This window comes from Pelophylax lessonae (assembly GCF_965119305.1).
Source record: "Pelophylax lessonae genome assembly, chromosome: 8".
NCBI classification, from domain to species: Eukaryota; Metazoa; Chordata; class Amphibia; order Anura; family Ranidae; genus Pelophylax; species Pelophylax lessonae.
The window spans coordinates 161,285,128-161,573,485 of NC_138775.1; the positions used below are offsets into that span (position 1 = coordinate 161,285,128).

Below are 288,358 nucleotides of genomic sequence, written 5' to 3' on the forward strand. Positions count from 1 at the left end.
TCAAAGTCTAATTGAACAACCTGCAGTTAGAAGTTGATTGGCTTCCATGCACAGCTGCACCAGATTTTGCATTCTCTAGTTTTAGTAAATCAAGCCTATTACGTCTCTTCTGAATAAAAAATACCCACTTTTTTTTAAAGTTCCATTTTAAAGTGTATTTATCACAAACAATTTGACATTGTTAGTCTAATATTGTATGTCTAATTGTATGCATTTATTTAAAAAATAGGCAGTAAAGGCAACGATGAAAAGGACCTGCAAGTGCCATGGCGTATCCGGAAGCTGTAGTGTGCAAACATGTTGGTTACAGCTTGCTGAATTCCGAGATATTGGGAACCACTTGAAAGTCAAACATGACCAGGCTCTGAAGCTAGAGATGGACAAGAGGAAAATTAGGTCTGGTAACAGTGCAGATAACAGAGGGGCAATAGCTGATGCTTTTGGCTCTGTTGCTAAATCTGAGCTTATATTCCTGGAAGACTCTCCTGATTATTGTTTAAAAAACGTCAGCTTGGGTCTTCAGGGAACAGAGGGACGGGAATGCTTACAGAGTGGTAAAAATTTGTCGCAATGGGAGAGGAGAAGCTGCAGAAGGCTTTGTACTGAATGCGGCCTGAAAGTGGAAGAAAAGAAGATTGAGATTATTAGCAGTTGTAACTGCAAGTTCCATTGGTGCTGTACAGTAAAGTGTGAGCAATGCAAGCAAGTGGTAGTCAAACATTATTGCTCCAAGAAGGACAAAATGACTGACAATACTTTCATAAAAAGGAAAAACCGGGGACATCAGAGATAAGTTAAATACCACACGGACAATACAATAATGTTTATGTCTTTTATCTTCTTTGTTGTTGTAGAATTATTTTTGTTGTTTCCTTTTAATTTATCAACTTTGTAAGTTTAAACATGGTATACTATTGCATAATAATATGCATGTCAGTTGTAAATATTGCTTAAAACAAAACATATGCACTTTTCATGATGAATGTGAAGCCTGGACCAAAATAAACATTTACGAGTATCTTTTAAGAAAATATTTAAATTAAATATCTGTGTCTGTGTTTTTTTATATTTCACCACCAAACAAAATTGAATTATCAAAGGTAACATGAAGGTGCTTTCAATTATGTTTCCTAAGAAACAATGGGGTTGATTTAACAAAGGGATATAGATTGTTCACTTATGGCCTGTACACATGATCAGAAAATCCCATGAAAAATACCACTTTCGAATCGATCATAAGATAATCTGATCCTTCGTACATAGCTTTCGAGAGCTGATCACTACAATTCATTCAAAATTATCTGATGGGACGAGCATGAAAATTTTTCTCATACGGTACAAGATTGTATGATTTTCATTTAATAAGTACAGTTGTCGTTCGAATATACAATACAAATACACTACAACACATTACATCAGTACCGTATGAAAATTTTTGTAACCTTAGTAAGCTCTTTTTTGATATTTTTGATATGAGGCTAGCATGAAAAAAAAATGGACAACCTTTGTCCGATCATCCTATAGTGTGTACAAGGCATTAGGAAAGCAAAGGTGCATGCTCAGTTAGGCCCTGTTCACACCTGAGCGTTTTTCAGCTCGTAAAACGCTCATCTCTAAAGTCTCAAAACGCCCAACAAATAAAATTTCAATGGCCCTGTTCACATATGAGCGTTTTGTCACCTGAAGCTCAAAAAAGTACATGAGCTTCTTTTTTGGCAGATTACAAGCCTTTTTGTCAGATGTTAATGTCTGCCTCCAAACACCTGCAAAAAACACCCGAAAAAAGCCCCCAAAAAATGACTGAAAACGATACACACAGGTGTGAATGGACCCCTAGGGGAAAGCCGTGCTTACGTTGAAAATGAAAAAAAAAAAACAGGATGTTTGCATGTACGCTATATTACCAAAAGTGTTGGTTTTGGAAAATGTCCTGCTCCCAAATTTGTGGGAACAGTTTGGGGATGGCCCCTTCCTGTTTCAGCATGACTGTGCACCAGTGCACAAAGCAAGGTCCATAAAGACATGGATGGGGTGGAGGAACTTGACTGGCCTGCACAGAGTCCTCCTGACCTTAACCCGATCACAAATGTGCTTCTGGAAAAATGGTCAAACACTCCCATAGACACACTCATAAACCTTGTGGACAGCCTTCCCAGAAGAGTTGAAGCTGTTATAGCTGCAAAGGGTGGGCTAACTCAATATTGAACCCTAAAGACTAAGACTGGGGTGCCATTAAAGTTCATGTGCGGGTAAAGGCGTGTCCCTAAAACTTTTGGCAATAAAGTGTATATCATTGGATGATTGAAGTGAACATAGCTTGACTGTATTCACTAAGCTAAGCAACGATTCACTTTGCAAAAAAAACAGTCTCTCATTTTTTAATAAAATATATTAGCCTTGTATGTGTTCTACGACATCTCCTTAAAAAGCAATTCATTCAGATAAAAAGCACATATAAGCATGGGGCCAATTTTGGTCACACACTAGTATGCCCAAATCTCACTGATACAAATAAAAACTAGAGTCTGAATTGTGATACTAGACATAAAAGCTGTATAAAAAGACAGCAGGCACACATGCCTCCTGATCCTGGTCATTCAATATCCAAGCAGATATATTTCAGCCTACACAGTTCTTTGTGTCCAAAATATATGACCAGTTAATAGGTATCTTAGCTCTGCAATAATCAATGGGCTAAAATTTATTGACTGGAATTTAGATTTTGGCAAAAGTGACCAAGAGCTGGGGTTCCCAAATGGGGATCCCAAAGAAGAAAATTGTTGGGACACAGGAAGAGAAATATTACCAAAATGTCAGCAAAGCCATATAAAGGTAAAACACATTGGCCAAATAATAATAATAAAAAAAATCATACACACAGTAAAAGTATTTGTCTCCATTCAAAAATAGTTATTGTTGGTTATCCTTTGTAACACAGTGAAATGAAAACCCGGTGAAAGTGTATAGCCTCAAAATAGGGGCTACCTATAGTGCTTGCTAATTAATTGTGTAAACATATACTACCAAAGTGCAGACAATAATCAATACACATTAAAAAAGATTAATAAATAATCACATAAATCCATAAATGAATAAATAAATGAGTATCTTCATAAATGAGATTCAAAATAATGTGAATACAATTAAAAAAGTACTATGTGCTTAATGTCCCAATAAGTGCTCAAAAAAGTTCATACATAGAGTCCATCAGAAATCATATAGTGACTTTTGTGTAAACAGTTCAGGATTGCTTTAGTGAAAAAGTGCAAGTGCTCTGTGCCCGACTTCCAGATGGTCTTAGGATGACACTCGGTTTCCACCCTGAAGGGTAAAAGAAACGTCAACGGAATGATGAAACGCGTGTAAGGTGGAACTCACCATGTGACGTCACGAGAGCCGAGTGGAGCGCATACGGTGTTCACCGCTCTCCACTCTAGGGCTCTGTCTGTGACGGTATACACTGTCTTTCTTTGCCTATTTAGGCTTATATCTTTTACCTTGGAAACAAATAAACATTTTAAACAATATCACACCATCTGGAGCTTTCTTTTTGTCCCCCACCTGGTCGAATGCATGGATGGAGAGGAGTGAAGGCTGAGACTGCTGAACCCTAGAGTGGGACCGTTCCTGGCCCAGGTGGCCAAAAAAGCACTGTCCGGTCTTAGTGCCATAAGGCATATAAGACCCATTCCCTCTGGTGAGTGAGCATTTCTGTTACCCTTCAGGGTGGAAACCGAGTGTCATCCTAAGACCATCTGGAATTCGGGCACAGAGCACTTGCACTTTTTCACTAAAGCAATCCTGAACTGTTTACTCAAAAGTCACTACATGATTTCTGATGGACTCTATGTATGAACTTTTTTGAGCACTTATTTGGACATTAAGCACATAGTACTTTATTAATTGTATTCACATTATATTGAATCTCATTTATAAAGATACTCATTTATTTATTTATTTATACATTTATGTAATTATTTATTAATTTTTTTAATGTGTATTGATTATTGTCTGCACTTTGGTAGTATATGTTTACACAATTAATTAGCAAGCACTATAGGTAGCCCCTATTTTGAGGCTATACACTTTAACTTCACACTCCATACTAAAGCAGCTGCTTATTTCCACACTCATAATCACATTTTTTTATAATCTTTATTTATAATTAACCCCAACCCATTTAGCGCGAGGGATATACTCCTAGTATATTCACCCCACAAAATGAAAACCTAACTTACTGTTAATAAATCAATAATTAATGATTAATAACTGAAGACAGAGAATAGGTTCCTAAGTGTCATTCCAATATGATTATAAGAGGCCTGGGGCACCTCTGGATACTTCAAGGAGAATAAAGATATTACGTTACGCCACACTGCCCTAACAGGAGGAGTCATAGATAACTAGAACCCAAGGTTTATCACAGCATACAGAGCACACATGTGCCACAACAAAATTGTAAAGGGTATATATACATGGTCATATGAAAAATACAGCAAGTAGTATGCATTATCTTGCTAGCAGAAGCTGGCAGCAATATCCAGGGTAAAAGTTTTCTGTATGCTGTACACATGCAACATTTGAGCAAAATTTACATGTGTACAGTGTGACAGATTAAATGGCCTTCTGTTGCTAGGATGCAGGAGGCTTCTCAAGAAAGCCACCTAGTATCCTTCCATTGCTAGGATGCAGGGGGCTACGGCTGACTAGTGTCCTTTTGTAACTAGGATACAGGCTGCAAAAGTAGGAAGCAGCCAACCCTATTTCTGTTGATAGGAAGCAGGAGGCTTCTGCTGCCTAGTGTCCTTTTGTTGCTAGGACACAGACGGCTTCTGAAGGAAGTCAAATAGTATCGCTTTGTTGCTAGGACAGAAGCTAAAAATGAAGGAAGCTGCCTAGCTTTCTTCTGTTGCTAGGAGGCAGACAGTTTCTGCTGCTTAGTGTCCTCCTGATGCTAGAACACAGGCAGCTTCTGAAGCATCCTTGTATTGTTAGGATGCAGACTGCTTCTGTCACCTAGTGCCTTCTGTTGCTAGGACACAGGCAGAAGTAGGCAAAACGTTTCTGCATAAAAAGTGCTTTGTATATTGTACGCATGTAACGTTTTAGCAAGGTTTACATGTGTACATTGTTATAACTTAAATGGTCTTCTGTTGCTAGAATGCAGATATCTTCTGAAGGAAGCTACCTAGCATCCTTTTGTTGCTAGGACACAGGTGGTTAATGAAGGAAGCCATCTAGCATTCTTCTGTTGCTAGAATGTAGGTGACTTCTGCCACCTAACGTTTTTTGTTACTAGAACAGTTGACTCCAATATACAGTAGTTAATTTGTGCTGAATCCATTTAAATATTATCAAACACTTATGAAAGACCACATGTGTGGATTTTACTTTTTTTTTTACATATCTGAACACAATGTACGTTTACTGATCTTTATGAAGCCATGAGCATGCACCCATAGAAAAATATTCATCTGTATTTGAATCCATAAAAAGGATAGATATTCAATGGATAAAAGAGCTGCATTTTTTGTGCCCATGTGCATAAACCATAACTCCTTAGCACAACCATTTTTATATACTTGAATTCTTTCAATACATATGCTTTTATGCATACAAACGATGGACAGAAAGATAAAACCTTGTTTTAACCACCCTTTAAAAAGAGCCTTTTTAGAATGGTCCATGACTCCACCGCTCACCTCTGCACTTCTTGTCCATCACTTACCTCTGCATCCCGCTTCCACAACTGTTTACCTCGGTTCTCCTTTGTACCACTGTTCACCTTTGCACCTCCTCTTACACTGCTCACCACTGCACCTCTGCACCCCTCTTATACTGATCACCTGTACACAGCCCTAGGCTCTTCCTACATTGATCCACTCTGCACTTCCCTTACACTTATTAACTCTGCATTTCCCTTAGACTGATCACCTATACACATATATTGCATTGCTCTTATATTGCCCAGTTCTGCACCCCCCTGAATTCTTTTTACACTGATCATCTCTACACCCCTCTTATACTGCTTGCCTCTGCACCCTCTTACACTGATCCCCTCTACACAGCCCCAGACCCTTCCTACATTGATCAACTCTTCACTTCCCTCACTCTTATCAACTCTGCTTTTCCCTTAGACTCATTACCTCTACACACGCACTGCATCCCTCTTACATTACCCACTTCTGCACGCCCCTGAATTCTTTTTACACTGATCATCTCTACACCCCTCTTACACTGCTTGCCTATGCACCCTCTTACACTAGTTACCTCTGCATTCCTCTTACACTGCTGACTCTGCACTCCTTATACGGATAACCTTTGAATTACCATCTGCACCCCTCTTACACTACTCACCTCTGCGCTCCTCTTAAACTGATCACCTCTTCACAACTCCTGCACCCCTCTTATACTTATCAACTCTGCATACCTCCCACAATTATAAGTTCTGCACCTCTCTTCACCCCTAACACTACATTGATTTCTTCTGCACTTCTATTATACTGCTCACCTGTGCACACCCTCCCCCTGCGCCCCTCTTACACTGATCACCTGTACACAGCCCTAGGCTCTTCCTACATTGATCCACTTTGCACTTCCCTTACACTTATCAACTCTGCATTTCCCTTAGACTGATCACCTATACACATATATTGCATTCCTCTTATATTGCCCAGTTCTGCACCCCCCTGAATTCTTTTTACACTGATCATCTCTACACCCCTCTTATACTACTTGCCTCTGCACCCTCTTACACTGATCACCTCTACACAGCCCCAGACCCTTCCTACAATGATCAACACTGCACTTCCCTCACTCTTATCAACTCTGCTTTTCCCTTAGACTGATTACCTCTACACACGCACTGCATTCCTCTTACATTACCCATTTCGGCACACCCCTGAATTCTTTTTACACTGATCATCTCTACACCCCTCTTACACTGCTTGCCTATGCACCCTCTTATACTAGTTACCTCTGCACTCCTCTTACACTGCTGACTCTGCACTCCTTATACGGATAACCTTTGAATTACCACCTGCACCCCTCTTACACTACTCACCTCTGCGCTACTCTTAAACTGATCACCTCTTCACAACTCCTGCACCCCTCTTATACTTATCAACTCTGCATACCTCCCACAATTATAAGTTCTGCACCTCTCTTCACCCCTAACACTACATTGATTTCTTCTGCACTTCTATTATACTGCTCACCTGTGCACACCCTCCCCCTGCGCCCCTCTTACACTGCCCATCCCACCTATTTACATAGCTCCTATGTGCATATTTCAGCTGTGTATTTAGCTGTTTGCTTTGAGTTCAGCCTGAAGTATGGTACTGTATTTATAAAGTGGAACCCCAGCCCATTTTTATTAGGTTTTGGATAGAATGGAGAAGCTAGAACATCTGCCATTTTCTTATTACGTTTTTGTCTCCAATTCATGATCACAGAACAGGAGGTTAAAGTGGGAAAAGTGTCTTATCACTTGCAATGTAATGATAATGGATTGATTTATTCAAGTAGAAGAGGCTGTTCACTTTGCAAATTCAAAGTTAACTTTGCTTAGGAAATACTGTAAGTCAAAAATGTGTTACTTGAAATATCTAATCACGTGGAGATATTATATTTTCCCTTATGCATGATTTTGTATTTAAATTTATTGAACAGTCTCTACATACATGGGTCGAAATTCAGCTGGTTCAGCAGAGATTGGCCGAATTTCAGTCCATGTATGGGTAGCCTGGTTGTACAGCAGGTAATCTACGGATCAACTTCTGTACAGCCAACCTGTCATGTTTTTCCCAAATGATCAGTGCTGCCAGATATAGCCAGCAACACTGATCAGTGTGTTCTGACGGCAGGGAAGGCTCCCTGCTGTCCGAACACAATGGCACAGCAGGAGCGATTCTCCCATCCACATCCACACCGAGAAAAAATGATTAATATATGGCCTGCCTTAGTAAATCCCCGCAAAGAGCAAAAGTAGCTACAGATCTCAGATGATGGTCTGACCGAGGGAAGATGTCTCTTTCTGAAGCTTCATATGTAAATATTTGAGTGACCTAAGATGACATGTGCATGCTGTGAAGCCCTAAGGAGGTATGTCAGATGTCAACTTATCTTGAAGGAAGACGGATTAGCCAAAAAAAAAAAACCCTTTAAATCTGTCCAATTTAGAAATTGGTTGGGCATGAGCATCTGTTGATTTCACAGGCATGAAACTATTGCTAGATCTGGTCAAAAATGTCCAATGGGGGAACAATTATTTCATGTTTATACCCAGTCTTGGGGCATCACCCTAATTATATTTGTCTTGCTGTTATGAATGGTTGACTTGACAAAGCTCTGTGGCCACAGTTCAGATTATGTGGAAAGCAGTAAATAATACAGTTATTCCATGTAGTCCTGTATTATCTGTTGAGTCTAACGGCAAAGGAATATATTTTATCTTTGTTGAAAAAATATCCATCAAATGGTTTTGTTTTTCTTAATGATGTATGTTAAACTTCTTCATGCTGTGGACATGGAAAGGTTATCCAAAAACTGAATGACACTGCAGGAACCATTCAAACAATGGAAGCCCACTCCATAAAGCTCAGTCCTTTGATATGCTAAATGTCGTTTGCCTTTAGTGAGATTCATTATTATAAAGAACAACTTCTGTCCTTTGAACCAAAGTGTATACTGTATGCTTGTAAAAAGGCTGAAGTTGTTTGGTGGTCTCATCTCCTGCTGTTACTTATCCAAAGCTTGGTGTCAAGTCTGGAGAGACATTTCCTCCAGCAATAGATTCTAGGAAATGAACATTCCAACATGTTCATGAAATATATCCTCCTATCAATAAATACCTCCCACATACATGCATGCCAGGAATATGCAAACTCTACAGTATTTAGACTATTTACAGGATTAAAAATATATATATACTGTGTGTGTATATATATATATATATATATATATATATATATATATATATATATATATATATATATATATATATATATATATATATTCTACTGTATATACTGTATATATATATATATATATATATATATATATATATATATATATATTGTGTATGTTTGTGTGTCTATGCGTATATACAAGTGTATGTATGGTTTTTGTTTTGTGTATACTGTATATATTTTTCAATGCTAATGATACCTACTTAGCCAGTACGTGTTAATCTGATAAAAGTAAGGGGGGCAAATACAGACCAAAACTATTTAACACCACCTAAAACATTTAAGATCTATTTAACCACAGAAGAAACAAAGGGAGACCACAAAACACAGACTCATTGATTTCTAATGTTTTGTCTTCTGGAGCCGTTCTTATCTTTAAATTCACTTTTAGAACTTGCTGGGAACTTGTACATTGGAAAAGGTAATAAACTGTAATTGAACTGATTGACAAGGATTCTTGGGTTAGTGAACGATGATTACTTACATGATGTTAATGATGTTACATGGGATAACCTCTGTACTTAATTACTTTAACAAAATACAATTACTTTCAAAGTCTTGTTATCTGATGCTAGTTATTGTTTTATATGGTGACCAACAGACCCAAGTTATTTAGACATCAAGGAAGCTTGGATTTAACAGTTAAAAGCATATTATTACTGGCCATTCTGGGCTTGTATAAATTAATTAAAACTGTATTTAAACAACAAATGACACTGTAAGCCATTTCCAGGCTACTTGTAGCCCTATTAATGACACCCTATCAATGACAGGTAAAATCTAATTTAATGTTGGTATGGCTGACTGGTCAGGTTGGATAATGAAAGTACATCTAAACCCAAAACAAGAGTAATAATTTGCAGTTTAGCAGTCCTTTGGTGCAGTGGTTGCATAAGTTTCCTTTTTTTAGGACTTTTTTCCACTGTATCGATGAAGGAAGCAATGGGCAGGAAAAAAAAAAACACAAAGGTTAATCCCAGATGATCAGTGACATATAATTGCCATCATCCCATATAATCGAATAGAAAAATGACACTGAAAGTGTCGGTCTCCTCTTAAGAAAGGGGGGGATTTTTAAGGCAATAATAACTGAAAAATAACAATACATAAAATATAAATTGTTTATTTAAGCTAAAAAATGACAAACCATGCCATTGATGTACAGATAAAGAGACACCATGACCGGGCGTGGAAAACCACCATAGGTCATTGATCACACAAAAACACAGTACATACAAACATTAAAAGGAGCACATAGAGAAAAAAATATATGTAGAGGGAAACAAGGGATATGAGCATACCCCTCCCGCACCGGGGATCGAAATCCCAGGTGAGGGAGAATGTTCAATCCGACGCGTTTCAAATGTTTGTGTTGAACTTTATAGTTCCAATCTTCCTCAGGGATATGTGAACTGGTGGTCCCTTTGTTTTCCTACCTAAAGAGGCAAAAACATAACCAACAAACAAACACATAGAAATGGCTGTTAAAGAAATGATTCAGGTACATGAATGCGTCACCAGAACTTGCCCCCCACTCCCACCCATGGACACGAACACTGAGAACATAGGCAGCATATGCATGAAAAATACCCACCAATTCCTTTTTGTAACAACAAATGACTGTAGTTGCCATGAAGACACAAGCCTCAACCAACGGTGATATAGTTGTTGACCCAGGGACGAACAGGAACGGCTGATACGCTGTCCCAAATATTGTGTTGGCGCAAAAAGTCTGCCCATCCGGTAGGCCCACGGGGTATATACCAATAAGAGTACCCCTTAAAGTGTGGTGCCTAGAAACAGGGATAAATATACATGTATAATAATGTAGAGACAGATAAGTTAGCCAAACTGAAAAATATTTTGTAAGAGCAAAAAAACAGATTTTTAGTCAAAGATCATCAAGAAAATCCACCACCATGCCTGACATGTATGTTTATCCCTGTTTCTAGGCACCACACTTTAAGGGGTACTCTTATTGGTATATACCCCGTGGGCCTACCGGATGGGCAGACTTTTTGCGCCAACACAATATTTGGGACAGCGTATCAGCTGTTCCTGTTCCTCCCTGGGTCAAAAACTATATCACCATCGGTTGAGGCTTGTGTCTTCATGGCAACTACAGTCATTTGTTGTTACAAAAAGGAATTGGTGGGTATTTTTCATGCATATGCTGCCTATGTTCTCAGTGTTCGTGTCCATGGGTGGGAGTGGGGGGCAAGTTCTGGTGACGCATTCATGTACCTGAATCATTTCTTTAACAGCCATTTCTATGTGTTTGTTTGTTGGTTATGTTTTTGCCTCTTTAGGTAGGAAAACAAAGGGACCACCAGTTCACATATCCCTGAGGAAGATTGGAACTATAAAGTTCAACACAAACATTCGAAACGCGTCGGATTGAACATTCTCCCTCGCCTGGGATTTCGATCCCCGGTGCAGGAGGGGTATACTCATATCCCTTATTTCCCTCTACATATATTTTTTTCTCTATGTGCTACATTTAATGTTTGTATGTACTGTGTTTTTGTGTGATCCATGACCTATGGTGGTTTTCCACACCCGGTCATGGTGTCTCTTTATCTGTACATCAATGGCATGGTTTGTCATTTTGTAGCTTAAATAAACAATTTATATTTTATGTATTGTTATTTTTCAGTTATTATTGCCTTAAAAATCCCCCCTTTCTTAAGAGGAGACCGACACTTTCAGTGTAATTTTTCTATTGGGAAAAAAAACACATCTTCTACTCTCCAAGCAGAACTAAATTCTTAAAAAAAACAAAAACAACCGCTGACAAGTAGAGTTTTTATGACAGAAAATACCCTATTGGTCATTTTTGTAAGGATTTTCCCTGCCTGCCAATGATAAAAGAAACTTTGAACCATGAATGTGCATCTCCGCTAAGTGCCAGGCCTGACCGTGCAAGCAGCTTAACAGACCGAACCCCGAAGGAACACTGGGAGAACATGGAAGACACCATGACAGTGAAGCACTGGAAGGCCTTGTTTGAAAAGGTTAGCCTGTCATAATGTGCCAATATGCAGTACATACAAGTAAATTATGGAATACAGCTCCCAGGGCTCATTTATTTAAAAAAAATAAAAATAGCGGAGTTTATTTTCACTTTAATTACATTACATGGGGGAGGGGGGGGGGGTCAGGGGAATTAGTAGTTTACAGAAGATACAGTAACTTGGAAAGAAGATAACAACGTTTGTTATCAGGTGCAAGCAGCTTTAACAGACGGAACCCTGAAGGAACACGGAGAACATGGGAGACCCCATGACAGTGAAAAGCACTGACAGTGAAGCAAAGCACTGGATGGCATCGTTTGAAAGTTTTGCCTGCCATAATGTGCTAATATGCAGTACATACTAGCACATTATGGAACAAAGCTCCCAGGGCTCATTTATTTAAAAAAATAGCGAAGTTTGTTTCCACTTTAATCTCCATGACATTGGAGGGGGGGGGGGAGGGTTGTCAAGGGAATTAGTAGTTTACTGAAGATACAGTAACTTAGAAAAGAAGATAACAATGTTTGTTATCAGGTCAAGAGGTATTACAGGATACTTTAAGTGGGTATTATCAGGTTGTGAGCAGATATTTTCTGTACTTGGTGAAGATATTCTTAGACTGAAAAATGAAAACTAATACAACCACCACATCTAAAGACTGGTGAGCTGCAATATATTACATTTTTGTTCTTACGTTCAGATATCCTGCTATAAGGTACCCACTGACATAAATCTCAACCTGTCTGCCAATAAGCCAAGTGACTCCAGTTGGTCAACTATTATAGGGAGAATAATCATTGAGAGGAGCTAGAAACCTGTATTTTTTACTGTATAATAAATCAATAATGTTTCTGCTTCTCAGCCGGCTTCTTCTCGTGTACTCTGACCCTCCTTATTCCTTTCTTTATATCTTTGCTTGCTCTTTGGAAGGGCATCGCAAGACTCATTCTAGATTGCTGTCAGATCCTACTTACCTGTCCACATACCTTTTTACATCTATGACTAGCCATAGACTTTGGGATGATTGAAACTGGAGGAATTTATTTTTTCTGATGAATTTGTTTCTCTGTTTGTACAAGTTTTTTCCATTGGCAAGAAATGTACACTGTGCATCATGGAGTGACAGTAGCTATTAGTCCAGTCCAGTCTATCAACTATTTCTCCAATAAAGATAGGCTGGGGTATTTGCTTGTACTTAAAAATGAAAAATAAGGTAACAATTATCTTTTTAATGTGGTATCTTTACAGTGCAAATTACTGACCAATGTAATTATTAACTTATATTGGATAATCAACTTGTTTATGAGAAAAATGCAACTTTCATAACTTTTGGGCCAGTTCAGACAACATGTGCAGATTTTTTCTGCACCAGAAATGCATGGAAAGTAGGTTACATGGTTGGTTTCAAATGGCATAGTTCACACCAGTGCGGTCTGTTCCAAGGTGTTCCAGTTTCAGAAAAAAGTAGAACATGCTGCATTTTTACTGCACTGGACTGTATCAGAATGTGGTAAAACGCATCATCAAAAATGCACCGGAATACACTGGAAGGCATCAAAAATGCAAAACAAAAACACCCCAGACCCAAGTACAGTAAAAAAAAAAAAAAAAAAAGGAAGAAAAAGAAAAAAGCATCTGGAATGCATCTGGAAACGCTTAAAAAATGCACCAGATGGCATCAAAATTGCGTTAAAAACAAACATGGATGGATCTGAAGTACATTTTTGTGATGTGAACTAGCCCTTAACCACTTAACCCCGCAAGATTTTACCCCCTTCCTGACCAGGGGGTATTTTGCGATTCGGCACTGCGTGACTTTAACGGACAATTGAGCGGTAGTGCGACGCTGTACCTAAACTAATTTGATGTCCTTTTTTTCCCACAAACAGAGCTTTCTTTTGGTGGTCTTTGATCACCTGTGCGATTTTTTGATCATGCGCTATAAACAAACAAAAACAAAAAACAAAGATCCGGATTCAGTGGTTTTCCTGGGGATTTCAAACATCCCTGATACAAGACCAAAGAAATAAATCCCCTAGAGAGTGGGACTTTAAATGGCAATGACCAGGACTTGAGTGGTATAAGTATCAATATTTATTACAAAGATATACAAATTTCAAAGTCGTACAAAAAAGCAAAACAAGATAATGTACAAAAAGCATTAAAAACATGTGGCCAGAAAAATACGTCACAGAAACTAGGAATGGCTGAGATGTCCTGTAAGAGACCAGACGCGTTTCGGTCGATCACCTTTCTCAGTGGTCCAAAAAAGAAAAGTCTCAGACTAAAGGTGTAAGAAACATTATAATCAATGCAGAGCAGCAATATCATAATCGCTTATATATTTGCATATTTTCATAATTTCAATGTACAGAGTGTCTGTTACACCAAAAATGAGACACATTGTTCACAAAATTGAGTTATATAGAAATTCATACGTACTATATAAGGACATCCTAGACAGGACGAGAAAAAGAAAAAACGGCCACAAGAAGCTAAAAACGAAATAGGAAGACAACCTGTAACTCGTGATTTCAAAGGACTGCTAGTCAACCACTCTCCCGACCATGTGTCCTGCCATAAGAAAAAAATATACCTCCATATCGAGTTCAGAGGATTGAATGGTGATTAAAGGGCAAGGTGGGAATGACTGTAACAGCGAGAAAAACATTTTTTGAAATCACGAGTTACAGGTTGTCTTCCTATTTCGTTTTTAGCTTCTTGTGGCCGTTTTTTCTTTTTCTCGTCCTGTCTAGGATGTCCTTATATGGTACGTATGAATTTCTATATAACTCAATTTTGTGAACAATGTGTCTCATTTTTGGTGTAACAGACACTCTGTACATTGAAATTATGAAAATATGCAAATATATAAGTGATTATGATATTACTGCTCTGCATTGATTATAATGTTTCTTACACCTTTAGTCTGAGACTTTTCTTTTTTGGACCACTGAGAAAGGTGATCGACCGAAACGCATCTGGTCTCTTACAGGACATCTCAGCCATTCCTAGTTTCTGTGACGTATTTTTCTGGCCACATGTTTTTAATGCTTTTTGTACATTATCTTGTTTTGCTTTTTTGTACGACTTTGAAATTTGTATATCTTTGTAATAAATATTGATACTTATACCACTCAAGTCCTGGTCATTGCCATTTAAAGTCCCACTCTCTAGGGGATTTATTTCTTTGGTCTTATAAACAAAAAAAGAGCGTCAATTTTGCAAAAATAACAATATTTTTCACATTTTTTTATATGAAATTCCCCCAAAAAAATGTAAAAATCAAAATTTTTTAACATTTTCGGCCGATTTGTTTTATGCTACATATGTTTGGTAAAAAAAATCGCAAAAAGCGCATTTTGATTGGTTTGCGCAAAAGTTGTCGCGTTTACTAACAAAGGGAAAGATTTTTGTCATTTTTGTTGTTTTTTTTTTTAACGAGTAATGGCGGCGATCTGCGATTTTTTTTGCGGGACTGCGACATTGCGGCGGACAGATCGGACCCTTGACTGACATTTTTGACACTTTTGGGGTTACCAGTGACATTACTACAGTAATCAGTGCTATACATATGCACTGTTACTGTAAAATGACACTGGTAGTGAAGGGGTTAACTTTATTTGAGAGGGAGGGGTGGTGTGTGTCCCTAGGGGCGTGATTCTTACTGTGATTGGCTGTGGCTTGAAGTGTAGGAACAGTGATCAACGGTCCTACATAGTAGAACCGTATGATCACTGTTCATACACAGGGGAGAATGACAGGCGGCTTGTTTACATCAGCTGCCTGCCTTTCTCCCGCTGTCACGGACGATCGCGAGTGCCAGGCGGACATCGGGTCCGCCGGGCACACGCGCGGGGGGTCCGTGACCGCGCAGGAGCGGGAGCGCGCCTCCGGCGGCGCGCGCTCACTCCCCAGAGCCTCACAGGCTAGTGACGTACCCATACGTCACTTTGCCTGTGAGGGGCTGACCGCCGCAGTATATGTACTTGCGGCGGTCGGCAAGTGGTTAAAGCGTTAGGCCCCTTTCACATGGGTGCCTCCTTTTGGCAGACTCCGCTTACTTACTGTGCAGAGTGGAGATGGACACTGTCCCGCTCTCCTCTATGGGGTAATCGGACCGCCAGTCCGTTTTCATCCGATGCTATCCAAATCCGATCCACCAGACGGATGGAAAATAGGACCACCATCTATCTGGATTTTGTGGGCAGGATCAGATTAGATAGCGGCAGATGTCAGCGGACATGTCACCAATCCAATGTGTGCTCCATAGGGGAGAGTGCAAGGTGCGGTCAGGTCCTCCTGAAAGAATTACGGTGGACCTGATCCGACAGCCCGTGTGAAAGGGGCCTTACTAAACCCACAACAGTAAAATCAGTTTGTATATGCAGGAAAGCATGGTTGTTATACTCACTGTGAAATCTAAGCGGTTAATCCTCCACATTGTGTAAAGAGGATGTTTTATCCTGTCTTCTCTGATCCTCCACTTCTTTTACTGTCCCCTATCCATCTGCTCATATTACAGAGCCTTGATAGCACTCTGCACATGCTCAGTTTGGTGTGTATTGCTAGAGATCTTTTTTTTTTTTTTTTGGGAGGGTGCATGTGATTGGTACAGGGCCAATCAGCACTGTCCAGACAGAAAGTCAGGGGTCATGCAGCCTAATAGTACAGTCAAAGGAGAATTAAAACTCCTCCTACAGAATTTAACCAGTGCTCGGCCGGACACTCATGGAAGTCACAAGACTCATATATACTGCTGATGAGAAAAGGTATTTAGCAGTTTGTATTTACTAAATTATATTTCCTGCCAATCACAGCCAGTGAGCCAAGAAGGAGAGGGAGGGGGTGGGGCCGAGCCATGGCTCTGTGTGTCTGAATGGACATGCTGAAGTGTGGCTTGGGAAAGCACCTGTTCAGGTGCCCCCACAGCAAGCCGCTTGCTCTGGGGGCACTCATCAGGAGGGAGGGGCCTGGAGTGCCGTGGGGGGACCCAAGAACAGGAGGATCACAGCACAGAGCGGGTAAGTAGAACATGTTTACTAGCCTTTACTATCACTTTAACCTAATTTTATTTCTCTGTTTTACTTTGTCCTATCTCCCTTGACTGTTCTTAGATAGTTGGATCTGTCATTAAGCAATTTTTTTTATTCTGTTGCTGTTTTGTTATGCCATTTCCTGCGGCATATAGAATGATAATTTATATTTTCTCATGTATTGTCATTTATTGGCTGATATATGTCACCTTTTGCTCTTTGTTTTTTCATATTTCTTTTGTTTTGATCTCAATAAAATAATTTGTAAAAAAAAACACTTCTTGTCCCTGTGCCTTAGTTGTGCTCCTGTGTTATGACCCTGTTACATAGGTTTCCAATGGAGGCTACTCATGGCCATTCCAGCCCACGTAATGCAGATATGGTCCACCATTGTCAACTTAATAAAACCTTACCTGATAAATGCCATGCAGTCATCCCTGAAGTTCATGCATGTAAACTATATTGTAGTTTAAATAAAAAAGGGCACCCGTTTTTGATCGGCAGCACTTTATCAAGCTTAATGTCAATCAGTTAGGGTTTACATCTACTTTAACATTATCCACTCAGATTATGTTCAGGTAGGGTCAGGGGGGCAACATCTACCAATGGATTCCGAACTGTTGAATTTTCAGACTGTGTAGATTTAGTCATAAAGATAAATAGTACATTAGCATAGCACCTGGGCTCTAGCTCAGGGGAAAGCAAACTTTGGAGTACAGCGCACCAAAAAATGTTTTCAAAGATATTGAAAGTGCCGGTTATATAAAAAAATGTAAACTTTGCACTCTCAATCACAAAAAGGATTTTTTATAAAGTAAATGCTGTACACTACTTGAAAAATAGTAAGAAATGAACATTCAAAGATTAACTATCAGTGGTAAAGTAAATGGTAATTTCCCTTGTTCTAGAAGTATAAGCACTAAGCACCTCCACACTTCAGATAACCCCAATTCTAGTACAATCACACCACAGATCAGCCCTGTTCCTGCACCATCATACCTCCGACCAGTCAGATTTCCACACCATGGACATTGTACCTTCTGCACATCTGTCCCACCCCTGTACCCCCTGCTCATCTGCCCTACCGCAGTACCCCCCTGCTCATCTGCCCCACGGCTGTACCACCCTGCTAATCTGCCCCACCGCTGTACCCCCCTGCTCATCTGCTCCACCGCTGTACCCCCTGCTCATCTGTCCCACCGCTGTACCCCCTCTGCTCTTCTGTCTCACCACTGTATCCCCCTGCTCTTCTGCCCATCACTTTACTCCTCCTGCTCTTCTGCCCCACCACTGTACCCCCTGTCCTTCTGTCGCACCGCTGTAACCACCTTCTCATCTATCCCAACAAGGTACCTCCTGCATTTCTATCTCACCACTATACCCCCTGCACATCTATCTCACCACTATACCCCCCTACACATCTGTCCCACTGCGATACCCCCTGCACATCTGTCCCACCAATGACCCCCCCCTGCTCACCTGCTCCCCCACTGTACCCCTCTGCTCTTCTGCCCCACCACTTTACTCCCCTGCTCTTTTGCCCACCACTGTATACCCCTGCTCTTCTGTCCCACAACTGTATCCCCCATTCTCATCTGCCTCACTGCTGTACCCCCCCTGCTCACTTGCCCCACTACTGTACTGCCCTGCTCTTCTACCCCACCGCTTTACTCCCCTGCTCTTCCACCCCACCACTGCACACCCCTGCTCTTCTGCTCCACCGCTGTACCTCCCTACTAATTTGCCCTGCCGCTGTACTCCCCTGCTCTTCTGCCTCACCACTGTATGCCCCTGCACATCTGCCCCACCACAGTACCCCCCTACTCACCTGCCCCACCACTGTACTCCCCTGCCCCACCACTGTACCCCCCTGCACATCTGCCCCATCGTTGTACCCCCTGCCCTTCTATCCCGCCATTGACCCTCCTGGTCTCCTGTCCTGTTAGTGTACCCCCCTGCACATCTGCCCCACCACTGTACCCCTCTTCTCATCTGCTGCACCATTTGTATCCCCTTTATTCTTCGAGGAAAATGGCCAGTGTGGTACAAGAGCAGCAGCAATAAATGAAAACAATGGCTTAGAATTTCAGTAAAGTTCCAAGAAGCTCATTAGTAATTCTATTAACTGTCACCTGATTGCTGTTTTCTCAGTCACAGTGAGATCTCTATTTGCAGCCAAGCGAGTCATTTGTCTCCGCACGGTGGGCAGAGTTAGCAAGACTGTGACTGGCCTTAGCAATGGCCAATCACAGACCTCTTCTTCCTGGAAACAGGGACCTGTCCCCAAGCAGACTGGCACCCGACCTCCTCCCCATCACAGGAGCTGAATAAGTGCTTGCTGCGGCTGCAAGTGACGATTGCAGTTGCAGCAAAGACAGAGAGCAAAACATCCTTTACTATGTTGTACAATGTGTGGGGGCACAGTTGGAGGCCAAGCTCTCCAACTCGCCCAATCAGAGAACGCTTTGCATTTATTCAGTAATGCAAAGCATTCATTGAATGATGTCCCTGCATAGTGGGTGACCTTCTGTGTTTACAATGTAGCAGGGCAGCCGCTCAACACAGGACCTGGAAGCAAGTGGAGATCACTGGTGTAGAAGTGTCTACTTCAGTGATTTTAATTTTCCAGGGGAATTGATCAGGTATATACATAGTTATATTGGTCCAGGTCTTAGCTGAATCAGCGTAACTATGTATAAAATAACTATATTGGGAATTTATCTTTAACTGTTGTGCTTAAAAAGCAAACACTTGGAGAACATGGTTTAGAAATAGCTTATGGCCTGAAAAAAACAAAGCAAATAAATTGGACTAACCTGCCATTACCCAGTTGCTGAGGATGTCTGTTGAAACCTAAGATTCCATCTAGGGTTGAAAGATTCATAATACACTAATAGAGCTTTGTATACTAACCTTGCTAGTTCTACACCGTTTTCAATATGACTTTTTAATGACTAGGTTGCCTTGTAGCCTGGACAATTGTGCATGCATAGGCCCATTGCCTTCTTTTTTTAAGGTAAAACACTTATGCGGGGTACACTCTATAAACTGACAGATCGGTGTACTAACACAAACAATGTTAGTACAGCGATCTCCCCCGCTGAACTATTATTTTTTCACAGGGGGACTACTTCCTCGCCCAAATACAAGAATTAGCTCTTACTGCCATTGGCTTAAAGCGCTGATCGGATGCTGGTTTTCAAGAATGCCTATTTGATAAAAGCCAGTCATTAGACCGGCTTCTGGCAGACAGACTGCTGTACACATGGGCCGAATGACAGCTGGCTTCTAGTGAACTGGCCAATATTCGGCCTATGTGTACCAGTCTTTACAGTAGTAGTATCAGTACAATTCCTTCCTAACTTAAAGTTGCCTATAGACTTTAGAGGGCGATCAGTTGTGCAGACACCATCAAGTTAACCTCAGGGCAAACACTCACAATAACTCCTTTAGCATGCAAAGGGAGTCCCCGCTGTCCTTCCTGTTGTCATTTCATGGCTGCTCACATTAAGTTTGGCCATACAGGTGGCAGCTTTCAGTCAATTTCACAACATTTGCAATCTACCACCTGCAAGTTTGATTGACCACCAGAACATACTTGATTGTTAAAGCATTTGTGAATCCAGTAGTTTTAGGGGCAGGAATGTCAGGCCATCCAAAACTGTTGCTGAAACAGTAAACTTTCTTTATTCATGGATTCTGTCATTATATGACCACACGGTCTCTTTGGTGTCCTCCCTTCCTACAACAGAGGACATGTCTACAGCAAGCAGGCAAGCACAGTGTAATATATATATATAATATGACAGCTTAAATGCCCAACGAAAACCAAATACTTCCGGGTTATAGGGTAATGTACCATAGAGATTAGTGAATTGAGAGGAAGTGATCCTGTAAATCTAGTCTGTGATTGGTCGACACACCTGAGCAACCACCAATGGCCGATGATGTCAACCCTGGCCCCACCCTGTGGGTTGATGGGCATGGGTATTTAAGGTTACCGCCAAGCCGCCGTGGTCACGCTCCCGGGGAAGAAGTGGAAATCACGAAACGCGTCGGGGCGTGACCAGGCGATGTAACCAGGCTGTGTAAGAGGAGTTCGGATTACCCAGAAGGCGCGGCGTCCACGGCGTGGAGCCTGGACATCATCTCCCGAAGGGCATCCCTCCCCTATTCGTGACTGTTTTTTTGCGTTGGATGACATACAAGACATGTGAGTGTGTTACCTTATGTTTTATTTTATTTAATAAAACCCTTTCAAACGGTATCACGCTATTGGGATTATGTTCTCTCCTCCCCATATGCTGCTGAGCTTTTTTTGACTGCGCTGGTGCGATTCCTGTTGTGGATACTCTGGACCAGTGACCATCATTATAAGCCTGAATGCTCAAACACGAAAGTGGGTTGGGCCACAGCATCTGGTGAGTGGGCAATTCTCCTCCCCCCTTGGAGCACGGTGGTGGTGGTGATCCTTTTGAGAAACACGTCTTCGTACATTATCATCCCAGGAGATAGAGTGAAGGATTATGGACTGTTTGAGTCATTTCTGAACTTTTTCCTGCTGCCTATGTGACATCTATTGCATTTCGGACTTTTGTGCAGTGGGCACAGTATTTTTTTGGCACTTGCTTCTTGACAAGTTTGCGCTACTATATATATATAGGGATATTGCTGAGTATCTATCTATTATATATCTTTCTCCAAGCACAGTGTAATGTTACACATAACAGGGAGGTATGTTCCCCATCTGTGTGCGTGTATCCCAGAAGGCAGATCCACTACAGACGGGCTGGGTAGGGGGCATATCCACAAAACAAACCACAGCAGATACAGGCATGGCAATTGTTTTTAATATTCTCTTTATTAAGTGTTGAGCTTAAGATACAAAACAAAGCCTGTCGGGCATACCCAGGTTTATAATGTAAAGAGAAAAGACATACAAGAAAAGAAGAAAACAACTCAAAAAAACAGTGTTGACATAACTATTCACTTGGCAAACAAGGTGTCTGATTTGGATAAAGCTCATTGCCATAGACATAACCAGAAATGGCATCACCCAATCTGCCTCTACTCTGCAGATGCTCTCATTTGGTCAGTATAATAAAATCAGGGAGGGAGGGCGGATCCCATGAAGGTATCCCCAGAAGGATTTGTTGCCAGGGAGTCAACTTAGATATCCCACATTTTGGCAAATTTCCCAGAGCAACCGTTAGACTCATATGTGAATTTATACAGCGGTAGACCAGAGTATTCCAAAAATCAAGTGTAGATGCCTTTGGGGCCATTTGAGCAGAATGGCCTTGCAGGCATAAAATAACAGCAACCCGGTTTTCATTCTCATTTCTCTGGACATGGCCAAAGAGTGGACCATACCAAGTATACAGACATCCACCATTAATGGTATGGAACTCATTGTACACTTTTTTTATACACTCACTAACATCTTTTCAAAAGGATTGGACCATTGGACTTCACCAGATAACATGTATAAATGTCGCTTGGTCTTCTGGGCAGCGTCAGCACTTAGTCAAAATGTTTGAAATGCAGTTTTTGCATGGGTGATATAGAACCTGTGAAGTATTTAAAATTGGAATAGTTTGTCTTTTGCCGAGACCAGCTGTTACATAGGATATTCGTTTACACCCTCCCAGTCCTCCAAAATTTTATATCCGGAGCCTCTAGATGCCAGCTGCCAAGCAGCTTATCAAGGCCATCATGACTTGATAAAAGAAGAGTGATAACAAAGGTGGGTATTGCGCTCAACAATCAACTCTCACTGTAAGGTGCTATAGTGCATAACGTGATCACAACTTAAGGACCTGCAATTATAGGCAAACCTACTCAGTATAGGAATAAATAAATAAATATGGTTCAATAATAGTTTGTGTAGTGAATAAATATAGTCCATAAAGTGCTCAGTGCAGACTATGTCTTCAGCAACAGACTTGGACTTGATGAGAAAAAGCCTTCACCAATCACCTCCACCCAGTGTTCAGACAAAATACTTCTTACCCGAAGAAGATGACCCCTTAATTACAGGGGGTCACAACCAGCATTTATCTCCACAGAGGCTCAAGGCTGTCCTCAGCACTGTCTCCACATCAAGAGGATTTTAAACCAATTGCCTTAGGAAGCTCCGGGACTCCGGACATCCTATTGCTCCTCTGCTGCCAGCTCCAAAGTCTCCTCTCTACCTAGGCAGGTAGAGAGTAGGGATGATCGAACTTTTGAAAAGTTCGGTTCGACCAGAACACCCGAACTTCACGAAAGTTCGGTTCGGATTTCAGAACCCCATTGAAATCAATGGGACCCGAACTTCGGTAATCAAAAAACACCATTTTGAAGCCCCAAAACCCAATAAATGCCCCTAAAAAGTGCCTAGGGTTCTGGGTCATGCCCATTAACTATTAATTACACAAAAAAAGTTCTTAAAAATTGTCATTTTTGATAAAAAAGCCAATTATTGAAAAATTAAAAAAAAAAAAAAAAAAGAGATTTTTTGATTTTTACTTTGGATTTCAGATCTGGGGGGTCTAAAAAGTGTACATGTGAAGTTTCAGCTCTGTAGCATGTCCAGAACCATAAAAAAAAGATCGTTTGTATTAGAAAACTTTCAGCACAGGAGTATGGCTTCTCTGCTGTAACACCTTGCCGGTTTAATAGAAGGCATTTTTTTGGGTTCTTTGCAGTCAGGAAAAACATCTGAACTTGTGTATAGTGGTACTGTGCACAAGTTCTGATGTTTTGCCTGCCTCCAAAACCCCCCAAAAAATGCCAGCAAAAACACACCTGGGCATTTTTTTTTTGACGCTAGCGTTTTTTTTGGCATTTTTTGGGGTTCTTTTGAGGCAGGCAAAACATCTGAACTTGTGTATAGTGGTACTGTGCACAAGTTCTGATGTTTTGCCTGCCTCCAAAACCCCCCAAAAAATGCCAGCAAAAACACACCTGGGCATTTTTTTTTTTGACGCTAGCGTTTTTTTGGCATTTTTTGGGGTTCTTTTGAGGCAGGCAAAACATCTGAACATGTGTATAGGGGGTATATATAGACATATATGTCTGAATATATACCCCTAGACATATATAGGTGTGATAGTAGCAGAAATAAATGCTTGCACTAATGAAATCATTTACAGTAATATATTTCTGCTACTATCACACCTATATATGTCTAGGGGTATATATTCAGACATATATGCCTATATATACCCCCTATACACATGTTCAGATGTTTTGCCTGCCTCAAAAGAACCCCAAAAAATGCCAAAAAAAACGCTAGCGTCAAAAAAAAAAATGCCCAGGTGTGTTTTTGCTGGCATTTTTTGGGGGGTTTTGGAGGCAGGCAAAACATCAGAACTTGTGCACAGTACCACTATACACAAGTTCAGATGTTTTTCCTGACTGCAAAGAACCCAAAAAAATGCCTTCTATTAAACCGGCAAGGTGTTACAGCAGAGAAGCCATATTCCTGTGCTTAAAGTTTTCTAATACAAACAATCTTTTTTTTATGGTTCTGGACATGCTACAGACCTGAAACTTCACATGTACACCTTTTAGACCCCCCAGATCTGAAATCCAAAGTAAAAATAAAAAAATCTCTCTTTTTTTTTTTTTTTTTTTTTTATAATTTTTCAATCATTGGCTTTTTTATCAAAAATGACAATTTTAAGAACTTTTTTTGTGTGATTTTGTGTCTGGGGGGTCTAAAAGGTGTACCTGGGAAGTTTCAGCTCTGTAGCATGTCCAGAACCCCAAAAAAAGATCATATAAGTGTAAAAGAGGGGTCCCACCATCCCTGCTCTACTGAAAAATGATCTTTTTTCTGGTTCTGGACATGCTACAGAGCTGAAACTTCACAGGTACACTTTTTAGACCCCCCAGACACTAAATCCAAAAAAAGTCATGCCTGCCTCCAAAAATGCCAGATAAATGCAAGAAAAAGCGCCGTAGAGAAGCCGTATACCTGTTCTAATAAAAATTATAAGAAAATGCTAATTTTTGGGGGGTTCTGGACATGCTACAGAGCTGAAACTTCACATGTACACTTTTTAGACCCCCCAGATACTAAATCCAAAGTAAAAATCAAAAAATCTCTTTTTATTTTTTTTATTTTTTTTTTTATAATTTTTCAATCATTGGCTTTTTTATCAAAAATGACAATTTTTAAGAACTTTTTTTTGTGTGATTTTGTGTCTGGGGGGTCTAAAAGGTGTACCTGTGAAGTTTCAGCTCTGTAGCATGTCCAGAACCATAAAAAAAAAGATCGTTTGTATTAGAAAACTTTAAGCACAGGAATATGGCTTCTCTGCTGTAACACCTTGCCGGTTTAATAGCAGGCATTTTTTTGGGTTCTTTGCAGTCAGGAAAAACATCTGAACTTGTGTATAGTGGTACTGTGCACAAGTTCTGATGTTTTGCCTGCCTCCAAAACCCCCCAAAAAATGCCAGCAAAAACACACCTGGGCATTTTTTTTTTTTGACGCTAGCTTTTTTTTTCTCATTTTTTGGGGTTCTTTTGAGGCAGGCAAAACATCTGAACATGTGTATAGGGGGTATATATAGGCATATATGTCTGAAAATATACCCCTAGACATATATAGGTGTGATAGTAGCAGAAATATATTACTGTAAATGATTTCATTAGCGCAAGCATTTATTTCTGCTACTATCACACCTATATATGTCTAGGGGTATATATTCAGACATATATGTCTATATATACCCCCTATACACATGTTCAGATGTCATGTCTGACATCAAACATGTCCTCAAAAAAACACTGGCAGTGGCAGCCCCTGCAGCATAAAAAATGCTTGCTGGTGAGAAGCCACATACCTGTCCCGAAGCAACTCAGAGAAATGATCATTTCTCTATAGCGGTCACCCTGCTATGGAAGGGTTTTGTCACCCTGCCATAGCAGTCACTGTCAGTTAACCCTACACTACACTACGGTCCCCTGACACTTAACACTTTCCCTACAGAAACTAAATTTTTGAAGCTAACTTAAGTGTAAAGGAGCACTCTAACTACACTAGATATCCCTTTCCTCACACTAAAAATAGCTAAATGACACTTTTAAAGTAAAATTAACAGAACTGCTTCCACTCTCTTCCATGTCCAGTATAACAATGCTGGGAATATGGCGGGGGCGATCTTATATACTGGGGGGCGTATTCACTAATGATTGGTCTAGGGACCCCCTAGTCACTCCAATCACATTCCTAGCATTCTCCTGCCCCCTCAATTGGCTTTTGCTAATGGTTCTGGTCCAATCACGGGCTTTTAAAGCCCATTTCCTGAAGCATTGCATTTTGGGCGGTTCTGGTTGCCGAATTCCAAACTTTTTGGGCAAAAAGTTCTAAATTCGGCCGAACCTCGAACACCCAATGTTCGGGCCGAACCGATGGTGGACCCGAACCGTTCGATCATCCCTAGTAGAGAGGAGACATTGGAGCTGGCAGCAGAGGAGCAATATGCAGGTAGAGAGTAGACATTGGAGCAGGCAGCAGAGGAGCAATATGATGTCCAGAGTCCCGGAGCTTCCTAAGGCAATTGGTTTAAAATCCTCTTGATGTGGAGACAGTGCTGAGGACAGCCTTGAGCCTCTGTGGAGATAAATGCTGGTTGTGACCCCCTGTAATTAAGGGGTCATCTTCTTCAGGTAAGAAGTATTTTGTCTGAACACTGGGTGGAGGTGATTGGTGAAGGCTTTTTCTCATCAAGTCCAAGTCTGTTGCTGAAGACATAGTCTGCACTGAGCACTTTATGGACTATATTTATTCACTACACAAACTATTAGGCTCCATTCACATCTTAGCGTATGGATCACGGGCAGAACCGCCGCGGTTCCGCCCGCGATCCGGAGATTATTGCAAATCGTGGGACGCCCGTGCGTTGCCCGTTGATTTGCAATAGACCCCCAAACGCTGAGCGATGTTGCCGCGATCTCCGCCTGCCGAATCGCGGTAACATCGCGCAAAAAAAAAATCGCGGGACGCATTACGACCAAAAAAGTACAAGAGCTTCTTTGGATCGTATTGCATCCCGCGATTTTTTTTGCGCAATGTTACCGCGATTCGGCAGGCGGAAATCGCGGCAACATTGCTCAGCGTTTGGGGGTCTATTGCAAATCAACGGGCAACGCACGGGCGTCCCGCGATTTGCAATAATCTCTGGATCGCGGGCGGAACCACGGCGGTTCTGCCCGTGATCCATACGCTAAGATGTGAACGGAGCCTTATTGGACCATATTTATTTATTTATTTATTTATTCCTATACTGAGTAGGTTTGCCTATAATTGCAGGTCCTTAAGTTGTGATCACGTTATGCACTATAGCACCTTACAGTGAGAGTTGATTGTTGAGCGCAATACCCACCTTTGTTATCACTATTCACGTTCTACGTTATATTGCAGCTCGCAGTGTGGAAGAAATTCCCACAAACACATATAAGAATTTTTTTAATAATAACCTTGTTGGTTTTTATACACTAATTTATTGAATAATTTTAGTTGTCAAATATCACTTCTTTTGCGCAGTTCTTTTTTGGTTAGCACCAATTATTTTGTTGATAAAAGAAGAGCTTTGTATATCATGGGTAAATGTTTTGCTAAAGAGTCATCCCGCAGCATGCTCTCCATTCCAGATTCCACAAAAGTGAGTGATGGCTGTCAAATTGCATTTGAAAAGCGTGGCGAAGTTGGAGGTAGCAGAATAGATAGGAGTTGGCAGGGCGAATTGAACCTTCAGAGAGTCAAACGTCCTGAGAGTACCATTCACACAGATCTGATTAAGATACTAGATCTCCTTACTAGTCCAAACCATGGGGTCCTGAAAGATGTAAAATTCAGTAATGAGGGATTGTACCATAGAGGGGTATGGGGGGGATCACTTATAGGAGGATTCAGAAGACACCAGGCTTTAATAAGCACCTTCATTGATTGGGTAATGTAAAGCGGTACAAAGACTCCTTGGTATAATAAGTTATGAAGCACTTCATAAGACCCTAGAAAGGCATGGAATGTTTATGTTTCCTAGCAGTGGGTTTGAACAATCTGGAGACTCAAGATTGGTGGTGGCTCCTCCTGCTAGGCAGATCTTTCCAGCGCATGCACCTTTCACCTTCAGAAGAGGAGACAGCCATCACCCTCCTTCTGGGACTTGGTTTCCCGCCCAAAGACCCCCTGCCACAGGTGCTCCTGGCTTTTATACCCTATCCCAGGATGCACCTCTCTCTGTGCAAACCCACTGAGACAGTACAAAAGCCTGTGCGTCATTTGCCAGGTTTCCTCCGCTGTCTAACGAGCCTCCTCATTGGATACAATGGGGACACTCCCTCAGCCCACATGAATCGCACATCGAGCACACCCAGCAGGCCTAACTACTGATCAGGCTCTCCTGATAATCAGATAAAGCAACTACGTTTTACCTGCCTAGCACATACCTAGAAGGGTGCTACATCGGCGTAACAAGCATTTTAAGCTAAAACTGGGCAATAAATGGACAGCTTCAAAACAGTTTATTGAAAGATCGAAACTAAATTGTAAAAACAAACTACAGCATTTTAGTAGTAAGGGATATCATTTTTCGGGTACTAATTTTGCAGGATAATTTCAAATCCATATTTTCTACAGTATGCGGTCACCTGAATCCACTGTTTTATCTTTTGAATTACAACAAATATGAAATTGAAAGTTTGATCACACAATTAAAGCAGAACTATAGGCAAAAACATTTTTTTTTCATTTTGGATAGAGCAAGAGGGCTATAGCCCCTGTCAGATTTTTTTCGCCATCTGTGACCCATTACAGAGATTTCCCTTCACTACCTTTCCCATAGCCAAACAGAAAGTGAGAGGAAATCCCTGTAAATCAAGAGAATTCTTTTGGGATTCCCAAGTCACCAGAACTAGTGTCCACATTGGAAGATTTCCCCTCTATTACTTTTCTGGGGACAACCTAAAATTTAGAATTTTCTTTTACTCTCACTTTCAATGATGATGGTAAACAGGTCAAATATAGAGGGTAAATCTCGCTAATGGGGTCACAGACAGCAAAAGAAACTGATAGGTGTTCTAATCCCTCTCCACTCTATCCAAAACTATAAAAAATATTTTGTCTTTATTTATACTTTAAATTACCACATGTATCCTGTGCATAGTGCTCAAGTATCCTGAATCTTGTGAGGTAGTCTCTGGATTTTGGACATTGTCTCGCAGGCTGCTCAACAGGATCCAGGTCAATTGGCACTTCACAAAGTGGCAGCTGAGTGTTGAGTGCTGGAACAATTTCCTCTTGTGGCTTTTGCAGCAACAGGGTGAGATGGTTATCTTGCCCTAGGTGGCCTTGACATTTTTGGGTTATTTTAAAAAGGATATGTTAAAAGTGCAGTGACTAGGGATGAAATGCTGTAACCTGGACTTTACCTTTTTCTTAATGTAAATATTGTAAGGGCTCTTTCACACCAGAACGTTGTGTGGGAAACCCGCGTCCCATGCATATTTCCCACAACGGTTCAAAACCCGCTGGGTGTGCAATCAGCTGTGGGTGTCAATTTATTCCTAATGACGCCCCAAATGCAAGTCGCAAATGCAGTGCGTTTACCAGCACCAGGTCACAGGATACTGCAGTACTATGCGATTTGTTGCGTAGTGCATGTACTATTTTTTGTGCAATTCAGTGCAATTTCAACCCATACAAATGAATGGGCTGAAAATTGCATCACACTGAGTCGCACAGGAATCATACAGGAACACGGCCTGCATTCCTGTTCAATTCAGGTGTGAACTGGCCCTAAAGCAAAGTTGCTTGCATATGTGCCATCTGCTGGTTTAAATGTAATGCAGTGAAAATGCATGCTCATTAAGGTTGATTTAGTAAAACAGTAGAGGTTGTTTACTTTGCAAAGTATGTTCACCTAGTTTGGTATATAAGGTCAAGCTGTGTTTACTTTGAATACCCAGTCATGTACAAGGGTGATTTAAAAAAAAATAGGAGTTCTGCTTGCACATGATTGGACAATTAAGTGAAAACAGCTTCACCTTATTTATTAAAGTGGTTCTAAAGGCAGAAGGTTTTTTATCTTAATGCATTCAATGCATTAGGATAAAAAAAACTTCTGTGTGCAGCAGTCCCCCTCAGCCCCCTAATATTACCTGAGCTCCATTCAGTCCAGAGATGTTGTACGTGAGCTTCGGCTGTCCGGGACTTTCCCTCCTCCTTGGCTGAGACAGCAGCAGGCATCCTTGGCTCCCACTGTTGTCCATCAAAGTCAGTGAGCCAGGGAAGAGAGAGAGGGGCTCCATGTTGGAGTGGGCAGCGGCTTAGTTCAGATGCCTCCATAGCAAGCTGCTTGCTGTGGGGGTACTGAACAGGAGGGAGGGGTCAGAAACTTCCGGTGTGGGACCCGAGAAGAGGAGGATCGGGGCTGCTCTGTGCAAAAAAACTGCACAGAGCAGGTAAGTATATGTTTGTTATTTTTAACAAAAAAAACCTAAGACTTTAGTATCACTTTAAGCTGAAGGAACATTCACTTTGTAAAGTGAACCTGCTTCATTTCTTTAATAAATCAACCCCTTTGTGTATTGCTTTTATGCTTTCACCTTGACAGCTTGACAAAATTAAAGCTGAACTCCAGGAATTCAGTCACTTTCTAAAATGTGCTGGATTCCTATGGGTTAAAGTGGTTGTAAAGGCACAAGGCTTTTTACCTTCATGCATTCTATGTGTAGCCTGGTTGTAGATTCCACCTGGAGTTGTTCGGGGTTGTTCTGTTTCTACTATTAAAGTTTCTGCAAGGCAATAGACTGTTGAATTATGGGAGATATAGTCCTGGGAGGAGTGAAGACTGCAAATTATTTGTTTGATTGGACTATCCTCCCAGGGAGCATTGGGACTCGCAGGGGCAGATGGGAGTGTCTATAAGAAGGGGGCGGGACCAATATTTGAGCTCTTGCTTTGAGGACAGCGCACCGTGAGGAGGGAAAGAGCTGCTGTGGAGTGCAGAGAAGGATAGGCCGGAGGCCTAGTGGAAAGACAACGGAGGGAGAGAGCGGTGTGCGGACGCAGCTCGGTGGCAGACCGGATGGAGACTGCGAGTCTTTTTGAGGAGAGCGGTGGTGGTGTGAACCGCAGGACATGGAGTTCATCACATTGGGTGAGAGAGATCCAATCTAAAGTATATGCTGTAATTACTGGACCGAGCCAGGGTGGGCTTGCAACGCAGTTTTGATCAGGAGGCTGCATTAGTTATACACCGGTTGCCACAGGACACTGCAGTGCTGAACAGTGCGTGGCAGATCAGGAGGCCTCACCCTGCCTTTCCAGTTTCCTTGATTGGGTATCAGTTATTTGGGCACAGGAACCTATCTTCCTCTCTAGTTTGGATTACAGTTAATTGTTACTCTTATGGTGGATTACATTGGATCATCACCTTTACCGTGGATAACAAATACTTTCCCTGGGATGACTAAGGATACCTTTGCCGGCGAAGACTAGCAAGGCCTTGCTCATTCAGGAGACTCTTGCAATCTAAAGTAAAGGGAGTGCACTCTGATACATAGCTTAGATTCAGGAAAATAAAGTCACTGAGATAAGTTAGTAATATTTTGGAGTTATTCTTTATTACAGTAAAGCATTGAATTCTGTGGTCACTCTCGCATTACATTTGAGGAGTAGTCAATTGACAGATTATTGATACACTAATCCTCAATTATATAGCAACATATATATATGCCTTTGTGTTGCTCTCTTAGATCCTGAGTGCTGAATCTTATACAATTCTAGGTTGAGGATTCAGGATCTCTTTTGTATTATTGATCTTTTACATTGAATGTTTTATTGAAACCTCTAACCACAAGTTAAAGACAAGAAAATTTGATTATTTACCGCAATCTGGTAGTGTCTAATCATTCCATATGTCTGGACCTATAGTGTCAAGTAGGTTGGACAAAGTTCAGGGCAACAGAAGTGAGGAGGATGTGTGTTCACTTTGCCACTCCCCAGGGGGCAGGGCTACATATGCATAAAGGTAAAAAAACCTGTGAGCAGCAGACCCCCCCCCCCCCCTAATACTTACCTGAGCCCCCTGTCAATGCAGCGATGTCCAGGAGAACCTTGCCTCACGCTCCTGATTGGCTTTTGGCAGCAACAGGAGCATTGGCTCCCGCTGTTGTCAATCACAGACAGTGAGCCAAACAGGAGACGGAGGGGGCCTGTCGAGTCACGGTCCGTGTGTAAATGGACATACAGAGCAGCGAGTCGGGAGCATGGCTGTTTGGGTGCCCCCAGAACAACCTCAGAGAAGAGGAGGATCACAGAGCAGGTAAGTATAACATGCTTGTTATTTTTAGAAACAAAAAAAAAGCAAGACTTTAGTATCACTTTAGGTTCAATGAGGTACATACCACACAATATTACAATTTACATTTTTATTGAGCACCAGGAGCACAACTATTGCTTTACTTCCAGTGCTCAGATGCTGTATTTCTGGTCTCAGCTCCAGCAGCTGCAGAGTTGCATGCAGCCACTCTGCCCACCCTACCCTACCTCCTGTCCAGTCACAGAGCACTTTTTATTATGTAAATGGATAGCAGAACACAGGTGCAGGCAGAGCTGCGGCTGTGTGAGAAGATAGTGACATTCATTTACTAAAACTGGAGAGTGCAATATCTGGTGCAGCTGTGCATAGAAACCAATCAGCTTCCAGTTTTTTTTTGTCAAAGTTTAACTTAACAAGTTGAAGTTAGAAGCTGACTGGCTACCATGCACAGCTGCACCAGATTTTGCACTCTCCAGATTTTGTAAATCAACCCCAGTCAAAGCGGGAATATACTGTAGGAAGTGGCATGCACCTTGTTGGACTTAACCTATATAAAGCCAGCGCATTTTAGAAAGCAGCTAAATCCCAGAAGTTCTTCTTTTAAAAGTAAACATGTACTTTGCATCTACTAGTCAAAACAATAGGTATCCAGCTGAGAGAGAACAAACGTTTTTTTTACATACTTTACCTATGCTCCATCTTGATCTACTGGTCTAAACCTCTGGAAAAGTACAGCAATCGCTGCTTATAGGCAGGTACCATGGGATATGTAGTCCTTAGAAATTGAAAGCAACTGCAGAAGAGTAGAAGCAAAACATGCAGGGAATCCAGGAAGTTGTGGTAAGAGATGGTGAACAGACAGATAGCACTCACAACATTTAAGGAGTATAAGGAGTATAATTATTGTTTGTGTTTCTATTACAATGCTGATATAAAATGAAGATGTTTGCTGTTAGCAGCTGTTTCCTCTCTGGGAGGTTTCTGTTTCCCCTGCAGTAGGGGCGATGTGATTGGCGATTTAGTGCATCACACAGCTCCTTTTTGCTGTTTTCACTGAACTTTATTTGAAGTGTACAAAAGTACACTCTATTCATGTCACTGTACACTGCGCTTTGCTGAGCTTTGCTGCGCTGCTGAACAATGAAATGCGATCCTTTACAGCAGGGGTAAAGTAAAAAATAAGGGGGTGACCAGTGCTATGGAATGATCACAGAGACTTTTGTGAGTAGGAAGCAGCCACCAACCAACCCCTAAGAAGTAGGGGTCAAAGTAATGTAAAAGAGGATAAATAGTTGGAGTCGGCGCTACCTAATATATAAAATAGTGGTGTATCCAAACCTTGAGATATAATCACTTTAAAAGCATGTGCGGAGTAAAGTGCCATTGCAAAGGTGCATATAAATATAAAAATACTGTGTGGATAAAATATATGATTAGATTGTTAAAAAGAAATATCACAAAGTGCTAGAAAAGAATATTTAATGTGAAGTGACAAGATAGTGTATAATTAAAAATGCTTCACGATATAAAAACAGTAGATAATAATATGTAACCAAGGGACAATCCCCTATAAATAGATGTGCTCAAAGGTGAAAGTGAGTGTACTGAACTCAAGTGCTCGTGGATCAGCTCTCCACTAGAGGTCGCACTCACCCTTAGAAAGGTAACCAATAGTGGCTATAGGAATGTTCATAGGGGGATTTTTATCCAGTCCGGAGCTCCTAGGTCTGGTTCCTGGAAATCCTTACAGATAGACGGGTCCCATCTAGGTGCTCAAACATAACTCAGAATGTTAGGCGCAGCGCCGGGAAGCTTCCGCGTTCCAACCACGGCAGACTGCAGACCGGGAGTGACGTTGACGCAAGGTACCACCCTACGCGTTTCGTCATTGGACGTCTACTGGAGCGGTCACTTCCGGTCTGCAGTCTGCCGTGGTTGGAACGCGGAAGCTTCCCGGTGCTGCACCTAACATTCTGAGTCGATCAGCAAACTCCTCACCGTGAGTTACTATAAACTATGCTTTTAACTAAATATATTGCACTATGGGGATCTTTTTATGTTTGAGCATTTTTTATTATACACTATCTTGTCACTTCACATTAAATATTCTTTTCTAGCACTTTGTGATATTTCTTTTTAACAATCTAATCATATATTTTATCCACACAGTATTTTTTGATTTATATGCACCTTTGCACTGGCACTTTACTCTGCACATGCTTTTAAAGTGATTATTATCTCGAGGTTTGGATACACCACTATTTTATATATTAGGTAGCGCCTAGCGCCGACTCCAACTATTTATCCTCTTTTACTTTACAGCAGGGGTGCCCAACCGCTGGCCTGAGTCATAGACTTCTGTTATTATCTGCGGGTTTGGTGCGTTTTCAGAGAGTACAACTCATTTACAATATATATTAGAATTCTATGGCAAAGTGTAGCTAACCCACAGGAAAGCCACAGGTGCACTGCGCTACACTCCTGGTGTGGGTAAACCACAGCGCATCAGTGTAAAAGCAGCCTTAGGCCCCTTTCACACGATCAGTCAGAATGGGTCCACCTGTCTGTTTTTCAGGCTGACCCAATCACAGCCTCCATTCACCTATATGGAGTGGCAGATGTAAACAGATTTGTGTCCGTTTACACCCGCCTACCCCCAATCCTATCCCCTAAAAAAAAAAACACAGAAGGGGATCCATGCTCTGAGCAGAAAGGATTGGAGGGCTAATAGAGTAGAGAGTGCTGTGTCTGTGTCTGCTCTGCATATGCAGAGTGGACATGGACCTGTCCATGCCGGCTCCGCTCATTGTGGCCACGACCGGTTACCAAGTCACTTAAAGTGTTACTAAACCCAGGACCTTGCATTCACTATATGCAGCATGGTCTCCCATGAAAGAAAATGGAAATGCAATTATTTTAGTAAATATTAGACACTAAATACCTTTTCCCATCAGCAGTATATAGCAGTCTTGTGACTTCTATCAGTGCCTGGTTAAAGCTTGTAGGAGGAGTTTTCATTCTCCTCTGATTGCCCTTTGGGGCTTCAGGACCCCTGCCCTCTGTCTGGATTCTGTACTGTTTGACCCTGTGCTGAACACATCTCCCGGAGCACTCTCCCAAGACAAAAAAAAACTCTCTAGCAATACACACCAAACTGAGCATGTGCAGAGTGACTCCAAAGGCTCTGTATTTTCAGGAGATGGTTTGGGTACAGTGGAAGAAGGGAAGCATCAGAGGAGACAGGATCAAACAGCCTTTTTACACATTGTGGATTAACCCCTTAGGTTCCATAGTAAGTATAACAAGAATGCTTTACTGCATGTATAGACTGATTTTACTGTTGTGGGTTTAGTAACACTTTAAGTGGACCTTGCTCTTCATAAGGTTGGGCACCCCTGCTGTACACTGTGCTGTGATAAAGAATTGTTTTCTGTGTGTCTTTGCTGTGACTGAGTTTTAAAATGCAGTAAAACGCTGTTCACAACACATTGGGGTTGATTTACTAAAGCTGGAGAGTACAAAATATAGTGCAGCTGTGCATGGTAGCCAATCAGCTTCTAACTTCAGCTTGTACAATTAAGCTTTGACAATAAGCCCATGTTCACATCCGTGCGATTTAACATGTTTTGACATGCCAAATCGCAGCCTATTGCTGGCAATAGCACTGTCCCAATTGGTGCAATGTGGACGCGGCACCACATCGATTTCCAGAAGTAGTTCCTGCACTACTTTTGGTGACTTCGGGGGTGATTTCAATAGACATCTGTGCATGGACCCACGTTCAGCTGCACTCACACAATTACAAACCCGCGTTCAGTGTGAACGTACCCTAATACCTGGAAGCCGATTGGTTTTCTATGCACAGCTGCACCAGATTTTGCACTCTCCAACTTTAGCAAATCAACCCCAAAGTGTGAATTCAGCCTTTTTCTTATGCAGAGTCCATCTATTCTCGTCACTTCAGCACTTCAGCTCCCCCTAGTGATAACTTGGAGTAGTGGCTGTAAGAAGATAAAATGTAAACACAATGGGGACATTTTTTTTTACACAATTTGTGTATCAAATCATGTGCAAATTGTAAGCAAAAATATTAGAATTAGTCTTTGGGTCTGTTTTGTAACCAAAGCAGGCAGTTATAGTTTGGCATGATCGTGAGGCCAAATAAGTGAATGTGCATCTATTTTTTCTGTTTTGTTGAAAATGCAAGCACTTATCTAGCAATGACCTTCAACATCAGAACTGTTGTAGAACTCACAATATGCTAGCAGGCCCTTTTTAGGCATGTACAGATAAACTAACTGTCTCAGTAATTTTGCAAATTTCATACAGAAAATAAATCTTTCCCAAACCTGCAATAGAAATAAAACACAGAAAAAATAAATAAATAAATGTGTGCATCTAAAACTTCTGGTATTCAGCAAAACATCCATGAAAATGACTTATTTGTTCATGATACTGGGACAAGTAAGAATAAAGGATAAGTTCTGAAAGTAGAAGTCCAGTCAAATCCTAACTATACTTAACCACTTCTGGACAGGAAGATTTTCCTGCTTAATGACCAGGCCCTATTTTGCAATTCGGTACTGCGTGAATTTAATGGACAATTGCGCAGTTGTGCAACGCTGTACCTAAATAAAATTGATGTCCTTTTTTTTTCCACAAATAGAGCTTTCTTTTGGTTGTATTTGATCACCTGTGCGATTTTTATTTTTTGCGCTATAAACAAAACAAGAGCGACAAAAAAACAATATTTTTCACATTTTGCTATATAGTATTCCCAAAAAAAAAAAAAACTTAAAAATCTAAATTAAAAGCTAAAACTATGCACTGTTACTGTAATAATGACACTGGCAGGGAAGGGGTTAATACTGTTGGCAATCAAGGGGTTAAATGTAAGCCTAGGGGAGTGATTCTAACTGTGGGGGGGGGGGTTGGGCTTGTGAAATGATCACAGAGACATGTGATCCTATATAGCAGGATCACATAGCCTCTGTGATCATTGCAGGCAGAAGGACGGACGGGTGTGTCAGGCCGCAATCGGAGCCGCCTGACACATGCGCCAGCTCCCCCGCATACACCCTAGCTCCTCCCAGGCAAGTGACGTACCAATACGTGACTTTGCCTGGGAGAGCCCCTTTGCCGACATTTATATAAAGTAAGCCTCCCCAGCTCCTGTTCCTGAAATGGAGCTTTTGGGGAAGATTTTGACAGGTACCCGCTCCCATTGACAGCTCCCACTTCTGCTCCGACCACCCTAGGCAATCGGAAGTGGAATTTCTACTCCCTCCTGCAGTCTTCTGGGACACATGATAGGTCCCAGAAGACTGCAGGACCACTCACAGTGCGCAGCACCACTCATGCATGCTCAGCACTGCGCACTGTGAAGCTACAGCTGGGTGCCCATAATAAAGATGCCAGCACCAGGGAGAGAGGTCACAAGGTTAAAACGGCTGGGCTGAGCACACCGCTGAATCAATGGACGGGTGAGTGGCTGTTTATTAAAAGTCAGCAGCTACAGTTTTTGTACTGCTGACTTTTGATTTTTACATAGGAGACTGGAGCTCCTCTTTAAACCTGCTCCCACCCCATCCTAAGCCTGTTATTACTACTTTGTAAAGGAAAGATGTCTATCATTACCTATTCCCTGAGGGCTCCAGTCCAGTCACATGATCATCCATCAGTGATCATCCAAGTGCACTGGCGTATTATCCATGGGTGCAGGGCAATCATTGCACACCGGCCCACGAGGGGGGCCACTGTGCTCTGACCCACCCTGCACCTATGGATGAGCCATCCCTGGCTGACAATGACAATCGGTGCAGGCAGTTACAGGCACCCATCTCCCTGTTTACCTTTCAGTTAAAGAGGTTGTAAACCTCCCAAAAAAAATAATTAAAAAAATAAAAACCTGAAAGACAAAGGCATAATGAGCTAGTATGCATCGCTAGCGGTGATATCACATAGACTCACAATGGGGCATCCGTTGCCGGCTGTCCCTTGCACTAGGAGCCAATCCCGTGATCGGACTGTTGCGCCCTCAGAGTAGGTAAGTATAGACATCTTTCCTTTACAAGGCAGTTATAATAGGCATAGAATGGGGATGGGAGCAGGTTTAATCACTTCTGCTCTGGAAGATTTACCCCCTTAATGACCAGGCCATTTTTTGCGATACGGCACTGTGTTACTTTAACTGACAATTGCGCGGTCGTGCGAGGCTGTAATCAAATACAATTGATGTACACTTACTACATTACATTGTAGCAAAGTGTAATTTCTTCAGTGTTGTCACATGAAAAGATATAATAAAATATTTACAAAAATGTGAGGGGTGTGCTGTGTGTATATATATATATATATGCGGTGGGTGGTCTGGAAGTGATTAGGTATAGTTGGTATTTTACTGGACTTTCACTTTTAAAGTAGTTTTAAACTCTCAGTGTTTTTTACCTTAACACATTGAACACAAAAGAAAAAAAAATTCCCTGTTAACTATTTGTTGAAATGCCTACTCCAGCACAAGCAGTTAACAATTTTCAATGCTGCTGCCTCCTGTTCTCTCAGTGTTGCTCACCTGAACTTCCAATCCTTACAGGATAGACTAGACTGCATGCTTTTGGAAAGAAAACATTTTTTTATTTTTCAATTAATAATTGTTTTTTTGCACACAGCACCCCCGAACCTCCTTCTTCTCAGGTCCCCTGCTGGCACTCTTGGCCCCTCCCCCTTGCCGAGCACCCCCCATATCAGCCTGCTTGCTATGGGGGCACTTGTGTGTGCTCGCTCCCGAGCCGGCTCTGTGTCCATAAGACAACCTCACCCCCCGATCCCGCCTCACTGGCTGTGATTGACAGCAGCAGGAGCCAATGACTCCTGCTGCATCTCAGCCAATGAGGGAGGGACCCGGGAGAGCCTTGACTCTTGTGCACATCAGTGGATCGAGATCAGACTTAAGTATTAGAGAGGAGCTGTACCCTGAGGCTTTTTTACCTTCATGCATAGAATGTATGAAGGTAAAAAAACCTTTAGCCTTTACAACTACTTTAACAGATGACAGTGCAGTCAGTCTGTTGGGTTGGAGCTAGGGAGGGGGAGTGCCCTGCTATCATAGGCTACAGGGCTGTGTATATCTTTTGATGCACACAGTGTAGCGAGACACAACTCTAATCCATTCGTTCAAATGTGGCTCTATTGAATGCTGCAAGAGAAAGGAGCCCCTCTGAAACAGGAAACCTAGAGCAGCAGTCATGGCTCCATCATAAACAGGAACATAGGCAAAGAAATATAAGATGAAAATGCTGTATAATTTGTAAGTGATTAAATCAGTCAATGAAAGAGCTTATAAAACTGAGGGTTTATAATTCATTTTAAGTTTATTTGCATATCATTCGGTCATATCATATCTGTGGTCATTCTGCTCGAAATTGATATTTAATTTACACTCTAGTCTCGGGAGGGGCACTGCGGTTGTTTGCGGGCAATGGCTGTTGTTGGCGCTTCAATCATCTTGGCACCATGGTTGATATGGTGTCAGGATGATTGAAGTGCATTATTTCTATTAATACATTGTAATATAAAATGAAATATTTCAACTCACCATAATGCAGAATCAGTGGGAGCGTGTCACTTGCCAGGTCGCCTTCCACCAGATGCAGCTTGCCACTTTCCAGGTTACTTTCTACATCACCTTCCACCAGATGCAGATTGTCCTTTGCCACGTCGATTGCACGAGATGCAGCTTGTCACTTGCCAGGTTACTTGCTACGTCACCTTCCACCAGATGCAGATTGTCACTTGCCACGTCGATTGCCATCAGATTCGGATTGTCAATTGCCACCAGATGCAGCTTGTCATTTGCCATGTCGCCTGCCACCAGATGCAGCTTGTCACTTGCCATGTCACCTGCCACCAGATGCAGCTTGTCATTTGCCACGTTACTTGCCACCAGATGCAGATTGTCACTTGCCACATCACCTGTCACTAGATGCAGCTTGTCACTTGCCACGCTCCCTTCCACCAGATGCAGCTTGTCACTTGCCATGTCGCCTGCCACCAGATGTGGATTGTCGCTTGCCACGTCATCTGCCACCAGATGTGGATTGTCACTTGCCACATCGCCTGCCACCAGATGCAGTTTGTCACTTGCCACCAGATGCGGATAGTCACTTGCCAAGTCACCTGCCACCGGATGCAGCTTGTCACTTACCAAGTCGCCTGCCACCAGTTGAGGATTGTCGCTTGCCATGTCGCCTGTCACCAGATGCAGCTTGTCACTTGCCACCAGATGCAGCTTGTTACTTACCATATCACTTGCCACCTAGAGCAGATTGTCACTTGCCAGGGGCTGTGTCCCAGAGTGAGGGTGGGCAGTGAGAGATAATGTAATCTCTCTGCTGCCCACGGCTGCACAGTGAGAGCAGTGTTCTGTCACAAGCTGACCAGCAGTGATGCAGGGCGGGTGGTGAGAGATTGTGTCTCGCTTGCTCGCTCACCCGCTGCTCACTGGCCTGCCCACCCACTGACCTGCCTGTTTGCCCGCTCACCTGCCAGTCCGCCTGCTGACTGGCCTGCCCGCCCACCCCCTCACCTACCTGTCCACTGGCCTGCTCACCAGCCTGCCTGCTCACCCGCTGTCCTGCTTACTATTTCCTCGGGGGTGGGGGGCATTGCCCCTTTGCTGCCCTCCCCTGGATCAGCCCCGGATTCCCATCCCTGCTGTTGCATAATATAAAGTAAATGTAAAAATCTAGCAGAGAGTTGAGAGTTCCACATAATGGTCTCAGCAGATTTTAGACCTTACGTGAAAAGCAGACATCTCACCACTAGTGTAGAGAGATAAAAGATGCTGTCTGAAGGTTTGAAGCTGAACTCCAATCGCTCTAGGACCTTGTGTCAATAGACAATGTTCTTGGAGATGCATTTCACTTGCATACAAGATCAATTTCAGAGCAATTCCACAGGTGCATTTGACCTGCAGTTGATCTACACATGACCTCCCTCTAAGTTGAATCAACCTGCTTCAAGCAAATGTTGTGTTCCCTTTGATTTCTTTGAGGAGAGAAGCAGTTTCGGCAAGAACAAAAGTAATTGTACATAGGCCTTATTTCAGATGATAGCATCCTCAGCACCTTGGCTATTAGAGGGAATGGGGAGGTCCAGAGAGAGGTAAAATGGGACAGAACTGGGTAGGTAGAGGCGGGGGCATGCATCGCTTCTACTTTAGGCAGGACTGATGTGATGACATCATGAAGTAGAACCACTAGTGGGCAGTAAAGTGACTGTTTATGTGTCATACTGAGACCAGCAGTCTCCGCAACAAAAAATAGAGACAGCCCTGCATTCTACAGGCAGCTTTTGTTGCATGATTGCTTGTCATTGCTATTTTTTTTTGCAGGTGAGTTAGTAAATGTGCAGTGAAACCTTTAGTTTGTGCTGTGCAAAGCCCTTTCAAGTGCATCTTGCTCCAAAAAATTGGGGTGGCTGCCATTTTCTTAATAGCTTGCTGGCTGGAATTGTTGTGGGGACACCTTCCGCTGCCATTGCGCCCTTGTTCAGCTTCTAATGTGTCCCTGCGCCTTTGAGGAGGAATGGTCTATCCTTATTTAACCATTACTATATCCTGTATGCTCTCAAATAGAAGAATTAGGACCGCATTTTACAAAGGAGCTTTGGCAAGGCATTGATGCTTCCACACGTTTGCAAATGTGTGCAACTAAAATCTCAGTCCTGAGCCTTCTCTCTTCTTTTTACAGCATGGGTGCTCAACCTGTAGCCCTCCAGCTGTTGCGGAACTACAAGTCCCATCATGCCTCTGCCTTTGAGAGTCATGCTTGTGACTGTCAGCGGCTTGCAATACCTCATGGGACTGTTGGTTCCGTAACAGCTGGAGGGCCAGCCACAGATTGAGCACTCACAGTTTACAGAGTCCTACTCTGGGTGTCCACGCCACTGCCTACTGAACCACTGAATTTGCACTTCACTTAATTTCATCTCAGTAATTAAAGTACATTATCCTCCTACAATGGCTTGCTAAATGCACAAAACAAAAGTGTCCCTGGAATTTTTTTTTTAAATATTGGCAACCATGCAAGCACTGTTTTATTTTTTTTATGTGAGTTACCATTTGTCTCAGGTTCTTTCATGCAATACTTAGTCTGGCGCCCTCTGGTGTTCCTTTATAATTATACAGAGATTTCCTCTGTCTTTTGAGGAGCTGCAGTGAGTATGGTTAAGCAGAACTATACCCAACGATTTAACAGTTTAAAAAAAAACAAACAGTTACAATACCGGCACGGGCTGGGAATGTATCTGTCACATTGGTTGTGCTCTCAACCAAACTGTCAAACCATCAAATGGCTGGTATCATAGCTGATCACATGTGCAGCATCATGGCAGTTGAAGATCAAACAGAAGCCAAGGTGGCAGCATCCTTGGCTGAAAATGATAGGAGGGTTTAGTTTTGCTTCAGGCCTCATTCACACCATGGTGCAGAGACTTCAGTTTTTTGCATGCAAGGGGAAAAAAACTGACATGATATCAACATTGGTGTAAATAACTGATGTGCATGAAAACTGATGTGAAACTGATATCGGTTTTCCCATCAGTTCCAGGCAATTGTCATGCATGTATAGTGTGAATGAGCCCTTAAAGTGGAACCTTATTCAGAAAATTAAGTCCTGCTAGATCACTTCAGGCTGGCCCCTGCTCTACACATGCTCAGTTGCTCTTTATTTTTTGACACTGCGCCGAAAATGTAGAGGCCAATCTGCTGACAGGCTAAAGATTTACTGCTGCTCAGAGGCTTGGCTTTAGCAAAATGGCAGCCTTCGGCGAGAAGAAACAGGAGCAATGTTGGAGGCAATTTCAGTGCACACTAGTTCTAGTAGCATAATTATTAAAGTGGAATAATGTTCCTTGCTAATAAAAAACATTTATTTATCAATTTGTTTCGTGTAAAGTTCTGGGAGGGAGCAGTGTGATGCGCATTTCAGCTTTTCACACTGCTTTTTTTTTTTTTCATGTGTTGCGCTGCTGTGCAGTGACATGGGTTGCCAATCAGTGTGGTGCAGAAAAATGCAGGCATGTTGCATATTTCCACATCACACCAGCATTGCAGTATGAATGGGGCACATAGAAAAGGGGTGACCTGCATTTAACCAGTGTGGATATACGCAGGTCACTGCGCATAGTGCAAATAAGCCCTCATTCTTTTTTTTTTGTACATAGTCTCAACTTCTTCAGTAAATCAGACCCTATATATTTGTTCCTAAAGCAGAACTAAAGGCATAAGGTAATAATGGATAAGGTAAGGGAGGGTCATAACTCCTGTCAGGTTTTTTTTTTTTTTGCCATCATTGTCCCATTGTGGAGATTTATCTTCACTTCCTGTCCTATAGCCAAAACAGGAAGTAAAATAGGTGTGTGTTATCCCATGCTCCCTAACCTAATGTGTCCATCACTTCTAGCTTGTGTCTGATGGCTGCAATCAAATAATTGTGTTCCCACAACTGCTAACGAAATAAAATCAAAAATGTTGGCTGCGCCTATCCGTGTGCAATCCAAACGTTTAAACCAAAACCACAAAACTGCTATCAATATTCAGTGACAAACTTTCTCGTGTACAGTAAAATAAATGTGACAGTCCCAAATGACTATAGTTCAAACAGTACTGCTTTTCTTCTTTCAAATATGTTTCCCTTTAAATGTGCTTCTCATATCCCGCAGTTTTTTCCACCTTCACCCTTGTGGATTTCCGTTAATATAATTGTGCGGTGACTCCCACCACCTTTCACTGCGCTCACCTCCAGTTTAGACCTGTTTCCAGCAGGAGTCTGGCAGGTCTGTTTCTGCACAGTGAGCAGAGAGGGACCTGTCATCCACCTGCTCAGTGGGGATCAACAGATCCCTGCTGAGCAAGCGGAGTCCCCCGAGCGGATCTGCCCTGTGAGAAAGGGGCCCTAAGATAGGGTGACCAGACATACCCGGTTTCCAGGGACAGTCCCCGGTCTAAGAACACTGTCCCTAGACCAAAGTATGTCCCCAGTTCTATCCCTGGATTAAGGGGTGGCGCCAGTGGCATACCAACAGGGGGGGAGGGGGGTGTGGTCCGCCCCGTTTGCCACACATTGGAGGGTGTCAGGCCAGCGCCGCCATGTAGGATGCCCCATCAGTGTTGCCAGCCCTCTGTGAATATAGAGATGGTCGCATTTGTCACACGGCTGAGTGTCCGTGTTCCGTTCTCACAAAGCCCAGACAGCACAGCTCCTCCTCCACATGAATAGGAGAGGCTGGATCGGCTCTGCTTATTCCTGCACCTTCCACCCTGTGTCCGCCCACACTCTGGCAGCCCATGTGCTGTGTGTAAATAGGATCTGGGAACGCCGCGACCATCTTCAGCTTTGTTCTCTGCTTTTATTTTCACTACGTTTGTGAGTATATTTTTTGCCTATTAATAATAAATGGACTTATAAATAATTAAACGGGCTTCACTATTCTGGCATTTGGTGTTATTTCGTTGGAGCTATCCAGGGCCACCAAATTATAAAGGATACCATACAGCCCATCCTATCAAGGAGAAGATCTGACATGTTATTTATTCCACCAACTATAAGTACAGATTAGATGACTCTACCTATATACAAGCAGCTTTGACCCCTAACAAGGGTCCATCCATTCTGGTGAGTAGGGTTCCTGAAGGGGTTCAAGTCACCTGGCACAAGAGCACGAGTGATCATCTTCCAGAACCTTTATATTTTGCACTGGAACACTTTATTGCACTTTGCTTATTTGTTTAGTTATATTGCACTGTCGTGCGGACTTTTGAAATTTATTGGACACTATCTAATTATTAGCTACTATTTTTGATTATATATTATATACTTGTAGGTGGCTATATAACCCATATGTTATGATTTATGGCTCTGTGTCAAATAAATACCAATTACCCTCCAAGAAAGGTCAGTAACTATAACCTCTATATAATGAAATAGAAAAAGGTTCTGTAAGCTGTATGCGCAATTCAACAATACTAACTGGATGGGGAAGGAGTGAGCTTAAAGGAGGAGTCAGAAAATATTAGTAAAAGTGTATATTATATAATTTAGACAGGAGCCAATTAACCTACCAATGTATCTTGTATGGGAAGAACTGGCGTACCCAGGGGAAACCCGATGCAAGCACAGGGAAAACATGCAACTCCATGCAGGTAATGTTTGTGGTTAGGATTCAAACCAATGACCCCAGTGCTGCAAGAGTGATAGTCAGTAAGCCACCATGCTGCCAAAGGGCTCATTCATATGTGCTTTGATCTCTGAAGAGTAATCCAGTCAGATCATTCTCCAGAGAGGAGGCAGGTGACGAGGAGGTATTGTATAGCCTCTTCACTGCCTGCTTTAAAGCGGTTGTAAACCCTAAAATAAAAAAAATAATAAAACCTGCAAGACAAAGGCATAATGAGCTAGTATGCATCGCATACTAGCCCATTATGTGTAACTTACCTTAGAACGAAGCCCCGACACGGACCCCCGGACATCGCTGCGGGGGCTGCCATGATCCCTCGCCGTCTCTTCCAGGTTCGGCGGCTCCGGTGCGGTGATTGGCTGGAAGAGACGGCTCCGGCGCGATGATTGGCCGGAGCCGCGATGAGTGATTTTCCGGCAAACTCCCGGCAAATAAATTGAAGGTCTCCCCGGACCTTCAGAGCGCATGCGCCGCTTGCGCGAGCGGCTGCATGCACTGTAAATATCTCCTAAACCATGCCGGTTTAGGAGATATTATTTGTACCTACAGGTAAGCCTTATTATAGGCTTACCTGTAGGTAAAAGTGTCAAAAAGCGGGATACTACCGCTTTAAACCCATGAAGCCTGCACAAAGCATCACAGCTGCGGCATGTGTACATCCCCAGCTGCTGCTTCTGCAGCTAAATGGGGAGCGGTTGGAGGGTGGAAAAAATTAGGATGAACCATGGGGTTTACCAACCCTTAACCACTAGTATGATTGAGAACTGGAGGCAGCAAAAATTCTACCTTGCTATTGCTGAATATGCAGTAGCATGGCCGTAACTGACATGCTTGGTGTCTAACACCCATAAACACGCTACCACAGTCTTAACTGTCAAGAGGACTTTTCAAAGAAGATTTTGTGAATTCATGGAGCACTCTGGGGTGGCTGTGGATTGCATCAGCATGTTCATCTGCTCTATAAAAAACTATGTGCAGCCTAAATATTGCCTACGATATTGACAGCAGTGGGAGCCAATGGCTCCTGCTGCTATTGATCTGCTCAATGAGAGGGGGGACAGTGGTGAGAGCCGCTGGATGGGATCGGGCTCAGGTAAGAAAAAGGGGGGGCTGGGGTAAGCTGCAGCACAGAAGGTTTTTTTTACCTTAATGCATAGAATGCATTAAGGTGAAAAACCTTCAGGCTTTAGAACCACTAAGTATTATTTACTTGCTTAAAGCAGAGCTCCACCCAAAAGGGAAAGCTCCGCTTGTCCCCTCCAACCCCTCCACTGCCAAATTTGCCATTTTTTGGGGGGGGGCGGGCCAGTGGCAGGTACCCGCTCCCACTTCTGGGTAAGATCGCCGCAGCGATATCCGAGTATGTCTGGCCCCGCCTCCTTCCCCCTGCTGCCTTCTGGGACACACACAGGTCCCAGAAGACTGCAGGACCATTCAGAAAGCGTAGCACGACTCGCGCATGCACAGTAGAAAACCGGCTGTAAAGCCTGAAGGCTTCCCTTAGTAAAGATGCTGGTGCCTGCACCCGAAGCCAATTTGAAGAATCGGCTCGAGTGCCAACATTGCTGGATTCCAGAGCTTATATTAGAAATCAGCAGTGATGGTTATCGGTGATGCAGTACCTGGCATGCAAACAGAAATCTGGCTTAAGGAATAAGTTCACTTTAAAAAAAAAAAAAATAATGCACATTTCTCTTTCGTTCATTGAGGGACTCAGCTCCTGATCTTCTTAACCATTGGGTTATACTGCCCCTAGAGGAGTAGGACACTAGGCAGAAAAAAAGTCTGACTACACCTATGGGCAGTCCCAGGGGATATACTCCCTCTCTCTGCTATAGGTACTCTGCCTTGTCAGGAGTAAGGACTTAGTTCCTTGCTGGGATCTCTCTGGTCCTGGAAATTTTTTCTTTTTAGATAGAAATTTTTCACCTGTTTTTTTACTGTGAGATCTACAATCAACTGCAGGACTGGGCGACGGGCTGGATAATCTAGATCCAGTGGTCATCCCAGTCTGCCCAGCAAACGCATGCAGACCTCAGCTCTGCGCTAGGTCGGCCATGACATAGCCCCACCGGACGGGGGGCTGGCCTGCAAGGTAAATGCCTCACAAGGTCGCATACAAAAGGGTCTTAGCCAGAGTCGTAGCGTTCATCCTGGCGGACAGCTCCCCCATTTCGATGGAGAGGAGGTTCTGTCTGGAGCGTTGCCCGTTTGATTCCTGGTATGGTGAGTAGCTGTCCCCCCTCTTCCCATGGAGGGTTTTGGGGTAAATGTGGGCCCCTCCCAGGGTTCCCCTCCGTCCCGTTAGGCACCCCCCTTCATCTGTCCCCCCATCCTACCCCCCTCCACTTATGCTGAGGCTGTGTGAGTGGTCTGGTCCACCTTCTGGGGTGGGGGCAGGGTGCTATGCTGGTGATAGGGCAAGGGGGGTGGGTGCGCCGCTGGAAACCGGACGATTGACTGTGCAGGGGGGAGTTGTACCTGATGGGGGCTCCTGCCAGGGCCCCCTGTCCTGCTTGGGCCTGTCCTTGTGGCATAGGGATCCCTCCTGGGTTCCTGGGAGCCTCGTGGTGCCACGCAGGGCTACCATTTTCTTGTAGCCTCTGTGCTCATTGCATGGCGGCCATGTTTGTGTAGTCCAGTGGCCATTTTGCGGTGGTTTGCCATTGAAAATATTTGCGGCCAGGACAGTGGAGCCCTGTAGGTGGCGATTTCGGTGTCGCTGACTCCTGGATCTTTTCACTTCCTGATTGCCACGGGTGGAGTGCAGATTATCCTGGTGGCTGAAGGTGCCTGTTTCTGCTGGCTGGTGAGTCTGGTGGGGTCCTCTCCCTCTCTGCTGAGGATCGCTTGGTGCTTTGTGCCTGCCGACTGGGTGGTGCTGCCAGCGCAGTGGGGGTTGTCCCTTTGCAGTGTTTTACACTTTTTTACTTGCAAAAGTTTTTTATTTTGTAAGACATATGTAGATTAATAACATACAATCTCAGGAAATATTGCATAAGAAAGGTATACAATGTGTCATATACAGAGCCCTCTCGGAAAGGGACTTTGTAATGATAACAATGGCAACAATGCAATACGAGATAGGCATGGTTACTAAAACAGTATTACTAAAACGTCTGAGGATCAGAACAGAATCCCAGCCCGCAAGCAAAGCACAGAAAAATATAACCGTGGACCTCCATGTAAGTTACAAATGCCCTCTGTAAACCAGGAAGGGGAACCCCCCCCCTGAATCTTATGAACTGGGGTTGCATATAATCACCCTCTGAAGATATAGGTCCTGAGAGAGGTAGATACCCTATAAGCCACAAGAAAGGAGGAAGTATGGAATATCCGAAAGGAAGAAAAGGAAAGGAAAAGAAGGAAAGAACACAAGAAGAGAAAGGGGATAGGAGAAAGGATGGAGATGCTGGAGTGGATGCAAGAAGGGATCGGGTGGAGAAAATACAAAACACAGACAATTAGGATGAGGGAGGTGAGATGTACAGACGCCAGGGTTCCCATACTGCTTCAAATTCCGCTTGCTTGTCACGGAAGATGCTGACCATCTTCTCCTGGGTCATGATCCAAGAGATTTTGCGTTTGGTCGCCCCCATTGAGACCGAGGGGGACTTCCAAGCCCGAGCCAAGGTAAGCTTCCCCCCCAACAACATGAAATGCATGAGCTTCAAACTGGTTCTGGGCCCTTTTACACCAGAGCCAAGAAGCAGTGCTACTTCCGGGGTCCTGGGAGCCGGAAGCCCGGTAACTTTGCGGATCAGACTAAACAATTTATTCCAAAAACTACGGATACGCGGGCATTCCCACCAAATATGGAGCAAGGAACCCTGATGTCCGCACTCGCGAAAGCAAAGAGGATCAGTCCCCGGGTACATTCTGGCTAGACGGGTGGGAACAAGGTACCAACGCGTAATAATCTTAACATTAGCTTCAACTAGAGATATATTCAAGATACCTTTAAAAGCCCTCCGGAAAATGGAGTTCCAGGTGTCCGGTTCCCACGATAGCTCCAGATCCCTTTCCCAGGAAAGGGCGTAACCGGGCTTGTCAGGTGAGTCGATCAAAGCCCTGTAAATCAACGAAATACCTCCCCTCTGGACTTGAGCTTGTGCACACCAGCATTCATATGAAGTGGCCCGGGGTTCAACATCTGAACCTGCGACCATAGATGATAGGAAATGTCTAATCTGGTGCAACCTAAATTTTTCTGAGGAAGGCATATCAAGCTTACTCGTACAGTGTGCGACTGACAAGGGGCCCTGAGGTGAGAGGAAGTGTCCTATCCTGAATAGTCCCTTGTTGGTCCACCATCGAAAAGCCCTTATGTTTAGTCCCGGAACAAAGTCCGGATTGTTAAAAATATGTGTCAGGGGTTTGTGAGCCGAGATAAGTGTAGGATGTGTATATAGTCTATCGCACAGCGCTAATGAGTGAGAGAGGGAAGGTGCCAATACAGGAGGTCTCCTACTTGGAGGAGCCCAAACCAAGTAATCTATGGTGTGATTAGGGACCGATTGTCGTTCCATATCAACCCAATCCGGTCTGCCCCCCATAGCATATACCACCGAGAATTGTGCCAGTTGGGCTGCCTGGTAGTATCTCCAAAGCAGGGGGACCCCTAGGCCCCCCTGTAAGCGGCTTCTGAAGAGGACCCTCCGCGGGAGTCGGGGACCTCTGGTGCCCCAAATAAACTGAACCATCTTGGATTGAAGACTCTGCAATTTCCCTTTAGTTACCTGTATCGGGAGTGATCTAAAAAGGTACAATATCCTGGGGAGAAGGTTCATTTTAACAGAATGAACTCTTCCCAACCAGGAAATGTTCCCTCTGGCCCAAAGTTCCATATCGGTAGACAATTTAGCGAACAGAGGCGGGTAGTTGGCTTGGTACAAAGAGGAGATGGAGGCGGTCAAATTGACCCCCAGGTACGGGATAGAGGTGGTGGCCCAGGAGAACGGAAAATTTTCCCGGAGGGTCTGCAACATTGATTGCGGGAGACTGACGTTCAAGGCTATTGACTTAGAGAGATTTACCTGGAGGCCTGAGATTTTCCCAAACTCATCCAACAGTCTGAGAAGATTGGGACTAGTAATGAGCGGTCTCGAGAGGAAAAGAAGAAGGTCATCAGCGAACAATGCGCACTTGTGTTCTCTACCCCCGCACAAAATCCCTTTAATATCAGGATGGCTTCTGATTGCTATAGCCAGCGTTTCGATGGCCACCGCAAAAATGAGGGGGGACAGTGGACAGCCCTGTCTGGTCCCCCTGTGTATCGGAAACGCGTCCGAATAGTGGCCCTGCAGTTTCACGTGCGCATTAGGAGAAGAGTAGAGGGCTCTTAAGGTGTTTAGGAAAGAGGGGCCAAAACCCCACCTGCTCAAGACATCAAACACATATGGCCATTCAACCGTGTCAAAGGCCTTCTGGAGGTCCAAGGAAAGGAGGAAACCCTGTTGGGGTCTCCCTCCATCCCAGGGGGCCCCCAGAAGAGAAATGATGTCCACAGCCCTTCGGATCTGGTCAGGTCCCTGCCTCCCCGGCATGAACCCCACCTGATCTTTGTGAATATAGCGGCCTATAAAATCCGCCAACCTATTGGCCAATATTTTCGTCATAATTTTTAAATCGTTATTAATCAGTGAGATTGGTCTATAATTTTTAACGTCAGAAGTATCCTTGCCCGGCTTCGGGATAACCGAAATGTATGCGGTATTGGCCGAAGCCTCTAATTGCTGTCCCTGCCTAAGGGAATTAAAAAAACGCGCCAAATGCGGGGCAAGCACTGGACCAAACGCTTTATAATAACCCGAGGAAAACCCATCAGGCCCGGGGGCCGAACCTTTTTTCAAATGCTTAATTACCTCTAAGATTTCTAGCTCCGAGATGGGGGATTCCATGGATTTCATATGAGCCTCGGAAATACTAGGTAATGCCAGGCCATCCAGGAAGGCCGTCCTGCCCTGGATGGTCGCTCCCTCACTAGGAGTGTACAACTGAGAGTAGAATTTGTAAAAAGCGGTCATAATTTTTTGTGGGTTCTGAGTCATGGATCCATCCGAAGTCTTAATTTTGGGAAAAGCATAGGATCTGGGCCTGGGGGAAAGTTTAGCAGCTAGCCGGGGTCCTATTTTGTCGGTTTGGTAATAGAACTGTGCAGAGGACCAACGTAAACTTTTCTCTGCCCGGGTGGTAAGAGCCATGTTCAGGGCCAGACGACCCGCTTCCAAACACTGTCGCGACGCTAGAGTTGTTTTTTTCTTATGTGCCCTAGACACTTCCCGGAATTCCTTCTCCAGTTTAGCTATATCAATTTGATTTTCCCGCTTAAGTTTCGCCGCCAGCTGGATAAGCTTACCCCGCATGACAGCCTTATGAGCAGCCCACACGGTTTCTGGTGAGACCCCGCTTTGAGCGTTCAAATGAAAGTATTCAGTAATGTCTTTTTCCAGCATATTGCAGAGAGAGGGATTACTGAGCAAAGATTCGTTCAGACGCCACCTGCGCACCCCATCCCGTGATCTAGGGGACAGGAGGTCCAAGATGACCACGGAGTGATCCGAAAGAGGTGATTCCCTAATATTCGCTTTAATGGCCAGAGGGACCTCAGCCGATGACAAGAAAATGTGGTCAATCCTGGCAAATGTGCCATGAGGGGCAGAGAAATGTGTGTATTCCCTGGAGGAAGGGTTGAGTTCCCGCCATATGTCTATCAGACCCAGTGAGTTAAGTTGCTTAGCGATGGTGAGACCACGTTTGGGTGGCCCCAAGACCCTAGGGCGCCTAGGGCTGGACTTGTCCAACATCTTATCCAATGACGTGTTGGAGTCACCCCCAACTATCAAGGTACCCGTTAAATACGGTTCAAGCTTCGCCCACATTCTGGTGAAAAACCTAGCCTGTCCCTGATTGGGGGCATAGTAGGACACAAACGTGTAGGAAATCCCCTCCATTGTCCCTGACACCAGAATGTATCTCCCTTCCGGGTCTCTAACTTCTGATGTGGGGGAGAAGCCCAAGTGTTTAGAAAAGAAAATGCCAACCCCTTTTGTCTTATTAGCTGCGTTAGCCAGGAAGAACTGTGGAAATTTGGAGTGTATGAATTTAGGCAAATAAGTATCAGGGAAGTGGGTTTCCTGGAGCAGGAGCACTTCAAATTTTTGGGAGTGTGCATGTTGAAAATATTTCCGTCTCTTAACTGGGGAATTCATCCCCTGAACATTGTGCGATGCAATTTTTAGAGGAGCCAGAGATGGTTTACTAACCGCCATAAATCCAGAGAGGAGCTATAACGCCAATGAAGGACCCACCTGAAGTTCCGAGGAGTTCGGGAAGTCGGAGGAACCGGAGCACCATCACAGCAGTCCACCCACCGTCTGAAGAGGAGACAGAGTCCACTCCAGCATCTGAAGAGAAAGCAGACAGATAAGAGAGAGAAAGGCAAAGAAGAAGAGAAAGAGACGGGGAAGAGGAAGACCAACCCAGAGGCCCCTGAGGCATGTAAGCCAGGGGAGCCCCCTCCCCCCCTAGGTCCGGGCCAGGCCCGCCTAGGCCCAGACCATGAGACAAGCAAAAGTTACCTGTCCGCGAAAGTTGCAGACAGACGTCTGACGCCGCCCAGGGCATATTACACTGGACGGGGTCAGAGGGAGGCGCAAAGCTCGCGCCCCAGACCTACCCGGCCCCAACCCAAATGCTATGATAACGAACATAAACTTAAATACAACATTGTGGTGAGAACCAGGGCCAACCATCCGACCCAAACCCCCCACCCTCCAAACATGTATGTCATTCCGGATGATGAATCAAGGAGTGATGAATCCCTCTACTTCCTCTGGGAGGTGGTGGAAGGACCCGGGCAGAGGCTATACCAACCCAACGGGCGTCAGCCAACAAAACCATGCGACCCCTAGGTCGTCCACCAACCCCCCAAAGCAAAAATGTGACTCCCACCGCAAGGATGAGGTATGGGGGATATCGAGCAAGAAAAGAGCCGTACAGCAAGATTTCAATGTACGGCCAACCTGTAAAAAAAAAAAAAAAATAGCAACAGATAGCAAGAATTTAACCAACTTAACACACCCGGCCTGATCCCAGGCCTGAAATTAACCGGGAACAGAGTTCAAAAAAGAGTCCAAGGAGTCCCCTATCTGAGAAAAAAAAAATGAAAACATTTCTCAGAGAGAGGAGGTGGAAGAAAAATTTGGAACACAAAAAAAAGGGGCTGGAAAGCAGTTCAGGTGACATGCGAGTCCTTGGATCGCTTAGATTGCTTCTTCACCCACGCCTGGGCAATGGGGCTGGCTGGAGAAGGCCTTTTGGATGGGCCAGCTGGAGCCGGGGATGTAGAACGTGAAAGTTCCAGGGAGATGATGCCCAATTGTAGAAGGAGTTTTTCGCCTTCCTGAAAGCTAGAGAAACCAAGTGTCTTACTCTTGTAGGCGAAAGAAAGACGAAATGGGAACGACCACCAGTACTTGATTGCCTTTTGGGTTAAAGCATGTAGAAGCGGTTTAAGAGAACGCCTTTTCTGGATCGTCAGGGGCGATAAGTCCGCGAATATTTGGACCGGGTGTCCTTGAATTTCCAGACGATCAGAGGACCTGGCCAGTCGCATGACTTCTTCCTTCACTTTATAAAAGTGTGGCTTTACCACAATGTCCCTGGGGAGATTATCCTTCCGGGGTGCTTGAAGGGCCCTGTGTGCCCTGTCTAACTCCAGCCTATGTGCTGGGATGTTGGGAATCAGGGAGGCAATAAATCCTTGGACAGCGTCATGGACATCCTGAACTGCTTCAGGCAATCCTCTAATGCGAAAGTTGTAACGCCGTGAGCGATTTTCAAGGTCATCAATTTTGGAAATGGCGGTTTCCAGGCGATCTGTTAGGTCCTGAATGCGGTCAGTGTTTTGGTTCGTCCTGGAGACTGTTTGGTCCATCTTGGACTCCATGATTTCAATTCTGGAACCCAGGTTTTGTAGGTCTGCTTGAATGGTGTGTGTGATTTGGCTTGCTGTCTGCGCTAAGCCATCAGACAGCATCTTAGAGAAGGCCGACATCATAGCATGAAAGTCCAAAGAGTGAGCAGGGGGAGTAAGCTCAGAGAGGTTGGATACTGAGGGGCTGCACTGTAGGCCTCGGACTGGGGTGTGGAGTAAATCCCCTAAGGTGTGCCTGATGAGCGACTCTGTGGAGGTAGGGGATGGGACCGCGATGATGCTGGTACTCACTGCGCCTTCCGGGAGTGCATGGGGGGTTGGGAGACCCCCTCCGTCGCTGTCCTCCATCCCCTCTGTCCCGGGATCTTGATCCTCCGGCGCGGGCGGCGCCATCTTGTGTAGGCCTGGAGCCTCCGCTCCGAAGCCCGGGTTGCGGGAGAGATCCCTGCGGACCGTCCCCGAGGCCATAGAACTGATCCTTGGTGTGCCCCGAGTTGGATGGTGGGGTCCTGTGTCGGCTGCGCTGCTCAATGTGGCTGTATGGGGCCGGATGGTCTGGGGCGAGACGGAGCCTCGGAGCTAAGCGGCCATCTCCGCTGCTCCGCGCATGCGCACTGAGAAGATATCACTTAAATGTTTCATCGACTGTAATTCATTAATTTGGAATGCAATTTAGAGGCATAGATAAGTCTGTGAGGACGTTATGATCTCTCAGGGTGAAGCTTGTCAGAATTTCTGCTTGCTCAGAAATGATATTGAATGAGATCAGGAAGGCAAATTGTAAAGGTGGATTGAGGAGAGAGGGATCCGCTGTTTAGGATAGATTGTAGCTGAGGCAGAAAGCAGGATAGGCTGGGCTTGAGCAAGTGAAGGATGGCAAAAAGTGAAGAATTCAGTGCCTACCCAGTCCACCGTGATATATGGATCGTCCCTTTAGGAAAAGTCCTGGATGCAGTGTCTGCTAGGCCTCAAACCTGTCTGCCTCCCTGCAGCGTGTATTTCGGACCAAAAAGCAGGATGAAGGTTCCAGGGAGGATCAGATTAGCTGTGGGTACACCGACTCTCCACCCAGGTGATCCTGGGAGCCGGATGGCTGCAGATTGGGGAGTAAGGTAGGCGATGCTCCTCTCTTGCCGATCCTGCTCAAACCCCTTTTTTGTAATCAACCCCGCAAAATATAGGCATCGGCCGATACCTATGCTCCCATAGGGCAGCTGGGGTGAGTGATGGGGCTCAGGATGATGTCCGGCAGCAAGATTATGGTGGATTGCCTCTTAGGCCTAACTAGGCCGCGTTTGTAAATCTGCTCCCGGTGGCTCGATTTTGAAAATAATTGGATGATCGTGTCCCCCAGGGTCCTGAGAGGCTGGATGGGGCAAAGATGCGCTGCTCAGGTCCGTATTTAGAGAGGATTGCCACGGATTAGCTATGCGATCGGCGGCGCTCCTCTCCAGTCCGCTTCCAGCTTACTCTGCAAAATGTTTTACACTTTTTTATAGGGTCCCCCAGGTGATTCATGGAGCCTTTGGAGCACATCTCCCCACCTGATCCCCTCGATGCACTGACAGCTGTTCTAGAGTCCTTTGTGTCCTGGGTGGAGGTGGCTTTCAGGCGACGGGCTAGCGAAAAGTGCCCCTCACCTTCCCCTGCCCCATCTGTCTCATCAGATCCTGAATCTTATTCAGCCACTGCGGACGTGGGTCACTCTGTTGGGTCTGCGACCACGCGCTTGGAATCCTAAGATAGTGAGGACAATTCCTCCACATGTGCAACCACGCACGAAAAGGCGCTGGTGGAAGCACTGATTGTATCTGTGCATGAGACCTTAAAGATGGAGGATGCAGCTGCAACTACGACTGAGGGGCACGCCTATTTTGACAGATTTATCGCTAAAGAGTGGGGAATACCAAATCGTCCCCTTGGGGTCCCTAAGCAATTTACTAGGCGTTACCCCTATAAGGAGTCCCTTATTAAGAAGTAGATTGTTCCACCGGTGGTGAACCTTCTGGTTTCCAGATTGAACAAGGCCACCATGATTCCGGTTGAAGAGTCCCCGGTCTTTAGGGATCTGGCTGACAAGAAGGCGAAGGCTGTGGCCCGCAATATGCACACCCTGGCTGGTTCAGCACTAAGGCCGGCATTCACTATTGCCCTGGTACTGCAAACTCTGACTAAGTGGGGTAAGCTTTTACACCATGACCTGGAGGGAGAACAGCTTCCCCCTGCCCCAGCTGCTCCAGGGGCTGAAGTTTATCTGTGATGCCTCTTTGGATGCGGCTCCGCTAGTGGTTCGACTCTCTGTTTCGGCAGTGGTCCTTCTGCGTGTCTTTTGGCTCAAATGCTGATCTGCGGACCAGACTTCTAAAACGGCCTTGACTGATTTCCCCTTTAAAATATATCGCCTCGCGAAAGAGGTTAAGAAAGCGTCATGAGGGGGAGGAGCCTGACGACGTGCACGTAGGCTGCATGGGGGAAGGCTGTCTGAGAATGAGGAACTGAGAGGCTCCCTGCTCTGACCCGCTCCCAAAAGCATCTGACCGATCGATGCCCGAGAGCCTCCGACACCTCCGAGAGGACCCCAGCACTATGAGCAGCATTAAGGGAATCATGTAGCGGCGGCTGCTTTTTCGCCCGGCTGCCCGCCCACCCGCCGGCTCGCCCACCCGCTAGCCCACACTCTGTTCGTACCCACAACTGCCGTATGCCATCTGCTGCCTGCCGCATACCATCAGCGTTCCTCCGGCTCGCCATCTACTCGCCATCGGGTAGTATCAGTAAGCATTCCGCCTTCTCTCTCCACCACGCCACCACCTGTTAATACCGAGCGGACACAAACGCTAACCCCCGATCTTCACTTGTCCGCCTTTCCGCCCCGGCCTTACAGCACTCAGAAGCACCTCCCCTCTTCACCTCGTTATTGGGTCTGTACCGCTGCTCCAGCACAGACGCTTTCTTGCTGGAGAAGAAAGGTAACAAGGTCCTTTGGGAGAGTACCATAAGAAGCCATAGCAGCCTTTTCCCTGATGGTGAGGTGCTTCGGTATAGACGCATGGGGTTTAAGGTCTGAAGGTCTGGAGGCTGATAGCAGAGGACTCTGAAAGAAGGAAAGGAGGCGCATTGTCATCAACTGTGAGGTTCAAAATGTAACCTAACATTCACTGTCTATATACTAGTCTCCACTTAGTATGGATGCACGAGGCATGACGTCTGGAAGCTGACAGCAGTGGAACTTGAAAGCAGAAAAGGAGACACACCGCTACAAACTGTGAGTTATTCAACTTTAATATTTACTATCTTTTTATGGATAACAACCACTATTTCTGGAGATTAAGGATTATACATATCTAAATTTACTGTGACAGAAAGCAAAAATAGCTGATGAAACAGAAAGGACACATACATATACATATGTTTGAATACTCACAGGAGTGATACCTGGGAGATTTGAGGTTTCGCGGGCTGTGGGACATACTCCACCCTAAAAAGGATTGGACTATCTGAATAGAAACAGCGTAAAGCTGTAAAATATAAGAGAGTAAAAAGGACAGGAGGAGGAAAGAAGGAGGGGAGAAGGGAAGAAGAGGAGAAAAGGGAGAAGACAAAGAGGAGGACATTGTCAAACCATATACCACCCCTTATATTAAAAGGAAACTCTCACCTTTGCCAAATTAAACAACTGAACTCTTAAATAAGTAATACATTTTTTTTCTTTGTAACTTGGAAATATAAGTTTACCTGACTCCCTTACTATTTATAAAGTATTTACACCCTCACGGTTTATAAAGAAGATAAATCCTAAATCCTACATGCCAGATTTCAAAATCAAATCCAATTGCTGACTAGAATTAAATATATATATATATATATATATATATATATATATATATATATATATATATATATATATATATATATAAATTCAACACTACCTTGGAGCAACTCTATAGCATTATTTAAATAATGAGGGGTAAATGAACAAGAGGGGGGGCCATAGCAAAATCACCGAGGGTGAGCTCAAGTCCCAACACAATCAGAAAATATATGATGAAAATTCTATAGAAAAAACAACACAGGAAAAACAACCAGGAACAAAGAAGAAGCAAGGGGAGACAAAGGAGAAAAATCAAAGAACTGAACTCAATAAATCACTCACAAATATAGCAAATCCTGAACAGAGCCTAAGGATGGAATATGAAGCTGAGGAAGAACAAGGAGAAATACAAGAGCATGCACCATCAAAAGGTGATATGCGAACTATGTTTGCAGAGTTAGAAAAATCATTAAAAATGTAGTTGGTTAAAATTCAGACAGACTTGGGACATGTCCGGACAGATTTAGGACATGCTTTGGGGCGAGTAGAAGAACTAGAGAAAAAGCAAGATGACCAAATAAAAGTAGTACATGGGTTGAGAAAAGAAATAAAAGAAGTCAAGAAAAATTTTAGAGGTCTAGCATATAAGCTAGAGGATCAAGAGAACAGAAAACTTGAGAATCCAAGGACTAACTGATACATCACAAGAAGAAAACCTAGGAGAAAAGATCCAAAAAATCCTCAACCCTGTATTAGGAAGAGGTGAAGACGACCAACTACTGATTGAAAGAGCCCACCGTATTAGAAAAACGATAGGAATCCCAGCAGAGTTCCCAAGAGATGTGATAATTAGATTCCAAAACTATACAGATAAAGCACAAATTTGGGAGAACTTAAAGAAAAATAAATCACTAATAAATACAGAAAACAACAAGATACAGATCTTCACGGATCTAGCACCTGAAACATTGAGGAGAAGAAGAATCTTAAAGCCATTAATAGAAGAGATGCAAAACAGGGAATAAGATACAATTGGGGATTCCCAGCATGCCTGATAGGAAAGAAAGATGGACGGTCTGCAAAACTTACCTTCCCAGAAGAAACTCTGTATTTCTGTAAAAAACTGGATATACAAGAGCCAAATATGCCTGGATGGTATGAGGATGATGACAACGGAGAAGAATCAGGAAGAAACCCACAGATGGAAGAGCAGCAATGGAGATTAGCTGGAAAGAATAAAAGAAACGGAAATAGCAAGACGACTTAAAACAATGAAATAATAAAGGGAACATTGTGTTTTTTTTTTTTTGTTCTCTTCTACCTCACTTTTGCCATGTAGGGAGGGGGGGACGGAGGTGGCGGTAGGGGAGGGGAGGCAGTGGGGAGATGAGGGAGGTGGATGAGGAGGATGGGATGGAAAGAGAGTAAGTAATATAAGGAAATGTATGACAGCCCCCCAGAAGGCTGGAATGTCCTTCCAATTAGGAAGGAGATAGAACGTGCTAGATCAATAGAGCATCACCGCAAAAGAAATGGGTACCAAGGCAAACGACCCTAGGAAACAACTAGATACCCTAAGATCAAAAGTAGATCAAAAGAATTCCAACATGAGACGGAGAGGAAAGAAGGGGGGGAGAGTCAAGGGGGTGGGGGGTGGGGGAGGGATGGGATGTGGGATGGGGGAGGGGTAGGGGGAGGGGTTGGGAAAGGAAAACTCCCCACTGTCAAAAGGTAACAGGAATTTTAAAGAAAGATTGGTTCTCCAATCCCGGTAGAATGTTTTTAGAGGAATCTCAGTCGATCCTGCTCCTCCGCTGGCGGATTAGAGCAGGACCGACAAGAAAGGTTGAAAATGAGAGATGAACAATTAAAAATAGTAACTTGCAATGTAAGAGGACTAAATTCCACTATAAAAAGATATAAGATCTTGGAAGAATTAAGAAGAGAAGCAGCAAATATAGTCTTCCTGCAGGAGACACATATCTCTCTCCACTCAAATGTAAAATTATATTCTAAATATTTCCCTAAATGGTATTACGGGGACACACCAGTAGATCATGCGAGAGGGGTAGCAATAGGATTGGCGAGAAATACAGAATTCTCCCTGGAAGAAATTAAAGCCGACCCGTCGGGCCGATATATCTTCCTTAAAGGACAAATAAGGGGGATGGACTTAACGTTAGTCAATATCTATAACCCAAATAAAAACCAGAGTGAACATCTAGGGAGAATTCTGTATGACTTAGAAATTTTTAAAAAAGGCTCTCTGGTAATGGCGGGTGATATAAATTTCTGTATGGATCCAAGTCTTGATAGTATATCGAGTATAAGGACGTTGGGAGAGCAAAAACTAAGAAAAAATTACATCAGATTCAATTAGTAGATGCATGGAGGATTCAACATCCAAAAAAAAGAGATTACACTTACTACTCCTCAGTCCACTCGATGTACTCAAGACTGGACTATTTCTTTATAGATCATTGTCTATTAGAGTATATAGAAGGTACAGAGATAAGAACAATCACACTATATGATCATGCCCCTCTGACATTAACAATTAAAATACCAACTTATCATAAAAATATGGGAATATGGAGGTTAAATGAAGATTTAATCCAAGATGAAGAAATAGGAAATAGAATAGAAAAGGAATTAGAATTATATTTCACAGAAAAGGATCTACCGGAAACATCATCTGCTACAATTTGGGAGGCACATAAAGCTTATATCAGAGGAATAGTGATATCCATAGCCTCAAAAAAAAAAAAAAAAAGGAGAGGACCAATCAAATTAACAAACTAATAACAAAAATACAAGAACTAGAACAAAAGCATAAAAAAGAACTTGCAAAAGAAACAGGAAAAGATCTCATATTAAAAAGAGATGAACTAAAAGATCTGTTAGAGGAAGAAACTAGATGTCATTTTAATAAAATAGCTAGATATAGATATATATTTGGGAATAAACCAGGAAGATCCCTAGCTAGACTATTAATGAAGAAAAAAATAAAAAAATTACATAGAAAAAATTAAAAATAGTAGAAATGAAATAACTAATTCAACTACAGAAATAGCTAAAGCTTTCCATGCTTTTTATAACACCTTATACAATGTGCGAAAGGAAGAAACCCAAAAAACAAGACAGGAAAGAATTGTAAACATTCAAAAATACATTAAGGAAGCAAACTTGCCTAAAATCTCAGAAGATAAATTAGAACTTCTAGAAGCCCCAATCACCGAAAACGAGATAAGAGAAGTGTTAAAAACTATTCAAAATGGAAAAAGTCCAGGTCCAGATGGATATACAATAAAGTATTATAAAATATTCAAAGAAATATTAATACCAAAAATGCAAATATATATGAATAAAGTTGGGAAGGAAGATCTAAGGGAAGAATCCCTGATGGCCCATATCACAGTAATACCGAAAGAAGGGAAAGATCAAACCCTATATTCCAGCTATAGGCCAATTGCTTTGTTAAATGCAGATACAAAGATATTTGCAAAAATGTTAGCAATAAGATTAAAAGGCCTACTAAAATTATGGATCCATCCGGATCAAACCGGATTTGTGCCAGGCAGAGAAGGGAAAAATAATGTAACCCGAACTCTGCTACTTTTACAAAAAACTAAAAATCATGAAGTCCCCTCCATCCTATTGTCGATTGACGCCGAGAAGGCCTTCGATAGGGTGGACTGGGACTTCATGAAGGAGACAATAAAAAATCTAGGGATCGGACTAAGAATGAGGCAATGGATAGAGGCGCTATATAAAAAACCAACAGCAAAAATTTAAATAAATGGTGGCCTGTCAGAAAGGTTTGAGATGGGCAATGGGACGAGACAGGGGTGCCCCCTGTCACCCCTACTGTTCATATTAACCTTAGAACCTTTATTAGCAAAAATCAGACAAAATAAGGATATAAAAGGAGTGAAGGTAAATCAAGACGAACATAAAACTGCAGCATATGCGGATGATTTATTATTTTTCATTACGAATCCAAGGATTACACTTCCAAACATTCAAAAGGAGTTGAAAGAGTATGGAAAGCTATCAAATTTCAAAATAAACCCAAAAAAATCAGAAATTCTTAATATTAGGTTAAATATTCTAGAAGAGCAAATATTAAAAACATACTTCCCATACACCTGGGCAAAAGAAAAATTTAAATATTTGGTGATATATATAACACCACAAATCGGAAGACTATATCAAGCTAATTATATACCTTTATTGAATGAAATAAAAATAGACATAAGAAGATAATCAAATAATCAAATTTCATGGGTAGGAAGAATAAACGTCGTTAAGATGTTTATGTTACCAAAGATCTTATATACCTTCTCTCTATTACCAATAAGCATTCCCGCAACTTTTTTTAGGGTAATAAAAACTTTATTAACAAAATATATATGGCAGCGGAAAAAACCCAGAGTGCAATATAACACTATCACAAGAGGTAAAACACAAGGAGGATTAGCAACCCCAGATATAGAAAGGTATTACAAGGTGGTAATTATTACACGAATGATTGATTGGACAAAAGTAGAAATGGAGAAAAGATGGGTGGAGATAAAATGTGCACAAAATAATATTCACTTACACAAAACAATAGGGATACCACCAAAATATAGGGAATCACAAGGAGCACATGAATTAACAAAGGTAGTCTATAAAATGTGGGATGGGATCAATAAACAACTGAAATGGGAATACAACTCACCAATGATATCACTAAATGGTACTAAATACTTTCCACCAGGGAAAGAGGAAAAATTTGGAAAATGGATAGGGAACACTCAATTAAAAGATATACTTCACAAAGGTCACATTAAAACACTCCAAGATTTAAAACAAAATAATAAAAATATGAAATTAGATGATAAGAAATATCTCCAGCTGAGTCATTTTGTAAAGTCATTGCCACAGCTGATTAGATCAGAAAAGAATCTCAATACTATCGAGAAATTAAGTTATACCTCCACCCAAAAGCATGGAGTGTCACAAATATATAAAATGCTGACAGAGTGGCACAGCTCGGAGAAACCTCCATTCATGGTAAAATGGGAGAAAGAAATAGGGGCACAATTGTTAAAACAGGAATTGGAGGTTGTACTGAAGGCGGTAGGATCCATAGCCATAGATGTGAGTACAATAGAACTAAATTTCAAATGTCTGTTGAGATGGTACATTACACCTGAATTAATAAATAAATATCAACTAGACAAGACAGATAAATGCTGGCGGGAATGTGGTAATACAGGAACAATGTACCACATGTTCAGGGATTGCCCAAAAATAAGAGAATTTTGGATAAAGGTCCGACAATTGACTGGGGAAATCACAGGAGTAACAATACCAAATGACCCATGGGTATGCTTATTTCACAAAACAACAATGTCATTAAAAAAATATAAAATGACTCTGGTCCCAACCTTGTTAAATGCAGCAAAGGGAATAATACCAAAAAAGTGGAGAGAAGTTGACAGTCCAAAATTAAAGGAATGGTGTAATAAAATAAACAACATCTTTAATATGGAATATATTTGTAATATGCAAGAGGAGATTCCAATAAACATGAAAGAAAAATAGGGAAAATGGATAGAATTTAAAAAATCTATTAAACATACTGAAATAAATGACTAAACATGACTACTTTGGAGAAATATTGGAGGAAGGAAGTTATAGGCAGGAAGGGGACGGAGTCCTGAGGGCGGGGGTGGTAAGGGTTAGAAAAGGGGAAAATATTATAGATTTACAGATATTGAATACTACTTTTTCTTTATAAATGAATGTGTATATGTGAAATTCCACTTTTGTAAATTTATATGCAAATAAAAAAAAAAAAAAAAAAAAAAGATATCACCTGTTTGGAGCTACCCTGGATGACATCAATAAAGGTCTCACGGGGGGAGAGTGCCTTTCTTCAGCAGGCTACTAAGGGCAAGGACCTTCGTCGTAACTCGTGTAGGTGTGATATATAGACCACCTGGTCAAGTTAAAGAACTAGATGATCTACTAGTTGAAGAAATAGCTAAAATGACAATGAAAGGAGAAGTTATCATTATGGGAGATTACAATCTTCAGATATAAACTGGAAAACCAAAATAGCAAGTTCTACCAGGAGTACAGATATTCTAAATTCCCTACTGGGATTGTCTCTGCAACAAGTGGTTGAGGAGCCAACCCGGAGGGAGGCCATTTTGGATCTGGTATTCACAAATGGGGATTCGGTATATGATGTCATTGTAGGTGAAACCTTGGGATCTAGTGATCACCAGTTAGTGTGGTTTAATATAAGAACTGTGAAAGAGTCACACCACACAAAAACAAAAGTTTTAGATTTTAGAAAAACAGACTTTTCAAAAATGAAATTAGTCATAAATGAGTCCTTATCAGACTGGAACGGATTACATGGACTCCAAGAGAAATGGGACTACTTAAAAGGTGCATTATTGAAGGCAACAGAAAATTGCATTAGACTTGTCAGTAAAAGCAAAAAAAGGAAGAGACCACTGTGGTACTCAGCAGAAGTGGCCCAAATCATTAAAAATAAAAAGCTAGCATTTTGTAATTATAAAAAAAACCCAGAGCAATGAAGATAAGGAAATCTACAAGATTAGGCAGAAAGAAGCCAAGCAAGTTATAAGGCCTTCTAAAGCGCAGGCAGAAGAAAAACTAGCTCAGTCTATGAAAAAGGGGGATAAGACATTCTTCAGATATATAAATGAAAAAAGGAAATTAAAACAAGGAATAACTAAATTAAAAACAAAGGACGGAAGGTATGTAGAAGAGAATAAAGGGCTAGCCGACTGTCTTAATGAATACTTCTGTTCAGTTTTTACAGAAGAAAAAGAAGGAGAAAGACCTCCACTTGAAAGGATGACTAATGAATCGTTTGATGCATGTGTCTTTACAGAGGAAGACGTTCTAAGATTGCTGTCTAAAGTGAAGACAAATAAGTCACAGGGTCCTGATGAGATACACCCAAAATTATTAAAAGAGCTTAGTGGTGAGCTGGCAAAACCATTAACAGATTTATTTAACCAATCATTAGTAACAGGAGTCGTCCCGGAAGATTGGAAATTGGCAAATGTCGTGCCCATTCACAAGAAAGGTAGTAGAGAGGAATCGAGCAACTATAGACCAGTGAGTCTGACATCAATAGTAGGCAAATTAATGGAAACCCTATTAAAGGATAGGATTGTGGAACATCTTAAATCCCATGGATTGCAAGATGAAAAACAACATGGGTTTACTTCAGGGAGATCATGTCAAACAAATCTTATAGATTTTTTTGACTGGGTGACTAAAATAATAGACGGTGGAGGTGCAGTAGACATTGCATATCTAGATTTTAGTAAGGCTTTTGACACTGTCCCACATAGAAGACTTATCAATAAACTGCAGTCATTGAGCATGGACTCCCATATTGTTGAGTGGATTAGGTAGTGGCTGAGTGACAGACAGCAGAGGGTTGTAGTCAATGGAGAACATTCAGAACAAGGTCATGTTACCAGTGGGGTACCTCAGGGATCTGTACTGGGACCAATTTTGTTCAATATCTTCATAAGTGATATTGCAAAAGGCCTCGATGGTAAGGTTTGTCTTTTTGCTGATGACACAAAGATATGTAACAGGGTTTATGTTCCTGGAGGGAAACGCCAAATGGAAAAGGATTTAGGAAAACTAGAAGAATGGTCAGAACTCTGGCAACTGAAATTTAATGTGGATAAGTGCAAGATAATGCACCTGGGGCGTAAAAACCCAAGGGCAGAATATAGAATATTTGACACAGTCCTGACCTCAGTATCTGAGGAAAGGGATTTAGAAGTAATTATTTCAGAAGACTTAAAGGTGGGAAGACAATGTAATAGAGCAGCACGAAATGCCAGCAGAATGCTTGGATGTATAGGGAGAGGTATAAGCAGTAGAAAGAGAGAAGTGCTTATGCCGCTGTACAGAACACTGGTGAGACCTCACTTGGAGTATTGTGCGCAGTACTGGAGGCCATATCTCCAGAAGGATATAGATACTCTAGAGAGAGTTCAGAGAAGAGCTACTAAATTAGTCCATGGATTGCAGGAAAAAAAAAAGAAAAAAGAGACAGAGGGGATATGATAAAAACTTTTAAATACATAAAGGGAATCAACTCGGTAAAGGAGGAGAGCATATTTAAAAGAAGAAAAACTACCACAAGAGGACACAGTTTTAAATTAGAGGGGCAAAGGTTTAAAAGTAATATGAGGAAGTATTACTTTACTGAGAGAGTAGTGGATGCATGGAATAACCTTCCTGCAGAAGTGGTAGCTGCAAATACAGTGAAGGAGTTTAAGCATGCATGGGATAGGCATAAGGCTATCCTTCATATAAGATAGGGCCAGGGACTATTCATAGGATTCAGATATATTGGGCAGACTAGATGGGCCAAATGGTTCTTATCTGCTGACACATTCTATGTTTCTATGTTTCTATGTAGACGGGGGCCTCCTTCTTGGCTCATAAGAAGTTTTTTCGTCCCTCAGGGTCAACTGACAAGGACTCAAAGCCTTTCAGGGCCTCCTCTGAAGGATCCAAATGAACTTGGTCTGGCAAGCCAAGAGTGGGCTTCTCCAGACCTATGGACAAGGCTCCCTTAGCATGAAGGTGCGCCCTCAACCGTATCGGGTCCGGCTACAAGTTAAAGTTTTGCTCTTGTCTCCCGGCAAGGTTCTTTTCTTCCAACTTGCTCCTGTACCCGGATTGCTTACAGGGTCTGTTTGGGGCAGTACAAAACCTGTTACTTCAAGGGGTGCTTGTCCCGGTTTCAAATCAGAACGTTTTCAGGGTTTTTACTCAAAACTGTTTACAGTCCCCTGGAAGGAAGGCAAGGTGCGTCCAATCCTGGACTTCAAGGTGCTGAACTGCTTTGTGCGGATGCAGAAGTTCAGAATGGAGTGCATTTGCACGGTGGTGGCGTGGAGTCAGTATGGTCTGATTTACGCCTTCCCTTCTCTCCAGCTTCTGCCAAGACTTTTATGCAGGATCAAGGCAGAAGGGATTCCGGTCAATGTAGTGGCTCCGGACTGGCCACGCTGGGCTTGGTATGCCGATCTGGTGCAGCTGGTCACCGATATTCCTTGGAAGCTTCCTCTCAGGGAGTATCTGCTGTCCCTAGGGCCAATCTTCCATCCTGCTTTACAGTTGCTGGCTTTGACAGCTTGGCTGTTGAACGCCATGTGCTTATGGATAGTGGTTTATCTGAATCCGTGATTCCAACGCTGTTAAAAGCTAAGAAATCTACTTCTAGGAAGATCTACCATCGTACATGGATGTCGTACATTGCGTGGTGTGAGTCTCTTGGGGTTCATACTCGCTCTCTCGTGGCTCGGATCTTGACCTTCCTTCAACGGGGGGTTTAGCGGACACTGGCCTTGAGTCAAGGGTCAGGTGTCGGCCTTAGCAGTCTTCTTTCAATGGGCTTTGGCCACATACTCCCTGGTGCGTACCTTTCTTCAGGGAGTTAGGCACTTGGCCCCTCCAGTGTGGTCTCCGTTGCCACCTTCGGACCTCAAATTAGTGCTCTCAGTCCTCCAGAAGCCTCCTTTTGAGAATTTTTGGAAGATTCCCCTGCTTATGCAGTCCCAGAAGGTGGCCTTCCTGGTGGCTATCACCTCTCTGAGCAGGGTGTCGGAATTTGCGGCGTTATCTTGTCATTCACCTTACTTGTTGGTTCACAGAGATAAAGTGGTTCTTGGTCCCTTTCAAAGGTTGTCTCTGATTTTCTTTTGAATGAATACATTGTGTTGCCTTCCCTGTGTCCCAGGCCTAAACATCCAAAGGAAATTGCTTTGCATGCCTTGGATGTGGTCAGGGCAATTAGGGTGTACCTGGCAGCTATGGAGTCTTTTAGGAAATCAGACTCACTATTTGTGCTTATGGATGGGCCTCGGAAAGGGTTGTCCGCTTCCTCTGTGACCATTTCCAGATGGATCAGACAGACGGTGATTCAGACCTATTCCATCAAGGGTCAGGTTCCTCCATTCCCTGTCAAGGTGCACTCTACTCAGGCGCTCAGTGCCTTCTGGGCCTTCCGTCATCAGGCGTCAGTGATGCAGGTTTGCAAGGCGGCCACCTGGTCGTCGGTGCACACTTTCACAAAGTTCTAAAAAGTGGATGTGTTGGCATCTGCGGATGCTTCCTTTGGCCACAAGGTTCTGCAGGCTGCTGTTTAGAGGACCTGGTCCTCTTTGAGGGTATATTGTTTTTTTTCAGGTAAGCTCCAGTTGTTTTGGTTGCGCTCCTGTTTAACTGGTTGGCTAGATTTAGCCTTGGGAATTTCTTTTTCGCTGTTCCAGCCCCTCATGTTTAACCCTCCTCTTATGTTAGAATTACGTTACTATCCATGATGTTTAGGGTCAGTTTTGACCCGTGTTTTAAATCAGCCATAAAATACCCTCTGAATAATTATTTATCATCAAATTTGTTTCTTACCTCTTGGTTACCTTGTTAGGCTTCTTTATCCTTGAAAAGATTGGTTTTAATATTTTTGGTGTGACCCCCTAGACCTTTCTTTTGATAGCATACCTCTCATTTTCAAATTTAAAAAATGGTAAAATAAAGTCAGCAACTCTGAATTTGTCCTATGTTTCTTCACTTTATTTAGAGAAGCAGACAAGCAGGAAAAGAGATAGGCCCCTCCCTAACTACAGCTCACAGGGTTGAGAGGGGATTGGCTGTCACTGTTACTAAGCAGAGAGAGTGTTTATGATTTCAGTTTTGGCACTTTTTAGTGTCCTAAAATCCTATATTATAACTGGGTCAGAATTGACCCTAACACCATGAACGTCTTAATTTTCACCACAGTATTTTATAATTTAGTGAAAAGGATTATTTTTCTATTACATTGTTTAAATAGAGGTTCCTGACAAAGTAAAAAAATCTTGATGCAATAAACAAATTTATGTGATACTTATAGACATTCAAAACCTGAAAACGGGTCAGTTCTGACCCTAAAATAAGAGGAGGGTTAACATTGCTTTGGGACGCCCCAATGGTTAAGAAGATCAGGAGCTGTGTCTTACAATGAACGAAAGTGAAAATATAAATTTTTTCCTTACCGTAAAATCCATTTCTCTGGTGTTCATTGACGGACACAGCACCCACCCCTTTGTGGAGCTATAATTCTTTTGACACTGCTTGTAACAAAACTGAGTACCTTTAGCAGAGAGAGGGAATATACTCCCTTAGATTTCCCATAAATGTAGTCAGACGTTTTTCTGCCTAGTGTCCTACTCCTGTAGGGGGCAGTATAACCCAATGGTTAACCGCTTGCCGACCGTCTACCGCAGATATACTGCGACAGGGCGGCTCGGCTGCGCAAAGTCACATAGATCTACGTGATTTTGTGCACGCAGTAGGCGGCGCGCGCGCCCCCGGAGCTACGCTCCCGCTGTGTTTAGACAAAGCGGGAGGCGGGCCTCGGGAGTAAGCACCAACAGGCATACATTAACCCCTTTGATCACCCCCAGTGTTACCCCTTCCCTGCCAGTGTCATTTATACAGTAACTGTGCATATTTTTTAGCACTGATTACTGTATTAATGTCACTGATCCCCAAAAAAGTGTCAAAAATGTCAGTAAGGGGTCCGATCTGTCCAACGCAATGTCGCAGTCCTAATAAAAAAATAAAAATAAAAATCTATCCCGTAGTTTGTAAATGCTATAACTTTTGCGCAAATTAAAATACGCTTTTTGGGATTTTTTTTACTAAAAATATGTAGCAGAATACAAATTGGCCTAAACTGATAAAAAAAAAGTTAGAATGTTTAGTTTTTTTAATTGGAAATGTTTTGTAGCAGAAAGTAAAAAATATGATGATGTTTTTTTCAAAATTGTCACTATTTTCTTGTTTATAGCGCAAAATCTAAAAACCGCAGAGGTGATCAAATACCGGCAAAAGAAAGCTCTATTTGTGGGAAAAAAAGGACATCAATTGTATTTGGGTACACCATCGCACGGTCACGCAATTTTTCGTTAAAGCAACGCAGTGCCGAATCGCAAAAATGGCCTGGTAATTTTTGGGGGTAAAACCTTCCGGAGCTGAAGTGGTTAAGAAGATCAGGAGCTGTGTCCGTCAATGAACATCAGAGAATCCCATTTTTTTGCAGGTAAAAAAATTATTTATTTTTGGAGTCTGTAAAGCATTGCACCACCAATCAGCAGATCGCTGGTGCCATGCAGGTCTCCTGCAGATCCTCCAATGTATATGTGTACCCATACATCCCAGGCAAGCAAATACATTACCAGGAAGAATCAATAAACTACCAAGGGGCTCTACAGCGCCATGGTAGTTTATTGAGAACTACAAGCCGCAAAGGATGTTGGGGTTGTGTGAATGTATGACATTGCCGTATGGGCGGAGCCCCGCACAGCTGTGCTGATTTCAAAAAGTTACAGCTAGTACGGGGAACTTCTCCCTGTACTGCTGTCAAAAGGGAGAGGGGGATCGGGCAGCAGCTGCAGCAATGGGAACATGTTACATGTTTCACCCTAAAAACGGATGTAACATGTAACATCAAAAAAGCAAGGGGATTTCCAGTCACTACTTACCAACCAGCCAGCGACCAACCAAATTGACCTGTCTAACAGTATGCATTAAAAACAGGGGTTTAGTTGCACACATTTGCAAATACATGCGTAAGCTTCAGGCCACGGCAAGGTACCCTGATATCTGCAGTCCCTAACTCTACTATTTATAGAGTCTCCACAATGAGAGCACATGCATTCTAATGGATAGATGGAGGACAGGTGACTAGAGGGAGCCCACCTCTCCTTAAAGGCGCAGGGTCACACTGAACACTCAGCACATTGCACAATGGCAGCAAAGGTGTCAGTGCGTTGCCTGGCCAATATAAATATGAACGATAATACAAAAAGCGGTCACCACCCCCACCTTTAACTGATCTTGATAGTAAGGAGCACTGGAAGGGCAAACGCAGATCAAAAAAGCAAGGGGATTTCCAGTCACAACTTACCAAGCAGCCAGTGACCAACCAAATTGACCTGTATAACAGTATGTGTTAAAAACAGGGGTTTAGTTGCACACATTTGCAAATACATGCGTAAGCTGCAGGCCAGGGCAAGGCACCCTGATATCTGCAGTCCCTAACACCTTTGCTGCCATTGTGCAATGTGCTGGCTGTTCAGTGTGACCCTACGCCTTTAAGGAGAGGTGGGCTCCCTCTAGTCACCTGTCCTCCATCTATCCGTCAGAATACATGTGCTCTCATTGTAGAGTTAGGGTCTGCAGATATGTACCCTTCCGAGGTCCCTCAGGAAGGACAAACAGACAATCTGACTTTCTGAAGGATTCAGTAGACGACAGGTAAACCCTGATCGCCCGTACCACATCCAAGGAATGCAAGGCAAACTCTTTAGGATGCTTAGGCTTCGCACACAGTGAAGGTAAGACAATGTCCTCGTTAAGATGGAAGTCCGAAACCACCTTCGGAAGAAAGGACTGATGAGGTCGCAAGACCACTTTGTCCCTATGAACAACCAGATAGGGGGAGCGGCAAGACAGGGCCGCCAACTCCGACACTCTGCGAGCAGATGTGATCGCCACCAGAAAAGCAACTTTCCGTGACAGCACCGGCAGAGGAATCTCCCAGATGTTCTCAAAGGGAGGACATTGCAAAACGGACAGAACCAAATTCAGGTCCCAAGGAGGCAAGTTCCGAGACCAACCTGCGAAGGAATCTGGACAACAACTGAAATCGGGGGAAAGGCATAAATCAGCCGATACCGATGCCAAGGCACCACCAACGCGTCCGAGGCGTCCGCCAGAGGGTCGCTCGTTCGTGCCACGAACCTTCCCACCTTGTTACTGAGACGAGACGTGAACAGATCCCCGTACGGGGATCCCCACCGCGCACACAGTATCTGAAACACCTCCAGGTGGAGGGACCATTCCCCTTGGCCCTGGGTCTGGCGACTCAGATAGTCCGCCTGCCAGTTCTCCACACCTGAAATGTGAACTGCCGAAATCGCCGGGACCTGCGTCTCGGCCCAGGACAGAATCTCGGCCACTTCCTTGGCCACCCGGGCACTCCTGGTGCCCCCTTGGTGATTGATGTAAGCCACCGCAGTTGCATTGTCCTTCTGCACACGCACTGGACAGCCCTGAAGACGATCCAACCAACGGAGCAAACAGAGCCTGATTGCCCGCAGTTCCAAGACATTTATCGGCAGGGAGGATTCCCCCTCCGACCAAGTGCCCTGGGCAGACAACTTGCCCAGAACTCCATCCCAGCCCGACAGGCTGGCGTCCATGGTGACCACAGTCCATAGCAACGGACGAAAGGACTTGCCTTCCTTCAGAGCCGGAGACTGGAGCCACCACAGGAGATCCGATCTGACTTGGGGGCTCAAAGAAATCCTCCTTTCCAAAGACTGAGGATGTCTGTCCCACCGGACCAGAATCTCCGCGTGAAGAGATCTCGTGTGAAACTTTGCAAATGGAATCGCCTCGAAAGCCGACACCATCAAGCCCTGGGACCGCATGCAGGTCCGAATCGAGGAGAACTCGTTGTCCCTGAGGGACCTGACCTCGTCCTGCAGGAACCCGGAGCTTGTCCTCCGGAAGAAAGACATTTGCCTAGGCGGAGTCCAGAATCATTCCCAGGTAAGGGAGGCGAACAGAAGGGGACAAAGTCGACTTCTAAAAATTGATGGTCCACCCGAACTCCTGGAGCGTCTGAACCGTGATTGACACAGACATCACGCAACAGAGTGGCACTGGAGGTCGTCCAGGTAACTGAGGATGGCAATCTCCTGTAACCGCAACAAGGCTAGAACAGGAGCCAAAAACTTTGGTAAAACCCTTGGAGCCGAAGCGAGGCCGATAGGCAACGCCCCAAACTGATAGTGCTCCTCCTCTATTGCGAATCGGAGGTACCTCTGATGACCCTCGTAAATAGGGATGTGTAGATACGCATCCTTGAGGTGGATGGACGCCAGGAAATCTCCTGGACACATGGATGCCACCACCGACCGGAGGGACTCCATTCGGAACTTCTGAACCCGCACAAAGCGGTTTCGAAACTCTCAGTCCAGAATCGGACGCACCTTGTCCTCCTTTCTGGGCACTGTGTACAGATTCGAGTAAAAACCCCAAAATCTGTCCTGCTGTGGACAACCTAAGGACAACCACCCCTTAGGCGAGGAGATCCTGAACCGCCCGATGGAGATCTCGGAAACGATCGGGGTTAAATGAAGATTTGAGGGAAAGAATCTGTCTGCTGGGCATGATCGAAACTCGATCTTGTACCCTGACCGAATGAGTTCTTGAACCCACCTGTCCTGAATCTTGGCCAGCCAAGGTTCGGGAAAATAACGCAGACGTCCCCCCACCCCTGAAACGGGTGAGGGCGCCCCTTCAGGTTGAGGCTTTTGACTTGCCCGCCCAAGGCTTCTTCTGGCCACTAGAGGCCTTGAAGGACTTACCTTTGTCTCGTGCCTTGAAGGCACGAAAGGACCCCTGGTTAGGTTTAAAGGAGGGACCCCGCTTGCCGCGGAATGATTTTCCCCTGGACACCTGGGACAACAGAGTGCTCTTGCCCCCCCCCCCGTTATCCCCTTGACCAGTTCATCCAGAGAGTCCCCAGAAAGACGACTCCCTACATAAGGGATGTCAGACACTGTCTTCTTGGAAGAGTGGTCGGCCGACCAGCTTTTTAACCAAACGATGCGACGAATCGCAACTGCGACTGCTGAAAGTCATGCGACTGAAGGGGCCTCATCTAAAGCCACGTCACACAGGTATAAAACAGCCTGACCCATTTGATCCACCATCTCCAGAGCAGCAGGAGAGTCGGCGTCAGCAATCAGAGTGCGCTTAAGCACCTTGGCCCACTCCACAACAGCCTGAGAGACCATTACTGAAGCGAACACGGGTTTCAGCAAGGAACCCGCTACCAGATAGATGTGGCGGGAAAGAGTTTCCACCCGCCCATCCGCCGGGTCTTTAAACCGGAGAATCCTCCGCGGGCATTAGAGTGGCCTTATTTAACCTGGACACAGTATGGTCCACCTTAGAAGCCGCAGTCCAGTGAGAATCCACCAGATCCGCAAAGGGATAACGGTACTGAAATCTCTTTGCCACCACAAAAATCACGTTTTAAATGGCGCCATTGTTCATTCACGTGAAAACTCTCTTCATGAAACTCTGCGGGAAAAAGAAAAACCTGACCTGATTTTTGGGCTTTGCGGGTCCTAAAGGAAGACCGCTTACCCGACAGGTGGGGCTCATCATCCAAATTTAAAGTGTCTTTAACAGAGCTAATAAGCGCAGACACCGCAGCGCGGGCCCATGCTGATCCGGAGGGGGAATCCTCCTCCTCCACATCCGACTGAGAGGACAGAGACCCCTCAGGGGGTACGCTGTCCATGGCAACCAAATCTGGCTCTGAATCAGAAGACTGAGAGGGCATAGGCCTTTTCTTAGAAGCCCGGTCAGACATCAACAAATCCACTTTGGACGCAAAAGTCGCAAGCACAGCAGTAAGTGAGACTATGCTATCCTGGGACTCCATAATAGCAATCTCAATTTTAAATGACGCTGGCCCTTTAAATCGGCGATTCCCGCGATCCCCACCGCAAATGCACCGCAAATGGAGAGCAAGTCCTGTGCTACAGAAAATGAATGCTAGCAGGAATGCAGGCCAGGAAACACAATAGAAGCCCCCCACAGTGTGCTATACTTGCCACGCTGCTGAATCAATCTGCAGAAGAAGAAAGAGGAAGTGACCTCAAGCCCCTAGAGGCAGAAACAGCCCTGAGCCACAAAAAAATGGTTGCCAATACAAGTCTATGGGAAAAGCGCTTGGAAGGACATTTTGCCCACACTAAAGATGGCGCCCGATCGGCGCCAACAGCATAGCAGAAAATGGCTGCTGCCCTCACTATGAGGCCAAACAGCCTGCCCACACCTAAAATGGTGGCCGCACAGTTTCGTGCCGATTGCGGCCCCCACACACCATGTACTGTACTCCAAATAGTTGCACAAGCACCTCAGGGACATAGGAGACCCCCGCAACCCCCCATATTGTGGTAGAACCGCCACAGCAACCCCGCAGGGAACCGGGAAGGGACACACAAGGACCGCACCTGCAGACATGAGGGGGACATCACAGAACCCATACCGAGCTGCCGTCCCCATAAAACAGAGGGCCCACATACACACCCCGACAGACATGGTCAGAGACAGAGGGGTAGCATGGTACTCACCGGTCCAGCAAAAACATGGGTACCACTCTGTGACAGGAAGCCTCCCACTCTGAGTGGTGGTGCCGTCAGCCGAAGGGGACGCTAGCAACTCGCGGGCGTACCGCGGCTGAGACATTCCGGCAAAGATAGTGACTTCGCAGGCTCAACCCTTGAGACAGGGACATAGTCGTTTGCGAGGCCTGGGCGTACCATAACCTGCTAACACTTGATGGCAGGCTGGAATTCCGTAAGGCTCTAGAATAACCAGTGCTATTCCCAGCTCCACAAACGCTGTAGTCTTCCGAAGTCCGACTAACTAAGCGCAGGAACAAATGAGAGCAAATAAAAAGCTATCTTTTAAAAGAAAAAATACTGTTCTAGAGAGAAAAAATAAAAAGCAGAAAAAGGCTGAGACCGCAGCCCCAGCCAGGGAAAAGCCAGCCTACTCCTAAGCTAGGCAGCAGCAAACTGAATCGGGAATGAAGCTAGCTGGGGGTATGGACCATAGGGACAGCCCCCTGTAGGTGTGTCTATACAAAGTTTTGTGAATATTCTAACAAAATCTTCTGCCTAGCTTACTCCTATGGAGAAGGCCAATACCCAGACGTGCAGATTGTATGAGTGGGCGGCGACTGTCAGAGGACGTAAGAGAAAATTCTTTTTAATCTATATTAGCTCTGCCTTGTATTTATTCTTTCTATCCTCTTCTATGTGTATGTCATTTATTCCATTTTTAAATTATGTATTAGTCTATTTTTGGTGTATCCTCGATTTATATGTTATACTTACTTTTATTTATACTTATAAAGCGGTATGGTTTTTGACCACAAGATGGCGCCGGTTCCTGGTCTGATAATTTATACAGTAATTTCATGTATCATCAAGTGTTAAGATTGCTGTAAGACTTGGTGGTCTTTCCTTAGTGTCATCTATTATTATTTTTGTTTTAAAAAAAGGTGTTCGGATAGATATATCTGTGTTGATTGAAATAGATATGGTATTTATGGCCTTTCGTGCCTGTATGCACGTCGCTGTATCCTTTGCAGAGATTATATCCGGTAGCTGGAGCGCATGGGAAACCATTTTCTGCTTCCGGAACGCAATTCTTTGTTCCGCCCATCCTCTAGTGTATATGTAATGGCTGTCACCAATGTTTGGCTACACCCCTGACGAGGTCATCTAGTGACAAAACGCATAGAGAGGCGTTTGACATAGAAACGGCGTGTGACATATACACAGGCGGCGGCCATCTTGTTGGTTGGAAACCAGCACTCGTGGTTATAAAATGACTTCTCAGAAGTGGATGATGTGCTGTTGAAAATATTTTTAACTGTAAGTTGCTATTTTTTATAATAAATCTATTTGACAATACTGCACTATGAGAGGTGTCCTACTTTTCCCTACATGATTCAATGACACCACTGGGAGCGTGATAGAGGAATCCCAGGGTGAATTCTAGGAGGATCTTAAGGCCATATTTGCTCCGCATAGGATTTGCTGCCTATATTGACCTTTGTGATGAGGGTCAATGCGATTCGGTAAGAGGCTATGTGATTGGGTGCTGGTGACGGTCCTTTTATCACTCATAGAGGATCTCCTCAACAAATGGACACTCTTCTGGTTTCTCCTTTTGGATATGGGCACTTACTTTATCCTATTTTTTGATTAGCGCTATACCTATGTTTACTGTTTGAACGATCTCTTATTATATTCAGGATCTTGTGCTGGCTGATTTTCGCTTTACATGGGGGTTAATGTAGTTTAAGCCAGGCACAGCATATTACTATTAATACTGTGTCACTGAGTATTATGCTGCTGCCATGCTGTGCCATTGATGAGTATTATGCTGCTGCCATGCTGTGCCATTCCTGAGTATTATGCTGCTGAAATGCTGTGCCATTCCTGAGTATTATGCTGCTGAAATGCTGTGCCATTGCAGAGTATTATGCTGCTGCAATGCTGTGCCATTGCCAAGTATTATGCTGCTGCCATGCTGTGCCATTCCTGAGTATTATGCTGCTGAAATGCTGTGCCATTGCCGAGTAATATACTGCTGAAATGCTGTGCCATTGCCAAGTATTATGCTGCTGCCATGCTGTGCCATTCCTGAGTATTATGCTGCTGAAATGCTGTGCCATTGCCAAGTAATATACTGCTGAAATGCTGTGCCATTGCCGAGTAATATGCTGCTGAAATGCTATTCCATTGCCAAGTAATATGCTGCTGAAATGCTGTGCCATTGCCGAGTAATATGCTGCTGAAATGCTGTGCCATTGCCGAGTAATATGCTGCTGAAATGATGTGCCATTGCCAAGTAATATGCTGCTGAAATGCTGTGCCATTGCCGAGTAATATGCTGCTGAAGTGCTGTGCCATTGCTGAGTAATATACTGCCGCAATGCTGCACTGTAAGTATATATTGCAACCTACAGTTTGTTGTTTGCATGACAGTGCCTACAGCTACTATCTGCAGATACCTCTGTTGACCTTATTGCAATTATATAACTATAAGTGCAGATGGATAAATCTGAATAGTGATAGTCATATTTATGACTCTTTGTTCACTATTCAGATTTATCTGTCTGCACTTATCGCTGTGCATTCTCTTTACTGTATTTTGCTGCTGTACACCGGATCTTCGTTTTTTATTTACATTTGTCTTCTTGTACCAGTATGTATTAGTATTTATTTATTTTTTCTACTTGTCAGTATTTCACCAGGTTTGCTCTGTCAGTTTTGTTTAGCACTATCACATTTATGTAGTAACACTTTCACTACAGCTACTTTGTGCACACACTAACACACTGTGTCTATGTTTTCGTTCCTTGTTCACTATTTCACCGCATCATCACTGCCTCAGGTGCTACTATCCAATCTGTTATATTAATCTGAATCACCGCCGCATAGGTTCCCGCGGCTTTGTCTATTTAAATGAGACTCCTTCTACCTATCAGCAATCCCTGATGAAGTCACGTGACGGTGATGACACGCATAGGGCAGCTGATAGTATCGGAAAAGTTGCCGCTGTGCATCTTTACCAAATGTGAGTTTTAACCTTTGCTTTAATAAATTTATTTTTTTAAAACGTTATCACACTATTGGAGTCCCTTCTTCTCCTGTATATCTACCTGTGAATCCTCTACTTGGAGTACTCACCGCCACCAGGATAAAGACATACGCCAACCACAGAAGACATCCCCTTGAGCAGTGTGGAGCAAGCGGGAGGACCCTAGAGCACAGACCCATTGTGGTGCCGGAGTTTATGCTGTTACTTTACAGCAGTAAGGTAAGCAGGTAGCGTGGCTGCATATATCCGGGATCCCTGCGCCCCCCCCCCCTTCTACCTCTCGTTTAGTATTTACTGCTATTGGAGTGAGAGACCTCTTCCTTTTTCTTGGAAGAGACAGCTGGAGGGTAGAGATGGCCTTGCGGTTCGCCCGACGGTTGGTTCGCGGCAAATTTTGCTTGTTCGCAAATTTGCGAAAAGGCGGACTTTTGCCGATGTTCGCGGCGGCCATATTAGTTTACATTGGGGAGAACTTTGACCCATGACACAGCCGTCAGGTGGAACGGGACAGCCAATTGAAACATTTCAGCACATGGACATGCCCCCTACCTTATAAATAGACCAGAGCTGGCAGCCATTTCACATTCTGCTTTTTGTCAGCATAGGGAGAGGTTGGCTGTGCGCATCAGGGACAGATTGCCAGACACAAATAGCTCTGTTAAGATCCACAAAAGTCCTTTTGAGGGCTGGTATTTGGTATATGTCTACTACACTTTCTTTTTATTTAAGGGACAGGTATGCTGTGTTCATCAGGGAAAGATCGAGATCGGCAGTGACACAAATCGATCTGTTAATGTCTACAAAAGTCATGTTAAGGGCTGCTATATATTTGTTATAGGTGTGCAGTTTTTCAGTTTAGGGACAGGTATCCAGTGTGTTCCAGGGACAGAGATCAGCAGTGATACAAATCGCTCTGTTAATGTCCACAAAAGTCATTCAAGGGCAGCTATTTATTTGGTATAGGTGTGCAGTTTTTCAGTTTAGGGACAGGTATCCAGTGTGCTCCAGGGACAGAGATCAGCAGTGACACAAATCGCTCTGTTAATGTCCACAAAAGTCATTTCAAGGGCAGCTATTTATTTGGTATAGGTGTGCAGTGCACTATATAGGAGTGTAATCCACGGTATAATATACTTTGTAATATAGAAAGCATATTATAGTGGATTTGTATTGTGTACTGTGCAGCATTGTGACTGGTGTGGTGACTGAGCGTTGCTGCAGCAATACTACAAACAGTGACAAAAGCACTTTTAATGTATTATAACTGGTGTGATAGACCAATGGCCCCCCCATACCACATATTGAAGTGGGGTGTTATCTGAGTATACTTTTACAAGTGTATTTGTGTCCTGCAACAATATTGCCCCTTTTGCTGTGTTAACTCTGCTACACACAGTGCCAAACTCCCTGGCCAATTTTTTGAACAACTGGTGTGATAGACCAGTGGACCCCCAATACCACATATTGAAGTGGGGTGTTATTTAACAGTATACTTTTCTAAGAGTGTATTTTAGTCCTGAAAAAATTTGGCCTCTTTTGCTGTGTTAACTCTGCTACACACAGTGACAACAGTTACTGGCCAATTATTTGTAGAACTGGTGTGATAAACCTGTGGCCCCCCCAATACCTCAGATTGAAGCGGGGTGTTATATACCTTTTTCCAGATATACTGCGATTCTCTAGAGACTTTTGTCACAGGGTAATTTAAAAACATGACAGGCAGAGGAAGAGGCAGACACTTACGCAGGGGTGGTAGGGGTAGGGCAGGGGCAGTAGGCTGGAGCCAAAGTGTGAAGTTTCAGAAAGTGCGTTCGATTACGTCAAAGGACGCACCAGACTTGGTTGAGTGGCTCACTCAGCCTTCCTCTTCTGCACCCTCCTCATCCTCTCTATCTGCACACTCTTCACTCTCTGTTGTGTGCAACCCCAAAGACACCACCACAAACACCACCACCACCACATACCCTCCGCTTGAGTCACTGGAATTATTTTCCGATCCATCACAAGACATTTGCGATGTGCAGCTATTCTTGGCATCGGATCAGGAAGAGGAGGTAGCAACAGCCGCCACTCAGCAGTCTGACGACAGTACCCAGATCAGCCCAAGGAGGTTGGTCCCCGCTGTTGCTGCCTACTCTGAGATCTCGAATGTTAGTGGTGGGGAAGGTGACGTGGATGATGACGTGTCTATGGACGTCACGTGGGTGGTCACAAGAGAGGAAGAGGAGGGGAGTTCAGAGGGAGAGACGGACCGGCAGATAGGGAGGAGAGGCAGGCAGAACTTGCATTGCACAAGAGGTACAAAGCAGACTGCAAATATATCAAGAGCAAGCCATCAACCATGTAAAGTCACATCTGGCGCTCCCAGGACGCCGGCACATGGCTCCGCAGTGTGGACTTTTTTCAATGTGTCCGTTGCTGACAACAGTGTTGCCATCTGCAGCCTTTGTAGTCAACGCATAATTTGTGGTAATCCCAACACTCACCTAGGGACAACCGCCTTAAGAAGGCACCGGAACTCCCATCACCGAGCCCAGTGGGAGCAACACCGTCAGAACCCACAAAGCCACACTCCAGGCTCTCACCGTCCAGCCTCTTCTCCTTCTCCTCTCTCCTCACAATTGTCCTCCACTTCACCTTCCATCATGCCTTCGTCACGTTGTTCTGGAAAAAGGCAGGCTTCTGTGGCCCAAATGTTGGAACGGAAAAAAATGATGATGCCGGATAACCCTCTTGCCCAACGTTTGACTGCTGGCTTGTCGGAACTGATAGCCTATTTGTGGAGAGCATAGATTAGTAGATCTATTCAGGGTCCATCTAACTGCCTCCATTGCATCTTTTTGTCTTATGTTTGTGTACAAGGATTCTACATCTATTGATGCTAGTATTGTATTGTCATTAATCTCGATACTTTCCAGTGATTTTATAGTATCCTTGGTGTCTTTCAGGAACGATTTCCCACTTTGCTGCTATTGGTTGTAGGAATACGTCTAGGTATTCCCCAATTCTGGCATATAGTGAGCCAATGCCACTAATGATTGGTCTTCCCGGCGGATTTTCTAGATTTTTATGAATTTTTGGAATTTGATATATGACCGGTGTACGTGGGGCTTTGATGTTTAGGTATTTAAGAAACTACCAAGAGACCCAACAAATAAACTAATAGGCAAAATGATCAAGTGGATCAAAAAAGGCACATCAAAAGGATTCTTAAAAAAAAAAAGGAGAGCAAATACCTAAACATCAAAGCCCCACGTACACCAGTCATATATCAAATTCTGAAAATTCATAAAAATCTAGAAAATCTGCTGGGAAGATCTACTAATCTATGCTCTCCACAAATATAATTTTATCTAGAAGGCCTTGACATGGCTATGTCTAACCATTATTTTTAGTATAATGGAGAAATTTACAATCAAACCAAGGGAGTTGCCATGGGGGCTCGGTATGCCCCTAGTGTGGCTAATATCTTTCTAGCAAAATGTGAGGAAGAAGTATATGCGAAAAGACCACATCAACTGAAATACTATAGAAGATTCAACGATATTTTGGTTGTGTAGGACGGGTCACAAGAATCCCTAAATAACTTTTTCCAGCGGATAAACCTAAAGAACTACCAGATCAAATTTACAATGAATAAGGATGTGATTGAATTTCTTAATTTCTTGATTTAGAAATCTACAAATCCAATAACACCTTGGACACCAGGACATTCTTCAAAAGTGTTGGCAGCAATGGCTATATTTCGAAGAAAAGCTGCCACCACCCAGCATGGATCGAAGCCATCCCGAAAGGGCAGTTTGTGCGTATTAAAAGGAATTGCACAAATGATAACGACTATCTCGCCCAGACGGAAAAACTGATTGGCCTTTCAAAGAAAAAGGATACAAGGAAACGTAACTCAGAAATTTCCAAAGAAAGGTATTCCAGATACAAAGAAAAGAACTTCTAATCACCAAAAGAAAAGAAGATATCAAATTTGACATGGCATTTATCACTGGTTTTAACTCCCAGTATAGAGAGGTGGAGAAATGCATAAGAAGGAATTGGCAAATACTCTTGAGAGACGACACACTAAGAGAACTTCTTCCGAATAGAACGAGGTTCATCTACAAGAGGGCTCCAGGTTTACGGAACATGATTTCAAAAAATTTTCCTGATCCACCCAAAAGGCCCAAAACATTCTTGGAGAGAAACGGTTTCTACAGATGTGGGAGGTGCAAAGCATGTAAAACCAGTAAGCATAAGAAAAGAAAGGAACTGGAATTTTTTTCATCTGATCAAAAAGAATTTGAAATAAAAGAATTTATAACATGCGGGACAAAATTTGTCACATATATGTGCACTTGTCCATGTGGCTTGAAGTATATAGGACGAACCACACGCACTTTAGCCATCAGAATTGGGGAACATATAGAAAACATACGTAAAGGGTTCAAACAACATAACCTTTCCAACCACTTCAGGCTGTGCCACAATCAGGACCGTTCTTTATTGTGGTTCAGCGGGATTGACAAGAGTCCACAAGCATTGGAGAGGCACAGACATGTGAAAGAAGATTTCACAAAACGAAACGCAATGGATCCATAGATTAAAAACACTAAAGCCTCAAGGACTCAATGCAGACATTGATCTAAATTGTTTCCTAAATGATTTCTAGACAAATATAAGAGCAACAGATTGGTAGGCCCTATACATCCAAGATGTCCCATATAGACTAACAGCTACTTACCATAATAACGGACCCCAGCCTTGATGATGAGATGGTTTGCGATGAAGCCAGTCCTTTACCCTGAAAATGAAGAAAAAAATACCTTCACCCTGAAAGGGAAGAAAAATACAATATTACACTACACAATAGTGATCATAGGCAATATAGCTGAATACAATCCTCCCTCCAAAAGAAACATGGTAATAGACCCTATACATTTGAGACTGATCCCCAGATATGAGGGTAAAGAGAATTATCTAGAGGCCATTCCCTAGCCTTGAAAATGAAGGTAAATACATACAATATACCCCCAATCCGAAATATGAAAGAAAATACAGTGAATGGTTTACCACACACTATGATTATAGATAGAATATATCTTTTGAGGACATCACATATATCTTCAATAAAATATACATCAGGCCAACATTTCTATTTAGATTAAACAAACATATATATATATATGATAGTCCTTTATTGCATAAAAAATGACACAATAGATTGTTATAAAACAAGGACCTGGAGATAATAGAAAATAGTACCATACCTCAATGAAGAACCAGAGTGTAACGCTGAGCGCTCCGGTCCCTGCTCCTGGACCGGAGCGCTCGCGGCGTTCGTCCCTGCAGAGTACCCCGGTCAGACTCTCTGACCGGGGACACTCGGTACCTGCCTCCGTCGGGGATGCGGTCCGCGCTGCGAGGGGTCCCCGCACGCGTCACGTGCCCCAGGTCCACTCATCTGTGCCTGCTCTGGCTCTCTCCTCCGCTCCCCGCTCTCGTGGTTCCCCGCGCGCGCGTCCCTGCACCATAGGGCGCGTGCGCGCCGGCTGTTCGAAATTTAAAGGGCCAGTGCACCAGTAATTGGTGCCTGGCCCAAACCTCCCTTACTGTTTCCTATATAAGTGACCTGCACCTTCCTGCCCTTGCCGGAACTTTGTTGCCTTAGTGCCCTAGTGAAAGCGTTATTTGTGTAATCCCTTGCCTGTTGCCGAACCCTTTGCTAACGATTACCGCCTCTGAACCTGTGCTGCCTGCCCTGACCTTTGCTACATCTGACTATGCCTCTGCCTGTCCCTTTTGTACTACGCCTATCTCAGCAGTCAGTTAGGTTGAGCCGCTACCGGAGGACACGACCTGGTAGTTACCGCCGCAGCAAGACCATCCCGCTTTGCGGCGGGCTCTGGTGAAAACCAGTAACTACTTAGAACCGATCCTCCGGTACGGTCCACGCCATTCCCTCACTGACACAGCGGATCCACTCCCTGCACCGCTCCTGCTACCAGTCCGGATCCTGACACAGAGTCTATTTGCAAAAAGTTTCCTTTTTCCTGTTTTCTAAACATTACCAGTTACAACCACTAGATGGTGCTAGATGAGAAAGTTGCATAACCATAGTCTTTGATTGTATGTCATTACATTCTTTTATGATTTAATATTGTCATATATTTTGCAAAACAGTATTATTACTTTGATTTTTGAGGTATATATTCATGCCTTTTATTGCAATTATTTTATATCTGCCTTTGTAAATGATGGCGCTATCTGTTAGGCAATGAGTGCTTATAAGTCACCAACCGGCGTCTGTGCATGTTTGGGGTATACAGGTCTGGTATACATCACCCAATAACACATTCATGTACAATCCCTAGGTAGAGTTTGAGGGGAAGGGATAGTATACCAGACGGCATATACCCAGATATAACACATGCGCAAGCCGGAGTCCCCGCTTTCTTGTTTTAAGTACTAATTTTAATGAAAAAAATAAATAAATACCGATGGATTATAACAATACAGCAAAACGAGTGAGGTTTTGCAGCTAAATATACCGCATACACCCAGGAATTTGAAGTATACCTAAATCAGTGTTCAGTTTTTACTAAGTATTTTTTTCACTTACATGCGATTTTTATACAGCGTTATTTGGCATTAAACTGTACAGCAAAACGAGTGAGGTTTTGCAGCAAATACAGCATACACTCAGAAATTTGAAGTATACCTAAATTGGTGTTCAGTTTTTACTAAGGATTTTTTTCACTTACATGCCTTTTTTATATAGAAGTATTTGGCATTAAACTGTGCGGCGGCTGCTGTCACTACATATAGCAAGACATTGCCCCGTATTGATAGTAAAGGAAGTAGTTTGAGATCGAGACACAAATGGTTAATTAAGCAATTAGCAATCTAGCCAATGGGAGATGAGCTAGCCGCATATGAAGCAGCCGGACTAGGAGGGTGTAGACTTCCTGAGGACACTAGACAGCGAAATGCATTGTGGTCTACACACCTGGAAACATTGAGAGCCAGCGACGTCACTTCCGCATATTGCTTGGAACGCACGCCGACCGCTGCCACGCTACAAGGGCTGCCCATTTCTTAGCAGATTAGTGCAGAGGGGTACATCACACAAAATATCGTTATAACAGTGCATATTTCGATTTTATTATATTGCTTGGATTATTAATGCATACAGTGGTGATCAAAAGTTTGGGCACCCCAGGTAAAAATTTGTATTAATGTGCATAAAGAAGCCAAGGAAAGATGGAAAAATCTCCAAAAGGCATCAAATTACAGATCAGACATTCTTATAATATGTCAACAAAAGTTAGATTTTACTTCCATCATTTACACTTTCAAAATAGCAGAAAACAAAAAAATGGCATCTGCAAAAGTTTGGGCACCCTGCAGAGTTAATATCTTGTACTGCCCCCTTTGGCAAGTATCACAGCTTGTAAACCCTTTTTGTAGCCAGCCAAGGGTCTTTCAATTCTTGTTTAAGGTATCTTTGCCCATTCTTCCTTACAAAAGTCTTCCATTTCTATGAGATTTATGGACTGTCTGTCACGCACTGCTCTTTTAAGGTCTATCCATTTTCAATTATGTTGAGGTCAGGAGATTGTGAAGGCCATGGCAAAACCTTCAGTTTACGCCTCTTGATGTAATCCCCCGTGGATTTTGAGGTGTGTTTAGGATCATTATCCATTTGTAGAAGCCATCCTCTCTTTAACTTCAGCTTTTTTACAGATGGCATCAAGTTACCATCCAAAATTTGCTGAAATTTTATTGAATCCATTTTTCCTTCTACTCGTGAGATGTTCCCTGTGCCACTGGCTGCAATACAACCAAAAAGCATGATTGATCCACCCCCATGCTTAACAGTTGGAAAGAGGTTCTTTTCATAAAATTCTGTGCCCCTTTTTCTCCAAACGTACCTTTGCTCATTCCGGCCAAAAAGTTCAATTTTAACCTCATCGGTCCACAGAACTTGTTTCCAAAATGCATCAGGCTTGTGTATATGTTCATTTGCAAAGTTCAAACGCTGATTTTTGTGGTGAGGGCATAGAAGAGGTTTTCTTCTGATGACTCTTCCATGAAGACCATATTTGTACAAGTATCTCTTTATAATGGAATAGTGTACCACAATTCCAGTGTCTGCCAGATCTTTCTGGAGGGATCGTGCAGTCAAACGTGGGTTTTGAATTGTTTTTCTCACAATCCTGCGAGCTGTTCTGTCTGATATTTTTCTTGGTCTTCCAGATCTTGCTTTAACTTCCACTGTTCCTGATGACTGCCATTTCTTAATTACATTCCGAACAGAGGATATTGACATCTGAAAACGCTTTGCTATTTTCTTATAGCCTTCTCCAGCTTTGTGAGCGTCAACTATTTTCAGTTTCAGTTTTCTAGGCAACTGCTTAGAAGATCCCATGGTGCTGATTGTTGGGGCAAGGTCAGATGAGTCTGGGCATTTAAAACCTTTGAGATTGACATCACCTGGTCTTCCCAGATGATGATTGAGAACAATCCATGAAACTGGCAGGTCTCAGCCTTGCAAAGGGGGCAGTGCATGCTATAAATTCTGCAGGGTGCCAAAACTTTTGTTATACATTGGCCATCCTTGAGCCATTTAGATGGTATATTCAGTCACCTAGAGCACTGTTTTTTTTCTGTGTGAGTTTATTTTATTATTTGAATTTTGTCATAAATTGTCAAAGTTTTTTTATACCTGCCACACTCACAGAGGTATACTATCAAAATACATTGATCACGCAACCACAAAATAGGTGTCACATATAATTTTCACATTAATGTTGCACATCTAAAAAAGCTGCAGCAAATACAAACACATCTAAAATAACTGCAGCAAATACAAGAAGACACATACTTGATAATAAGAAACCCACCAATACCAGCGCCTTCTTTACATATTAATACAACAAATTATGTGCATCAATAAACAAATATCGTGATCCAAAATTTTAAATAAATTGAACTTAAACACAAATAGTGTCCATAAATAAGTCCATATAAGTCCAAAGTGCATAAACGCAAATTGAATTGTGCATCCAATGTGAAGCAGTGATATTCCATTGTGTTCCAAAGAAAAATACAAGTGAATCCCACCACCTGTAGGGTTTCCTACGGATAAAGATAAGGTGAAATAAACTCCCCAATATTTTGATGCTTAATGTGGTGGAGGTGATCCTTAACTCTGATTCACCACGTGAAGGAAACCAAAAATGATCAAGCATCTTACTAGATGATAATTCTTATACGCGTGGATATATCTCCCTCCCTTCCACCCACACCGGCAAATCAACTTGGGTTATCTCAGATTCAAATGCTTATGGCTCCTACATTCCTCCGTGACATTCCACAGATGCTCCCCTGCGTTTGCACAGAGAGCCCAAGCCACAGGTCTTGTACGACACAATCTTCAAGGAATCCACGGTGGATAGGTGTGTCAAACTAACGGAATCTCCTGGAGCGATGGAGAGAGACTTGGAGCTACCTGATCCCAGAAAGATAGAGTGCCCAGGGCTAGCACAGTCCCAGTCTGGCTATCTGGCAGCTTCCAGCAAAAGTGCAGCACTCCAAACAGGTGTCTCTTTCCAACTCCTACTCACTCTCACTATAAATTCTGGTGAATATGGACTTGGAGGACATTCTTGCCCTACTGCAGATCAGTGGGACATACTGTAGTAGGCAACATTATAGTGACGCTTGTACCCATTGAGGAAGTGACACTGGAGGTGAGTCCTTATGACTCATCTGTTTCCTCTGTGATCCCATGTGTGAGAGTCCTGAAGATGCTTCTTCAACAGAATGAAGAACACAACACACGTGGCATCAAAGCATGTAAGCAGGCCATGAGGGACAGCCTCGCCAAAAGGTTTGAGAAGCATGAGGAGAATAAAACTGTTGTGCTTTCATGTCTTTTGGATCCGCAATACAAGAACCATCCTTTCTCTTCTGATGATGTATTGGCCAAGGCAAAGCAATAGCTGATATTCTAAGATATTCAACAGAAGGTGCAGGAGGTTCCTCCTGACGAAAAGAACAGTAAAAAAAAAAAAAAAGTCAAGGACAAGAAGAGAAGGTTTCTGATGTGGAAGAGCAGGATGCAGGAAAAAAATGTCACAAAAGACAACGGACAGAAGAAAAACTTCATCGTGATCAAATAGATGCAATGTTCAGTGTTTTATTGGGGCCTCATACAGAGGATTCTTCAGAATAGGCAATAATGAGCCTGGATGATGAACTTCATCTCTATTTGAAGGAACCAGTAGTTGACGGAAGAAGTGATCCTCTTCAGTGGTGGAGAGAAAATGAGGCACGCTACAAAATACTTGCTTCTCATGCTAGAAGATACCTTTCTGCTTCTCCTTCCTCAGTACCAAGTGAGCGTGTTTTTAGTGAAGTTGCAGCAATTTATGAAAAGAAAAGAAGCCGTTTAACTAGTGAACATGCTGAAATGTTATGCTTTCAGACTATAATATTGTTTTACTTAACTGGGAGTATTGATTTGAAAGTGTAGCTAGTCTATAGTGTAGTGTCTGTCCACCAGTCCACTGAGTCTGTCCAAATCACTGTCTAGCTTGTGTCTATCTATTTTTTTTAACAATTTTGCACTGACTGCACTGCGCTGCAGTCAGTGCAAAAGTGATAGAAAAAACAATAGACATAGACAGTGGATTGGAGTCAGTGCCAGTGGACTACTGCTGCAGTAGAACGCCACTCACTGCTGCAATAATTTTAAATCACTACTACAGTGATTTAAAAATATTCCAATGAGTGAGTGCCCTACTGCAGCGGTAGTACACAAAGTCCAATCCACTGTGCCACTTAATTGTCCAGAGTCTTTGCTAAAAAAAAAAAAAAAAAGTGTGTGTGTGTGTGTATATGTGTATGTGTGTATATATAATATACAGTGGGTACTGAAAGTATTCAGACCCCCTTAAATTTTCCACTCTTTGTTATATTGCAGCCATTTGCTAAAATCATTTAAGTTCATTCTTCTTCCTCATGAATGTACACATAGCACCCCATACTGACAGAAAAACACAGAATTGTTGACATTGTTGCAGATTTATTAAAAAAGAAAAACTGAAATATCACATGGTTCTAAGTATTCAGACCCTTTGCTCAGTATTTAGTAGAAGCCCCCTTTTGATCTAATACAGCCAGGAGTCTTTTTGGGAAAGATGCAACAAGTCTTTCACACCTGGATTTGGGGATCCTCTGCCATTCCTCCTTGCAGATCCTCTCCAGTTCTGTCAGGTTGGATGGTAAACGTTGGTGGACAGCCTATTTTAGGTCTCTCCAGAGATGCTCAATTGGGTTTAAGTCAGGGCTCTGGCTGGGCCATTCAAGAACAGTCACGGAGTTGTTGTGAAGCCACTCCTTCGTTATTTTAGCTGTGTGCTTAGGGTCATTGTCTTGTTGGAAGGTAAACCTTCGCCCAGTCTGAGGTCCAGAGCACTCTGGAGAAGGTTTTTGTCCAGGATATCCCTGTACTTGGCCGCATTCATCTTTCCCTCGATTGCAACCAGTCGTCCTGTCCCTGCAGCTGAAAAACACCCCCACAGCATGATGCTGCCACCACCATGCTTCAGTGTTGGGACTGTATTGGACAGGTGATGAGCAGTGCCTTGTTTTCTCCACACATACCGCTTAGAATTAAGGCCAAAAAGTTCTATTTTGGTCTCATCAGACCAGAGAATCTTATTTCTCACCATCTTGGAGTCCTTCAGGTGTTTTTTAGCAAACTCCATGCGGGCTTTCATGTGTCTTACACTGAGGAGAGGCTTCCGTCGGGCCACTCTGCCATAAAGCCCCGACTGGTGGAGGGCTGCAGTGATGGTTGACTTTCTACAACTTTCTCCCATCTCCTGACTGCATCTCTGGAGCTCAGCCACAGTGATCTTTGGGTTCTTTGTTACCTCTCTCACCAAGGCTCTTCTCCCCTGATAGCTCAGTTTGGCCGGACGGCCAGCTCTAGGAAGGGTTCTGGTCGTCCCAAACGTCTTCCATTTGAGGATTATGGAGGCCACTTTGCTCTTAGGAACCTTAAGTGCAGCAGAAATCTTTTTGTAACCTTGGCCAGATCTGTGCCTTGCCACAATTCTGTCTCTGAGCTCTTCAGGCAGTTCCTTTGACCTCATGATTCTCATTTGCTCTGACATGCATTGTGATCTGGAAGGTCTTATATAGACAGGTGTGTGGCTTTCCTAATCAAGTCCAATCAGTATAATCAAACACAGCTGGACTCAAATGAAGGTGTAGAACCATCTCAAGGATGATCAGAAGAAATGGAAAGCACCTGAGTTAAATATATGAGTGTCACAGCAAAGGGTCTGAATACTTAGGACCATGTGATATTTCAGTTTTTCTTTTTTAATAAATCTGCAATAATGTCAACAATTCTGTGTTTTTCTGTCAGTATGGGGTGCTATGTGTACATTCATGAGGAAGAAGAATGAACTTAAATGATTTTAGCAAATGGCTGCAATATAACAAAGAGTGAAAAATTTAAGGGGGTCTGAATACTTTCCGTACCCACTGTATATATATATATATATATATATATATATATATATATAATGTTTGGGGGTTCTGATTTTAACTTGTAAACAACATGTGTCAGAAATAGGCTTGGTCCTTAAGTGGTTAAACTTCAATAAAAGCTGGAGATCAGCTTTAGGCCGTTTTTGCAGCGCTCCTAGGGGCGTCAGGCATCTTTTTTCCCTTTCTCTAAGCTCCCTTGCATGTTAGCCTATGTGTCCATTAACAAATAGGCTTTAAGTAGCATTTAGTAGCAGGGGCTTTTAGAGGCAGAAAAAATCCACTGCCAGTGCGTCCAGAATAAGGGGCGTTTTGGCAGAATTAAAACTCTCTACACATCAAGTCTAAACACGTATGAACACTAGGCGCGTTTAGAGCTTGAAAGTTAATTTGTTTCAATGGCCAGAATAAATTATTATTCTGGCCAGTGAAATGATTTAACGCCAAGTGCTTGACGCCTGTAAACCCACCTTAACGCGTTCCATACTTTTACAAGCATTTGGTGTTTTTCTGCCAAAATGCTACTGCCAGGAGAAAAGGCTTTTAGAAGAGATTGCAAAATGTTCTCTGTGCATGTGGCCAAAAAGGCAACAGACATAATGGTCTATGATAATTATACATGGCAAGAAAATGCAACTGCGTATGCTAAGGCCTTATGCACACTGGATGTTTTTACAGCTGCTGTTTTTGACGTCAGACATTTTTTTCTACAGCCAGTAAACTCTCCAGCATGTTATCCTATACGTACATGCACACATAGGCTGTTCTCAGCAGTTTTTGTCAGGGGTGTTTTCTGGTTGGAAAGAAACTCAGAACTAGTGTGTTTAAGAAGCGTTTTTCAGCTGTAAAAAGGCTCTAACTCTAAAAAAAATATTAAAAAGGCCAAAAAACGCAGCTATTCTGCCTTTTTCAAAAATGTTGAGCCATAACATTTTGTAGGAATATAGTTTTGCTAAAAGAAAAAAATTAAAAAATGCTACAGCTGAAAAAAGCTAAAAAAAAAAGCTGAAAAACTACTGTAGAGGGGAAATTAGGTAATTGAAACCCAAATTAATTTCTTGGACTCAAGCTCTACAGGAAACAAGCTTTTTATTCATTCATTCGCTAGCGAAGTTGGCTTAGCCTGACTCATGCCTAAGCTCCCAAAATAGGAGTATACATCACTTATATATCCACAGTTACGTCACAAGTGCATATACAAAAAATTTAACTTTTCTTTCAGCTTAGCAAGACGTACTTCTCTTTCTGCATCTCTTTTCCTGTAAATTGCTATTTCAGACCTGCGAATTTGTCTCACATGTCTGTATTAATTACTAAAAGGGGAAGTTAGAGGGGACGAGAGTGAGGGGGCTAAAAGTGCACAGCACCGCTAGCTGGCTTCTGTAGTTCTACAAAGGTCAGAACAACCATCCGCCATGTTAGAGGGCTTTTCAGCTGATGCCAAAATAAAACGATATATACAAAATTGTAATATATCACCAGTTCATCTGCTGATCAAACAAACTCTCCACAGCTTGCTCAGCACTGGGCCATTAAGAGGGCTGTTCAGAAGCATTGGCCCCAAGAGGCCTATAATTGTCTTCAGACGAGCCAATAATGTAAAGAGTACAGACCCAAAAACAAATAGAGAAAAACATTCCCATGTTCTTAAACATGTCAGGATCGTATAAGTGTAAGTTGAACAGATGTAAGGCCTGTTACTTAATGGAGCATAGGAAACAAAGTTTTGTCTTGAAAGATGAACGGCCCTTCAAAATTCAACAATTCATTTGCTGCAGTACTCAGTTTGTGGTGTACAGCCTGAAGTGCCCATGTGGTCTACACTATATAGGGAGGACAGTCCGGGCATTAGGGACTAGGTTCGGAGAACACTGTCGCTATATAGAGCAGAAAAAGGATAAACACAGTGTGCCCCGCCATTTTTGTAAGGTACATGGGGGTAACACGGAAGGCCTGGAACTGTTTGGCATTGAGGCCATACCCATGTCCCTCCCTGAGGGGGAAAGGTTCTCACGGTTATGTAGGCAAGAGACCTTCTGGATATTTACGCTCGGCTCCATGTCCCCAGGGGGGCTGAATGACGAACTAGAGGTTAGCACGCTTATCTGACCACAACTGTTGTTGTATATTCTCCAGTTAGAATTCATTTGAGATTCACCCTTTTATATTTTTTATTTCTTATTTTATTTATATATATAAAGTATATCTTTTATAATACTTTTAATAATGTTTTAAAATGTTTTAACAAGTTTCGTATAAGAATTAACTTTGTGAATTATATTAGGAAAGTTGATTCTGTCAATTAGGTTGCTTTTAGCCCCTTATTCCCCTCTCCCATAAGGGATTGAATAACTCTGGGTTTGGCCCCTTTAAGTTGATTTGTACTGGTGTGGTCATCAACAAATAAAAGGAGGTTGAGGAGTAGTGTGGGCAGGACCTGAAAAAGGAGGCTCCGCCTCCGAAACGCATTGTCTTGGCAACCTTAGAGCATCACATTGTTCCCATCTAAACCCTCTCTCTCCGATGAGAGGCTTCCAGCAGTGCCACGGTTGCGGCCCCCATGCGCAGTTGGGAGTAGGCGGCGGGTCTGTGCGCAGATGCACTGGGATCTGCACATTGGTGCCTGGCGGGGAGGCTTCCGACTGACGGGCACGCTACTGCGGTAGCACTAAATTCAGAGTGTAAAATCCTAGGGTGCAGGAAGGAGTTATGGTTGTTCTAGTTCATCCCGGGGAGCTAATGGTTGATACTTCCACATGGCCATTACATGGGCCGCTGCCTTCCTCTCTACAGTGGCCTCAATCGCCCTGGTCACAAGGGGAATTAGACAAGAAAGGAATTTGCAAACAGCCTCTATTCCCTAGATGGCTTTTAGCCCACTTGCATCTGGGAACCAATCCCCAAACCAACCACCAGCGTTGAACCCATCCCAGGTCTGTACGGGTACATGAGCTAGCCTCCTCATTCTATCATTAAGCTGTATTGGGATTATCAGAATACGGTTTATCAGCTTGCCTGTGGGTCCAAACCTCTGAACGGCTAACCACGTGTTGGTGGGTGAAAAAGTGGGGTTATAACAGGTTACCTGGTCCCCTGCAGTACACATTGAATAGGTGGTTTCATTATGCACACAGGTTTCAGTTACTATGCATTCACATTTGTAATACGAATGCCACAACATAATTTTGGTGGTTATGGCACCTACCTTAGTAGTTTTGATACATGGGTCACAAGATCTACCCTCCCCCCCATGGGCCTGGCCAGTATTATCACTATGGTTACCAGAAAGCTAACTAAGGCATTTCTAAAAAACATATTTTCAGTGTATTTTCCCAGCTTCGGCTATGCGTCAGTTTCCTGGTGTGACTGGAGCAGAGCTGTAGATCTGAGATGTCCAATTCTTCCACCGTGCGTTGACCCAACAGCTTCCAGGTATGTGTTGGGAGCAGGGCTGTAGATCTCAAATGTCCTATTCTTCCACCATGCGTTGACCCAACATCTTCCAGGTGTGTGTGAGCAGAGCTGGAGTTCTTCCCTCTGATTTCTCTGGTCAATCTTAGCCTTAAAGGGTCTTGAGGGTCTACTGTGCTCAGCCAGGAGTCTGTATGGATAAGAGCTCGCTTTACCCTGGAGTGGTGTATCCAGGGGGTCACCTCTGCCACCGTAATGGCTGTGGGGGTTGAAAGTAGGACAGTATAAGGACCTCTCCATTTTTGCCCTAGGGTGGTTGTGTTCCACTCTTTCACCCACACTGCATCTCCTGGCCTAAAGGGGTGGACAGGGTTTGTCAGACTTATTGGGAGTTTCTCATGGACCCATTTCCCTATGTCCTGCATATTCTCCCCTAATTTTCGTAACAGTTCACCCCCCCCCCATCTGGTGTAAGTCCTGTAAGCTCTGGCTGCCAACTGCGGCCTCTCTCTCTCCCACCATCACCTCCTGACTCCCATACACAGACCTCGTGTCTGTCGGTTGGAGTTCTCCTGACTCCTGGGTCAGCTCTTATGTCTGCCCGGGTGCAGCTGTCCAACTGGGAGCCCTGATTGCTAACCCTGGGAATAATATGAACCCAGCCCACAGGTGTGCAATCAGCAGGCCTGTCTTAACCAAAACCAGGGGTAGATTGCTAACACACACAGTGACCCGGGGTCGCCTCTCTACAATATGCACTTGTGACGTAACTGTGGATATACAGTGCCTTGCACACAGAGGGTAGGGTAAGGTTTTGAGAATCTGGTAAGGGGTCTAAGATTCTCAACACAAAAAGGTAATTCACATCAATCGCTTCCCCTTATCAACGACTCAATGCGGCCGCCCGATTGAGAACTGCGTCTACACAGGGTCCACTATCGCTTTGTTGCCAGGCAACGTCTCATACACACCATTCACACTTTTCTTTCATTCAAACTAACTGGCTGAGGTCCACCCAGGATGCTCTATCATCCTCTTTCTTGGGGTTTCCTCGGGAGGTGATCAGGCTCCCCTTCCCACGAATATCGTCAAGAGGTCCTGACTGACTATTATCCCAAACCAAAAGGCAAAGATCTCACCTGGTCCTGAAGTGGAGCTCCAACAGTTTGGTTGGTTCTTGAGCCTGGATTCAAGACGTCATCGGAGCGGTTTCAGAGCAGGCCACCAAGATACAGAGTAGTCTCCCTGACAATTCGTCCAGTGGCGCCTGAGACGTAGGCTTGATCCAAAGGGCCGACTCCGGACCGATCCCCATAATAATATTGAAATAGAAGGAGTATCAGACCACTGCAAATCTACGAAGACCTGGCCGTCCCTCTAAACTTTCAGCTCATACAAGGAGAAGACTGATCAGAGATGCAGCCAAGAGGCTCATGATCACTCTGGATGAACTGCAGAGATCTACAGCTGAGGTGGGAGACTCTGTCCACAGGACAACAATCAGTCGTATACTGCACAAATCTGGCCTTTATGGAAGAGTGGCAAGAAGAAAGCCATTTCTTAAAGATATCCATAAAAAGTGTTATTTAAAGTTTGCCACAAGCCACCTGGGAGACACACCAAACATGTGGAAGAAGGTGCTCTGGCCAGATGAAACCAAAATTGAACTTTTTGGCAACAATGCAAAACGTTATGTTTGGCGTAAAAGCAACACAGCTCATCACCCTGAACACACCATCCCCACTGTCAAACATGGTGGTGGCAGCATCATGGTTTGGGCCTGCTTTTCTTCAGCAGGGATAGGGAAGATGGTTAAAATTGATGGGAAAATGGATGGAGCCAAATACAGGACCATTCTGGAAGAAAACCTGATGGAGTCTGCAAAAGACCTGAGACTGGGACGGAGATTTGTCTTCCAACAAGACAATGATCCAAAACATAAAGCAAAATCTACAATGGAATGGTTCACAAATAAACATATCCAGGTGTTAGAATGGCCAAGTCAAAGTCCAGACCTGAATCCAATCGAGAATCTGTGGAAAGAACTGAAAACTGCTGTTCAACAAACGCTCTCCATCCAACCTCACTGAGCTCGAGCTGTTTTGCAAGGAGGAATGGGCAAAAATTTCAGTCTCTCGATGTGCAAAACTGATAGAGACATACCCCAAGCGACTTACAGCTGTAATTGCAGCAAAAGGTGGCGCTACAAAGTATTAACTTAAGGGGGCTGAATAATTTTGCACGCCCAATTTTTCAGTTTTTTATTTGTTAAAAAAGTTTGAAATATCCAAAAAATTTCGTTCCACTTCATGATTGTGTCCCACTTGTTGTTGATTCTTCACAAAAAATTACAGTTTTACATCTTTATGTTTGAAGCCTGAAATGTGGCAAAAGGTCGCAAAGTTCAAGGGGGCCGAATACTTTCGCAAGGCACTGTATATCCACAGCTACGTCACAAGTGCATATTGTAGAGAGGCGACCCCGGGTCACTGTGTGTGTTAGCAATCTACCCCTGGTTTTGGTTAAGACAGGCCTGCTGATTGCACACCTGTGGGCTGGGTTCATATTATTCCCAGGGTTAGCAATCAGGGCTCCCAGTTGGACAGCTGCACCCGGGCAGACATAAGAGCTGACCCAGGAGTCAGAAGAACTCCAACCGACAGACAAGAGGTCTGTGTATGGGAGTCAGGAGGTGATGATGGGAGAGAGAGGGGCCACAGTTGGCAGCCAGAGCTTACAGGTCTGCAGGAGGCAGATGTAGTCTGCAACAGCACAGTATAAAGCTGATCCCAAGGAAGTTACAAGGGAGCTTGACAAAGGATACTTGTGTTGGTCTGAGGATCAGACCTTAGGCCTAGACGTGAGGCCTGAAGCAGCCATATGGCATGTGAGTAAGCCAGGAGGCTGAACTTAACAGATATACAGTAATGGTGGAACCCCCTTTCGTTATGCCTTTAAATAAAAATGGTCTGCCACGCCCTTAGAAAATGCAGTCTGGACTAACACTACTTCTTCAAATCGAATGCACCCCTTGAGTTGAATCGCCCTTGAAACGTAATACAAAAAATTAAACTTTTCTTTCAGCTTAGCAAGACATATTTCTCTTTCTGCATCTCTTTTCCTGTAAATTGCTATTTCAGACCTGCGGTTTTGTCTGTATTCATTACTAAAGAGGAAGTTAGAGGGGACGAGAGTGAGGGGGCCAAAAGTTTTCTACTGACGTTTTGATAGCATCCAGTGTGCATAAGGCCTAAAATTCTAAAAAAAAATATCTGCTTTTATTTGAAGGAAGAAACGCCAGGAAGACAACTACTTCCTTTTAAGCCATGCTCTGTGCTTTCTGTGGGTGACTTTCACTTTCACTTTGTTGCAGCGTCTTGCAATGTAAAACATCTCGGGAAGTTTGAACAAATACCTAAAAGGAAAGTTAGTCATCATGCAGGTAAGTTAATCTGCAATATGCTTCCTTTTCAGAACCAGTCTGCCAAAGATGATAGTTGTACTAAGGCTTAAACCCAGAGTAGAGCTGCACGATTAATCGTTAAAAAAATTGTGATTTTTGATTCACCCCTTAAAACAGCATGGCCTCGATTCTTACAGAGCTGTTCTCTGCTCACTCACAGCCAGGGCCTCTGATAGGGGGGGGGGGGGGGGACCACCAGGGCCCAAGCAAACAGGGGGGCCCACACAGGGAGGGGGATTAGTGATGAATGACATTTACAGAAATCTTCCAGCACCTGAAAGCTGATCTCGCCCCCCCTCCCAGCCCTGACTCTGTTAGCCCTGCTCCTGATTTTGTTCTCTCTGTAACCTTGTTCCTTTCCTTGCAGTTCTTCCAATTCTCCTTGTCCCAGCCTGTATATTTTTTTCATCTCTCTCCCCCTTTGTTCTGTCTTCCTGACACAGTCACAGCTGATCAGCTGCATTCCCATGAGGTGAGGAATTTACGGTTACACCGGTTCCATAACTGCCTGTTATCTTGTCCCAGTGCAGTTTGGGCTCCATTTACACCTGAGCGTATTTTTTTCGGGCGTTTTTTTCAGGCGTTTTTCAGGCATTTTTTTCAGGTGTTTTTGGAGGCAGGCATTGACATCTAACAAAAGCTGGTAATCAGCCCAAAAAGAAACTCCTGTACTTTTTTCAGCTACAGGCGTTTTTGCTTCAGGGGACAAAACGCTCAGATGTGAACAGGGGCCATTGAATTGAATGGGATTTTGATTGTTGGGCGTTTTGGATTTTCACAGATGAGCGTTTTATAAGCTGAAAAACGCTCAGGTGGGAACAGGGCCTTAAGGCCCGTACACACGTACCGATTGTTGGCCGTGAATTTTCGTCCGTCGCCCGATCGGCCGATTATCGGCTTGTTAGTATGATGCTTCCGACAACCGACTGCGACTTTTCGGCTGAACAAAATCTGGTGTGCAGGCTATAAAATTTTTGTTGGCCGTCAGCAGAATGGCCGATTGTTCCTAAGTCAGTACAGATTTCGGCTGACAAAAATCAGATGATCAAGACTGGGCATGCTCAGTGAAGAAAAAACACACGAAAAGTAGACCAGAACATGACATCACTTCTGCAGTTGGTTGTTGTTGGCCGACAAAATCCGTTTGCAGTCTAGAGCACATTTCAACCGAAACAACAACACTGGACAAAAGACGGCCGATCGGTCAGCCAACAATCGCTGCGTGTGTACGGGGCTTTAGTGTGCTTTATGTAGCTGGGCTTCCCACTCCTCTTCCCCAGACTGCTTCCTGACCTATGCAACTTTGCTTCTTCTCCCCTACACTGTCAGTTCTCTCTGCATTCATGTATCGACTCCTTCTATTTAACCATAAACTAACTGATCTGGCAAGCGTAAACTCAATTTTTTTATCTTGTATCTACAGGTAAGCCTATAATAGGGCTGACATGTAGGTACAGTGAATATCTCTTAAACGTAGCAGCCGATGATAGCACCGTCGCATGTGCACTGCGCTCTCAATGGATGACATACCTGAGCTGAGAGAGCTGTGCTGTGTCCATGACACCCGCGCTCACGCGTGTGAGTTACATCATCGCAGTTTGACCAAATGACTGGAGCCCAAGAAACCAGAGAGGACCAGATGAAGTTGGAATCCCTCTTAGTAGTGACAGCACATTGCTAGAGAGATCTGTGTTTTAGGTTAGAAAAATATAATTAGGGGCTCATTCATACAGGTACTCTGGCTGTGTAAAGGAGGGATTTGGGCTGGAGCCACCTGTCATTTTATGGGGATGCAGCGCCTGTATGAACACAGCCGCAGGCCCTAATTTGACAGGTGTGCTGGTGAGTGGCCCCACAGTGTCTGTGTTCGGGTTTACACCTGCATCCCCACACCTTTCAAATTGGGACCTGCAGTTGTGTTCGTACAGCTCCAGGTGGCTCAAGCCACATAAATGAACCACTGATTCACACTGTACAGACCACAGCACCCATGTGCATGACCTCAACACCCCATGCACACACTGAGATTTATTTATCAACTCAGTTTCCTCTTTTAGATTTAGAAGGAATTCTGTCAGTTATGTTGTATTTGTGTCTACTAATAATGATTGTATTGTATTTGTATCGAAATATAGCTTTAATATTTTCTTGGGGGGGGTGGCCCTGGGGGGCTCTGTCAGGTAGTCTCTACCGGAGCCCCGCAATTTTTTAGCAGCCCTGCTTACAGCTGACTACCCTTTTCGGTGTGGACCGGCTAGGCAGGATTCCTTTCTTCATGGCAGAAGCTGTCGGCATCTTACATTCATCATTCTGCTGCTCCATCACCGTCACAGTTGTAAGTGACATTAGGCAAGTGTGCTACCCGCTGGGCCTGTTTGTACTTGCTGAACTTTTCTACAATATATTGCCATTGCCCAACTTGGACTTTGTGCAGTAATCAGTGAACACACAATCTTGCACCTAGCCCATATGCCCACACATGTAACTCTATAGCAGGGGTATTGAATAAAAATTCATGAAGGTTTTTCTGCGTTTCTGCTTATAAGGCAGCCCACTGAAATAAATGGGCTGACTACACACGTTGCGCGACAATGTGAACCTAGTCTCAGATCCCCCACATTACTATCCTTTTTATTACATCAGTGTTGTCAGTCCCCCTGCACATCGTTCCCCCTTCACATTATAGTCCTCAGCCCCCCCCCATCACATTCGTGTCTGCGCCCCCCCCTTATATCATCCCCTACTTTAAATTGCAGTTCCCAGCCCCTTTCATATCACCACCCCTTCACAATCCTGTCCTCGTCGCCTTTTATAGTACCCCCCTTCACATTACAGTCCCCAGCCCCCCTTCACATTCCTGTCCTTACCCCCTTTATAGCATCCCCTCCACATTCCTGTCCGCACCCCCTTCACATTCCTATCCTCACCCCCTTTATAGCACCCCCTTCACATAACTATCCTCACCCCCTTTATAGTGCCCTCCTTCACATAACTGTCCTCATTCCCTTTATAGCACCCCCTTCACATTCCTGTCCTCACCCCCTTTATAGCACCCCCTTCACATAACTGTCCTTACCCCCTTTATAGCGCCCTCCTTAACATAACTGTCCTCATCCCCTTTATAGCACCCCCCCTTCACAGAACTGTCCTCACCCTTTTTATAGCACCCTCCTTCACATAACTGTCCTCACCCTCTTCATAGCACCCTCCTTCTCACTCCTGAACCTTGTACCCCATACAACGCACTCCTGAACCTTGCACCCTGTACAACACACTGTGTAATGTAAAGAGGTCCTGAGGTGTGGGGGGCTGTGTAATGTAAAGGGGTCCAGAGATTTAGCCATATCAAAATGCTCTAATTGGTGTTACACTCACCTTTAATCCAGCAAAGCTCCCTGGCGCTGATCTTCATGCCCCCTTCTGATGTCAGAAAGAGACGTCGTGGGATAAAATTTACCTTCAAGCCCCTGGTCTCTTTACTACCTAGCGACACCCCTGTGTCCCGGGCAGCAGCCAGCCTAGACTCTGCATCGCAAAACCCGGCTGCAGAGCTGGTGTAACACACAAATTAAAAAGAGATACAGTGCCTTACAAAAGTATTCGGCCCCCTTGAACTTTGCAACCTTTTGTCACATTTCAGGCTTCAAACATAAAGATATAAAACTGTAATTTTTTGTGAAGAATCAACAACAAGTGGGACACAATCATGAAGTGGAACGAAATTTATTGGATATTTCAAACTTTAACAAATAAAAAACTGAAAAATTGGGCGTGCAAAATTATTCAGCCCCTTTACTTTCAGTGCAGCAAACTCTCTCCAGAAGTTCAGTGAGGATCTCTGAATGATCCAATGTTGACCTAAATGACTCCACCTGTGTGTAATCAAGTTTAAAGCGCAGAGAGCATCATGAAGAACAAGAAACACACTAGGCAGGTCCGAGATACTGTTGTGGAGAAGTTTAAAGCCGGATTTGGATACAAAAAGATTTCCCAAGCTTTAAACATCCCAAGGAGCACTGTGCAAGTGATAATATTGAAATGGAAGGAGTATCAGACCACTGCAAATCTGCGAAGACCTGGCCGTTCCTCTAAACTTTCAGCTCATACAAGGAGAAGACTGATCAGAGATGCAGCCAAGAGGCCCATGATCACTCTGGATGAACTGCAGAGATCTACAGCTGAGGTGGGAGACTCTGTCCATAGGACAACAATCAGTCGTATACTGCACAAATCTTGCCTTTATGGAAGAGTGGCAAGAAGAAAGCCATTTCTTAAAGATATCCATAAAAAGTGTTGTTTAAAGTTTGCAACAAGCCACCTGGGAGACACACCAAACATGTGGAAGAAGGTGCTCTGGTCAGATGAAAGCAAAATCAAACTTTTTGGCAACAATGCAAAACGTTACGTTTGGAGTAAAAGTAACACAGCTCATCACCCTGAACACACCATCCCCACTGTCAAACATGGTGGTGGCAGCATCATGGTTTGGGCCTGGTTTTCTTCAGCAGGGACAGGGAAGATGGTTAAAATTGATGGGAAGATGGATGGAGCCAAATACAGGACCATTCTGGAAGAAAACCTGATGGAGTCTGCAAAAGACCTGAGACTGGGACGGAGATTTGTCTTCCAACAAGACAATGATCCAAAACATAAAGCAAAATCTACAATGGAATGGCTCACAAATAAACATATCCAGGTGTTTAGAATGGCCAAGTCCAAGTCCAGACCTGAATCCAATCGAGAATCTGTGGAAAGAACTGAAAACTGCTGTTCACAAACGCTCTCCATCCAACCTCACTGAGCTCGAGTTATTTTGCAAGGAGGAATGGGCAAAACTGATAGAGACATACCCCAAGCGACTTACAGCTGTAATCGCAGCAAAAGGTGGCGCTACAAAGTATTAACTTAAGGGGGCTGAATAATTTTGCATGCCCAATTTTTCAGTTTTTTATTTTTCCTCTTCAATGAATTAGCATGTGGGGAGGTCAGGTCAGTGATTGGCCAGGACTCAGAGAGGATGAGGAGTGGCAAGCCTCAGAGGTGAACAGGAACAAGACAGCCTGAGCTCAACTGCAGCATGTGTGCATTCAAGCAGAGGTATGTTTTTTGTACCCTGCAGTTTGGGCTCTTTCTGCAGCTGAATGTCTGAGGAAATCCACACAATAGGTGGGCTCTTTGTCCCTGTTTTTTTTTGTTTTGTGAGGGAAGGTGAGCAGCAGGCTTTCAGTGACACACACACACACACACACACACACACACACACACACACACACACACACACACACACACACACACACACACACACACACACACACACACACACACACACACACACACACACACACACACACACACACACACACACACACACACACACACACACACACACACACACACACACACACACACACACACACACACACACACACACACACACACACACACACACACACACACACACACACACACACACACACACACACACACACACACACACACACACACACACACACACACACACACACACACACACACACACACACACACACACACACACACACACACACACACACACACACACACACACACACACACACACACACACACACACACACACACACACACACACACACACACACACACACACACACACACACACACACACACACACACACACACACACACACACACACACACACACACACACACACACACACACACACACACACACACACACACACACACACACACACACACACACACACACACACACACACACACACACACACACACACACACACACACACACACACTCTGTGTGTGTACTGAGCAAACTTCACTGACCTGTGTAGTGTACTTAGCTCACTGACATTCCTCCACCATACACAGAACATTGTACACAATCATGGCCATGTGAGAAGCCTCTGCTATCAGCTGTGTCCTTCATCTATGACCCCATCTCTTGTAGTATGTCCGCAGTCTCTGACCATCTCTTGTATAATTCTCTCTCCCTCTCCCCCCTCCTTCTCTCTCTCTCCCCCCCACGCCTACAAATAAATGCCCCACCCCCTAATTAAAATAATACTGTGCCCACAGGCAAAAAAGTGTCCATATAAATTTTTTGAGAATGTTGGCAACTATGTAATACTTTTCACTTTGCAATCAGCCATTCTGTTTGCGCAATTTTACCACAATTCGTCGGGCGACAATCGCGGCAAATTCACGCCGCATTTGGGGTGCCATTGGAAGTGACGGGAATTGCGTGGGCGTCCTGCGATTTGCAGTGATTCGGAATCGCAGGCAGAATTGCGGCGATACTGCCCGCGATCCGGGATGCCAATGTGTGAACAAAGCCTAAAGTCCACCATTTAAAACTGCTCTTGAATGGATTCCCACAATATACTAAAATTAGAGATGTGCTGAAGAGTACTCGATCTAGAAACGCTGTGAGGATTTTGGATTGGGAATTCCAATCTTTGTTTTCATATGCGGTATCTCTGCAATAGAAAGAAATTGGTATTCAGATGTAATGGTGCTGTATAACCTATTTATGTATATCTTCTTTAAAGATTTAGTACATAAATATAAAAAAAAAAAATGTTTATGATGTTTCTTATTAACAGATACAACCAGCACTGCTCACAAGTTTTTTATTCTCCTGTGTATGGTCTGAGAACACTGATTTTCACAAAGAAGACTTAATTGATCCCTCTGATATGCTGCATTATGATGCTGCTTCACAGACAATGAAAACTTCAAAGGTAATATAATGCAAAACAGTAATGACCATGTCACAACCTATCTTGTGCTGCGTTATTTCCAACCTACTGTATGTCTTTTTACCGACTCTCTTTTGCCAGTAGCTACTACAGACCAGCATCGTATATGAGAAATGCCAATAGTATTTTAGCTATGGCCTTCTGCAGTGAACATCATTAGCCTGGAATTATTTAAAACCCATTCCTAGAAAATATCCTATAGATAGTATGTTAAATATCTTTATATTTGATATTATTCATTTTCTGGCTAGCTGCTTGTGTAGTTTAGAAAGTCTTATCTAAAACTAGACAAACATCTTCTTCCTGTTCTTTACTGACAACACTTTCTCCCTTTATCTGAATTTGCTAAGCTGCCTTTCACTTCCTGAAAAGGTTGTCAGTCTTTCTTAGACAGGCCTGACCAGCCCCCATCCTTTCTATCCTTCACCATGATCGCCTGTCTTCATAGCCTTGTTTAGGGTAGCAGCTTCTCCTGAGGGGGGGTCGTGACATGACTGGCACAATATATGAAAGAAATAAGGTACAAAGGAACATTTTTGAAAGTTTAGAAGGACACAGATCGATCTCCATTGCTCATTAGATGTGAGTAATGAGTTTTAGGCCCCGTTTCCACTAGTGCAACTTGTCATGTGACTTTGGACACATAAAGTCGCATGACAAGTCACAGCGCATTGATTTCAATGGCACCCATTTCCATCTATGCCACTTTGGATATCAGCGACTTTGAAATGGTGCCTGCACTACTTTGATGTGACTTTGATCCAGAGAGTGTAAAGTTGGATCAAAACTGCACTCAAAGTCACACACTAAATTGCATAACTTAAGAGTTGCACTAGTGGAAACGTAGCCAATAGGCTAGAGTGCGAATTTGGAGAGCGACTTTGAGTGAAGCTTTGATCCAACCTTACACTCTCTGGATCAGAATCGCATCAAAAGTTGCATCAAAGTAGTGCAAGTACTTTTTCAGGTTGCTGACTTTCAAAGATGCATAGATGGGAATGGGTGCCATTTAAATCAATGGGCTGTGATTTGTCATGCGACTTTGTGTATCCAAAGTTGCATGACAAGGCACACTAATGGAAACTGGGCTTTTGTCTATGTTTCCACTATTGCAATTTAGAGTGCGACTTTGATGCGACTTTGATCCAACTTTACAGTCTCTTAATCAAAGTTACATCAAAGTACTGCAGGTACCTTTCAAAGTCACTGATTTTCAAAGTCACATAGATGGGAACGGGTGCCATTGAAATCAATGGGCGGTGACTTGTCATGCGACTTTGTGTGTCCAAAGTCGCATGACAAGTCACACTAGTGGAAACGGAGCTTTAGGCTATGTTTCCACTATTGCAATTTAGAGTGCGACTTTGAACCAACTTTACACTCCCTGGATCAAAGTCGCATCAAAAGTTGCATCAAAGTAGTGCAGGTACCATTTCAAGGTCGCTGATTTTCAAAGTCACATAGATGGTAATGGATGCCTTTGATCAGTCATAATAGTGGAAACCTAGACATAGTGTGGTTCAGTGGCGGCCCGCCCACAGCAGGCCGCAGAGGCGCAGACACAGTCCGCAGTGTGACAGACAGTCAGAGACCAGCAGCAGCCCAGCCGGTAATGGTTAATGAAGAACTTTGAAGTGATGGCGATGCTGATTCAGAATGACTCCCTATAGCTTAGCTATTGAAATCTATTGCATCAGTCAGGGTCCAGGCCCAGGGATATATTTTGCCAAGAATATATGAAAGGGGGCATGTATATTGGTCACTGTGCATTGAAGGGGGCATGTATACTGGTCACTGTGCATTGAAGGGGGCATGTATACTGGTCACTGCATTGAAGGGGGCATGTATGCTGGTCACTGTGCATTGAAGGGGGCATGTATACTGGTCACTGTGCATTGAAGGGGGCATGTATACTGGTCACTACGTTGAAGGGGGCATGTATGCTGGTCACTACATTGAAGGGGGCATGTATGCTGGTCACTACATTGAAGGGGGCATGTATGCTGTTCACTACATTGAAGGGGGCATGTATACTGGTCACTACATTGAAGGGGGCATGTATGCTGGTCACTACATTGAAGGGGCATGTATGCTGGTCACTACATTGAAGGGGGCATGTATACTGGTCACTACATTGAAGGGGGCATGTATGTTGGTCAATACATTGAAGGGGGCATGTATACTTGCCACTACATTGAAGGGGGCATGCACTCTGGTCACTGCATTGAAGGGGGCATGTACTCTGGTCACTGCATTGAAAGGGGGCATGTACGCTGGTCACTGCATTGAAAGGGGGCCTGTACTGTGGGGTTTGTGCTAGGGGGCCTGTACTGTGGGGTTTGTGCTAGGGGGCCTGTACTGTGGAGTTTGTGCTAGGGGGCCTGTACTGTGGGGTTTGTGCTAGGGGGCCTGTACTGTGGGGTTTGTGCTAGGGGGTCTGTACTGTGGGGTTTGTGCCACTCTCAGTCAGTGTATTCCATAATAGGGTGTCTATCACAATATATCCCATAATAGGGCCCCTGCTCCCTATTGTGGGATATACTAGTACTGATGGACCCCTTGATATGTGATATATTGGGGAAATTTGTTCACGCAAGCAAAATACAGGGGACAAAATGGGTGGAGTCTATAAGGGGTGGGGCTTCTTAGAAATGGGAGGGGTCAAAATGGAAGGGCGGGTCTTGCGCCCCACCATCACAAAACTTCACCAGCCGCCACTGGTGTGGTTGCCTGTACTATGATCATTGTAGACTGTGAGCTGAGACCCCAGAGCAATTCCAGCTACACTTACACTGACAGTCGCCCCCCCCCCGTGTCCAGCTTCCTTTTCCTATGGTAGTTTTCATTTTAAGCCCTGTATATGTGCACTGCAACCCCCCACATTGCATCCTTACTGATAAGGGAGCACTGGGCAGGAACCTATGATCAGCTTCTCCCATTCTGGCTACACAGGAACAGTGCCTCTCCCTGGACGTGATGTCACTAGATTTCAGTAGCCACACCCACTTGCTGCTCTTGGACTCAGCAGGAAGAGGGATTGAAGTCATGTGGCAGCACTGAAAACTGCAAAATTAAGGTAGAAAAACTGGGATTTTTTTCATTTTGACACATAAGGCTGAACTCCGCTCACATTATTAATTGCAGGGGAGAATTTAAGGTATTAGGCTGGACTTCCTCTTTAATGCTTACACGTCTAAAGGCCGTACACACAATATGAAAATCGGATGACAGATCGTGCGTTTGTTTTTTTGGCTGCAGTCCAATCTCCAATGTATCGCAAATAGGAGAGTTTACTAACAATACTAATTTTCTCGTACGATATTGCAATAGCTTTCTGTATGCATACCCACACTGTAGCATGTGAGGGGAAATTATGTAATGTGCATGTGACCCCTGTAGCCACGCCTTGAGTATCTTTGTTCAGAGTGGAATTTTCGTGTCCAATCACATTTATTTGATCTTTCTGCATATTTCTTTGGTATTTAACTGGCAATATGGAGAATTCCAGCCTTCCAGTAGCTATACTTGGTGTTATGGCTATCCAGAATGTTCTCAACCAAAAAAAGAAAAAAAAAATAGAAGGAGAGTGGTGTAAAGAATGGCTCTTCAGCCATGCCAAGTATTCTCACATGCCACTCATCCGTGAAATTCAGCAAAATAACCCTGATGATTTCTGCGATTATTTGCGCATAAACGATGAGTGCTTCCAGCAACTCTTCTCAGCTGTCACTCCACAGATACAGCAGGGCGCTAATCACTACTCTACAGAGAGAATATATCAAGGTAATGTGCATTTTTTACCTTTAAAAAATGTTTTAGTTGTTTTTTTGTGATCAATATATTACTATTGACTTCTGCTTATTATCAAAATCAAATATGTATAATATTTAGCTAGGTATAAAATTGTTGTCTGTAGCACACAAATTGGCTTATCCTATCTGATTCCTTTTTTGCAACTTCTCGAAAACCCAGAGGAATGGTTGAAGGTGGGCAAAAACTTCCAAAAGATGTGGAACTTCTCAAACTGTGGAGGCACAATAGATAGGAAGCATGTTAGGATTGCTCCACCTGCAATCTCTGGCTTATTTTATTACAACTACAAAGGGTTCTTCAGCATTGTCATGATGGCAGTTGTTAATGTCAACTATGGATATGTATACTTGGACATAGGTAAAAATTGACGGCACTCAGATGGCAAAGTTATTAAACCAAGGAATTGTATAGGCACCTCCAGAATGAGACACTTAATTTTCCAAGCACTATGCAGAATGTGAAAGGTATGAATTTCAATTTTGTTGTTGATGACATCTTCGTATTAGGAGACCACCTATTGAAGCCCTTCCCCATGCGCGGCTTGACCCCAGATCAGAGGATCTTTAATTTATAGCCTGTCCAGGGCACACAGGGTGGTCGAAAATTAATTTGGAATCTTGGCCAACAGATTTCACATTTTCCACACCTCAATTAACCTGGCCATGTACAAAATAGACACAATAATTCTAGCAAGCTGTGTCCTTCACAACTACCTACGTCGACATGCACAGGGGTAGGTTGCTGCAGCATCAGATCAGGAAGCCGAGAGACTTGGCAGAAATATCCGAGTGGAAGGGCAGGAGCGCTTTGCTGGACTTGCATCGATTAACTGAGGGCATTCCATTATTAATTATTTTAATGGTATTGGTGCAGTGAGCTGGCAGAATGAGATGTCATTTTCTGATGTCCAAGTTTACACTTTATGAAGAAAAACATGTTAGCGTGCAAAAACATTTAACTTTGATCATTTTCTTGTTATGTTCGTTTTAAACTTGCATTTTCAGAAACTGAAAAAAAAAAAAAAGTTCACTGCTTTTAAAAAACTACTTAAATGGTTTGTCATATCTGCATATTAAGATAGAAATTTAAAAAAAGGGTGATCCTGAACCTGCACAAGTGACATTTGCTATAAATGCTATACAGTCACAGATAATGTGTTAATTGGCCATCCAAATCTGGATAAAAACAAGAAAAATGTTTTTGGATAAAACTTTTATTGATGTGAAGCAGAGTCATTGCATTTCTCAAACCGTTTTAGTAAACGCATTTTCATTAAAAAAAAGCATAAAATATTATTTTTTCGCTTACTTGGTAATTTTTTTTTTCAAGAGTTGACATTATTACCAAAACAAGTTAGCATTGTAGCCATACATTTTGCACATCATTTTTGTGTTTTGAAAGGCTCCACTCTATCTTTGGACATTTTTCACATGGTTTGTTTGGGACCACCTAAACTATGTCTCTCACTAGCATGCGAGTCCGCTAGATGTTCTGTTTAAACTATTGACCTGTAGCTGCATATAGCATACTGCACTGTTCTGACGGGAGATGATGATGTCACATGCTCTCACTCATCCAGTCATGTTACTGAGGGACATATTGGTTAGGGCAAACCTGTGAAGATGTAAAGTATGTCCAAAGATGGTTTTGAGCTTAAAGCGAAGTTCCACCTAAAACAAAAAAAATACCCCCGGGACAGTCAGGGCTAGTACATTCCACAATGGATAGCCTCTGAACTGTCCCGGGTCGCACTTACCTGCAAGAAGAAATACTTACCTTAAAAATGCATTGTCCATCTCAGGTGTGGGCAGCTGAAGCCAGCGCGATCCTCTTCTGCATCCTCTTCTGTCCTCTTTGGTCCCATGATGAACTGCACCGGCCCCGCCGTCACTTCCGGGGCTGCAGCGTCATCCCTGCGCAGCTTCTGGGCATGCCTAGAAGCTGTTTAGCAAGGTATGATGCGCCTGCACCGGAACTGACGTCGGGGCCGGTGCAGGCGCATTGATTCCTGGGAGCGATGACGTGTGGGGGTTTTGGGGGTCCCTTTCCTAATTGTCACTTTAGGATGATTGGGGATGCAGACACATGTGGCGACCGCTGCGGGGTTAAAGACCGCTGGTCCGCCATTTTTTGTGTGGGCAGCATGTCTGACTTCACTGTGGAAGCTCATACAGCATGTTATGTAGTGTATTTTCGCGCCTTCCGACACCATCTTGTGTGTGGCAACGATCGTTCCGAGCACATGTCGGCGGCCATCTTGCCGAAGCCTCCCATTTGTTTTAATAGGCATCCATTTTCCCTTGGCCTGCAGCCTGGTTCAGCCTCCAGCGGTGACATCACTTCCTCCTTTCTCACAGGAGCTATCGAAGGAGCTGGTAACACTTTGTGGGGTTCTGTCCTGCTGTCCTTTTTTCCTGTCCTGTTTTGTCCCTGCGGGGGCTCTGTGTATCACAGTCCTATAGCGGTGTGCTGGGGAGGGGTCCGCAGCGCACTTAAAGGGCTAGTTTTCAAAAAGAAAAAAAATCTTTTCTTTTCTATTATGGAATCCCAGGACAGCCAATTCCCTCCAGCTTTGGTGGGGGATTCAGGGTCTACTGCATCCTCTAACCAGTCTGATTTGGCTGCTATTGTGGCAGCTTTGGTGTCAAAAATGGATGTACTAATGTCTGAACGTGCTGCTAGAAAAAGGCCTAGGCTCTAATTTTCTTCTGATTCTGAGTGTGACATGGTTGCTGTGGGTAGCGTGGCCCTTTCGGGGTCTCGTTCTTCTAAGGACCCGCAAGAGTCTGAGGGGGAGGCGGAGGTCGCAGGGGTGGATGACTCCCCCCCTGGGTCACCCGAGGAACACGCAGCTATGGATGAGTTGATCCTAGCGGTGAAGGAAACACTACATTTGGAGGATGAGCCCACTCCTCCGGGCGTTGTGTCCTCTTTTGGTACACACAGGACCCGCAAGACAGCACAGGTTTTCCCTTGCCACGCAGAGTTTCACCATAAGGTGAATGAGCTATGGCGTAATTTTAAAACACACCTTCGTGGTGCCTAGGAAGTTTCAACTTCTCTACCCTTTTGCGGCTACTACGGCTGCGTGCTGGTGTGTGCCTCCTCAAGTGGATCACACAGTAGCCAGGTTGAACAAGTCTACCCTGCTACCCACTGAAGACTCCCCAGTGTTTAGGGATCCTACTGATAGGAGACTGGAGTCTCTTGCCCGTCATTCCTACATGGTGGCGGGTTCCATGCTCAAGCCTATTTTTGCCTCTGTAATGGTGGCTCAGGCTGTGGCGGATTGGACCACGGTGCTCAAACGCACTCTCGTGGCCGACTCTGCTCCTCCCACTACTGTGGCAATGGTGGAGCAGATTCATCGTGGGGTCATGTATTTGTGTGATGCGGCTCTGAATGAGGCCCCCTTGGCGATACGCCTGTCCAGTGTCGCGGTGATTAACCGTCGCTTAATGTGGCTAAAATGCTGGTCGGCTGACCAGAAATCCAGGAAGATGGTGGCTGACATCCCCTATGGGGGGTCTCGCCTTTTTGGGAAATCCCTGGATGAATTGGTTAACGGAGTCACGGGGGGTAAGAGCACTCTGCTACCCCAGAATCCTAAGGGCAAGCTTTTCCGCAGTAAGCGCGGCCCGTCCTTTAAGCCTACTCAGGGGTCCTTTCGTACCTTCAGGGCGCAGAACAAGGGAAAACCCTTCAAGGACCAAGGTGAACAGAAAAAGCCCTGGTTTGGCAAACAAAAATCCGGCCAAGCCGGTGTGGCGGCTCAGTCCGCCTCCGCCTGAAGGGGCGCCCTCACCCGTTAAAGGGTGGGGGACGGTTTCCTCCAACCTTGGCTGTTCCGAATCACGGACAGGTGGATTCAGGAAATCATTCGGTCGGGGTACAAGATCGAATTTCTTTCATGGCCGGCGAACAGATTCTTTCCCTCAAATCTTCATTTGACCCCGGGGCGGTTACAGGACCTGCATCAGGCGGTGCAGGATCTTCTCGCTCAGGGGGTGATTGTCCCGGTGCCTCATCGGGACAGGTTTTGGGGTTTCTATTCAAATCTGTTCACTGTGCCCAGAAAGGAGGGCAAAGTGCGTCCGATTCTGGACTTAAAAGCGCTGAACCTCTTCATGCGCGTTCAAAGGTTCCGCATGGAATCACTCCGCTCAGTGGTGGCCTCCCTGAATCTGGGAGAGTTTCTGTCCTCCATAGACCTGAAGGATGCGTATCTGCACATCCCCATTTTCGAGGGTCATCAGCAGTACCTCCGATTTGCTATCGCGGAGGATCATTACCAGTTTGTGGCGTTACCTTTCGGTCTCGCTTCGGCTCCAAGAGTCTTTACCAAGGTGTTGGCGCCTGTTCTGGGCCTGTTGCGAGCACAGGGCATTGCAGTCTTGGGATATCTGGACGATCTCCTGTTAAGATCGAGTGCCAGCCAGAGCCTGCTGTGCGATCTGTCCACTACGGTCCAGACGCTTCAGGAGTTCGGTTGGATGATCAACATCCAGAAGTCGACCTTGTCGCCTTCGGTGCGTCTCCAGTATCTGGGAATGGTTCTAGACTCTGCTCAAGCAAAGGTGTTCTTGCCGGAGGACAAGCTCCGGACCCTGCAGGTCGAGGTCAGGTCCCTTGGGGACAACGAATCCTCGTCACTCAGGACCTGTATGCGGTCCCTGGGCTTGATGGTGTCAGCCTTCGAGGCGATACCATTTGCACAGTTTCACACACGATCTCTCCAGGCGGAGATCCTAGCCAGATGGGACAGACTGCCTCAGTCCTTGGACCCGAGAGTGTCTCTGAGTCACCAGACCAGAATGGATCTCTTGTGGTGGCTTCAGTCCCCGGCTGTGTCGAATGGAAAATCCTTCCGCCCAATTCTATGGACAGTGATAACCACGGATGCCAGCCTGTTGGACTAGGGTGGTGTTCTGGGCAACCTGTCTGCCCAGGGCACATTGTCGGTGGAGAAATCCTCCCTTCCGATAAACGTTTTGGAACTGAGAGCGATCAGGCTGTGCCTGCTCTATTGGTCGGACCATCTTCAGGTCCGTCCCGTACGGGTGCAGACGGACACTGCCACTGCGATGGCTTACATCAACCACCAAGGGGGCACCAGGAGTGCCCGGGCGGCCCAGGAAGTGACCGGAATCCTGTCTTGGGCCGAGACTCATGTCCCGGCAATATCGGCAGTTCACATTCCGGGTGTGGAAAATTGGCAGGCCGACTATTTGAGCCGCCAGACCCTGGACCAGGGGGAATGGTCGCTACACCCGGAGGTGTTTCAAATGCTGTGTGCGAAGTGGGGATCCCCGGATGTGGATCTGTTTGCGTCTCGGCTAAACCACAAGGTGGAAAGGTTCGTGGCAAGAACGTGCGATCCTCTGGCAGACACCTGGGATGCGCTGGTGGTGCCTTGGCATCAGTATCGTCTGATCTATGCCTTTCCTCCAATTCAGTTGTTGTCCAAGTTCCTTCGCAGGTTGGCAGTCACTGGTGATTCTGGTGGCGCCGGACTGGCCACGCCGGTCCTGGTACGCGGACATCATTCACCTGGCCATAGAGCCTCCGTGGCGGCTGCTGATGCGAGAAGATCTACTGTCTCAAGGACCGATCTTCCATCCTGCTTTACAGTCGCTGGCTTTAACGGCGTGGCTGTTGAAAGCCAGGTCCTGAGAGACAGGGGCCTCTCCTCAGAGGTCATTCCTACTTTGATCAAGGCTAGAAAAGCCACGTCTGGTAAGATCTATTACCGTACTTGGAAAGCTTATTTTGCCTGGTGTGAGTCCAGGGGTTTCTCTCCTCATTCATACTCGGGAGGCGAGAGTCTTGGCTTTCCTCCAGTCTGGTGTGGACCAGCACCTTGCGTTGGCCACGATTAAAGGACAGGTCTCTGCACTGGCTGTTCTTTTCCAGCGCCCTGTGGCATCTAATTCCTTGATTCGCACCTTTATTCAAGGTGTGCGGCACTTGGCTCATCCTAGAAGGGAGCCCTTACCTCCATGGGGCTTGAACTTGGTTCTGTCCGTATTGCAGCGTCCCCCTTTTGAAAACATCAGGGAACTTTCGTTGCCCATGCTGTCTAAGAAGGTTGCGTTCCTGGTAGCGATCACTTCTGCTCGCAGAGTGTCGGAGTTGGCGGCGTTGTCTTGCCGCTCCCCCTACCTGGTGGTTCGTGGAGATAAGGTGGTCTTGCGACCTAATCCGTCCTTTTTGCCGAAGGTGGTTTCATAGTTCCACCTGAATGAGGACATTGTTTTGCCTTCGCTTTGTGCGAATCCTAAGCATCCAAAGGAGGTTGCCTTACATTCCTTGGATGTTGTCCGGGCGATCGGGGTTTACCTGTCGTCGACTGAATCCTTGCGAAAATCGGATTCTCTATTTGTCCTTCCTGAGGGACCTCGGAAGGGTATGGCTGCGTCTGCAGCAATCATTGCCAAATGGATCAGACAGACCATTGTACAGGCTTATTCGAGTTCCTCCCTTCCCGAGTACGTCCTGGGCCTATCGGCATCAGGCTTCGGTGGCCCAGGTGTGCAAGGCTGCGACTTGGTCGTCGGTGCACACTTTCTCAAAGTTCTACAAACTTGACGTTCTGGCATCAGCTGATGCGTCCTTTGGCCGCAAAGTTCTCTGTGCGGCAGTTCCATAGGGAACCCTGGTTTTGTACGGGTACATAGCTGTTGGGGTTGTTTTCCCCTTGGTTATTGGTTTTCCTGGGTTGTTGCTCATGTTGAGCCCTTTTTTGTTACCCAGAAGGTTACCTTCTTGTACATGTAAGGTTCCTTTCTCTGATGTGGGTGCTACGTTGCCTATCTGGCGGTTGCGTTGCCCACCCCTCATGTCTACACTACTTTTGGACATCCCTATAAGTGAAGACTGTGTGAATGGGCGGCGACTGTTGGAGGACGTAAGAGAAAACTGAATTTTTGTAAAATCTTACTGTAAAATTCCTTTCTCTGAGTCCTCCGACAGTCACCGCCCCCGCCCTTCTTTTTTGGGGTATTTTTTATACACTTTCACTGCTTGCGACCAAACTGAATTGGAATGGCTATTGCAGGGGGGTATTGGACTAGAAGGACAGCCCCCATGGGTGTGACTATGTAGATTTAATGTTCTTTTACAAGTTTTGTGCCTAGAAACTCCTGTGGAGATGAAGTCAATACCCCATAAGTGAAGACTGTGTGAATGGACGGCGACTGTCGGAGGACTCAGAGAAAGGAATTTTACGGTAAGATTTTACAAAAATTCAGTTTTTTCACCAAACATACTTTATTACACATTATTTATCTTTGTTTGTAACAGCCAGAATTGCTTTTCAAAGCCTAACTACAAAATAGGCCTACAATTTAGCTAGAAGATCGATGAAATTTTGCAATAAAGACAGTATGGTACTTGTTGCTTCTTTGCTTTGTTGTAGTTGAGCGCAGCAATGAAGCAAATTAGCCGATAAACTACCAATAGTGGTTGTATCCAAACTGGGTTCTGTGAAGGGATTAATACGAATTAATGTACTCTGTTACTGGAACTGGTAAAACACTCATGTACATGTCACTCACGGGAGGATGATACTCTTTCAGCAATGTCCACCAATGTTGGGTTGGTGACATGTGCACGCACAATCTCCAAAGTGTCCTCCTCCAAGATATATAATGTGTTGTCAGAGCTGGTCATTGTGTGAACCTCCACTTGTTCTTTTGTTCTAGAATTTGAATATAAAAAAGATACGTTAGCAAGTATTTGCCATTATTTACAGTCATATTTAACACATATGTAAACAAAATGTCCTGGGACAGTCTTTTGGGTTCATCGTCATCAATGACATTATAAGTGCAAGCACACTAAGCGAACTGAACAGGTTAGAACCAAACAATATGCTATATCTACCTGCTTGCACAAATTCCAAGTTATGCAGTGGTCCATCGATGTAAAGTTGTAGCCTGTGAATACTCACCTACCGATCTAGTACTACTTCCTAGAATACTTACCTAATGCTTGGAATCGACTCTGAATGGCTGGAACCCATACCCAAATAGTACACTGCAATACTTTAATAGCAGGCATATATATTGTTCATTGACAGACGCAGCTCCATATTCTTCCTGACCATTAGGTTATGCTGCCCCCTACAGGAGTAGGACACTAGGCAGGAAAAATCTTTACCACGCCTATGGGGCAGTCCCTGCAGGCATACACCCACTCACTTTGCTATAGGATTCAGTTTTGTTTCTGCCTAGTTTAGGAGTAGGAAGTAGTTCCCGGCTGGGACTTCGGTCTTAGCTTGTCTTTATTATTTTAAAGGGAACCTTTGTTAAAAAATGTAATTTCTCTTATCTCCGAAGACGTCTGATGATCTCTGAAGACGTCAGTGTGCTGACAAAATGCGCAAGGTAGAACGCACGACGTGACGTCACAAGGGAGCCAAGTTGGAACGCAAACCGGAAGGTACACGCCATCAGTTTGAGTTACCGCGTCCCGCTCCTGCCTACCCGCTAACCATGACGGCCACACACTATTACTATTGTTTTTTTTTAATGGATTTTATGCTATATATTTTACTATTTACCCTGAACGGGAAATAAAGCATTTTTACCACTAAAATACTACCATCTGGAGTCTGCTTTTTGCTTCCTTTACATGACCTATATGGGTGAGGAAGGCATCTAGGAAGCCTGCAGATACAGGCTAAAAGGTACCGGATCGGATCCACTATACTCCTAACCCAGTGGGGGATACCAAAAATGCGCTTATGGTTGTGCTGCTGTAAGGCAGTCAGGGCCCACCATATCTGGTGAGTGATTCAATTCTCTATTCACGTATGGAGCATGTTCCAAGGATGAGAACTAGCTAAATTTTAAGCTGAAGGGGAAGAGCACCTTAATCTCAGCACCTGCACTTTATTTAATTGACTATGTTCACAATCCCTTATTAGACTTTTCTATCATTGATCCACAATCCTTTTGGATTTTTTTTTTTTTTTTATTGATTTACAATACATCCGTTTATTCACTTTATATGCATCAAGCACCTTGATATTACTTAATTGCACCATTGTATTTGAAGAAAATAATTTATATATATATATATATATATATATATATATAAATATATATATATATTTTTTGTATATTTATTCTATAATATTCAGCATCCAGTGTTCAATAATTTAATTTATTGTCCATGTTTGCACAATATTGATTGTATTTATTGTCCACTTATCAATTTTTTATTTTTATGTGCACAGATACTGTTTGTATTTATTGTTTATTGATTTACATGTGCATATCTAGCACTATTTTACTTAATTTTGGATTTCAAACACTAAGGCAAGCGCAGAGGTTGGCTTCTCTACTTGAGGCCACTCCACTCACAGGTGCATCCAATCCTGGATCTCAAGGCCCTGAACCGCTCCATACGGGTACAGAAGTTTCGGATGGAATCCATCCACACGGTAGTGGCATCACAGTACCAGGGAGACTTCCTAGCCTCCATTGATATCAAAGACGCATATCTACACATCCCTATTTACGCTGGTCACCAGCGGTTTTCTTCACTTTGCAATAGCAGAGGAGAATTATCAATTTGTGGCATTACCCTTTGGTATAGCCTCCGCTCCCAGGGTTTTTACCAAGATGCTCGCACCTGTGTTGGCGTTGCTGCATCAACGGGGGATTGCAGTACTGGGGTACCTAGACGATCTCCTGTTGAGAGCGGACACTGATTCAGCCTTGATGGACGACCTGACAATCACTGTAGAAACCCTGCAGGAGTTCGGTTGGAACATCAATTTCAAGAAATACGCCCTGATACCTTCCTTGAGACTGGATTATCTGGGCCTGACTCTGGATTCCGCTTTGGTGAGGGTTTCTCTCCCCCTGGACAAGCTGCAAAAATTGCAGGGGGGATTCGGTTGCTGTTGGAAAACAATCTGTCTTCACTGCGGACTTCCATGCGGGCCCTGGGTCTGATGGTATCAACCTTCGAGGTGGTTTCGTTTGCTCAGTTACATACCAGACCTTTGCAAACGGAGATTCTTGTGAAATGGAGCAAGGATGCAAACTCGTTGATTCGGTTGAGCCACAACACAAAGTCTGCTCTGTTGTGGTGGATTCAGTCTCCAGCACTATGCCGGGGCAAGTCCTTCCTCCCATTGTTTTGGACGGTGGTAACCACGGACGCCAGCCTGTTATGCTGGGGTAGAGTGCTGGGGAAGCTCTGTGCCCAGGGTACCTGGACAGTGGGAGAGGCGAAACCACCGATAAACATTTTGGAGCTCAGAGCAATAAAGCTTTGTCTGAGCCATTAGACGACTCATCTAAAGATTACCCGGTTAGGATTCAATCGGACAATGCCACGGCTGTGGCTTACATCAATCACCAGGGGGGCATGAAGAGTGTCTTGGCAGCCAAGGAAGTGGCCGGGATTCTGGCCTGGGTGGAAAAGTTTGTTCCAGCTCTCTCTGCAGTACACATTCCAGGTGTGGAGAATTGGCAGGCGGATTACCTGAGTCGTCAAGTGTTGGATCAAGGGAAGTGGTCCCTACACCCGGAGGTGTTTCATCACTTGTGTGTTCGGTGGGGGACACCCGAGGTCTATCTGTTTGCTTCTCTCCTCAACAAGAAGTTATTCAGCGGTTTGTAGCCAGGTCTCGGGATCCTCCGGCCAACGCCACAGATGCACTGGTGTCTCCTTGGGGTTGGGACCGACTGATTTATGCCTTCCCTCCATTGAAACTCCTGCCGAGGCTTCTACGCAGGATGGAGGTGGAAGGCATTTCGGTCATTCTGGTGGCTCCAGACTGGCCTTGCTGGTCTTGGTACGCAGATCTTATAAAGGTTGGTTGCCAAGCTCCATGGAGACTTCCTCTCAGGGAAGATCTGCTGTCTCAAGGTCCAATCTTCCATCCTGCTTTGCAGTCACTGGCTTTAACGACATAGCTGTTGAAAGCAAGGTGTTGAGGGACAGAGGTCTTCCTGACTCTGTGATTCCTACGCCAATAAAGGCCAGGAAGTCGACTTCCAGGAAGATTTATCATCGTACGTGGAAATCGTACATTTCATGGTGTGAATCGTTGAAAGTGCACCCTCGCTTGTTTTCAATCACTAGGGTTTTGGCCTTTCTGCAGAAAGGAGTTTAACAACAGTTGGCTTTGGGCACTATCAAAGGCCAAGTGTCGGCTTTGGCTATATATTTCCAATGCCCATTGGCTACGCATGCTTTAATTCGTACCTTCATACAGGGAGTGTGCCATATGGCTCCTCCGAGACGATCTCTGCTACCGCAGTAGGACCTCCATCTGGTATTATCTGTTCTTCAAAAACCTCCTTTTGAGAACATTCGAGAGATTTCTTTGCTTTCATTGTCCCAGAGGGTTGCCTTTTTGGTGGCTATCACTTCTGCTCGCAGAGTATCTGAATTGGTGGCATTGTCATGCCGCTCCCCTTATCTGGTGGTACACAGAGATAAAGTGGTACTTCGACCTAATCAGTCGTTTCTTCCTAAGTTGGTGTCTGACTTTCATCTGAATGAAGACATTGTGCTGCCTTCACTCTGTCCTAAGCCCAAGCATTCCAAGGAAATTGCCTTGCATTCTTTAGATGGGGTTCGGACAATCAGGGTTTACCTAGAGGCCACTGAGTCTTTTAGAAAGTTGGACGATGTTTTTGTCCTTACCGAAGGACCTCGTAAAGGATTAGCTACGTCTGCTGCGACCATATCCAAATGGATTAGGCAGAGGGTGGTTCAGGCTAATTCACTGAAGGGTCAGGTTCCTCATTTCTCAGTGAAGGCACATTCTACTAGAGCACTGAGTGCTTCTTGGGCTTTTCTCCATCAGGCATCAGTGCTGCAAGTTTGCAAGACGGCAACTTGGTCGTCTGTGCATACGTTCACAAAATTCTACAAAAAAGATGTGTTGGCATCTTCGGATGCTTCCTTTGGCCACAAGGTTTTGCAGGCTGCTGTTTAAAGAGAATCTTTTTTGTTTCTCTTTGAAGGTGTATTTTTTTCAAGGTGAGCTCCAGTTGTTCCTGGTTGAGCTCTGTTACTTAGTTGGCTAGGTTTAGCCTTTGGAGAATTACGTCTTTTTGCGTTGTCTTCCCACCCCTCATGATTATACAGCTTTGGGACGTCCCATTGGTCTAAAGTTAATGGAGCTGCGTCTGTCGCTGAACGATAGAGAACTGGATATTTGTAAGAACTTACCGTATAAAAAATCCTTTTCTCTGAAGTTCGACAGACGCAGCACCCGCCCCTCTACTTCTAAATAAATGTTTGTTTTGTTTTTTTGTCTTTTAAACACTGCTTGCAACTAAACTGATAGCTGATAGTGTGGGGTTATGCCTGCAGGGACAGCCCCATAGACGTGGTTAAGCTTTTTTCCTGCCTATAGTGCAGGAAACTCCTGATAGGAGGAACATAACCCATTGGTCTAAAGATGATGGAGCTGTGTCTGTCGATGAACTTCAGAGAAAAGAATTTTAGTGTAAGTTCTTACAAAAATCCATTTTTTTTTTTAGCTAGTTATGTTCCTGAGAAAACTGCAATCAACAGCCGGACTGGGTTTCGGACTGGATATCCTAGTTCCTTAAGGTCTCACAGCCCGGCCAGCGAGCATGTGCAGGTTATAGCCTAGCGCTAGGCCTCGCCACGACAGAGCCCCAATGGATGGGGGGTTGGCATGCGAGTGAAACACCTCGCCGGGATGCACATGAGCTGGTTCGGCCTGAGTTGCAGTGTACCCCTTGGCTGTTAGTACCCCCACCATGAGTGGAGAGGTAGAGTGGCGCCCACCCGATGTCGTTGGCATGGTGAGTAGTGTCCCCCCATAGTTCTGAAGGTCTCTGGGCGGACGTGGGCCCCTCCCTGGGAAGGTCGGACCCTTGGGTACCCCCCATTCCCCCTGGCCTCTCGGTATGTACCAGGCTCCCCCTCCCCACCATCATAGAGGTCCCTACCTCAGTCAGCGATGGGGGGGGTGTAGAAAGTGGATTTGGTTTTAAATAAAATACCACTTGTAAAAAGTGCCCTATGCCTTTCGCTGCCTCTCCTCTATCCTCAGATTCTGAGGTAGATATGGCCGCCGCGGATGCATGTCACCCTGAGGGTTCAGCATTATCGCACTCGGATGGCGAGGACGACATATCTTCGTCTGCAGCCGCGTGGGAAGGTGCACTAGTGGAGTAGTGTCAGTGCGGGAAACTAAAAATGGTGGATAACTTCAGGGACACAGGTGTCATTTGGCACTCGCAAATCCCAGAAGTCGGGCAAGGTTTGCCCTTGTTCCGGAACTTTTTGACAAAGTTGCCTCTGACCAATGGGGGTGCCTCAAACAGATGTTAGTGGTGCCGAAGCGTTTTAAGAGGCGCTATCCATTCGCAGACGCGGTGTCCGCAAAATGGACCGTTCCACCGAGGGGAACCATCTGGTCTCCAGACTGAACAAATCTACAGTGGTCCCGGTGGAGGAGTCCCTGGTCTTTACAGACCCTGTGGATAGAAGGATTGAGTCTCTGTCCCACCACTTAAATGTGATAGCGGGCTCAATACTTAAACCGATCTTCGTGATCACTCTGGTGTCCCAGACCATAACAGAATGTGCAAAGTTACTAAAAAGTGACCTAGAAACAGAACAGCTCCCTATGGGCATGGCAGAGCCAACAGACAAATCCTGTCTGCATGAAGCGATGCCCTCACCCGTAACTGGGGTGGGGGATGTCTTGGCTTCTTTCCGGAACCATGGACCTCCTTGATTCAGGACAAATGGGTCCAAGAACTGATCCGATCGGGTTACAAGATTGAATTCAGGTCTCGACCGTCTGACAGATTCTTCCCTTCCAATCTACGCCTATCTCCAGATCGGTTAAGGGACATATGAGAGGTGGTACAAGATCTGCTGTTGCAAGGGCTAAATGTGCCGGTTCCCTCTCCGGAACGCATTCAAGGTTCTATTCAAACCTGTTCCCTTTTCCCAGGAAAGAAGGCAAAGTGCATCTAATCCTCTTAAGAGCAGACTGCCATTCAGTCCTGTTGGGAGACTTGACAATCACTGTAAGGACTCTGCAAGAGTTCGGTTGGAAATTCAAAAAATCTGCTGTGGTACCATCTTCAAAACTGGATTATTTGGGCCTTACTCTGGATTCAGCTTCAGCGAGGGTATTTCTTCCCCCAGAAAAGCTGCAAAAGTTGCAGAGGGCAATTCATTTGCTTTTATCCAGCAACCTGTCCTCTCTGCGGACTTGCATGGGAGCCTTAGGTCTGATGGTGTCGACCTTCGAGGCGGTTCCGTTTGCTCAGTTCCACATGTTACAAAGTGAAAATTCTTGTCCAGTGCAAAGATGTATAAAGTACTAGAGAGCCAGACATGAGTAAAAGTACAAGTGCTCTATCAAAAAAGTGACTTGAGTAGAAGTTGAAGTGCTCTTTAAGCACCACACTTAAGTAGAAGTACTAAAGTATTCAACATTTTATGTACTTAAGTATTGCAAGTAGTTTTATTTTAAAATGTACTACTCAAGTACTGAAAGTAAAAGTACAAGTATTGTGTTATGTAGTTATTAAAGAAAGTAGTCAAAAGGCCAGGCCCCCCTCCCAATTTAGATACCCCTTAGAGCAGGCTAGGATCCCCCTCCCATTATAGATCCCCTTAGAGCAGGCCAGGGTCCCCCTCCTATTACAGATTCCCCTTAGAGCAGGCCAGTGTCCTACTCCCATTATAGATTCCCCTTAGAGCAGGCCAGGTTCCCCCTCCCATTATAGAGCCCCCTTAGAGCAGGCCAGGGTCCCCCTCCCATTATAGATCCCCCTTAGAGTAGGGCAGGCCAGGGCAGGTCCCCCCCCCCCCATTGAATAGATCCGATCCCCTTAGTGAGTGACTTGACTTCAAGACAGCCTAAGGTAGGAGAAGTAAGAACTTTCTCGAGTCCTCCAGCCTCTCTCTCCACAGTCTCCAGTCCAGTCCCCCCTGCTAAAATAAGAATATATTTCTACCTCCATCCAGTTCTCCCACACTGGGTGGCTGCACTGCACAGTGCCCAGAGACAGTCTAGTAGTCTAGACTCTAGTAACTCACAATCCCTCCCCCAGACAGGGCCCAGAGAGATCACTCCGCAGGCAGGTGTCTCTCCTCTCTCGCCACCACCATTTCACTTGAGAGCCAAGCGGGAGGCGGGACTCGGGCTGAGCCGAGGGAGGGCGGAGGCTGCGAAGCTCTGCCCCTGAGCCATCGCATCGGGTCGGGGATTGTTCGTGACTTGTGAGTCTCAGAGACAGTGAAACTCGAGTGAAAAAAGTCAGCAGCGGTGCGGGTTTGGAATGGAATGATTCGTAACATTTTTATAATTGTAACGAGTAACGATGTAGCACTTAAAAAAATATTGGAGTAAAAGTATTAAACTCATTGAAAATATGTACTGAAGTAAAAGTGGAAGTAGGGGAAAAATATTATACTCTAGTAAAGTACAGATACCGCCTTTTAGTACTTAAGTACAGTAGTGAAGTAGTTCTACTTCGTTGCTATACATCTCTGGTCAAGTGGAACAAAGATCCAAAATCCTTGGACACTATGATTCGGTTGAGTCACAGCACAAAGAGTGCTCTTCTGTGGTGGCTTTGCTCCTTGGCCCTACGCCAGGGCAAGTCCTGCCTCCCATTGTATTGGACTGTGGTAACAACGGATGCAAGCCTGTACCGTGGAGGAGTTCAGACTACCGATCAATATTCTGGAACTCGGAGCGATAAAGCTTTGCCCGAGTCAGTGGATAAATCATCTGCAGGGTTGTCCAGTTCAGATTTAATCAGACAATGCCACAGCCGTGGCTTGCGTCAATCATCAAGGGGGCACCAAGAGTGTCTTGGCGGCCCGGGAGGTGGCCGAGATCCTGAAATGGGCAGAAAATTTTGTTCCAGCCCTTTCCGCCGTGCATATCCCAGAAGTGGAGAACTGGCAGGCGGAATGAGGAATCAGGTGTTTGATCAGGGGGAATGGTCCCTGCACCCGGAGGTGTTTCACCTGCTGTGTGTCTGGTGGGGGACACCCGATGTCGACCTGTTAGCCTCTCGACTCAACAAGAAGGCACAGAGGTTGGCAAAAATTGCCGAATAGGCCAGAAGGGGAAGAGGTGGGACTTGTGATGCCAAAAATCACATAATCAAAAGGAACAATGTTAAATAAAAAGTTATACATTTATTAACAACATGAGTTAAAACATCCCCACAAAGTGGGACTCAAATGACAAATGGTTAAAACAACCACATAAGCAATCAAACCCATGTAGCACATCACAGCATGGGCCTGACGGTCTTAGTGCACAGCAGAGTACAGTCCCGTGGGTTCTTGTCCAAAGCGTTTCAACTTATCCAAGTCTTCTTTAGGGAGATGCTGGACAGTAGGATAATACTGATATCTCTGAAATTATAACATATATTTAAATACATGTATATATGAGAATATAACATACACAAGTGGTCTCACAAAATTAATAGAAATAATTACAATAATGACAAAAAATTGTGCTAGGAATCCATCCAAGCATAGGAATCCATCCAAGCATTGGATCGATGGAACACACACACACATCCCGGAGAGAAGAACCCAGATACAAAGGACTAGTTGGCAGCAATACCGATAAGAGCGCCCTCATCAGATAAGGTACAATCCAGTATTCACCCTATTAAATTATACTACATGAAGTTAAAAAATAAGGGATATACAGAAATACATCACATACATGTGTGTGGAGACCAGTGCTCAGGCAGAACTCCTAGTTATATAAGTACTGTCTGTTCTGTCTCTGTGAGAGCAAGGATACAGATGGAGCCCCAATCTAGCCCCTGTAGGAGGCACAGCTCCACCTAGATCACACAATAAACAGTAGTCAACCAAGCACATCAGGCTTTCATAAGGCCAGCAAAAATAAAAAAGAAAAGTTCTTTTAAATGTGGTCTTACCAATGACGCTGATTAGCACACACAGGTCTAGCTTACATCCACCATTTCTTTTATAACTTTTTATTTAACATTGTTTCTTTTGATTACATGATTTTTGGCATCAGTCAAAGTCTATCTATCAGGGATGGATGTCTCCTTTTCTTTATTGATATGGTCAACAGTTAGATGGTTGTGAATAAAGGTACAGAGGTTTGTAGCCAGGTCTCTGGCTCCTCTGGCCGACGCCACAGACGCACTGGTGGCTCCTTGTTGTCAGTATCAATGTCAATATTAATCAAGGGCTGATCTCCCATCCTGCTTTACAGTCACTGGCTTTAGCGGCATGGCTGTTGAAAGCCAGGTATTGAAGGACAGGGGTCTTTCTGACTCAGTGATTCCTACACTGTTGAAGGCTAGAAAATCTACCTCCAGGAAGATCTATCATCGTAAGTGGAAATCATACGTCTCATGGTGTGAATCGCTGAAGGTGCATCCTTGCCTTTTTTTTGGTGGCTAGGATTTTGACTTTTCTCCAAAGAGGGGTTAAACAGCGGTTGGCCTTGGGTACTTAAAAAGGCCAAGTGTCAGCTTTGGCTGTGTTTTTCCAACTTCCTTTAGTTGCTTGCTTTGATTCGCACTTTTATTCAAGGGGTTCCCCAAGACGATCCCCGTTACCTCTGTGGGATCTTAACTTGGTACTGTCTGTTCTGTGCATTGTGCTGCCTTCACTCTGTCCTAAGCCCAAGCATCCCAAAGAAAATTGCCTTGCATTCTTTGGATGTGGTTCGGGCAAGTAGGGTTTACCTGGTGGCTACTGAATCTTTCAGGAAATCAGACTCTCTTTTTGTCCTCACAGAAGGACCTCGAAAGGGATTAGCTGCGTCTGCTGCGACCATATCCAGATGGATCAGGTAGATGGTGGTACAGGCTTATTCACTGAAGGGTCCACCTTTCCCTGTGAATGCACATTCTACTAGGGCGCTGAGTGCCTCTTGGGCTTTTCGCCATGAAAAAACTTGCAAGTTTGCAAGGCAGCAACTTGGTCATCTGTGAACTCGTTCAGAAAATTCTACAAAGTAGATGTGTTGGCATCCTCGAATGCTTCTTTTGGCCGCAAGGTTTTTCAGGCTGCTGTTTAAAAGAGAAAATATTCTCTTTGAGGGTGTATGTTTTCTAGGAGAGCTCCAGTTGTTCCTGGTTGAGCTCTATGTTCACTGGTTGGCTAAATTTAGCCTTTGGGGAAGTACGTTCTTTTCTGCATTGTTTTCCCACCCCATATGCTAATACTGCTTTGGGACGTCCCAATGGTCAAGAAGAATATGGAGCTGCGTCTCTCAATGAACGATAGAGAAAACTGGGTTTTTGACTTACCGTAAAATCTTTTTCTCTGAAGTTTGTTGACAGACACAGCACCCGCCCCTCTTTTTCTGAGTGGGATTGGGTTTTCCTTCTAAACACTGCTTGCAACAAAACTGAATGCTATAGCAGAGTGAGTGGGTGTATGCCTGCAGGGACTGCCCCATGGGCATGGTAAAGATTTTTTCCTGCCTAGTGTCCTACTCCTTTAGGGGGCAGCATAACCCAATTGTCAAGAAGAATATGGAGCTGCGTCTGTCAATGAACTTCAGAGAAAAGTATTTTACGCTAAGTCAAAAATCCAGTTTTTACGCCAGACCCTGGCATAGACGAATCTTCCAGCATTGTGACGCCACTATCCTCATCAGCGTGTTCACCGCTTGATCTTTCTTGGCTTGAATCACCCAAACAGTCTTCTCCTTTTTTTCCCTTAAAAAAAAAAAAAAAAAAATGTTTGAATATTTGTGAATTTTAAATGAAAATGTGTGTGTATACACTAGGGTACCTACTTGATGTAGTTGTGTACACTATGTTCTGTGTTGTCGTCATCATCATCATTCTCTTTTTGCTCCAAGGAATTACTTGGCAGGTTAGCATGGAATCTTCTTTGCCTTTCTCTCTGTTCTGCTCTATACTTTCATTTTTCCCTGTAATATGTAAAAGAGAGAAAATACAATACAGGTCATACATGGATAGACACATAACATTTCTTCAATGTGATTATGCAATGTTGTCACATTGAATATTCAAAAAATGTATACTTACGTTTTTTAACCACTTTACCACTAGAGGATTTTGCTGTCTTACGTCTGGGCCACTTTTTGCGATTCGGCGCTGTGCGACTTTAACTGACAATTGCGCGGTCGTGCGACGCCATACCCAAACGAAATTTACGTCCTTTTTTTCCCACAAACAGAGCTTTCTTTTGGTGGTATTTGATCACCTGTGCGATTTTTTACTTTTTGCGCTATAAACAAAAAAAGAGCGTAAATTTTGAAAAAACAACAATATTTTTCACTTTTATATGAAATTCCCCCCAAAAAAAATGTAAAAATCAAAATTTTTTTTAGATTTTTGGCCAATTTGTTTTCTGCTACCTATGTTTGGTAAAAAAATTCACAATAAGCGTATTTTGATTGGTTTGCGCAAAAGTTATTGCGTTTACAAACAAAGGGAAAGATTTCTGTCATTTTTGGTGGGTTTTTTTTTTACGCGTAATGGCGGCGATCTGCGATTTTTTTTTTTTGCGGGACTGCGACATTGCGGTGGACAGATCGGACCCTTGACTGACATTTTTGACACTTTTGGGGGTACCAGTGACATTACTGCAGTAATCAGTGCTATATATATACACTGTTACTGTAAAAATGACACTGGCAGGGAAGGGGTTAATTTTATTGGAGAGGGAGATGTTAATGTATGCCTGGTGCTTACTGACGTGTGGGGGGGGAGGTGACTGTGTGACACAAGGACAGATCCAGGGTTCAGCATAGCTGAACCCTGCAATCTGACCCTGCCTGTCACTTAGGAGATCCGCCCGCTTGTGTTTACACAAGCAGGCGGATCTCCACCCTAGATCCCCGACGATCGGGGAAGAGCAGAGGCAATTGCCGCTGCTCCTCCCCTGGCTCGACTCCCGCTGTGACTGAAAACAGCGGGAGCGAGCCTCCGGCGGCGCGCGCGCTCCGCCCACAAGGGGAGTGTCTGACGACGTAGTACTACGTCGTCAGACGATAACGAGCCACTTTGCCGCAGTAGTACTACGGTACTCAGCGGTAAAATGGTTAACCACTTCCAGCTCAAGGACATCACATGACATCCTGGACTTTGAGTGGAGATATCTGAATGATGATATCATTCAAATATCCTATTTTTCAGCCAGCGATTCCCTGCATCGTAAGAACAGTCATAGCGCCATCGCCCTCCCGTCTCCCTCTGGTGATTCTACCGATCGCACGAGCAAGCCGGAGAAGGAATCCGCTGCTGGCGGAAGTTCACCATAGAAAGTATCTAGGGCTAGATGGTCCCCGGCAGTCTCTATGACTCTTGGAAGCCCAGGCGTGACATTATGAGGTCACGTCCAGCTTGGCAGTTGTAAATAATGCCGTGGACTCGGCTTGTTTTTTGTTTTTTTTTTATCTCAGTCTTTCCTGCCTAGAGGAGAGATGTGGGGTCTTGTAGACCCCTCATCTCTCCATAAAGAGGACCTGTAATGCCCTATTCCTATTACAAGGGAGGTTTACATTCCTTGTAGTAAGAATCAAAGTAATAATAAAAAAATAAAGGGAAAGTGTAAAAATTAACAATGCAAAAAAAAAAAAAAGATTAAAGCGCCTCTGTCCCCGCGTGCTTGCACTCAGAAGCAAACACATTTGTACGTTAAGCCCACATATGTAAACTGCGTTCAAACCACACATGTGAGGTATGGCCAGAAACGTTAGAGCAAGAACAACAATTCTAGCCCAAGACCTCCTCTGTAACTCTAAACTGGTAACCTGTAAAAAATGTTTAAATGTTGCCTATGGAGATTACCGAGGTTTGGCTCGATTCCATCAGTGTGTGCGCAATTTTAAAGCATGTTAGGTATCTATTTACTCGGCGTAACATCATCTTTCACATTATACAAAAAAATTGGGCCAACTTTAGTGGGTTTTTTTTTTTTCAATTCGTAAATTTCCCCAAAAAAACGTGTTTGAAAAATTGCTGCGCAAATACCGTGTGACGTAAAAAGTTGCGTCGACTGTAATTTTATTCCCTAGGGCACATATGTTAAACTCAAGGCCTGCGGGCCGAATCCGGCCCTCCAGGACATTTCTTATGGGCCTCGCACCTCTACTGCAGCTGCGGTACCCCCTTTCTGCAGCCATGGAGAGACTTGTCTCTGCCTTCCTGTCTCAGCAGTCAGCAAAAGAGAGGAGGACAGAACTGCTCCTACAGATCCTGCACCTCTCTGTGCAGCCGCAGCACCCCTTTGTCTATGCCTTCCCCCGGTCTCAGCAGTCAGCAGACTCTAGCCCTCCGCTGGTCCTCCTCCAGACCCTGGACTTTCTGCTTCCCAGCTCTGCCCCCAAGCTTCTTCCCAGTAGCAGCACAAAGTAAGGGGTGCACTGTGATGTATGGAAAGCCGGGGGTCTTGACTTCTGATGGTGGAGGGCTCTTGACATCTGATGTAAGAGGGGTGGGGTGCTCTGGACATCTAGTCTTACAGATGCAACCGGCCCTTTTGAGGGCAGCCATAGTGCTGATGCGACCTGCAATTAAATTGAGTTGGACACCCTTGCCCTAGGGTCTCTGCTAAAAAAAACATATAATGCAGGGCTCATAATTTCAAGTCCTGAGCTACTAGCCAGGCCTTAAGGGTTACTCGCCACTACTTGCCCCACCTAACCCCTACCCTGCCCCGCCCCTAAATGCGCCCTCAAAAAATTATTTTATAAAATTACACTGTTAAATGTTTTTGCATGAATGCAGAAGTTGCACAAATAAATATTAATAACAACAGTGTGATTGTATGTGCGTTTTACCTGGATTTTAGGTGCACTTCTATTGAATTCTATTACACAGTGCATTTTCTGAAGCCGCATCAAAGATGCAGCATGCATGACTTTAAAGCGCTTTCATGAAAACGCACTTTGCAATAGAAATTCAATAGAAATGCACCTAAAATCCAGGTAAAAAACGCACATACAATCACACTGGCCAAACCACAGTTCACCAGTTATTAGGGATAAGAGACTGAATAGGGGTGGGGGGGGGGGGGGTCTGGGTTGTAATAATATATGTTAATGAAGAGCAGAGTGAAGGGCTGTAGAGAAAGTGCTAAGGCTGTATTTTGGGACAGGACAGGGTCAGCTAAAAGGCTGCTTGGAATGCTCAGAGCTGGGACCAGAGGCTGCAGGACATACAGTACAGATTTATGGAGAGGACAGCTGAAAGATAGAAGTAGAGGAAGGGTTAATGTGAACAGAGGAGTACAAGAATAGCTGCTGACTTACCATTGTGCAGGGAAGATAAAGCCGAGGAGAACAAACCAACAGGGGGGGGGAGCTTGGAAGGAGAGAAGTGATTAACTACTTGCCGCCCGCCCGCCGTCAATTGACGGCGGAGCGGTGCGACCATTATCCTGGGAAGACGTCATATGACGTGATCCCAGGAAACGGGGCAGGCGCGCGATCGCGTGCGCGCCGCCCTGCACTGCCGGTGTCGGGGTGTCCCCGGGACACCCCCCGTCACCGGCAGGGGGGAAACAGCCAACGGGCGTGGCTGTTTCCCACGTGATCGGCTGTGTTCCAATGACACAGCCGATCACAATGGAGGCGCCCGGGAGATGACCGCACATGCGCGATCGGGAGCACGCAGCGCGGTCATGTCGGTGGCACTGTGTTCCGTAGCAACACAGCTGTCACCGGCGGTAGTAAACAGTCACTGACAGTGACTGTTTATTATGTGATCGGCTGTGAATCCATTCACAGCCGATCACAAAATGTAAACAAAGAGCAGTAACACACTGTTACTAGCTCTTCTCTCCTCATACAGTTTCCAGTATGAGGGGAGAAGAGCTAGAAATAGTGAGTTACTGCTCTGTACACCTGCAAAAGTAAAATCACAGTAAAATCACACTAATAAAGGTCCCCACACAGTCCTCAGCCCCCCCCAATGTCACCTGTCACCCAACAGTCACCTCATCAGTGCCCAGAAATTGACACCCATAACGTTCACATGTGAGCGCAGCGATCGCGGGCAGAATCACTGTGATTCTGCCCGCGATCCGGAAATCGTTGCAAATCGCGGGACGCCTGTGCGTTGCCCGTTTTTTGCAATAGCACCCCAAACGCTGTGCGATGTTGCCGCCATTTCCGCCTGCCGAATCGCGGTAACATCGCGCAAACATCGCATGACGCCCAAAAAATGTACAAGAGTTTCTTTGGGGCGTCATGCATTGTTTGCGTGATGTTACCTCGATTCGGCAGGCGGAAATCGCAGCAACATCGCACAGCGTTTGGGGTGCTATTGCAAATCACAGGCAACGCACAGGCGTCCAGCGATTTGCAATGATTTCTGGATCGCGGGCAGAATCGCAGTGATTCTGCCTGCGATCGCTACGCTCACATGTGAACGTAGCCTAAAGTTCACCGGTCACCAGAGACTGCCATCAGTACCGCCGTGCACCATCGCCCGTCACCTGTCACCCATCAGTGACCATCGCCCGTCACCTGTCACCCATCAGTGACCATCGCCCGTCACTTGTCACCCCATCAGTCATCGTCACCTGTCACCCCATCAGTCATCGTCATCTGTCACCCTATCAATCATCGTCACTTGTCACCCCATCAGTGATCGTCACTTGTCACCCCATCAATCATCGTCACTTGACACCCCATCAGTGATCGTCACTTGTCACCCCATCAATCATCGTCACATGTCACCCCGTCAGTGATTGTCATCTGTCACCCCATCAATCATCGTCACTTGTCACCTCATCAATCATCGTCACCTGTCACCTCATCAATCATCACCTGTCACCTCATCAATCATCGTCACCTGTCACCCCATCAGTCATCGTCACCTGTCACCCCATCAGTTATCGTCACCTGTCACCCCATCAGTCATCGTCACCTGTTTGCCATATACATGCAATCACTTACTGACCGCCTAACGACTATATGCGTTGGCCATTAAAAGCTAAATACTGGGGTTATGGCAGCAGATAGCCCCCATAACCCCGGTATTTTTTGAAACGGCGGGCGGTCGGCTTTCAGATAAGGGTAGTCCCAGTGGCGGATTCGCCGCGGAATTACCCTTACGGTGCAGAGGAAGAGGTGCCCCCCCTCCTGCCGCGTCCCAGACGTTTTCCCAGCTTACCGGACCCGTCGGCAGCGGGGAAAACTATCCGGTCCCGGATCCTCAGAGACAGGAAGTCGAGTGAGGGCAAGATGGCCCTCACTCGACTCTATGGTCTTGGAGGACCGGAGCTACGTCAAAAGACGTTGCCTAGCAACCGGTTTAAAGGGCCGCTTTTTTTTTTTTCTTTTTTTTTTTCCTCTTTCAACAATTTTTTTTTTTTTCTTTTTTAGTGTAGTTGTGAGGAGTGAGGTCTTTTTGACCCCAGATCTCACAATAAAGAGGACCTGTCATGCCTATTTCTATTACAAGGGATGTTTACATTCCTTGTAATAGGAATAAAAATGATCAAAACATTTTTTTTTAAACTGTGTAAAAATAAAAAAATAATAAATAAAATAAATAGGAAAAAAAAAAAAAATTAAAGCGCCCTGTCCCCGTTAGCTCGCGCGCAGAAGCAAACGCATACGCAAGTCCCGCCCACATATGTAAACGGTGTTCAAACCATACATGTGAGGTATCGCCACGGTCGTTAGAGCGAGAGCAATAATTTGAGCCCTAGACCTCCTCTGTAACTCTAAGCTAGTAACCTGCAGAAATTTTTAAAATGTTGCCTATGGGGATTTTTAAGTACCAATGTTTGGCGCCATTCTGTGAGCATGCGCAATTTTGAAGCATGACATGTTGGGTATCTAATTACTCGGCGTAACATTATCTTTCACATTATGGAAAAAAATGGGCTAAATTTACTGTTTTCTTATTTTTTAGTTCAAAAAAGTGATTTTTTTTCAAAAAAATCGCATTTGGAAGACTGCTGCGCAAATATGGTGGGATAAAAAATATTGCAACGATCTCCATTTTATTTTCTAGGGTCTCTGCTAAAAAAATATATATAATGTTTGGGGGTTCCAAGTAGTTTTCTAGCAAAAAAAATGATTTTAGCTTGTAAACACCAAGTGTCAAAAATAGGCCCAGTCTTAAAGTGGATAAATGGACAACTTTGTGTAAAGCGCTACTTGGATGTTAGGCCTATGTATGTGGCGAGGCTGTGAAAAAGTGTTACACATGTGGTATCGCCATACTCAGGAGGAATAGCAGAATGTATTTTGGGGTGCAATTTTTGCTATGTACATGCTATGTGTTAGAAATATTGCATAAATGGACAGCTTTGTGTAAAAAAAATGTGTTTTCATTTTCTTTCCACATTTTCCAAAAACTTGTGGAAAAAAATGACATATTCAAAAGACTCATTATGCCTCAAAAATTATACGTTGGGCTGTTGGCTTTCCAAAATGGGGTCATTTTATGGGGGTTTCCATTGTCCTGGTGCTCCAGGGCCTTCAAAAGTGCGATAGGTTGTCAGGAAATGATATGTGTAATTTGTGCTCCTAGAATGCCGGACGCTGGTACTTGGATATTAGGCCTCTGTATGTGGCCAGGCTGTGAAAAAGTCTCACACATGTGGTATCGCCATACTCAGGAGGAGTAGTAGAATGTGTTTTGGGGTGTAGTTGCAAGTATACATGTGCTGTGTGAGAGAAATAACCTGTTAATACAGCAATTTGTAAAAAAGTAAATAAATAAATAAAAAATCTTCATTTTGCAAAGCATTGTGGGAAAAAATTACAACTTCACCATGCCCCTTATTAAATACCTTGGAATGTCTACTTTCCAAAAAGGGGTCATTTGGGGGGTATTTGTACTTTCCTGACTTTTTAGTGTCTCAAGAAATGAGATAGGCCTTCAGTACATCAGGTGTGGTCAAGTGTGATCAATTTTCAATGATTCGCATCATAGCTTGTGGACTCTATAACTTTCACAAAGACCAAATAATATACACTTACTTGGGTTATTTTTACCAAAGATAAGTAGCAGTATAAATTTTGGCCAAAATTTGTGAAGAAAAATTACTAATTTGCTAAATTTTATGACAGAAACAAAGAAAAATGCGTTTTCTCACGATATTTTCAGTCTTTTTTTATTTATAGCACAAAAAATAAAAAACCCAGTATTGATCAAATACCATCAAAAGAAAGCTCTATTTGTGTGAAAAAAAGGACACAATTTTTGTATGGGTACAGTGTTGCATGACTGAGTAATTCTCAGTCAAAGTGTGAGAGCGCTGAAAGCTGAAAATCGGTCTGGGAAGGAAGGGGGTGAAAGTGCACTGTAGGCAAGTGGTTAATGGCTGCAGGAGAGATAAGTGGCTGGAACGGAGGAGTCCAAAAATCATGCATTGTGCTGCTGCAATAACAGGAGGGAGAATGACATTCACTGTCAGGCATGTGAAGGCAGAAGCTCCTAGTGCGCCCCCCCCCCCATCATAGATATGGACACTGCCCACCCCTGCAGTGTTCTGTCTCTTCCTCTCCTCGCTCGCCTTCAATCATTTTCAACTCGCAAAATGCGAGGAGGCGAGTGGAAAATTTGAGGGCTGCACTTCATATAATGTTTGGGGGTTCTGAGTATTTTCTAGTAAAAAAATGATGGTTTTTACATGTATTAGAGGAGTGCCAGAATAAGGGAAAATGTTATACTTACCTAACAGTAATTTTCCTTTCCTGATGCATAAGCATGACAGCATACATGTGTAACGGGGTTTTGAGGGCGCCCCCTAGTGTCTTTGGGGTCCCTAAACCTAGTTAACTCACTATGCCTGACAGGCGGATCCTGAGCCTCCGCTATCTGGGAGCTGGGGTACATGTCTGCGGCAGTGCCTCCACCCAGTGGGGCATCCAGGGTAGGGATGTGGGGTCCCACTGGGAACATACTTGGTGCAACGAGACTGACACAGCCTAACTGGAACTAACTTTATATAGTAAGTAGCAAATTAATCAATATACATGGGAAAATACAATAGAGTAACACGGATAACAATGCAATGTGGATTTTCCTCACCCACCCACTAGCACACCTGCGTCCCAACCCCTTATCTTCACCCTAATGGCCGTTGGTGCACAAGGAGAGTTGGGGCCCTTATAAGTCCTGCTCCGCAGGGTCACTGAAGCAGCCTGAGCTGTGCAATGTCCACTCTGGACCTCAGAGTCTTTACTGAGAGTGAGGAGACAGGTGCCCTGGGGTGATACAGGGAGAGGCTTGGCTTACCCTCAGAAACGCAATTAACCAGGTCAGTCCACTGCAGTCTCCTCTCACTGGATTCACCAGACGTCTGGACTCAGTGCGTGTCTTTGAAAGCAGGTCCCTCTCTCAGCTGGTGTGGTCTTGGGTGAAGTAAGTTCTCTCAGCAGGGTTCTATCTCTGTGCAGCAGTCTTTCACAGCTAGTCACATGTCCTTTCTCTGGCTGAGCATGTGGTAACTTCTAGAAGTCTTCCATGACCTCCTTCCTCAGAGCTGTGCAGGAAGTCCTCCCAGGACATTAATAGGTGAAAATCCTGAGCAGAAGGATAAGAAGAAAATCCAGAGCTGGTGTCTATCTCCCTCAGTCTTTCCTCACACACCACTTCCTGGTCACACTGTGATGATGCCACAATCATGTGACTGAAAAAGCCAAGTCCTGTGATCAATGCTCAATGTTTAATTAACAGCATACTGAGTCCATCTGCCATCTACTGGGCATTTCAGATAATACAGCCTGTGTAACTCTACAGGGCTACATGCTCCCCCTTGAAAATACTTGCCTTCCACTGGCAAGTCCTAGCCAGGGGGCTTAACAAAAATTCAACAGAAAAAGGTTTAGCATACATATAGTACAGTTAGCACAGTAACATCCTAGCTAGCTAGTTATCTAGGGTAAAGAGTCACTAACATTTACCACTTCAGCTAGTGCATGTAGGAAAGTGGCCATTTTGGATGCCGCTTGTGTCAGCGGGGCATAACTGGGCTTTCCTATATTATCATAAACTAGGGCCCTAGGGGGTTGCCGCACTCTGGTGCTGTGTCTCAGTTCTGGCTGTGGGAGAGGATCTTGGGACATCAACTGTGGAACTTCGACTCCTGCCCTCGAACTAGAGTCTCTAAGGGAAGTTCCAGGCACAAAACATGGACTTTCTGGATTCAACCTTGGAGAACTTTGTGAAACCACAGGAGTTAAAGGAGGCAATTGCTGTGTTTCTTCAGCGGGTGATGACCACCACTGATCCTCTGCACTGGGAGTTCCTGGGGTCTCCTCTGCCCCATTTCCAGGACTCTCTGCTGGGTTTTCCCTCAGTTCTTCACTACTCTCCTCCTCTTCATCAGCATACACAACTGGAAGCAGATGGTTTCTATGCCAAGCCTTTATTCGGCCCTCCGGGCCCCTAATGTTGTACACTGGCAGCCCTTCCAGCTTGGACACAACCTCAAACAGGGTATCTTTCCATCTGTCAGCCAGTTTGTGTTTTCCAGGCACACCTAGATTCCGGAGAAGAACTTTATCCCCTGCTTGAATCTCCCGATATCTCACCTTAGCATCATACCTTCTTTTGTTCCGTTCTTCAATTTTTGCTGCAGCTTGGGTGGCCAACTCATAGGCCCGATGAAGGTTTTGTTTGAGGTTCCTCACATATTGAAAGTGTGAAGTTGAATCTGTTCCATCAGGAGACACTCCCAAACGGACATCTATCGGCAATCGAGCTTCTCTTCCGAACATTAGGAAATAGGGTGAGAACCCTGTAGATTCATGCCTTGTACAGTTGTATGCGTGGACCATGGCTTCCACATGTTTACTCCAAGACCGCTTCTCGACTTGATTTAGAGTCCCTAGCATATCTAGGAGGGTCCAATTGAACCGTTCTGGCTGTGCATCGCCCTCCGGATGATAAGGTGTGGTTCTGGACTTCTGCACCTGCAACATGTCCAACAGCTCCTTGATCAACTTACTCTCAAAGTCTCTACCTTGATCAGAGTGTATCCGATTGGGTAGTCCATAGTGAATGAAATACTTCTGCCAAAGGACTTTGGCTACAGTCACAGCCTTTTGATCTTTAGTGGGGAAGGCTTGAGCATATCTGGTGAAATGGTCCGTTACCACCAGCACATTTCCAATTCCCGCTGTATCGTTCTCAATGCAGAGATAGTCCATGCACACAAGATCCATGGGTCCCGTACTTTTCAGATGACCCATAGGTGCAGCTCTCACAGGCAGGGTCTTCCTCTGGATACACCTCCTGCATGTCTGTACATGTTGCTCGACATGTTCCCTCATGCGAGGCCAATAGAACCGATCTTGTACTAGGCCATAGGTCTTGTCCACCCCGAGATGCCCATGTTGATCATGGAGAGCTCTCAGGACCATGCCACGGTATCTGTGCGGTAGTACCAATTGTTTTCTGTCAGGGTGATCATGATACTTCACGACCCTATAGAGTACTCCATCTTCGAGATGTAGTCGGCTCCATTCTCTTCGGTATAATTCTCTTTGACTCACAGGTAGAGAAGTCAGCAATTTAGGATTCTTAGTCTTTATTGCTCTGATAACTATCCCAATATACCAGTCCTGCGCTTGAGCCTTCCTCTTGTCTTCTGTGGTTATACTGGACCACTGTTGAAGCATGACTGGAGCATGGAACACCTCAGGCACAGCTTCCGGAGAGTGGCTAATGGAGTCTATCCCTCTTAGCTCGGCAAATTCTTCTTGACTCTCGGCCACCACATACATCTGACAAAAGGCTCCTACCCCCGGCCCAGGGATCTCTTCCCACTCCTCTTCTTCTCGGTGAGGAGGGAGTCTAGGTCTGCGGGACAGGGCATCTGCGCTGACATTCTTGGGCCCAGGCTTGTACTTCAGGCTGAAACTGTAGCTTGACAAGGCAACCAACCACCTATGTCCTGTGGCATCCAGCTTAGCTGTAGTCTGTATGTAGGTAAGTGGATTGTTGTCAGTCCTTACTTCGAATGTTGCTCCATACAAATAGTCATGCAGCTTATCCACGATGGCCCACTTGAGTGCCAGAAATTCCAATTTATGAACTGGATAGTTCTTCTCTGTACCTGTAAGACTTCTGCTTATGTAAGCCACCGGCCTCAATCCTTCTGGATAACTTTGGTGCAGTACACCCCCTAGGCCTTCCATACTGGCATCCACATGGAGGATATATGGTTTCTCAGGGTCTGCATAGGCTAAGACAGGAGCTTCTGTAAGTCTCTTCTTCAATGTCAGAAAGGCGTCTTCACATCCTGAAGTCCATTTTTCTCCAAAGGGGTCTTTAGGATATGGTGCCTTAGCACCCCTTACGTCAGGGGTAATCTTCAGCAGGTCATGTAACTCTCGAGCAATCTTTGAGTAGTCTTTCACGAACCTTCGGTAGTAACCACAGAATCCGAGAAAGGACCGCAACTCACTGATGTTATTTGGTCTTGGCCAATTCAACACTGCTTCAATTTTAGCAGGATCTGTGGCTACTCCTTCAGCGGAGACTATGTGCCCCACATAAGTGACAGAGTTTTGGGCAAATCGGCATTTGTCCACTGATAGCTTCAGGCCTTCAGCTTGAAGTCGATCCAACACCTTTAGCAACCTTTGTTCATGCTCCTCTGGCGTCTTCCCGAAAACAATTAGGTCATCTAGATACACTAGACACTCTTTGGGATTCATATCCCCCACAGTTTTCTCCATCAGCCTCTGAAAAGTAGCAGGAGCTCCTGTGACTCCCTGTGGCATTCTGGTAAACTGGAAGAACCCCAAAGGGCAGATGAAAGCTGTCTTTTCCTGATCCTCCTTCTTCATGGGTACCTGATAATATCCAGACCTCAAGTCAAGCACACTGAACCACTGGCTGCCAGATAGGGCGTTCAGGAGATCCTCTATCCGGGGCAAAGTGTACTGATCTGGCACAGTCCTCTTGTTCAGAGTACGGTAGTCCACACATAGCCGAACTGAACCATTCTTTTTCCTCACTACCACAATAGGTGAGGCATAGGGGCTCCGGGACTCTGCGATGATGCCTGCTCCTTTCATCTGCTGGAGTATGTCCTGGAAATCTTCCACATCTCGAGGGGGTATTCTTCTTGACCTTTCTCTGAAAGGAGTAGAATCAGCAAGTCTTATAGCATGGGTGGCACTCTTAGAACACCCCACGTCCATCTCTGCTCTGGAGAACACTCCCTCTCGGGTGGCCAGTTTTGAACGAAGGCTGTCTTTCCACTGCTGTGGTAGAGGAGAATCTTCTAGATCAAAATCTAAAGGTGTTTTCACATGATCCTTCTGTTTTTGCACTCACAGACATGATGGACAAAACTTGATCTAAAAGGTGTATCACACCAATCTTCTGATGACGATCAATCCGGATTTCTGTGGGGGTTAAATTCTGTACCATCACAGGAAAGCTCCGACACCACCTTTTTCGCCAATCTTTTACCTCAGGTATGAGAGTCCAGCCCTTCTTCTGATCCTCTTCAGGCAGAGACTCAATAAGGTATTGTCCTGTTCCCCCCAACATTTCATGGTGCATTGAGGCTATGGCTCGTAAAGTTTTGGTCTCACCAGGCTTCACAAATGCAGGTTCTGTTCCTGAATAGTGGCACAACCCTGGTTTTGTTTCAAGGGCTAGTCGTTGACACTCTTTTCCTAGGACAGGGCTGACCTCCATCAATCGGTCTAAAGAGACATCTCCCACTTCTGTCAGATAGGCCCTGAATATATCCTGTACCATCTTTGCATTAGTACCCAATATTATTGGGGCACACACTTTCTTGGCTGCAGGGCATATCAAAGCTTCCAGCTCCATAGGATATATCATCCCGGTGTTTAACTGGGGAATAGTTATGGTCACATTTATGCATCCCTCCACAGGTTGAGCTTGAGACCCAACGCCCCATAGCTGAAACTCTCCTGCAGGTTCCATAGGAATGTGTTTCAAATGACGTTCATAGAAGTCTCTGTAGATAATGGTGACTTGAGAACCTGTATCTAGCAACACTGAAGCATGAATTCCTTCTACTTGCACGTGTATCAAAGATTTAGGCCCAATCTTGGCCCCAACAGATAGACTATATGTAGGCCGGGTCTTTCTCCGCTTGTAAGACCTGGTCATTTGAGTCTCCTCGAGCTCCACATCCACCTCCATGGAATTCACAGGGCACTCCCGCTGAAAATGCCCTGACTTTCCACACTTAAAGCAGTCCCCTCGGTGGGGTGAATCCTCAGGAAACAGCTTTTTCTGAGTCTTCCGGTGTTGCCCCCCACTTCCAGGGGGAGGATCTGCTCTCTCTGGTGGTGATTTGCATAAGAGCTCCAATTCAGCCACCTTCTTCCTAAGAGCTGAAAGTTCTGTATCCTCTTTCTCCTTCTGTAGGGGTGGACACATCTGGTCTTCTAATCTCCTGGCTGTATTTATTAATGTGGAATAAGGCAGAACTTTATCATCCAACTTGGCTCTCAGCAGAATCATAACTGGATTATTGGTCAAACCACCTCTCTGAATTTGTTTAGATAGCCGAGCATCCAACTCAGAGGCAGTGACTGCTCCTTTATGGAATAACTTTCCTAGCGATAGCTGTAACCGGTTGATATAGTCAGTGGCTTTTTCATGCTCCTTCTGCTTAGTGGCTAGGAACTTAACCAACAGATCATCCAAATCTTCTGATTTCCCATAAGCATCCTGTAAGACTCGTAGATAGTCGTGCACAGTAGCTTGCCCATTTACTCCCTTGTACAGTCTTATCATGTCTGTAGCGGGAAAACGAAGACTCTCTACCAACCGCTGTTTCTTTATGGTATCCGTACAAGACCATTCCTCCAACAACTGCATAGCATTATCCTTCCAGACCTCAAAAGGCTCTTCTCCTGCAGGAACAGGCTGATTCCCAGAAAACACCTTTAGTTTGCGGTAATTATGGGTGTGGTTTGCCGTCACTATGGCTTCTGAGAGTTTCTGTAGTATGTCCGATACATCACTACCTCCTGTAGGCAGGGTGCATACTTCAGGGTTGTCTGGTTTCAGTAATGCTGCAGATGGATGAAATTCTGCTTTAGGAATAATCATCCCCTGTCCTGTAATAGGATGGGCAGCTTGTTTAGGAATGGCTCCGGCCTTTCCGGAGATGGGAGTCAGGAGCTTAGAATAATTTTCTGTGACATAGTCTTTCTGTTCTAATTTAAAGGGTGGTTGCAGTGAGACCCTTTCTTCCTTATCAAGGAGAGCGTACACTAAGGAGCATCCTTCATCCGGGGCTCCATATAAATGAACGTTGGTAGGCATCTCATGGTCTCCAAGTCCGTATGACAATATATTAACATGTAAGTTTGGCCTTCAGAATCCTGCAGGATATCCCTGATGGTCGCCATTTCTATTCCCAGTCGAATTTCTATACATAAGATGACGTGATTCATCTCACAGCAGGAGGGGACTTTGCATAACATCACAGCTTGCTGAAATGGTACATTTCTTTGCTGGGCCCACTGTTTTGCAAAGGAGGGAGTGGCCTGAGGACTTAACCTATTCTCACTGGTTGTACCCCAATAGATCTCAGCAGTGCCTCCATATGTAACGGGGTTTTGAGGGCGCCCCCTAGTGTCTTTGGGGTCCCTAAACCTAGTTAACTCACTATGCCTGACAGGCGGATCCTGAGCCTCCGCTATCTGGGAGCTGGGGTACATGTCTGCGGCAGTGCCTCCACCCAGTGGGGCATCCAGGGTAGGGATGTGGGGTCCCACTGGGAACATACTTGGTGCAACGAGACTGACACAGCCTAACTGGAACTAACTTTATATAGTAAGTAGCAAATTAATCAACATACATGGGAAAATACAATAGAGTAACACGGATAACAATGCAATGTGGATTTTCCTCACCCACCCACTAGCACACCTGCGTCCCAACCCCTTATCTTCACCCTAATGGCCGTTGGTGCACAAGGAGAGTTGGGGCCCTTATAAGTCCTGCTCCGCAGGGTCACTGAAGCAGCCTGAGCTGTGCAATGTCCACTCTGGACCTCAGAGTCTTTACTGAGAGTGAGGAGACAGGTGCCCTGGGGTGATACAGGGAGAGGCTTGGCTTACCCTCAGAAACGCAATTAACCAGGTCAGTCCACTGCAGTCTCCTCTCACTGGATTCACCAGACGTCTGGACTCAGTGCGTGTCTTTGAAAGCAGGTCCCTCTCTCAGCTGGTGTGGTCTTGGGTGAAGTAAGTTCTCTCAGCAGGGTTCTATCTCTGTGCAGCAGTCTTTCACAGCTAGTCACATGTCCTTTCTCTGGCTGAGCATGTGGTAACTTCTAGAAGTCTTCCATGACATCCCTCCATAAAGTGTACCTGTCACTACATATTGGTGTCACAAGGGATGTTTACATTGCTTGTGACAGCAATAAAAGTGATCAGATTTTTTTTTTTTTTAAAAAAACTGTAATAAAGTTTAAAAAAAATAAAAAATAAATAGGAAAAAAAAAAACGTCACCAATAGCTCGCGCACGAAAAAAAACGTATGCGCAAGTCGAGCCGCGAATGAAATCGCTGTTCAAACCCCACATGTGTGGTATCGCCGCGATCGCCAGAGCGTGGGCAATAATTTAAAAAAAAGAGCTACACTCTAACTCTAAACTGGTAACCGTTAAATAAATTTAAAGCGTCGCAGATTGAGATCTCTATTGACCGTAGTTTGTCGCCATCCCACGGGGGGGCGCAATTTTAAACCGTAACATGTTGGGTATCTATTTACTTGGTGTGACATCATCTTTCACAATATACAAAAAAATGGGCTAACTTTACGGTTTAGTATTTTTTAAATGCAGTAAAATGTGATTTTTCAGTTTTTTTCCAAAAAAATGGCGTTTTAAAGACCGCTGCGCAAATACCGCGTGACAAAAAATTTTGCAATGACCGATATTTTATTCTCCAGAGTCTTTGCTAAAAAAATATATATAATGTTTGGGGGTTCTAAGTAGTTTTCTAGGAAAAAATACTAGTTTTAACTTGTAAACAAAAAGTGTCCGAAATAGGGCTGGGGCTTAAGTGGTTAACCAGGTGGTAATTTCCAGCTAGTTAGAGATCTTTCGCATCCTACTTGCTCAGCAAATGTTGAGGTTGCTGCTCCAAGCTGGAATATACAATGCTTTGGAAAACATTGAAAATACTTTCTTCATCAGGGATTTTTTTACCACTCTGTAATAAATAACCAAACATAAGCTACAGTTCCTTCATGTCAATATGTCCATATATTATTATACAAATACCATTGACATACCAATAGTCTTCCGGCAAGCAGTCTGTCCTTCCACATTTTAGTGATCAGCACTAGAGATGTATAGAACTGTTCGCCGGCGAACTTAGCATGTTCGCGTTCGCCGCTGCCGGCGAACATATGCGATGTTCGGTCCGCCCCCCATAAGACATCATTGAGGCAAACTTTGACCCTGAACTTTACAGTCAGCAGACACATTTCCAGCCAATCAGCATACCTCCCTCCCACACCCTCCCACCTCCTATAAATAAGCAAGGGCAGCATCCATCTTAGATCATTCTGAAGCAGTGTGTGTAGTGAGAGTAGGGAGAGAGCTGCTGCTGCTGCTGCTGCTGCTGCTGCTGCTGCTGCTGCTGCTGTTAAGCTAGGGACAGTTAGTCAGTGTTCCTGGTCTTGCAGTGTTCTTGGTCCACTACTGCTGTAATATCAGCACCCCAAAAAGCCCTTCTAAGGGCTGGTATTTGTGTTTTTTTTTTTATATATATATATATATATATATATATATATATATATATATATATATATACCTAGCGTCCCCAAAAGCCCTTTTAAGGGCTGGTAATTGAGTTGTTTCTACATATATATATATATCTATATCTATCTAGTGTCCCCAAAAGCCCTTTTAAGGGCTGGTAATTGAGGATTTTTTTTATTTATATATATACATATATATATATATATATATATATATATAGTGTGTCCCCAAAAGCCCTTTTAAGGGCTGGTAAGGTAATAGATTTTTTTCTTTATATATATATCTATATATATCTATTGTACACTGCAGTTGCCTGCCCGCTGTGTGTGAGAGGCCACAGACCTACCACAGACTGTACTGTGTGCACACCACACTCATTTCAGGTGGCACAGGCACAGTACCTGGCATTTTAAAAAATATTTTTTTTTTACTCTGTCATAATTGCAGTGAGTGCTGTGTCAGGTCCACAGAGTGCACTGTACCCACTGCAGTGCACTGCCCACCACTGATATATATACGGTGGCACAGCATCTTGTTGCAATAAATTGAAAAAAAAATATATTTTTTATTATTGCAGTTGCCTGGGCTGCCAGTTACTGTCAGGTCCACAGAGTGTACTGTGCCCACTGCAGTGCCACTGTGTGCCCACCCACCACTGATATATAAGGTGGCACAGCAGCTTGCAAAGTAAAAAAAAATATATATATTTTTTAATTGCAGTTGCCTGGGTGCCAGTGACTGCTGTCAGGTCCACAGAGAGTGTACTGTGCCACTGCCCACCCACCACTGATATATAAGGTGGCACAGCAGCTTGCAAAGTAAAATAAAATATATTTTCTCTTACGTCCTCCGACAGTCGCCGCCTCTTCATATTCGTCACATATGGGGTATTAGACTTTGCTCCGAAGGAGTAGCTAGGCAACAGAATATGTTAACAATAAAGCTTTAACATATCCCACCCTCAAGGGGTGGTCCCCTCAGTCAATACCCTCCTACTTCCTGCAACCATATCTCAGTTTTAATGTCTAGCTTGTCAGGAGTGGCTGGCTCTCTCTGTGCTGGGACTTCTGTACCAGACTCTTTCTTCTTTTTAATATTTTGTTTAAGTTTTCTCTCTATCTTTACTTAGCTGTTATTTTTGTCAGCATTAGTTAGTTCTTCGGACGAAGAGGATCATGCGGACTGGGTCTCGGGCTGATCCCCCTGGTCGCAGGTCGTGGGTCAGTGGCTTCCCAGTCTGCCATCGAGCGTTCAGCCAGGTAACGCTCCTGGCACAGTGAACGACCCATCCCTGTTCGGTGCAGGGATGATTGGTGAGGTGGCTACCTCACCGGACGCTGTGCGGTTTCTTAACCTCCATTGTGTGCGTCTTGAATTGCGACTCTCCCTGCCTCATGTGCAGCGGCTTGTTCGCCTGTGCGGGTTCCCCACGCCATGTGAGGTAAGTGTATTTATGTGGGGACCTGTCTGTCTGGGGGGGTCTCAGTCTGGGACTGTGTAACCTGCCTTTAATCACACTGCTTGTCTCCCTATCTCTCGGCTGCATGCTGTGGGCTGCAAGGGGGGGGGGGGGAGCTGTATGACACTGTGTGTGTCAGGCTGGGCAGTGTGAGAAGCTGTGTGCTGTGGGGCATGTTTTTTCTTGGCATGTTTGGGCATATACAGCGATCGCTGCGGCGATCTAACATGTATCCTTATATTGGGATGTAATGTGTGTGTTTTTATGCACTGTGGAGCGGCGTTTTCGGCGCCAAACGACGCCATTTTACCGGCGCCCGCTCCGGCCGCATGGTTTACATGCACGGCGGCCATTTTCTTGTAGCCTCCATAGGCTTACATAGAGCGCCCTGGCAGCATCACTTCCTCTTTCCAGGAACACCGATCGAGGCAGCAGCGGGGTCTCCTCAGGTTTTATCCTTCTGTTCTTGCTATCCATTGCCTGTATTCAGTTTGTATATTCCCTGTGGGGGTCTCATTGTGCCTGAGTGTGGTGCGGTGGGCTGCGCTTGCCGCGCTTGCTAAAAGGGGGCAGTTAACCCTTGGTTGTCTGGCATTACAGGGGCAATGGATTCTCAGGAGGGCAAGTTTCCTACAGTATTGGTGGAAAGCCAGGGGACCGCTGTTTCCCCCCCAGGGGGGGATTTAGCCACTATTGTGGCTGGCCTTGCTGCCCAGGTGCAAATGCTGGTGGCTGCTCAATCTACTAAACGGCCCAGAGTTGCTCTGTCCTCTGATTCTGAGGGTGAAGGTGATGGGGCTGTTCTGGCAGGGACCTCCTTATCGGGGTCCCGCTCCTCTCTTGATCTAGTGGGGTCTGAGGTAGAGGCTGAGGTTGAGGGGGTTGATAATTCTCCCCCTGGCTCGCCTGAAGAGCTTGCAATCATGGATGAGTTGATTGCTTCCATTAAGCAGACGCTACGTTTGCAGGACGAAGTGTGTCCCCCCGCTGCCTTGGCGGCTTATGGGACGCAGAGGAAACGCAGGACGCCGCAGGTTTTTCCCTGCAATGCTGATTTTCAGCGCGCTGTTAAGGATCAATGGCGCGATCTGCGCAAGCCTTTTGCGGTACCAAGTAAATTCAAGCTGCGTTATCCTTTCTTGCCTGTGGATCATGCAATTGCGGTTTTAAACAAAGCCACTGCGATTCCTGCAGAGGGTTCCCCTGTTTTCCGTGATGCCACGGATAGGAGACTGGAGTCTCTTGCCCGTCATACTTATTCTGTTACGGGTTCTATGCTTAAGGCTCTGTTTGCTTCTCTCATGGCGGCCCAGGCGATCGCAAGTTGGACGCAGATGCTTAGGCGCGTCCTAGTGGCCGATTCGGCCTCGGCGGCGACCCTGGATATGGTGGATCAGATCCACCAGGGTGTCATGTATCTGTGTGATGCGGACCTGGACCTGATTCCGTTGGCTGCACGTGTGCACAGCGTGGCGGTGTTGTCTCGCCGCCTGGTTTGGTTGAAATGTTGGTCGGTGGACCAATCTTCACGTAAGACCTTAGCCAATCTGCCTTATGATGGGTCTCGCCTTTTCGGGGAGTCCCTGGATGTGTTGATTAAGGGGATCACCGGGGGTAAGAGCACTCTCTTGCCCCATTTCCCCAAGGCTAAGGGGGCTTCTGGGAAGAAGCATGCTAATTTTCGGCCCCCTCAGGGGTCCTTTCGTGCCTTTCGGCCGCACTACAAGGGCAAACCGTTCAAAGGCCAAGGCTCTCAGAAGAAGCCCTGGTCTGGGAAACAGAAGTCCGGCCAATCCGGACCTGCAGCCCATAACAGTTCGGCCTGAAGGGGCGCCCTCACCCAGTTTTGGGGTGGGGGGACGCTTGCTCGGTTTTCTTCAGCCCTGGTTGGCCCGTGTGCGGGACAGATGGGTTCTGGAAATCGTTCGATCTGGTTACAAGATCGAGTTTCTCTCTCGGCCGGAGAGCAGATTTTTTCCCTCAAATCTTCAACTGTCTCCAGAGCGCCTGCGGGATCTGCACCTGGCGGTGCGGGACCTGAGGGCTCAGGGAGTGGTGGTTCCGGTGCCTCATCGGGACAGATTTCGGGGGTTTTATTCCAATCTGTTCACCGTGCCCAGGAAGGAGGGCAAGGTTCGTCCGATTCTGGACTTGAAGGCTCTGAACCGCTCTGTGCGGGTTCGCAAGTTCCGCATGGAATCCCTGCGCTCGGTGGTGGCTGCCCTCGTTCCGGGGGAATTCATGGCCTCCATCGATTTGAAGGATGCGTACCTTCACATCCCCATATTCGAGGGTCATCAGAGATACCTTCGATTTGCCATTGCGGAGGATCACTACCAGTTCGTGGCGTTGCCTTTTGGTCTCGCCTCGGCTCCGCGGGTCTTCACCAAGGTGCTTGCACCGGTTCTGGCATTATTGAGGGCCCAGGGCATTTCTGTCCTGGGGTATCTGGACGACATTCTGGTTCGGTCTGCGACCAGACAGGGTCTGGAGGAGGACCTGTCTGTCACAATGCAAACTCTGCAGGAGTTTGGTTGGACGATAAATGTTCCAAAGTCGACACTGAGTCCGTCGGTTCGTCTCCCCTATCTGGGAATGATACTGGACTCGGTGCAGGCGAAGGTCTTCCTGCCGGAAGACAAACTCAAGACTCTTCAGGAGGAAGTCAGGTCCCTCAGGGACGTTCCACACTCGTCTCTGCGGACGTGTATGAGATGTCTGGGATTGATGGTCTCGGCCTTCGAGGCGATTCCTTTCGCGCAGTTTCACACGCGGGGTCTCCAAGCGGAGATCCTGTCCAGGTGGGACGGGCGACCTCAATCTCTGGATCTTCAGATCTCGTTGAGTCATCGCACCAGGGAAAACCTTCTGTGGTGGCTCCAGTCCCCGTTGGTGTCCGGGGGCAAGTCGTTTCGTCCGATCTCGTGGACGGTAATCACCACGGATGCCAGCCTGTCGGGCTGGGGTGGTGTTCTGGGCGTTCTGTCCGCCCAGGGGACCTGGTCGGAGGGGGAGTCTTCCCTCCCGATCAACATTCTGGAATTGCGTGCGATAAGGCTCTGTCTTCATCGCTGGACGGACCGGCTGCAGGGCTGCCCGGTTCGGGTGCAGACGGACAATGCCACGGCGGTGGCCTACATCAACCACCAAGGGGGCACCAGGAGTGCCCGAGCGGCTCGAGAAGTGGCCGACATTCTATCTTGGGCCGAGACTCATGTCCCGGCGATAACGGCGGTTCACATTCCGGGAGTGGAGAACTGGCAGGCGGACTATCTGAGTCGCCAGACCCTGGATCAGGGGGAATGGTCTCTCCACCCGGCTGTCTTCCAGATGTTGTGCGCGAAGTGGGGTCTTCCAGATGTGGACCTGTTCGCGTCTCGCCTCAACTACAAGGTGAAGAGGTTCGTGGCAAGGACGCGCGACCCTCGGGCAGACGCGTCGGACGCGTTAGTGGCCCCGTGGCATCAGTACAGGCTGATGTACGCGTTTCCACCGATTCAGTTGCTGTCCAGGTTCCTTCGCAGGTTACACTCGGACCGCAGCATGGTGATTCTTGTGGCACCGGACTGGCCTCGCCGGTCCTGGTACGCAGACCTCGTGAATCTGGCGGTCGACGCCCCTTGGCGCCTGCCTCTTCGAGACGATCTACTGTCTCAAGGACCGATTTGCCATCCTGCTTTACAGTCGCTGGCTTTGACGGCCTGGCTGTTGAGACCGAGGTCCTGAAGGAGAAGGGTCTCTCTCCAGAGGTCGTTCATACTTTGATCAACGCGAGGAAGTCTTCCTCGGGGAAGGTTTATTACCGTACTTGGAAGGCCTATTTTGCCTGGTGTGAGTCCAGGGGGTTTTCACCCCGCACGTACTCGGTTTCCCGTGTGCTGTCTTTCCTTCAGACGGGTGTCGATCAGCGTTTGGCGCTGGCTACGATAAAGGGTCAGGTGTCTGCGCTGGCCGTTCTGTTTCAACGTCCCGTGGCTTCCAACTCCTTGGTTGGCACCTTTATTCAGGGTGTGCGGCATCTGGTTCCTCCTAGGAGGGATCCTTTGCCCCCTTGGGACTTGAATCTCGTTCTATCTGTGTTACAACGTGCTCCTTTTGAACAGATCAGGGAGATCTCGTTGTCTATGTTGTCCAAAAAGGTCGCCTTTTTGGTGGCGATCACTTCGGCTCGCAGAGTGTCGGAACTGGCGGCTTTGTCCTGCAAGTCTCCGTACCTGGTTGTTCATTTGGATAAGGTGGTCTTGCGATCTAATCCTTCTTTTCTGCCGAAACGAGTTTCGGAATTCCATCTTAACGAGGATATTGTTTTGCCTTCGTTGTGCACGAAGCCTAAACATCCAAAGGAGATGAGATTGCACTCTCTGGATGTTGTTCGGGCGATAAGGGTTTACCTTAAATCGACTGAGTCTTTTCGTAAGACGGACTCCTTGTTTGTTCTTCCAGAGGGTCCTCGGAAGGGCATGGCGGCTTCGGCCTCTACCATCGCCAAATGGATCAGGCAGACCATTGAACAGGCCTATGCCTTGCAGGGGAAGGTTCCCCCTGTGCCTGTGAAGGCGCACTCTACTAGATCTCTGAGTACGTCTTGGGCCTGCCGTCATGGGGCTTCTGTAGCCCAGGTGTGTAAGGCGGCGACTTGGTCGACCGTGCACACTTTCACAAAATTCTACAAAGTAGATGTTCAGGCATCGGCGGATGCTTCCTTTGGCCGCAAGGTTCTTAGTGCGGCTGTTCCCTAGGGTCCCTTGTTGGGGACTCCTGGCTGTTGGGATAGTTTTTTGTATCCCCTGGGTTTTTTGTCTTTTCCTGGGTTGTTGCTCCTGTTGAGCACTTATTTTTGCTGTTGCCCAGCTGGTTTCCTTCCTTTGGTAAGGTTCCTTTCTTTGATGTGGAGACTGCGTTGCCTTTCGGCGCGGATGCGTTTCCCACCCCTCATGTTTGCACTGCTTTGGGACGTCCCCATATGTGACGAATATGAAGAGGCGGCGACTGTCGGAGGACGTAAGAGAAAACGGAATTTTTGTAAAATCTTACCTGTAAAATTCCTTTCTCTGAGTCCTCCGACAGTCGCCGCCCCCGCCCCTCTTTTGGGGTTTGAATGTATACTCTACTGCTATTCCACTAAAACTGAGATATGGTTGCAGGAAGTAGGAGGGTATTGACTGAGGGGACCATCCCTTGAGGGTGGGATATGTTAAAGCTTTATTGTTAACATATTCTGTTGCCTAGCTACTCCTTCGGAGCAAAGTCTAATACCCCATATGTGACGAATATGAAGAGGCGGCGACTGTCGGAGGACTCAGAGAAAGGAATTTTACAGGTAAGATTTTACAAAAATTCCGTTTTTTTAAAATTGCAGTTGCCTGGGTGCCAGTGACTGCTGTCAGGTCCACAGAGAGTGTACTGTGCCACTGCCCACCCACCACTGATATATAAGGTGGCACAGCACCTTGCAAAGTAAAATAAAATATATATTTTTTAAAATTGCAGTTGCCTGGGTGCCAGTGACTGCTGTCAGGTCCACAGAGAGTGTACTGTGCCACTGCCCACCCACCACTGATATATAAGGTGGCACAGCAGCTTGCAAAGTAAAATAAAATATATTTTTTAAAATTGCAGTTGCCTGGGTGCCAGTGACTGCTGTCAGGTCCACAGAGAGTGTACTGTGCCACTGCCCACCCACCACTGATATATAAGGTGGCACAGCAGCTTGCAAAGTAAAATAAAATATATATTTTTTAAAATTGCAGTTGCCTGGGTGCCAGTGACTGCTGTCAGGTCCACAGAGAGTGTACTGTGCCACTGCCCACCCACCACTGATATATAAGGTGGCACAGCAGCTTGCCAAGTAAAAAAAATATATATATTTTTTAATTGCAGTTGCCTGAGTGCCAGTGACTGTCAGGTCCACAGAGTGTACTGTACCCACTGCCCAACACTCCTATAGGGTGGCACAGCACCTTGCACTCATAGTACACAACACATTAAAAAAGAAAATGACAGGCAGAGGCAGGCCACCCCGCAAGGGCCGCCGTGGTCGTGGTGCTGTGATTTCCTTAGGCCCTAGAATAATGCCCAGTGTTCAGAGGCCACCACAGACCCTGAACTCAAAAAATTCTGAGGCCATAGTTGACTGGCTTACACAAGACACCCAATCGTCTACAGCTTCCGCTCGGAACCCTAATGCACCATCCTCCTCCAGCTCAGCTTCGGGCACCTCTCAATTTACCACTCGCCAGCCCGCCGGCACCACCACCAACACTAGCACCACAGCCGCTTCACTTGATCCGTCAGAGGAGTTATTTTCACATCAGTTTGAAGAAATAAGTGATGCGCAACTATTAGTGCCAGAGGATGTAGATAACGGGGATATGTCTCAGTCAGGCAGCATTATACACATGGACGTACATTGTGATGATGATGATGTTGTACCTGCTGCTGCTGCCTTTGCTGAGTTGTCAAGTGAAGCGGCTGATGATGACGATGTGTCTGTGGATGTCACCTCGGTGCCTGCTCGAAGAGCAGAAGAAGAGGGGGAAAGTTCAGATGGGGAGACAGAGAGGAGGAGGAGACGAGTTGGAAGCAGGGGGAGGAGGTCATCGCAAGGAGCTAGTGGCGCAGTCAGACAGCATGTAGATTCGGCACCCGGGGTCAGCCAGACAGCACGCCAATCAACGCAAGCTGTTGCCACCACCAGAATGCCGTCCTTGCAAAGCTCAGCAGTGTGGCATTTTTTTTGTGTGTCTGCCTCTGATATCAGCGATGCCATTTGTAACCTGTGCCAAAAGAAACTGAGTCGTGGGAAGTCCAACACCCACCTAGGTACAACTGCTTTGCGAAGGCACATGATCTCACATCACAAACGCCTATGGGATCAACACATGAGTAAAAGCAGCACACAAACTGAAAGCCACCATCCTCCTCCTGGTCCAGCATCTTCAGCCACGTCAACCACTGCTGTCCTCCATGCCCCCTATCAACAACCCGCCCCTCCGCCTCTCACCTTCAGCAGTTCCTGCTCGTCACCTGCCCACAGTCAGGTGTCTGTCAAGGAAATGTTTGAGCGTAAAAAGCCAATCTCGCAGAGTAACCCCCTTGCCCGGCGTCTGACAGCTGGCTTGTCGGAACTCTTAGCCCGCCAGCTTTTACCATACAAGCTGGTGGAGTCTGAGGCCTTCAAAAAATTTGTCGCTATTGGGACACCGCAGTGGAAGGTACCCGGCCGAAATTATTTTTCACAAAAGGCAATCCCCAACCTGTACTCTATTGTGGAAAAGGAAATCATGTCACGTCTGGCACACAGTGTTGGGGCAAGGGTCCATCTGACCACTGATAGCTGGTCTGCAAAGCACGGTCAGGGCAGGTATATAACGTACACTGCGCATTGGGTAAACCTGCTGGCGGCTGCCAAGCATGGAATGCATTGCTCTGCTGCAGAGGAGTTGGTGACACCGCCACGACTTGCAGGCAGGCCTGCTGCCACCTCCTCTACTCCTCCTACTCCATCCTCTTTGCTAACCTCCTCGGCTGAGTCCTCTTCTGCTGTTGCGTCTTGCTCCACACCAACTGCACCCCCCCAGCTCCCCAGGGGCTATTCCACATGCCGGATACGACAGTGTCACACTGTCTTGGGGTTGACTTGCCTGAAAGCAGAGAGTCACACCGGACCAGCACTACTGTCCGCCCTGAATGCACAGGTGGATCAGTGGCTGACCCCGCACCAACTGGAGATCGGCAAAGTGGTGTGTGACAACGGGAGCAATTTGTTGGCGGCATTGAATTTGGGCAAGTTGACACATGTGCCGTGCATGGCACATGTGTTGAATCTGATTGTGCAACGTTTTGTGCAGAAGTACCCAGGCTTACAGGACGTCCTCAAGCAGGCCAGGAAGGTGTGTGGCCATTTCAGGCGTTCCTACACGGCCATGGCGCACTTTGCAGATATTCAGCGGCGAAACAACATGCCAGTGAGGCGCTTGATTTGCGACAGCCCGACACGTTGGAATTCAACACTGCTAATGTTCGACCGCCTGCTCCAACAAGAAAAAGCGGTCAACGAGTATTTGTATGACCGGGGTGCTAGGACAGCCTCTGCGGAGCTGGGTATTTTTTTGCCACGCTACTGGACGCTCATGCGCAATGCCTGTAGGCTCATGCGTCCTTTTGAGGAGGTGACAAACCTAGTGAGTCGCACTGAAGGCACCATCAGCGACATCATCCCATATGTTTTTTTCCTGGAGCGTGCCCTGCGAAGAGTGCTGGATCAGGCCGTAGATGAGCGTGAAGAGGAAGAGGAAGAGTTGTGGTCACCATCACCACCACCAGAAACAGCCTTACCATCGATTGCTGGACCTGCGGCAACACTGGAAGAGGAGTGTGAGGAAGAGGAGTCAGAGGAGGAATGTGGCTTTGAGGAGGAGGAACACCAACCACAGCAGGCATCCCAGGGTGCTCGTTGTCACCTATCTGGTACCCGTGGTGTTGTACGTGGCTGGGGGGAAGAACACACCTTCAATGACATCAGTGAGGACGAGGAATTGGACATGAGTAGCTCGGCATCCAACCTTGTGCAAATGGGGTCTTTCATGCTGTCATGCCTGTTGAGAGACCCTCGTATAAAAAGGCTGAAGGAGAACGACCTGTACTGGGTGGCCACGCTACTAGACCCCCGGTATAAGCAGAAAGTCTGTGATATGTTACCCAATTACCGGCAGTCGCAAAGGATGCAGCAGCTACAAAATAAGTTAAAAACTATGCTTTACACAGCGTATAAGGGTGATGTCACAGCACAACGGGAATCCAACAGGGGAAGAGGTGAAAGTAATCCTCCTCCTACCACCACAACCACGCCGGCAAGGACAGGACGCTTTACAGACGTCTTGTTGATGGAGGACATGCGGAGCTTTTTTAGTCCTATGCATCGCCACAGCCCTTCGGGGTCCACCCTCAGAGAACGACTCGACCGACAGGTAGCAGACTACCTTGCCTTAACTGCAGATATCGACACTCTGAGGAGCGATGAACCCCTTGACTACTGGGTGTGCAGGCTTGACCTGTGGCCTGAGCTATCCCGATTTGCCATTGAACTTCTGGCCTGCCCCGCTTCAAGTGTGCTGTCAGAAAGGACCTTCAGCGCAGCAGGAGGTATTGTCACTGAGAAGAGAAGTCGCCTAGGTCAAAAAAGTCTTGATTACCTCACGTTTATTAAGATGAATGAGGCATGGATCCCGAAGGGACTGACAGTGGGGGATGCATTTGACTAAAAAAGGCCTGGTGATGACTGAGATGCCTTGGCCTAAAAATGGTCCACACGCTGCTGTATATAATCATTCTCTGCATGCCGGATGACTTACGTGACGTCTCCGCCACCAACTACGGTTCAAGCCGCAATGTTTTAGTGCACTTTCTGCCTTAAAACCTCAATTTTTCAGGCCGCTGCTACAGCAGCGGCTGCAACAATACCTACTTTTTCATGCATGTGTACATGCCTAATTTTTCTGGCCTCTGGTGCTACACTGTGGCTGCAAAAAAACAAAAAAAAAGGCACATACATGTGTCAATTCCCCTTCGTGATCGTTACCTTGTCGTGGTGAAGGGGCTTGCGTATCACAATGAAGCAATCACCTCTAGGATTGTGTTGGCACACCCCAGATGATAAGGTCGTTGCTTCATTGTGTACAGACCAAAAGCGATCCGCAGGATAATTTTTCATAAAAAAAAACATTCATTTTCTTTCATTCTTTCTGCGGAGCTGGGTATTTTTTGGCCGCGTTACTGAATGCTCATGAACAATGGCTGTAGGCTCATGCGTCCTTTTGCGGAGATGACAACCCTGGTGGTCAGTCGAACCCAAGGCAACATCATCGACCTCATCCCATATGCGTTTTTTCTGGAGCGTGCCCTGCGAAGAGTACTGGATCAGGCTGTAGATGAGCATGAAGAGGAAGAGTTGTGGTCCTCATCACCACCAGAAGCAGCCTTGTCGTTGTCAATTGCTGGACCTGTGGCAACGCAGAGAGAGGAGTCTGAAGAAGAGAAGTCAGAGGAGGAAGGTGGCTTTGAGGAGGTGGAATACCAGCCACAGCAGGCGTCCCAGGGGGCTTGTTCTCACCTTTCGGGGACCCTTGGTGTTGTATGTGGCTGGGTGGAGGAAGAGACCTTCAATGATGTCAGTGAGGACAAGGAACGGGACATGGCTAGCTTGGTATCCAACCTTGTGCAAATTGGGAGTTTGCGGTTGTGCAAATGGACTGACTGACTGTTAAACGGGGAGTTTGGTCTGTCAGAGTTTGGTCTGTCACTGTGAAGCGGGCGACGGGCGTAACCCTTACACTACTTGACCGATAAAACATCATACCTGATCGTATTCACACACTGGATGTTTTAGTGCTGGTTTACACTGCCGCTACCACTAAAGTAGCGTCGCTTCCAGTGCGACTTTGGCGCGACTTAGCGCGACTTTGGCGCGACCTCATCGCGAGGCGACTTTTTATTTGGCCAATCACAATATCATGTTTTGTGACCGTCACCTAATTTCCTTTTCCTGTTTTTTGTTTTACATATTTCCCCATGTGTGCAGTGTTGTCTGTGTCATAGCTCAACTGATAGGCATGTTTGCCTTGGCATATCATATTTCAGCTTGCCAGAAAGAAAAAAAGACAGCTGGAAAGACACTGCATTAGTTTTCTACTAAAAATCATAAGAAAAATGCTGTTTTTTTTGGGTTGTGGACATACTACAGAGCTGAAACTTGACAGGTACACTTTTTAGACCCCCCAGACACTAAATACAAAAAATGACATGCCTGCCTAAAAAAATGCCCGCTAAATGCCTGCAAGAGAAAAAGCCAGCCGCAGAGAAGCCGTATTCCTGAAAATATAAGAAAAATGCTGTTTTTTAGGGGTTCTGGACATGCTACAGAGCCGAAACTTGACAGGTACACTTTTTAGACCCCCCAGACACTAAATAAAAAAAATGACATGCCTGCCTAAAAAAATGCCCGATAAATGCCTGCAAGAGAAAAAGCCAGCCGCAGAGAAGCCGTATTACTGAAAAGATAATAAAAATGCTGTTTTTTAGGGGTTCTGGACATGCTACAGAGCTGAAACTTGACAGGTACACTTTTTAGACCCCCCAGACACTAAATACAAAAAATGACATGCCTGCCTAAAAAAATGCCCGCTAAATGCCTGCAAGAGAAAAAGCCAGCCGCAGAGAAGCCGTATTCCTGAAAATATAAGAAAAATGCTGTTTTTTAGGGGTTCTGGACATGCTACAGAGCTGAAACTTGACAGGTACACTTTTTAGACCCCCCAGACACTAAATACAAAAAATGACATGCCTGCCTAAAAAAATGCCCGATAAATGCCTGCAAGAGAAAAAGCCAGCCGCAGAGAAGCCGTATTACTGAAAATATAAGAAAAATGCTGTTTTTTAGGGGTTCTGGACATGCTACCAAGCTGAAACTTGACAGGTACACTTTTTAGACCCCCCAGACACTAAATACAAAAAATGACATGCCTGCCTAAAAAAATGCCCGATAAATGCCTGCAAGAGAAAAAGCCAGCCGCAGAGAAGCCGTATTCCTGAAAATATAAGAAAAATGCTGTTTTTTAGGGGTTCTGGACATGCTACAGAGCTGAAACTTGACAGGTACACTTTTTAGACCCCCCAGACACTAAATACAAAAAATGACATGCCTGCCTAAAAAAATGCCCGATAAATGCCTGCAAGAGAAAAAGCCAGCCGCAGAGAAGCCGTATTACTGAAAATATAATAAAAATGCTGTTTTTTAGGGGTTCTGGACATGCTACAGAGCTGAAACTTGACAGGTACACTTTTTAGACCCCCCAGACACTAAATACAAAAAATGACATGCCTGCCTAAAAAAATGCCCGCTAAATGCCTGCAAGAGAAAAAGCCAGCCGCAGAGAAGCCGTATTCCTGAAAATATAAGAAAAATGCTGTTTTTTAGGGGTTCTGGACATGCTACAGAGCTGAAACTTGACAGGTACACTTTTTAGACCCCCCAGACACTAAATACAAAAAATGACATGCCTGCCTAAAAAAATGCCCGCTAAATGCCTGCAAGAGAAAAAGCCAGCCGCAGAGAAGCCGTATTACTGAAAATATAAGAAAAATGCTGTTTTTTAGGGGTTCTGGACATGCTACAGAGCTGAAACTTGACAGGTACACTTTTTAGACCCCCCAGACACTAAATACAAAAAATGACATGCCTGCCTAAAAAAATGCCCGCTAAATGCCTGCAAGAGTAAAAGCCAGCCGCAGAGAAGCCATATTCCTGAAAATATAAGAAAAATGCTGTTTTTTAGGGGTTCTGGACATGCTACAGAGCTGAAAATTGACAGGTACACCTTTTAGACCCCCCAGACACTAAATACAAAAAATGACATGCCTGCCTAAAAAAATGCCCGCTAAATGCCTGCAAGAGAAAAAGCCAGCCGCAGAGAAGCCATATTCCTGAAAATATAAGAAAAATGCTGTTTTTTAGGGGTTCTGGACATGCTACAGAGCTGAAACTTGACAGGTACACTTTTTAGACCCCCCAGACACTAAATACAAAAAATGACATGCCTGCCTAAAATAATGCCCGCTAAATGCCTGCAAGAGAAAAAGCCAGCCGCAGAGAAGCCATATTCCTGAAAATATAAGAAAAATGCTGTTTTTTAGGGGTTCTGGACATGCTACAGAGCTGAAACTTCACAGGTACACTTTTTAGACCCCCCAGATGCTAAATCCAAAGAAATTTTTTATTTTTATTTTTTTTTAATTTTTCCAATAATTGGCTCTCTATCAAAAAATTATAATTTTTAAGAACTTTTTTTTGCGTGATCCCTCTCCGGCATGCCACAGTCCAGGTGTTAGTCCCCTTGAAACAACTTTTCCATCACTATTGTGGCCAGAAAGAGTCCCTGTGTGTTTTAAAATTCGCCTGCCTATTGAAGTCTATGGCGGTTCGCCCGGTTCGCCGGTTCGCGAACATTTGCCGATGTTCGCGTTCGCCGTTCGCGAACGGCGAATTTTAGGTTCGCGACATCACTAATCAGCACAAGAGCCTTGTCAGGTCCTATGTAAACTCCCACACATTCCACTTTCCAATACAGATAAATATCTGTTCATGGAGGAGATATATTTCCTCTGTACATGCCTCAACTAGGGAAAGGAAAGATATTTATATTTATATAAGGCATGTAAAGATCTCCCAAGGGCCATTTTCCTAAGGAGGGATACATCCCATACAGAAACCCTCTTACCATATGTTTGGAGCATAACTGAGGCCTCCTAGGCTGTGTTTCCCAAATGACTTCAACGCTTGGGAATCACTGCATCCCTGATGTTAGCCACTCTGTTCTTCATTGGCATATGTTGTTGACCTTGAGCTAGGAGGTCACTGAGGTGAATACCAGGAAAGTGAATAGATTGTGATTATTGGAATGCCAGGAAGCTGATGAAAGCTGAAAAGATTAACTATCTTTAGCCACCACAAATCTGAGGTTATCTTCTCTGGAGTAGGAAGCAAATCTTTCATTACCTTAGAAGGTCAGATTATAATGTTCTCAATCTTCCAGTGAGTCCAACCGACTGCATGGATTACTGCAGACTGCTTCTCTACTATTTGAGACCAAAGGATATGAACAGATGGGATAGAGCTATGACTTGCCCCAAGTGAGAATCTAACACGGTCACCTTCTGTGAGGGCAACTCTACAGTATTCCCCTGAGTGTCCAAAATGTCATTATTATAATGAGATGAGTTGGCCTAACCCAGCTGATGATCCGTCCAAATTTGATCTGAGTCTAAATCAGAATTTGCCAGGACCTGGAGGATGTTGAGCCACACACAGTCTGTTGTCCAGCTATGGAACCTGCTGCCCTTGCTTCCGCAAGATGGCCAGTACTGGAAGCAATGTTCTGGAAAAATGTCTCGAATATGTGAACAGGCCAAAGGTTGTGGAATGAACCTGAAGGGAAACTCTCAGAAGCATGGGTGTATGGGTGTACCGAAAGTGTTTGTACACACCAGCTAGATCTAGAGAAAAACTACAGCTGCTTTATCTGATGGTTTGAGTGATTGTTCTCAATTACTCCATATGAAGTTTTGGATTTTGATTCTTTGTTCCATTTCCTTCCTAAATCTGCTTTTAAACTAAGAACACTGAATCGATGGCTCACTGTTGGAACAGGATTTCATAACATTTGCCTAAAGCTCTAAAGAATCATAGTGGGAATTAGTGGCTGCTGGTGCTCAAAATTTTTGGGGGGGCGCAAACAGAAAAATGTAATAGGCATTGCTTCACGGTAACAAATTGCATGACTTTGAGGTCACACAAGTGTGAAAGGGGCATTCAGTAATCAAGGTACAGTGCCATGAAAAAGTATTCATAGTCACCCCTTGGAAATAATCCACATTTTGTCATGTTAAATTACAACCAAAAACATAAAAATATTTTATGTGATAGACTGGCACATAATTTTGAAGTGGAAGGAAAATGGACTCCCCCCCCCCCCCCATACTGATTCTGTCCCCCCCATATCGATCCTGCACTGACTGGGAGATATCGGTGAAGATTCCCCATCTCTGAGGACAGGTATTTTGCTGGGGGTCATACATGTTCCAATATGGCACACACTATGGGAGGGCTGGGGACACCCATAACTCCAGTGTGATGCCCACCATGCCATGAACCCTGGACTATGGACAGAAGACATCAGCTGCTGACTTGTAGAAGGAATGTATGACTTGGGGAATGCTGGCTCACCTATAGGGCTCCCTGGCTGCACAGGATTTGATGAGACTTGTAGTTCTCCTCCAGTCAGCAGAGCCCATAGTAGGATGTAATACTCCTATCATGCTGGACGTCTCCCCTGGACGCTGGAGGTGAGTGCAGCAAGTGCCAATTAAAGGGCCCCTCCACCTACCCCAGTTGCACCCACCTTTGTAGTGAAGGACAGCGCTGGTCATGATGGTGACCGTCCCACACAGCGCCTCCCCCAGTGCTCTGCATCCCAATTCCACCCTTTTCTGAAGCCTATTAGAGCCTCTGGCTCTAATCAGGTGCTTCAGAAAAAAAAAAAAAATCCCAATTGAACTCCATGCGTCCGGCGCCCTGCATGTAGATTAGGGGGCTGGACACATGGATGGGGGGCGGTGCCCCTGCACCCCTAATGGACGGGCCGCCCCTGTTTCTTACTACATAATTAATTGAACCCTCTATATGGTGTCAAGCAATTTCCATTTACCTTGCAGCAAACAGATTTCCATTTACCTTGCAGCAAACAGATCTAAAAGGAAGAAAATAAGCACACATATACCTAGCTAAAGTAACCCTGGAGGGTTAATTCTGGAAACCCAGTACTAAGGAATTTTTATGTTTTTCTTGGAGATGGGCAGTTAGTAAAGATTTATAGCTTTAGAGCAATTGCAAAAGAAATACAATCATGCCACAGAAAATGTAATCTTTTACTTACCTGGAACCTATAACCCAGATAAATATGAAAATTCCTATTGGGTGTGTGAATCACTTTTGTAGTATTGCATGTTTAATTAAAGTCAAACACTTGGTTGACTTGTCATGAATCTATTTTAAGTGCATCTTAAGGAAGTGAAGAACCAATCATAGTGATAATAATAAGTAAATACATTAAACATGCTAAAACATCTTTGGTGACCTCGCCGAATAACCCGTTGTGGTTTAATCCATCGCTGAAGGAGTTCGCCGGTTTGCAAGATGGAGGCTGTTGGGCCAGATATGGCCTAAAGTACCTGCATCAGTTGTTCTACCAGGGTAGGTTGGTGTCCTTCACGCAGCTGAGGGAGAGCTTCGGGATCCCCGGGACATGGCACTTCCGGTATTTGCAACTCCAGCATGCGGTGAGGGTGCAGTTTGGGGGGGGGGGTTGTTTTGACTAACCCCTCTCTCGAAACTATGCTGCTGGATCCGGAGCCGCTGAAGCGGATCTCTAGGTATTATGGGGCGCTGAGTCCTGGGGGTCCTGTGGCAGTGGATAGGGCCAGGGCCAGGTGGCTGACCTTTATACCGGACTTGACTGATGAACAGTGGGAGGAAGTATTGGAGACTTATTTGGGTACGGTTATCTCATCAACCGACAAGATGATACAGTTGAGATATCTACATCAGACCTACTATACCCCCGTCCGCCTGTTCTCTATGCGTAAGAGGGATTCTGATCTGTGCCACAAATGTTCGGGGGGACGGGGCTCACTTCTGCATATGGTTTGGGACTGCCCTAAGGTGAGGCCCTTGTGGTCTCAGGTCACAAAATTTATTGAGGAAAATTTTGGGCTCCCGAATATATGTTCTCCCCTGGGGTGTCTCCTGGGGGTTTTGGGGGTGGATGGCTTGGATATGGCCACTAAGCTATTCCCCCGCATTCTTTTCTTCTGCGTACGGAAGTTAATTGCCAGGAGGTGAATCTATACTGAGGTATTGACACTCAAGATGTGGATCCGGGTAGTGAATGCCGACATTGTATTGTACAGGATGACGTACGAGGCTAGGGGGTCCCCTAAGAAATTTCGGAAGGTGTGGCATCGATGGGTGGACTCCACTGCTACTTTGGTGGATACGCCCGCTGACTGATTAGGTGGGTTTGGATCTACATGGGAGGTGGACTGGGGCTCTAACCATTCCCCTGGATTGGGCTTATTGAGCTATTGACATGCCCTACCACAGTCCTGAGGATACTGAATGGGGGGTTTCTCTGGGATGGTCACCTGTGGGAAAAGGGGGGATGGGCTGTGTTCTGCCCAGCTGGCGACCTCGCCTGCTCTTCCTTTGGGGGTGCTGGTGGGGAGGTCAGGTTCTTGGTTTGGTTCGGGGGGGAGGGGGGTGTTCATGGTTGTTGTTTTTCTACCAAAAATTTAAAACTGTGGTCCTGCTGGTCGCATGGTTCGTGTGATATAGCTGCACATTGTCTGAGGGGTAGTTCTTTTAATCCTTTATGTTATGGACTGTGTGACTGTTTTTGCCATACGCCCCTTGGAGGATGATGAGGGCTGTTTATACTGTATTGTAATATGTTGAGCTGTGTGATTATGCTGGACTTCAATAAAAATCTTTAAAAAAAAAAAAAAAAAAAAACATGCTAAAATATATGTCTATGTGCCTATGGAAAAAAGTCAGTATGAACACATACTGTACAATCAGACAGTAAGGAGTAGAATGATCACAAGGCACTTACCTATGAGGATCCAGAGAAGATGCCTGGATGTCAGAAGAAATCCTAGGTTCATTGCTATGTCCTGGGCTCAGAGCACTGGATACACATTTACTGCTGGAGCCATGAGAACACTAAAGTCATCTCTGAGTGGTGATCACAGCAAGAATTGGATATATCTCCAGAGGACCAGGCACAATGAGGTGCAGGAAACTTCTATGAAGATGATGGAGGTGCTATAGATCAGGCTGTCCGTGGTGAATGCAGGTCGGGTGTCAGGGAGGCTGAGTCTCCTCGGCTGTATGTCTCCTCCCTCTTCCTGGCCAATGGCCAGTAAAATCACGTCTCTTTTTAGCCAATCAGGAACACAGTCTCACGACCGGCTTCCTGATTGGCTGGGAGGTGAGTCAGTGTGAAAATAGCGAGTTTTCATTCGCTATTGTCACACAACTGGGTGGGTTTGGGATGCAGTGCTCTGCGCCCTGGGTCCACCCTTTTCTGAAGCCTATTAGAGCCTCTGGCTCTAATTACGTGCTTCAGAAAAAAAATCATTGAACTCAATGCGTCCGGCGCCCCTGCATGTAGATTAGGGGGCCGGGTGCATGGATGGGGGGGCGGAGCCCCTGCGCCCCTAATGGACGGGTCGCCCCTGGTGGGAATTAAAGGAGTTGGAGGAGTGGAAAGAAAATTCCAACGACTTCCTTACTGCACAGGCCCCACCGATGCTGAGCCTCCTCCGCCGAAATTTGCGATAATTCCTACACTAACACCTACTGGGCAAATTTGAGTGAAAGTAACTTCTAGGGAGGAGCAGACTTGGATTTAGGTGACCAAAGAAGGACGATTATGGATCTTTCAATCTCTTCTATAGCTCTTCTCAGGCCCTGTCACCAACTCTTTGTTCTGGGCCTAGGTGACTAGCCTAAGGGATTAGTCCCAGATCTAGACATCACTGATTCCATCTTGAATAGCAGTCGATTCACTTTAGAAAGAGGCATATGCAGTCAGTGGGTTAAGGCATATTGCTGTTCCCATGCCTCTGCAAAGGTTAATGCATCATATGCTGGGAGACTGGTACTTTCAGCTAGCCTGATGAAGATTCCTTGACCAACTGCCTCTGAAGTAAAGCTGGTCTTTACAGAAAGGATCTTGCATGCCCTGGTAGCATGCAGACACATCTGGCCAATCTAATGAAAGCTCCTTGGGCTGCTGCTTTTGAGGCAGAGGTTCCCTTTAAACAAACTTAGCTGTTTAATTAGCTTTGCACCTGAGTGTTAGCGACTAGAGATCCACTCAGTCAGTTTAAACAGAACCAAAACATTTGCCTTTTTGTTTACTGCTGCCTAATCTGTTTACTACTGCCTGATCTGCAACTTGGCATAGCATCTTGGGGGGCACATCAGCTAACCACACTCCCCATACCTCCCAGGAAGGTCCTTATTGTGATTTCCTTTAGTCTGCCCCTCCTCGCAGCACCTTGAATGTATAGCGGTTTTCTTTAGAGCCAAAGAGGACTTGTCACTGTTGAAGGAATGAGTTGCCTCTTTTCCTTTTGGGGAGTGGTGCTGGTATTAAGGGCTGAAGAGTTTTACCATCCATACTGCCCGCACACTTTTTATTTCATTTTTTTTAGGATAGTATACCTACCTGACCCTCACCTTATTGATCATGTCTGGACTCTGGTTAAACTCATACCTCAAGGGTATGAACTGCAGGTTTGTGGTAATAATAAATGCCTGGAAGTACTGGCTAGCTCATTAGAATTTATACACTCTCAGTGGCCATCCACACATCCATCTACAGACTTTGGAGCAGCAAATGGACCTATATGCTATTGTGAGCTAGGATTAACCCCTCAGAAAAAGTAATTACTAATAGATGTGTAATAGACAAATTACTTTAGGGCTCTTTCACACGGGCGTTCCTTTTTTTTTTGCCCGATCAGGTCCTTTTTTTTTTTTTTGTAACGGACACGGATGACACGAAGCACTTAAATTAAGCACAGAGACTTTTTTTCACTTTAACATTATCATGGACTATATAGTATATAATACATATTTGTATTTATAAGTTTTTTATTTGCACAAGTTTTTTTATGTGGTATTTTCATATATGATATTCATAACTGATATTTATTGTGTGTACTTGTGTAATATACATATAGTTTTTTTAAGGCTGCACTCAGTATAATTTTGCACTAGCACTTTATATAATCACAATATTTTGAGGTGTTTACACATAAGCAGCGCAGGTACATAGTTGTTTTATTGTTTCATCCGGTCCGTATGTCCGTTTTTCATCCCATCCGTTTGCGGATGAAAAACTGACATAATGCATGTCTATGTAAATACGGATGTCTGCGGATGACACCACTGACATCCGTTTTTGCTTCAGTTCCGTTTTTTGAAAGGAAGAAAAAATAGGGTTCTCCTCCGTTCAAAAAAACTGAACTGAACTGAACTGACAAAAAACGGATGTCAGAGGATGATCATCCGATGACATCCGTATTTACATAGAGATACATTATGTCAGTTTTTCATCCGCAAACGGATGGGATGAAAAACGGACATACGGAACGCCCGTGTGAAAGAGCCCTAAGGCACTGTAAACTTAAGCAGAGCACTGAACTTCACTCCAGCAGTAATGCATAGCAATCATTAAACACCGAGCAGCCCTTAACAGCAGCCATCAACGTTTAACAGCCAAAATCAGGCTTTAAACGCATAGCAGCCATACAATTCATAGCAGTTATTAATACTAAAGCATTGCTATATAAGCAGCACGAGAAAGGGTTAATATACATAAGACCAATAGGCCTGGCAAGATAACCCCCACTAGGCCACTGGTGTGCACAGGTTAAAAACAGCAAACCCAGGCATTAGAGCATAAACAGTAATCCAAACCTGCAGAACCAGGCATTGCTGAGTTAATAGGAAGACTAAACTTTGCACAGCAACACCTGTATATCAGGCCATGCATTAGCAGTACTGCAGACAAAACAAACCCTGTGAGGCATTAATGAAACAAACAGAACAACAAATTAACCTACTTTGGCAGCCAGACATATTAACCACCTCCCACCCGGCCATTGTACATATACGGCCGGGTGGGAGTCTCGTCCTTCTGATCGGACGTTTCGGAACGTCCTTCAGAAGGAGCGAGATCCCTCGGACACAGAGCAACAAGATGCGGCAGGAGGGCCCTGTGATTGGCCCTCCTGATCACATGATGGCTGTGTCCAATCACAGCCGTCATGCAATGTAAATACAGCCGTTGTAACGGCTTCAATCTCTTCTCCTCCTGAAAGATCCTGTCAGTGAGGAGAAGGAGAGGATCGATACTGCAGCCGGGGGGGGGGATCAGTGAGTATTTCTAAGTACTCACTGATCACAGGGGGGGTCTGTGCTGGTAATCAGAACATTGATTACCAGTGCAGCCCTGGGGGGGGGGGGTGCCACTAGAGCCACCAGGGATGCCCACCCATGACCACCAGGGATGCCCACCATGGCCACCAGGGATGGCAAAAAGGGCTCAGAGAGCCCGCCAGTGGTGCCCTCCCATCAGTGCTGCCCACCAATGCCATATATCAGTGCTGCCCACCAGTGCCCATTATTGCCATCTATCAGTGCGGCCCACCAGTGCCCATTATTGCCCACCAGTGCTGCCTATCAGTGCCCCCCATCAGTGACGATCAGTGACGATCAGTGCCGCCCATCACTGCCGATCAGTGCCGCCCATCACTGCCACCTATTAGTGCCCATCAGTGCCCATCAGTGCCGCCGATCAGTGCCCATCAGTGCCCATCAGCGCTGCCTATCAGTGCCCACCAATGCTGCATATCAGTGCTATCTATCAGTGCCCATCAGTGCAGCATATCAGTGCTACCTATCAGTGCCCATCAGTGCTGCATATCAGTGCCACCCCATCAGTGCCACCCCATCAGTGTCTCCTCATCAGTGCCTGTCAGTGCGGCGTCATCAGTGCTCATCAGTGCAGGAAGAAATGTATCTATTTACAAAATTTTATAACATAAACAAAAAAACTTTTTTTTTTTTTCAAACTTTTCGGTCTTTTTTTATTTGTGCACCAAAAAATAAAAAACCCGGCGGTGATCAAATACCACCAAAAGAAAGCTCTATTTGTGGGGAAAAAATGACACAAATTTGGTTTAGGTACAGTGTTGCATGACTGCGCAATTGTCATTCAAAATGCAACAGCGCTAAAAGCTGAAAATTGGTCTGGGAAGGAAGGGGGTTTAAGTGCCCAGTATTGAGGTAGTTAACTGCATAATGATCATAATAAACCATGACAGCCTATGGATAGCATACCTAGATGTGCAGCCCACATCCCTGGCTGGCTCTAAGGTGATTGGAGAGGCTCTATTCCTGAACAGGTGGCCACCAATACACCCCCAGGCAGCTGCCCGGGGTTCCTGGTCGCTACTACCGCAAGTCGGATGTTATCCCAACGCCATCTTGCTGCTCCCTGTCAACTGCAAGTCTGCCAAGCGCCATCCCCAGCAACACAGGAAGTAGACAAGGAGCCATCTTGGAAGGGTTCAGCCGCTCTAACAACAATGCCAGCATTTTGCAAGGGAAACAAAACATACACAGATCGCCAGACTAGCCAAATAGTGTGTGGTGCCACAACTCACCAGGGAGGAGGGACTGGATCAGCCCCAACAAACAACAAGGCAGAAATATTGTACCTGCATCCAGAAGTCAGTATCCTGCACCCGAGTACCTGGACCTGGGAGAGGCCTCCCTCGTATCGGCAGTTTACACCCGAACAGAGAGAACTTTTTTTTACAGGAGAGAGACTGAACCTGTGCGGCTGGCCAAAATCCGGCAAGGTGAGGGCAAAAATAAAAAAATAATCTTCTTTCCATAGTTATAACCGATTGAGCATTTGAGGAACAAAAAGAGAATGCCGCCTTAAGGGGGGTGACTAGGGAGGCCCTTATTGGTTGAGGGGTGGAGCCTATACCCATACGTGTATGCTGTCATACTTGTGTCAGGAAAGGCCCAGTATGGAAGTGGTTAAGAGTGAGATGTATTTTTTCAAGCTGGTTCTGCTCTGGGTGTTTTAAATCTGACTCTCTCTTCCTGATTTGGTCTTTGGCTGTCTCTTCTCCATGCTAATTACCTCCCAGAATTTTGTCAAAGATGATGTCTTTTCTGCTGTTGGGCCTCTCTTAATCGTGGAGCTTGCTGTCATAATTGTGCTTCTCCAGCAGATATACAAGATCCACCATTTCACTTTGTCCCTCTGGCCTCTGGTCTGGGCTCCCCTTCGTTCTCCTTGTCCGCCATTTCGTGCACCTGCTGTCTTCCCCGTGTGTTGCAGACGACGCCCTACGCACATACACACTGCTGCGTAAGTCATCGGACCGGTAGAGCAACGGGCGCATGCTCACTATATAATCCAATGAAAACATGCGGCAGACCCAAACGATCCGTCATGGTGACCATTGAACACTTCGCTAGTCCGATTGATCCGCTACATGAGTGATCTGTTCACCAAACGAAGGTAAGTCAACCTTTAGATGTTTGACATGCATATGGGAAACTTTATTTATATTTTTTTTATGTCGATGCTGCTGCATTAAATAGACTTCATGAATTTTCATTGACCCATCTTAATCACACATCTTAATTGTGGGCATGTGAAGCCCACTAGTATTTTCTTGCGGGAATTTTCAAAAATGGCGTTTAGCACCATCTTGCATTGCGCCATTTCCCATTTGGAAATAACACTTTGCTAACAGGTGGCAATGTCCACTGACTCCTGGGAAAGATGACACACATCTCCCAGGAGCCAAGGCACTGCAGGATATGACGTACCTCACCGCAGCGCCCGAAAGAGGAAGAAAGAAAAATACACCATGGCAACAAGGTAAACTGAGCTAGAAAAAAATTGCCCAATATTGTTTCAACTTGCGGGATTGAAGCGGTTCATGCAAAGATAAAAATATGGGTGGAACTCCACTTTAATGCCTGACCATTACAATTTTTCTTCGCAGGAAGCATGACAGACAAGTTAACCAGCCCTGAATTCCTTCAATACCTCATTGAGATGTACAGGCAAAAGACTATTCAAAGACTATTCAGACCGCAACAAGAAGCATGAGGCCCTCAGCAAGCTTGCAGAACTGTGCAAAGCTGTTTGCCCTGATCCTACAGTGCAGTATGTGTGAAACAAAATTTCAAATCTGAGAACCGTTTTTAAAAAGGAGCTACAGTAAATAAAGTAAGGGCATCACAGAAATCGGGAGCAGGAGCTGAAGATGTTTATGTTCCATGGTTTTTGGTACTACGAAAGCCTTTGCTTCTTGACAGAGCAAGCAGATGTCAGAGCTTTGCTTTGTACCCTTGCAAACCCTTCTCTAGCTTCAGCAGATTCTGACATTGACCTTGATCTGGAAATCTCTTAGGACATTCCCCCATCTTATGTAAATCCAGGATAGTCATAGGGGACTTTTTGTGATACATTTCTGTAATTTCTGTGCCCTTCAAGCAGTGTCTTTGTTGTGCAGTAGTAATATAACACCCTGCAGTTAAATAACACATTCCTATGCCAAGATTGGAAAAAATGTTGTTTCACTTTGCTGATAACGGTTTTCTTTTCCAGTCATAGGATCTTGTTAATGCGGATGTCATTGCTTCAGCTCCTGTTGCACCACCACCCGAGGCAAAAAAAGAGAAGGAACCTGGAGGTTGCCACATCTTTACAAAAGCAACTTTAGCTCTCAAATGAAAGCCTGATGATCATGATAGGTTTGGAATTGTTACAGCCAACAAATTAAGAAGAGATGTCTGATGAGCAACGCAATTTGGCTGAAAGTTTTTTTTTGTTTTTTGTTTTTTTTTACAAAAAAGGCCCAAAGTTTACTCCTACAAGTCTTGCATAAAGGGGTCAGTGGGCAATTGCCACCAAGCACACATTTGTCTGACAATCAAGCTGCAACACTACCACCAATACCACCACAACCATAACACCAGCATTCTCATCACATGCCATCCCATCCCATGCTATCCCATCAGCAGACAACAGGTTTGCCCTACCCTCCAATGGAAAGTCAACTTTCTACTTGGTCACAGGAGTTTAACCACTTCCCGCCCACCCTATATGCGATTGACGGCGGGAAAGTGGTTGCATTATCCTGACCGGATGTCATATGACGGCGGCAGGATAATGCGCTCTGCGATCGCGCAGAGTGGCGATCGGTGATGCGGCATGTCACACTGACACACCGCATCTCAGATCTCGGTAAAGAGCCTACTGACGTAGGCTCTTTACCATGTGACCAGCTGTGTCCAATCACAGCTGGTCACATAGTACACAGGAAGAGCCGTTAATTAGCTTTCCTTAGTTCGTGCCTAAAAGGCATGAGTAGAGGAGAGCCGATCTGCGGCTCTCCGGACAAGGGGGGGTCTGCATTGGTAATCAGATCATTGATTACCAGTGCAGACCCTCAGGGGGGTGCCACTAGAACCACCAGGGATGCCCACCCATGACCCCAGGGATTCCCACCATGGCCACCAGGGATGGCAATCAGGGCTCAGGGAGCCCGCCAGTGCCCTCCCCATCAGTGCTGCCCGCCAGTGCCTTCCCCATCAGTGCTGCCCACCAGTGCCCATCATTGCCATCTATCAGTGCCGCCCACCAGTGCCCATTATTGTGTAGTGGATGCATGGAATAACCTTCCTGCAGAAGTGGTAGCTGCAAATACAGTGAAGGAGTTTAAGCATGCATGGGATAGGCATAAGGCTATCCTTCATATAAGATAGGGCCAGGGACTATTCATAGGATTCAGATATATTGGGCAGACTAGATGGGCCAAATGGTTCTTATCTGCCGACACATTCTATGTTTCTATGTTTCTATTGCCCACCAGTGCTGCCTTTCAGTGCCCATTAGTGCTGATCAGTGCTGCCCACCAGTGCCGATCACTGCCGCCTATCAGTGCCCATCAGTGCCACCTATCAGTGCCCATCAATGCCGCCTATCAGTGCCCAGCAGTGCCACCTATCAGTGCCCACCAATACTGCATATCAGTGCTACCTATCAGTGCCACATATCAGTGCCGCATATTAGTGCCACCCCATCAGTGCCTCCGCATCAGTGCCTGTCAGGGCAGCCTCATCAGTGCTCATCAGTGCAGTAAAAAACGTATCTATTTACAAAATTGTATAACATAAACAAAAAAACTTTTTTTTTTTTTTTCAAACTTTTCGGTCTTTTTTTAATTTGTTTAGCAAAAAAAAAAAACCTTGCGGTTATCAAATACCACCAAAAGAAAGCTCTATTTGTGGGAAAAAAATGACAAATTTGGTTTAGGTACAGTGTTGCATGACCGCGCAATTGTCATTCAAAATGCAACAGCGCTAAAAGCTGAAAATTGGCCTGGGCAGGAAGGGGGTGAAAGTGCCCTGTATTGAAGTGGTTAATTACACTCAACTTTAAAGATTTTGGTTAATGCATCATGTTGCACTTTTTGATTTTATTTGTTTGTTAATTTGTTAAATGTTAGCTATTACAATGCACTTTTGTATATTACTGCACATTTTCTGAAATTGTTGTTCAGTGAACTATTTTGGTTTAGAACTTTATTTTTAACCAAAAAAAGGTTAATGTTTCTTTGGACTATTTCATTATTAAACAATGTTTTTGGTGATTACAGTTGTCTGCTTCTTCACTTAAATACACGTGTTGCTCATTGACAGCGTGGTCAGGTTCTTGTGTCTTGCCTCAGGACACAATACACATCCCAGTTTACGGTCATCTCCAAATGTCTGCTTTGTTAAATGTATGATGCTTTGGTGATTGCCTCTTTTGAATACACAAATTAGGTTTGATGATGCAAAGCATTACACCAAGAATATAAAACAATTCCATGACATTTGGGTGCAGAATCACTCTGTCACCATTGCTTTTTAGATAGGGAGGTTCAAATATGAAAAATAACAAGTTTAAACACTATTTAATTGTGTTTCATTTATTTCAAAAATTTCCATGAAAATAATATTTATTGCCAAGCAATGGGATTGAATCTCAAAGAACACCAAGCATATTGGCTTTACGCGATATGAAAGGACATTATGCAGTTTATACATGTATTGTTTTCGTATCCCGGGGTTTTCTTCTGGGCCGTTCTTTCGTTTCCGCTCATGCGCTGTCTAGTGCACTCAAACTTTTCCTAACGAACACCATACTAATTATAAGATTATTGTACGATGTGTTGTCTGACGAGAAAAAAATTCAGATAATATCGGATGAACTATCGTGATTGGCTATCGAAAGCTATGTACTAACGATCAGATTATCGTATGATCGTTTCCAAAGCAGTATTTTTGGTCTGATTTTCATATTGTGTGTATGGGCCATAACAGCATGTTTGCTGAAACTTCACTTTGTAGCAAAGCTCCCAACACTGATTCTATCTCGTACTGCCTAGTGTGTGGAAGAATTTGTCCCCCGCTGACCACTTTGGTTCCTTCCTGCAATGCCTAATTCACTACTGTTTCCTGAAATGACTAGGAGTCAGTGGGAGAAACCACAGTGACTAAAGGGGAATCCACTATTCAACACACACCAGAGGAGATAAGTAGGATCGGGACCTCTGCTATAGTGAGGCTTCTGCAAACAGGCTACTGGACAGGAAAGTATAAAACGGTTTCATTTGCAAGGCAAAGGTTGATGTTAACTTTGTAACTCCAAACAGGGTCACTATAAGGAAGAGAATCACAGAGCAGGTATACTATGGGGCCCATTTATAACAGAGGGAAGATATTGCTGCTGTCTTCTTGACACCAGGAATACCTGTACTCCATACACATCTAACTCTTCAGTATCCATGTCACCAGTGAGATGTGCACTACAGCACACACAACATATTTTCAAACATCCATAACACAAATTAGATTTTTCCCCAGCAGACACCCCTCGCTGTCTAGCATCCTTGCCACTATTGACATTTGTGCCAAAGCATACATAACTTATTTCCCAGTACCCATGTCACCACTAAGATATGCACTCTAGAACACACAGCTCAATCACCAGTATCCAGGTTACCATTGATATCCGCACTCCAGCACACATAGCTCACTCCCCAGTGTACATTTTATTAGTGAGATCACCCCCAAGGACACATAGCTCAACTTCCCAGAGTCCATGTCACCACTACGATCTACACTCCAGAACACACAGCTGCTTCCCCACTATCCATGTCACCCCTAAGGCCCCTTTCACACATGCTGTCCGTTTGTCAGTTTTTCATCCATCCGTTGACGGATGAAAAACAGACATCAATGTATCTCTATGTAAAAACGGATGACAACGGATGATCATCAGTTAACATCCGTTTTCATCCGCTTCCGTCAATGTCCGTTTTTTTGAACGGATGAATGCCCTATTTTTCATCCGTCCAAAAAATGGATCGGATGAAAAACGGATGACAACGGATGAAAAACGGATGACAACGGATGAAAACAGATGACAAAGGGATGAAAAACAGATAACAACTGACGAAAAACGGATGAAAAACGGATGACAACTGACGAAAAATGGATGACAACTGACAAAAAACGGATGAAAAATGGATGAAAAATGGATGGAAAACAGATGGAAAACAGATGGAAAACAGATGGAAAACTGATGGAAAACTAATGGAAAACTGATACATTTTGACGTGACTGAACTGATGAACTGAACGGACCGTATGTGTGAAAGGGGCCGGCCCCTTTCACACATACGGTCCGTTCAGTTCATCAGTTCAGTCACGTCAAAATGTATCAATTTTCCATCCATTTTTCATCCGTTGTCATCCGTTTTTCGTCAGTTGTTATCCTTTTTTCATCCGTTTTTCGTCAGTTGTTATCCGTTCTTCATCCGTTTTTCGTCAGTTGTTATCCGTTTTTCATCCGTTTTTTCGTCAGTTGTTATCCGTTTTTCATCCGTTTTTTGTCAGTTATCTGTTTTTCATCCGTTGTCATCCGTTTTTCGTCCGATCCGTTTTTTTGACGGATGAAAAATAGGGCATTCATACGTTCAAAAAAACGGACATTGACGGAAGCCGATGAAAAACGGAAAATTTATATCAAATACTTACCGTAATTTTCCTTTCCTGATGGACTCCATGGCAGCATACGTATCGGGTTTGGCCCCGCCTCCAAACCTACCCATAGGACCTCACTCCCATAAATCTTTGCTCCTGTTCAGCACACGTGTTCTGTAACTATCCTCCACAGAAATCCGGGAGGGAACTCCTGCTGCCATGGAGTCCATCAGGAAAGGAAAATTACGGTAAGTATTTGATATAAATTTTCCGTTTTCCTGACAGACTCCATGGCAGCATACGTATCGGGAAATAACTCGCCATACACACAGGGTGGGCAGGTGCTGAACAGAAAAAATTTAATGCATTTTGTCAAACAGACAGGACTTGCAAACCAAAATTCACAGACGAAAGAGCCGCTGGCTCAACACAGTAATGGGACAAGAACGTGTTAATAGAGGACCACGACGCTGCTCTGCAGATGACTTCAGGAGCCACATGTCTGGATACTGCCCAGGAGGTAGAGATGCTCCGCGTCGAATGAGCTGTAACTACTGCTGGAGGGGTCAAGCCCTTAGCCCTATAAGCCCACTGGATGGTCTGGATGATCCAAGAGGAAATGGATCTCGTCGAGGCTCTTGAACCTTTGTTTTTTCCATAGAAGGTAACAAAAAGATGTTCTGATTTTCTGAAAGAGGAAGTGGCATCTAAATATTTCTTAATACACTTTCCAACATCCAGCGGATGAACCGAAGATTCTTCCTCTTCCTGTCTAAAGGTTGGTAACACTGTTTGTATGTTTTCATTGAAGACAGAAGTCCTTTTTGGTCTCGCATCCAGCATGGGAATGAGCACCACTCTGTCAGGAAAAAATGTTAAGAAAGGCTCTTGTGTCCCAAAGGACCCAATTTCCGACACTCTTTTTGCTGAGGTTACAGCTACCAGAAACACTGTTATCAGTGTAAGCTCTCTTATGGTCAAAGAATCAGACATGTCTTGAATCTGACGCTCCAGGAAATCCAGAACTAGTGGCAGATCCCACTTGGGAAACCTGGGTTTTCTCTGAGGTCTGATTCTCACTGCCCCTTGGAAGAATTGACGAATTAGGGCATGAGTGGCCCAGGAGATCCCTGTAAAAGCGGAAATAGCCGAGACCTGGACTCTGAGCGAACTCACTGATAGAGGCAAGTCCAATCCTGATTGGAGAAAGCTCAATACATCCTGGATCTTAATTGAAGATTGAGGATCAGGCCTTGTAGTCAACTGTGCAGAAAATTTTTCCCAGATTCTCTGATAAACCCTGTTCGTTGAGCTTCTTCTAGCACTAAGCAATGTAGAAATCGCCGTTTCTGGACAGCCTAAAGCCTGTAACCTCCTCCTCTCAACATCCAGACCCTGAGATGTAGACGGTCTGGGCACGGATGGAGTACAGACCCCTGGGACAACAGATCCGGTCTGAAGGGTAGCGGGATTGGGTCTCGGATACTGAGTAGCGTCAGAAGGGGAAACCATGGCCTGTTCGGCCAGAAGGGAATCACCGCCACTACCTCCACTGGCTCCGACCTGAGTCTCCGAAGAAACTGTAACACAATCGGAATTGGTGGGAAGGCGTATGCCCTGTGGAATCTCCACTGATCCGAGAGTGCATCTATCCCTGATGCTTGTGGATCTCTGAATCTTGAATAGTACTTCGGCAGTTTGTGATTGCAGGGGGAGGCGAAGAGGTCTACCTCTGGAGAGAGCCCCAATGTTAGGATCCAGTCGAACGTTTCCTTGTGAAGGGACCACTCGTTGTTGTCCAGGTCCACTCTGGACAGGAAGTCTGCTTTGACATTCTGGACTCCTGGAACATAAACCGCTGAAAGATTTGAGAGATTTCTCTGTGCCCAGGACATAATCGGCTCCACTTCCCTCAATAGGGACCAGCTGCGTGTTCCCCCTTGCTTCCTGATGTAAGCCACTGCTGAGGTGTTGTCCAGATGCAGCATGACAGGATGGTCTTTTGTCAGGTGAGAAAATGCCCGAAGAGCTTGGAATGCTGCTCGGAGTTCCAGTATGTTGGATACTATTCCTTGAGTGGAAAACTCCCACCTGCCCTGTGCCACCTCCGACAGACAGTGGGCACCCCAGCCTATGTTGCTGGCGTCCGAGGTAACCACTACCCACGGAGCTGGCTTCAGAGAGTGGCAGTTCAGCAGGTGGTCTCTGCACAACCACCAGGGGAGACTCGCTCTCATTGAAGGGGTTAAGAAGATGCATTGATCCAGATGCCATGTATCTCATTGCTGAAGGAATCCCTTCTGAAAGGGTCTCATCCTCCACAGGGCCCACTTCACCATGGGGACTACTGCGACCATAGCTCCGATCACCTTCAGGCATTGACGTGCCTGAAGATGAGAGGATGAGAGGGCAAAGCGAATCCTGTCTCGAAGTGTCCCTATTTTTTCCTCTGGAAGAGAGATAGTCGCCTTCTCTGTGTCGAACAGAGCGCCCAAGTAGATCAGGGACTGAGTTGGAATCAGGTGACTCTTCTCCTTGTTGAGTAACCAACCGAACTTCTGGAGAGTGGACACGACCTGCTCCAGATGAACTAATAGTTGGTCTCTGTCTTGGGAAAACAGGAGGAGATCGTCCAAATAATGGTGAAGACGGATACCTTTCAATCTCAGTAGGGCTACCACGGCCAATAAGATTTTTGAAAAGGTCCGTGGAGATGTTGAGAGCCCGAATGGGAGACAGATAAATTGAAGATGTAATCCTCCCACTTCGAACCGGAGAAACCTTTGAAAATCTTCGTCCACAGGGACATGAAAGTAGGCGTCTTTCAAGTCGATGGACACCATCCAATCTGCCGGCTGGACTGACTGCTGTATGGACAACAGGGTCTCCATTTTGAACCTTTCTTTTTTTATGAATTTGTTCAAGAAGGTCAAATCTATTACTGGTCTCCATGATCCGTTCTTCTTTTGGACCAGAAAGAGCGGAGAATATATTCCTTGGCCTCGCTCGGACTCTGGAACGGAGATGACAGCCCCTTGAGCAATGAGAGCTTCGACGTAAGAAAACAAAATCTGACGCCTTTCTTCTAGGAATGGTATGGCAGTAGGCAGGAACCTTGAGCCTGGCCTCTCCTTGAAGACCCACTTGTGGCCTGAGGACACCGTCCTGACGGCCCAGGGGTCCTGAATCGAAGCCGCCCAGACATGCCGGAAGGAGCGTAGACGCGCACCCACCCGACATGTCTGAGCGGGCCCACCTTCAAAAGGACTTAGTGGGCTCACGGTCCCCCGAGGAGACATTCTTTGTCGTCTTCCTGGAAGACTGTCTGGATCTCCAGTTCCGATTGAACTCCCGACCAGGTCTATAAGAACGAGCTTCCCTGGCCCGGTCAGGAACAAATTTTCTGGTAGGCTGTCCTTTCTTGACGTTGAACTGGCGCCGATCCTGGGGAAGAAACCCAGACTTACCGCCCGTAGCCCGGGTTATGGCCTCGTCAAGTTTATTCCCGAAAAGGGAGGACCCCTCAAAGGGAATACGGCACCAAACTTGCTTTGATGCCGGATCCGCAACCCAAGGGCGGAGCCAAAGAGCTCTCTTAGCTGTGACCGAGGACAGCATAACCCTTGCCAATAGACGGATCAGGTCTATGGAAGCCTCCCCAAGGAACGACGAGCCCAGCCTAAGCTCCTGGATTGGAGCGCTTCTGGCCACCTCCTCCGACACAGATCTGACTGATTCGTCTACCACATCAGCCCAAGACTCCATGGCCTTGGATAGAGCGGCTAAAGCCAGGACTGGCTTACAGGCCATACCTGCTGTAAGGTAGATTCTTTTCAAATCGGAGTCCATCCTTCGGTCCAACGGGTCTTTAAATGAGACCGTATCCTCTAAGGGAAGGGTCACGTGCTTGACCAGTCTCATGACTGCTGCGTCAACTAGAGGAGGAGACTCAAGATGTTTCACATCATCCTCTTTGAAGGGGTAAAGTTTAGCCATCTTGGATACTAAGGAATTCTTTCGTTCCACCTTTCTCCACTCCTCCAAGATAATTTCACCCAACTCTCCCAGGAAGGGAAAATTAACCCGCTCCTTATTGAGCTGTTTAAAGTACTTCTTCTGCTTGGGAGGGGGAACAGCTGACTCTTCCCAATTTAAGGTCTCTCTGACCGCTTTAACCAGGGAAGGCACCAAGGTATATTCGAAACCCAGGCAGGGATCCTCATCTTCAGAGTCGCTACCTGACAAGAGCATCGACTGATGGCTTGTGTGGGCCGACTCGAAATCTTCCTGTACCTGAAGTGCTACAGGAGAAGGGCTTGGGGAAGCCGTTGCAGTGTCTTGAGAACGACTGACACCCATCTCTGCCAAAGAGTCCTTTACTACTCTCTTGACCAAAGCCTCAATGCGTTGATCGGAAGTATCCCTTTCTCCCGCAGCCTGGGAGAAACATCTGTCACAGAAAAGCTTCCTCTCCGGGACACTAGCGCCACAGCCCCTGCAACCTGCTTTGTCAGGTCTCCGTGCGTGGCTGGCTGAAGTAGACGCTTTACGATGATGTGAGCCCGAACGGGACTTTCCTGTAGAGTGCCGGTGGCGAGAGCTCGAACGCCTTTCACTTCTTTGAGAAGAGTGCCTAGTCTCTGAACGAGGAGGGCTGTAAACAAGAGAAAAAACAGAAAAAACAGACAGGAAGCTAGGAACACTTGAGTTCCTACCCCCACCCCCTATAACCCACAACCCCACCAAGAAGCCCCAAATACCTGTTAGGGGCGGGCTGACCACCGGAGGGCAAAGTAGCTTCCATTCTGATGCTGACCTACAAGAATGAGCCGGACAGCAATGTCAGAAAAAACCAGCAAAGCGGGGGGGGGGGGGTTGCTCCCAAACTGGGGCCAGTACTCACCAGGAACCAAAGGTTAGCAGGCAGAGCGGCAGCGCACAGCAAAACGACCAAAAAACGAACGATTTTCGTATATGTAACACCCAGTATCAGCAGTGTGTACAAACACAACACTGCTGACAGCTCTGGGGTTTAAATATGGCGCCTGGTGACGTCATCAGCGATCGCCACCGACGCCAGCTTACTGCGCATGCGCCGTGCTTACACTGCGCATGCGCGAGAACCAAGCCTCGTTCCAGAGGCGCCGCACATGCGCAGTAGCGCGCACCGGAGGCCGGTCAGGAAGTGAATCGCTGACCGGCCCCGGACCACTAGCCACCAGGGAATGCAGGAGAAAACCAGGTAAGACATAAAGGCACTAGCATGAGCAACAATATAAACAAAATAGCTGCCATGGAGGACTTTGTACTCACGAACCGCAGATCACCAGGGATGGATGCACACACCGGACTTATCTCATTCTTAGGGTACCGGCCACCCGCAGCAGCTGGGCTTTTTGGCCAAGGCTGCATACATCTTCGCCCCTACTCCATACCCCGCAGCAGCTGGGGCTTATTGGAGAGCTCCATACCCGACTGGTAGAGCCATCCATCACCCGGAATCCATCTTCAGGTAGGATATCAGGTAATCCTTTGGAGGACAAAAAAAGAACACGTGTGCTGAACAGGAGCAAAGATTTATGGGAGTGAGGTCCTATGGGTAGGTTTGGAGGCGGGGCCAAACCCGATACGTATGCTGCCATGGAGTCTGTCAGGAAATGGATGTTAACTGATGATCATCCGTTGTCATCCGTTTTTACATAGAGATACACAGATGTCCGTTTTTCATCCATCAATGGATGGATGAAAAACAGACAAACGGACAGCATGTGTGAAAGGGGCCTAAGATCTGCACTCCAGGACACACAGCTCCTTCCCTAGTGTTCAAATCCTCCCTAAGATCTGAACTCCAGAACATGCAGCTCATTTACCAGTTTTCATGTTACTCCTAAGATCTACACTCCAGAACACATAGGTCATTCCTCATCATCCATCTCATCCTGAAGATTTGCAATCCAGAACATGCAGCTCATTCCCCAGTTTCCATGTCACTCCTAAGATCTGCACTCCCGAACATGATGACACCTCCCATCTACAAAGGTAACTGTTTACAGACATGTGACATCTAATGTCTGGTACACACTATACGTTTTTCTTCATTCAGCCCAGCTGAGGAGCTCGTGAGGAGGTCTCTGTGCTAACTATGCAATGTTAGTACAGCAATCTCCCCACTGGGTTATTGTGTTCTGACAGGGAGACTAGACCCCCCCCCCCACAAGAGCACACTGGTCAATGCTCGCAGCCATTGGTTGAGAGTAGGAGAGTACTGAACAAATGCCGATCGGCAGATGTTTTCTGACATGCCCTTTCTACAGAAGTCGGATGTTTGGCCGGCTTCTGGCGGACAGGCTCCTGTACACACAGGCTGAATGTCGGCTGGTTTCTGTTGAACCGGCTGATATTCGGCCCTTGTATAGCAGGCATAATTTTCAAAACTGGCGCTCTGTTGTTTTTCCTTTGCATTCTCCCACAGCACCGACTTTACTGTGTTTATGGAGCAGCCCTTACAGCAGCAACTGGTTTTGAATTGATTTCTGCCTGTTGGACATTTTCTTGGACTTTTTCCGTTTTATCCCTTGTAGTTTGTCCACCGCATTGTTCCTTTGCTTTTTCACCCATTGTTCCTTTGGAACCCATTGTTCCTTTGCTTTTACTGGAGCTGTATTTTGGTCATATTCCTAGCATATAGTTACCATCCTTTTTAGCCTATACCAAGAGCGCTTGTTTTTTCTTGTTAATTTTCAAAACTAAGATTTACTTTTTAGAAGGCTATGTCAATAGCTACTGGATAAAAGGACCCCAAAATACATGATATTTCACATACATTTATGTTACCGGACACTAACCTTATTTTTTTTTTTCTCTTTAAAGGAAAGAAAAATAAATGCAGTATTAAAGCAATACTTAAAGAGGACTTTGGAAAATTATGAAAAACTTGGCCAGGTAAGTTAAAAAAAAAATAAAATAAGTAGGTGCACAGTTAGATCATGCATCATTTATATGTAGGAAATTGATATCTTTTTATAGCCCATTTTAAAAATCAGCAAGCCAAACTGGAAGCAATCTTGCCCTGCCACGAATTTTACCTTTCTATGGATTCATACCTAATAATAAAACCACATTAGAAATATAAATGAAACATTAAAATGGACAGCTAGGCAGTAAAAGCAAATAGAGATGTGTACACGTTGTTTAAACTATGCAAGCAATCCACAAAGGCAACTTCAAAGGAGCAAGAAGCATAGGTTAATATTTGTAATCTGCATTTATATAGTACTGTCATAATCAAAGCTTTGTTGCTAACATACGGTATGACATCAGTCTCTCTCGCAGAAGCTATCAAGGAAATCTACTACCCCAGGGATTCCCAATCTACCGCCCTCCAGTTGTTCAGGAACTACAATTCCCATCATGCCTAGTCATGTATGTGAATGTCAGAGTTTTACAATGCCTCATGGGATGTGTAGTTCTGCAACAGCTGCAGGGCCGTAGTTTGGGAATCCCTTTACTACCCGGATCCAGTTGTTTACTAGGCTGAGATAATGTTTCTGTTGTGCTGTTACATGCCACAAATCTAACCCTTGTGACATGGCAATTTTGTGATTGTTCTATATTACTAGTTTGCTTCTAGTAAATTTGCACTATTCAGGCTGAAATATGAACTCATTAAGATTCATCAGAAGCTAGCCAACCAGCCATTATGAATTTTGGTTGGAAACAGATAATCAGGACATCGAGATAATTTCCACACAAAGACAAAATTCAGAGGCGTAACTAGAGCCTTCAGGGCCCCGATGCAAGAAACCATGAAGGGCCCCCCCAGATCCCTGGCCGGGGCCCTTCCCTTCAAGCCCAGGGCTCTTCCCACTAATCCTGGGGCTCTTTACTCTCGTTGCATGGCCTTTTATTACGGTCCCGCAGCAGGATCCTTTCACAACTTCTGCAGTGGGCTCCCTTCCTGCAATCTTTTGGCCTCTCCACAGTGGTGCAATGCCAGGGCCCGGTCGCAAGTGTGACTTTTGCAATCCTGGAAGTTCACCCACTGGTTTGCTACTGGGCCCCCTGGAGCATGGGGCCCGGTAGCAATCGCAACCCCTGCAACCCCTGTAGTTACGCCCCTGACAAAATTCTATGTAGGGGGTATTCCTGGAGAGAGCTGAAGCAAAGACCTTAGTGATACAAGATAGCTGTGCTTTTCACCAGTACAATACACAGATTTGTCATGGCTATGCTTTGTAGTGCACGAAAACACAGGTTTGTTATGGTATGCTGAGGATGCTGGTTGCAGTAATGAACATATGGCCTTTAAATGTTGCCTATGCACTGTAAATAGGAGCAGTGTGCAGAGGGGGATTTCAGACAGCTGGAGACAAGGCCACTGTATTGGGTTCAATACTTAAAGTGGTTGTCAAGGCTGAAGGTTTGTTTAAAAAACCTTCTGTGTGCTGCTCCCCCTAATACTCGCATGTTTTTTTTTAAACCGAACCTTTAATACCACTTTAAAAAAATTCAAAAGCAATGGCCTGACTATTCAGCATGCTTCCAGCACAGGGTATTGCTGCATCTCATAGTACATACAAAATAAAAAAGATAAGTATATTTATTAACATATCTGTAACCTGGCTGCATTACAGTAATAGATGCGAAGGGTTCAGTTGGTCTTTTTAAATAAGCCTGATGGACGCTTGCTATGTAGTCGGTTCATGTTTTTCAGCTTCACCTGTGAACTGCGGATGTTAAAAAAAAAAAAATCACATGTAAGGCAGTTGCATGAAGTGCTAGTATGCATTGAATACTAGCACATTATGAAATATTCACCTTGGAACAAAGCCCTCCAGCACTGAGAGGCCTGACATGTTCCTCCGGCCCTTCTTCCGGGTTCGCATGCTCCAGCTATGTTATTGGCCGGAGCCGTGATGACATTACTCCCACGCATGAGCGCGGAAGCCCTTGTTTACGGCACGAGGCTCTGAAGGTCCGGCAAGGTATGCCAGACCTGTAGAGCGCATGTACTGGTGACATAACTCGCTGCATTCAGGGTGAATATCTCCTAAACTGTATTCATTTTATATACAGGTAAACCTTTTTATAGATGATAATATTAGCCTTGGCAATGAGGCTAGCTACAGTGCTTGCTGAATGTACCCTTAGTAGTGTGAAATAATAGTGGTTCAAGTATTTATCAAATTCTTATAAATAACCAAGTACAGTAAAACCTTGGATTGCAAGCATAATTCGTACCGGAAGCATGCTTGTAATCCAAAGCACTCTTATTTTAAAGCGAATTTCCCCATAAGAAATAATGGAAACTTAGATGATTCGTTCCACAACCATTTATTCATAAATCCTTCAATTTATAGTCCATATAAAAAGATTATAGCATTGCGATAGGTTATATAACCATACAATGTCCATCCACAAATAGCCGCTTCCACAAGGGGATTGGAAGCAAAATCCAGCAGGGGCTACAGGGTAGCAATATGGTTCCATTTAATGAAAGTACAACATTTAGCAACTCACATGGTTGATGAATAAAACAGGCACATCTAAGGATGCAGGCATCCGGCGTAAAGCTGTCCACATAGACCATCTTCTGCACCGCCGGCTGCTAGTCTGTAATCCTGACCGGGAAGACCACCCTGCAGTAAAGCGATCTGAAAGCGAGGGGCAGCATGGAAAGGATGACGTAGATGAAGGTGCGGAGGATGGTCCTATGTGGACAGCTTTACCCCTGATGCCTGCTTCCTTAGATGTGCCTGTTCCAATCATCAACCATGTGAATTGGTAAATGTTGTACCTTCATTAAATGTAACCATATTGCTACACTTAGAGGCGCCTCTCTTCTCTTTTATACTCAGCTGTGACTTGAGGCTACTTGTATATCAAGACATCGCTTGTATATCAAGTCAAAATTTATTTGAAAATTTTGCTTGTCTTGCAAAGCGCTCTTAAACCAAGTTACTCTCAAACCAAGGTTTTACTGTATATAAATGCAGTAAGTAACCTAATTGCATCAATAACTGATCAGAGATAAAAATAGCAGTATAAAATAATTAGTAAACATTGGTAAAAAATTTAAAGTGCACGTGATAAGTAAACATAAGTAAACCAAGGTTTTGCAATAAGAAGGGGTTGCATATATGTTGAATTCGATATACATATATGTATTGTAAATATTTTTACTCAGTATTTTAACCACTTAAGCCCCGGAGGATTTGGCTGCTAAACGACCAGAGGGTATTTTGCGATTCGGCACTGCGTGAGATTTTTGTCATTTTTGTTGTTTTTTTTTTTAACGCGTAATGGCGGCGATCTGCGATTTTTTTTGCGGTACTGCGACATTGCGGCGGACAGATCGGACCCTTGACTGACATTTTTGACACTTTTGGGGTTACCAGTGACATTTCTACAGTAATCAGTGCTATATATATGCACTGTTACTGTAAAAATACACTGGTAGTGAAGGGGTTAACTTTATTTGAGAGGGAGGGGCTGTGTGTGTCCCTAGGGGCGTGTTTCTAACTGTGATTGGCTGTGGCTTCAACTGTATGCAGAGTGATCAATGGATCTACATAGTAGATCCATGTGATCATCTCTCATACAGAGAGGAGAATGACAGGCAGCTTGTTTACACAAGCTGCCTGACTTTCTCCCTCTCCCCCGCCGATCGCAAAGTGGCCGGCGGCGATCGGGTCCGCCGGTCACACGCGCGGGGGGGTCCGTGACCACGCGGGAGCGGGAGCGCGCCTCCGGCGGCGCGCGCTCGCTCCCTAAACCCTCACAGGCGAGCGACGTAGACCTACGTCACTTTGCCTGTGAGGGGCTGACCGCCGCCGTAGATAGCCGTGCGGCGGTCGGCAAGTGGTTAAAGAATTAATATTAATGATTGTTTTTAGATCAATGTACGGCTGCATATCCTCTCTGATTACACACTATTAATTTAGCATATTATACCAACAAAGCGCGAGTGGTCCTAATGCCATAAGGCATATAGGACCCATTGGATCTGGTAAGTCATTTAATTTACCCGCACCACGGTGGAAAAATCGATGTCACAAGAAATAATGGATACCCACTTTTGAGCACCTGCACTTTTTTCGTTCATTGACAGACACGGCTTTAGATCTTCATAACCATTGTGTTATACTGCCCCCTACAGGAGTAGGGCACTAGGCAGAAAAAAAGTCTGGCTATGCCCATGGGCAGTCCCAGAGGGTATACTCCTTCTCTCTGCTATAGGCACTCAGTTTTTTTCTGTTAAGTCATGCGTAAGAACCTAGTTCCTTCCTGGGATCTTTAGTCCTGGCAATTTTTTCATTTTAGATATACAATTTTTTTTCTCCTGGATTTTTCCTGTGAGAATAACAATCAACTGCCGGACTGGGCGACAGGCTGGATAATCTAGATCCAGGGGTCACCCCAGTCTTGCCAGCAAGAACGCACAGACCTGGGTGTTGAGTCTGGTGGGGTTCTTTCCCTCTCTGCTGAGGATCCCTTGGTGTTTGTGCCTGGCGACCAGGTGGTGCTGTCAGCACAGTGGTGGTTGTCCCTTTGCAGTGTTTTACACTTATTGTGGGGTCCTTCTGGTGACTCATGGAGTCTTTGGAGCACATCTCCCCACCTGACCCCTCTCTGAGGCTGCGGGGCCCTTCGGGACCCAACCATCCATCGTGCACTGACGACGGTCCTAGAGTCCATTGTGTCCCTGATGGAGGTGGTTTCGGGCGATGGGGGTAGCAAAAAGCGAAACACCCCCGCCTTCCCCTGCCTCATCTGTCTAATCAGATCCTGAATCCGATTCGGCTGCCTCAGACATGGGTCACTCTCAAGCCATCCAGAGCGGAAAAGGTGTTTCCTTTCCTCGCCTATTTTGACAGAATTGGGGACGATCAAAGCGTTCCCGTAGGGTCCCTAAGCGCTTTAGTAGGCATTATCCCTATGAGGAGCCCACTCTTAAGAAGTAGACTGTTCTATCGGTGGTGGACCCCCCCGGTTTCCAGATTGAACAAGGCAATTATGATTCCGGTTAAAGAGTCTCTGGCCTTTATAGATCTGGCTGACAGGAAGTTGGAGGCTGTGGCCCGCAATATGTATACTCTGGCTGGTTTGGCACTGAGGCCGGTATTCACCATTGCCCTGGTGTCACAAACTCTGACCGAGTGGGCTAAACTTTTATGCTATGACCTGAACAGCTCCCCCCGCCTTTGCTGAGCTGGCGGACCAGCTGGTCCAGGGGCTGCAGTTTATCTGTGATGCCTCTTTGGATGTGGCTCCCCTAATGGCTTGGCTCTCTGTTTTGGCAGTGGTCCTTCGGCGTGTCTTTTGGCTCAAATGCTGGTCTGTGGACCAGACTTCTAAAAAGGCCTTGACTGATCTTCCCTTTCAAGGAGATCGCCTGTTTGGAGCTACCCTGGATTACATCATTAATGGTCTCACGGGGGGGGGGGGGGGATACCTTTTTTCCGCAGGCTATTAAGGGCAAGGAACCTCATCATAGACGTGGGCCTTCCTTTTTGGCTCATAAGAAGTTTTTTCGTCCCTTAGGGTCGACTTACAAGGGCTCAAAGCCTTTCAGGGCCTCCTCTGGAGGATCCAAACGAACCTGGTCTGGCAAGCAGGCTTCTCCAGACCCACGGACAAGGCTCCTTCAGCATGAAGGTGCACCCTCACCCGTATCGGGGGTGGGTGAACATCTTTGCTGGTTTCCAGACTTCCCTCGTGCAAGACAAGTGGGTCCACTAGGTCATTCGGACCGCTTACAGGGTCTCTTTGGGGCGGTACAAGACCTGTTACATCAAGGGGTGATTGTCCCGGGTCCAACTTCGGAACGTTTTCATGATTTTTACTCAAACCTGTTCACAGTTCCCAGGAAGGCAAAGTTTGTCCAATCCTGGACCTCAAGGCGCTGAACTGCTTTATGAGGGTGCAGAAGTTCAGAGGAACAATGAGATCAGAAGACTGCTAGCAGTGATGCACCTTGGAGCACAAACACAAGGGCAAAGGACTGCAAGCCAACAGGTGATCAATATAGTCAGGTGTGCAACATCATCACTGAGCAACGCCCAGGGAGCCGGCAAATGATGATGCCGACAGAGTTTATAAAAGACAGCAGTCTGCACATGTCCAAGATGGCTGCTAACAGATAGGCAACATAAGACCTTGACAGTACCCTCCCCTCAACGGCCTCTCCTCCATGGAGCAAAAAACGGTTTCTGAGGAAAGCTAACATGGAAAGATGGAGAAGGGCGGGAGCATGAACATCAGTGGAGGGAACCCAGGAGCACTCTTTAGGACCATAACCTTTCCATTGCACCAGGTATAGAACCTGACCTCGGAAAAAGATGAGAATCCAAGATGCTGCCAACCTAATACTCCTCATGATTGCCCACAGGAATGGGATGAGGGCCAGGAAGTGAAGTATAGCGATTGCAAACCAGTGGCTTCAAAAATGACACATGAAAGTCATTGGAGATACGCATGCCAGGAGGAAGATCAAGGGCATAGGCCACCGGGTTCACCTTATGGAGGATGCGAAAAGGCCCAACAAAATGGGGTGCCAGTTTAAGAGTGGGTACCCTGAGGTTACGGGTCAACAACCACATCCTCTCCCCGACCTGGTACGAAGGAGCAGATAAACGTCTCCAGTCAGCCTGGAGCTTCTGATGCTGTGCAGAGACCCGTAAAGACTCTTGAATCTGCACCCAAGAGGAATGGAGGACAGAAGATGATCCTCCACAGCCGGGATGTTCTGTGGAGAGAATGACTCCAGCAACACAATGGGTTGGAACCCATAATTGGCCATGAATGGAGACATTCCGGAAGATGAGTTGATGGGAGAGATCCTGGCAAACTCTGCCCAGGGTAGCAGATCAGCCCAATCGTCCTGATGGTCAGAGATATAGCAGGGGAGAAATTGCTCGAGTTTGGTTGGAACGCTCAGCGGCATCATTAGTCTGCGGATGTTAGGCCGAGGAGAAAAAGAGTCGAAAACCCAACTGGGAGCAAAAGGCGTGCCAGAACCTGGAGACAAACTGGCTCCCACGGTCCGAGACAATCTCTTTAGGCAGCCCGTGTAAGCCGAAAACCTCCCTGGCAAACACAGAGGCAAGCTCCTGAGTGGTAGGCAGCCTCTTAAACGGAATACAGTGGCACATTGTGGAGAACAACCATTAGGATAACCGTGTAACCTCGAGATGTGGGAAGTTCCACAATAAAATCCATGTCCAGGTGAGACCAGGGACGCTCCCCATTGGGAATGGGATGCAGTAGGCCCAAGGGAATGTGCCGTGGAGATTTGTTCTGGGCCCAGACCAAACAAGCAGCCACATACGCAGAAACATCAGTGGAGAGAGAATTCTTATTAGGATGCCTGGCATTCTTGGAATTGTGGTAAGTACGCAACAGTCTGATGCGCAACCCCTCAGGTACAAAACATTTGCCAGCAGGTCTCTCTGTGGGAGCATCTGGTTGGGCAGCCAAGATCTGTTCCCCAAGGACAATGGCATAATGTGCTAGTATGCATCACATACTAGCACATTATGAAATACTTACCTTAGAATGAAGCCCCCACACGGTCGCCCGGATACAGCTGAGGGAGCTGACATGTTCCCTCAGCGTATCTTCCCGGTTCGGCGGCTCCAGCGCTGTGAGTGGCCGGAGCCGCAATGACGTCACTCCCGTGCATGCATGCGGGAGTTCAATTTCTGGCAAGGAGTCGGCAAGGAGCTCTGAAGGTCCAGCAAGCTACACCGGACCTTCAGAGCGCATGCGCCGCTGGTGTCGGCGGCTGCTTGCAGGGTGAATATCTCCTAAACCGTGCAGGTTTAGGAGATAATAATTTTACCTACAGGTAAGCCTTATTATAGGCTTGTCTGTAGGTAAAATTTAAAAAGTGTAGTATACTACCACTTTAAGTTGTTGCGGATGGCAGCCAGGAAATGATCCAAAGGTATGACCGGTGTCGGTACGGAGTCCTCCCTGGACAATTCAGAATACTGGCGAGACAAGGCATCAGATTTAACATTCTTGAAGCAATGGAAATAGGAAACCACATAGTTAAAAAGAGACAAGAATTAGGCTCACCTGGCCTGACGGGGTATGAGCCTCTTGGCCTCCGAGAGATATGTCAGATTCTTATGATCGGTGAGAATGAGAACTGGAATCACAGAACCTTCAAGCAAGTGTCTCTACCCTTTGAGTAACACCGTGCCATATTGCAAAAAATGGGCTGTTCATTAAGGGGTGTAAATATTCCAGAGCTGAAGTGGTTATACAGAGACAGAGCGTTTACCGTAGGGCAGTTACATTTCGTGTTGTGGCTATGGGACAAGAAGTGAAGGAAAATCTTCCCAATGGGACACCAATTGCAAAAAAAAAAAAAAACCTGTCAGGGGTCCAAAATTAAAAAAAAATGTTTTGCCTTTAGTTTACCTTAAGTAGCCTCCATCATGGGTGTCCACTCCGCTATCAAGCACAGTATATGACATGAATGCTTGAACTGCAGATGTTCTGCCAAATCTTGCCCCACTTGCACAGTATAGTCAAGCCTGAAAACAATGCACCACATAGCCCATCCTTAAGGGAATGCCCAATGTCTCCATCCAAATACAGACTGGTGCTGCACACCCAGACAGGAACAGGAGGGCACATTTACTGCAGTTTAAAATTATAGGTACATGTGTTTGAAAATAATTCCCCACCATTGCATGTTTGGGGAAAGTCACGTTCCCTTCTTTATAAAAATATATATTAATGAAATACACTTAAAAAAAGAAACCATTCTATGTTATCAAATTTTAAGTTAATTTAAAGCTAATACACATCAAATAATTCAGCCATATCTTATTTTACTAGTCCATTGCTGAAGCCCAGTATCATGCTGAAATCACCTTTAGCAACGAGATTCTGAGAGACTTCATGAAATGGATTAAAGAGAGTGATTGTGATCCAACCATATTGGAAAAGCATCTTCAAAATATTCATTTTAGACTCAAGACTGAGGATGACAACTTTGAAGACACCTTCCCCATATTTTATGAGCGATTTCTAGAGGTAGTATATGATTTTTCCTGATATTAATATCTATGAAATACATGGCATGTCAGAAAATGAATAGGAGTCAGTATGATGTGCCTTTTTCTGTTTTGGTGCTATATCTAAGTATAAGGTTTAAGAATTAGTGCTATCACCTCATAGTCACTAATCATTCATTATTGTGAAGCTAATTGGTATGTAGGGGAAAATGTCTTCAGTTCTAGGTGCAGGCATATCTCCATCTGCTCTCAGTTATACTTTGCAAGACTATTGCATACCAAAACCTGCATTTTGCAGCCCATTCATAAAAAGTATGGAACAAAGAATACATAGTGGCGCAAGAAGGGGGCATGTTACAACTGGATAATGTCCATAGAGGAGTCTTGAAGACTGCCCTTCTTGTCCATGTAAAATATGGGGCACAGTCTCAGGACCAGCCTGGAGGGCAGCAGAAGCAATCTCTAAACATGCAATAAACAGAGAAAACAGGTGCCTCTGAGTATAAACTGTGGATGATTTAATGATAAAGGACACAATAAAAACTCACATAAAAGATTGTAGGATCAGACAGGGTATGCATGAGGCCGCCTTCTAATTCTTGTAATACCACTCATCTCGTAGTTCTGTCCAGCAGGATGTGAAGATGGTGTGGAGGGACAAATCCGAGGGCTGGACCGCAGGGTGAGTCGCAGCGTCATCTTTGTATGCGTCACCGGCGTGCTCGCGATGCGTTTCGGAGCATGTGCACTGTAGTAGGCTGCCAGCGCGCTCCTTTTTCAAGCTGGAAACATGTCGCGAGCACGCCGGTGACGCAAACACAGAAAACACCGCGGCTCACCCTATGAGATGAGCGGCTCTACAAGACTTAGAAGACCGCCTTCATGCAGACCATGTACACCGGACATCCCCTGTGCCTGATCATACAATCTTTTTTGTGAGTTTTTATCGTGTCCTTTATCATTAAATCATCCACAGTTTATACTCGGAGGTGCCTGTTTTCCCTGTTCATTCGTAAAAAGTAGGCTACGGTATCCAGTCTACAGTATCCTACAGAGTTCTCTCTGATTTATTAACCACTTCCGGATCGCCTGCCGAATATATACTGCGCAAGAGCAGCCCGGCTGGCAATAATCACATACATGTAAGTGATTTTTTGCATGGGTTTTCGGGGGAGCCAGTCAGCGGGTCCGGCGGCCATCGCCAATCACCCGCCAATAACTCGGTGGAATGTCGGAACAGCCATCTGCCTATGTAAACAGGACAGACCACTGTTCTGTCAGGGAGGAAAAGGGAGATCTTGTGTTTCAGCTAAGCTGAAACACAGATCTCTCTTTTCCCCTAGTGCATCCACTCCCAGTACAGTTAGAAAGCACTCCCTAGGAGCACACTTAACCCCTTGATTGCCCCTAGTGTTAACTCCTTCCCTGCCAGTGTCATTTATACAGTAACAGTGCGTTTATTTTAGCACTGATCACTGTATTACTGGTCACTGGTCCCCAAAAAAGTGTCACTTGTCCACCGCAATGTCGCAGTCCTGGTAAAAATCACTGATCGTCATCATTACTAGTAAAAACAATAAAAAAAATTATTATGTCCATAAATGTATCCCATAGTTTGTAGACGCTATAACGTTTGCACAAACCTTTCAATATACACTTATTAAGATTTTTATTTTTACAAAAAATATGTAGCAAAATACATATTGGCCAAAATTAATGAAAAAGTTCGATTTTTTTAATTTTTTTTTTATTGGGGAATGTTTTATACCAGTCAGGAAAAAAAATATATATATTTTTTTTTTTTCGAAATTGTAGTTCTTTTTTTGTTTATAGCACAAGGTGATCAAATACAACCAAAAGAAAGCTGTAAAAAGGACATAAATTTTATTTGGATACAGCATCGCACAACCGCGCAGTTGTCAGTTAAAGCAACACAGTGCCCTATGGCAAAAAATTACCCGGTCATTAGGGGTAAAACCTTCCGCTGCTGAAGTGGTTAAACTAGATTTAAAGTGATTGTAAAGGCAGAAGGATTCTGCTGCTGTCATTCAAAGTCATTTAGCCAATAAGGAGAGAGAGGGGGCGGGGTCAGGTTGCGGCTCCATGTCTGAATAGATACACAGAGCTGCGGCTCGGCTCGGGTGCCCCTATAGCAAGCTGCTTGCTTGGGGGGGCACTCAACAGGAGGGTGAAGCCAGGAGTGCCAGCCAGGGTACCGGGTAGAGGCGGATCTGGGCTGCCCTGTGCAAAACCATTACAGAGAACAGGTAAGTATAACATGTTTGTTATTTTAATAGAAAAAAAACAGGACTTTACAATCACTTTAAATCCTAAGGGCTCATTCACTTATGCAGTAGCCCTTGCTGCTCCTCTGATAAACGTTTAAAGATCTTTTGTTTAACAATAAAGCTTTTTATATATGAAAAATGATTCCTAGAGCTAACACAGGGTACTGGGTTAGCTAAAGAGGCAGTGCTGTACCCTTTCAGCAAAACAAAAGACTCTTCTTAATGCAAAGGACATGCGAAAGCAGCTAAAAGCTCTGCTTCAGGGGTGCTCAACCTGTGGCCCTCCAGCTGTTGCAGAACTAAAAGTCCCATTGCAAGTCTGACAGTCACAACCATGACTCCCAAAGACAGAGGCATGATGGGACTTGTAGTTTCACAACAGCTGGAGGGCCTGTAGGTTGATATCCTGCTTCTACTTGGTGGCTATAAAAAAATATTACCTCACAAAAGAGAAAATACATTTTATATATATATATATATATATTTGTAATCCTGACCATAATTAACCACTTCTGGACTAGAAGGTTTTACCCCATTAATAACAAGGCCATTTATCAGGCTGTATCCAAATAAAATGTATGTCCTTTATTTCCCACAAATAGAGCTTTCTTTTGGCTGTATTTGACCACCTCTGTGGTTTTTATTATTTGTGCTATAAACAAAAAAAGAGCGACAATTTTGAAAGCTTTCTTCTTTACTTTCTGCTATAAAACACAGCCAATAAAAAAATAAAAAATCAAATTTTTTCATCAATTTAGGCCCAAATGCATTCTATTTATTTTTTATTTATTTATTTATTTCAGGTACTTATATAGCGCTGTCAATTTACGCAGCGCTTTACATATACGTTGCACATTCACATCAGTCCCTGCCCTCAAGGAGCTTACAATCTAAGGTCCCTAACTCACATACATACACAGTAGGGCCAATTTTATACAGGATCCAATTAACCTACCAGCATGTCTTTGGAGTGTGGGAGCACCCGGAGGAAACCCACACAGGGAGAACATGCACACTCCAGGCAGGTAGTGTCGTGGTTGGGATTCGAACAAGCGACCCTCTTGCTGCTAGGTGAAAGTGCTAAACACTACACCACTGTGCCGCCTGCTACATATTTTTGTTAAAAAAAATCCCAATAAGTGTATTATGATTGGTTTGCACAAAAGTTATAGCATCAACAAATGATGCAATATTTTTATAGCATTTTTATTTATTAATTTTTTTTACTAGTAATGGCGGCAATCAGCAATTTTTAGCGGGACTGCGACATTGCGGCAGACAAATCTGACATCTAACTGACACTTTAGACACTTTTTGGGGACCAGTGACATTATTACAGTGATTTGTGCTAAATAAAAATGTACTGTCACTGCGCTAATAACACTGGCAGGGAAGGGGTTAACATCGGGCGCTCAAAGGATTAAGTTTGTGCCTAGGAGGTGCTTGCTAACTGTGTGGGGGATGAACTCACTGGATTAACCCAGGTTGACATCCCCGCTAGCCAATCATCTAGTGGCTTTTGAACGAAACAACGTACAGGTACGTCGATTTGCGCGATAGAACCACACTGCCACAGTAAAAAAACATGGTGGGCGGGTGGTCGGTGAGTGGTTAATTAGAAGCACTATACATTAACTGCAACCTGGAATTAAGTAGAGTTCACATATTTCTTTGCAGATTAGTACAGAAGAGCATTTTTGGTGCTTCTGACAGACACTGCAGCCTATTACTACATCATTCCAAGCTCTGAAACATCCCCTCCTGGGAAATACAGTCCCACCCTGTACACAGTGGGTTATACTGTATCTGTTAGGCCCCTTTCACACGTAACACCCTCCTAGGTAGGTGCTAGTGAGAAAGTATAGTTTTGAGCTCTGTCTGCATACCAGAGGGGCTGCAGGTAAATCTATATTGTTCTCTGCCTACCAGAGAGCAGGATCTGTTACTGAGGTCTGTTCATTGTGCTCAGGATGCAACTCATTCTGTCTGGAGAGTGTTTCACACTGGTCCAATAGGGAGGCATGTTGGACAGTGGTAGTAAACCTGACGAATGGGTGCATAGGCTTTTGGTACAGTCCTGATGATTGGCAGAGGGAAAGTGCCTCGGTGCAAGTTGGGATACTGTATAAAAGCCAGCAGCACATGTGCTCCAGTTCATTCGTCTGGATAGCAGAATCCCAGAGGGAGGGGGTGGCTGCCTCCTCCTCCTCTGTAGAGGTGCCATGCAGCCTCAGGGGGTCGTCCTAAAGGTCTGGGGAATAGCAGTGAGGAACTGAACACGGAGGTCCAGAGAAGCTGACTCAGAGGGGAGACACTGGAGGATCTGTCTCTGAAGTACAGTGAGTACAGAATTTCGTGTCAAGGGGCCTGACATGAGGGGGGCCACCCCTGCTCCTAGGATAGTCAGTGGACGGGTGTCAGTTGAAAAGGGATGCTAGTGTCCTCAAGAAAAGGTATCCACTAAGGAAGTGAAGAGCAAGAAACTTGACCCTGTCTACACTTGTGGCAGTGCAGATTAAGCAGCCTAGCTGCTTCCAATGAACCTCGAAGGCTTAGAGAAAGAAGTCCTCAGCTAATGTGAATAGTTCAAACTGGAGTATCCAACTAACACCCATAGACTGTCTATTTGTGTGACGAGCCATCAGGAGCAAAGAGGGATCAACAAACTATATCTCAAGATAACCATGTGCAGTTAATCAGGGGAGCCCGTCAAGTCATTATTCAGCAGGCCCTGCGGGGAGTGCTACACACACATGTGGACCGTTCATTTCATCAGTTCAGTCACGTCAAAATGAATGAAGTATTGATCAATTTTTCACCAGTGGTCATCAGTTTTTTATCTGTTTTTCATCAGTGCTCATCAGTTTTTCATCGATAGATCCCCAGGACGTCAACAACTCTCTCCTGTGGAGACCCACACTCCCACTTGCCATCTGCTCGCTTTAAACCTCCTGCAAACCGAGACTTCCGGAGGTGATGACATCCGTCTCTCTAGGTGAGCAGGTCGGAGTGCGCCTGCACCCGGACCAGCCGGCACCGCACATGCGCCAGATGACGTGAAAGGAGAGCTGGCAGAGACCACAGGCAGATAGGCTTCAGAGAGGATGAACCTCCTGACGTCACACCACACTTCTGGTTGCTATGACTATGCATTTCGGAGGCGTGGCCTCCTTCAGGTCCCGTCCCTACTGGTGCCCTTCCACCTTTTATATGTATCAGCCCACCCCTTCACTTCACTTAAAGGGGAACAGACTGGATTAAAACACTAGTGTGAGTCGCCTGCAGGATCTGAGATAACGGCAACCATAGATACATAATTATGGATTAACAGAATTGGTTACATAAAACACAAAAATAAAACACAAAAAATAAAATACACAAAAATAAAAAAGGGCTATTTTTCATATATAAAACAAGGGCTTATTCAGCGCTATAATCCATAAAATAGAAAACACTGAGCAGCTGAACACCGGTATTGGTCAATACTAATAAATCCAAAACAGGTAATAAAGGTAAAAATGGTGCAGCGCTAAAATGTTAAAACCGATAAACGGTAGCAATGTCCATAATCTGGCAATGTTCATATGTCCAAAGCCAAGCTTGAGGTAAAGGTGACCCGTGTAGAAAGGTAGAAAAAACACCAAACATGCGTGATTCCACCACCACAATTATTGCCAGCCTCTCACCTCCATACATTGACCACAAAGGCGGTTGTGCTTTTAACATAGACTCTGGTGAACTTCTCCTGTCCCAGTCTTAAATCATGGAAACCACAGCGCCTCAGCAGATCGGCATAAAAATTCCACATGAAAATATAACAAGGACATCTAGTGCTCTCCGTTTTAAAATTGGTACATTTATTCAAGGTAAAAGCTGATTACTCACAAACATAGCACTATTCCTAGTGCATGGGGAACAGCATGTAAACAACTGATCGGTAAGCTCGAACATGCGGTCCTCTCAGAGCGTCGCGGGTGACGTCACGGCTCCTCCCCCCGTACGTGTTGCGTCAATGGGCGTGACTTCCTCAGCTGCTGAAGAAGTCACGCCCATTGACGCAACGCGTACGGGGGGAGGAGCCGCAACGTCACCCGCGACGCTCTGAGAGGACCGCATGTTCGAGCTTACCGATCAGTTGTTTACATGCTGTTCCCCATGCACTAGGAATAGTGCTATGTTTGTGAGTAATCAGCTTTTACCTTGAATAAATGTACCAATTTTAAAACGGAGAGCACTAGATGTCCTTGTTATATTTTCATGTGGAATTTTTATGCCGATCTGCTGAGGCGCTGTGGTTTCCATGATTTAAGACTGGGACAGGAGAAGTTCACCAGAGTCTATGTTAAAAGCGCAACGGCCTTTGTGGTCAATGTATGGAGGTGAGAGGCTGGCAATAATTGTGGTGGTGGAATCACGCATGTTTGGTGTTTTTTCTACCTTTCTACACGGGTCACCTTTACCTCAAGCTTGGCTTTGGACATATGAACATTCCCAGATTATGGACATTGCTACCGTTTATTGGTTTTAACATTTTAGCGCTGCACCATTTTTACCTTTATTTTCCATATATATCACACATTTTTCTTGTATTTTTCTTGTATATTGCACATATTTTTCTTGTATTCAATTTCTTGTATATTATGGACAGTATATAGACGACATGCTCATAATATGGGATGGTGACCTGGATACAGTGGCCAAATTTGTGGCCTACTGTAACTCCAATCCTTATGGAATAAGATTCATGCATGCGGTGGATGCGCGGGTCTTGGTCTTTTTGGATTTGGAGTTATCCTGGGATCATGAGGGTAACATAACCTCTAGAACACATTTCAAGGAGACTGCAGGCAACTTTTATTTACATCAAAAAAGCTGCCATCTACCCAAATGGAAGGAAAACATACCGTACAGTTTTGTCTGTTGCGTAGGAACTGTACAGATACTTCAGAATATCTATCACAGGCAGAAATACTCATGAAAAAGTTCCTTGAAAAAAGTTATCAGGAAGAACACATTCATAAGACAATCGAACGCAATAGGGATGGTTGTGGTAATAGGAGGATTGAGGGTAGGGATGAGGAACATCGTAACATATTGTTCATTACCAGGTTCAGTAATCAACATTGGGCTGTTAAGAAGGCTATTCAAAAACATTGGCCAATCTTAGGGCAGGACACAGCCCTGGGTCGAGTACTCCCAAAAAAAAAAACCCAAGGTGTTCTTCAAACGGGCAAAGAACGTGAAAAGCATGGTGGCATCTAGTCAAATTTGGAAAAAAAAAAGCACGTAGTGATGGATATCCCCCTGTTCTTGAACATGGTGGGGTCCTTTAAATGTAAACTTAAAAGGTGTTAGGCCTTTTATACAATATGGGAAAAATAATTTTTGCAACAGAGAAGAGCAGTTGTTTAATATTCAGCAATTCATTTGTTGCAGTACCCAATTTGTTGTATATGGACTTAGGTGCCCATGTGGGTTGTTCTATGTGGGTAGAATGGTTCGGGCTGTGAGAACCAGGTTTGGAGAACATCGCCGCCACATAGAAAAAAAAAAAGGACAATCACAGTGTCCCCCGGCATTTTTGTCAAATGCATGGGGGTAGTACGGTGGGATTAGAGTTGTTTGGCACTGAGGCCATTTCAAAGGTTTTCAGGACTATTTATGCGTGAAACCGTCTGGATCTTCTCACTCAATTCTATGTCCCCCGAGGGTTTGAATGAGGAGCTGGAGGTTAGTACCTTGATTTAGCTTTGAAAAATATGTGTGATTTATGTGAAAATAGCCCTTTTTTTTTTTTTTTTTTTTTTTTATGTAACCAATTCCTTTAATCCATAATTATGTGTACATGGTTGCCTTTATCTCAGCTCCTGCTGGCATCTCCCACTAGTGTTTTAATCCAGTCTGTTCCCCTTTAAGACTGGACTGAAGGGATGGGCTGATACATATAAAAGGTGGAAGGGCCCCAGCAGGGGAGGGACCTAAAGAAGGAGTCCACGCCTCTTAAATGCGTAGTCATAGCAACCAGAAGTGTGGTGTGACATCGGGAGGTTCATCCTCTTTGAAGACTATCTGCCTGTGGTCTTCTCCAGCTCTCTTTTCGCGTCATCTGGCGCAGGCGCACTCCAACCTGCTCACCTAGAGAAGGATGTCATCACCTCCGGAAGTCTCGGTTTGCAGGAGGTTTAGAGCAAGCAAGAGGCGAGTGGGAGTATGGGTCTCCACAGGGGAGAGCTGTTGACGTCCTGGGGATCTATCAATGTGATTTGATATTCATCTTCTTATGTGAGTGTATTCATCCACAGCTCTGTTTTAATTTTAGTAAACCGTGTTATGCTAGGGTGGCCGTGCGTTCTCTCCTTTTTTTCTTTGTACAGTTGATTGTCCACCACCCAGTGGAGGGTTAGGTGAGCTGCAACACCCCATCATTTCTATCACCATAACTGTTTTTTCAATGGAATCACCAGCCTGGACATTCATGTTTAGGATCAGTGCATTAACTGGTAATGTGTCTTATAGCTAGGAGGTTCTTCATAGCCCATGTGTTTTTGATTTTAAGCAATTGATTTCCTGCACTGAATGTTTGGTGAATGTCACATTCACTATTTTATAAATATGTTGAATCATTCTTTTAGCATTCTGCTGTGAGAATTTTAATACTTTTCTATCTGAATGATCAGTAACCTGACCATTTAAGACCTGCATGTTTACAGTCTGAGCAGTCTACCGGTGATGAGAGGTATTTTAGTGTGTGCTGCAAAGTCATTGCCAGGTACTTTCCAGGTTCTGTCCCTTGTGTCTGGTGAAATGGTAGAGCACCTTTTTTATAATGCATTTATTACTTTGCTCTAGGTTGCCATTTTCTTTTTTATACTTGTCGGCTTCTTGAATCTGGTGAGGAATTTTACTTTGACTGATTGGCTGGTCTGCATAATAACACTTGTATGTAAATTTTATTGGGCCTGTGACTTAAAGGTAAGAATCTACTTTTTATAATCTAAGTACTTGTAACGAACCAAGATAAGTATTTATGTATGTATGTTTATACATTTTAAAACTATTTATCTTGGCTTATCTTAAAGTGGAACTACACTTCATCTGAGCACCACAAACCAAACATGTTATTTAATTCATTTCTAAAGCGTTTGTAACCCTAAAACAATTAAAAAAAATAAGAGATCCTGTTCCTTTAAAGCATGTTAAACAGCAGAGTGCTTGCGCTGTGTAATTTGTCCCATTATATGATGTAAACTACCTGATTGATCCTGTCTGTTCCTTTGCCCCCCCATGTGAACTGACCACAGTATTCATGGCTGTTGATCCATGATACTGTGGTCAGTTTACATTCCTCTGTCATCCCACTGTGTTCACAGTCTCTCCCCTCTCCCTCCCTGCCTGCCTGTTCCTAGTCTGTGAGACATCTCCTCCCCTACCCTCCTGCCGCTATTTCATGTGTCTGTGAAGTTAGGTATTACAATTACTGGCAGCCCCTTTGTAATAACAAGATATACTGTGCAGTGTCTGTTTTTTTTTTAGATCATGCAACTAAATCCCTTATTTCACATTGCCGGTGTGCAGTTAAGTGACCTCTTGACTGACATCAGAGGTGAATCTGATCCCCTCCCGCTGTAGTCCTCAGATCGGGGAAGGAGAGCGACGTGCAGTCACATGACAGCACACTGGCGATGTGAAAGAAAGTATTAAGCTGCATAGATAAAAAAAAAAAAACACACTGCACTGTATATCTTGTTGTTACAGAGGGGCTGCCAGTAATTGTAATAACTAACTTAACAACCACTTTATTATTCAAAGAAAACTCACCCATCAATCCATGTCTCCATGCTTTATTGTGTTACTTTGAAAAAACACCCCTAGCATTTCTGACTGTGGCCATCTTAAGGGTAGATGATTCATGTAACATTTACTCTCTGGAATTCACCTACCCTTAGCCCAGGCATGCAGATAGGAGAGGGTGTGCCTAGTTTAGAAAGCCTCTCCTCCCCATCTCAAGACTCCTGGGATTTGCCTAGGCATTGAAAACAGGAAATACCTAAAGAAATGTTAAAAAAAAAAAAGTTTAAAGCAAGCAAATATTATATACTTTCCTATCCATTTACTAATGCTAACAGCATAAAGATTAAAACTAGTCAATGTTGATTAAGAGCAGGAAGTCCCACTTTAAACCTGGCTTACTGTAGAATAAAAGAAGTAGTGATCCACCGATATAGTTTTTTTAGTGCCGATACCGATATTTTGGTCATCGGATATCGGTAAAGGCTGATATTGGCCGATATTTTCGGACATTAAAAAAACATTCTTTTTTATTTTTCTATTTTTTTTACAGGTACTCTGATGGAGGGATATGGGGGTCTAAAAGACCCCAAACCCCTCCTCTGCACTTAAAAGCATTCAAAACGCCAAGTCTGGCTGTTTTGAATGCTCGCATTTCTTTAAATTTGCCGCCGAGTACCTGGAAGTGAGGTCATGATTTTTACATGGAGACCCGATCAGAGCCGAATGCAGCTTTGATCGGGTCTTCTGTTCGGCGGCCGTGCAGGTATAATGCCTAGGTCTCCCGGTGGGATGGGAGACCCGGGCGACCCGCTGAAGGCGGCGGGAGGGGGACGTCCCCTCCCGCTCCTTGTAATGACAGCCGAGCGGCTTCTCAGCCGCATCGGTTGTTATTACAAGACAGCAGACCGTTGGCTATTGACACCGGTACCTGGGTGATGCCTCTAGCTGCAGGCATCCCTCCGGTACAAGCACTTTCCGAAATATCGGCAATATCGGTAACCTCAGGGGCCGATTCCAATATATTGGGGAAAGTGCATATAGGCTGTATTTACACATTATTTCTGAATGCCACCCTAGCGCATTACTCTTCACCCTATGCTGTTATTCAAGCCTTAACTGCACACTGTGTAGCACTAACTGATCGACCCTGTGGTCTGACATTCAAGTTTTTACCACTGAGCTTTATGAGCTGTTTCCGGTTCCTGTGCCATCTACAGCTGCGTAATTATGCAATTTCTACTGTCAGCATGTGTATGTTTGTGAGCCCAGGCCATGTTTGTTTTTAGAGTACATGACAATGTTGCCAATGGTGCTTTTTATTGGTGTATGGTGAAGGTTTTTGAAGATTTCTACATTTTTTTAATTCATATCATTTAATAAAGTTTAGCTTTTTTGTTATGCCGCAGTTTGTTCCTTTATTGGAGCCTCTTTTTTGATGTGAACTCATAATTGAGTTTATATCACCTTAGCGTTTATACTGACTTTTGGTTCCCGGAACACCACCAAATTTTTGGTGAGTCAGCAGGTTATTTACCTGTGGATTATGTACTGGTATCCACCTTCTTTTAAATGTATTTCATTACACCCAAACGCATCTGCTTTCAGTACACTGCAGCAATGTGATGTGCTGTGTTGATAAAAGCTATGCACTGTGTTTGTGCATTCTGATGTGTTGGGTAGTCTATTCAAATGAATGGGAAGCCTTAAAGTGATATTAATGCGGAGTTCCACCCGTTTTGGTGTTTATTAAAAGTCAGCAGCTACAAAAAGTATAGCTGCTTACTTTTAATAAACACACACCCACCTGTCCCACGGTCCAGCGATGCGGCCGGCGAGAGCCTCGGTTCTCTCCCTCTTCTCCCCGCGGCCCTGGCATCTTTAGTATGGGCACCTGGCTGTGACAGCTTGTGGCTTCACAGCCGGGTGCGCACTGCGCATGTGCAAGTCGCGCTGCACGTCCTAAGTGGACGGTCAATCTTCTGGGACCTGTGACGTGTCCCAGAAGATTGCAGGGAGGGAGGGGGGAGAGGAGAACTTCCGCTTGAGCCGGCTAGGCGGCCCCAGCGAAAGTGGGAGCGGGTACCCACCCCCCCCCCCCAAAAAAAAATGACATGCCAAATGTGGCATGTCAGGGGGTCAGGAGCACTTAAAGAGGAAGTTCCACTTTTGGGTGGATCTCCGCTTTAAAGCCTTGTTTTTTTTTTTTACCCCTGCTCCCTCCGTCTCTTGATTGGCTCACTGGCTGTGATTGGCAAAAGCCAATCAGGAGTGCGAGTCCCCTGAGAGGCAAGGCTCTCCTGGACATCGCTGGATCGAGAGGGGGCTTAGGTAAGTATTAGGGGCTGCTTCACACAGAAGGTTTTTTTATCATCATGCATAGAATACATAAAGGTAAAAAACTTTGTGCCTTTACAACCACTTTAAAGTGGTTGTAAAGTCAGAGTAGGGTTACTGCCAGCCCCTCTGTTATACCAAGGTATACTACACATTGTAAATGTTTGTTTAAAATGATGCCGATAAATACCTTATTTCAGATCGCTTCTGTGCTATCACAGTGTGTCACTGTTGGAAAAATGTCTCATAACTTCCTATTCTAAAAGGAAGTGGGGAGAAGCCTCCTCAATAAGGATACTTAAAAAGAAAACCTGACCGAAGTGTCGGCCCTAACCCTTCCCCAATTTTTTAAAAGTGAAGCAGAACGTTTTGGCTGTAGATGGGCTTTATTGTAAAAACTTTGAGCATTTGTACTCAAAACATGTAGCTGCTGACTATAAACACACACCCACCTGTCCCATGATCCAGTGATGCGGCTGCTCGAAGCCTCGCTCCTCTCTCTCACCTCTCCCCAGCGCCGGCATCAGAAGTGTGGGCATCCGGCTGTTACAGCTTGCGCTTGCTAGCAAGTTGCGATACGCTTTCATAGTGCCGGGCAATCTTCTGGGACCTGTGACATTTCCCAGAAGATTGCAGGGAGGTAGAGGGAGAGAAGAACTTCTGCTCGAGCCGCCTAGAAGGCCCGAGCAGGAGTGGGAGCAGGTACCTGTCAATTATTATTATTATTGTCAAAAATTAGGTACCAGCTCCCCCCCCCCCCCCCAAAAAAAAAAATGACATGCCAAATGTGGCATGTAAGGGGGTGAGGCATGCTTAAAGAGGAAGTTCCACGTTTGGGTGGAATTCCGTTTTAAGCACTGGCTAAATTGAAGGGAAAAAAAAAACAAAAGAAAACAAATGCAGCTGCCACATCTAAGGATTGGTTAGCTGTAATCTATTACATTTTTGTTTTTGTTTTCACCTATGTAGCTTTCTTATATGTTAAGGAAACAAATACCTACCTGCTGTTCTTCAGCTGCCAGCATAGGAGCAAACACATGGCATCAGGTCACATAAGCTCTGTGGTGGAGTGATAACAGAGCCAGCCAATCAGAACCTGCCTTTTGACATTGGTCATATGTTTCCCTATTACACTTGTGCTTTGGCGGAAGCAGCCAAAGTGAGCCTGGAGCAGCAGATATGTATTTATTCAACAGCTTTTCTTAATAAATGAATGGATAGGCATTGGAATTAGTTTAGGTCGACAAACATGAGGTCAACTTCCACATTCCACGTTAACTAACTTAGTAATTCCCTAAACTGAGTAGAGTTACCTTTAACCTTGAACCACTACAGAACTGTTGAAGTGACCTAGCTATTACCCTCAAGTCATGCTGACTATCTATATCTGTTCATAGGTTTTTACTGGACTTCCAAATCAATGGAAAAACACAATAGAAAACATCAATGTTATGTGTTACCTGATTATTCTAACAGTAACAAAGACTTTGGCATTGGTAAGTGGTGAATTTGAAAAGACAATCTTAAAGAGCACTTGTACTGTGGAAGTTGTGTCCAAAAAGGTAAGCATAGTACAAAGAATTGCACTAGTATTACCTGTAGGCTACCTGCAGTTGATTTTACTATGTCTTGTTCCTTGTTTCACCCTGTGCCACATGCACCCCTGATGACTGGTTATCTGATGTACATCTTTCACTCCATCAAGCCCTCAGAAGATTTTTTCCATGTTTTCCGTTTACTCGTTGGATGCCAAGTGCTGCTGGGTCACAAGGACAGCCTACCCCATGTGGGGTTCTTCTGGGTTACATTAGGCACATTGTTATAGGGTCACTTTACACACATATGGGGTACTTCTACTTTTTAGAGATGAATGTACACCATGCGCACGACATTGCAGCTGTTCTCCAGCCAATCTTCGGTCCTCTGTGCCAATTTACACCTCCATAATTTGCCTTTTGGAGGGACACGCTGAGCCAATGTCCACAACCACCTGTCTAGAATTTTCCCCTACAATTCCAAATAGCAGAATGGGCCCTGCCGTGCACTGTGCGCAGGCTTCATTTCACATTACTCCATTTTACACCAATGTCTTAACAGCATACCCCAATGTATAAGAGCTACTGGGTGACTCTTGCCAGTTACTTACGATACACCTCTTTGGTAACTTCAGACCAGGCATTGACAACATAAAAATACTTTACTTGGAAAAAGTGCAAAAACAGACATTTCACAGTCCAACAGACAAGCCATGATACTTTCCTAGTTCATTAGCTATGTCTACAGGTTTGTTTTCTCTCCCGGCATACCTGTAAAAGCATGTTCCAGTAATTACAGTCCTTCTGAGGCATTATCCAGCACTGGTGTCTTCGGGGTGAGCCCCAAGCTAAGAGCAGGCCATGATGAGTGACATCCTCCTCCTTCTACGGGTCTGTTCATCCCCTCCATCCCTTATGGGCCTCAAAACTCACAGCTGTGCCGGCATCCCCCTCTCTCCATGCCCCTAGGGGAATCCCCAAACCCTCCAGGGAGGTCTAACCGAACCCTCTGGACTCTACTCCATGAACTCTATTCCAATTCTGTGCGTCGGACCACTTATCCAGTTTATATGTTGCAGTACAAGTGGGCCGGACCCAAAGCAGAACCCGTCAAAAGGCCCAAAGAACCAAAAAACAGTGTTAACCCTCTTGACCGAGACAGCACCTATCTATTTCAACCTGCCCACAAATAGGCAGCACAGCAGTGTGCTTTCACTAAGTTTTCCTCTAAATTTCTTGACACTGGCAGTCAAGACAGCTGTGCTACTTCACACTGCAAATATATAGATAACATTTACAAATGTCGGTAATTGTGTTCATATCTTGGAATGATGCAGTATACAGTGCAGTATACAACCTATCGGTTCTATTACATTATTGTGGATAAAATAACCATACATTACCCCTCTGCGATGGTCCTAGCTCTTGGTATATTGCATTACCCTAAAATCTTTTGCTTGGTTCCTCCTTTTTTGCTTGGTTTTGTGTAGGTGATAGTTAAGATAAGATGCAAGTGGTATCCATGTAAGTGTTACCCCCATTGATGGCAAAAGTATGTACTATAAGAGTGTGTGGCATAAGTTCAAAGGTAGGATTTTGGTTCAGGTGGCAACTTGTTCCCTTGGGAGCAGGGCAGTCTTAATGCACAGGCATGGGGGGCCCCTGCAGCTTCCCCTCTCCTGCCCTGTCACTGACTGTAGAAGCAGCGGGAAGGAACCAGCAGCCTTAAACTATAGGAACGGCTGCCGGCCTGCCACAGGACAAGAAAGAATTAACAGCAGGAGCTGATTCACCTCCTGCTGCCTACTGAGCCAATGGGTGCTGCTGTAACCCACCTCCTTCTCAAGCCACCACCTTTGATTGAAAAGAACAGAATATTGGAGCTATGCTGGAGCCTGGAGAAAGAACTGAGCTGCCATGGGGGCGGGGGGCGGGGAAGGAGTAGAACTGAGCAGGAGAAGCAGAAGCATCCATTTAGGTGAAGGTAATCTGGAGAATGTGTAAAGGAAGAGATATTTACTGCAAGGGCTCTCCTCTTTATTTTCTCTGTACTTTCCCTCCGCCTTCCCCCTTCTCGCGCTCTCTCTCTCTCTTTCTTTTTCCCCTCCTCCTTCCCTCTTTCTTTTTCCCCTCCTCCTTCCCTCTATCTCTCTTTCTCCTCCCCCTTTCCTCTTTTCTTTCTCTATTTCTTTTCTCTTTCGTTCGTTGATGGACAGAGCGCTCCATATTGAGAACCATAGGGTTATAGCACCCCCTACAGGAGTAAGACACTAGGCAGAAAAAAACTTGGCTTTTCCTATGGACAGTCCTAGCTGGTATCCATCCCTCTCTTTGCTAAAGGTCTTCAGTTCTTTTCTGCCTAGTCAGGAGTAAGGGCCTATTTCCCTGCCGGGATCTTTGGTCCTGGCCCGAGGTGGCATCCCCTTTCGGTGGTGAGGAGATTCTGTCTGGAGTGGTGCCCACCTGGTTCCTGGTATGGTGAGTACATGTACATGTCCCCCCTCTCCCCCTGGATGTGGTTTGGAGCAGACGGGGCACCCCCCTGGGACGGTCGGACCTCCGGGTTCCCCTGCTTCCTCCTAGACATCCCATTTTTGGTGGTCCCTAAGTGGGCCATCTTTGTAACCCCCGGGGTAGCGCAGTGGGCTAGCAGGTGAATGGGGCTGGTGTACTGCTATGTACCTGTGGGGGGAGGGTGGGTGGGCATGCCGCCGGCGGAACGGTCCTCCCAGCTGGGTTGGGTGCTGGCTTTTGTGGTGGTCCTGTGCCCGGATCCCCCCTTTCCTTGTTGGATGTGGCCTGGGCTCCAGGGGTCCCTCCTGGGAGCCTCGTGGATGCCGTGTGTGGTGGCCATTTTGCCGTGGTCCGCACCATTGTGTTGAGGCCTGTGTGATTCTCGATGGCCATGTTTGTGTAGTCCCGTGGCCATATTTGGTTGGTCTGGCGTGCATTAGGAGCAGCAGCCATGACAGTGGAGCCTCTGGGCGGCGATTATGGCTGTGGGGGCTCCTCCTTTTCCCCTGGTGCAGACTCCTGGGTTTCCATTTCCCCTGGACATTGCACAGGGATACTGGCTATCTCTGGTGCAGACCGGTGCTACTCTAGTGAGGTGGTGAGTTCTGGTAGGGTCCCTCCCTGTCCCTGCTGCAGGTTGTGGGGTGCTATACTTCCGGGTGCCCCTGTGGTGATACAGGTGCGGCGCCTTCTGTGAGTCCTTCTGAGTCCCCTAGTGGTGCTAGATGCTTTTTTGCTGGTGTGTTCCCCCTTTATCTTATGGACTCACAGGAGCATGTTTCCCCACCTGACCCCCTCTATGAGGCAGCAGGTCCCTCGGGGTCCCAGCCCTCCATTGATGCACTGATAGCGGTCCTAGAGTCTTGCTTTCCAGGTGGAGGTGGCCTTTGGGCGGCAGACTAGTAAAAAGGGCCTTCCGCCCTCCCCTTCCTCATCTGTTTGATCAGATCCTGAATCTGGCTAGGCTGCCGCGGACGTGGACCACCCTAGGGGGGCTTTAGCCACGCTCCCTGATTTATCAGATAGTAAAGATGATTCCTCCACTCTTGTAGCTGTGCATGAGAAGGCGCTGGTTATAGCCACTGACTACATTTTTGCGGGAAACTTTGAAGATGGAAGATGCAGCTGAAGCTGCTGCAGAGCTGACCGTCCCCTATGGCACCCACAAGTCGTCCCGTGCGGCAAAGGTGTTCCCTTATTCCTCCTATTTTTACAGGTTTGGCTATAGAGATTGGGAGCATCCAAAACGCCCCTTTTTTTAAACGCTTTGCGGTGAGGTACCCCTTTGAAGAGTCACTCCTCAAGAAGTGGATTGTCGCACCAGTAGGGGACCCCCCCCCCCCGTCTCTAGGTTGAACAAGTAAACCATGATTTAGTTTGAGGAATCCCCGGTCTTTAGGGATGCAGCTGACTGAAAGGCAGAGTCTGTGGCCCACAATATGTTCACTATTGCTGGTTTGGCGCTGAGGCCGGTCCTGGCCATTGCCCTGGTGTTGCAAAGATTACCTCAATGGGAAAAACGTCTGCGCCAATATCTGGGGGGTGAGCAGATTCCTCCTGCCTTTGCTGAGTTGGCGGACCATTGGTGCAGGGGCTGCAGTTTGTCTGCGATGCCTCTGTGGATGCGGCTTCCTTGATTTCGAAGCTGTTTCGGCAGTGGTGCTTGGGCGTGTATTGTGACTTAAGTGTTGATCTGTGGTCTTCTAAAAAATCTCTGACTGATTTACCCTTTCAAAGCGATTGCCTGTTTGGGTCTTCCCTGGATGACATCCATTAAGAGTCTCATGGGGGGGAAGAGCACCTTTCTTCCACAGTCTGGAAGGGGTGAAGAACCTCTTTGCAGATGCAGCCCTTCTTTCTCGGCACACACAAGTTTTTTTCATCCCTAAGGGTCCACTGACAAGATTTCAAAACATTGCAAGTCCTCCTTCGGAAGGTTCCAAGTGGGCCTGGTCTGGCAAGCCGAGAGCGGGATACTGTAGACCTGCAGACAAGGCTCCTTCAGCATTAAGGTGCGCCTTCACCCATGCATGGGATGGGTGGTATTTTCGTTGGTTTCCGGGTCTGTGGACTTCCTTGGTAAACAACAAATGGGTCCAGGAAGTGATTCTGTCCGGGTACAAGATAGGGTTTCATTATTGCCCTCCGGAAGTGTTCTTCCCTTTAAATGTACGTCTGTCTCTGGACCGATTGCAAGCTCTCTTCGGGACAGTGCAGGACCTATTGCTTCAGGAAAAGATTGTCCAGGTTCCGGTTTCAAAACGGTTTCATGGTTTTTATTTGCAACCCATTTACAGTCACAAAAAAGGAGGGCAAGGTCTGTCTGATTCTGGACCTCAAGTCCCTGAACTGCTTTGTGCAGGTACAGAAATTCAGAATGAAGTCCATTCGCATAGTAGTGTCATACCTGCATCAGGGGGATTTTCTAGCCTCTATCGACATCAAGGATGCTTACTTGCACATTTCAATATGTGCCTGACATCATCATTTCCTCCACTTTGCTGTGGGAGAGGAACATGATCAGTTCATGGCGTTACCCATTGGTCTCGCCTCGGCTCCTCAGGTCTTCACAAAAGTGTTGACCCTGGTTCTGGCATTGCTACGTCAGCGGAGGATTGTGGTACCGGGCTACCTGGAAGACCTCCTCTTGCAGAGTCCCCTTCTGTCTTGATTGACAACGTGGAGATCACTATACAGATCCTGAACGAGTTTGGTTGGCTTCTAAACTACCAGATGTTTGCTCTGGTTCCATCCAGGAAATTGGATTATCTGGGTCTGACTCTGGATTCAGCTCTAACCTGAGTATTCCTTCCTATGGACAAACTCCAGAAGTTGCATGCTGCAATTCATCTTTTGCTGTCCAGAAGGTGGTCTTTCCTCCTGACTTGCATGCGGGTGCTGGGCCTGATGATGTCTACCTTTGAGAAGATTCTGTTTGCATAGTTCCATAAGAGATCCCTACAAAGGGAGATCCTGGTAAAATGGGACAAGTGTCCAAAGTCTCTGGACAATCAGATTCAGCTGAGCCAAAAAAACAGGGGTTTCCTGGTCTGGTGGCTTCGCTCCCTGGCTCTTCGGCAGGGCAAATCTTTTCTCCCCCTCTATTGGACAGGGGTCACTATGGATAACAGTCTGTCCGGGTGTGGAGGTGTCCTAGGTGTGAGCTCCGCTCAGGGTTGTTGGACGCTAGAGGAATCCAGACTACCGATCAATGTCTTGGAACTTTGGGAGATCAGGCTGTGCAGGGATCACTGGACAGATCGGATCTGGGGGGTTCCCGGTACGGATCCAGTTGGACAATGCCATGGCAGTGGCTTATAGCAATCACAAGGGCAGAACAACAAGTGTGTTAGCGGCTCTAGAAGTAGCCGGCATTCTCCAGTGGGCAGAGCGTTTAATTCCAGGAGTGGAAAACTGGCAGGTGTTAGACCAAGGAGAGTGGTCCCCTCATCTGGATGTGTTTCATCTGATATGTCTGCAGTGGGGCACCCCTGAGGTGGATCTTGTGGTGTTTCGGCTCAACAGAAAGGTACCGAGGTTTGTGGCAAGGTCACAGGATCCTCTGGCGGATGTCACAGATGCTCTGGTGGCCCTGTGCAGCCAGTATCGTCCGAGTTATGCCTTCCATCCTCTCAAGCTTCTTGCACTGTGTTTGCACAGGATCGAAACCGAAGGGATTCTGCTCATTCTGGTGGCTCCAGACTGGCCTCGCCGGTCTTGGTACACCGACCTGGTGCGATTGGTTGCTGACTTCCCTTGGAAACTGCCTCTCAGGGAGGACCTGCTTTCCCAAGGGCCGATCTTCCATCCTGCTTGCTTTGCTTTGACGGCCTGGCTGTTAAAAGCCAAGTGCTGAAGAATAGACGTTTGCCTGGGTTGGTAATCCCGACACTGCTGAAGACACGGGAAGTCTACCTCTAGTAAGATTTACCATCGTACGTGGAAAGTGTATATTTCGTGGTGTGATCGATGTTCATCCCAGACCTTTTCCGTGGCTCCGATTTTGACCTTTCTTCAACGAGGTGTTAAGCAGAAGTTGGCCTTGAGTACCATCAAAGGCCTGGTGACTACCTTGGTGATCTTCTTTCAGCGACCCCTAGCTACGCATTCATTGGTGTATATTTTTATTTAAGGGGATCGACACATGACTCCACCAGTGCAGTCTTCTTTACCGCCATGGGATGCTCTTAGTTCTCCAGAAACCGCCCTCTGAAAAAATTCAGAAGGATTCCCCTGCTAACGCTGTCTAAGAATGTAAATTTTTTTGGTCGCCATCACCTGCTCGTTTGGTGTACTCCCTATCTGGTGGTCCACAAAGATAAGGTGGTTCTTTTTTCCACCCCCATCTTTCCTACCTAAGGCGGTCTTGACTTCCATTTAAATGAAGACAAGTACAACGTATGCTACCTTTTTGGATTTTGGTAAACTTTTTTGTTGGTAATGCACGAGGTTGGTGCGCTCTTCTATTGTTGTTGCTATCACCTCCTGGGTGTTGGAACTGGCGGTGTTTTCCTGTCGTTCACCTTGCCTGGTGATTCACAGAGATAAGGTTGTTCTTCATCCCTGTTCGTCATTCCTTCCAAAGGTTGTCTCTGATTTTCATTTGAATGAAGACATTGTGTCGCCTTCCCTGTGTCCCAGGCCCAATCATCCCAAGGAATTTGCGTTGCATGCCCTGGATGTGGCCTAAGCGTTTTGTGTGTATCTGGCAGCCACGGAGTCTCTTTTGGAGGTCAAACTCAATGTTTGTTATCACGGACAGGACAAGAAATGGGCTGTCTGCCCTTCTGCAACCATTTTCCAGATGGATCACACAGACGGTGACTCAGGCCTATTCTATCAAGTGTAAGATTTCTCCTTTCCCTATAACAGCGCACTCTACTCAGGTAATTAGTGCTTCTTGGGCCTTCCATCATCAGGCATCAGTAGCGCAGGTTTGCAAGGTGGCCACCTTGCCGTTGGTGCACACTTGCACTAATTTCTACAAGGTAGATGTGTTGGCATCTGCGGATGTTTTTTTTGGCCCAAGGTTTTGCAGGGTCTGCTCCCTCTTGGCTGTGTGTTATTCAGTTGGGCTCCAGTTGTTTTTTTTGTTGAACTCCTGTTACCTGGTTGGCATCTTGTGTTAAGCCTTGGGATTTTTTGTTGTCTCACCCCTCATGGTTTGGCACTGCTTGGGGACCTCTATGGTTTTGAATATGAAGCGCTGTGTCTGTCAGTGAACGAAAGAGAAAATAGTTGTTTTGTACTTACTGTAAAATCCATTTCTCCGAGTTCATTGACAGACACAGCACCCACCCCTCTATGGAGTTTAGATATTTCTGACACTGCTTGTTATTAAACTGAAGTCCTATATATACCAGCTAGGACTGCCCATAGGCATAGCCAAGTCTTTTTTCTGCCTAGTGTCCTACTCCTGTATGGGGATGATATAACCCTTTGGTTCTGAATATGGAGCACTGTGTCCCTCAATGAACTCAGAGAAATTGATTTTACAGTAAGTACAAAAGTCCTATTTTTCCTGTCTCCTTTCTCTCTCTTTCTTTTTCTCCTCCTCCTTCCCTTCTCTCTCTTATCTCTCTCTATCTCTCTCTCTCTCTATCTCTCTCTCTCTTCTTCTCTCGCTCTCCTCTCTTCTTCTCTCGCTCTCCTCTCTTCTTCTCTCTCTCTCTCTCCTTCTCTCTCTCCTTCTCTCTCTTCTCTCTCTCTTTTTTCCCTCCTCCTTCCCTCTTCGCTCTATCTTTCTTTTTCCCTTCCTTCCTTCTCTCTAGCTTTCTTTTTCCCTTCCTTCCTTCTCTCTCTTTCTTTTTCCCTTCCTTCTCTCTCTGATTTTTTCCCTCTCCCCCTTCCCTCTTCTCTCTCTCTTTTCCCCTCCCCCTTACCTCTTCTCTCTCTCTCTTTTTCCCCTCCTTCTTTCCTCTTCTCTCTCGCTTTTATTTTCCCTTCTCCTTCCCTCTTCGCTCGCTCTCTTTCTTTTTCCCTACCTTCTGTCCTTCCTTCTCTTTCTTTCTTTTTCCCCTTCCCTCTTCTCTCTCTCTGCTTTTCCCCCTCCCCCGTCCCTCCTCTCTTTCTTTCTTTTCCTCCTCCTTCCCTCTTTGCTCGCTTTCTTTTTCCCTTCCTTCCTTCCGTCCTTCTCTCTTTCCCTTTCCCTCTTCCCCCTCTCTTTTTTCCCCCTCCTCCTTCCCTCCTCTCTCTTTCTTTTATCCCTCCTCCTTCCCTCTTCGCTCTTTCTTTTTCCCCGCCTTCCTTCTCTCTCCTCTCTCTTTCCTCTCTCTCTCTTTTCCCCTTCCGCATCCCTCTTCTCTCTCTTTCCTTTTCCCCTCCCCATACCCTCTCCTGTCTCTCTTCCCCCCCTCCCTCTTCTCTATCTCTCTTTTACCCCCTCCCACTTCCCTCTTCTCTCGCTCTCTTTCTTTTTCCCCTTTTTGCCATAACCAATATGCATATTATGTAAATATTACAATAAAATATACAAATATACAATATTGGTTAAATATTGTTTGGTTTAAAGCTAATATGAATTTCCATCATATTTTAGAATGTCAGTAAATTTTCCCGGTTTTTGCAGTAAAAAAAAGATCTGTGGGAGGTTGGCAACTCAGACTGCTGTTTGTGTGGGCAGGATGACCTGCTACGGCACACGTCGCTGGTCACCATTTCCCTGGTAGGGGCCCCAGGGCATTACTTTGCTATTAGATGGCACTGCTTGAAGGGAGAGATTTGGATCTTCCAGGTAGAAGGGGGATTTAATGAATTTGTTGAGTGAAGTGGTAAAAGCAAATTACACTAGGTCCAGGGTGAGGTGGGGTAGAGGATTAAAAGTGGGTGAGTTTGTGAGTAAGTGTTCAGGGGAGTGGTGTGACCAGGAAGATATCTTTTCTAGGGAGGGAAGTTTAGATGCCAGGGGAATGCTGCATGAACATTAGGTATAGAGAAGGTAGTAAAGGTAGGTGAATGACCACGGTTGCAACACAACAAATAATAGCTGCTAATATATTTTGAATTATTCCAACAGCAAAGGGTTTCAAGTAAACACAGTGAAGAAAAAAAGCTTTGTAATTTTGTTTCTTAAAGTGTCCGACAACATCTGTTTGTTCTGCTTAGTTACAACTAAAGTCCATTTTTTAGTACAGGTTTCAGAATAAAACAGGATATGCATGTGCAACAGTTCTCTTTTAGAAAATAGTAAATAAAGTCAAATAGGTGTGGACCATATAAAACTTTTGGATTTAGGCCGCTGTTCACATCAGTGCAACTTGTCATGTGATTTGACAAGCCACACCCTATTACCAGTAAAGTTACTGTTAGAATCGGTGCAACGCCAACTTTGCGGTGCTGCACTGATTTGAAATAGTAGTTCCTGCATTATTTTTGGGGATCTCAGGTGCGACTTGCATAGACATCTTGTATATAGGAGCAAAGTATGGCGCTCACCGAACCTACAGTAAAACTTCACTCACCCGGCGCCAAAGTATTCCAGAAAATTAAAAAATAAATATATAAGGAAAGCTGCTGCTATAAATTCATACATGTATATAGGTGCATTTAGACTCAAAACAGCTCAACGCTACAGATTCATTCACGCACTAGCAGCGCTACAGTCCATGAAATAAACCATGAATCAAATATTGAATGTATGGATGAACAAAATCAATGAAGGAAAATCCATGCATGCAGTCCCAGATTGTGAGAAGATGATGTCAGTGGGTATATCCTTGCAGACCCCCAAAAAAGCCTTCACCACACCGCTGTGTACACCCAGTAGTGGGGACACTTACCAGAACCAATCTGTATATAAGCAGAATATAGTAAGCAGGAATGCCTTGGACGCCTTACTCCTCTGCGTAGAGAACACCAACCGGGACCACCAGCAAGTATCTCATGTATATCCCCTCATCAGCATAGAACATATGTGTGGGAAATAAAACAGCAACATAGCGTAGTACTGCTAAAATATGTATGCCTTTATTCCCAGCCGTAACCCTTCACACATTGCACTTACAGAAATGACAATTCTTTAAACATGTCAGGAAAGTCAGCCGTTAGTTCCTACCGCTATGTCCCGTCCTAGACGAATACAGCCCGGTACCTGGCCATAAGCCTCGGGGGATCGCGTGTCACCACGGCTTCCTGCTTCCTACGTGATTGCGTCACCACGCCCTGATGCGTTTCGTCATCAAGTGACTTCCACCGAGGGCGTGGTGACGCTTCACAATCACCTCTATTTAAATGACTGGAAAGAGGCGGAGACGGCTGTGCGCCGATCACGTGGTAAGGTGATGACCGTACCACTTCCGCCCTCTTCTTCACAGTTCATCATGTATACCACACTTCCGCCCTCACCAGGCATCCCCGCCCTCACCGTTCGGGACCAGGTATGCGTGACAACACACACCATACGATCCAGATCCGGATCATTAGCAGATCATAAAGCCTGTACAAAACCTAATTGAATAGGCAGTATTACATCAGACTGAATGCTGACATGCGGCTATACTTACATAAAGTGCATATTATGGTACATCAATACTACAATTAAATCTTAAGATATCACAATTAAATAACACAAAAGATTTTTTTAAAAAAATTATGCAACGGATCAAATTGGTAGATATAATATCAATATCACACTAAAAAATGATCATTACATTATTACACTAAAATCACAATAAAAATTAGGAAATCAAATATAAAGCAGATATGGAACTACATACATAAAGTGCAACATAGATATGAGAGGGGTCTCACAGACCATCCTTGCATGTATCTCTCATACATATTTCTATAAACACATATATGTACATTATAAAATTATTAAAATTCATACAAAATATTTGGTTATAAAAGAATTATATAAAATTATTTATAAACACTGATTAGTAATTGCTCAGGAAACAGTTTATATCCAGGTCTATGTTGAGTCCATTCGGATATAAAGAGTTGGTCTGGAATATCCAAAAAGTCTCACGTTTAGATAATTCCCTGACTCTGTTGGAAACTCTCCATACAGGATCCACTTTTTCAATACCCCAAAATTTTAGTTGGGTGGGATCCTGATTGTGATGTTCCTTGAAATGGAGTGAGACGTTGTGGTCCTTGAACCCTTTCCGGATATTAGCAACATGCTCTGATATCCTGATTGCTATGGTTCTTTTTGTCCTACCAATGTAAAATAGCCCACAAGGGCATTCCATGCCGTTCACTACATGGGTAGTGTGGCAGGTAATTAGGTCCTTGATCTCAAAGGTTTCCCCATTGGCGGATGAATGGAAGGAAGTATGGCCTCTTAAGTGAGTATGCACTTGTTTGCACGTTTTACACCTTCGACAGGCATAGAATCCTGTCCTGTTGTCCCAGAACATGGTGGGTTGTATAGGTGGGTCTAAAACTTTCTGTACAATTTGATCCCCAAACATGGGGGCCTTTCTATATATAAAAGATGGCTTAGCTGGTAAATTGCTTCCCAAGATCTTATCAAGGCATAGTACACCCCAATGCTTCCTAATGATCTCCTCTATCTCCTTGTACTGGGAGTTATACTGGGTCAGAAAACTCCATTCATGTTGGTTAGATGGAGTACTTTCCCGTACAGCTAGACAAGATTGTTGTGTAACTGTTGCCACCTCTGAGACATCTCTGTCCAAGGCTTCCTCATCGTATCCCTTCTCAAGGAAACGCTGACGAATAACCTGGGCCTGTACTAGATAGTCAGCCTCGGTGGCACAATTTCTCCTCACCCGTAGCAGCTGCCCCTTAGGGATGTTACGGAGCCAGCTGCTATGGTGACCACTATATATCGGGAGGTACCCGTTGCGGTCCATGGGCTTAAAGAAAACCTTAGTTTCTAAAGACCCGTTCCGCAACATGACCTCCACATCCAGATAGTGTATTGTGGACTGACTCCAGCTAAACTCAAGCTTAATGTTGTTATTGTTGGTGTTTAACATGCCAGCAAATTCCGCCAACTCCTCTTCCGAGCCCTCCCATATGAAAAGAGGTCATCGATGTACCTCCTGTACATCCTGAGTTGCGGTATCTGCTGGGCATAGATGTACCTATCCTCCCATTCCCCCATAAAAAGGTTGGCAAGACTGGGAGCAAATTTAGCTCCCATAGCCACACCTCGTTTTTGGCTATAGAACTTGCCATCATACCAAAAGTAATTATTAACCAGGCAGAATTCCAAGGCATGCCTCAGAAACCTTTTCTGGGGGTCTGGGAGGTCGGTACGTCTACTGAAGGCCCAATTAAGAGCCAACAAAGCATCTTCATGCTGAATCACAGTATATAAAGAAGATACATCCGCTGTCACCAGGAATGTCTCTTTATCCGTGGAAACTGTGACTTCTTTTAGTCCACATAGGAAATCCCATGTGTCTTTTAGATAGGATCTTAAGTTAATTACACTGGTTTGCAAAAAGCAATCTAGGTATTCACCCATTCACCCTCCTGGAGGGGGAAACCGACAGGATGGGGCCCTCCACGTCCGAACCAGGGAGATTACCAAATGCCTCAGAGGGATGTAGGTCCCATACAGCAGGCTCCCAAGGTAAACGCCGTACGCGAGGATGTAGAGCCGGGAGGAAATGCCAACAGCAAAAAGAGAAGACTGGTGGATTAGGAGGGATTTATAATTTAGCGGATATTACTTTGACGCAGAAAGAAATGAACATCTTAAATGCGCCAAGCATAAACCTGTAAACAAATTTAATGTATATATAGATGTTCACAAGTACATCCGCAAAATAAATCTTAAAAGATACTTCCTAAATCCCACCAGGATTGCTAATGGTAATCGGAATAATTTTACAGATGGGTCGATAGGAGTAGACAGTGGTCTTAAAAATAATTCCCTATACAATCCCCCACAGCCTTCCAACCACCATGTGGATGTCTTTAAAAATCTTGTCATCCAGGATGTAAAAGCATTACAGCCGAAGAAGGCTGTTAATCCACGCTACATTCAAGAGGGCCTTGAATCCTTAGAAAAAAGGAAAGAGGTGGTCATTAGGCCCGCTGATAAGGGGGGTGGGGTAGTTATACTCAAAAAGGATTATTATCATAGCCAACTGTCAGAAATGTTATCCGACACCCAAACATATGTCGAACTGAAAGGGGACCCCACGCCTGTATGTAGGAAGGTTTTAAAAGACCTGGTAACTTATGGATATCAACAGTGGGTTTTGTCAGAGAAAGAGAAAAGATATTTAAATCCATCTTTCAATAGAATCCCCAAATTTATACAGTGCCAAAAATCCATAAGGATGCCACCAATCCCCGTGCCAGACCCATCGTGAATGGGATTAATTCTGTCACTGCACGAATGGGTGAATACCTAGATTGCTTTTTGCAAACCAGTGTAATTAACTTAAGATCCTATCTAAAAGACACAAGGGATTTCCTATGTGGACTAAAAGAAGTCACAGTTTCCCCGGATAAAGAGACATTCCTGGTGACAGCGGATGTATCTTCTTTATATACTGTGATTCAGCATGAAGATGCTTTGTTGGCTCTTAATTGGGCCTTCAGTAGACGTACCGACCTCCCAGACCCCCAGAAAAGGTTTCTGAGGCATGCCTTGGAATTCTGCCTGGCTAATAATTACTTTTGGTATGATGGCAAGTTCTATAGCCAAAAAACGAGGTGTGGCTATGGGAGCTAAATTTGCTCCCAGTCTTGCCAACCTTTTTATGGGGGAATGGGAGGATAGGTACATCTATGCCCAGCAGATACCGCAACTCAGGATGTACAGGAGGTACATCGATGACCTCTTTTTCATATGGGAGGGCTCGGAAGAGGAGTTGGCGGGATTTGCTGGCATGTTAATACCAACAATAACAACATTAAGCTTGAGTTTACCTGGAGTCAGTCCACAATACACTATCTGGATGTGGAGGTCATGTTGCGGAATGGGTCTTTAGAAACTAAGGTTTTCTTTAAGCCCACGGACCGCAACGGGTACCTCCCGATATATAGTGGTCACCATAGCAGCTGGCTCCGTAACATCCCTAAGGGGCAGCTGCTACGGGTGAGGAGAAATTGTACCACCGATGCTGACTATCTCGTACAGGCCCAGGTTATTCATCAGCGTTTCCTTGAGAAGGGATACGATGAGGAAGCCTTGGACAGAGATGTCTCAGAGGTGGCAACAGTTACACAACAATCTTGTCTAGCTGTACGGGAAAGTACTCCATCTAACCAACATGAATGGAGTTTTCTGACCCAGTATAACTCCCAGTACAAGGAGATAGAGGAGATCATTAGGAAGCATTGGGGTGTGCTATGCCTTGATAAGATCTTGGGAAGCAATTTACCAGCTAAGCCATCTTTTATATATAGAAAGGCCCCCACGTTTGGGGATCAAATTGTACGGAAAGTTTTAGACCCACCTATACAACCCACCATGTTCTGGGACAACAGGACAGGATTCTATGCCTGTCGAAGGTGTAAAACGTGCAAACAAGTGCATACTCACTTAAGAGGCCATACTTCCTTCCATTCATCCACCAATGGGGAAACCTTTGAGATCAAGGACCTAATTACCTGCCACACTACCCATGTAGTGTACGGCATGGAATGCCCTTGTGGGCTACTTTACATTGGTAGGACAAAAAGAACCATAGCAATCAGGATATCAGAGCATGTTGCTAATATCCGGAAAGGGTTCAAGGACCACAACGTCTCACTCCATTTCAAGGAACATCACAATCAGGATCCCACCCAACTAAAATTTTGGGGTATTGAAAAAGTGGATCCTGTATGGAGAGTTTCCAACAGAGTCAGGGAATTATCTAAACGTGAGACTTTTTGGATATTCCAGACCAACTCTTTATATCCGAATGGACTCAACATAGACCTGGATATAAACTGTTTCCTGAGCAATTACTAATCAGTGTTTATAAATAATTTTATATAATTCTTTTATAACCAAATATTTTGTATGAATTTTAATAATTTTATAATGTACATATATGTGTTTATAGAAATATGTATGAGAGATACATGCAAGGATGGTCTGTGAGACCCCTCTCATATCTATGTTGCACTTTATGTATGTAGTTCCATATCTGCTTTATATTTGATTTCCTAATTTTTATTGTGATTTTAGTGTAATAATGTAATGATCATTTTTTAGTGTGATATTGATATTATATCTACCAATTTGATCCGTTGCATAATTTTTTAAAAAAAATCTTTTGTGTTATTTAATTGTGATATCTTAAGATTTAATTGTAGTATTGATGTACCATAATATGCACTTTATGTAAGTATAGCCGCATGTCAGCATTCAGTCTGATGTAATACTGCCTATTCAATTAGGTTTTGTACAGGCTTTATGATCTGCTGATGATCTGGATCTGGATCGTATGGTGTGTGTTGTCACGCATACCTGGTCCCGAACGGTGAGGGCGGGGATGCCTGGTGAGGGCGGAAGTGCGGTATACATGATGAACTGTGAAGAAGAGGGCGGAAGTGGTACGGTCTTCACCTTACCACGTGATCGGCGCACAGCCGTCTCCGCCTCTTTCCAGTCATTTAAATAGAGGTGATTGTGAAGCGTCACCACGCCCTCGGTGGAAGTCACTTGATGACGAAACGCGTCAGAGCGTGGTGACGCAATCACGTAGGAAGCAGGAAGCCGTGGTGACACGCGATCCCCCGAGGCGTATGGCCAGGTACCGGGCTGTATTCGTCTAGGACGGGACATAGCGGTAGGAACTAACGGCTGACTTTCCTGACATGTTTAAAGAATTGTCATTTCTGTAAGTGCAATGTGTGAAGGGTTACGGCTGGGAATAAAGGCATACATATTTTAGCAGTACTACGCTATGTTGCTGTTTTATTTCCCACACATATGTTCTATGCTGATGAGGGGATATACATGAGATACTTGCTGGTGGTCCCGGTTGGTGTTCTCTACGCAGAGGAGTAAGGCGTCCAAGGCATTCCCGCTTACTATATTCTGCTTATATACAGATTGGTTCTGGTAAGTGTCCCCACTACTGGGTGTACACAGCGGTGTGGTAAAGGCTTTTTTGGGGGTCTGCAAGGATATACCCACTGACATCATCCTCTCACAATCTGGGACTGCATGCATGGATTTTCCTTCATTGATTTTGTTCATCCATACATTCAATATTTGATTCATGGTTTATTTCATGGACTGTAGCGCTGCTAGTGCGTGAATGAATCTGTAGCGTTGAGCTGTTTTGAGTCTAAATGCACCTATATACTTGCATAGACATCTGTGCATGAAGTCGCACAGATGTTTGCCAAGTTGCGCCTAAAGTCACATCGACATGCAGCTTTGAAATCGCGCAATTTTAAGTCAAGTTGCACGATTTCAAAGCCGCATTCAATGTGAACAAGGTCTAAATCTGGTTTTGAAATACATATGTTGTCTATTTGTTTATATCAATTCCAAAAAGCATACCTCTTGTTCATTTTTAAATTTCTTACAGGCTGCTCTCAAGTGGCAATGAACCTATAAAAAGAATGGAAATGGACATTTGTAGGAATTTTCTTACATGCAATATAATTGTAATCTCTTCATATCTCTATCCAGTGTACATAGTAAATAACCCAATGTTTTACAATTTGTTCACAACAGTTAGCCTACTTTGGCATAGTAATGAGTTTTCAATGGCAAATAACATTTTGGCGCTAATGTCTTTACCACAGCCAAAACACTGCTAAAACTAATATTTCTTGTGCAGAAATGCTTCACAGAAATGCAGAAATGGTTCAAGAAGATTTTCCGCAGAAAACAAAACCTGCAAATACAGGATTGTCCAGAGAACTTGGAAGACCTGAATTTGAATTTAAGTTTTAGTGTTCAGGAGGTACCTATTGCACACTTCAACGACAAAGGACAAGGAGAAGAACCTAATCAAGAACTGTCCAGTGTAAGTATTGTCAATAGGTCAAGTAAATGCCCTGAATGAAGTTACACACATTTGTAAGGCAACAAAAATATTTTTAACCACTTTCATACCACCGTCCATCATATGACGTCCTCAGGTTTGAATGGAGACATCTGAACGATGGCAGCGATTCCCTGCACCGTAAAAACAATCATAGCGCCATTTTTACAGGCGGCAGGAGGGGACACGCAGAAGCAAACGCATACGTAGGTCACGTCCGCTTAAGTAAACGATGTTCAAACCACACATGTGAGGTATCGCTGTGAATGTTAGAGCGAGAGCAATCAATGCACCACAAGACCTCCTCTGTAACTCTAAACTGGTAACCTGTAAAAAAATTTAAAGCGTAGCCTATGGAGATTTTAAGTACCAAAATTTGGCACCCTTCCACGAGTGTGTGCAATTTTAAAGCATGAGATGTTAGGTATATATTTACTGGGTGTAACCTCATAAAAAAAAAAAAAAAAATGGGCTAACTTTACTGTTTTCTTTTTTGTAATTCATGAAAGTGTTTTTTTTTTTTTCAAAAAAAATTGAATTTGAAAAATTGCTTCCCAAATACTGTGTGACGTAAAAAATTGCAACGACCGCCATTTTATTCCCTAGGGTCTCTGCTAAAAAATTATTTTTAATGTTTAGGGGTTCTGAGTCATTTTCTTGCAAAAATATTATGATTTTTTACATTTAGAAGAGGATTGCTGGAATGGATCCAGTATGGAAGCCTTTAACCACTTAAGCCCCGGAGGATTTTCCTGCTAAACGACCAGGGGGTATTTTGCGATTCGGCACTGCGTGAATTTAACAGACAATTGCGCGGTCGTGCGACGCTGTATCTAAACAAATTTGGCGTCCTTTTTTTCCCACAAACAGAGCTTTCTTTTGGTGGTATTTGATCACCCGTGCGATTTTTACTTTTTGCGCTATAAACAAAAAAATAGCGTACATTTTGCGGCCAATTTGTTTTATGCTACCTATGTTTGGTAAAAAAAATCGCAAAAAGCGTATTTTGATTGGTTTGCGCAAAAGTTATCGCGTTTACTAACAAAGGGAAAGATTTCTGTCATTTTTGGTGTTTTTTTTTTTAACGTGTAATGGCGGCGATCTGCGATTTTTTATGCGGTACTGCGACATTGGGGCGGACAGATCGGACCCTTGACTGACATTTTTGACACTTTTGGGGTTACCAGTTACATTTCTACAGTAATCAGTGCTATATATATGCATTGTTACTGTAAAAATACACTGGTAGTGAAGGGGTTAACTTTATTTGGGAGGGAGGGGCTGTGTGTGTCCCTAGGGGCGTGCTTTCTACTGTGATTGGCTGTGGCTTGAGCTGTAAGGACACTGATCAACGGATCTACATACTAGATCCGAGTGATCAGTGTCTTTACAGCGAGGAGAATGACAGGTGGCTTGTTTACACAAGCTGCCTGACATTCTCCCTCTCCCACACGCGTGGGGGGGTCCGTGACCGCGCGGGAGCGGGAGCGCGCTCCCCAGAGCCTCACAGGCGAGCGACGTAGACCTACGTCACTCTGCCTGTGAGGGGCCGACTGCCGCAGTAAATATACTGTGAGCAGTCGGCAAGTGGTTAACATATGACACTTTTCCACTGCAAGTACCGGCTCGGCTCTACTCAGCCCTGCTTGGCCCTGCTTGGCTCGGTTTGCTTTTCCACTGCTGGTACCGCATGGTACGGTGTTGTAACGGTTCGGTGCGATACGGTATGGTTTGATTTTCCACTAAAGTAGTACTAAAGTTAAGTGGGTGGAATAACAACGGGGTGGGTGGGATTCTCTGACCAATCAGTGGCTAGTAGTGACTGCATGCAAAGGATTGTGGGATATGGTACCGGGGTATGGTACCTCTTGGAACCACTATCGAGTAGGTACTGTTTTTAAGAGCCGTACCGTTCGGTTCCATGCAGTGGAAAAGCGCCGCCATACCGTACCGTACCAAACCGTTCCTACACCATACCATGCGGTACCAGCAGTGGAAAAGCACAAAAGCGAGCCGAACCATTCGGTTCCATGCAGTGGAAAAGCGCCAATAGTATATTTATCAGCTTTTCTCACCTATTTTACAGCTAAGGAACCCTTAACATTTTCAGGTCTCGGGTGATTCCCTGCTATAAATGATTATATTTGTTATCAATAGAAGAGCTTTCTTTAGTTGGTAGCCAAATGAGAGAAGGGCTCTCCTACATTTGTGGTTAGTGGCAGAAGGGCCCCCTTACTTTGATGGCCAGTAGTAAAGAGCCCCCTTACATCTAAGGTTACTAGGTGGAAGAATGAGCTTATGTAGGTAGTTACTGGAATGTGGAAAGAATGTCACACTTACAGACAGATGAAAGCATTGGTGTCAGTGGTTACTTATTTGAACAAATGAGCAGTAGAGGGTCCACTGGTGCCATGCAGATGGCTTTGCCATTTGACATATTTACCACTGATCAAAAACATCTAGCAACCTTTGGAGGAACCCTCTGCTTTCACAAAACTCTGGTCATGAATGAATTGTATATGTTATATCAATATTCATGTAAAGTAATATTGACATTTCAAGAGCTGTAATCTATTAACTTAAATGTTTATGGTTATGGCACTAATTTTACTTCCTACAAAATTAGTTCTGCATTGCAATGGACTCCATGTTTGACAATGCTGATTGGCCCAGCGCTGTCACATGGAGTGAGTCATATGCTCCTTCATACCCTTTAAATAATGGGTATTTCCTTTGGCCTCCAGCTCTGAAGAGAGCAACTGGTGAGCAGAAAAAAGTAAGTATATTCTGGGGGCATATGGGGAATTAAAAAGACAAGTCAGGGCAAAGTGATAGGTTTTATAGAAAGTAAAAACTATCCCTCACTGTTAATCACCTTCCCCTCACTCCCCTATAACTTTGTCCCTCCATCCTAGCTGGACGGGTAATGTTGTCGTTCTCCTTCTCCTCATTTGACAGTGTTTGGGTGTTCAGGTCCAAACGCTGCATCCTAGAAGGAGGTCAGATGTTCCTCACACCCAGAAGCACTGGTTATTTACTGAGAGCAACAAAGTGAAAAAAGAGCACGACAGTAGTATTAACAGGTGTGGGGTTGTTCTTACAGGAAAACCCTTCATTTTGCCTTAAATGGGCAGATTCTCTCTAAAGCAGACCTGAAACTTTGACCTAAATGGTTAAAGTACAGGAATGTTTTAAATGCGGAGCCACCCAGAATTTGGGGAGCCAAGACAACACCTTCTGGCAGGGGGGAAGGACAGGGTACAAGCCGGAGAATGCCTCATTAATGTAACATTGGAAACTACAATTAAATATCCACGGCTCCAATGTGGTACATAAAAATAAGGCCATCCTGGAAAAAAAGAGAAATTGATAGGACTGTGCCATACATCTGCTGCAATGTAGTGAGACAGAAGCTTGAATTTCTTACTAGTACAGGGCCGCTGGTAAGGTAGTATGCTACCTTAATAGGTAAATGGAATCTCAGTGGGCAAGTATTCTTACTACCACCTTGTTTAGATATGTAAACTGCCAGGTTGTCCAACTTATGTTTGGAGTTGACCCTCCAAATCTGCCACAAGTTCTGACTCACATGAACCACTTCATTAATTTTTACTGATAAACAAGAAGCAGCCACATCAATTGGCTTGGATTTTATTTATTTATTTTATTATTTATACTTTTAAATCTTTAATATCTATTTTTCCTTTTTCACTAATTGATAGAGCCAGTCCCTTGAAAGACCCCAAAGAAGACCAAAATCCAATACTGATGGTTCTAAGAACTCAGAAAAGGATAGACAGCAGCTACTGAAGCAACAAAAAGGACCCAAAGACTATATAAGTTCTACAAGTACTACAGCTGTCCCTAATCTGCTTGATATTGACAATCAACAGGGCATGGAGGATCTACCAGATTCTTTTGGAGAAACTTTCGAAAACTTAGACCTAGATTCTGGTATAGAGGGGATCTCAGGTTCTCCAAGTTTTGTAGTAATTGAAGAAGATTCATTAAATGAACTGTAATTATAAAAAACATTTTTAATAAAAATGTAAGCTCATCTGTCATGCACTGATATAGAAATACTGACTGAGGGTGTGCTCTGGGTGCTCAGGAAATGAAATGTTCTCCCCTGCTGAGTTATTGATCGACATGTTCATTGCCAGAGGAGGAAGATGAGGAAGTGGAAGGTGAACTCTCAAAGTATAGAACTCCTCAAGGGAGGATGGACAGTTGCACTTTCTCTTCCAAGCTAAAAGAAACCAGTAAGGATCTGGTAAACAAGATATGGTTCTGTTTGAAGTTAGAGCTGTCCCTACATTCTGGATCCCCAGTATGGGATCTAATCCCAAATCCAAGAAATCTACTAGGTACTTTCCAGTTCACCTACTAGTAGAGGATGTACAGTGACTGGCTGTGGCCTGACAAAGTATATGCTTTTCTCGAGAGATTGGCTAAGCAGTACCTAGTTGAGGTGGCTTACCACACTGGTTCAAGCCATAGATTCAGCTACAGTTTGGACCTGGTGTGGAATCACTGCAAATGCTTCTACCACTGAGTTGATTTCCCCAATATCATAACACAAAAGCACATACATAAAAAGCACACTCTTTCCCAGTAAGAAAGCTGCTGAGGTGTTTGCGACAAAATTGTCAGCTGCTGGAATTGGAAAGAGTTCCATTTTTCCCTTCCAGACCTCCATTTCTAAAGCTGAGTCCTACATTCAGTTCCTCATAAGTCCTGGACATTCAAGTCAGGCAAGTCTGGCACCAACTTCTCCTCACAATAAAGGGGCGCTCCCTACTTCTGCAAATGTCTCTAGACCTTTTTGGCCACCTGAACTCGGGGTATTTTGAATCTTTAGGTCCAGGACATAATGTCCCAGTAATACAGGCTTAAATTTTAATCCCTGGCTCCTCCCTGCTTTATACCTTTAAATACTTTTTTTATACCTTTAAACCTCTCTGTTTCTATGATAATATTGTGGACCCTTCAGGCTGCCTTGAAGCAACTTTACTCTTCTAGAGTGACTGTTCCAGTTCTCGCTGATAAATGTATTGAATTATATTCAAACCTTTCTCTATTCTAGACATGTTGGTTCTAAACACCTTGTTGTTATTCCAAAAGTCCCAGATAGAATTGGGTAAGTCTGTAATTGCATTTCTGCAACAAGGGGAATTTTTATCTTTATTGGGCATCAAGGATGCATAGTTACATGTTCCCATTACTCCAAGACCCTACACTCCAAGTAGCTTTCTTCCTTCTGATTTTGCATGAGAGCACTGGGCCTCATGAAGGTCTCCTTTGAGAAAGTGATGTTTTCGAGACCTCTGCAGCTTAACGTGCTGATTCACAAACTCCCTTAGGGTCCTTTGACACGGGCGCTCCGTATGTCCGTATTTCACCCCATTTTTTTGCGGATGAAATACGAACAAAATGCATGTCAATGGGATTGCGAATGTCAACGGATGACCATCCGCTGACATCAGATTTGCGTCCTTTATGATCAGATCAGTTTTTTTTAATGGAAGAGAACCCTATTTTTCTTCCGTTTAAAAAAACGGAACGGACGCAAAAACGGATGTCAGCGGTGTCATCTGCTGACATCCGCAATCCCATTGACATGCATTATCTCCGTTTATCACCTGCAAACGGATAAACGGACATACGGACCGGATGACACAAGTGTCATCCGTGTCCGTAAAAAAAAAAGTGCCGGAGTGGAGCAAAAAACAGTCCGCCCTGTGTGAAAGGACCCTTAGTCTTTTGAACGGCCCATGCGCCTTTATTCCAGGACCAGGATATCACTGACCTAATGGCTAATCAGCTCTATGCTGGAATCAAGGAAGTTCTTTATTTTCATAACCTGAATAATTATCACAACAGATGCCAGCCTGTTAGGCTAGGGAGGTGTCCTGAAGACAGAAATGGTACAAGAAAAATGGTAGTCCAGATGTCCCATCAACAGTCTTGAAATAAGGGCAAATCGCCTATCCCTGATGCAGCTGAAAAGCATAATTCAGCCTTGTTCTCAGTCCAGATCCCCAAAGTAAACAATTGGCAGGTGGACTTTCTTAATCCTTAATGCCTGGACTTTTCAAAGTGCTCCATGACATCTGTCACCATTGGGTTATGTTGTTATCCCACTTCAACAGCAATTTTGATAGGTTTGTGGCCAGGACCAGGGATCCAAGAGCCTTCACAGTGGAAGGGCTAGTGACCCTGTGGGGTCAGTTCCAGCTAATATATGCCTTTCCTCCACTGGGGATTCTTTCTCAGCTGCTTCACAGGGTTAAGTGGGGAGGGCATCCCGGTGATCTTGGTGGCACCAGACTGGCCTAGAAGGGCATGGTACTTGGACATCTACAACTCCTTAAAGTGCCACTCGGTGGGCACTTCCCAACTGACCCCACCTGACCTGCTGTTTCAAAGGCTGGTCTGTCATCCTGCTTCATGGTTGCTGACTTTCACAGCTTGACAGTTGAACCCCAAGTCCTGAGGAATTAGGGGGGGGGATAAATCTGCCAATTCACTTGGAAGATTTACTTTCACCCTAGTCGATACTCTGTAGGACATGTCCTGTCCTTTCTCCAACCTGAGCCAGATCAGCACTTGGCCTTGAGCACTGTGAAGGGTCAAGTTTCAGCCTTGGCTATACTTTTTCAGAAACCCCTGGCTGTTCATTAGCTTGGCAAAGGCCTTTGTTCATAGGTTAGCTCACATAGTTCACCAGTCTCTCAATGGGATCTTAAAGGATAAGTTCACCTTTCGGATCATGTTTCATGTTCCACCCATATTTATGCTCCTGCAGCATCTCCAACCACACCCAGCCTCATTGTGACAGTGGGCAGAGAATCAGCTCCCTGCACCCGCCGTCACAATTCAAAACAGCGCAGCCCTGTGGGACTCAGCCTACACGACCCTGTCATTCATTCACAATTTTCTGTGAATGGACAGACTGCATCTATAGTCAGCCATCACAGCTGACAGCTTGTAGTTCTGAATAGAGATGGCCTTGCGGTTCGCCCGGCAGTCGGTTCGTGGCAAATTTTGCTTGTTTGCTACCCGCCAAATTTGTGAACACATGGCATCGTTCGTGGCGGCCATATTCGTTTACATTGGGCAGAACTTTGACCTATGACACAGCCGCCAGGTGGAACGGGACAGCCAATTGAAACATTCCAGCACATGGACAGTCCCCTACCCTATAAATAGACCTGACCTGGCGGCCATTTCACATTCCACTTTTTGCCAGTGTAGGGAGAGGTCTGCTGTGCTCATCAGGGAGAGTTTGCTAGACACATATAGCGCTGTGAAGATCCACAAAAGTCCTTTTCAGGGCTGGTATTTCGGTATAGGCCTTCTACAGTCTGTGTTCAGGTTAGGGAGAGGTATCCAGTCGGTGCTTTTGGGGCAGTTAGAGATCGGCTGCAGTGAGACAAATCGCTATGTTAATGTCCACAAAAGTCATTTAAAGGGCTCCAATGTCATTATAGGGTCTATTACAGTCTCTTAAGTATAGGGAGAGGTATCCAATGGTTGCTGTAGGGGCAATTAGAGATCGTCAGCAATGACACAAATCGCTCTGTTAATGTCCACAAAAGTCATTTAAAGGGCTGCAAATTTTTTGGTATTGCTGTGCAGTGCACTAAAAAGGGGGGGGGGGGGGGGTAATCCACGGTATAATATACTTTGTAGAAAGCATATTATAGTGGATTAGTAGTATTATTGTGCACTGTGCAGCATTGTGACAGGTGTGGTGGTGAGACTGAGCGTTTCTGCAGCAACACTACACACAGTGACAAAAGCACTTATAATGTATTATAACTGGTGTGATAATTGCCCCCCCCCCAATACCACATATTGAAGTGGGGTGTTATCTGAGTATACGTTTACATGTTTATTTGTGTCATGCAACAATATTGCCTTGTTTGCTGAGTGAAGTCTGGTACACACAGCGCCAAACTCACTGGCCAATTTTTTGAACTGGTGTGATAGACCAGTGGCCCCCGAATACCACCTATTGAAGTGGGGTGTTATCTGAGTAAACTTTTTCAAGTGTATTTGTGTCATGCAACACTATTGCCTCGTTTGCTGAGTGAAGTCTGGTACACACAGGGCCAAACTCACTGGCCAATTTTTTGAACTGGTGTGATACACCAATGCCCCCCCAATACCACATATTGAAGTGGGGTGTTATTTAGTCCTGCAACAAATTGGCCTCTTGCTGTGTAAACAGTGCTACACACAGTGACAACAGTTACTGGCCAATTATTTGTAGAACTTGTGTAATAAACCTGTGGCCCCCCAATACCACATATTGAAGTGGGGTGTTATCTGAGTAAACTTTTACAAGTGTATTTGTTTCATGCAACAATATTGCCTCGTTTGCTGAGTGAAGTCTGGTACACACAGCGCCAAACTCACTGGCCAATTTTTTGAACTGGTGTGATACACCAATGGCCCCCCAATCAATACCACATATTGAAGTGGGGGTTATCTGAGTAAACTTTTACAAGTGTATTTTTGTCATGCAACAATATTGCCTCGTTTGCTGAGTGAAGTCTGGTACACACAGTGCCTAACTCACTGGCCAATTTTCTTAACTGGTGTGATACACCAATGCCCCCCCAATACCACATATTGAAGTGGGGTGTTATTTAACAGTATCATTTTCTAAGATTGTGTTTTAGTCCTGCAAAAATTTGGCCTCTTGCTGTGTAAACAGTGCTACACACAGTGACAACAGTTACTGGCCAATTATTTGTAGAACTGGTGTGATAAACCTGTGGCCCCCCCAATACCACAGATTGAAGTGAGGTGTTATTTAACAGTATACTTTTCTAAGATTGTATTTTAGTCCTGCAAAAATTTGGCCTCTTTTGCTGTGTAACTGTGCTCCACACAGTGACAACAGTTACTGGCCAATTATTTGTAGAACTGGCGGACTGACGGACCGGGAGGAGAGGCAGGCAGAACTTGCATTGCACAAGAGGTACAAAGCAGACTGCAAATGTATCAGGAGTGAGCCATCAACCATGTACAGTCACATCTGGCGCTCCCAGGATGCCGGCACATGGCTCCGCAGTGTGGGCTTTTTTTAATGTGTCCGTTGCTGACACCAATGTTGCCATCTGCAGCCTTTGCAATCAACGCATAAGTCGCGGTAAGCCCAACACTCACCTAGGGACAACTGCCTTAAGAAAGCACCTGAAATCCGACCATCACCAAGCCCAGTGGGAGCAACACCGTCAGAACCCACAAAGCCACACTCCACGCTCTCACTGTCCAGCCTCTTCTCCTTCTCCTGTCTCCTCACAGTTGTTCAACACTCCACCTTCCATGATGCCGTTGTCACATTGTTCTGGAAAAAGGCAGGCTTCTGTGGCTCAAATGTTGGAGCGTAAAAAAAAGGTGTCCGACTACATCGGGTTAACGGCCGATGTGGACACTCTGAGGAGTGATGAACCCCTGGACTACTGGGTGGGCAGGCTTGACCTCTGGCCAGAGCTTGCACAATTTGCAATGAAACTGTTGGCTTGCCCCCCGTCCAGTGTCCTGTCCGAAAGGACTTTCAGCGCAGCAGGGGGGATCGTGACCGATAAGCGCACTCGCCTAGCTCATGACAGTGTAGACTACCTCACATTTATAAAAATGAATGAGGCATGGATCTCTGAGGAATTCAACACATGTGACCACCAGTAGACCATGTTTCATTCAATTCCTCATCACAGGCCACAAATATCTGCCAGGCCGCCACCAACCCACAAAAATTCCTGGTCCTTGTCTTCGCTAAATATAGCGGCATAAAAGGCATTTCATGTCCATTGAATGGCTATTTTTTGGGGCCTATACAGGCCGACACTTACTGTTCTGTGTACTGTGAATGCCTACTGTACCTCTAGCATCATATAATACGTTCTTTGCTGTCAGTTCAAACCATGGGAGCTAATTTTTGCTGCCTATACAGGCCGCCACTTACTTATGTATACTGTGAATGTCTACTGTACCTCTAGCCATCAAAAACAAAGTTCTTTGCTGTCAGTTAAACCCATGGAAGCTAATTTTTGCAGCCTATACAGGCAGACACTTACTGTTCTGTGTACTGTGAATGCCTACTGTACCTCTAGCCATCATATACTACGTTCTTTGCTGTCAGTTCAACCCATGTGAGCTAATTTTTGCAGCCTATATAGGCCGCCACTTACTTCTGTGTACTGTGAACGCCTACTGTACCTCTAGCCATCAAAAACTAAGTTCTTTGCTGTCAGTTCAACCCATGTGAGCTAATTTTTGGAGCCTATACAGGTCGCCACTTACTTGTGTATACTGTGAACGCCTACTGTACCTCTAGCCATCAAAAACGAAGTTCTTTGCTGTCAGTTAAACCCATGGAAGCTAATTTTTGCAGCCTATACAGGCCGCCACTTACTTCTGTATACTGTGAACGCCTACTGTACCTCTAGCCATCAAAAACTAAGTTCTTTGCTGTCAGTTCAACCCATGTGAGCTAATTTTTGGAGCCTATACAGGTCGCCACTTACTTGTGTATACTGTGAACGCCTACTGTACCTCTAGCCATCATATACTACGTTCTTTGCTGTCAGTTCAACCCATGTGAGATAATTTTTGCCGCCTATACAGGCCGCCACTTCTGTATACTGTGAACGCCTACTGTACCTCTAGCCATCAAAAACAAAGTTCTTTGCTGTCAGTTCAACCCATGTGAGCTAATTTTTGCAGCCTATACAGGCCGCCACTTACTTCTGTATACTGTGAACGCCTACTGTATCTCTAGCCATCATATACTACGTTCTTTGTTGTCAGTTCAACCCATGTGAGCTAATTTTTGCAGCCTATACAGGCCGACACTTAACTGTTCTGTGTACTGTGAATTCCTACTGTACCTCTTGCCATCATATACTACGTTCTTTGCTGTCAGTTCAACCCATGTGAGCTAATTTTTGCCGCCTATACAGGCCGCCACTTACTTCTGTATACTGGGAACGCCTACTGTACCTCTAGCCATCAAAAACAAAGTTCTTTGCTGTCAGTTCAACCCATGTGAGCTAATTTTTGCAACCTATACAGGCCACCACTTACTTCTGTGTACTGTCAATGCCTACTGTACCTCTAGCCATCATATACTACGTTCTTTGCTGTCAGTTCAACCCATGTGAGCTAATTTTTGCAGCACAGGCCGACACTTACTTCTGTATACTGTGTGAATGCCTAATGCACCTTTAGCCATCATATACTAATTTCTTTGCTGTCAGTTCAACCCATGTGAGCTAATTTCTGCAGCCTATACAGGCCGCCACTTACTTATGTATCCTGTGAATGCCTACTGTACCTCTAGCCATCAAAAACGAAGTTCTTTGCTGTCAGTTCAACCCATGTGAGCTAATTTTTGCAGCCTATACAGGCCACCACTCACTTCTGTATACTGTAAATGCCTACTGTACCTCTAGCCATAAAAACAAAGTTCTTTGCTGTCAGTTCAACCCATGTGAGCTAATTTTTGCAGCCTATACAGGCCGCCACTCACTTCTGTATACTGTAAATGCCTACTGTACCTCTAGCCATAAAAACAAAGTTCTTTGCTGTCAGTTGAACCCATGTGGGCTAATTTTTGGAGCCTATACAGGCTGACACTTATGTATCCTGTGAATGCCTACTGTACCTCTAGCCATCAAAAACGAAGTTCTTTGCTGTTAGTTCAAACCATGTGAGCTAATTTTTGGAGCCTATACAGGCCGACACGTACTTATATATCCTGTGAACGCCTACTGTACCTCTAGCCATCAAAAACAAAGTTCTTTGCTGTTAGTTCAAACCATGTGAGGTATTTTTTGGAGCCTATACAGGCCGACACTTACTTATGTATCCTGTGGACGCCTACTGTACCTCTAGCCATCAAAAACGAAGTACTTTGCTGTCAGTTAAACCCATGTGGGCTAATTTTCGGGGCCTTTTATGGCCGACACTTACTTCTGTATCATGTGAATGTCTAATGTACCTTCAGCCACAGAATACTACGTTCTTAGCTGTCAGGTAAACGCATGTGGGCTAATTTTTGGGGCCTGGAATGGCCGACACTTACTTCTTTATCCTGTGAATGCCTAATTTTTCAGACTGGAAATGAAAAACAATGGGTCTGTAAAGGTTCCGCCAAATTGTGGAATGGATGTGGACCCATTTTACAGATCTGTGAATGGACCCAATATGTATTAGACAATGTATTTACCGGCTGCTGTCAGTTCGGGCTGATTTATGAAAATATAAAAAATATTTTTTGCTGTAAAAAAAAAAAAAAATTTAGGGCAACTTTTTCAATTGCAATACTTCTGTTATGACATTGTCCATGTGCTGGGACTATTTGTGCACAGCTAGTACGTCTTTTGTGGCTGCAAATATGACCTAAAGGTTTTTAAAGTTCACCTCCCATTAAAGTCAATGGGGCCCGCCGCGAACTCGCGGTTCGCTGACTTTTGAGAAAATTTGCGTCTGGCGTTCGCAAACCGCCACGGCCGATGTTCATCCATCCCTAGTTCTGAATTGACTGTGAAGGCCCATTTACAAGCCCTGCAGGTGAAGTTATCCTTTAATCTGGTCCTGTTGACTCTATAGAAGTCTTACTTTGAACCCATTTGAAATATTCCCTTGGCTAACCTTAATTCTAAGGTGTTTTTGCTTGTGACTGTCATGTCAGAACTGGTGGCCTTTAACTTGCAAAGAACACTTCCTTGTCTTTCATAGGATAAGGTGGTTTTGAGGCCTTGGGCCTCCTTTCTCCTCAAGGTGGTTTCTCCGTTCCACCTTACTCAAGACATTGTCCTGTCTTCTCTTTGTCCAGCTCCAAAGCATCCCAAAAACATTTCTCTGCACTCTTTGGATGTGGTATGTGCAGTGCAACTTTATCTCTCATCCACTGCTTTTATCTGATTTGAGAATCTAATTTTTTTTGTTCTGCCTACAGGCGTGCAAATGGGGTGTCCTGTGTTGTTTTCCACTCTTTCTAGGTGGATTAGGCAGGTTCTCACTAAGGCTAGTGCCTTAAAGTATAGGAATCCTCTATTTCCTGTTAGGGTTTACTTGACTCATGTAGCCTTGAGCTTTTCATCACCAGGTGTCTTTCTCAGATTTGCAAGGCTGCCACCAAGTTCTCTGTTCACGTTTGTTAAGTTTTACCAGATGGATTCTCAGGCCTTTGCTGATTCTAGTTTCAAGCCACTATGAGTTTGGAAATGTGATTGCCTTATTTTGGGCCTATTGGCATTGTTTGATGTGTTGCCCACCCCTGTTGTAATGCTTGGGGACATCCCATGGTTTTGAATAATGGAAGCCTGTGTTGTAAAGTACAAATTGCAAAAAATTATTTATTTTCGTACATCACGGGACACAGAGCCATAAATCATAACGTATGGGTTATATAGCCACCTTTAGGTGAAGGACACTGGCAACCAATCAAAGTTGATGCCCCCCTATATAACCCCTCCCACACAGGAAGTACCTCAGTTTTTTCACCAGTGTCTAAAGGTGATGATCACTGTGGAGAGTCTCTCCACATTTTTATTATTTTCTCTTCAAAAGAAGACAGAAGATTATGCTATTTACCCTGATCAAAGATCATTGAATCTAAGGGGTTAAGCTATCAGATCCATCCTAAACAGTCAATGGACTAAAACGTTGGTACCTGAGCTTCGGGAAGCAGATACAAGGTTTTGCTTGTAATGCTGTACTTTATAGGCGCTGGACCCTGGGATCTGGACCCTTGGAATACCAAACCCCAAAGGTGCGCCATGCAGGGGGCTCTACAGATCCAAGGACGTGGCCCTTTTTATATAGGGGACCCAGTCCTTGAAGGTCACCAAGACTAAGCTTACCGTGATGGGTGAAGATTGGATTCCTGTTTCAAAACAGAATCCTGCGGCATCACTGGTGAATCCATTTTAAAATATTTACTTATTCAGAAAATCTTAAAAGGTAAAAATTGCTGGCATAATTGCAAATTGTAAATATTTTATGCACTGTTCCTGTTAAAAGATAACAGAGACCATGTGCCATATGTATCCCTCCACGAGACTGTGGATGTTAGGCTTACAAGTTACATCTTTTTGAGGCTGTTATGGGATTGTTGCAAAGCTTGATTTAAATCACTGTTCTTTGCCTATTGTTTCACATTGTGTTTTACCCTGAGCTGATCACTTCAATGGTATCAGCTGTGACAAACAAGATTCAGCCTAAGCTGCTCTTACCCCATACTGTATGTTTGTTGTGTTTGCCCTGGCGCATAAGCGTCCGCATGTTCGTCTTTGCCTTGACCTTGCTGTGTGCATTAGGCTGTATAAGCTTGGCACTAGCCTTGAGTACACTTCAAGTTTGTTTTGCTTTAAAGCAATTTCTGCCTGCAAAAGGGCCGGGGGGGGGGGGGGGCACAGTTGGAAAAGGCACTGTGATGCCACCGTCAGGCCTTGAAGGTCCTAGCCGTGTTTCCACTGTGTCTACTCCTCCTGAAGAGCCAGAGGCATCTTTCCAATCTGAGCCATTGTGGTTGTCAAGCATAGTAGCTATTCCTAGTACTTCTACCGCACCCTACGTCACTAAGGATGATTTGGCTGTGGCATTGGCCAGCCATGAGGGTAGGATTGCTGGTATCATTGCATCATCTCAAGGCAGGGTTCATACACATTTTTACCAATAAAATTCCATGACTTTTCCATGACTTTTCCATGACTTCACGTAAATATTCATGACCTAAAGTTTCATGAAATGTCTATGTATACATGTTAAATAAGAAGAAAATCCATGTCACACCCAGCATATTTTACTAAAATAAATGACAATCTTTGTAGTGTAAAGTACCTCTGCAGTTAGGGTTTCGTTTCTGGATACAGCGCGACTCAAAATGGTCCCTTGTTTTACAGTGGATGAGATGGAAGCGCCACTGCCGCAGCTCGGAGCGGGTGTCACTTAAGGCGCACGGGTGAAAAAGCTGAGAACTCTGATGTAGGGGGGACTCTGGTGACCAGAGACCACTTTCCACAGAGTGAATGCACTAAGGAAGGGAGGGGGGGTGTCCTGATATAAGGAGGAACCTTTATAACAGTGCCCCCTTACATCAGTGACCCCCCCTCAGACTGGCCGGGCAGTACTGTCACTGACCTCCTCTTAGGTGCACTATGCTCTGGTTTTATCCTGTAGTCTCCTCTCCCCAGTCCACACATGTCCGACTTCTCCTGTGATCCCCATCCCGACAGCACTCCCACTTTTGACTCCTCTCCAGACCCCCTCAGTGACTGCAGACATAATAAAAGACAAGAGATGGTCAGAGGTTACAGACATGATAGAAGAGATGGTTAGAGGCTGTGGACATGGTACAGGAGGTGGTTAGAGGCTGTGGAAATTAGCGATGCACCGAATGTTCGGCAACCGCAATTATTCGGCCGAAAATAGCCAAAAAAAACACTTTCGGTGTTCGGCCGAATAAGTAAATAGGCCGAATAAATTTTGCCGAACAATGAAGTTTTTAATGACGCGGATGGTGGGTCGGTAAGCCCAGATTGCGGGTCCCCGACCGGCGACCCGCCATCCCCGAGCATCACTGTAAACATAGCCAGTGGCACTACAGGAAGCAGAGCGGATGCTTCCTGTATAGCGCCGGCTTCGGTCACAGGCGGAGTGATACCAAATGTACTCCGCCTCCGCCTGTGACAGGGCACAGGAGCCATACAGCAAACATCGACTCTGCAGATGGGAGGGAGGGAGGTAAGGAGAGACATGAGAGGACAGAGACACGAGAGGACAAGAGAGAGAGACACGAGAGGACAAGAGAGAGAGTGAGAGGACAAGAGAGAGAGTGAGAGGACAAGAGAGGACAAGAGAGAGAGAGAGGACAAGAGAGAGAGAGAGAGAGAGACATGAGAGGACAAGAGAGAGAGGACAAGAGAGAGAGAGAGAGAGAGACATGAGAGGACAAGAGAGAGAGAGAGACATGAGAGGACAAGAGAGAGAGAGACACGAGAGGACAAGAGAGAGAGAGTGAGAGGACAAGAGAGAGAGAGAGTGAGAGGACAAGAGAGAGAGAGAGAGAGACATGAGAGGACAAGAGAGAGAGAGAGTGAGAGGACAAGAGAGAGAGAGAGAGAGAGAGAGAGAGAGAGACATGAGAGGACAAGAGAGAGAGTGAGACATGAGAGGACAAGAGAGAGAGAGGACCAGAGAGAGAGAGAGACATGAGAGGACAAGAGAGAGAGAGGACAAGAGAGAGAGAGAGACATGAGAGGACAAGAGAGAGAGAGGACAAGAGAGAGAGAGACATGAGAGGACAAGAGAGAGAGAGAGACATGAGAGGACAAGAGAGAAATGGAAAAAATGCGAAACACCGCGTTCGGTATTCGGCCTTCGGCCAAGCATTTCATTATTATTCGGCTTCGGCTTCAGCCAAGAATTTCATTTCGGTGCATCCCTACGAACAAAATTATAAACGCAACACTTGTGCTGGATCTATTAATCACTAATGACCCAGACCTAATCTCGGAGGTAGGAGTCCAGGACAACCTGGGCCCTAGCGATCACAGGATGATCATATTTAGCGTAAATAACAATATAACAAGGCAAGAGGGGAACAAAAGAACCCTAAACTTTCAGAAGGGCAAACTTTCCCAAATTGTGCTCAATGATGGAAAGGGTAAACTGGGACCAAACCCTAGGAACACTGACCACAGAGGAAAAATGGGAAGGCTTTAGGAACATATTAAACAAATGCATCTTGCAGTGCATTCCTATGGGAAATAAATTTAGAAGAGACAAAGCCAAACCTGGCTGGCTAAACCGTAATGTGAAAAACTTAGGGGAAAAAGACTGGCATTCAATAAATATAAAACATAGGGCACAGTATCGGCTTTCCAGCAATACAAGGAGGCAAATAAGAAAAGTAAATACAAAATCAAAATGGCTAAAATCAACTTCGAGAGACAAATAGCGGAGGATAGTAAAAAGAACCCTAAGAAATTCTTTAAATATATCAACAGCAAAAAAACTAGGGCAGAGCATATTGCACACATAATTAACGATGATGGGAGGATGGTTACAGAGGACACTGAAAAGGCAAACGTGCTTAATGCTTTTTTCTCCTCAGTCTTTACACAGGAAAAGGAGGGGTACACTGACCATGACTGTATGGTTAGCAGTACTTCACAGGACTTGCCGCTATGGCTAACAGAGGGTGAAATCAGGGAAAGGCTGGAATAAATTAACACAAATAAATCACCAGGCCCGAATGGCGTACATCCGAGAGTACTCAAAGAACTTAGTAAAACTGTATCTAGACCACTGTTCCTGATCTTTGGTGACAGTATTATGACAGGAAATGTACCAGGGGATTGGAGGAAAGCTAACGTGATACCAATATTCAAAAAAGGGCAGAGGCATGTCCCGGGAAATTATAGGCCAGTCAGCTTGACATCGTGTAACGCTCCTGCGTTTTATGTATGATGTGGATTTTCAGCTGCAGAAATATTCCACTTCAGTAGTCATGTAGAGAAACGCTGAGACACCAATCCCAACTCCCAATGACTTATCATGTGTGGATGATCTCAATTCAGCAAGTAAATACACACACTCAATAAGATGTTTCCTAGAGTGACTTATGTATATAGTAACACAGTGATGATAGGCTGAAGAGACAGGTTGGGTAGAGATGGTAGATGACAGACACTTGAAAGGAAATGTTCTTGAAAGTAAGATAGTAGCAGATGGGATGCAGATAGGTTTAGCAATCATGTATGGTAGCAGATGACAGAGTAGCAGGTGGACATACAGGAGAGATCAACCCAGTGCAAGAACAGGTGGTAGTAGGCTCAAGAGCTAGCAATCTTAGATAATGCAGATGTAGTAATAGTCCTTAGTATGCAGAGCTAGATAGTGTAAGCTTTAGTATGAAGGTTATAGAGGTTTCCCCTGTGGGGTACTTATCACTAATAGCAATGTAGCAGAGGAGAGGTTCGGCAAGAGCGGATGATCCGGTAGCGGGATACAGGGATCAGCGCAGCGTGGTTCCGACAGCGAGGTATGCTTGCAAGCATGAGAGCTTCAAGACAGGTTAGCATCAAGGCACAAAGCAGTTTGAACGAACACATGTGAGTGAGAGTCGGCGATCTAAATAGCCATCCAGTCCGGCGCTCAGTGATGACAGCATCAGTCTTAAAGGTGTATGCGCACCTTACCAAAAGAGAATGGTGGGGCGCATACACTTATGAAAGAGTAATTAGGGTACCCAAAGGTACCAGAACATTACAGTACCCCCCCCCCTTAAGGCCGGCTCCTGAAGGCCTTTGGAGCTGGTTTGTCTGGGTACTTCGCATGAAATTTGCGGATTAATCTAGAGGCATGTATGTCAGAGGTGTTTAGCCAGGTGTCGTCTTGGGGCCCATAGTTCTTCCATCGAACCAAGTACTGAAGTCTTCCTCTGTGGATACGAGAATCCAGAATCTCTTTTATCTCATATTCTTCTCCACCTTCAACTTGTACAGGAGGAGGAGGTGGGATAGTAGGCCTTATTCCTTGGTCAGGAACATGGGGCTTCAGTAGCGACACATGGAAAATGGGATGTATTTTGAGGTCTATTGGCAATGTAAGCTGTACTGCAGCTTTTCCAATAAGTTTCTTGATTGGGAAAGGTCCCAAGAACAGAGGTCCAAGCTTTTTGCTAGGGATTTTCAGTCTTAAATTTTTTGTTGAGAGCCAAACGAGGTCCCCGATAGCGTACTGAGGAGAAGGTCTTCTGCGAAGATCATAGTACTTCTTTTGTTGACTATGAGCGTGTGCAATGGTGGTATTAAGCAAACCCAGAGAGTCCTTTATTTGGGTAAGATAGTCTGAGGCTACTGGGTTATTTGAAGGAAGGATGCGTGGTGGAAGAATAGAGGGATGAAACCCATAGTTCAAGTAGAACGGACTCTGCTTGGTCGTACTGTGGGTTGCGTTGTTGTAGGCAAATTCTGCCAGAGGGAGAAGATCCACCCAATCATCCTGTTGGTAAGAAGTGTAACAACGTAAATATTGCTCGATGCATTGGTTGACTCTTTCAGTCTGTCCGTTGGTCTGCGGATGGTAAGGAGAAGTGATCTTCCGCATGATCCGTAGTATGTGACATAGTTCTTGCCAGAACTTGGAAATAAATTGTGATCCACGGTCAGACAGAAGAGTTTTTGGGATACCATGTAACTTAAAGACATGTTTTATCAGGAGTTCTGCCGTTTGTTTGGACGAAGGTAGTCTGCGAAAAGCAATGAAATGTGCCATTTTTGTCAGATGGTCCACTGACACTAAGATGGTATTAAATCATTTGGAAGGAGGCAATTCCACTATAAAGTCCAAGGACACAACTTCCCATGGAGTTCGGGGTATTGGTAGACTGCATAGTAGACCGGATGGTCTCGTAGTGTCAATTTTGGACCTGGCACAGACATTGCATGAAGAGACGAATTTTTGTATAGATGTTTTCATGTCAGGCCACCAGAATTGCCTGGTAATCAGATTAAGAGTCTTTGTCATACCCATATGTCCTGCCATAGGCACATCATGCGATAATTCCAAGATCTTGGTGCGTATGGTAGGTGGTATGTAAAGTTTGTCGTTGTAGTAGAGGAAGCCTTCTGCATCAGTATTTAGTTGTGGTGGGGGTGAATCCAAACTTATACCATGCAAAACCTCTTCCTTCAAGGAACGGACAACTCCAATAATGCGTTTGTGAGGTATTATAGGAACGGAAGGGATTTCAAAGTAGCTTTCTTCAGTTAGTCGTGATAGTGCATCCGCCTTTTTGTTCTTATCTGCAGGTGTGTAGGTCACTAGGAAGTTTTTTTTTTTTTTTGGAAAACAAACGTTTATTGGGTTCACATAATAACAACAAAACAAACATATGCAGTCAGCACACCAGGTCACGTCACATCAGCAGTATATAATACAACAACATTGTCACATAAGGTACAGAAATCAGGCAGGAAAAAGAAAAAAAACAAAATACAGGTCCATGGGGGAAATAGCATCGCACATAGGCAAGTATAACAGCAAGTATAACTGAAACCCCATCCCATAGCGTCCGTGAGTATAAGCAGGGTACACAAGGTTCACCCCAATCCCAGAGATCACCCAGGAGAACAGGTGTCAGAGGACTGAAGCCACCTGTCCCAGACCCTATGATAACTGCCAAGAGAACCCCGGTTAGTATATATGACTTTCTTGTAGGACAAGGATTGATTGATGTCAGCCTTCCACATAGCTAGATCAGGCCAGACGGACTGTATCCACGTGCGGGCAATCAGTTTTCTTGCGCTAAAGAGGGTTTCATGTAGGAATTTTACGGTGTATTTATCAACGTCCTCATCAGGTATAATACCCAGCAGGCAGACCCTAGGATCTAGTGTGACAGGAGCCCCCATACGGTCGTGCAGGAAGCGAACCACCTGCACCCAGAAGCCCTGGATACGAGGACAGTGCCACAACAGATGTCCAAAGGTGCCTGGTGACAACAAACACTTGGGGCACACCGGGTCTCTGGAGGGAACGAATCTGGCTATTCTGTCAGGAGAGAGGTACGCTCTATGCAATATATACACCTGTGTCAATCTGTCAGACAGCTTGGGCGAGACAAGCTTACAGGCCCCAAGAGCCTCCGTCCAATCATCATCGTCAAGGTCTCCAACATCGTCAGTCCAGCGAGGGCGAACACTGAACGCCAGGGCCGTGGCCGTTTTGGTTGTCAGCATCTCATATAAAAGGGAGATAAGTTTACGGGAGTCAGAACCAGTCAGGACATCCAACAGGTCAACAGTGGGCAAGTCCGGGTAACGGCCCCCAAACTGAGCGTGAAGGGCATGGCGAAGTTGATAATACCGATAATACATGGAGGGGGGAAGGTCAAAGTCAGTCCGTAACTGGGAGAAGGGTCTAAGTGCTCCCCCCCGCAATACATGGGAGAGATACACGACCCCCCTGGCCATCCACAGTCCAGGGTCCGGTAGTTGTAGTAATTCAGGTAAGTGTCTATTGAACCACAAGGGAGTTTTAGCGTGGAACAGCGGGTCACCAGTCCTGGATAGCGCCAAATCCCATATCCTCCTATAGTGAGAAGAGACAGCACTCGTCACCTGGGCATTTGAAGGCCCACCCGTGCCTCGGAGAATATCACAGAAGGGGTGAGGACTCGAGGTCAGTACTGGGGGGCAGGCCAGGGCCATATATCTGGGAGCATCCAATGCATTGACGTGATAGAAGTGGGATAACTGCGACGCAAGGTAGTACGCCCCAAAATCCGGAACAGCAAGCCCTCCCAGAGCAGTCGGCTTCTGAGCGTGACGCCGCGCCAGCTTGTGTCTACTGGGACCCCACACAAAAGTTTTCAGTAAACGTTCAAGAATTGCGAAATATTTGTAAGGGATATACACAGGGGAGTGCCATAAAACATAGAGAATTTTAGGTAGGAGGATCATTTTAATCAAATTTACACGGCCCATCACGCCAACGAGAAGACGGGACCATAGTTGGGTCTTATGCTTAACTAGGGCGTACAGACGCTCAATATTAAGAGCGATATAATCAGCAAGGGTACGGGATACCTGCACCCCCAAATGTTTAAGCGTAGAAACGCGAAGTAAGGGGAGGAGGGATTGATCCTGCGATTGGGCAAAAACATCCAGGGACAAAATTTGCGACTTATCCCAATTAATGGACAGGCCGGAGAACCCGCCGAAAGTAGTGATAAGGTCCAGGACTCTAGATAGGGAGGGGCCAGGGTCAGCTAGGTAGAGGATCATATCGTCGGCGTATAATCCGATTTTATCAACGCGATCGCCGCGACCAAGGCCAACAACATCCGGGTGTGCACGTATGGCAATGGCCAGGGGCTCGACCGCCAGCGCATATAGCAGTGGGGAGATCGGGCAACCCTGTCGAGTTCCCCTAGAAAGGGGGAACGACCCGGAGGTGTGTGCATTTGCCACTACTCTGGCGCAAGGGCGATGGTAGAGGATGGTCAACCACTTCACAAATTTAGGCCCAAAACCAAAGCGCCCCAGACATTGCCATAAGTAGTGCCACTCCACCGAGTCAAAGGCCTTGGCAGCATCCAAGGACACCAGCACCCGGGTACCCACCAGATCATGCGTCGCCTGTACATTCATGAACAGACGCCGTGTATTACATGCCGTGTTCTTGGATGGCATGAAGCCCGTTTGATCTGAGTGTATGAGAGAGTGAATGACCTTGTTAAGTCGCAGGGCAAGTATCTTAGCCAGGATCTTAATGTCACACTGAAGGAGTGAGATGGGGCGATAGGACTCAGGCCACGTGGGGTCTTTTCCGGGCTTGGGTATAAGGACAATCAAAGCTTCACCCATGGACGACGGGGCAGCAGAAGCTTCAAACATGGCGTTATAAACCTCTAGAAGTTTGGGGGCCAAGGTCTCCGAGTACAGGGAATAAAACTCGGCAGGGAGACCATCCGACCCTGGAGCCTTAGCCCGCGCAAAACAGGAGAGGGCCTCAACTATGTCACCCACTGATAGGGGGGCGTCAAGGGCAGACGCCTGCTCGGGGGATAGGGTAGGAAATGAGATAGTGTCAAGCAGAGCCGAGAGATCCGAGGGGGGGTACTCCACTTTAGACGTATAGACGTCCCGAAAAAAAGATGCAAATTCTTCCGCAACCGCAGAGGGATCAGCCGGATCCCCAGTGGTAAGACGACGAAGGTTAATTACAACCGGGGGCCTCTCGTGTAGGTGAGCCAAATAAGCAAGAAGCTTACCGGCTTTCTCACCGGATTCAAACGTCCGCTGTTTACAAAAAAAAAGCTTGCGATTCGCACGTTCCCGACACAGCTGTTCCATCGCCCGTGTCTGTAGATTCAAGTCCGCAAGCAACTCCGGGGAAGGAGCAAGGGCGTAGCGACTCTCAAGTTCCGCAAGTCGGTGCTCCGCGGAGGAGAACTCCACCCGCGAAGACCGCTTGAACCTGGATATGCGCTCTGACAATAGCATCCTAGCATGAAGTTTGAACGCCTCCCACACCAACAGGGGCGAGGCGGTGAGGTCGTTATTAGCAAAAAAGTGCGTCCATTCCTCCCCAAGGCCGTCCAAACCCGGGACCACAGAGAGCCAGAAAGGATTCAGGCGCCAGTGGCTCCGCGGAGGGCCAGGGAAGGATGACAGCGACACCCAGTAAGGGGCATGGTCGGAGAGCAAGCGGGGCCCAAACCCCGCAGCCCGCAGGCCAGGCGTCAGCGAGCGCGAGAGCCAAATGGAGTCAATTCTCGACATGGAGGAGTGGGAGGCAGAATAGCAAGAATAGGCACGGGTGGAGGGGTAAAGATGTCTCCAGGTATCGACCAAGTCAAAGTCAGTAAGCAGTCTACTAAATCTAGTATTGGGTACAGGGGCATCATCCACTAGGGAGGCACTCTGTCTGTCCAGTACAGTATTGGATACCATATTGAAATCCCCTAACCAAATTGCCGGGAGGGAGGGAAATCGAGCCATAAAGTCAAAACCCACTGTGAGGAGAGAGGCAGCATAGGGGGGTGGCACGTACCACGCCAGGAGCAGTACCTCCCGACCACCAATTACCCCTCTAACAAAAACATACCTGCCCTGAGGGTCCGTGAGCACATCCCGCACCTGGAAAGAAATGGATTTGGAAATAAGTAGGGAAACCCCCTCGAGTACGAGGAATAGGTAGCGTGGAACGACCATCCAATCCACGGGCGACGGAGAGCTCGGAGCAAGCCGTCATCCGCGTGCGTTTCAACCAAGACCATAATATCCGCACGCTGATCTTTCAGATAGGACAGGACAACAGAGCGTTTAATCTTGTCCCGCACCCCACGGACGTTCCAAGTAAGGATTTTCAGGGAGGCCATAGTAACAAGGACAAAACGGGAATGGGCAGGAGGAGCAGCAGGACCCCCAGCGCAGGCAGTACACCCCCCCCCCAACCACATGTGACAAACAAATGCGACAGTGCATGGCATATACAGAAATACATATAAAAGTGAACCCAAATAAAAGCCCCAGAATAGGGGCACACACAGCTCAAATACAGTAACCCCACCCGTCCACCCGGCTCCACACAAACCTCAACACGTGGGAGCATCAACCCAGAACAAACAATAAAAAAACAGACAGTTGCATAGGTATGAGAAACGCCAGCGGGTCGAGCCGACCCAAAAAGGGCCACGGGTCGCCCGCTGGGGTATCAAACTTAACAAAAATAACAGCCCCCAATACAGGGGGGAACGGGGGCGAATATTCTCCGAAGGGAGAGCCCACGACCAGGGCCCTATAACAGTGTGAGACAGCAGATAGAAAAAAACCCACAGCGTGAGCTATGTGCAACCCGGGCTGTAAGCAGTCAGTAATCCGAACTTAGGGGGTGTAGGAGGCTCAGGGGAGCAGCAGTGAATGCAGCAGGCCCCCTCGGAACCCCAGTGCCACCCAACACCCACACCCGAACCAGTTTGAAGAGCAAAGTCAGGTAGCAGAGAGGCATGTCCGGCGGGCGGGGGTGCAGAACAGCCACAGGGGAGGGGGTCCGCATCAATGGGGGAAAAACACATACAGAGATGCCACTCAAGACTCAGCCAGGCAGGGAATCCCGCGTCCCGCAACAGAGAGGCATGTCCATAGAGTCAAATCCATCGGGGAACGGTAAGGACTGCAGGCGGAGACCCCGGCGGAAAACAGGAACATCAGGGCAAAGGGACATCAAGCATACAAACAGGCAGCAGAGCACTTATTCAGTGGAGGCCATCAAGCCAAGCCACGGCGGAATCAGGATCCTCAAAGAACCGCACTCTGTCTTCGGCCACCACACGTAGCCTCGCAGGGTACAGCATGGAGTATTTGAGATTGCGGACACGCAGCCGGCGCTTGACCTCAGTAAACTGGCTGCGCTGCTTCTGAACAGCAGCCGAGAAATCGGGGAATGCCATAACAGTGTGATTGTCCAAGGGGATGTTGCCCTTTTCCCGGGCAAGGCGAAGCACAGCATCCCGGTCTCTGTAGTTAAGGAAGCGTGCAATAAAGACCCTAGGAGGGGCACCCTGGGGGGGTCGCTTCGCTGGCATCCTGTGGGCTCTTTCCACCACAAAAGCCTGGGAAAAGGCGGCTCGGCTGTAGGTAGTGACCAACAGGTTCTCCAGATAGGTGGCTGGGTCGGTGCCCTCCGATCCCTCAGGGAGACCGATAAAACGGATGTTGTTCCGCCTAGCACGATTTTCCATATCGTCCTGTTTAGCATAAAGTTGTGCAATGTCCCTGGAGGCCTGTTCCACCGAGGTACGAACCGGGGGGAGTTCATCCTCCACAACACCCAAACGATCCTCCACCTCGGTAATCCGCCCCCTGAGCGTCTGCATGTCCTGGCGGATCAGTGAAATATCCACCTTAACCTCCTCGATTTTGGAGGTAAGAGTGGCCTGACAGTGGGAGATAGCCTCCAGGATCTTACCGCTGTCCAAGGAGCGCTCGGCCGGATCCGGAGCGGAGGGTGGATCGCCGCCATCTTGGGCCTGCGCGCCGTCTTCCTGGCGGCGGAAACGATCGAGTTTGGCAGCGGCCTCGGAGCGTTTGGACGGTGGAGACATGGCGGCAGAGAGGCACGGTAAGTAGGCAGGCACACTGGAACGGAGTAGCGGTGAGTATCGGGTCACAGGATGAGAAGAAACCGTTAATGCCGGGAGAGAGGAGCTCACGCACGTCTGCTCACATGAAGCTTCAGGCCACGCCCCCCAGGTCACTAGGAAGTTAAACCTTAGAAAGAATAGTGACCATTGTACCTGTCGGTGCGAGAGAGTTTTGTTAGTCTGAAGATATTGGAGATTTTTATGGTCCGTGTATATAAGTATTGGTAATTGGGTGCCTTCGAGTAGATGTCGCCAATTCTCCAGAGCCAATTTTATAGCAAGCAGTTCCTTTTCACTTTTCACCCACGGGGTAATTTATCTCTGGACTGCTTAGGGATTTAGAAAAAAAGGCGACTGGATGAAGTGGTGAAGTGTGAGTTGGTCGTTGGGAGAGTATTGCTCCTACTGCCATGTTTGACGCATCTACTTCCAGAATGTATTGGAGGGATGGGTCTGGATGGCGTAGTATGGGAGCAGAAGTAAACCTTGTCTTTAACAGGTGAAAAGCTTTATTTGCTTCATCTGACCATTTGAATGTTTTTTTAATGCTAGTGAGCTGTGTGAGGGGTCTCACAATGGCAGAGAAGTTTCTAATGAACTTCCTGTAGAAATTCGAAAATCCAAGGAATCGCTGTAGCGCCTTGCGTGTGGTTGGTGTAGGCCAATCCTGAATGCAGGATATCTTACTCATGTCCATCTCAATTCCTGTTTTGGATATGATGTAGCCTAGAAACAGTACCTCTTCTTTATGAAACAAGCATTTTTTCAGTTTCACATAAAGGTTGTGTGCAAGCAATCTCGATAATACTAGTCTTACATGTCTTATGTGTTCAGACAGGGATCGTGAATATATAAGTATATCGTCCAGATATACCACAACACAGACATCTAGTAAGTCTCTGAAAATATCGTTTATAAATCGTTGAAAAACTGCAGGGGCGTTGCATAGCCCGAATGGCATTACAAGATATTCGAACAATCCGTATCTGGTTCTGAATGCAGTCTTCCACTCGTGTCCATCACGGATTCGAATGAGATTGTATGCTCCTTTCAGGTCTAATTTTGAAAAATAGGTAGCTCCACGCACCTGCTCAATGAGCTCAGGGATAAGCGGTAGAGGATAGCGATCTTTTATTGTAATAGCATTCAATTGCCTATAGTCGATGATAGGCCTGAGACTTGAGTCCTTATTGCGGACAAAAAAGAGTCCTGCTGCTGTGGAAGAAGTGGAAGGTCTAATAAAACCTTTTTCCAAATTCTCATCCAAATAGTCTTTGAGATGGGAAAGTTCATCCTGTGAAAGAGGATAAACATGACCGAACGGCAATTTGCTATTTGGGAGTAGATCAATGCTACAATCATAGTCTCGATGGGGAGGTAGTGCTTGAGCATTTTTCTCAAGAAAAACCTCAGAGAGATCCTGATAACATAGTGGTGCAATCTCATCTGTCACCACAGACAGGATCTTCCCGAAAGACGGGAGGTTACACGTACCCTCGCAATAGCAAGAGAGGAAGGTCAGGGTCCGTTCCTTCCAATCTATGGTTGGTTGATGTGTGTGCAACCAGGGAAGTCCCAAAACAATGGGAAAGTGGGGTGAAGGTATTAGATCGAAGGTAGTGGTCTCCATATGAGACCCGTTAGTAGTGACTAGGAGTGCCTGTGTCTGATCAGTGATCGGACCAGAGGATAAAGGAACACCGTTAATAAGACTCACTGAGACAGGTTTAAGTTTAGAAATAATAGGAACTTTATTTAAAGCAGCAAAACGTATGTCAATATAATTTCCACAAGATCCTGTGTCAATCATGGCCTTAGTAGTAATCCTGTTCTGGTCTCACTGTAATGTTAAGCAAACAGAAAGGTAAGGGTTAGTGATTGAAGTTGTCAATCCCCCTAGGAGGACGTGTGAACACTCACCCTTCTTTTTGTAGACTAGGGGACAGACGTTTATCTTGTGATCCGGGGATGCACAGTACAAGCAGAGATTACCAGATCGTCTTCTGGCTCTTTCCATAGTTGATAGAGGTGGGCGTATGGTTCCTACCTCCATAGGAACGGGGTCAACGGCCGAAATCCGAGAAGAACTGGATAATGGCATTCCCATTTTCTCAGCCTTTCTTTCTCGTAGTCTTCTATCTATGGTGATACTGAGTTGTATCAATGCATCCAGGGTTTTTGGCAGATCCGCTCGGGCGAGCTCGTCTTTAACGGCCTCTGATAGGCCAAGCCTAAATTGGGTTTTCAGAGATGCATCATTCCATTCTGAATCAAGGGTCCATCTCTTGAATTCTGCGACAAAGTCTTCTACAGGTCTCCCACCTTGTTTCAAGGATCTTAATTGAAGATCGGCAGTACTCTGCCTATTGGGATCATCATATAGGCTAGTGAGTTCTGCTAGGAACAAGGCATAGGAGTTGAGAAACTGATCGCTTTTCTCAAAAAGAGAGTCTGCCCAGGCCCGCGGATCGCCTGTTAGGTAAGAAATAATAGTACAAACCTTAATGTGATCAGTAAGGTAGGTACGGGGTTTTAGCAAGAAAAGTAACTCACATGCGTTTTTAAATTCGCGAATTTTTTTGCGATCGCCTGTAAATACCAAAGGAGGATTTATTTTGGGTTCAGGGGACTGAGCAGTGGTAAGTTGTGTCAGTCTAATTACCTGCTGCAAAAGAGCCTGATTGTCTTCTTTTAATTCAGCAAGTGCGTGTATTAACGCAGTTACTTGCTGTTTTAATTGTGTCATCTGAGTGGTTATTTCTGCTGAATCCATTTGTGGTTCGTTCAATCTGTAACGCTCCTGCGTTTTATGTATGATGTGGATTTTCAGCTGCAGAAATATTCCACTTCAGTAGTCATGTAGAGAAACGCTGAGACACCAATCCCAACTCCCAATGACTCATCATGTGTGGATGATCTCAATTCAGCAAGTAAATACACACACTCAATAAGATGTTTCCTAGAGTGACTTATGTATATAGTAACACAGTGATGATAGGTTGAAGAGACAGGTTGGGTAGAGATGGTAGATGACAGACACTTGAAAGGAAATGTTCTTGAAAGTAAGATAGTAGCAGATGGGATGCAGATAGGTTTAGCAATCATGTATGGTAACAGATGACAGAGTAGCAGGTGGACATACAGGAGAGATCAACCCAGTGCAAGAACAGGTGGTAGTAGGCTCAAGAGCTAGCAATCTTAGATAATGCAGATGTAGTAATAGTCCTTAGTATGCAGAGCTAGATAGTGTAAGCTTTAGTATGAAGGTTATAGAGGTTTCCCCTGTGGGGTACTTATCACTAATAGCAATGTAGCAGAGGAGAGGTTCGGCAAGAGCGGATTATCCGGTAGCGGGATACAGGGATCAGCGCAGCGTGGTTCCGACAGCGAGGTATGCTTGCAAGCATGAGAGCTTCAAGACAGGTTAGCATCAAGGCACAAAGCAGTTTGAACGAACACATGTGAGTGAGAGCCGGCGATCTAAATAGCCATCCAGTCCGGCGCTCAGTGATGACAGCATCAGTCTTAAAGGTGTATGCGCACCTTACCAAAAGAGAATGGTGGGGCGCATACACTTATGAAAGAGTAATTAGGGTACCCAAAGGTACCAGAACATTACACATCGATAGTATGTAAACTTCTGGAGGGAATGATAAGGAACTATATCATAGAGTTTGCAAAAGACAACAACATCATCAGTAGTAATCAGCACAGGTTTACAAATGGGCATTCTTGTCAAACCAATCTGTTAACATTCTACGAGGAGGTGAGCTGTGAGCTAGATAGGGGGAGACCAGTGGATGTGGTGTACCTGGATTTCGCTAAGGCATTTGATACAGTTCCCCACAAGCGCTTAATCTATAAAATAAAGTCTGCAGGCATTGACTACAAGGTTTGCTCTTGGATACAGAACTGGCTAAAAGGGCATGTGCAAAGGGTGGTAATAAATAGCACATGCTAAGACTGGTCTGGGGTGGTAAGTGGGGTACCCCAAGGCTCAGTCCTGGGACCAACCTTGTTCAATTTATTCATATAAAGCATTGAGGACGGGATCAGTAGTTCTATATCAGTTTTTGCAGATGCCACAAAATTGGGCAGGGCAATAACTGCACAGCATGAGGCATATATATTACAGAATGACATGAACAAAATAACAGAGTGGGCAACGACATGGCAAATGAGGTTTAATGTGGAGAAGTGTAAGGTTTTGCACTTGGGGACTAAAAACATAAAAGCAAAATACACTTTAGGTGGGGAACCTTTGGGGGAATCAAAAATGGAGAAGGATCTGGGAGTCTTGGTAGAGGATGGACTGGGCAATAGCATGCAATGTCAAGCAGCAGCTGCCAAAGCTGGCAGAATATTAGCATGCATAAAGGAGGGGATGTATTTCAGAGATAAAACTATAATCCTACCACTTTATAAAACTCTGGTCCGACCGCATCTGAAGTATTCTGTCCAGTTCTGGTCGCCAGTCCTCAGGAGGGATGTGTTGGAGCTGGAGAGAGTCCAGAGAAGGGCTACTAAACTAATTAGGGGATTGGAGGACCTTAATTATGAAGAGCATCTACAATCGCTTAATTTATTCTCCCTGGAGAAGAGACGACTGAGAGGGAACATGATAGCAATTTACAAATACCTCAATGGTGATCGAAGCATAGAAAAAAAGATATTCAGTTGCAAGGATTGCATGAGGACACGAGGACATACAATGCGATTAGACGAGAAGTGTTTTAACCTCAGACAACGCAGGGGGTTCTTTACTGTTAGGGCAACAAGATTGTGGAATTCTCTACCACAAGATGTAGTTTCTGCAAGAAGTATGGCTACTTTCAAAAGACTCTTGGACATACATCTCAAGGATCACAACATTAAGGGGTATGAGAGATGATTATGGCCACACACACCTACACAGGTTGAACTGGATGGACTATTGTCTTTATTTAACCTAAACTACTATGTAACTATGTAACTTGTTTTTGCCCCCATTTTTCATGAGCTGAACTCAAAGATCTAAGAAAACCAGAATTCATCTGTGAAGAAAACACCTCTCCAAAGTGCCAGACGCCATCGAATGTGAACATTTGCCCACTCAAGTCGGTTATGATGACGAACTGCAGTCAGGTCGAGACCCCGATGAGGATGACGAGCAATGCAGATGAGCTTCCCTGGGAGGGTTTCTGACAGTTTGTGCAGAAATTCTTTGGTTATGCAAACCGATTGTTAAAGCAACTGTCCGGGTGGCTGGTCTCAGACGATCTTGGAGGTGACGATGCTGGATGTGGAGGTCATGGGCTGGTGTGGTTACACATGGTCTGCGGTTGTGAGGCCGGTTGGATGCACTGCCAAACTCTCTAAAACGCCTTTGGAGACGGCTTATGGTAGAGAAATGAACATTCAATTCACGGGCAACAGCTCTGGTGGACATTCCTGCAGTCAGCATGCCAATTGCATGCTCCCTCAAAACTTGCGACATCTGTGGCATTTTGCTGTGTGATAAAACTGCACATTTTAGAGTGGCCTTTTATTGTGGCCAGCCTAGGGCACACCTGTGCAAAAATCATGCTGTCTTATCAGCATCTTGATATGCCACACCTGTTAGGTGGATGGATTATCTCGGCAAAGGAGAGGTGCTCACTAACACAGATTTAGGGCTCTTTCACACGGGCGATCCGATCAGATCCGCCTGTCAGTTTTTTAGGCGGATCTGATCGGATCCTCCATGCAGCTCTATGGGGCAGCGGGTGTCAGCGGAGACACCTCCGCTGACACCCGCTGCCATCCGTATCCGATCCTGTCCATGAAATCTGGACGGATGGAAACCCTATTTTTCCATCCGTTCAGTAATCGGATCGGATCGGATCTGATGAGAGCGGACAGGCGGTCCGCTCTCATCCGATCCCCCATAGAGGGCAGCGGGGGCTGAGACAGCTCCCTCTCCGCTCTGCAAGCGTAGACGGAGCTGTCATCCGCTGGCTCAGCGGGGATCGCGGATCGATCCTCGCTGAGCAACACGGATCCGCCTACGGAGGCGGACCGTGTGAAAGAGCCCTTAGACAGATATGTGAACAATATTTGAGAAAAATAGGCCTTTTGTTTACATAGAAAAAGTCTTAGATCTTTGAGTTCAGCTCATGAAAAATGGGGGGCAAAAACAAAAGTGTTGCGTTTATAATTTTGTTCAGTGTAGTTATAGATTATTTTATCAAACACCTTTGGCTGGGCTTATAAAAACACAACCAAATCTGTAAGTTACCTCACTGTCTGCATCTTGGAATATTATAGTTTGGATATTTTATTGACAATGGCATTAATAAATCATGACCTAATTTGTTCTGGTAAAATAACCAGGGCAACTTGTTATTGATGTGGGATAGTCAGTAGAGCATGGAGTACATGCTAATGCACAGAGCACAGTAATGGCTCTTTCAGAGACGTATATTTAACTGAGAGTACTCAGCACTATATTTGTCACCTAAATTTAGAACGCAAATGATTTTCCAGGTTGAATTATTGTGCTTGCAAGTATCATTGCTTTGTTTGCTACACTACCTTGTTATGTCCAAAAAAGGAAATATTTCTATTTAAAGGGTAACTCCAGGCCAGGCTTATATTTTATACACACGCACACATATATATACACAGTATATACAACGGTAAAACGGCTAACCACCTGAAGTATGAATTTACCAATATAGGTATAAGTATAACTAAAGGCAAAACTTTTTTTTTTTTTAGTTTTGGTGTAGAGATGCATTAGAACCCCTCATTATTTTATTTCCTTCTTTTCCCCCCTTTAGGGAGCTTTATCCTCTCTATTTGTCCTCTTTACCATAATCATTGAAAGTAAAGGAAATCTCAAAGTTTTGAGTTGTCCCCAGAAAAGTAAAATAGAGGGGGAATCTTCCAATGGGGACACTAGTTCTGGAGACCTGGGGGGTCCCCAAGGGACTTCCCCTCACTTCCCGTTTGGCTATGGGAGAGGAAGTGAAGGGAAATCTCTGCAATGGGACAAAGATGGCAAAAAAAAAAAAATCTGACAGGGGTTATGACCCTCCGTTACTCTATACAAAAGGAAAATAAAAATGTTGCCTATAGTTCTACTGTAATTAACTTTTTGTTTCCACTTTGTTCCTGTTTCCAACTATACTTGTGGCTATACTAACATCTAATGGCTTGAAATTCTTCTTAACCACTTGCCGTCTGAGTACCGTAGTACTACTGCGGCAAAGTGTCTCGTTATCGTCTGATGACGTAGTACTACGTCGTCAGACACTCCCCTTTCTCGGCGGCGCGCGCGCGCCGCCGGAGGCTCGCTCCTGTTGTATTCAGTCACAGCGGGAGTCGGGCCAGGGGAGGAGCAGCGGCAATTGCCGCTGCTCTTCCCCGATCGTCGGGGATCTCCCAAGTGACAGGCAGGGTCAGATTGCAGGGTTCAGCGTAGCTGAACCCTGGATCTGTCCTTGTGTCACATAGTCACCTCCCCCCACACACGTCAGTAAGCACCAGGCATACATTAACCCCTCCCTCTCCAATAAAATTAACCCCTTCCCTGCCAGTGTCATTTTTACAGTAACAGTGCATATATATAGCACTGATTACTGCAGTAATGTCACTGGTACCCCCAAAAGTGTCAAAAATGTCAGTCAAGGGTCCGATCTGTCCGCCGCAATGTCGCAGTCCCGCAAAAAAAAATCGCAGATCGCCGCCATTACGCGTTAAAAAAAAAAACACCAAAAATGACAGAAATCTTTCCCTTTGTTAGTAAACGCAATAACTTTTGCGCAAACCAATCGAAATACGCGTATTGTGAATTTTTTTACCAAACATAGGTAGCAGAAAACAAATTGGCCAAAAATTTTTAAAAATTTAGATTTTTACATTTTTTTGGGGGGAATTTCATATAAAAAAATGTGAAAAATATTGTTGTTTTTTTCAAAATTTACGCTCTTTTTTTGTTTATAGCGCAAAAAGTAAAAATCGCACAGGTGATCAAATACCACCAAAAGAAAGCTCTGTTTGTGGGAAAAAAAGGACGTAAATTTAGTTTGGGTATGGCGTCGCACGACCGCGCAATTGTCAGTTAAAGTCGCACAGCGCCGAATCGCAAAAAGTGGCCCAGACGTAAGACAGCAAAATCCTCTAGTGGTAAAGTGGTTAAACCTTACCTGCAAATCGAGACTTCTATAGAGTGACAGAAGGAAGAAAATATCCACCTGCAACGTATTCTTGGTGCCAACATTTTGTTCAGCATGTCATAATGCAGACAGGTTCTTTGCAGTAGATATTAGATAATGGAAGTCCATTATTCCAGTACTCTTCTACATCACATGTAAAAAACAAAATTAACCTCCAACTCCAGAAAATATAATAAAATTGATCTTTTGCAGTGGTGCTGCACCTGCACTGCAAGGGTTAATTGCTTACTGAATGGCCTACTGAAGAGAAGCCCAATAGGAGGGAGCAACCCATCTAGAGGAGGAGTCGAGTTTGTGATGTCATTTCACCGCCACATTCAAATCCAGAGTAGTGAGCTGGCTGTTGATGATACACAAGTGCATGTTATTGTATTTTCCTATATGTGTTCCATTTAAAGCGGAGTTCCACCCAAAAGTGTAACTTCCGCTCATTTGCTTCCTCCCCCCTCTGGTGCCACATTTGGCACCTTTCAGAGGGGAGGGGGGAACGCGTACCTGTTTTTGACAGGTACCCTTCCCCACTTCCGGGAGACGGCGCCGCGGCGCCGTCCCTCGGAAGTTTGGCCCCTCCTCCTACTCCCGCCGCCGAGCCAATCCAATCCGAATGCACAGCGAGCTTCACGCATACACAGTAGGGACCCGCCCGTGAAGCCGCAAGGCTTCACTGCCGGGTTCCCTTACCGGCAATGGTGGCGGCGGGACCCCACAGCCGATGGAAACATCGGCTGCAGTGCTGACATCGCTGGACTCCAGGACAGGTAAGTGTCCTAATATTAAAAGTCAGCAGCTACAGTATGTGTAGTTGCTGACATTTAATTTTTGGAGGGGGGGGGGGCGGAACTCCGCTTTAAGGACCAGGCCTATTTCTGGCACTTGTTGTTTACAAGGTAAAATCAGAACTTTTTGCTAGAAAATTATTTAGAACCCCCAAACATTAAATATATATATTTTTAGCAGAGACCCTAGAGAATAAAATGGAGATCGTTGCAATGCTTTATGTTACTCAGTATTTGCACAGCGGTCTTACAAACACATTTTTTTGGGGGGGGAAATAAATTTTTTGAATTACAAAATAAGATAAGTTAGCCCAATTTTTTTCTATAATGTCAAAGATGATGTTACGTCGAGTAAAACGATACCCAAAATGTCATGCTTTAAAATTGCAAATGTAAGGGATGTCAGGTACCCCATAAAAAAACAACACATTTCTGTTTCATGGCATTTCTATTAATTTACCAGTAGATGGCAGCACAAAGCACAAAGTTCAACTGCAAGCAAGGCATGGGAGGAACTAAAAAGTTTGACGTTTTGTTCCTGGGGGAACAGAATAGTAGTTGCTGTGCTGTGTCCCTCAGACTCATCATACCTCATGTCCTTATTGCAGGTAAGAAGGAGTATATTTAAGACTATAAACAGGGCAAAATTGATTTAATTTACATCCCTGTGATCAGTAAAGGCTCTTGTCACTACTGTGTGATTAAATAACACACTGCACAAATGTTAGTGGGTCACACTGTCACATCACATGACTACAGTGTACCAGGAATGTGATTATTATAGGGTTATGTTGTTAGTCGGGGGCGTGACCGGAAGGGAACCGAGGCAGACGTGAATGCTAGGAGCTCCGCCGGTTCCGAGATTTTATCCCTTTTCATCCGCAGTTTCTGGCTGATTTGGGAGAGCCATCGCTGCCCACCGAGCGTCTCTATGCCCTAGGGACCCTCCCTGGCCAAGAATTTTGGAGATCGGCCCACCTAGAGCGGATCGGCAGTTGCGGCCTACACGGGACTTGAAGCCGTGGCCTCGATTTGAGCGGCATCCGGCCGCGATCGTTCACGAGGCGGCTAAATTCGGTCATTTCCTCCGCTTCTTTTGCGGCATCACTGCTCTCTGGGCTCCCCCAAGCCCCAAGGGTCCTGCCTTGCCAAAAATTCAGCAAAAAGGACCAACGGGAGCGGATCGATAATTGCGGCCTAGTCGGGCCCAGAAGCCGCGGATTCACCTAAAGCGGCATCCGGCCGCGGACCCCCATGGATCGGTAAAGTTCTCAGGGGAAGTGGCTTGGCATGCAGGAGGGATGACAGCTTAGAAAGAGAGCTCCCGGGGCACAAGACAAGAAAAAATATCTCTGGACATGGAGGGAGGAGCCTGCTAGTGGCGCCAACTCCGACAGCCCGCTTGGTTTCTGGACGGCCGCCCAGAGAGATGAGTGAGGGAACGCTCGCTCCCCCGGCCTGGAGGCCCGCCTAGCTGGAATCCTCTGCCCCCCCCCCCCCCGTTCACCCGACGGCCCGCACCGGTCCTGATCGTGGATCTGGTTTGAGGTGTGGAGGAAGGAGGACGAGCGCCCCGGGTCCCTCGTGTCCAGCCGGGATCGGCTGTCCCCCGGCGGGGTGGCCGCCGAGTGCTGCAGGTGCGGGAACGCTGGGAGAGCCGGCGTCCAGGAGAGAAGGACCTGGTTGGTTTGGACACCGCTGGGTGGCTAGTGCTGGAGGGACCCAGTCTGGAGAGACCCAGTAGTATTGGAGACCATAACCACCCCCTCCATACCTCAGTACAAGGAACTCCACAGAATAGCCGAAGGGGACTGGTGAGAGGGGAAACCCCCCAGAATTTTCTTATGTGTGATCTTAAAACCAGCTTTCCCTGAAAGTACTGTTATATTGTCATACTATCATCCATGAGAGTATAGCTTAAGAGCTAACGAGACTTTTTTTGAAAAATGTGCGGGACTCTGCTTACTTAGGTGTGAGAGGAAACCCCCCAGAATTGTCTTATGTTTGATCTCAAACACCAGCTCTTCCTGAAAGCATTGTCATATTACCATCTATGAGTGTACAGCTTAATGAGACAGCGGGACTGTTCTGAAAAATGTGCGGGACTCTGCTTATTTAAGTGAGAGGGGAAACCCCCCAGAATTTTTTTTTCTTTTTTTTTTGTGTTTGATCTGAATATCAGCCTCCCCTGAAAGCACTGCTATATTATCATTCATGAGCATAAAGCTTAAGAGTTAGCGGGACTGGTTTGAAAAAATGTGTGGGACTCTGCTCACTTAGGGGGAGGGGAAACCCCCCAGAATTCTCTTTCATTTGATTTAAATACCGGCCTTCCCTGGAAGCATAGTCATATTGTCTTCTATGAGTATACGGCTTAAGAGATGGCGGGAATGTTTTGAAAAGTGTATGGGACTTTGCCTGCTTGAATGAGAGGGGAAACCCCCCAGAATTTTCGTACGTTCGATTTCAATACCAGCCATCCCTGAAAACATTTCTATAGTATCATTCACGAGGGAACAGCTTAAGAGCTAGTGGGACTGTTTTGAAAAATGTGCGGGACTCTGCTTACTTAAGTGAGTGGGGAAACCCCTCAGGTTTCTCTTACGTTTGATCTAAATACCAGCCCTCCCTGAAAGCATTGTCATATTATCATCTATGAGTGTACAGCTTAATGAGACAGCAAGACCGTTCTGAAAAATGTGTGAGACTCTGCTTACTTAAGTGAGAGGGGAAACCCCCCAGAATTTTCTTGCGTTGGATCTCAATATCAGCCTTCCCTGAAAGCACTGTTATATTATCATTCATGAGTGTACAGCTTAAGAACTAGCGGGACTGTTGTGTAAAAAATGTGGGACTCTGCTTACTTAAGTCATTGAATAATATATATGATACCTAGTTTATACTGACAATAGAGACATAAGAGGAAGTTATACTGTGGGTTTATCCCCCAGAGCCGAACCCAAAATGAGAAATAAACCGGCAAAAGAAGTAGCAGGGAAACCTGCAAAAATTACAGCAAGCCCAGGAACAATCAAAAAGTACATGACACCTGAGGGAAAAGGGCAAAATACACAGCCAGAGAATCAACCGGTCGTAAGACCCAAACAAAATACAGAGGGAACTAAGAAAACTAAGAATCAAAAGCATATAGGAGCAAGTGGAGAAGAAAGCCTACAAGTGTCAAGAGAAAGTAGTTTAACAATAGAAGATGGAGACATGAATAGAGAAGATGAACTCAGTGAAAAAGATTATCCACCATCAAAATCTGAAATGAGGGAAATGTTTGCAAGCCTTGAAAGATCCATCAAAGCGGAGATGGCTACTCTACACGTCGACTTTGGGCATATCTTGGGTAGAGTAGAAGAAACAGAAGAGAAGGTGGAGTCCCATGGAAAAGAGTTAAAAAACCTAAAAGATCAAATGAGGAAAATGAAAATGGAGCAGAGAAATATGTTATACAAGATCGAAGATCAGGAGAACAGAAATCGAAGAACAAATCTGAGAATAAGAGGATTACCAGAGAAAGGATCGACAGAAAACTTAGAAGAAACTCTGGAGAAGCTATTTAACCCTTTGCTGGGAAAGGCGATCACAGATAAAATTAAATTTGAAAGAATATATAGGTTGCGTAAACCAACTAATTTACCAAAAGAAAAAACAAGAGACGTGATTGCAAGATTCCATAAGTACGAGACAAGGGCCCAGATCTGGGAGAAAATGAGAGATGGACGTGAATTAAAATATGATGGGGAGGACATTCAGATTTTCCCAGACCTGGCAAAAGAAACAATTAATAGAAAACGCATCCTTAGACCAATGGTAGATGTACTAAAGAAAAATGATATACAGTACTTCCGGAACTTCCCAGCAGGTTTAGGAGTGAGAAGAGATTGAAGAACAGTACTCCTTAGATACCCAGAGGAAACTAAAGTTTTTTGTGAAGCAGTAAATATCCCACTCATAGACATTCCAGGCTGGACAGACCAGGAGTTTCTGGAAGAAGAAGTTGATGAAGGAGAGTCGAATCAGTGGAAACAGAAGAAAAAGCTGAAAACAAGAGGATGAAAAAGGACTGGGGGGACCGGGGGGATTGGGGGAGAGGGAGGAGGGCTGGCGGGAGTAGGGAAGAAGGGGAGGAGCAAGTAAGAATATAAAACGGGTGGCCCTACGGAGATCAGCGGGCTGTCACCATCAGACCCAACACTAGGGAAGATGGGAGGGAACGGTGACCACTGGCAGAGCTCGACCTCGGCCACAAGTCGATTGGAAAGGGAGGAAGGGGAATCGACAACCCTGATGGAGGGACCGGGGATAGATATGCCCCCACAAGGAAGGGAGCGGGAGGGGAGGAAAAGAGGGGTGGGGGTAACGAATAGGGGGGGGGAGGGTAGGGGTGGGAGGAGGAAAGGGAAAGAAAGAGGGAAAAAGAAGTTAATAGATTCAATCGTCTCCTATAAGAAAATACAAGAATTAAGAGAACCTATAAGGCAAGAATAAGAAACAATGGTTATAGTCAATATATTATCTTATAATGTCCGAGGATTAAACTCTCCAGAAAAAAGGAAAAAAATTCTAAAAGAAATTAGTTATTTGAAAGCAGATTTGACTTTCTTACAGGAGACTCATTTATCTCACGCATCTAATATTAGATTATACTCTAAGAGCCACCCTACCTGGTATTACGCGGACTCACCCGGGAGGAAGTCCAAGGGAGTAGCCATTGGCATTTCTAGGGGCCTTGGATTTGCTCTAGAGTCGAGAATGGTAGACCCAGAGGGAAGATACCTCTTTTTAAGAGGAAAAATAGGAGATGAAGATTTGACCCTAGCAAATATATATAGTCCTAATGAGAGACAAGTAGACTTCCTGGGTAAAGTACTGGGAAAATTAATGCAGTTTAAAAAGGGAGGAGTCATACTGGCAGGGGACCTCAATCTCTGCCTCGACCCTAAAGTAGATACCACATCAAAAACTCTACGGATAAATAAAGTACAGGCAAAGAAAATAAAGGAAAAATTATTTACAAATCAATTGGCAGATATTTGGAGAATTCTCCATCCGAAAAATAGAGATTTTACATGTTACTCAAGTGTACATGGAACATACTCAAGATTGGATTATATACTAATCGAACATAGGTGGATCGAAAGGGTAAGCGAAGCAGAGATTGGGGTCAAGACTTGGTCGGACCATACCCCCATTACGGTAAAAATAAAAATGGCGAAAGAGCGGCCTAGGATGGACGCTTGGAAAATAAATGAAGAGATTCTGGGAGATAAAAAGTGGGAAAAAGAAATAGTGAAAGAGTTGGAATTCTATTTTCAAATAAACGATACAAAAGATGTACCAAAAGACATAGTATGGGAAACTCATAAAGCTTATATGAGGGGCATATTTATCTCAAAGGGGGCTCAAAGGAAAAAACAAAGAATAAAAGATAAGATTAGGCTAATGACAGAAGTACATCAATTAGAGCAAAAACATAAAAATACACAAGATATATTAATAAATAATTTACTTGAGGTAAAAAGAGAAGAATTGAAAGATCTGCTAGAACAGGAAATAAAGCAGGAAATGAAAAGATGTATAAAAGAAAAATACATTGAAAGTAATAAGGTGGGGAAAAACCTAGCAAAAATCCTGAAAAAGAAGAAAGGAAAAAATTTTGTAGATAAAATTAAAAATAAAAATGGGGAAATAATTCAAACAACGACAGGAATAGCCAAAGAATTCCAAAACTACTATGCAAACCTCTATGCAGTAAAGAAAGGTGAGATACAGGGGAATGAAACAGAAAGGAGGGAGAAAATCAAAAAATACCTTGTAGACACAGGATTGACAAAGATAGATGAGGAAAAATTAGCATTCTTAGAAAGACCAATCTCAGAACAAGAAAAAGAGAGAGCCATTAAAGAAACAAGCCTAGGTAAAAGCCCAGGACCAGATGGGTTTACCATAAGTTATTATAAAAAATTTAAGGACATTCTAATCCCAAGATTTAAAGAATATATAAACGGAATAGGGACTCAGTACGAGATGAGTAGAGAGGCCCTGTCAGCATCAATCACAGTTATACGGAAAGAGGGAAAAGACCCGTTACTATGTTCTAGTTTTAGACCCATCCCCCTACTTAAAGGAGTAGTCTGAAGCCCCATTCCACAAAATGCCAGAATTTAGCCAATTGAAATACCTTTTCAATGTCGCCACTTTTAAGAAAATCGGCCCAGCGGTTATTCTTTTATTCCCTCCCGAAGTTTTCAGCACTTCCTGGTTTTCTTCTATGGCAGCCATGATAAAACTACCTCTCCCAGCATGCCCAGTCATCTCTTCCTGTAATCTCCTGCCCTCCCCCTGTGATTCCTCTGCTCGGCCCCCTCCCTAAATTATAATATTACACGCCCCCTTCTCTCGAACCTATTTCCCTATCCCCGCCTCTTAAAAAACGTCCTATTCTATTGGCTTGCCGAGCTCCAATGAGCTTTCGGCCGCCTCTGCGTGTGTCATTTGCTGAGCTGAGCCAATGACAGCTCAGCTCAGCGCATATATGAATAAATTAGCTAAGGGGGAGTATTCGACTCCGGGTGAAGAGGTCGGCGCAGCCCCCAGTGACTCCTGGGAATCGATGAGTCACTGGGCAAAGAAAGAAGTCGAGCGTCATGAAAAGACCCAGCTTCCTGCCGGAGAGAAAGTCGAGGAGAAGACCAGGAAGAAGACCATAAGGAAAACGTGAGTATATTTAAATGTGTTATAACTTTGTGTGATGCTCTATTTCCCCCAGAAAAAGTTTGCTTCAGACTACTCCTTTAATGTTGATACTAAATTATTCACAAAAATATTGGCCACTAGAATGAAGAACCTAATGGGGGAGTGGATACACAATGATCAAGTAGGATTCATCCCGGGGAGACAGGGACGGGACAATGGGATAAAAACCATACTGTTGATTGACCAAATGGCAAAAAGTAGAGCCCCCAGTCTACTCCTGTCAATAGATGCGGAAAAAGCATTTGACAGGGTAGACTGGGAGTTCATGATAAATACCCTAGTGGAGTTGGGAATAAAACCTAGAATGTTGGCTTGGATTAAAACCTTGTATAATCAACCAACTGCAAAGGTAATGGTCAATGGAGCTTTGTCAGACCCGTTTAAAATGCTCAATGGAACAAGACAAGGATGTCCCTTGTCTCCGATGTTATTTGTCCTATCCCTGGAACCATTTTTGGCAACCATTAGGAATAGTGTGGACATCGGGGGCATAAGGATGGGACAAGTGGAGCATAAGGAGTCTGCCTTTGCAGATGATATCCTGCTTTATATAAGTAATCCGAGGATCACTTTGCCTAACATAATTAAAACAATGAAACAATATGGAGAGCTATCCAACTTAAAAATGAATAAAAAAAAATCAGAAATATTAAATATCAATATCCCCAAACAAGAAGAGGAGATGTTAAAAAAAGAATTTCAGTTTAACTGGAGAAAAGATGAGATTAAATATTTAGGGATTAAATTAACCCCAACTCCAGAAAAACTCTACAAAACGAATTTTCTACAACTCCTGAATGAAATAAGAACAGAATTAAATAGATTATCTCCAAGAATTTTTTCCTGGATAGGGAGAATAAATACGATAAAAATGATAATCCTGCCTAAAATTATATACAAATTCCAGATGATTCCAATCCCATTACCCCAAGTATTTTTTAAAACACTTAAAAGTTTAATATCCCGTTTTATTTGGAAATATAAAAAGCCAAGGGTAAAGATTACTACACTTTGTAAAGGAAAGGGACAAGGGGGATTAGCCCTACCCGATTTTAAAAAATATTATTTTGCATCAATACTCACAAGGGTGATAGAATGGACAAAAAAAAATAGTGATAGAAATTGGGTGGCAATAGAAAGCATGATGAGTGATACAGACTTAGCAAAAGCTATATGGATACCTTCGAGGTTTAGAAATTTGGACACTAATACTCATATAATCACACGACATGCTATTAAAGTTTGGGATAATATACACAAAAAAGAAAATTGGAAGCACAATTCACCACTGATCCCTTTACAGGGCACAAAATTTTTCGCACCAGGGGAGGAGAAGGAATTAGGTTAATGGATAGAAGAAGGAGAAGCACGATTGGGGGATATAGTAGAAAAGGGGAAAATTATAACCTTGGCAGAGTTAAAACAAAGGAAAGAAAACTGGAAGATAAATGAGTGGAGGTATATTCAGTTAAGGCACTTCACATTGACATTGCCTCAGCCACTGAGAGATATGAATGACCTCCGCCCTTTTGAGCAACTATGTCTTAAGGATAAGATAATAAATAATATTTCGAAGTGTTTATAAAATACTGTTAACAATAACAAAAGAGAGAGGACTATCATTAAAAGAAAAATGGGAAAGGGACCTCGGCCCCTGTAGTAACAACAAACAGTGGGATAGGAGCCTTCAATTAGTACATAGATCAGCGATAGACACCAACACTGAGGAGATGAACTATAAACTGCTCACAAGGTGGTATAACACTCCCGATAAGGTAGGTAGAATCCAGGTAGAGAGCTCAATATTCTGCTGGAGGGGATGCCAGATGGTAGGGACTATAGCCCATATATGGTGGGAGTGCCCAAAAATTAAAATGTTCTGGAGAGAAGTTATAGAACTGATAAGTAAAATTACTAAAATAGATATTCCTTAGGATCCTTGGAAATGCCTATTTCATGGAACTCATATGTCAGTGAAACAATATAAAAAAACATTACTCCCTCACTTATTAAATTCAGCTAAGAGCCTAATTCCCTTAAACTGGCAAAAAGAAGAACCTCCCTCAAGTAAAGACTGGTTGATTAAAGTAGAAAAAACTAGAAAGTTAGAACAATTGAGAACCTGGGAAGAGGAGGAACAGGGGATTAGAGAGGAAATTTGGGATGAATGGCAAGAATTTAAGGATACAAGGGAATACAGAGAAATAATAGGAGTCGAATGATAAGAAGAGATAGGGGGGGGGGGAGGGATAAGGGAGGGAGGAGGGAAAAAGGGGGTAAAAGGTAATATGTGAAAAATGTGTATGGAAAAATTCTCCAGTGATTGGAGTGTTGTAAATATTTTTTTACTTGAAAAATTTAATAAAGAAATATAAAAAAAAAAAAAGAAAAAGAGCTCCCCAGACGACCCGGTCTCCTCAACCCAAACAGGCAGCCTACAGGCTAAATATGGGCAGAACCTTAAAAGGAGGACACAGCACTACAACCCCAAAATCCAGACCCGGTACCAGTGGCAAAAACATACCGGATTTCTTCAACCTATCTCGCTCCACCCGAGGCAGCACTGCTTCCAAGATGGCGCGGGCTGCACAACGTGATGATGAGGGAGATTATGAAACGGACTCGCAAGCAGATACCTGTAATGTTCCGGTACCTTTGGTACCCTAAATTACTCTTTTCACAAGTGTATGCGCCCCACCATTCTCTTTTGGAAAGGTGCGCATACACCTTTAAGACTGAAGCTGTCATCACTCAGCGCCGGACTAGATGGCTATTTAAATCGCCGGTTCTCACTCACATGTGTTCGTTCAAACACCCTTACCTGGATGCTAACTTGGCTTGAAGCTTTCGTGCTTGCAAGCATACCTCGCTGATGGAAACCTCGCTGCGCTGATCCCTGCATCCCGCTTCCGGATCATCCGCTCCTCCTGAACCAACCTTCGGCTGTATTGCTATTAGTGCTAAGTACCCCGCAGGGGAACCCTCTATAAACTTATACTAAGCTTACACTATCTAGCTCTGCATAGTAAAGACTATTTATCACATCTGCATATCTAGATTGCTAGCTCTTAAGACTACTGCTACTTATTCCTGCACTGGGTTGATCACTCTTGTATGTCCACCTGCTACTCTGTCATCTGCTACCATACATGATTGCTAAACCTACCTGCATCCATCTGCTACTGTCTTACCTTCAAGTGTCTGTCACCTACCACCTCCACTCAACCTGTCTCTTAAATCTTCATCACTGTGTTACTACATACATAAAGTCACTCTAGGAACCAGCTTGTTGAGTGTGTGTATTTACTAGCTGAATTAAGACCTTCCACACATGATGAGTCATTGAGGTTGGGAATGGTATCTCAGCATCTCTCTTACATGACTACTGAAGTGGAATATTTCTGCAGCTGAAAATCCACACCATACATGAAACGCAGGAGTGTTACAGATTGAACGAACCTACAAATGGATTCAGCAGAAATAACCACTCAGGTGACACAATTAAAACAGCAAGTAACTGCGTTAATACACGCACTTGCTGAATTAAAAGAAGACAATCAGGCTCTGTCGCAGCAGGTAATTAGACTGACACAACTTACCTCTGCTCAGTCCCCTGAACCCAAGATAAATCCCCCTTTGGTATTTACAGGCGATCGCAAAAAATTTCGCGAATTTAAAAACGCATGTGAGTTACTTTTTTTGCTAAAACCTCGTACCTACCTTACTGATCACATTAAGGTTTGTACTATTATTTCTTACCTAACAGGCGATCCTCGAGCCTGGGCAGACTCTCTTTTTGAGAAAAACGACCAGCTTCTCAACTCCTATGCCTTGTTCCTAGCAGAACTCACTAGCCTATATGATGACCCCAATAGGCAGAGTACTGCCGATCTTCAATTAAGATCCTTGAAACAAGGAAGGAGGCCTGTAGAAGACTTTGTCGCGGAATTCAAGAGATGGACCCTTGATTCAGAATGGAATGATGCATCTCTGAAAACCCAATTTAGGCTTGGCCTATCAGAAGCCGTTAAGGACAAACTCGCCCGAGCGGATCTACCAAAAACCCTGGATGCATTAATACAACTCAGTATTACCATAGATAGAAGACTACGAGAAAGAAAGGCTGAGAAAATGGGAATGCCATTATCCGTTTCCTCTCGGATTCCGGCCGTTAACCCCGTTCCTATGGAGGTAGGAACCATACGCCCACCGCTATCAACTATGGAAAAAGCCAAAAGACGATATGAAAATCTCTGCTTGTACTGTGCATCCCCGGATCACAAGATAAATGTCTGTCCCCTAGTCAACAAAAAGAAGGGTGAGTGTTCACATGTCCTCCTAGGGGGATTGACAACTTCATTCACTAACCCTTACATTTTTGTTTGTTTGACTTTACAGTGGGACCAGAACAGGATTACTACTAAGGCCATGATTGACACAGGATCTTGTGGAAATTATATTGATATATGTTTTGCTGCTTCAAATAAAATTCCTATTATTTCTAAACTTAAACCTGTCTCAGTAAGTCTTATTACCGGTGTTCCGTTATCCTCTGGTCCAATCGCCGATCAGACACAAGCACTTCTAGTCACAATTAACGAGTCTCATAGGGAGACTACTACCTTCGATTTAATACCTTCACCCCACTTTCCCATTGTGTTGGAACTTCCCTGGTTACACACACACCAACCAACCATAGATTGGAAGGAACGGTCCTTGGCCTTCCTCTCTTGCTATTGCGAGGATACGTGTAACCTCCCGTCTTCCGGGAAGATTCTGTCTATGGTGACAGATGAGATTGCACCACTATGTTATCAGGATCTTTCTGAGGTTTTTCTTGAGAAAAATGCTCAAGCATTACCTCCTCATCGAGACTATGATTGTAGCATTGATCTACTCCCAAATAGCAAATTGCCGTTCGGTCATGTTTATCCTCTTTCACAGGATGAACTTTCCCATCTCAAAACCTATTTGGATGAGAATTTGGAAAAAGGTTTTATTAGACCTTCCACTTCTTCCACAGCAGCAGGACTCTTTTTTGTTCGCAATAAGGACTCAAGTCTCAGACCTATCATCGACTACAGGAAATTGAATGCTATCACAATAAAAGATCGCTATCCTCTACCGCTTATCCCTGAGCTCATTGAGCAGGTGCGTGGAGCTACCTATTTTTCAAAATTGGACCTGAAAGGAGCATACAATCTCATTCGAATCCGTGATGGAGACGAGTGGAAGACTGCATTCAGAACCAGATACGGATTGTTCGAATATCTTGTGATGCCATTCGGGCTATGCAATGCCCCTGCAGTTTTCCAACGATTTATAAACGATATTTTTAAAGACTTACTAGATGTCTGTGTTGTGGTATATCTGGACGATATACTTATATATTCACGATCCCTGTCTGAACACATAAGACATGTAAGACTTGTACTATCGAGATTGCTTGCACATAACCTTTATGTGAAACTGAAGAAATGCTTGTTTCATAAAGACGAGGTACACTTTCTAGGCTACATCATATCCAAAACAGGAATCGAGATGGACATGAGTAAAATATCCTGCATTCAGGATTGGCCTACACCAACCACACGCAAGGCGCTACAGCGATTCCTGGGATTTTCAAATTTCTACAGGAAGTTCATTAAAAACTTTTCTGCTGGGGGGCGGAGCCGGCCGGCGAGAGAGATGGACGCTTAGCAGCACAGCTCCTCGCCAAGCAGTCCGATCGGAGCCATTAGAACCGCGGAGGGTCACCGCAGCTCGACTCGAACTAACTATCAGGATGCCTGGAAGTCGCCCGCAGGTCCCGGGGAAACGAAAGGGGAAAACCAAACCTGGTAAGCTCCTCAACTTCTTCCACCCGGCGGGCGGGATGCATAGCCAAGATGGCGCCGGCGCTTCCTCCAGCGGCGCCTCGCTGCCTCCTCCTCACACATCCCCACCAACGGCACGGCCTAAGGGACCGCAGCTGTCACCTGCGGAGCCCTCGGACACTTGTGAGGGAATACAGGCTGTATCTACCCCTAGCTCTGCATGTGCCAGCCCAGCCAAATCGAAGATCAGGCTGCAACTTCCAGAACATGAGGGGGCCCAGGGTGGAAGTATAGATGACACTCTGGTGTTTCATGACACCATATCCTCGTTCCCCACTACAGGCAAACCTGTCATGGACTCTTTATTAAAAGAAATGATGATGTCTTTAAGGAGTTCCATACATGCTGACATGCTCCAACTTATGTCCCGCTGCAGTACAGTGGTCGCAGCAGTCAGTGACAGGGTGGATCATGTGGAGACCAAAATGGGGGAGTTTGCTGACACCTTTAATACCATGGTGGATGCCCATAATGAACATGAGGACGACATTACCTGGCTCAAGGCGAAAGTTGCAGATCTTGAGGATAGGTCTAGACGCAATAATATTAAAATTAGAGGGATCCCTGAAACAGTGAAACCTCATGAGCTAGCTGAATTCCTCACCAACATCATGCAGGAAGCTCTTCCAGATGTCCCCCTGTGTGACATGGCAATTGATCTCATCCATAGACTGCCTAAACCGAAACATATTGCTGCTTCCCTGCCCAGGGACACTATAGCCCGTGTTCATTTCTACACAGTGAAGGAGAAATTCATGTCCCTGGTGAGGAAAGGTACTGATCTTCCCCCTGCTTTCAACAATCTATCCTTCTATGCCAATTTATCTGCGCATACAATGAATAGAAGGCGTAATCTATTTACAGTTACCAAACCCCTCAGGAACCATCATATTCCGTACCGATGGAATTACCCAGCAACCTTGGTGGTAACCAGAGGGGACAGGGATTACAGGATCTCCTCGCTGGAGGACGGCCTGGCTCTGCTGAAAAAATGGGGAATACTAGATCCGGACGGAGAATCAAACCCCTCTCGGATGGAATGAAACTGGGCTGTGTAACATTCCTTTTAATGATTGTGGTGACCCCCTACAACTCTCACTTCCCAGCGACCATGCTCCAGAAGACATGCTCGGCTAACGATTGTTTCTCTATACCCCCTCTTCAAACGGTTCATACCGTACAGACCCCCCTGAGGAGTCGCCTTTTTTTACCCTCTTCGTGCCACCTCCCGAGGGCACTCTTCTCCTGACTCCCCTTTGTTATTTTTGTTAGAATTTGTACTTAACCCTGCTCTTTTCTTCTCTGTGTTCCGGATACGCCACCTTGACCGGTCTTCACGGGCGGCTGCCCTCATCGGATACCCCTCACCTACCTACCTACCCAGTGTGCTCAGGATCAGGACTTTCACTTCGACGCGATACCAGTAAGTGCCTCTCAGTTCCTTGTGCAGGCTTGCCTAACCTCACCCTTCACGATGTCATTTCAACTGCTTTCGCTCAATGTTAATGGCCTGAACAGTCCTCACAAAAGACATATGCTCTGGAGAGAGCTTAAGACCTTGAAATGTGAACTGGCGGTCATTCAGGAGACCCATTTTATGGCTGGCAACCACCCACAAATCTCATCCAAAGACTACCCCCAAGTGTATTATGCTAACGGCCCTAAGAAAAAGTGCAGAGTGGCTGTATTGGTAAGGGACTCCCTGGACTTCAGCGAGCTGTCTCAATTTGCAGATCCAGAAGGTCGCTTCTTGGTTCTTTCATGCAATATCAACAAAGCCACCTACACCATAGTGGCGGTATACGCCCCCAATACGGGTCAAATCCCTTTTTTGAAAAGGCTTTGGAAACAAATTCAACCTCTTATTCAGGGCCATGTCATTCCCTGTGGTGATTTTAATGCTGTCCCCAATTTCCAACTGGATGTTTCACTGAACTACCCTAGACGCTTCCATCGTGCGGACCTGGCCAATTTTCTATCTGCAACGGAACTTTATGATGTGTGGCATTGCCACAATTCGTCAGAGAGAGACTATTCCTTCTATTCCAAAACCCATCATTCTTACTCGCGGATTGATCTCTTTCTCACAAACAAATTTTTGCTGCAGCGGGTCACTCGCGCGTCTGTTGGTTCCATAACGTGGTCGGACCACGCCCCTGTTATTATTCAAATCGGGGACGTGCCCTTTACCACAAGGGCCAACAGGTGGCGATTTGATGCCAGCCTACTTGACAAATCAGAGGTCCGGAGGACTATGTGTTCTAAACTCATTGAATTTTTTGATATTAATGATGGCTCCGTTAAATGTCCTTTCGCAATGTGGAATGCCCATAAGGCATTTATGCGAGGTTTATTGATGTCAGAGGGGGCGAGGGAACGGAGGCGTAGAAGACAACAATTGGACTCTATCCTTCAATCCATTAAACAAATAGAGCAACTTAATAAATGTACTCCCACTGCGGCTAACGCGGACAAGCTTTCCAAACTTCAGGCAGAGCTGAGGGTCCTTCTGGTTGGTCAGCACTCCAGAGCTCTTCGTAAGCTCAAGGCCTCCCACTATTCCCATGGCAATAAAGCGGGTCGGCTGTTGGCGGCCCAATTGAAAGATAAAATATCGAAACAAAAAATTCAGTACTTACTACATCATGCCACGGGAGAGCGGCTCTCCAACCCGAAGGACATAGCAGACGCCTTTAGCCAGTATTATGGTTCACTATACAACCTACATTTAGACGATTCGACGCCGCAACCATCATCATCGGACATCCAAAACTTTTTGTCTTCTATCTCCCTCCCGAGCCTAAGCCCCTCTCAATTATCGCAGTTGAATGCCCCTATCACTAATCAAGAAATAGTCAAAGTTATCAAATCTTTACCGAAAGGAAAGTCTCCGGGACCGGATGGCTTCTCCTCCGAATATTATGGCGCATTTCTGGACATCTTGATCCCTTACCTTGGCAGGGTGTTTCATCAGGCCTTGACTGAAATGTTGGAGGCCACGGTGGTCACACTGCCAAAACCCGGTAAGGAACCTAATAAGCCGCAAAATTTCCGACCCATCTCGTTACTAAATGTAGATTTGAAGGTGTATGCTAGGATCATTGCCAACCGTATTTCCCAGTGCCTCCCAGATCTCATCAAACCAGATCAGGTGGGGTTTGTGGCCGGAAGGCAGGCCACGGATGCCACTAGACGGTTGGTGGGCCTTATTCATCATGTAGCTGCTCGCGGGATCCCCACGGTGCTCCTGTCGCTAGACGCCGAAAAGGCATTTGACCGGATACATTGGGGATACCTGCGGCAGGTATTGGAGAAGTTCGGCTTTGAGGGGGAGATTGTCCAGGCCATCATGGCCTTATACTCAGTCCCATCTGCTAGGGTCTTTACGGAGGGTTTATTCTCGGAAAGTTTTCATATTACCAATGGCACTCGTCAGGGGTGTCCATTGTCACCCCTGATTTTTGCCATGCTCATGGAACCCTTGGCGGAGAGGATGAGATCCCACCCAGGTGTCACGGGTGTTAAACTGGCAGACTCCCCCCCTCATGTTATCTCACTATTCGCAGATGATGTCATATTGGCCTGCACAGACCCCGAGAAATCCCTACTGCATGTTCGGGACATTCTGGGAGAGTTCCAATCAGTCTCTTACTACAAGGTCAATGAACTTAAATCCAATCTCCTAGGGATACATGTGGGACACAGTATGCAGACACAAATCCAACAAGTAGTACATTATCAGTGGCAAAGGGATTCATTGGACTATTTGGGCATTAAATTGACTAGCGCACCGGACACTCTCTATAAGACCAATTTTTCCCCCCTGCTACACACCACGACACAGGATCTACTGAGATTGAGGAAGTTCTTCCTTTCCTGGTCAGGGAGGAACGCGGCATTTAAAATGTTGATTTTACCGAAAATCCTGTATGTGTTTAGGGCCCTCCCTATCATAGCTCCAATTGCTTTCTACAAGGCACTGCAATCCATTGTTAGAAGTTTCTTGTGGTTGGATAAGAGGCCCAGGACGTCCCATAAGACATTGACCAAACATGTCAGGGTGGGAGGATTGGGGGTCCCAGATGTGAGAGCCTATCACATGGCGGCCATTCTGGCACAGTCTAAATCCTGGTTCTCCACTCACAACCTGCCATTGTGGTGCTCCCTGGAGCAGTTTAGTACTCCACAAGTACAATTGGCTGACCTAGTGCTGGCCGCGAATCTATCTAGTAAACGACCATTGGATCCCCATCCTACCATTTCCGCTACATTACTGGCCTGGAAATATTTTTGGGAGAACGCCTCCGACTCCTCTGACACCCGCCGTATGCCCATTCCACTGTCCACACTACAGGCACTATCACCTGACTTGCATGTGACTCACTGGGCTAAATATGGCTTATCTTCACTCTCAGACTTAAACCCTCAATCCGTTTACATCCCGTTCTCGGACCTTTGTGCCAAGTTCCCGGACTTTAAGACAGAATTCCTGACTTATAAACGTATCTTACACATCGCTCAATCTTTACCCAACACATATATTTGTTTCCCTAGACAAGTCTTCGAGTACTGTTTCACTGCTCCCTCTTCCAAACATGGCATTGGTGTATTTTACAATGCCATGCAGGACCGTATGCACTTTACCAAATCATATCACCAACTGAAATGGGAAAGGGACCTAAACAGGACATTCACTGACGCACAATGGCTGAAGGCTTTTAGATTAAACTACTCATTGACTAGGTGTGCTAACTTTAGAGAGGGAGCGATGAAAATTCACTTGAGATGGTATAGAACCCCGTACATTGTTGCAAAGTTCCATCGCTCTTACTCTAACATGTGTTGGCGAGATTGCGGACATGTAGGGACGCTCTTCCATATGTTCTGGACATGCAAGTCACTGAGGAGTTACTGGTCATCGGTACATAGGCTGATAGCGGAGGTCACAGGTATCCTAAACAAATTGAATCCTGAGTTGGCACTCTTGGGTATCGGGCTGGATTGGTACCCACCGATGTGTAGAGTTGTCGTACAGCATATTCTATATGCAGCAAGGCTAGTCATCGCTCGCAACTGGAAGAGCAATGTCTCACCTTCCCTTCGTGAGGTCGTTCAAATTGTGGATGAATCTCATGAATATGAAAGCATTCTGTCAAGTTCCAATCTGACGTTTCATAGTTTCAAAACCAGATGGCAGCTGTGGGAAGCATATAGAGCTTCCTAGGTGACCTATTTGATGCTCTACCACCTCACCTGTTTTCATAAAGTGTCTTTCCTACCCTTTTTTGTCCCCTCTTTGTGTTGTTACCCTTCTTTATACAGGGCCTGGGCCTGGCCGGTCCTACGCGGCGCATGGTGATCCCAATTGGGGGCCGCGTGGGCTCTGACCGGGCTGGAAGGCCACAGCGGTCTAAATTACACAAGGCATATTCCAGTGATTTCATTTGCTCATTGATCTGTTGTTGTAATAAAATGTACTGGTAATTACTCAAGTAGAAGTATGTAAGTTTGTGGATGTGAGTTTCACGTCCAGAGGTATCTGCTGTTATGCACATGGATATGACGTATTTCATTACAATGTTTGTATTTACCCTTTATTTTTTGAAAACCCAATAAAAACTTATTTAAAAAAAAAAAAAAAACTTTTCTGCTATTGTGAGACCCCTCACACAGTTCACTAGCATAAAAAACCATTCAAATGGTCAGAAGAAGCCAATAAAGCTTTTCACTTGTTAAAGACAAGGTTTACTTCCGCTCCCATATTACGCCATCCAGACCCATCCCTCCAATACATTCTGGAGGTAGATGCGTCAAACATGGCAGTAGGAGCAATACTCTCCCAACGACCAACCCACACTTCACCACTTCATCCAGTCGCCTTTTTTTCTAAATCCCTAAGCAGTCCCGAGATAAATTACCCCGTGGGTGAAAAGGAACTGCTTGCTATAAAATTGGCTCTGGAGAATTGGCGACATTTACTCGAAGGCACCCAATTACCAATAATAATATACACTGACCATAAAAACCTCCAATATCTTCAGACTAGCAAAACTCTCTCGCACCGACAGGTACGATGGTCACTATTCTTTCTAAGGTTTAACTTCCTAGTGACTTACACACCTGCAGATAAGAACAAAAAGGCGGATGCACTATCACGACTAACTGAAGAAAACTACTTTGAAATCCCTTCCGTTCCTATAATACCTCACAAACGCATTATTGGAGTTGTCCGTTCCTTGAAGGAAGAGGTTTTGCATGGTATAAGTTTGGATTCACCCCCACCACAACTAAATACTGATGCAGAAGGCTTCCTCTACTACAACGACAAACTTTACATACCACCTACCCTACGCACCAAGATCTTGGAATTATCTCATGATGTGCCTATGGCAGGACATATGGGTATGACAAAGACTCTTAATTTGATTTCCCGGCAATTCTGGTGGCCTGACATGAAAACATCTATACAAAAATTCGTCTCTTCATGCAATGTCTGTGCCAGGTCCAAAATTGACACTACGAGACCATCCGGTCTACTATGCAGTCTACCAATACCCCAAACTCCATGGGAAGTTTTGTCATTGGACTTCATCGTAGAATTGCCTCTTTCCAAAGGATTTAATACCATCTTGGTGTCAGTGGACCATCTGACAAAGATGGCACATTTCATTGCTATTCGCAGACTACCTTCGTCCAAACAAACGGCAGAACTCCTGATGAAACATGTCTTTAGATTACATGGTATCCCAAAAACTCTTCTGTCTGACCGTGGATCCCAATTTATTTCTAAGTTCTGGCAAGAACTATGTCACATACTACGGATCGAGCGGAAGCTCACTTCTCCTTACCATCCGCAGACCAACGGACAGACTGAAAGAGTCAACCAATGCATCGAGCAGTATTTACGTTGTTACACTTCTTACCAACAGGATGATTGGGTGGATCTTCTCCCTCTGGCAGAATTTGCCTACAACAACGCAACCCACAGTACAACCAAGCAGAGTCCGTTCTACTTGAACTATGGGTTTCATCCCTCTATTCTTCCACCACGCATCCTTCCTTCAAACAACCCAGTAGCCTCAGATTATCTTACCCAAATAAAGGATTCTCTGGGTTTATTAAATACTACCATTGCACACGCTCACAGTCAACAAAAGAAGTACTATGATCTTCGCAGAAGACCTTCTCCACAGTACACTATCGGGGACCTCGTTTGGCTCTCAACAAAAAATTTAAGACTGAAGATCCCTAGCAAAAAGCTTGGACCTCTGTTCTTGGGACCTTTCCCAATCAAAAAACTTATTGGAAAAGCTGCAGTACAGCTTACATTGCCAATAAACCTAAAAATCCATCCCATTTTCCATGTGTCGCTACTGAAGCCCCATGTTCCGGACCAAGGAATAAGGCCTAATATTCCACCTCCGCCTCCTGTACAAGTTGAAGTTGGAGAAGAATACGAGATAAAAGAGATTCTGGATTCTCGTATCTACAGAAGAAGACTTCAGTACTTGGTTAGATGGAAGAACTATGGGCCCCAAGACGACACCTGGCTAAACACCTCTGAAATACATGCCCCTAGATTAATCCGCAATTTTCATGCGAGATACCCAGACAAACCAGCTCCAGAGGCCTTCAGGAGCCGGCCTTAAGGGGGGGGTATTGTAATGTTCCGGTACCTTTGGTACCCTAAATTACTCTTTTCACAAGTGTATGCGCCCCACCATTCTCTTTTGGAAAGGTGCGCATACACCTTTAAGACTGAAGCTGTCATCACTCAGCGCCGGACTAGATGGCTATTTAAATCGCCGGTTCTCACTCACATGTGTTCGTTCAAACACCCTTACCTGGATGCTAACTTGGCTTGAAGCTTTCGTGCTTGCAAGCATACCTCGCTGACGGAACCTCGCTGCGCTGATCCCTGCATCCCGCTTCCGGATCATCCGCTCCTCCTGAACCAACCTTCGGCTGTATTGCTATTAGTGCTAAGTACCCCGCAGGGGAAACCTCTATAAACTTATACTAAGCTTACACTATCTAGCTCTGCATAGTAAAGACTATTTATCACATCTGCATATCTAGATTGCTAGCTCTTAAGACTACTGCTACTTATTCCTGCACTGGGTTGATCACTCTTGTATGTCCACCTGCTACTCTGTCATCTGCTACCATACATGATTGCTAAACCTACCTGCATCCATCTGCTACTGTCTTACCTTCAAGTGTCTGTCACCTACCACCTCCACTCAACCTGTCTCTTAAATCTTCATCACTGTGTTACTACATACATAAAGTCACTCTAGGAACCAGCTTGTTGAGTGTGTGTATTTACTAGCTGAATTAAGACCTTCCACACATGATGAGTCATTGAGGTTGGGAATGGTATCTCAGCAGCTCTCTTACATGACTACTGAAGTGGAATATTTCTGCAGCTGAAAATCCACACCATACATGAAACGCAGGAGCGTTACAATACCGAGGATACGGTAGGAGACACGGACCACTCTGAACCCCCTCTTACATTCAAGATTATGACGGCCATTGCGGCAGACATTAAAAGCTCATTCAATGCCGCAATCATTGACCTCAAGGCAGACATTAATAGACTATCAGACCAAATAGCTGCTACAGAAAGGGCCGGGAGGCACAGAGACAAAGCTATTAAAAGATTAGAGGATGTCACTATGTCCCATTCCACCCACTTAATCACAATGAACAGACAGTTGGAGGACTTAGACAACAGGGGTTGGAGGAATAATATAAGAGTCAGGGGGATCCCTGAATCGGTGGACAGGGAGCAAACCAAATCTGCATCACGATTGGTGTTCAACGGCCTACTTGAGCGCCCTGCAGAATCACCCATTGAGTTTCGAAATAGCCCACAGGGCCTTACGTCCCAGACCCCCGGATGACGCTCCACCTAGGGACATTATTTGCTGTCTCTCCAGCCACCCCCTGAAGGAGGAAATCCTCTCTAAGGCCAGGCAAAACGAGTGCATCCTCTTTAATGAACATGCGATTCAACTGTACCAAGACTTATCGCCCATAACGCTGAAAAACAGGCGCGATCTGAAACCGCTGCTAGAGGTTCTAAGAACACAAAACATCCCATACCGTTGGAAGTTCCCATTTGCACTACAAGTCTCACATGGAGGGAAACAGCACTTGCTTCGAGTACCTGCAGACCTACCAGACTTTTGCGCCAGTCTACAGCTGGGAGAAGTAGAGGTACCTGATTGGTATGCGGAATTCCTGTTCCCCCATCCACCAGGATCATCAATGGACGAACCGGAGGCATCCACCTGCCGTTCCCCACACCACAAAAAGGGAAAGCAGCAAAGGAAAAGGGAATTGAACCCCTTTTTTGGATCATCGCCCAAAACCCCCAAGACCCCTAGATCCAGGGATCAACATTAAGAGTCTTTGGGAATATGTCTACGCTACCTGATTCCCCTCTACTCCATGACATCTTCAGCCCTTGACTGTATGACTATCCCCACTTACACAGCTTTGAAGATATCCTCAAAAACTGAGAATCCACAAGCAGTATACCTCCTTTACCTTAAGCCTTTTTTCTGAATTTTTTTTTCTTTTTTACTCTTCCCCTAAATGCTATCATAACACAGCCTGTGATAAATTTGTGATCTTCTTTACATATAGGCTATTCCAATCTTGAACGCTAGATAGCGCCAACACATAAGTGTTGCTGATCTCCAAACTAAAACATCCAAACATGTTCTCTTAGTCCTGATTATGTGTTAACTTCCGGGTCTATATTAGTGAACCCTTACATTATGTAAAGCCGCAACCCAGACTTGATCCAGGATAGGGGAGTTTAGGGTTTTGTTATTGCACTACAGAGATGTGGACTTTCACGACCCTCACCCAAAGGTAACTTTACTGTTTGAAACCTTATCTGACAGACCTACAATTCATGACCCATTAGATCCGATCTGAACTGAACTAAGTCAGAGTGCTTTCTGAATACAACACACGGGTCATCCTAATCCCCCTGCCATGGTACCTTTGGTGAAACTCTCCCCAATATCCTAATAAGCAAGTTGTTTGTTACTTTCACTAGACCCATACCTGAAAATATAATGGAGAATAGGACTCTGGAACCCATTCAGCAACATTGAACCTTGCTAACAGAGTTACAATGTTTTCTGTGTTTTTTTTTTTTATTTTATTTTCTCTTTCTTGTTTTTCTGTTTTGATCCACCTGTTGGTGTCACCACTGCATTTTTGCCTATTATTGCTCCTTTTGGAGACCGGGATCGTTTCGAGCTCATTATAGTGATAGACCTTATTACATCTTAGTATAGAGGTCATCCTCCGGCTCGACCTTCCACTTCCCCAAATAGGATAGTTTAATTATATCTGTTGTATTTAACGCCTTACGATATATCCTACATATTGGCGGGTACAACCTGACTGCTTTAAGTCAGTTTGTCCACGCACTACTTTGTGTCTACTCTTTTCTTCACTCTCTTGTTCACTAATTCTACATCTCCCCCCCCCCTCCCTTTCCCCTTATTCCCTTTGCCTTACCACTACCCCCCATCCCTACAGATTACTAACACATTTGTCTCAAATCTCTAGTAAAAAAGCCTACAGGTACAAACGAACTACTACTACTATAGGTGCTCCACTCACGATCAAGATGGTATACTCGAAATTGGGTAAGCACCCCTTTTTAATTTCACATAACGTTAACGGTTTAAATATTCCTGAGAAAAGAAAGAAAATACTATACGAACTAAAAAAATGTAAGCCTCAAATTGTCTTTTTGCAAGAAACCCACTTTAAGGGACAATCCCACCCTGATCTTGCAAATAAATTTTTCCCGAAAGTTTTTTATGCTAACAATGACTTGGCAAAAACTAAAGGTGTGGCAATATTGATCCATAAAGACGCACCTTTCGTTTTTGAAAAACAACTAACTGACCCGAAAGGTAGATACCTTTTCATTTCCGGCACCCTAAACAACAAGCCGATTACATTGGCAAACACCTACTTCCCCAATAAGGCCCAAGTTACCTTTTGCAATCAGATGATTGCCGAACTCAAGAGCTTTGCGAAAGGCTGCATTATTTTGGGAGGAGATTTTAACATACCCCTGAACCCGCTTCAGGATACCTCCTCGGGTAAATCATGCCTCGCATTCTCGGCACTTAAAAGAATTAAACACTCCCTGCAGTCATTAACATTAATAGATGCTTGGAGAGCATTACACCCTACAACCAGAGACTACTCCTTCTATTCGTCTACCCACAAACGTTACACCAGGATAGATAATTTGTTTATATCCCAAAGGGACCTAGCCGATGTGAGGGGGGCGGAAATAGGATTAATCACCATTACCGATCATGCTCCGGTCTCTCTCCACTTCAAAGTTTCACCGACGCATAAATGCGACAGATCTTGGAGTCTCAACGCTACTCTCCTTCTTGATCAGTCCACTCAGAACCATATACAATCCACCCTTACCAACTATTTCTCTGACAATTGTTCAGCTGATACCTCACCCCTAACGGTGTGGGAGGCCCATAAACCAGTGGTAAGGGGAGATTTGATCCGAGCGGGTGCACGAAGAAAACGGGAGAGAGAACTAGTGAGGAATGATCTGATTTCTAAAATAAATGATTTGGAATTGAAACACAAACAGACACTAGCCAATCGAGTGGAGGAGGAGCTGGTCAAACTCAGAAATTAACTAAGATCTCTCCTTGAAACCAACACAAAAAGAATTCTTTTTTTCAAAAAGTCCATATATTATGAACATGGGGATAAATCAGGTAAACTTCTTGCTAGAGTGCTTAAAGAAGCACAAACAGCTAATTGCATACTCAACATCAAAAATCACAAAGGCCAACCGGTACAAGATCCTAGGGGTATAGCTAATGTCTTTAAGGACTTTTATGCCCAACTCTACAACTTACCACCACAAAATCCCCCGACAGGTATCACTGTACACAGGAAACAAGCTATAATTGATTATCTGTCCCAAAGCGGACTCCCGGTCTTGGATGAGGAAAGCCTTGCCACCCTAGAATCTGATATAACCAGAGAAGAGGTCGAAACCACAATTAAAACACTGAAACCAGGCAAGAGTCCAGGCCCGGACGGCTTCACGGCACAATATTTCAAAACCTTCATCGACACACTGTCCCCACACCTCACTACAGCTCTTAATGTCATCAAGGAAGGTCACAAACCTTCCAATGAGTTCCTAATGGCACACATAGCAGTTATTCCAAAACCCGACAAAGACGTTACGACTAACGATGATCGAACTTTTGAAAAGTTCGGTTCGGCCAGAACATCCGAACTTCCCGAAAGTTCGGCCCGAATTTCAGAACCCCATTGAAATCAATGGGACCCGAACTTCGGTAATCAAAAAACACCATTTTGAAGCCCCAAAACCCAATAAATGCCCCTAAAAAGTGCCTAGGGTTCTGGGTCATGCCCCATTAACTATTAATCACACAAAAAAAAGTTCTTAAAAATTGTCATTTTTGATAAAAAAGCCAATTATTGCAAAATTAAAAAAAAGAAAAAAAGAGATTTTTTGATTTTTACTTTGGATTTAGTATCTGGGGGGTCTAAAAGGTGTGCATGTGAAGTTTCAGCTCTGTAGAATGTCCAGAACCATGAAAAAAAAAAGATAATTTTTCAGTAGAACAGGGATGTGGTTCGGGAGCCTCCTTTAACTTTAACACCTATATGATCTTTTTTTCTGGTTCTGGACATGCTACAGAGCTGAAACTTCACAGGTACACCTTTTAGACCCCCCAGACACAAAATCACACAAAAAAAGTTCTTAAAAATTGTCATTTTTGATAAAAAAGCCAATTATTGAAAAATTAAAAAAAAAAAAAAAAAGAGATTTTTTGATGTTTACTTTGGATTTCAGATCTGGGGGGTCTAAAAAGTGTACATGTGAAGTTTCAGCTCTGTAGCATGTCCAGAACCATAAAAAAAAAAGATCGTTTGTATTAGAAAACTTTAAGCACAGGAATATGGCTTCTCTGCTGTAACACCTTGCCGGTTTAATAGAAGGCATTTTTTTGGGTTCTTTGCAGTCAGGAAAAACATCTGAACTTGTGTATAGTGGTACTGTGCACAAGTTCTGATGTTATGCCTGCCTCCAAAATTCCCCAAAAAATGCCAGCAAAAACACACCTGGGCATTTTTTTTTTTTGACGCTAGCGTTTTTTTTGGCATTTTTTGGGGTTCTTTTGAGGCAGGCAAAACATCTGAACTTGTGTATAGTGGTACTGTGCACAAGTTCTGATGTTTTGCCTGCCTCCAAAACCCCCCAAAAAATGCCAGCAAAAACACACCTGGGCATTTTTTTTTTGACGCTAGCGTTTTTTTTGGCATTTTTTGGGGTTCTTTTGAGGCAGGCAAAACATCTGAACTTGTGTATGGTGGTATATATACACACATACATATATTTATATACACACCTAGACATATATAAGTGTGATAGTAGCAGAAATATATTACTGTAAATGATTTCATTAGCGCAAGCATATATTTCTGCTACTATCACACCTATATATGTCTAGGTGTGTATATAAATATATGTATGTGTGTATATACACCACTATACACAAGTTCAGATGTTTTGCCTGCCTCAAAAGAACCCCAAAAAATGCCAAAAAAAACGCTAGCGTCAAAAAAAAAAAAATGCACAGGTGTGTTTTTGCTGGCATTTTTTGGGGGGTTTTGGAGGCAGGCAAAACATCAGAACTTGTGCACAGTACCACTATACACAAGTTCAGATGTTTTGCCTGCCTCAAAAGAACCCCAAAAAATGCCAAAAAAAACGCTAGCGTCAAAAAAAAAAATGCCCAGGTGTGTTTTTGCTGGCATTTTTTGGGGGGTTTTGGAAGCAGGCAAAACATCTGAACTTGTGCACAGTACCACTATACACAAGTTCAGATGTTTTTCCTGACTGCAAAGAACCCAAAAAAATGCCTTCTATTAAACCGGCAAGGTGTTACAGCAGAGAAGCCATATTCCTGTGCTTAAAGTTTTCTAATACAAACAATCTTTTTTTTATGGTTCTGGACATGCTACAGAGCTGAAACTTCACATGTACACTTTTTAGACCCCCCAGATCTGAAATCCAAAGTAAAAATCAAAAAATCTCTTTTTTTTTTTTTTTTTTTTTAAATTTTTCAATAATTGGCTTTTTTATCAAAAATGACAATTTTTAAGAACTTCTTTTGTGTAATTTTGTGTCTGGGGGTCTAAAAGGTGTACCTGTGAAGTTTCAGCTCTGTAGCATGTCTAGAACCCCCAAAAAAAGATCATATAAGTGTAAAAGAGGGGTCCCACCATCCCTGCTCTACTGAAAAATGATATTTTTTCTGGTTCTGGACATGCTACAGAGCTGAAACTTCACAGGTACACTTTTTAGACCCCCCAGACACTAAATCCAAAAAAGTCATGCCTGCCTCCAAAAATGCCTGATAAATGCAAGAAAAAGCGCCGTAGAGAAGCCGTATTCCTGTTCTAATAAAAATTATAAGAAAATGCTAATTTTTGGGGGGTTCTGGACATGCTACAGAGCTGAAACTTCACATGTACACTTTTTAGACCCCCCAGATACTAAATCCAAAGTAAAAATCAAAAAATCTCTTTTTTTTTTTTAATTTTTTTTTTAATTTTTCAATAATTGGCTTTTTTATCAAAAAATGACAATTTTTAAGAACTTCTTTTGTGTGATTTTGTGTCTGGGGGGTCTAAAAGGTGTACCTGTGAAGTTTCAGCTCTGTAGCATGTCCAGAACCAGAAAAAAAAGGATTGTTTGTATTAGAAAACTTTGAGCACAGGAATATGGCTTCGCTGCTGTAACACCTTGCCGGTTTCAAAGCAGGCATTTTTTTGGGTTCTTTCCAGTCAGAAAAAACATCTGAACTTGTGTTTAGTGGTACTGTGCACAAGTTCAGATGTTTTGCCTGCCTCCAAAACCCCCCAAAAAATGCCAGCAAAAACACACCTGGGCATTTTTTTTTTTAACGCTAGCGTTTTTTTTGGCATTTTTTGGGGTTCTTTTGAGGCAGGCAAAACATCTGAACATGTGTATAGGGGGTATATATAGGCATATATGTCTGAATATATACCCCTAGACATATATAGGTGTGATAGTAGCAGAAATATATTACTGTAAATGATTTCATTAGCGCAAGCATTTATTTCTGCTACTATCACACCTATATATGTCTAGGGGTATATATTCAGACATATATGTCTATATATACCCCCTATACACATGTTCAGATGTCATGTCTGACATCAAACATGTCCTCAAAAAAGCACTGGCAGTGGCAGCCCCTGCAGCATAAAAAATGCTTGCTGGTGAGAAGCCATAATCCTGTCCCGATGCAACTCAGAGAAATTATCATTTCTCTATAGCGGTCACCCTGCTATGGAAGGGTTTTGTCACCCTGCCATAGCAGTCACTGCCAGTTAACCCTACACTACACTACGGTCCCCTGACACTTAACACTTTCCCTACAGAAACTAAATTTTTGAAGCTAACTTAAGTGTAAAGGAGCACTCTAACTACACTAGATATCCCTTTCCTCACACTAAAAATAGCTAAATGACACTTTTAAAGTAAAATTAACAGAGCTGCTTCCACTCTCTTCCATGTCCAGTATAACAATGCTGGGAATATGGCGGGGGCGATCTTATATACTGGGGGGCGTATTCACTAATGATTGGTCTAGGGACCCCCTAGTCACTCCAATCACATTCCTAGCATTCTCCTGCCCCCTCAATTGGCTTTTGCTAATGGTTCTGGTCCAATCACGGGCTTTTAAAGCCCATTTCCTGAAGCATTGCATTTTGGGCGGTTCTGGTTGCCGAATTCCGAACTTTTTGGGCAAAAAGTTCTAAATTCGGCCGAACCTCGAACACCCAATGTTCGGGCCGAACCGATGGTGGACCCGAACCGTTCGATCATCACTAGTTACGACATGCTCGAATTACCGGCCAATCTCACTCCTGAATACTGACTTAAAGATCCTAGCTAAGATCCTGGTGGACCGGATCAGACCTCACCTTGAAAAAATCATCGGCCCAGACCAGTTTGGCTTCATGCCCGGTAGAGAGGCCAGGGATAATGTGATTAGATCCTTGAATTTGATCCATGGAGCCAGATCAACCGGGTTTAAAGGCCTCCTGCTATCCACGGATGCAGAGAAGGCCTTTGACTGAGTGTCGTGGGACTTTTTGTTCTCAGCCTGCGAACACGTTGGTTTTGGACCAAATACCATGTCATGGATCCATGCGCTATACTCTAAACCTCAGGCTAAGGTGAAGGTCAACGGGGTCTTCTCTGATCCGCTAGACCTATGCAATGGTACTAGACAGGGATGCCCACTTTCACCCCTCCTTTTTATCCTGACCCTAGAGCCATTAATTAGATCCATCAACCTAGATCCCTCAATTCAAGGGATACACATGCAAGGTAAGGAGCACAAGGTGTCGGCTTACGCTGATGACCTGCTTCTATACATCGCACAACCGCACATTTCGATCCCCAACCTCAATAAACAATTTAACCACTATAAGTTTTTATCAAATTTCAAAATCAACAACTCCAAGTCAGAAGCATTAAATTTGACTCTCCAGAAGCATATGATTGCCCTAACGAAGGCTAACTGCCCGTATAGATGGGAAAATACCTCACTAAAATACCTAGGTATTAAACTCACACCAAGACTTGATTCACTGTTCGAAACCAATTTCTCCCCCCTATTGAACACACTAGCCAGAGACCTTAAGAAATGGGACAAGGGGAGATTCTCTTGGTTCGGGAGAGCCGCTATAGTAAAGATGGCTATTTTACCAAGACTTCTGTACTTGTTTCACGCTCTCCCGATCCACATACCAAACTCATTTTTCAGACGCCTCACCTTGCTCCAGAGAATGTTCATTTGGGCTAATAAACATCCCAGAATCAGTTTCCAATACCTACAGCGCACTAGAGAACACGGGGGCATGGGCATTCCCAACTTCCTGAACTACTACTACGCCACACATCTAACTAGGATGATAGATTTTGTTACTGCCATAGCTCATCCAAAGCTTGGGTAGATGTAGAAAGGAACTGGTCTAAATGCGATACACATTTTCTACCTTGGTCTGATCACTCTATGATCCCCCCAGAGATCAGGTCTCACCCCCTGATTGGCACGACTCTGAACATACTCCATAAAACCTTAGCTCGGTCTGAACTCTCCTCCTCTCCGAGTCCGCTTACGTCTCTCTATAACAATCCTGCCTTCCCACCAGGGATGGCCAACAAAACCTTCCTCACATCGGCTAATAAATACAAGAATAGACCACTACTTGCACTCCATTGCTTTCGTAACCGTAAACTCCTTGGATACGAGGAATTGAGAAATATATGCTCCACCGAAAAACCACTAAATTCTTGGAACCACATGCAGATGCACGACTTCCTCCAAAATAACAAGCATAAATCCCAATTTACTAGGGACCTCTCAGACTTTGAGAAATGCTGCCTATCGGGGACCCCGATGAGGAAAGTGACCTCATTGGCGTACAAATGGCTATGCACGCCCCCCCAATCCCAAACGGATCCCTATCAATCAATATGGGAGAAAGACCTAGGTCTACAATTTTCGGCTGCTCAATGGAGGAAGTCGTGCATCTTTTCACACAAATGCTCCCTTAGCACTAAAGCACAGGAGACTGCATATAAAATTCGTACAAGGTGGTACAGAACCCCGGTCAAATTGAAACATTGGTACCCTGGACTCACAGATTCTTGCTGGAGATGTGGGAAAGCACAGGGCACATTCCTCCACATCTGGTGGTCTTGCCCCAAACTGATCCCGTTCTGGAGAGCAGTTGCACACTGGACAGAACACATTACGGGGACTGGTCTGACATTTGATGCCCCAACCTTCTTACTGCACATAAACCAAATGACTTACAAAGCCTATAAGCAGTCTCTCGCCCAACACCTATTAAACATGGCCAAGAGTTTAATGCCATTGAAATGGAACTCCCTTGAAATCCCCCAAATTCGGGACTGGATAGGGAAAATAGACCAAATTTACGAGATGGAAAAATCCATAGCTCTGAAAATGGAACGCCACGAGTCATTCCGTAAACTCTGGGCTAACTGGACACTCTTTTCTGTTTCTCAGGAATATGATACTTTGAAATCAACCACATAAAGAGCTCACCCCTGACACTGCACACCCCAAGGGTGCCTGCAGCACCATTCTGGAGATAGAAACCCTTTTTCCCATCCCCCATATCCCCATGCCATCCCTCCCCCCCTCTCTCCTTCTCTCCCCCCCCCCAACTTTCTTCTCTTCACTTCTCTTTTTCTCTTTCTTTTTCCTTTCAAATTTGTCACCTTTCTACTCCTATCCTAAGGTGACCACTCATAGATCTACAACTGTTGCATTTTCGATTAAGGATAATTACTTAATAATGTTACGTATTCACACTTCTCTCTAAGATTGACCAGATCTACATATTTGCCGATTGCAATTTGTTAGGCCACTTTGGCAAGTTACCTGCAACATAAGACCCATAATTGCGGAATATACTGTATTTTTTTAAATCTTTTCTTATTCTCTTTGTTGTAGAAGTGTGAGACAATATTTTTTTATATATTTTTTGATATGTTACAGTCTTTACTGAACCCTTATGTTTTATTGTTCATTCTTTATTACCTCAATAAAGCACTTTTTTGTGAAAAAAAAAAATGTTGTTATATCTTATATTAGATTGTATTATGAGACCACTGTGATGCAGAAGGAGTAACAACACATCAGCACATGTTTAATTGGCTATTATTTTCTATGAGGACGTTATTCCTGTATATCAGAATGTTGATATTAATATATATATATTTATGTAATAGTATGTATGAACAGAATAGCAGTTGCAGTTGCTGTGCTGTGTCCCTCAGACTCATCATACCTCATGTCCTTATTGCAGAAACGTTCTCAATAAAAATAATTCTGGTTTCACCCGGTCCGATCCCTTCGCACATTGGAATTATTGACCATACTTTCAGCATATGTGCAACACAAACGCTCGTGGAATGGCGACAAACATTGGTAATTAAAAATCTCCATAGGCAACGCTTTAAAAGTTTCTACAGGTTACCAGTTTAGAGTTACAGAGGAGGTCTCAAATTATTGCTCTCGCTCAAAGGATCACAGTGATACTTTACATGTGTGGTTTGAACATAGTTTACATATGTGGGTGCGACTTGTGTATGCGTTCGCTTCTGCACGCGAGCTCGGAGGAACAGGGAGCTTTAATTTTTTTTTTCTTATTTATTTTACCTTTTATTATTTATTTTTACACTGTCTCTTTAAAATCATTTTTATTCCTATTACAAGGAATGTAAGCATCCCTTGTAATATAAATAAGCAGGACAGGTCCTCTTTATTGTGAGATCTGGGGTCAAAAAGACCTCAGACCTCACATCCACACTTAAAAGCAAAAAAATGTCACCACTCCAGTCCTCCAAGGCCATAGAGTCAAGTGGGGGCCATCT

General features: G+C 44.8%; 2 protein-coding genes across 2 annotated transcripts in view; both read left to right on the forward strand.

Moving 5' to 3' along the window:
* The window catches only part of WNT8A (Wnt family member 8A), a gene marked incomplete at both ends in the record, with an annotated part of 7,013 nt that extends 6,220 nt beyond the window's left edge, over positions 1 to 793 (forward strand). Inside the window, one exon of the mRNA XM_082266193.1 lies at positions 230 to 793. Within this exon, the coding sequence (XP_082122319.1) occupies positions 230 to 793 (564 nt within the window). The remainder of the gene's footprint in view (positions 1 to 229) is intronic.
* Positions 794 to 98,033: 97,240 nt separating this feature from the next.
* On the forward strand, positions 98,034 to 225,555 carry LOC309562209 (uncharacterized protein). Its single transcript, XM_082266328.1, has 8 exons — positions 98,034 to 98,043; positions 104,688 to 104,825; positions 180,949 to 181,020; positions 189,931 to 190,128; positions 199,247 to 199,369; positions 203,920 to 204,018; positions 221,289 to 221,477; positions 225,218 to 225,555. Exons 1-8 carry the CDS (start codon positions 98,038 to 98,040, stop codon positions 225,515 to 225,517), a joined length of 1,125 nt encoding a protein of 374 aa, XP_082122454.1. The 5' UTR covers positions 98,034 to 98,037; the 3' UTR covers positions 225,518 to 225,555.
* The last annotated feature ends 62,803 nt before the right edge of the window (positions 225,556 to 288,358 follow it).

Coding starts and splice junctions, on each gene's coding strand:
- LOC309562209 (XM_082266328.1), top strand. Junction 104,826..180,948: donor AGACAATGAAAACTTCAAAG/GTAATATAATGC, acceptor TTCTCTTTAAAG/GAAAGAAAAATAAATGCAGT. Junction 190,129..199,246: donor TTTATGAGCGATTTCTAGAG/GTAGTATATGAT, acceptor ACTTTGCTCTAG/GTTGCCATTTTCTTTTTTAT.